Raw genomic sequence first — 288,358 nt, 5'->3', positions numbered from 1 at the left:
TCGAAGTACTTCTTCGGACAGGTTACAAAGATTTACACAAACACATGGACGCACAAACCAGTTTTATATGGTTTTACAGTTGTAGTTCAACTGTTAATAAGCCAGCAGCAATTTTACAGTAGTAAGAAGCCACAAACTTGGCGACGCTGCAGTTAGAGTGAAAGAGTAAAGGAAGCTCGCAGCGTCTCCTTCGTGTGTTGCACGTAAGATATGCTTGGATGAAACTTAGGCCGTCAAATTGTGCTAAGAATGTGAGCTGAAACCGAACTCCTTTGATTGGGAAATGATTTAAACTCCAACAAAAAGTTTTGAAGAAACTCGACGTTTCGGAACCAACTTGGTTCCTTCCTCAGAGGACTGCGTTCCACGGCAAAACGAGAGAGAGAGAGGTCATTAACCGACCCACGAGTGCTTTGAAGACGCTGCTGCTACATAGTCCCAGTTTCCCTTGAGGAAGGAACCAAGTCGGTTCCGAAACGTCGGGTTTCTTCAAAACTTTTGGTTGGAATGTAAATCATTTCCCAGTTTTTATATTCAACCAGACAGACATCTGTCGAATGTTTACATTCAAATTATTTTTATGTGTGGACCACATCGAGGTGCTGACAGCTCTCTTAAAATATGCCCTTCAGAAACACATAATGTAGTGAAACCAAACTGCGACTACCATTAAGGAGTAAATGAACACGTTCCGTTTCTGCTTTTGCTTGTCTTCAGAGTTAATAAACGATGAGAGGTGAAGCTGACTACATAAAGATACGCCTGCCGCACTTACTACTCCAGATGACAAGGCGGTGAATAGATGACTTACTTATGCATGATACACGACATAACAAGTAAAGGTGAAGCTGGTAAGTGGCATCTAGAAAATTTTATGCTGGACAGTGCCTAAAAAAACAAGCAAATTACTCTAGATATATGCAGGTTAGCAGTATAGCCGAGTGATGTTTATAATAATGCAGCACATACCATGGGCTTCATATGATAGTTAAAGCAGGATTAATAAAAAAAATACTAGCAATAACGGCAAGAAAAGTACTCGCAATTTTCTGGAATCACTCACACTTATGAATTTTAAAGTGTAAGATCTATTTGCAAATCTCACGCACTTTATACAGCCTAGAATGTACATCTAACATGGGCAACTTCAAGCTGCTTTTTTTTTCATTGGCTACACTTTAGCGCACGTTTCGAGAATGTTATGACAAATTCACGTTTAGGGAAGTCAAAATGAGAGCTTTTTGGTTATAGCTTTCATGTGGGGACTGTTCCTCTTTCGTTTCTCGATTAGAGATCGGGCGCCAAGAATGCAGACACACAGAAAAGGGAATGAAGCCATAAGGAGTGTCTTTCATGTGCGGATCCTTAACGAATACATGCGCAAATGCCCATTAGATAGAAAAGTATGAAGCTGGTATGGCCTAGAAAAGAAATGGCTAACTTGACAATATGGTCATAGGAGTGCTCAGTCTGCGACCTGCTAATGATTTGCCGTGATTCTTAGCATATGAAATAATGATTCAATCCCAAAAGGGAACTATATTTAGTAGCATGGTAGTGTGGAAATCAAAGCAGGCATATAGCTACGCATATCACAGATCTGCAGTTGAACTTATCAGGGAGAGCGATAAACTTTAAGTCAGTAGAATGTGTAACAGTGATTTTATACGGGGATGGAAATTTATTTGTGATGAGACTGCAAAGCTTGATTTTATCTGAGTTTGTGCTATGACATTCTTATATTTAAGAAAGAAAAGAGTTCAAAAAATGAAAACTGGACAAATAGTACCAACCCGAATGGATATGACGAAGAGTTATATACATACTCCACAAATGTAGGCACATAATTAAAGGCCATCGAGAAACTATCACTTTGATTGCCGCAAGCCCTATACGAGGCTTATGCATTTTTAGAGCAGATGACACTATTACCGAATGTTGATCAACCACCACCTCCACAGCTGACTCAATTAATATTGCGTGAGCCGGAAATAAATCTCGGGGCAACGACACGTACATGTGAGCGGAAGGAGGGTAATTATTTCGTACGTATCGAGCCACCCCATACATCTAGTGCTGCAAAGAGACAGCAACTGTAGTAACGCCGACTTTCTAACGAAGAATCAGCACTCCAGTGAAGACGCTGCCTTGCGCAGGAAGACAATGGAATCTACACGAAAGGAGTACTTTTCATTGTGTTACTGTTATATTCATTTCGTATCGGAATATGGGAAAGACTTCCACTCCATTCATTTTCATTTCGAAGAATTGTAGAACGCGTGAACGCATTGGTTCATTGGTCCAGTGTTCTTTGCATTGTGGAAATAAAGTATTAGGACACTTGCGTACACACGCGTACATTTCTTTTGAGGATATAAAAGTGCCTTACTCAGTAAACGCCCACTGATACAGCAACGAAAATGTATCCCACAAACGTTGCGACAGTTGTCGCTCCTCGACTGAGATGTGCCAAAATGGAGTTTAGACTCGGCGCCCGGCCTGAGCGCTGAATCACAGTCGAATGACTATATTATTACGATGTGAAGATGACACAATGTTGCAGAATAATATTCGCTCCAGCGTCATGTGTGACTTCGCGTGAAGAGTCCTTGTGTCTAGATGTGCGATGTCACATGACTAGTTGATAATTAATGCTAACGATGACCCACTAGTTTGTTATAAGCAAGGTGACTCCAGGAAACAGAATCACTGAAACGACCCCGCCAAATGGCACATGAGGAAATTACTTTTGGAGATTGTCGTGCCATTTCAACTTCATTCTTAATGAGACAGGATCTGTGAAGAAGCTGCAAATTATTTTTGACACCCTTTCTAGATGAGTATATATATTTAGCTAGTCTGGGAACTTGTCACGTCATCGTATGGGTCAGACAGCGTAAGTGAGCCAGAAAGGTATATCTCACGAATAGATATAGAACGTACTGGTTCATAAGCAGCCAGCTGCGATTTCATTACCTTTTTTTTTTTGCTGTCCGGTGCAGGTGAGTCAAATGGGACTGCAGTCCTGATTAAACAAAATTCTTTCCTTTTTCGTCCCTTACATCATCTCACTGCGCCAACTGCTTCAGTTCTGTTCACCTCGATGGTACAATGTGTACGATGGCTTGGCTGCTGACCCAAAAATCGTGGGTTCGGTATCGGTGAAACATTCGATGGAAGCAAAATGACAGAGACCGTTGTGCAATGCGGTGTCAGTGGGCGACAAAATAAAAAAAACACAAGATGGGCGAAATTTTAGGAGCCTTTCACTACGGCGCCTCGTATCGTCGTTTTGGCTCGCTGAACCAGGAATATTAATTACCTTAGCAATAGCAACGACGGCAACCTTTCAATGTTTTGTATACTATTGCATCATAACATTTTTGAAAATGACAATCATGTTCATATGAACCTGAGTGCACAGTTGCTAATAATACTAACGATTGTTAAGGTATCACGTCCCAAAATCTTCACATAGTTATGAATGACGCTGCAGTGGAGACTTCCGGAAAATTTTGGGATTCTTTAATGTGCACCCAAATCAAAGTACACGGGCCAATGGACTTTTGTTTTGACGCTGCTGACGTCATTGACTGGTCTTCTAATAGCTTTTTTTTTCTGTATGGGGATTTTATTCAATATCTAGCATTTCGCCAAGACCGAAAAGTGGGCCAGCACGGCCGGAGATAAATTCCACAACATTCGCGTCAGCAAGCGAGCACCTTAAAACTACCAGACCATGACGGCAAGTACGCTAGAACTGCGATCCCGCCAAGCTATGGAGTAGTACGCCAAGAGAGAGAGAGAGAGAGAAAGAGAGAGAGAGAGATAAAGATGCAAGGAAAGGCAGGGAGGTTAACCAGACGCACATCCGGTTTGCTATTCTGCACTGGGGAAGGGATGAAGGGGAGAAAGAAGTTGCAAAGAGATGAGAAGGTACACACAATCACGAGCACAATTGGGGAGCCCACACAGTTGGTCGCTCCGGTTTGTTGACTTTAAGTAAAGTAGCAGTGCTTGTACGCCAAGATCCAAAGTGAAGTGCAGAGACGGAGGCATACCATGACAGGTGGCTGCTCGCATTTCTACATGCGTTAAAGAAAAAAAAGAAAGCAAAGAAGAGGGGTTTCGTCTGGGGATGTCCCACGCAGCCAGACGAGGCATCCCGTGGAGTGGGGCGGTGGCCACTGTTTTTCGATCGATGGCGTCGCCGGGGGCAACCGCCGGCCGCCGCCGCTCTGTCGGCCGCTGTCGGCGACGGCCCGCGCTCGTCCACCCTCCCACGCGCTCGTCTCGCGTTTGGCAGGAGCCGGCTTTGGAATCTCGTTCCGCTCTTCTGCATGCGCCCGCGTTGACACTCGGAGGATCCCGATATTGAGGGGGGCCCGGGACCCATATGAGCTCCCGTGACGCTTCGAGCAGAAGCGAACGTTTGGAGGCTCTCTCTTCGAATGGCTGTGATTTTCGCTGTTGTCGTTGGTTGCTCTGTCCAAGAATAATTATTCTTTGGGCCAGATGTCGCTCTCTCTGTCGCTATATTTTGTGACGGATATTAGTACTTGGTAAACAAAGTATTTTTAAAAAGGTGGATCAGCATGGGGGAGATTTTCGACTACATAGTGTGCCTCCGTTAGCCTGCTCCGCATTAATAATTATGGGAAGAAAATCTAGCTCGGCTCATCGGTATGCAACCAACACCTCTCGCATACGTAAATAAACATGTATTGCACATCATTTCCGGGGAAAATAACATGCCATCAAGTCAACGTCGTTAGTCCTGCGAAGCTGCCTATCACAACTAACGCCCTTTTCACGCACAATTTCCACGAACGAGCTTGTTTCTGAAAGCAGCCATGTAGCCCGATGCTACAAAGATATTTAAATGCACTTCATATGTAAATAAATAACTGGGCTAGTCATTCAAGGCGCCGTATTTGTGTCGGGAAAGCTGCGTCATTAAGGCCTCATCAAACGCGAAAGCTGTCCGTTGGCATCGGCGACATGGGGTCAACACTATACGAATGAGAAAAAAAATACTCGCTTGATGACGTCACCGTGTGACCTCATCGATATTCACGAATCATCAGCATTTGCAACGTCATCCTTATTCCCGTAAAGTTGTCGGTGACTAGATCACTTGTCTACGTCGCTGCATCAGAGGCAGGCCCGATCGCGTAAGCAGTTCAAAGTGAACGACTGGGTCATATGGTATACTTCCAACAGTTCAAAAGCACTTGAGGTGCAGAAAAGCTTGCCTTGCAATGTCTACGCAAGCGGGTTAAAGGGGGAAGGGGAAAGCTGTGTACAAGGAATCAATACAATCAACTGAGAAGAAAAAAAGAGTCGGTTTTCGCTGTAAAGTCGTCTTCGGCGAATGCATAGAGGCTTTTTTGTTGTTTCAATCTGAACGTGCATTTTATGTGCGGCTGAATTCGTCTATGGCATCCTTCGTTGTTGTGCGACCAGATTTGCCAACTTCTGCGACTACAAATGCTAATCGGCAGATAATGAATTAACTGTAGCGTCCATGAATGACAGCTGCTAGCCGGGCCACCTATGCAGGGTGGGAAGACCCTCTAGAGAGAACATTTGGCTCATGGTACTTGCCTACCTGCTCCACGTTGTGCGTTAAATCTTCTTTTCTCTATTACGCTGCTTGTGTGTTGCATTGTAACAACCGACGTATTACGCTTCTTTTGAAGACGAATGCGCAATGGGAAGCTCCCATCTCATTATGAGATAACTTAGTTTGCAGCACAAAATACACGCGACACTCCAACTGTGTGTACGCTCAGGCACACGCACGTACACATACCCGCACCAGCGCACGTACGCTCATAAGCACACAAGCGTACGTACAAACACACTTGTATAATAGATACACGAGACGAATGTATACAAAATACTTAAGCAGAAACACATGTACCCACTCTTAACTCTAGCTTCACTACCATGTTGTTGCAACTAAACTAGTAAGTAAAGAGAAATGTAGTAGGAATCGCCAGCTTAACTATAACTGTCAGCGAAAAAGTAACGCGCTCATGGCTTACACTTTCAAGAATCTAGACTACGGGCCTTGATAAGGAGCTGCGAAATTCGCGAGTATGGGCTCAGTAATCGGTAGACTTACAATGGCAGCGAGGTTTGATGGGAAGCTATGACGCCCTTTTCAGAAAACGAATGAGCGAAAACGTGAGGCTCCATGCACGTGCGGGCGGCACTCCTTTGATCTGCACCAGACTCGACGGTGCGCCGTTTCCCGGTGAGGTAAAACCGCGCCGCTTTTAAGGGTAAGCGGCCGGGAACAATGTCTTACTTCGCATTGCTCGAGCCATTGCCTTCCACCCGAAGCAACTGAGCTACATGATCGCAGCCTGTAGGGTACAGTGTGGAAACTTGAGTCTGCAGCTTCTGTGTACGGCACGACTAAATGCGGAAAATCGAAGTTTTGTAGAAGACGGGCTTATTGCTGTTGATTTCCCCTCGAGCTTTTCTTGCTAAATTGGGACGTACCTTTGGAACTGTCTGGCCCTGTTTCAACCTTTCGGCGCTCCGTCAAAGTTAACGCCAGACACTGTGATTGCACAATCTTTCATATGGTCGTCCGCGACTTTTCTTGGCGGCGATTGATTCTCGTTAGGGACTAAAATTGGCGCGTTGCGATGGGCTGACCACTCCGTTCCACTTGTCGCCATCTCGACAACGCTTGCCTCGGTTCGATCAAAAAAAGAAGGCAGTGGGGGTACGTTTTTTTTTTCTTTTACTGTTTCACTGCATTATAGAAATCGGCGCTGCGGTGACAGAGGCCTTCAGTCAAAAAGCGGACGGATCAACTCATTTAAGATGCTGTTCGCCATCGCACAAGTGCAGCGAGGGACGAAGTGATTGGTTTGGTCGATATGTGCAGTTTAACGTCCCAAAACCACCATATGATTATGAGAGACGCCGTAGTGGAGGGCTCCTAAAATTTCGACCACCTGGGGTTTTTTAACGTGCACCCAAATCTGAGCACACGGGCCTACAGCAATTTCGCTTCCATAGGGACGCAGTGACATAGGACAAAGTTAAAGATGAGAAGCGAGCGCACACAAACGCACAACACAATCACACATGCTTGCGCCCATACTCGTGCACACAAATATCATAGAAATATTAAAAATGTTAGCATTTAATGTATATCAGTTACTATTAGCCAGGCCCGTAGCCGGACAGAATTACCTATAGTCCCCCTACCCCTCCCATCCTTTTTCGCAATACAGATGGCGATGTCGTTTCACCGGGAATGAATAATTAAAATTGGTGTTTTTCATTAAAGGCCTTCGGCAAGGGGATTTTACCCACCCGCAAAAAAACCTTTAGCTGCGGGCCTGCTATTTGCAGATAGGGATTTTAAAAAATCAATACGATCTTTTGTAAACTGCGTAGCAGGATGGCATTTAAACGATGACAATTTCGTATAAACAAATAGTGACGCATTTATCAACAAACAACTTGCTGGCGTGTCCACTACATGAGTTTCATAAGGGATTATCTTGTACAACAAAAGTAGTTGAATTTTATCATGACTTAGTATCTGCAATAGACAATGGCAGACAAATTTATTGCCTTTTCCTGGACTTCCAAAAAACTTTTGACACTGTATGGCAATCTTTTCTCGTAATCTTGCAGCGTTGAACTTTGACCGCGAAGTTCTTGTGTGGATAAAAAAATTACATCTCATGCCACCTATATTGTGTAGTATTAAATGGCAGAAAATCAAGTTTTCTAAACACCACTTCAGGGGTGCAAAGGGCCCAGCTTAAGGACCACTTTTGCTTTTAACATATCTAAATAACATTTTTTCAGGAATGGTTTCTAATGTAAGGTTGTTTGTTGATGACGGTGTTTTGTACAAAAAAATTAGAAGTGAAAGTGACGTATCGCTCGTTCAAGAATTGTTTTCATGGTTGGAAATGACATTAAATGCCAATGGATGTGTGCATGATACTTTCACACGCAAGAAAACTAAGTTACCTTTAGGGTGTGTAATATAGCACAGTAACACAAAAACGGCATTATAGGTACTTAGGTGTAACTTTTCAGCCAACGTTTCATGGAATGCGCGCGTTTATTCAGTTGTTGAGAAGGCTTCAAGTCACTAAATTTTACACAGCGAAGCCTGAGACGCGTGCCGGCATGCTTAGAATGAACGGCGTGTTCAACGCACATTTGCCCTATGCTTAAATGCGCTTGAGCCGTGTGCGACTCCTAGCAAAGTTCTTTCAGTTGACAAACTCGAAAAAAATAAAAAAAACTGCAAAGTTTGTCCCAAGTCGGTATTCATGAAATGACAATAGAACCAATTCGAAAAAGTAATTAGGATGTAAATTACCCTCATCGTGTCGAAAGAAACTGCTTTTAAAGCTTCTGTACCAAATATTTCATAATAAAACCGACATTTGAAAAGAAAACTACGTTCACAATTCTTATGTTGTCTCTTGGCAAAATGATCATTGTTTCAAGATTTTAGAGTATCGTACCAGATGTAATTTGTATGCTAATCTGTTTGGTTCGTTCAATCAGTGAATGAAATGGCCTAATAAATGAACAAGTGTGCAGTAATAACGATGTATTTTTCTCGACATTGCAACCTCCCCCCCCCCCCCCCATTCCGCAGCGCCTTTGGGCTAAGCAGGGTAATCAGTGAATAAAGAAATAAATAATAAACAAAGAAATAAATTACTAAAGTTTTTTGACTACTTCAGGACGCTAAATGAACATATCAAGGCATGTGCTTATTTTTTCAAAACATCTTTAAAAAGTTTTCGACAGTTGAAAAGATTTGTCAAATATTCATCAATTAATTACGATTTGGCATTTTATTTAAACAAGCTTACTGCGAGAACCACCAGTACTTTCTTCGTGAAGGACCAGAGGCACTGAAGTCGCTATGTTAAAGCAATGAAGCAAAATTACATTCCCAGTGCAGATCATTGCTCGGGAGTTAGTTTCAGAATTATCTACCTCTGATAAGGCGTGAATCGTTTATTTCAAGGGTTAGGGAGGAGGGGTGCTTTGTCAATATATTTTCTATGTCGGCAATCTGCTCGTCAACGTCTTTTTGGCATGGTATGTCACTTTTGCTTGTTCGCGCGAGTATTTCGCGGCAGACGTGTATTTATTCGAAGCTTCGCACTGTCTGATGCAATATAGTTGCTTAGTAGCGGGCACGAGGTAGTCTATTATTTTTGAAAAACAGTCACTCGCTTTCGTCAACGTGCATCAGAAACGTGATATACGACCACATCTATAAACAAAACTTGAGCTCTCTGATGGCGTCTATAGCTTGAAGTGGCGCAGTGCCACTTGATTCATCAGTGATCTATCAGTTTTCACGAACACGTGAAAATATTAGTGCTGGTACTAAACAAAGCCATATCTCTAAGCATAACTTAAAAGATGTAACACTAACGCCTGAGAATCACTCCTTAAGATAAGAGCAGCTATGCCAAGTGCCTGATTAATTACTTAAAACAACTGTTTGAATGATTGGTTGATGCTCCCCTGAATCTAGGCAAACTACAGTGACAGATACATTTATAGGGAAAAAGATTACACCCATATTTTTTTTACGGCCTGCAATCAACTCTGGACTCTTGGCTTCACAATCCCAATCAGCAAGCTTTAATCTACTGCTTAGCAATTAAACATTAAAAACACTGAGAATCAGCAGCAGACTCCGCAGGTTCACAAAAGGTTCTACGTAGTTTTGTAGTAAAGCTTTCTATAGAAAATGTCTGCATAGGAGGCATTGCACGCCAAAAAACCTAGTTTGAGTGCAGAACCCTTACTGCTGAAGAAAGTGGTATTATTTCTCTTCAATAAAATTATTTCTGTTCATAAAATAAATACAAGCAAAACAATAACCAGGATGCATTTTAACTAGATTTGTACTTACACATGCCTGCGCAAGCGCGCACACACACACGCACACACGCACGCGCACACACACACACACACACACACACACACACACACACACACACACACACACACACACACACACACACACACGCACGCATGCACGCACGCGCGGATTTACCATTGGTTTTCACACAGACGTTTATAGCTTCGCACAAAATATCACTAGAAGCTTTGAGATTGAACATTATTGTAAACTGTCCAGACAGTTGTGTTTTCTATGCGAGAATCGAGTGATGAAGGGCAGTTATCATCTGAATTTTTCCTTCGCGAGCTTGTTTCATGTAATTTCTAGAATTTATAGTCCAAATTAACCATTGAAAATGAACTCCAGTAGAATGGTTCCCCCGAAAAATGAAAAAAAAAACATTTACTCTTTTTTGCTTCTTTTTTTTAAATTTCGAACCTTTTTCTTCGAACTCACTCTTCGATGTTTGCACTGGGTGCGCCAAGTGTCTGAAGAAATATTTGAATACAATCACCGCCAATATTTGTTTTCACATACTGCTATGGTACGGCAGGAGATGGAATAAATGACAGTTTTCTTGCAGCAGGGTCAAGTCATCAGACTCATCACTGTCGAACCCACATCGTCATGTTAGGAGAAAAATAAGGTGAAAGAAGGCACGGAGGCTAACCAGAGATAGTTTAAGTTAAGGTTAATGTAGCAGAATACGTAAACAAAGTAATGTCAGATCCCATTATTCAAAAACGTTTGGTCACAACGAAGAGTGATGCACAGCATCGAAGTTCAAAACTTCGTCCTAAATTCCCTATAATTGTTATAGTCGATTATCCAGAAGAGTGGAAATCATTTCCTGAGAAAACTAAAGTAAAAAATAATAAACAAAAGCCTTGCCAAACTACTGGCTCCCAAACAATGTTGACTCGCATAGTGGTTGCTCGCTTTGTTCAGGACGGACGTGATCCTCTTAAGAGATAGAACCGAAATCCAAAGGTTCAATACACCGATTTAAGAAATACCAAATGGGCCCCCTGAACAAAATCCGGCAAAGCTGATAGCCGAGCGTCGCCGCCATGGCTCATTCGCTTCGCTCTCGCCTAATTTATCGGATTAGGAAAGGGCTGATGTCGGTGGCACCTTCGATGAGACGCGTGACCAGTCGCAGCAGCACATTTGTACTTTTCGGCGCGGGAACTAGAACAGTCTTCGTTAGGCCTAGCAGAAACCGTCGACTTGTTTTTACCGTCTCAGTACCGTGACTCTTGTATGAAATGAAGCGCTTGTCTGTGTCCTCTCTGAGTGTGTGTATTTTTAGCGCTTATTTCATCATGAAGTCCTGATGCTTACACTGCTATCCAAGCGTAAAAGCGTTGATATTGTTAAGATCGACGACCCACACTAAACGCTCCGTGAAAAATGAAAGTGACGGAGAAAAGGCAGATGTTTACGCTGAAGCCAAGCACGTTTCGCTGTAAGCTGGTGAAAGAGCTACAGCGAGAGTGAGTGTGTGTAGAAAAAAAAAATTGGCAGCATATCCACAGAGTGAATGATGGAGAGTGGGGCGAAGCATTCGTCCATCCATTCGTTCTTGCTTCCGTCCTTCCACGCGTCCGTCTGTGTGACCGTTCATGCGTCTATCCACCCGTCCGTGCGTGCGTCTGTTTGTGCGTCCGTCCCTGCGTTCGTCCATGCATCCGCCCCTGCGTCCGTTCATGCGTCCATCCATGCATCTGTCTGTGTGTTCGTTCGTCCATCTATTCAACACTCCAAGTACCACCATCTCGCATCTTTTCATCATATATTCCTCATATAGAAGCACCGCCATTTAGCGGACATTCCAAAGACTAAACGAGAGGTGGCACACGCATACTTTCTTACAGCTTGCGCTTTGTGTCTACTTCCCACCTTTAACCACCTCGAGTTCATTCATGGTATATACTAGTTCATTGTATTCATGGCATTGCGGCTTAACGCTCGGTAAACTTTTCTAAAGCAAAGTAGGTTACACCCAGCGAGTATAACGTAGCAACCCTTTCTTGTCAGATAGTGCTCAATATACATGCCAATGGCTGCTAATGGGGATAGCAGCGTGCGCGTTAACTAGAAGCCGAATGCTCCTGTCTCTTATTCCCCATTAGCAGCCATTGGCATGCACATTGAGCACTATTTTTTACTGTTCAACAACGCACAGAAGAAATATCTCACCGGGGCAACCTTGGAGGTCAAGATGTTATATTTGTTACATTCTACAATGGCTACGAGGGACGAACGGGTGCCGCTATAACGAGCTTCGCCCCTAAAAGTTGTTAACGATTTAGAGTACTTGGTACTCGACTACGGGAGAGCATAAAGCCGTCTCATTGCGCGTACAGTACTGCGCGTGTGTTTGGAAAAATGTTTAACGATTTCGAGTTCTTCGTACACAACTATGGGAGAGCACTGCGCCGTCCCGCTAATCTCATACACAAAACCTCAATTTTGAAGTGTGGCAAGTAGTACAGCACACATAATAACAAAAGTCAATGTTGACAACGAGCGGAGCAGTGTACATATGATCACCAATAGTGGCCCTATGATTTGTTCTGGTTAACAACCTTTCATTTCGTTCTTGATAACTTTTTGTTTTGTCAAATGCCTTGAATAATGGATGGTTGGATGTCAGCATTCTTACGGTGTTGGGGCCTTTTATTTTGTTCTGATTAACGGTCTTTTGATAACGTTGTTTTTCGCAGATGTTTCAGTTTCGTCACATGCACTTGTGTGACATCTGCTGTAGACGCCCAATGGTTGATTGATTGATGATATGTGGGGTTTCACGTCATGAAATCACGATATGATTATGAGTGACGCCGTAGGGGAGGGCTCCGGAAATTTTTAACACCTGGCGTTCTCTAACGTGCACTCAAATCTGAACACACGGGCCTACAACATTTTCACCTTTATCGTAAATGCAGGCGCCGCAGCTGCGATTTGATCCCGCGACTTGCGGGTCAGAAGTCAAGTACCTAAGCCACTAGACCACCGCAGCGGGGCAGACGCCCGATAATGGTTTGCGGACTTTTTTTTTTTTTTTTTGAGGGGCGAAGTTTTTTAAGGCCGTCTCTAAGGGGCGTCTCTCATATTTAAATGGTGGTTTTGGGACGTTAAAACTCTAATATCAATCATCTAAGGTGCTTCGCCCCTGAACAGCTGAAAACAAGAACATTAGAATGAAGTGGTCAACTACTGCGATTGCATTTCATTGTCTATGCAGCGTTCTTGTTGGCTGCACTCTGGTCTGTGAGATGACTGCTACAATTTCTTCATTAACCAAAAGAACTGCGACGCGATGCAGAGCGACGTTTCATGCACTCTGTACGCATTATTCCATTGCGGCAAAAAGACTGATTGCTGTAGAGGTGTATTCTTACTATGTATAACAAAGGTTTGAGGCACTTAAGATGTGTAAGAGCTAATCGGTTATGGTCTCTCTGCTGGTTTCCAGAAAAAGGTGGTGAGTACATATTGCTTTGCCAAAAATCAGCAGGGTTACGAAGCTAATCAGATTTCAAAGTTGCCATCAAGTCTGTTGGGCGACCTGCGAGAAACATGCAGGAAACCCGTATGATTGGGAAGAGTCGCGAGCTATGTGCCCCCCTGATTAAAATCACCAGTGCTATGGTGTTTCTTTCTTTTCTTTCTTTCTTTCTTTCTTTCTTTCTTTCTTTCTTTCTTTCTTCCTTTCTCTCTTTCTTTGTCTCTTTCTTTCTCTCTCTCTTTCTTTCTTCCTTCCTTCCTTTCTTCCTTCTTCCTTTCTTTCTTTTTTTGAATTCATCGCTTGGTGCGTACTTCTGTTTCCAAAGCCGGGCCCCACAGAACCTCATTCCAGCAGTGTTTTTCCGACGGCTGGAAGCAGCGCAGAGTGGGAAAACACACGAGACCCCCGAGGATTTCCAGTCACTGGTGGCACTGTTCGCAAGCGCCAGGCCGGAACAAGAACTTCGGAAATAACGCAAGGAAACACGCGAACGCTGGTTTCTTGCGCCCCCGCCCCCTTCCCCTTTCACACACACAAACACAGAAAATACTTCGTTGCCGCTGTTAGAAAACGGAACGATGGAGAAAGCCTTGCGAGCTCCAACGTTTTCATCCTTTCCATTTTATTTATTTGTACATTCACTTTTAATCTGTCATCTCTGCTGTGTTTCTTTGTTCAGGTCTCCGCCTTAGCAGGAAAAAGTTAAGCAATTTAAGCAAGAAAAAAGGAACAATGTTTTGCTTGCTTAACTCGGTTCAAGATATACTCTGTGTGAAGTGCAATTCCAGAATTTGCCTTTCTGGCAGTGGCTGTCAGGCTAGGCTGGGCGGGTGAATGATTGTGTGTGTGAGAGAGAGACAGAGAATCTGCAAGCGTTATCCTTGATTCCCTTTAGAGCCTCTGAAGTGCAGGTCCTGGCAGGGTCGACGAGTGCAAGTCAAGAGGCTTAAAGGCGAGGCAGCCAAGCGAGAACGGCGGAGCTTCGCGAGCCTGTCTGGCGCCTCGCGTGTCGAACGAGCGTCCACGGCGCACACTCACGCTCGCACTGCTGTGGTGTGCTAAATTCATTGCAAGTAACTCGAAAAGACTGCGCAAAATATACTGCTGTACTGACACACATTATGTACAGGGGGGGGGGGTGGAGCCATATAAACAAATTTCTTGCATTAAAATATTGTTCGCCATAAGGTACTTGTATTACCACCAAAAATGTGCCGTCGTGTCATCTATTCGAACCTTAAGTCGACGTCACAGATCAAATCTCATGGCTATATAAAATTGTGCATTATGCGATCTTGAATCCCTAGAAAGCTCAGCTACTACTCTAAAATGTTCTATTAATAAAAGAGAGTACTGACACCTTTTCATCAAATTACTGGAGATGTTAGCCTGGTCCATCGCCTTCATTGTCGTAAAGGCAAGCCAGGGTGTTTGCTGGGATATATGGCTCAAGAGAACTCGAGTGAACGACCGCATTGTACCTAACGGCTTTCGAGAGAGGGAATATCGCACTGTTTAATATTGCAGTGTTTCGTTTTAATGGTGGATCTGTTAAGGCTCAACCTTACAATAGACGAGCGTCCGCATCGCATGTCACGCTAAGGTTCGCAGATACACCCACAGATGACGTAACTGCCTCGGTCACTGACGAAGCGGTAGCCGATGAACAGCGAAATGAGTAAGCGTCGCTGAAGTCACTGTAGCAGGGACAGATTTGCCAAGGACTGGGTCAAGTACTTTCTCATGCATTTCTACTCTACAAATAACGCAATCACAAAGCACTACAAAAATCACAGAAAATCACAAGGTAAATGTGTGAGAACCGCTTATCAGCTGTTTCTGTAAATTTCCGGTTGGCTGGAATTCGGGTAATTATTTTTCGTTTGTTTATACCCCCCAATTGCATGTGATATATTTTGCAATAGGAAGTAATCAATAGCCCATATTTTTCTGTTTGTTGGCACAGGATGCAAATCGTTAAAAGAAATGAAGAACTACTACCACTTAGAAGCTTGCTCCTACTTTTAGACCAATTATTCAGCATGAACGAACCATATTTGATACGTGCGATGGTATTTCCTATACTGCTGGCGTTATTTATGAAGACAGAATGACACATAGTTTGTATACAACCCGAGAGAACTATCTTCAGTCAGCTTTCACAGATATATAAAAATGAAGAGGGCTAGCCAGTGGCGCTTATGAACGCTATGATCTTATAAACGCTCGTACTACTACAGAAAAACAAACGCAAGTGCCCCGCAAAGCTTTGATATAAATACAAAACTTCTCTGCATTTTACGTTGTCTATACCAATGAATGTCACAACAAAAGTTTGTTGCTTTTTCCAACCGTTTATTCAGGAAGTTAGCATCAATCATGACGAGTTTCGTAAGCTGACGATCAGGCAAACATAATTGTTTGAACGTGTAAAACGCAATGATGATCGCAAATTTATTGAGCATGTAGGCCCCTGCCCCTTTTGTGCAAATAACTGCCCCACCTTAAAAATATTCAGCTGACAAGAACGTCAGTAATCGTTTAAGGGGCCCCTGAACAACCTATATAGTTCAAAGACGAGACAGTAACTTTTTCTTGTCTTTACTAGCCTTCCTACGAGCGCTGTCTTCTCCTCTCCACTTATTTGTTCATATATAGGACAAGTGTAATATCACCACTAAGCGGTGAACCAGTTAATAAATATTACGTGCTTTACGACTACACGCTGGTATCTCCGCTTCCGCAGTCACAAACGCAGAAAGCGAAGTGAAATGTCTGTATCGTGCTTGATAGCCATGCAATATAAGGCAGAACGTGCATACAACTGTATGACTAAGCAGAGCACGAAAATAAAATGCGCTACTGATCTCTCTCGGGTATTGGTAAGTCTTGAGCTTGGCAAGTTCCGTAGACTGTCATGCCGCTCCGCGGCTGCCAGCGTAATTTTTTCAAAGAGTACTGGAGCAGCGGTGGGGAAGCGGAATTCATAGCATGTGCATGTACGTCTTGGCTGGCGTTGGGCTTTTACTAGAGCGTTTCTGTCGTGGTTACTGGACGCACGAGGATCCCTGCAGTTGTTGCACAGTCTCCGTTTGCGAAAAGGGCGCGTTTTCAGGCACAGCGAAGTAACAACTGAGACGCTTATTTGCGCTCATCTGTACCTGCAAGTTCGTTTCGTGCCTCATTTTGCGTGAGAAACGCGGGGCACGTTTTGATCTGCTGGCCATTGGGCACTGACCTTCCGATTTGTTGCTATCGCGTTCATTGCTTCGCCTTTCAGCAAAGCTGCGCCTTTCAGGGGCGAAGCTCCTTATAGCGACACCCGTTCGTCCCCCGTAGTATGTAACAAGTATAACATTTTGACCTCCAAGGTGGTGCTGGTAAGAGATTTTTTCTGTGCGTTGTTGAAAAATAAAAAAAAAGAGTGCTCAATTTACACTCCAACGGCTGTTAGTGGGGAATGAGAGACAGGAGCATTCGGCTTTTAGTTAACGCGCACGCTGCGATCCCCATTAGCAGCCATTGGCATGTACATTAAGCACTATCTTACAAGAAAGGGTTGCTACGTTATACTCGCTGGGTGTAACCTCCTTAACTTTAAAAAGGTTTAGCGAGCGTTGAGCCGCAGTGCCATGAATACAATGAACTTGTATATACCATGAATGAACTCGAGGCGGTTAAAAATGGGAAGTAGATACGAAGCGCAAGCCGTAAGAAAGTAAAAGCCGAATTCTCCGCCTCTTATTTCCTATTAGCAGCCATTGGCATGTACATTGAGCACTATCTGACTGAAAAAGTTTGCTACGTCATACTCGCTGGGCGTAACCTCCTTGGTTTTCGAAAGGTTTAGCGAGCGTTCGGCCGCAGTGCCATGAATACAGTGAACTAGTATATACCATGAGCTCGAGGTGGTTAAAGGTGGGAAACGGACCCGAAGCGCAAGCCGTAAGAAAGTGTGCGTTTGCCACCTCTCGTTTAGCCCTTGGAATGTCCACTGGAGGGCGGTGCTTCTATATGGGGAATATATGATGAAAAGATGCGAGATGGTGGTACTTGGAGTGTTGAATAGATGGACGAACGGACACATAGACAGATGCATGGATGGACGCATGAACGGACGCAGGGGCGGCTGCATGGACGAACGCAGGGACGGACGCATGAACAGACGCACGCACGGACGGGCTGATGGACCCATGGACGGTCACACTGACGGACGCATGGACGGACGGAAGCAAGAACGAATGGACGGACGAATTCTTCGCCCCACTCTCCATCGTTCACTCCGTGGATATGCTGCCATTTTTTTTTCAAAAATGCGTCAAAATATCGGCTACAACGCCGATATTTTTGACGCATTTTTGACGATACAAAATATCGGCTTCACGCCACAAGAAGGGATGTGTTAGGAATTCAGGACCTCTTCGAGGCATCGTATCTGAGTTTTTGGAACGTCCAAGTTGCGCATAATATGCGACTGCAAAAAAAGTAAAATCATCGCAGAGCAAAAAAAAAAAAAAAACGCGCAGGCTTCATATGTGCTCATCGACTCTGATTTTAGTCGATACTCTCTGTGGGCGCCATATTGAACCGCCCTATGATATTGAACCACCCTATAGGCGATGAAACTTGCGAATTCCATCCCGACGTCCCGTCAAAAACTGCTGACGTCACGAATCATGCTGCAAGAACAAACAACGGCGGGAGAGAAATAAACACTCGTTTTTCATATAAATTTTAGAGGCTCTTGAGTGGCCCTTGAAGAGCTCAAACGAGCACCAACTTTGCGTACACTTAGTAATCATATATTTATGTACCGGCAAAAGAAATAAAGGAAGAAAGAAATGAAGAAAGGGAGAAACAGAGAATAATAGAAACAGAGAAAAGAAAATTTTGGAAGGAGTCGTGCTGTGAGGATTCAGGAAACTATACGCGTTACACGAATGTTGCACTGAAGACCCTTCAGTTTCGAATTCACGGGTCAGTAGCTATGCGTGCAGAACCATTATTTCTGTGTTTTCTTTCTTAGACATCCGTTTTTTGGGCAATCATAGCTATCCGTCTCCTATAGTTGAGTAGACTTTTAGCAGGACGGCGCAGTGCTCTCCCATAGTTGAGTACGAAGTATTCGAAATCGTTGGGCATTTTTTCTAAACAGACACCATTTAATTTTTGAAGAGGGAAGGACGTGTATCATTAGGTGGTCACTGACCGAAGGATTGTTTGTACTCTTTCCGGACGGCACAATGAATGGGGCCTCTTTCGCAAGTTCCGGAACTTCAGGCCACCCATACAAGGTACTAATTGGGATCGTTTATTGGCCCCCTTTGCGCGAAAAACTGCGTTGGTTAATACTACGAAAGAAAAAGAAGAAACAAAGCGGCTATTAATTAATTTCGGCAAGAAGAAGAGAAACACTAGCAAACTGTCACAAAAGTGAAACCAACGCCCCCCTTTCCCCCCCAAAAAAGAGACAAACAATTTTTTTTATTTTGAACGGAGACAGCACTTTCACTCTAAGCGCAGAAACAGCGCCCTATACGCCTTACGAGAGCGAAATTTATTACGGGATGATTGGATGTGAAGCGTGGTGTATCGTGTGTTGAAAAATTCATGCGCATCTGCGACAGGTCCTGCTCCTTTTGAAAAGTTCGTTACAGTATCGAACAAAACTAAAACAAAGTTCAATTGGTTTCGTTGTTTAGCATTTCTTCATGATCTATCAGATTGCATGGTTTATATAGTGCAAGTGGTTCTGTAAGCTCTATTACCTGTCTGGCACGTGATTTGGTGGTAAGGTTTTAAAAAGAAGGCTTTATTACACAGAGGTAGTGGGAGCACAGATGTCACTAGAAGCCTTTCCCGAGTAGCGTGTCTCAAGACAGTCATGACGCCGTCCAAATGGGAGGGTGCTATTGCAAGCTTCAGACTCGAGCAACAGTCCACCGGGCCCACGACGCAGCAAAGAGACTTGTTTTTTTCGGTTTCGACGTGGGAGCGGGCCGCAACTTGTAAAGCACGTTCCGAAGGACCAAATTAAGTTCATCCATTCATACATCCTCCAGAGTCTATAATGATGACGAGCGAGTCCTGGTCTGCGGCAGCTATAGCTCGATGGTGACCTCTACCGCATGTGTTATATCCTGTGCTCTGAATGTGAAGCCATTCACCACAATGTTTTGCAGCCGCTGCCGCCGGGATTCGATCTCTTGACCTTCGTATCAGCGATCGCGAAAGGGGGGGGGGGGGAGAGAAAACATTTGTTGAAAGAAGCTTGTGAGTGAAGGTGGGAGGGTCCCTTATTCCAGGAACCCTCTGGCTTGGACAGCCCGCCGAGCTCGAGCGACGAGTTGACGCTGCTCGACAAGGGTATTTTTTTTAATAGGAAATAGAGTTACTCATACGTTGCAGTGTTTATTGTCTCCTCCGAGATAAGTTAGTTGCCACAAGTGATTTAACAAGCATAGTCCTTATGTTGTGGGCACTGCCGTCAAGTCACTGCCAAAGTAAGTTTTTGTTTTTTCAGCTCACTGACACGAATGAAACGGCGAGGTCAGAAGACGATTACCTTCATGAAGGTAATTGCATTCACCAACGTCACCGACGAAGAGCTTTTTCAGGGACGAAGAAGCGAGAAATTGTTTCGTACTTTGAGGCTAAGATAGGCAGCGGGCAATTTAGCGGAATATATCGGTATCTTGCACTTGTGTCTTGGGTTGCTTCTCATTTCATTCCAAACGCAGAGCTTTCAGCACGCGCACTTCCCGAGTGGAAAAAAATCCGGAAATTAGGTTTCCTTGGCAACGATCCACCGTCGGGAGACTGAAGATGAAAGGCCTTGAAACACGGACATTGCATGTTTGAGAAATTCGCTGATCATATCGTTACAGAACGAGACTTTGAAAGCCAGATCAGCTTTCAGCGTCATTTCAGTCTCCGGGTATAGTTTTTGAAGCGTCCCGTATTTTAAGTGTTTGTAGTTTTTCCATGATCAGTGGCCTGTTTGATGGGTAAAAAGATACGTCTAGGCGGCTTGCGTGATTCGGCATATGGGGCTGAGAATAGATTACATTTTTTTTCTTTACATCGAAGAGAACGTGTCCATCTATTATTTTAAGGACCCACAGTCGCGATTTTTGGCGCGTGTGGCCCTGGTCGCTCAAAATCGGACACATTCTGCCCAACTGACCTTGTTTGCGCGCGAAAAAAGTGCCTTTCTTCTATTTACGAAATAGCTAAGCTCTGAAAAAATATCTTAGTTGAATAGTTTGTTGTAACTTTCCTTAAAGCCAATAGATCGTGGATGCAGTGTCAAAGTATTACAGTTAAAAAATGCAATAACACATTAAATCACTTCACACAATTTCAAAAGGTTCTTTTTGCCATTGTGTTTGGTTTCTCTAATCCAGAATTCTCCTTTTACATATCCCTGGGCTACTTCCTACAACTGGAGGGTTTGGGGGGGGGGGGGGGCGGGGGTGTTGTAGGGGCCGGACTGCGGGCATGGCCAGAACGAAAGCCTTGTGGTGGGGCTTTAAATGTGCTTTCCGCTAGGAGAGGCGCGCATGCGCAGTGGAATTGTGGAAAATGCAGATTGCTGCTATCGGATCTAAAGCGAGAGCATGAGCCAGGAATATATATGAATTGATCGCGAAAGAAATCATACATGGTGGTAAGTGAACGCAACAGTATTTGGAAGGGTGGAATGATCGGAACTTGGCTCATAGTGTTAACGACCGTCTTAAGATGCCACAGCACTGAGCCACAACGCGTCAAAAATATAAAAGAATGTAATGACGATGCGTGCGTGAAAGATTGCCAGCAGGGTACTATGCATATAATTTTGACTGTAGACAAATCGCTTTCAAACAGCAGTTTACAAGAGAATAGACATAGAAAATGTTTTCCTAAAACACGATTCAAGTGCACCACTCTCTGAGCTCAGAGTGCAGAAACAGCATGTCTGATATTGTGCAAACAAGTGAGAACGAGAATAAATATATTTTTTTTCGCGTGGTGTTGTCGCGTTCGTAAACAACACTCACTTTAACCAGTTCGTGTTACCTTTATTGCTGATTTTTTTAGGGGCGAAGGTCCTTACGCCGCTGATCATTTGTCCCGTGTCGGCGTAGTCGTCGTAGTTGCATCGCAGTGCATATCAATAAAAACGGTGTCACAGCATGTCCACAGAGTGAATAATAATGAGTGGGACGAAGCGTCTATCCGTGCGTGCGTTCATGCGTCCATCCTTCCGTCCATTCGTGCGTCCATGCGTTCATTTTGGGTGGCCTGGCCTCACACTTCCGAACGATGTTGAGCTTCCAGGCGTTGGTGGACGAGGCACTTACGTTTGCCAATTTCTCGTTGCTCTTGCGCACACGCACTCGTATTGCCACGAGGACGGGCTGCGGAGAGCTTCACCCCACTTGTCATCATCCACCTCCTGGATTCGCTGTGATATTTTCTTTTATTTTGCGAGCACCTCGAGCGAAAGCAACTCGATGCTTGTTCGTGAAAGTACGTGTTTACGCAAAACGCTAACGTTCCTCCTTTTTTTCTTTTTCTTGCGTATATAAAAGTTCCGAATAATTTAGTATAGGCATGAGGAGTTTGCGCATAGCAACCGACTTTGTAAAAGAATGGCTGCAGAGTTCTCTCTCGCTAATCTTTTTAATCACTTCAGTTTTTTGTTTCCATATTTTTTGTTTCTTTTGTCTCCATGAGATTTGTGGGTGAAGTGGGATTGGAAGCGGGGCAACTGCCTTGAATGCAGCACAATAAATACCTGCCGGCAACGTAGATAACATAGGATAATCTAATATGATCTACCTCTTTGAGCAGCGCGCGCCACGTCCAGTTAATCTGAGCGTTCATTACTCTATGCGCTGTGTACGTTGTGTACCAGCGGGAAAAAAATGAGACGCTATGTGAAAGATTTACTGAAATAACAAAAAAAAAGAGTAAGAGAAAAAATTAGGTGATCTTCCAAGCTTCCTGCATCGCGAGCAGAACACTAATTAGGCTAATTACGAAATTAACTGAGAGTATACCCAACCTTTCCTAATCTTGGCTATGAAAGAAACACGCAATCGTATTTGTACCAGCAAAAGTTATTCCGCGTTATTTGGCGGCTCGTGTGATGGCATAGACTAGCAAGCTTCTAAGCAGCGCATTTACTGCATTGCGTTGTCTGCGAAAATAAGCTGCGCATCAGTTCAGTAACCTCCGGCATTGTAATTTTTGTTTATTGGTTTTGCCTCAGGAATACCGCAACGTCTACCTTTCTATACATCTTTGATTTTCTCATTTATGCTCCAAATCAACTGACGCGTGCTACCTAATGTGCTACCACACACACACACACACACACACACACACACACACACACACACACACACACACACACACACACACACACACACACACACACACACACACACACACACACACACACACATACACACACACACACACGCACACGCACACGCACACGCACACACACACACACACACACACACACACACAAAGGGTGTCTTAGATTCATTTTTATCTTTCTTTTTTCTCGTTATACATTGTGTGCGAACCAGGCTCATAGCCAGAAGTATTGAAACCTTGATGGATGGGGTTGTTTTTCCGGGCGCAAACAATGAAAACTGTAGTCTTTCTCGAATAGTGAAGGCCTTGAATAGGCGCACGCCCCCCCCCCCCCCCTTTTCCGAGAAAATTCCCATACTACACGTTCAGTCAATAAATGTACAGTTTTTTTTTAGTATTCGGTGCTAAATAATGAGCACCAAAATACGGTTAGGTTATTTACAGATTAGGAGAGAAAGTTTGCTTACAACATAAACCTGCCAACATTTAAGCCTTTAAACTTGATAACGATTCAACACTTAAAGCTGCTCGCCATTTAAGGTTTGTGGGTTTCGTGCCTGCAGTTTACCATGCACGATACAGCTCTAGCACACTTATATTTGTGTTTGAGCGCGTACAAGGACTTCGCGAAATTCTCCGCGATGAAATGAATTTTATAACAACATGAATTGAAGCGGGCTTACCGGTGGCCGCAAAACTAAGCCACCCTAAACTTTGCGTGACAATATGGTTTCTTCTAGAAATTTTCATCCGCACCAATCGAACGAGCCTCTATAACCAACTTCTTTAACAGCACTAAACACACCCATAAGCATCGCAGTTTCCATAAGTGGACTGGGAGGTCTGTGCCGCTAACGAAGTCGCCTGTATGATTATGGAAGCAGCGACCTAAGTAAAGTGAGTGCGGAAAAGAAAGAGAAAAAATGAATCAGTGCCCAAGCGAAAGCGTGGTGCGGTTTTTATCACCCGTTTAGCCTGAATGGTTCATTCATGTCTTTTTGCAATCATTGCTAACGTTTGTCCACAAAAAAAAACATTCTGTATTTGGCACCTTCGTCTTCCCTTGTTTATTCTGGAGTGTATGTGTTGAGCAGTGGGAATTGTCAAACTTTTGTGGCGCATACGCGCCACGAATTTTTCTTTTTTTTTCGCGCATATTATGATCGTAGTTTGGTTGCGGCAAACGTTTGTGTTTCGTGCATTGGTTGCGAGTTAAGGAACTTCATAATCGGTCTAGACTAGTCCAGTGTGCGCCCTATTGAGATACCGGTCTTCTATCCTACAGCGTCCAAAGTTAGTTGAAGTCATACTCATCCTTCGTCTTAAAGAGCCATTTATTTACACACAAATGCAAGGAGCAGGCTCTCTGTCTCAACCCTAATTGCAAATGTAATTACTACTACTGTTGAAAGTTGGCCACGCACCTCAAAAAGTCAGCAACTCCCTCACTGATATGAAAGCTACAAAATCTCTGCTTTACGCGTCTTATAGCACTCGTACGTTATCGTTGTTGCCGAGAAAATTGTTACTACTACTACTACTACTACTACTACTACTACTACTACTACTACTACTAATAATAATAATAATAATAATAATAATAATAATAATACGGGAGTACAGAGAGTAGTAGTAGTCGTAGAGGTAGTAGTAGTAGTAGTAGTAGTAGTAGTAGTAGTAGTAGTAGTAGTAGTAGTAGTAGTAGTAGTAGTAGTGGCAGTCACCGCTATTGCCATTGTTGTTATTTTTTATAGTTTCTATTAGATTTTTTCTCTATGTGTACCTGTATATTGCACACTGGCTACTCCAAGACCAAGGAACTTGATTGATTGATAAGTTAATTTAATAGATTCATTTTTAATGGTACGTGAGACGGTGACAGTCACGATACTAACAATAGCAACGGTACTCTCGGAAAAGGTCACGCCCAGCTGTTAATTGCGAATCCTTTTTTTTTAATTTATGAATGAAAAAAACATGTCACCTAAAATACTACTCACTGTAGTGGGCAGCACGATAAGCAAGCGATGCGAACGTGACTTGTCACTACCAGGGTTTAGCGTAAAAATTGATGTTATACCGTCTGTCGTAGGAAAGAACAATTTCTTTCTTTCTGTAGGGCGTCACCGAGGGCTAAACACCCACTGTCGCGCACCGAAAAGAGATAAGCCTACTCATCCATCGAAACATAAAGGGCCAAGCGCTTGTTTTAAGTTTTAGCTCAGTTTCAGAAAAAAAGATTTAAAAAAAAGTGGGCAAAAGTTGAGAGTGAGGCGGAGCTGATCGAATGGAAACCTTAAAAGTTTTTGAGCCTGAGATAGACGGCCAAGTTTAGAACTAAACATGTATTTAGAAAAAAGGTCTGAGTTATCGTTTCGCGAAGGGAAGTGTCGCAGAAAGTAAAAATAATGTAAGCGACAATATCCCTGAAGAAAGAACAAACGAAGCTCTGAAGAACGGGAAAGCTGAAAACTGTTTTGGGATTCTTCGGAAAAAATGACATGGGGTAAGCCGAAAAGCGATGGAGGGGACGATAAATTGAATGCAAGAAACACGGCATAACGTGGATCGGGGAAAAAAAGTCTTCTAACCTTAACGACTTTTGCACCGTCACTATAAAACATATAGTAGACGAGACAGCCGGTCGTATCGCGACTTAGGGAGACGTTGGTGCACGGCAGCCGCAGAATGCTCCCTAACCGTCATGGGAGTGGGAAACTGCAACTGCAAATGTAAGGCGGGTTCTAAGAACCCATAAAGCTCTCAAAGAGTGAGGCATAACGTCTCCTGAAAGTAGATTCAGCATAAAGAAATGTCAATGGGACAGGCAAAAACGAGAAAATTCGGGAGGTCTCGCCTTATCTGGAAAATAGGGGTGCGTGAAGTCAGGCGCATGCGTGGCGTCCTACGTTTCTTCTAATCTATCTATCTATCTATCTATCTATCTATCTATCTATCTATCTATCTATCTATCTATCTATCTATCTATCTATCTATCTATCTATCTATCTATCTATCTATCTATCTATCTATCTATCTATCTATCTATCTATCTATCTATCTATCTATCTATCTATCTATCTATCTATCTATCTATCTATCTATCTATCTATCTATCTATCTATCTATCTATTTATCTATCTATCTATCTATCTATTTATCTATCTATCTATCTATCTATCTATCTATCTATCTTACTTTCTCTCTTTCTTTCTTTCTTTCCCTCCTTCTTTCTTTTTTCTTCTTTCCTTCTTTCTTTCTGTTTTTTCTTTTTCCCTTTTTTCTTTTTTCTTCTTTCCTTCTTTCTTTCTGTTTTTTTTCTTTTTCCCTTCTTTCTTTTTTCTTTCTTTCTTCCTAATTTCGCAATGCTATACCACCAATTTTTTTTTCCTCCACGCTGCAGTAAATTAGACCTTCAGCCACGTGCTTAGCAGCGCAACACTTCTACTGTTACTGGCAACAACGACGATTATGTTTCATAACGAGGCAGCAATGAAATGTGGCAACGTGATATGAAAATTGGCGTCGATTAAAGATCACATTACCGCATCAGATAGGAATGATCACCGAGGAGCCCACGATGAAGTGCAGCCGAGCGGCAGAAGACCCCGCATATAAAGCAAGGCCAATGTCAAGATATAGAAAACTTACGCTTGCTGGTATATTTGAAAAACAAAAAGCGCACCCGTAATGCAACTGAAAATGTAAGCATAATTGTCGTCAGGCTAGGACCGATTCCTCGCTAAACAATTATGGCGGGTCTCATTTAAGACAATATGTGTACGCTAATAAAGATAACACACAAGTCATGGTATCTTTTGGAAAATATTGCAAGAATGGAAATAATAAGTCGTCGATTCTTTAGATAACACATGACATTCGTGAACATCACCACTGATTGCCCCGCCGCGGTGGTCTAGTAGCTAAGGTACTCGGCTACTGACCCGCAGGTCGCGGGATCGAATCCCGGCTGCGGCGGCTGCATTTCCGATGGAGGCGGAAACGTTGTAGGCCCGTGTGCTCAGATTTGGGTGCACGTTAAATAACCCCAGGTGGTCTAAATTTCCGGAGCCCTCCACTACGGCGTCTTTCGTAATCATATGGTGGTTTTGGGACGTTAAACCCCAGATATCTATCAAACACCACCACTGATTATCTTCCTCAGTTTGGGTGTTTTAAATTTTGCTATAAAAGTTTAAACTTCATGCGGGTATTTCTTTCGTTCATGGGCATATAGTTTCTACCTCGGACACTGTTAGGCTTCGGTTTTATTACTGTGTACTGACAATTTACAATCCGCAGTCGAACCACGGTGCTCGCACGCAATATTCGCGTAGCGATGAAACTATTGCACTCTTGAAAGAGCGCCTATTTTGCGAAAACACGAATTTTTGTTTTCTTTCTTAGTTTTACCGACGTTTCTTAACGACCTAGATAATCGATCTTCTCCCTCTTCCGCTAATCAACACTGAACATATAATTGCCGGGACAGCGCTTTGCTTCTATTTCTAGTCTTGACGGTGAATTCAGCGGAAAGAACCGCCCGATTTCGGTTTACGATTCAAGCATGCAGTGAAGAAGGCTTCAGGGCCTTTAGAGCGGTTTCAGGCAGAAGCGTTAACTAGGAAATCGTTTCTTTCTTTGGTAATCCATGTAAACTTTTTGCTTTCTTTTTTGTTTTTTCTACATTTTAGAAGTATAGCTACTAGCAGACTTTTGGATTTCGTGCATGATAAGTGCATGATATAGCAGGTTATATTCTCGACCGCCACAGATAATACTGCTGCAAAAACTGAAATAAAGTCTTGCGCACATGAGACATGTCAGGAAACTGTCTAAGGCTTCACTCGATCAACACCTACTGTTTATCTTCGTCCATTAAAACGTCACCATTTAACGCAAAGTCCTGCGCCATGAGTGCACACGAGCCGTTTCAAGAAGCAACAATGCCAGCGAATGAAGTCACTTTAACAGCTGCGTAAAATTTAAATTTGCAGTGCCTATACTCACGAAGAGCAGCCAGGCTAGAGTTGTTCGCGGCAGAACACTGAAGCTCGTGCTTATGCGGAGCATATCGTTACCGAAGCTGTTTTACCCATGAGAATAGCAGTTATGAAAGAAAACCTTCAGAATCTCTACTTCATAAACGTTTTTTTTCCAGATAGAGTATCGCATGGATTGTACTTATCGAAGCACTAGAAATAAAGAATCATGACACCATTTTCAATAACGCATCAGGGTCGCTGCTGCCGAAATCCCACGGGTGTTACTGGAGATGCGCTATGCGTGAATAGCCTAAATGAAAGACACCGCACTGTTTTCTGTAGGCCACAAGAAACGACAACGCAAACACTACATATAATCGTAGGAATAAAGATAACGACGGAAACGTCGGCATTGCTTCGGTTTGGTACTTTCTGTAGGGCATATCGACATGTAAATGTTGATTACAGAGACGAAGGAAAACATCAAGAATTAGTTACCTTTTCAGACTGTTTTATGCTGCCAGTTTGTCTTTTTATATGGATGCTAGCTACAGTTTTGATGTTCAGATTAGTTTAAAAAGAATGATCTATTCAATATAACATCAGTCTAAAGGAAATAAAGTGGACGTGTCGTAAATGCCCCTTTGACTTCCTTGAGATAAGGGTTCGAATACTTGGGCGGCTACTCATTTACGTGCCTGAAAACATTTTTAAACATGCATGGTAAAGGACCACTGAAGATGCTATTAAAAAAAGAATGCAGTATACACAAACGCACTGAAGATCTCAAGTAAGACAGGAGGACATTATTTGTTTCTTCGGAAGCATACTTCAAGTTCGTTAAATATGATACGCCACAACGATGTCTCTCTCGTGGACCTTGAAGTAGATAACATTTGAAAAATGTAAAAATTAGGCGTGAATAAAGTGCAGACCACCCGCAAATGGCCCGCGAACAATGCATCCGCCTTCGTTGCGGCAAATACGGACGCTCGACAAATCGATGCATGCGACCACAAACAGGATAGACCCAGTTCGGCCCTAAATGTAAGGCGTTCATGCGACATATCAGCGTTGAAGGTCGGTTGGAACTTTACAAATTGATTACAAGGCACTCGATCAGTGACAACGTTCAGAGCCCGCATTCTAACACGAGATAATGGAAAGCCATTACGACGCTTTAGTGATATATGTTATTGTTTACTGAAAATAATGCACGAAAACTGTTATGATACCGTCGTTTATCACAAATAAAAAAATTTAAAAAATCATGGCGTCAAGGATGCATTCAAGCAAGTAGATATGTTTGACACGCACTTCAGTGCTTTGCTAGCATTTTTATTGATCGAGGACGCTGAAAAAAAGTGGTGGATGAAAATGCAATTACACCTAAATGGTAGCAAGAACGCAAAGGGTCGTGATGTTAGTCCAAGAATATGTGGAAATGTACGAATGATGAAAATCCATCAAAATATTTGAAACCTAAAAAAAGGCGTAATCTACAGAAAATTTGGATTAAATCTGCTAATGTACACACTTGATAGCGCAGGTTCAGTGCATAACTTGTGAGCAAGAATCAATAGTTTCAAAAAATGGCAGAAGATGAAAATTTAAAATATGGCGAGACAAAAGAAGAGATGCTTACGAAGAAAAGACAGTGTGGCCACACATTGAGAGGAACACAAGAATCAATTTACAAGGTACTGCATGAAACCTTTTCGAACTTGCCATGCACCCACTATGTGGCCTTAAATAATAGGCGCAGTAGCGTGTGTGTCTTTTTTGTTGTGGGGGTGCCGGGCTTTACACCACAAAGCTGAATGTAATAGTACAGTATACCCAGTACTCTAAAGCATTAACCACTTTTTCTAAGCACAAGAACAGCGCAACCTAGAAGTAGTTCTTTCGCAACTACGGAAGCGAAAAAACAAAGACAAAAAAGAACGCGGACTTACAAGAAAAAAAAACATACATTCAGCTGTGTCCTACCAACTTGCCCAAGTTTCCACGCTTCATAACCACAAAGCTATTATGCAAATGTTCTGACGCCTGATGGCAATGGGCGCTTGTACCACGCGATATTACTGAAATAAAAGATGTTTCATTGTGAAGGTTGTATATAGAACGCGCGTGTTTGTAAAGCATGAAAGCTACTTTCACTGCGTTTTTAAGCAGAGCGCGTTTTTTTTTTCGCTGTATTCACATGCAGACACGTGGAGTGGCATGCTTGACAGACATGTTGAGCCAGTTCGCTCGACAAGATCTGTTTTCCGAGAAGAAGCAGCCAATGTGGGTAGTGTTGTACAGACTTTCAACCCTATCTCGGAGTGGCTTGGACTTCTGGACATGTGTGTTTGTTTACCGGACTTTTGAAGGTTCGTTGGCCTATGTGAAACATTGTCTTTCGCATGTGCGCAAGCTAGCATAATTTTAAAACCATCAATTGTATACATATAAGAGACAACGTTTCATTGCATTTTGACATGTTATTAAGAAGAAAAAAAGCAGACGTGTGGCCATATGATAGAACATACGCTTGACACGCAAAGGACCCGGGTTCGAACCCCACACGGACCCCAACTACCCGGGTTCTCTACCCACTCTGACACAGGATATCTTATATTTATTTAATTTCTATCGCTTTCAATTTTTCCGTCAAGCATAGGATGATGATTTTTTGCTCACGACCGCCGACGCCCAGGCCAACATTTCTGCGAAACTAGGTCTTTAACGCTGTCGCGTTGAACAAGAAGGTACAACAATAAGAATTGAGTACCAGACGATCTGTTTCTACTTTTGGCGGTTAATCCTAATGCGAGCAGTTGTGTCGACGCACGAAAATGGTTTCTGATGTATTCAAATGGCCGATATAAATTACCTGCCTTCGGTGCGGACGCTGCTTCACCGCAAGCTAACGCGTGCCGCAAGGCATTACGGGTAAGCACTCCGTGCGGACTCGGCGACAGGGAGGAACAATTCCTTTCGCTCTACTCTGCGATCACTTTTATTTTTCGTTTTCCAGAACCTTGTCAGTGCAGCACGCAACCGCAGCTGCGCCACACAATAACAATAGCCTGTCATTGTATAGTGAAGAAAGTGCGTTCAATGGGAACCGATTTTACGAGCTTGTGCGGCAACACGGGCCTCCTATTCCCTAGCAGCAAGCAGTGCGCCGTTGGGTAGGAGCGAGCCGGGACCGTGAAAAGCGCAAGAAAGAAGTGAGAAAGATAAAGATAGTGTCAAAGGGAACCGCGATAATCCAAACGTTATGGGCCTCTGTTCCCGAGACTAGATGCGAAGAGGGAAGAAGGTTGTAAGAGGAAAAGAGCAACATGGTTGCCTTCGCGCTCTTAGTCGAAGAGGTGACGACAAATAAGAAAAAAAGAGCGAAAGAAAGAAAGAAAGAAAGAAGAAAAAAGGAAGGAACGAAGAAATGAATGAAAGGAAGAAGGAAATAAATAAGGAAAGAAGGAAGGAACAAAGGAAAGAAATAAGGAAAGAAGGGAGAAACGAAAGAATGACAGAAATAATGAAAGGAATATGGAAAGAAAGAAAGCAAGCAAGCAAGCAAGCAAGCAAGCAAGCAAGCAAGCAAGCAAGCAAGAAAGAAAGAAAGAAAGAAAGAAAGAAAGAAAGAAAGAAAGAAAGAAAGAAAGAAAGAAAGAAAGAAAGAAAGAAAGAAAGAAAGAAAGAAAGAAAGGCGGCGTCGCGCTTGCTTCCTTCGCAAAGTGTGGGGCGGAGTGTTGTTGAAAGAGGGGATCGAAAAGTACGCCACCGATCGACGTACAGCAGCAGAGCTAGAAAGCAAACTCTGGAGAGAGTCATTCGAGTGATGGAGATGTGGAGTGAGCGTGTGTGGACAAAAACCACGTCAGAAGGCAATCGTATCTGTAGGATTGAAAGATCAAAAATTCTTAACATGATATTGGATATTCACTGCACTGTTCGATATCCTGTCTTTTTTTTTTTTCGTCTGTGGTTCGCGGAAGTGCACTTGTCGTTTCAGCAGTGTTGTTTCTGACACGTCAGTGCACGTGTTCGCTTAGTGCGGAGCGCACGTACGCTCAAGTGGCCGGTGTGCGTGTGTGTACTACGCGGTTTGTACTCGCGCCAAAGGTTGCCACAGAGAGAGGACGCGCGTTTGACGATGAATGGCGTTAGTGTCGCGTTACACGCGATTCTTGTTTCCCACCCCGTTTCTCTACGCTCGTAGGACAGGCAAGAATCGTCTTATCAACTTTCAAACTTTTTCATGTATAGCGTTTTTCTTTTCTTCGCCCACCACGATGGTTCAGTGACTGTGGCGTTTCCATGCTAAGCTGGAGGGCGTGGGTTCAAGTTCCCGGCATCGTGGCCGTATTACAATAATCTAGAAACACAGGAACACCTCTGTACATACATTTAGTTGCCCTGCACACAAGCTCAGGCATTCTGAATTAAACTGGTGTCTAGACCAACAAGCGCCTCATAAATGTATCGCTGTTTCTGGCATGTGTAACCTCCAAACTCTATAAAAAATTTTCCTTTACACGGATGTGGCGGTTGCATATGACAACTAAAGTAAATTGACGTTAAAAACAGTCCTGGCCTTTAGTCGAACTGGCTGAATTTTAATGGGCTTTCTGAAAAGCGTTCTTACAAAGAAAAATGGAATTGACAAGATTTTCTATAACGCATGTCACATTTCCCCAAATGTTTTACTAAGTCGATTATGTGACCGACGCAGCGACAATAAAGCAGCTTTCTTTCCTTGCGAATAGAAATGCGTTTCCGTTATCTCTTGCAACGCTACAGGATTGAAAATCTCCATTGGCGAAGCATCAACGAAGTTCATTAAAGTACCCACGATGTAACAAGCGGCTTATGTTAGTATTTGATTGAGCGGTATGCGTGGCACGTATAGCTCATAAAATAAAAATAACTAATAGCGCCAAAATCAACCATAATAACTTGACAGCCGAAATCAAAGGCGCCATCAAACGTGCAGCTATGCCAAAAAATAGGATTATCACATTTTAAATCTGCCAACAGTTTAAAATACATCGCCTTTCTTCTCACTGCCTGGGCGGGTTGTTCGTAATATTCGAAAACTCCAACTGCGCAAATATCTACTCCTGCTGTTCTTGAAATGAAGCCCAGCGACATGATCCACATGGGACAAATTGAAATCCTAATTTAAACAGAAGGCCATTGGCGGCCTATTCAGTGAGTGCTCTTCTGACTACTAGATAATAGAGATTTTGCATTATAGAGGTTTAGATTATTTTAAACGACGTGTTGAGAGCTGCGTGCATATTCGAAATTGAAAACTGCTTTTGTACAATGTGGGTGAGGAAGATGAAGACGACTCTATTAGAGCTGGTCTGGCTCCTTCCCCTCTCTGCTGATTCTATAACAAGGATTAAAAAAAATTCTCCAATATTTTTTATCGTGTAATCGCTTCAAGTCACCCAAGAAGAACATTCCTAAAGTGGGTTTTAATCGAATTAAATCGAATTTCATTATTTCTAATATTTTTTCCTTGGGAGCCTCCACATTAGGTCATTTTCACCGGGATATCTGTTCTGCTGTACAAAGACTCCTAATCGAATCAAGGCGGTTTTGACTGCAAGTCTCTCAATAAGTAAAATTTGATTTCTTCTAACCATTTTAAAATACATTAGATTTAAAAGTAATATGTGATCCACTTTCTAAATAAGTGTTTCTAGACCTATCCCCTAGAGTGGGTGTGAGCCATTTGTTTCAGTCATCATCATCATCATCGTCATAGAGGTTTCGGCCAAAGAGGTTTTCAGTGCTATTCTGTCAGCGCTACATAATTTCATTCAGGCTACCGGAAGGATATGCTGCTAGTGGTACTGCCAGATATATCCAATTCTTTGTCCTCCTTCCTCATTCTTGTTAATTTGTTTTATGTATTCTGGTTAATCGCATTCTTCTGCACTTTTTCACGTTTTTTTTCAAAGGAACATTATTATTGTTCTTATTTAATTTCTCTTTATTTTTTTAGCAAGCGTTGTAAAAAATTATCTATTATGAGGTACAGTGTGGCCAATCCCCCATGTGGGTATGAGCCAAGATGTCCTAGGCGACAAGACAAGACAAGGTTTTCAGCTTTAAATGCACTAAATGATTACCTGCGTTGCAGTTTAGACTATCTCGGTTTTTTAGGGACGAAGCTCCTTAAGGCGTGCGTCTGTCCGTCGTTGTCGTACGTAACCACCGGGAGGCGAGATGGGAGATGGCGGTTCTCAGAGTGTTCATTATATGGATGGACGGACGGACGGACGCGCAGACGTATGGACGGATGTACACACGGACAGACGGACGGACGCATGAATGGTCGCTCGGACGGACGGAAGCAAGAACGAACGAACGGAAGCATGGACGGGCTAACGGACGCTTCGCCTCACTCATCATTCACTCCGTGGAGTTTTTATTTTTTTTCTGCGCTACGAACGTAAGTAATTAGGTTTTCAAGGAGAAGGTCAATAAAGAACTCTTTCTTAAAGCTCTTCTTATTTACTTTTCTTCGAAGCCTACACATAAGAACACTGGGTAATGGTAGAGCACTGCATGGGCCCGGGCCGGCACGAAAGCCCGGACCGGTCTGGGTAAGAAGTTGATAGATCGGGCCCGGGCCGGGCTCGGGCACCTGAGCTTCGGGATCGGGCTCTATTAGGCCCGGGTATCATACATATTGGTAAATGGCGTGTGTACCCTGCTTGGCTTTGTTACTTGAACATACTATTTAACTTATTTTGTCGTTTTAAAAGCTGAAACCTTCTAAAATGAAGCCTACTGAAGCAATAGAATATGCCTAATTCACGTGAAGTTACCTTCCTCACGCGCGATAGTCCAATTGAAGGTTGGCCTTTTCTTAATCTTCTACCTTTTCTTTCCTGCGATAGTCCCAATTTTTTCCTTGTGCCAGAGATCTCATTCTCCTCCATTTTCGCTGCCGTGAGCTGGCCTGCAACCACAACCGCGAGCCGCAGACAGCCAGACTTCCTTGTTTGCACCAAGGCTTTCGGTCATCGGCAAACCCACTCTCGGATTTTCGCACTCCGCACATCCGACATGCCCCGTTCGATGGAGAGCACTAAAGAAGCCGCCGGCTGGTTCACCTTCTAACATAGAGTTGTTTTCGAAGCCCTTAGTCCACTCTTGCTTCAAGACATAACACTTTCAATGATCGAAGGCTGTTGCACGAAGACGACGAGATAAGCATCTTCAGAGAACAGCGAGAATGGTGGCTCGCTTTTACTGATCAATGGCACTATGGTAGCAGCGACTCGGGAAAAAGGGTGGGTCAGAGAACGTTCTTCTTTTGAGCGTTAAAGCGTAGTGTACGTTGGTTACAGTTGCCTGCCGCTGAAGAGTCGACACGGCAGCGTTAATTTGTGTAGCGGTACCCAGCCTGGTTCCTCGCAGACACAATTAGAGTGCGTTTTTTTGTTGTCGTTGCACTGTGCAATGGATCAAGTTTGCAAAAGACTTGATACTTTTACTCAACTGCTCCAGCTCGCATACAAATTATGAAGACTGAAACTATATTTTATGGCATTACTTTCCAGTTTAAGTGTGTAATATATTGCGTAGTCATTCTTTCAAATGCAATAATAAGACTGCATGTTTAGCAGTGAGCACTTGAGACAGCCAGCTGTAACTCAGGTTACAGTTTATATTGTTCTGCAAATATCGTGCAAAGATGTTACGGGCGTAATTAATCGAAATTATACAAAGTATTAGTGAAATCCGGGACACTAAAAGAAGTTCTCAAAGCACTCTAATAAATATTCAGTTTGCGGCAGGACAATGCCTCGCTTATGCTTAAGGCATAATTGGCTGAAACGGACCGGCCATATAAACAACACTAGGCCGAAGCACGGAGTTTTTGGGTCGGAAACATGGGCCCTCGCAGTGGCCCTATGCATCTCATGCATTTTTGCTCATTTTGAGGTACCGTTTCTTTAGTGACTAAACAAGATATATACATACTTCATACATCGTTTTTTTATTTTTCTGCTTTTTTAACCGAAGCGCAGTTTTTATGTTGACTGTCGTTATAGCTTTGGTGATTTTTTTACTACTAGGACGTAACTTTCGAGTTATTTGGCATCTATGTAGATTTGTAACGCAAGAAACTGTAAAGTGCATTACTTCATTTCTGCTTCAGTAGCTGTATGTATTATGCGCAATAGAAAAAAAATAATCAATTTTCTATCCTTAAATAAGTAGAAAATGATGGTACATAAGTAATAAGAAACATAATTTTTATATACATGATTTTATTGTTTGAAAACGGCTGAAAAGCAATCAAACTTTGTCTCATACACCATTCAAATATTTCTGTTAGTAGCTACAAGCTTGGTAATCAATGCCCAAATAAATTTCTTGGATTATAGTCTCAAGTAATGTTTGCCTTGCTTCTTTTGTGAAATGTCAGGCAGCTCAATCCACAATATATCGTTGAGTGTGTTCAACGTTTTCCAGCATATCTACTGCAGTTTGGCCAGGATTCAATCACATTTGAAAATTTTGGCTCGTGTGATACCACCACAAATAAATGCAAGAACATATTCATTGTCACAATTCTTAAAACCCTGAACTAAAACAAAGAAGTCATAGACTTTGCGACTCGATTCTCATTAGCTCAACACTTACATCGGGCTCTTCTCACACGCCATTGGGTCTTATTGGATCACGAATAATAGTCATGCTCATTACAGACTATACTCGTCGTCGCTATACACATGATTCACCTCTAAAAACGCTGCAAAGGTTAAGAGGTTCGTAAATAAAAAAGCTTGCCAATTCAGCACTAAGTGTTGAAGGGAGCCGCTGAGTGCGTAACTGGCATTCATTTGAATTTACAAGAAAACTGTACGTGTTGTCGTAAAATATACATTTGGCGAAGACCTTCTTTACCCCGACTATTTAAACTTACCGACAAGAACGACAAACACAAGGTGTAATGAAGCTAGAAGCTGAAAGTGTTTAAACAGATGCCCACCAAAAATAAAGTGTGGATATAAATGTGAACACTGTCTTTGGACTGCCTTAGAAGTTAGATGACGATTTTCTATACACAGCTTACTGTACAATCATTTGGTTTTTGTACTTAACGTTTTTTTTTTAAGAAAGAGACCCTGAACACTGATCGCGCACGAGGGGCTTGAGCTAGTGTTCGCTCTTACTAAATATTTGCTTTCTTAAAAAATGGTTTTGAGCCACAAAATAAAGGCTGTTTAAAAGCAAGAATGTGGAAAATACACCCGAAGGAACAACCTTTTCAAGTTGCAAAGAAAACCAAAAAAAGATATTTTTATTCAAACTTTGTTCTAACCTTAGCTCTTAAATAGTTATCGTTAATAGACGTTATGTTTCTATGGAACTATTCTGACATGGGAAAGTGCTTTCGAAGACTACTACATTTATTCGCTTTTTTCAGTGAAAGTGAAGATCTTTTTGTTAGAAGATCGCAGAGGAGCAGAGCAGTGTAGTTCTGTAATACACCTCAGCAATTCCAACGCACATGCATAATAAACTAAATGTATTGCTGCTAAGGTGGTATTTTCAGGCAAGTTGGTTGTTCATATTTTTGAAAACAGCACAGCTATACGAAAAAAAAAAGACATGACCGGACAAAGATATGGACAACAGCTGTGTTTTGTATATCCCTGTTTCACTGTGAATGTTTTCTAAAAAATCACTGCTGTCGCCACTATCACGTGCATGTGAGTGAGTGAATGAACTTTATTTGGTCCGGCAAAACGCTAGAAAACGCGCACCTGGCTAATCCCACAATGGAACTGACAGGTCTAGCATACCGGCTCGATCACGGGCACGCAGGGCGGCCAGGATTTGATCTTAGAAGACGGGACTTCGCAGGAGAGTGTCCCACTTTTCCTTGTTGAATGTCGGACCCAGCGACCCGCACTCCCAGAGCACGTGCGGCAAGGTAGCAACCTCGCCACATGCCGCACAAGAACTGTTTGTGTAAATTTCCGGATAGAGACTATTGAGGAACGCAGGATTAGGGTAAGAGTTGGTTTGCAGGAGTCTAAGCGTGACCGCCTGCGCTCTGTTTAGCTTGGTATGAGGTGGCGGAAAGAGCCTTCTATCTAAATAAAAGAACTTTGTTATCTCATTGTGCGTGCTAGGAGCGTCCCTGTGTTCAGGAGGAAAGTCGCCCGATCCGAGGGCAGCGCGGTGGGTAAAGGCACGCGCAGCCTTACGGGCAGACTCGTTCATTGTGCGCTGCTGTTCTAAAAAAAAAGAAGGCTGATTGTTTGGCAGGCGTGAACGCAAGATATCAGTACCTTAATACGCGTTTGCATCACTCAGAACATCAGGTACGTTATAGATCGTTCTTCTTGAGCTCAGCCAAAAAAGAGCGACACATGAGAAAAATGAGACACGCGCAATTTGGTATTGTTGCCCTGTCTTCGAGTACTGGCAATGTATTTAGGCTGACGACACCGTAGTTTGAGTGTTCGTTTGGGTCGGTGTTTCAGTAGTCTAACAGGCAGCCATATTTTTTTTTTCGTATGCCGAGCTACAGTTGCAAGGCTCAGAATATGTGCATAGAATGGTGTCATAAGACACGGTATCGTTTTCTCGTGCTGTTTGCCGATGATTAGTAACCTTACGCAAACGATCTGGTTGCCGTATGAGGAAACTCTGTCTTCGAAGAAAAACGAGCACGTTCCTCCGTCTGACATAGGAGGACCGAGAGTGTGAAGCAGTAGCACATAAAAATGGGATTGTGTGTCCTTTGGTTATTTACGTGCACTGCAAAAACAAGTAACCAAGCTACGAAGGCACATATTGTTCTTCCTGCGGAAATCTTCCGGTGGAAGAACAAAAACAATACCTGATTCAAATAAAAAAAATACGCCATCTCCCACTGTAAGGATTCATGTGTGGATTGAAGCAGCGGAAAGATGGCGAATGGCACCCACCAAAGCTATTTTGGACCTCTACCAGACTAACGCTGCCGGCCACCATCGCTTGATGCCGGTGACCGCTGCCGGTGACCAACGCTCTCGTTCACCACGACTATAGCACTACTCAACAGCCGGTCCCTCAACGCACAAGTAAGAGACATCGAACATGATTTCGTGATAACCAAAGCAGACGTGCTCTGTCTCGCGGAAATGTGGAAAGCCGCGACACCGACGATCAACGGCTACGAAGGGATCGTGTGTACTGAGAAAACGTCTCGTTGCCTTCGCCGCCGACTCGGGAGAGAGAAAGGAGGAGGGGGATGCGCAGTGGGAGAGCGGATGCGTGAGGGAAGGCTGGACACAGCCTGGAACAAAAGCTGCTTCGCATCTAAATGCCATTGACCCAAATGAGATTTATGCTCAAATCCTGCCACGGCTTTGGTGAAAGAAAAATGACATTGCACGACCTGCATTTTCTTCAATTACCACTTCTGAATACAGCCTAGCAAGTAATGAAATTTCAAAGATATACGAATTGTTAAAAGAAATATATTTGAATAAACAGATATAGTTTTTAAAAATATGGGGAGGAGTGGAGGATGTAGGGAAGGGTGTTCTAGCTCCACTAACGTAAAACATAGGGTGAGGCGAATCATGTAGGGCGTTGAGAGAGACTTCTTTGATGAGGCACGAGTGGTACCAAGCTTGAAACCGGTCTTGCAGATAAAACTGGTCGAGCCGGTCATGCTCCACTAACGTCGTCGAAAAAATGCGTTGGAATGCAGCTTATAGCTTATTATTCTTCTCTACAAGCCCGCTTTAGGTTTACTACTGCATGTATGGAGGGGGGGGGGGGGGGTGATTGTTTCTGTTTCAGTAACGTCGTCGGCTATTTTTTGGGCTAACTGTGGGCTCTATCATTTTTGATAGACCGGCAGCAGGTAGTATTAGGGTTTGCGCAATCTGGTGGCACATCACCATCGTTATGATGGACCGTGGCTACACACCCTGAACATTACTCATTTTTATTTATTTATTTGAAATACCCTCAAGGTACATACAGTACATTATAGAGGGGAGGGACCAATACGAAGAGGTAAAAAAAAAAACACAAGATGCCAACAAGCCGAGACCTAAGGTGCGTCGCACCTAACCTACTTACAGAGTTATAGTCTGTGTCAGAGATCTTCATCTGCGATGAAGGCCAGCTGTGCCACTCCAGAACCCGCCAAAGAAGCTTAGCGACGGAAATTTCCCACTGCTAAACTCGAGCGCACGAGCTTAAGCCAAGGCTGTTTGCCCTTACGTATTTCTGAAATGCCGATGTGTCGGTTACTTTTATTTTCAGTCAACACTGTGTTAAGGTGATATGAAGGTGCTAAGTATTGAAGGAGTGGGAACAGCATACGAGAAAGCATACAACAATATTAGAAGAGCGTAGGGTTCAGTGGACGTTAGAAATCGAACGGATTACGTGACCGCTTCTAAGCATGCAATAGACAGGCGAAATCATACCCTGACAATGCTGTCTTACCTCTCCTTTTTTTTCTCTATTCGCCTCACCCCCTCCCCAGCGCAGGGTAACAAACATATACATTTGTACATTCTAGCTAAAGCAGAAATGCAGGGAACATTAAGACATACGTTGTTTTATTTAGAATGGAAAACTAAAGTGAACAAACCTTAGTTTTGGTCTTACACCCATTGTAACTTTTGCTTTGAAGGGAACCAGAGATTGAAATTAGAATTTTTAGTTTCTTCATTCGTTAACAACCTCCTGTAACAAGCCTACAAGTTGACTAAATGTGTGCCACTACACTTCTTCATTTTCTCCTCTGTAACATATCTTCAATTTCTAAAGTCGATGTTTCAGCCCGACTGTCCATCTCACGGAGCTTTATCACTGAACGCGTCTTACAATCAGCTGAAAAGCAAAATTACGTAGCGTGAGGGCTGCACTTTAGATATAGCTGTTCCCTTAACCAATAAGAGAAATGGGAAAGTGGTACTTGAGAAGATAGCAAGAAGACGAAGGCGAACTGGGGGCGCCGTCGACGAGTTCTCCGCTCCAGTTGTAACGCGAGTCGTTACCGAAAACGTGGATGGGTGGGACGGACGAGGCCTGGGTAGACGTGAAACGACCTTCTCTGGTTCTTCTTTTTCCTGCGCGATCAACACTGTAAAAAAGATATTAAGACAGAGCGACGAAGAGGATTCGAATCCGTAACGACAGCCATTTCGATAAAGCGTTCATAGCGATTTTATGGCAAACCTTTCGTCTGGCACCAGGGACCAATCGATAGAGTCATCGAAATAAAAATTGCGCTGGAAAATACTGAGACGTAAGAGAACAGTTAACGAAGATAATTGCGCTCAACGAATTGCAGTTTGAGTCTCATAGTGACCTCTGCCCCCTTTCTGGCAGAAGGCTGTAGTGAACCGGTCTTTTACCGGCAACAACAATTTCTATTTTATAATTATTGTGAATACCGTGCCATGCTTTTTAAGGGTGGAGTATGACAAGTGGTATAAATGCATCCAGCGTCGTTGTTTTGCAGCGTGCCTACTAAACTGCCAGCGTATTGGAGAAATTTACTAGAAATTTTAGCTAATGTTCTATACTTGCAAGTTATGTAGCGACGACGCGGTGAATAAGTGAATGGTTTTTTGAAAAAAAAAGTACAAAGAAAAAAGAAGCCTTTAATTTTCTAGCCTTTACTCTGTATTTGTAAATCTCCACATTTTTTCAATATTTATTCACTAGCGATAACGAGAGTGGAAAATGACCACTGTGAGACGCTTTCTTTCCTAGCTGATCGCTTTTTAATTTTTTCTCTGATTAGGTGATTAATTTTGACCGTTTCGGACCATAAGGGCGCGGTCATTTCGGCCATTCTCTAGTGGCGCTGATATAGTAGTACAGTCAGCCCTATTACATTGCCGGCTGGGTCGATGAGTCGTCTCGTGACGTTCTGGCGAGTGCTTGGTGTTGCTTGGCAAGGGCGAGTGGTCGTGCGTGACTGAGTCCTCCTGGGAAGGCATAACAGCGCTGACCATGCGAGAGACAGGCCTGCTATCTCTCTTTATGCTATTCCACTTGGGCGCAGCGCGCATCGGAGCGTACAGCGGAAGACGTCGAAGCATTCCCGTGCAGTTTGCGATGACCACACGAGAAGCATATGCTAAGCTGTATACCGGCACTTAGGTTATGTTCTTGGCATAATTTTTATATGCCGTCTTGATAATCTCCGTAGGTGGCTACGGAGGCAGCAAAACAGACTGCAGTTATACCCAATTATTTTACCAATGACGACGAAGCACGTGCAAGAAAAGTTGCAACGCAGCCGCACGGAAAGAGCATCAAATGAAAAAAAAAACTACATCGGTTGCTCTGGCTATCCGAACAAAATAGCGGCTTCTGTCCGTTTTTTTTTTTTCATTGTCCACTATTTCGCGATGTATAGTGTTCTGGGAAAGAATAAGAGTAGCCAGGACCACGTATTAGCACAAGCCTCTTATGCAGATTGAACTTGAAAAATTAAGATGGCACCTGCGCAAGAGGCTTTGCTGTCCATCGAAACAAGTAACCTATGTATATAATAATGATGATATCTCAAGTATTAAGTGCCAAAACCAGGACATGATTATGAGAGGCACCGTAGTGGTCTCTCACTTAGTCCACCTTCCACCTGCGGTTTTTAACGTGCGATGACATCACTCAGAACGCGTGTCTCTACCATATCACCTCCACCTAAATGCGACCACTGTGACTGGGACTTAACTCGCGAACTCTGCAGGTGATCAACCGAGCACCATAGCTGCTGTACCAACGAGGCGGACTAACCACTCTCTTTTGTTTTGCACCTAGCGCTACGTGCACGTTTCCCACAGGCTCGCACGGTGCAATTTTCCAGCGTAGCGTTGAAATTTGTTCTTACCAGCTTGTTTCTGTAATGCGAAATGGTGGTCGCTCGCATGGTTGCTTCTCGGTTGTGTTTTGTGAACGGTGACGGAATACCCTTCATATAAATATTGTAACGATATTGAAGGACTCGGGGGCTGTAATAAAACGGCTGATGTCCGTCTTTTTCTTCCTTTTCAAGAGAAGTGCCGAGTGCATGGCGCACATCAGCCGGGTCCAGCTGGGTGCCCGTGCCATGATCGTCGTCTCTGCGCAACACTATACGGCGCGCATGTATGACCCTGTGCGCGCGGTGATGGGCGCGTTGTTTGAAGGCTGGCAAGATGTCGTGGCTATATGCACATAAAAATTATACTCGAAGGACCACTTCATAAGCGCCAGTCTTACGACTGTTGGCACATTGCTAGTGCCTGCACGAGATGCACGTGTTCTGTTGTGGGTTGAAAGAAAAAGACGACGAGGTGAAAGGAAAACTCGCGTGATTCCTTCTCTCCCGTTCTCAGACAGCTTTCATCAAATCTCTAGATTTTTTCTGTAAGCCCCCGCGGTGTCATTATCAAAGGCCCCCGTCGAGTCTATGTTAGCGAACTTTCACGTTGCTCTGCGGAACTGAGCTCCCCAAACCCTGTGTTCGTTGCAACTTGACTAAGTTTTTGATGGAATTTTTCAAAAAAATCCAAAGTTACTTCCATAGCATGTTCAAGAGGGCCTTCTTCAAAACCATCTCAGTCGTTTTCCTTCTCACGTGGTTATTTCTTCGAATGCATTGCAAAATCTTCTGACAGCCAGAGAAGGCATTTTTTTCTCATCAACCTAATTAGTCTTTTGCGCTGTGACTGTCTGATTTCACGCCAAGTTTTCTCGCAGAATTTCTGGCAATTACATTGGCTCTTAACAAAATAAGTTCTCAGCAATAAAAAGCTGTCCTTATTTCAGATGCCTTGTCTGTTTGTACGCATTTGCAGCTGTGATCATGATAAGGGTGGGAATGGTAATGCGTACATATTATGCAACAACCGAATATTGAGAACAAAGTCGAGCTACACTACTGCAGTGAATTGTCCACGATCACTCGGGGCGCCACTCATAAATACTGAGAGACCCCGGAAATATAGGAAAAGTGATGTGGTTGAAGATACAATAAAACTTCCTGCATCACACTTAACTGGTCGTTTAAAAAAATGCATGTATTATGATTTCAGGATGTGCTTTCGACAACGAACGTGAATCGCTTAAGTATACAATAAAACCAACAATTGAATAAAATAACTTTCTAGATTTAGCACGACTGAATTCGAAATTTTTTTGATAAGTGTAGACCAGCATTATTCAAGGCCGTTGCGAAACTTTTGAATAAAATGTTCCTTTTATTGGCCATGTGAGAATAGGGGAAGATTAGTTCCTTTTCATTTAAAAAAAGTTTGTGCAAGGGGCATGTCCACGTGTGCCAAATTCATAATAACATCGACACTCGTGAAGTGGGAATTTTGATGCCACGAAGCAAGTGCATTAAAACAAATCACCTGAACACGTGCTTACCTAAATTGCTGCCCCGACGTTTCCTATTCAAATAGAAAGCTTTTAAAAAAAGAAGACTACAAAAAAAAAGGATAACAGAGAGAAACGCAAAATAGAAAAGTTGATGGTGTCGGATAGTTCTTCAGATAGTGCCCGCGTTAACAGAAAAGACAGAAGAATTTGAAGTGACTTCAACAAAAAGGACCGAGTGAATGCAGAAACGATCTGTATTAAGTGTTCTTTAATGTCAATAAACAGGTGATTAAGTAATAATTTCAGCCATAATTCATGATTGGGATGCATACGTCGCGGAAAGTACGAGGGAATATTGCCGAAGGCGTCACCGAGAGGCTGTGTGTAAAGTTCCGATGGTATAGGACTCTCCGTCACACGCCGTAAGAAGCATGCGCAAGGGGAAATTTCGCGAACATACGCCGTTGAAGGCCCTGGCTCGGGCTTATTGTGTGCCACCTTTTGCGCGCTTTTATTTGTGCGGGACGTGAAGAGAGACAAGCAGCGATATGTAAATGAGTGGGCATGCATGCTGTGGGCAGAGGGTGGCAGGGAAGTGCGCATTTTTCACCAAACAGCGTCTGAGCGTAGGGCCTTTATGTCCGTGTGTTTTCACTTTGGATTGCAGCTTTCCTTTAGGTGAGCTTTACAAACATTGGTTTCGCTTATAACAACTATCCCCGCCATAGAAGCTTCGTTAGCTCGGCTAGACACTGACCGAATAGGAGTACCACGTACTTTTACGTTTCAGATAACATGCGGTGGATGCAACTTACCTAGACGCCAGTGTCCCTTTTCTGGTCCGTATAATATCTCTTTCATTTAGTGACTGTGGATTTAACAACCGCAGGCTGAAATAGAAAAAATGCGGAAGAAGAGTTAAATGGAAAGTCTCTCAGTCCCCTAGAGTTGGTATGTGTCAGTGTTCACAGGCAACAAACAAACGAAAAGTATCCCGTTCTTTGTGTTTTTCTTCTGATTCTCAACCTGAACGGTGCTGAGTTTACATTACAAGAAACTAATGTTTGATTTTATTTGTCTTTGTGATGCTGAAATTTTCTTTCTTTGGCACTTTGATGAACTGATTGACCTTAAATTCACAATAAGTGCTGCTCACATTTAATAACACGCCTGTTTTTTTTTTTCATAGATCTTTACATGAAATAAATGTAAGGCCTGTGAAGGCTTTGCCCGATTGACTCAGATTGATTTTGACTATACACCGTGAAACGAACTCTTTGGACTATATTCTCTACAAAAATACAGCTCAGATTGGAACCAATGACACCATAACTCATTCTCACATTTCCATCACCATGGAACCATCGGGGTGCGTAATAAACATGCTTGACAATTTACTGTTTCCTTCTAGTATACTTGGACGAGTCGGCACAAACGCAAATCAAACGTTGTAAAGTCCTTACTCTGCATTAGGATTTATTCGCGGGACAACTTTTATTTATTTATGCCTTATTTGTTTATTTATTGAAAACTCACTTACATGTCGAAAGCATTATAAAGGAAGTGTTGCAATGAAGTCGAAAGTAAACTTGTGACACGTTTATGGGTAAAATTTATAGTAACAGAAAAATCCAGAGCGACAAAGTTAATAGTCCAGTTTGTCAGCTTAATTTAACAATACATACAACAGCAGATTACAACACATTAATGAAAAGACTGCACTTCAGAATAATTGAAGGTTTAAAGGTTTATAGACTTCTGTTAACCCAGTGGCGTTTTAGATATAGAACTTCACAATTTGGAGTTATCGCATTATTACAGTCATTTTCGAAGTAGAACGCTTAGTACTAAGAATAATCATACATTGCGTCAATCGTGCTTGCTCTACGTACTCTCATTGGTGTAAATGCAATGCCTAGTAGAGGTAGCTCGAACCTCTATGAATGCGCTGGCGTAATCCCGAGTCACCACTCATTACTATATGTCCAGTTGCTTTACTAAACAAGCTAAGAGAAGAAAGAAAGATATCTTGAAAACAAGGCCACGACTTCTTAATTGAGTTCCTATCGGTGCGCCGCAAGGTATAAGCGTCTCGTGCTCGCGCGACAAGTGGCAGAAACGAAAAGCGTGCAGGAAGCGCGTGATCAGCCCCATCCTCCTGCCTTGCGCAGGGTAGCAAACCAGCTGCCTATAGGCTGGTTAACTTCCCGGCCGTTCATTTCCTCTTATTTTCCTCTCTCTCTCTTATCTGAGCCTGAATTCGATTTAAGCTCCGGAGAACAGCGTCCCGTATGGCGAAGCTGCGATGAGTGCTCCTTCCGGAACCTCTTCTTGGGCTGGCACTGAAGGCATCAAAGCTCGTGAACTGTACGGTCACTATTCCGGGTGTGCGTGTCTACGAGCTTGTTTTTGTTTTCCCCACACCAGTTTCGAATCACCGCGTGAAAATTGAAAACGCGCATTTCCTCCCGGAAACACGAAAACGAGGTGGAGAGGAACGTACATCAGTTGCCTTGGCAGTGCTTGCCGTTTTTAAACAAGTTCTTTTCGCAGTCTTCGCGTGGCGTATCTGCTGGGAGAAGCAAAGTAAATATTAAAGAAAAAGTAAAACGCTGGAAAAGAAAAGAGATGTTCATCTCAAACGTATGTACTGATGGAGGAACCGTCGAGCACATTCCATCAGCTACACGCCCTTTTTTAGTGATTCTCAGTGACTACAGAGCTGGACTTATGTTACTATGTACTGAGGATAAAGCCAACACTAAACAGTCCGGCAATGTATTAGAGGAAAAAAAACGACTATTCTATCCTAAGTGGGCACCATATGTCCGTATAGTTTTATTCTAATCGCTGATGCAGATACTTACTGCTAATCATAAATTCGTGGAATTCGTAAACCCGATATTTATTGTGTACGTCATGAAGTCGGCCTTGGCTATATACGGCGCCACACTAGGCTATTGAAACGCTATATTGAGTGTGACGAAGTATCTATATAAATCCTCACTAGACTTATGTTACGAGTACAAATATGAAACATTTGCCAGAGGGAAAGAAGTCGCAAGAAAATATCTGACTTCTTTCACAAACACAAACACAAGATACGCTCCCCGTGAACGAATGCGTGACCGCCTCTCTGCTTTGTGCGCTGCTGCAAAGATTCCGCTAAGATCTCGGAGAAGTTCGTCGAATTTGTAAAACGAACTTCGCAATCCATGCCCGAGGTCCGCAAAAAGCAGAAGCGCTTCAAGGTACAAAACGAGCGCTGAGCCGGAAGAACACACTCATGTATTGTAAAGGAGGAAGCGAGTACAGAAAGATTATCAAAAAGCAAAAAGAAAAAGGGAATCAGAGTTCGCTGAAATTCGGCATATTCATAGCCGCTTCAACGCAGAGGCCGTCGTCGTTGCCTTCGTGCCGGCTGCGGTGCCGTGATACTAATTGCAGGCGACGCGGAACGGACACTCATTAGGGCGAGGGGCAGTACACAGTGATGACGAGGGTGCATGAGAGGGTGTCTGATAATGACGCGCGTTGAGAATTCTTTGATCGATGAAAGGGCGGTTCAAATGCCTTCCGAGTGTGGTGCAAAACTTAAGCACTGGAAAGTTCTGCAGCTGTCACGTCTCCTGTTCCACCCATTGTTTTCTTTCCGAGCTCTGCAATACCTCTCTCCTTTTTTTCACTCACAATCACTGTGCACTCGGCGATACATTTAACTGAATCTTGCATCCCTGTCCCCCAGGAGGAAAGTGTGCGTATATTGGGGTAAAAGGAAATAGAATGAACGTAGAGAGAAGACAAAAGAAGGGAGACACAACTAAATAGCCCTAGTCCACCAAATATAGCCTTTATGGGTTAGTACACGCTCCTCGTTGCTCTTTTGGAGAACCCACTGAAGAAAGAGAACAGCGTGTTCAGCGATTTTACGAACAAGTCGGTAGTGTCTCCACCATGTTTCGACTCCTAAACACATTTCTTTCAACTCCTACGCCGGCTGAGTGCCACTTAGTACACAACGCGTTTCCTGCCCTAACGAAAATGTCCCGTGTAACCTTCCACCCGTGAACCATAACCGTATTTTTCTACACCTGCCCACGGTAGTGAGCGTTAACATTTACTGCTGACTTTAAAGGAAGAAAAACCACGGTAAAACACGTAAGAACAGTTCGTATTTTTAAGCACTGCGAGAGGATTTTTAACGACATAAGATACACGATATGCGTTCTGCTATGTTGCTTTATACTTTGCCCAAAAGCGGGAAAGACACAGACAGAAAACGCGGCTGATTCCTCCGTCGTAGGAATCAGCATAGCACGAAAGTAAAACGGGTCTTCATCAAAGTAGTTGTCTTGGTGTTTGACAACTATAACGTCATTTGGCGTAGATTCACCCAGGTTCACGTCAAGCTTTATAACTGAGATTCGATTCCCATCGACAAAGCTTTGTTCTTCTATCTGTTTTTTGTCATCAATTGGTGTCATTTGACTAACGTCATATCTGTGACGGAAATACATGAGTGAAGTCGTGGTGGACACAGGCGTAAAACACTGTCGTGTTAAAAAAAACGGAAAGGAGGCACGTTAACCAACATTTGTCTTGTTCGGCTACCCTTGACGTGGGTAGCGTAAATAATCGATAGGATAGTTACGAAACAACAAGAGTAAGTAAAATAAGAATTAAGAACTGGTTTGAGCCCACTCAAAACAAGCTCGAGCTGGTGAAGTCGGTCGTCTTCAAGTGGCCTAATAGCGCTTTCGTGGTCTTGCGCAAGTGAGTTGTTATATAGCCTATGAAGCTTGGTGCAAGAAAACAGCTGGAGGATGGCGCTCACCTTGCTAACTCCTCCACTTGTTTTCATTGTTTTCGGTTACATGACTGTCGGCTCGTTGTCAGTCCATAATAGTCAGCTACATACTGTCCTTGGCGATGCAGATGAAACATGAGAACATTGAGTTAGACAAAAAGAAAACCCAAATCAACGGAAGCGTCAACGCTGCATAACACACGGGTAGTCGCCGTAGCTCAGTGAATTTTAGAATTTTGTAACCTTGGATACGCGTAGCGTTGTGCTTTTGCAAGAAGTACTTTTACATGTTCCTCTGTAAAGTTACGCTTTGTCTCACTTTGTGTAATCAAAATCACATGTTTTCGAAGTAGGTGAAGTGAAAGAATGCATATACACGTAAGGTCGGCGAAGAGAGACTTCTGGCCTATATATCAAAAGATTGCTTCACCAACGCAGACCTCTCGAGGCATCAAATATCGAAGTCAAGATGACTGGCTTGCAACGTAGAAATATGGACGTCGTGAAGGCAGCTGTGCTCTCTGGTGTTTTTTTTGTTTTGTTTCTATTTTAATGGTGCTTGCTGCTGCGACAAAAATCTCGCATAATGATGTACAAAAGTATTTGACTGTTTGCTTGCAGAGAAGCGCAGGAAAAAAAACCTAAGTTTTAGGGAAGACAATCAGACATTCTTAAATTATGTGCAGACGTCATACGTAAAATTTAGTGGTGGTTTGATGGCCATTTATTAATGCCACAGTGTTTTGAATTTAGCCAATTTTCTCGCAATGCTCGTGGGCAGCATTTTATATGTGCAAGAAAAATCAAACTTCATGTCGGAACAAAATGTGTAACCACTTTCTGGATCCATTATAGTTCACACTTTGGCACACATATCAAACAATCTCTACCTAAGATTGTTTTGTAACCTTAGTAAATTTTCTAAACTTAGTTTCGGCAAAATACTTCCATTCTTTCCTGTATATATCAAAGTTCAGAAGCCATGCAAGACTTAATTTTATAACCGTGCTATTTGTGGGGATAATACACACTATTTTCAGTAAGAAGGAGAAAAAAGAATGGCCGGGATGTTAGCAACTTGCGATTATTTGGTTTGCCACTCTGCACTTGGAAGGTGAAATAGGTTTTTGAAAAAAAAAAAATGAAGATGAAAAAAAAGCAAGCACATACAAACCTTTATTTTATTGGCGTTTCGATTATAAAGAATGACTAGGGCGACTGTTTTTGTAGTTAGTTCAACTGAGGTAAAAACATTCAAACGAAAATTGTTTTAACAAATATTCACAGGAGCTTCCTTTTTAGTATAAATACGAAAAGCTGAGGGCGCACGAAACATTTCATAACAGCTTTCATAGGTTACTGGCTCCACGCACTGCAAAGGTTTTGAGCTTCTCCCGATAAGAGATTAGACGGCTGGGTACCAAATAAAGTAGCGTTTGTGTCCATTCACTACATCTCTGACGCCTTTCTCGTCATCGAATGAGCCACGCAACCGGCTCGTAATACCACCGATCGTAACGACCTCGTGATGTAGACCCTGTTTAATGCAGCCCTATGGTTAACGTCAGATTTATATAAGTATGGTAGCTTAGTCTAGCCGGTAATTCATTACACATGTCAATCACTAGCGCTTGTTTGTATGCTATCACTGCTATGACCATTTCACGTGCGATGGGACGTCAACCTATATACATAAACATGTCTCATGTCTTCTTCACATATTAGGTATACACTCCTTCTCATACATACATACATACATACATACATACATACATACATACATACATACATACATACATACATACATACATACATACATACATACATACATACATACATACATACATACATACATACATACATACATACATACATACATACATACATACATACATACATACATACACGTTTCATGTCCTTTACAAGACGAAGCTCTGCGGTTTTAATTTTGTCGAGATTTTGCGTCAACCAAGTTTAATTGATACTTGAAAGTTGCTCTGTCTTATTCAACTTCCTAATTATTTCGTTTCCTGATTGACTTGTTTCTATTTGGCATTCATTACTTTTTAGGGGGCGAGCTTCTTGGTCTGTGGGTCGTTCCCTCCTCCGTATGTAGTATGTAGCCACCTCCATATTATGACTTGCTCAATAGATGGCGTTGTGTGTATACGTCCTTGGGAATAATACAAAAAAGATGGCGCTAGTGGTTTTCACAGCATATACACGGAGTGAATGATGATGAGTAGACCGAAGCGTCCGTTCGTCCATTCGTGTGTTCAACCGTCCGGGCGTATGGACAGACGCAAGCACGGACGAACTGACGGACGCATGGACGGAAACATGGACGGAAAGATGAACGGAAGCACGAATGGATGGAAACACTGATGTATGGAAACACTGATGGATAGATGTATGGACACACGGACGGACGAACGGATGGAGTAAAGAATGGAAAGAACGCAAGCATGGACGGACAGAAGAACGGATGGACGCACAGATGGACCGACAGACAGATGGATGAAAGCATGCATGGAAATACAGACGGACGAACGCAAGCACGGATGGACCGATGGATGGGCAAACACATGGTCGCACGGATGGTTAGACACACGGATGGATGAATGGACACTTCGCCCCACTCATCACAATTCACTCCGCCAATATGTTGTGCTTTTTATGAAACACCGTAGGTTTTAAAATAAATTACTTGTCCCATTCAGCCTTGCCCACTGATGAAAAACTTCCATAATTAGACACATAGTTCTTCTCCGAGTTGCGCACTAAGTTCTTGTCATGTCTCCACATTAAAATAATCGGGTAAATCTTCCAGTTTAGTAAATCATTCCAGACTACCCTCGAAAACAGTTTCTAAAATATATGTCATATTACGGATCTATTTTATAGCGCTGTTACAGCACACCGGGTGCTATTTTTTTTCAATGAAGTTACAAGGACGCGATGCTATTTATCAGCCTGCGATGTATGTTGTGAGACCTTTAGATAAATTTTATACTCCAGGAGGCATTGCTCTTACGATCAGTACCATCTGGAATTTAGGGGTCGAAACTTTGAGGCAGGTTCCACTGCCTGATAACTAATCACAAACACTTGATTTTCTAACACACTACATTACATTTGTGTAGACGTCTGGTATTTTAAAATAAATACTAGCCTGAAGTTCTGATTAATTGTTCCACTAATTAATATCTCATGGCAAGTCGTGGGCCATGTTTCCAACACGACATCTGCAGATTAGAGGTGGCTGAGGTACGTTTATCGATCGTTACTTGGAGAAAAAATTCTATATTTGAAACTCATTACGTCCTCATCTAATTAGCACTGTAGTCTGACAATACTTAATAACTCACCGAATTTTTTACTGTATTGTAATTCATCACTTGTGAAAAAAGAGGGGTGGGGGTGGGATCATGTGTTCTTTATTACCGGAGGAATTCTTCACGTTTTGTAGTAATGTGGTTTCTTTGCTCATTTATGTGCATGATTCCGGTTTTAAAACTAACTGACAATACGTTGAACTTGGCTACTATTGTACATCCTTTTTTTAGATAAATAATACGTATTTCACGGCTATAGCACGTTAAAAAACAAGTGACGAAATATTGGAGAATGCGCAAGGCTGCACTGGAATCGTTAGACCCCTTATATATTGGTTTCAAGGAGGAGAGGGTACGATGATCATTTGAAAATCTTGAGTTTCAGCGTTGTCTCGCGTGTTGTGCAACTTTTTTGCTCAAATTTCTTTCACCGATAATATCAAAGCAGATTTGCCTATGTTTGTCAACCAATGCGTAACATGCGTTTTGCTTGTGCCTGTAGAGCGTGCTTTGCCGTAAGATGACTAGGCATGCGGCAGAGCAACTTACGCACGCTAGCAATTTTAGCATCGGAGCAGCTAACATCACAATTGCTCGATTTTCTGTCTGGTATCTGTCCGCATCCGTCTACGAGAATAGAAAGGTCACGTGACTTCTGAATGAGCGACGACGTCATTTGGTGATCTCACTATACGGCGTTATCTTGTAGTCACATATTTCTACAATTTGTGGCGCCATCATGATGGAGCCTTCAATTGACCTGGTGGCTCGGTCAGTCTGGACCGATCCGACGGGCAGTACAAGACCGAATGAGGTGCACATATTTTCACGGAATGCTGGCCTCTTCAAGAATGTGTTTCAACATGGTCACCCTATGTAAAAAAGGAATAGAAGGCGACTCCCGGAATGACAATTATTTGCCGTTTATTAGCATTGTTATGCTTGATATTTTTAGTGTGTCATGGCGAGAGTATGAAGCTGTATGCACCAAAGTTATATTTTTAATGAGCGTATTGATCAGTCATTTTCTCTAGAAACCATGTTTTGGAATATTTATTTAGGTTTTCCATTGCGTTCTTTTCCTATAACGTTATCATTATTTATTGCCCACATTTTCTCACATGTCGTCTCATCACAACTCCTTTATTGACGGACATCTTATCCACCATAAGTGGACAAAAGAAGCGGAAAATAATACTTACATGTCCGTAAACAGGGTGCTTTTTGGAACTGTTCATCAGTAATAGCTTTCTTTAGATTTGTACGCAATACCTAAATGTACCCTATCTGGTAAATTTAGTGCAGATCTTGAAGTAGAACCCAAAGAACTTGTCAAACATTAAATTTTGAATGGTCATTCCTGTTTCTTATATAACGTTCCTGCTTTTTTTCACCCTGCCCTTGTGTTGCTTTGTTTCAGAATCTCCTCTTTATGTTGTAAAACATTATTGTCAGTGTCATCGACATAAAAGCATTAAAGCTCGAAAATACACTGTCAAATGTAGGTACGAAGGCTCTGATTTCAATTGTAAGACAAAGTGTCTGGACCGTAGTAATTCTGCTGTTTAAATATTTTACAAAAGTGCAGTGTATTTTCAATAATTTTGGAGGTTCCACGTGCCAAAACTCCGATATATAGCAATGCAGGCCACACTAGAGGGCTCCGAAAATTTCTGCTACCTCGGGTTCTCTAACGGGTATTCACATCAAAGAGTACAAGGTACCCAAGCGCGATGAATTCTCGGGAAACGTAGTGTGAAATGTGAGTAGGCGATATGTCTTGGTAGCTACTTTTATGTTGGAGGATACTGTGATATTTAGGTTTTCGTCACTAAAACACAAACAAAACTCTCTTCTCGTGTGTGAAAAAATTAACACGGCCTGTGAGGCCTGGAGGCCTGACTGCTCAAGAAATATCGTGCAAACGAGGTACAGCCGCAGCCATGTCTGTGTAGAGCACGCGAGCAGCCGTTTTTCACCAGGCGGCGCGAAAGCTTGAGCCACTTGCGGGCTCTGAAGTGGTGTATCAGGAGCATGCGTGGTATAGTTGTCAGGCTGACTTCGTCAAAGCCTGATACTCCCTCAAGGTTTTGTGCTGCAGAGCAAGAACTGACAGCTCGCGTTTTCTACACTGACGCGGCCGCGGCTGTACATGCCCTGCCCCGTAGGCGGGAATGAATTATGAAAAATAATGAGTCATCACAAACATGAACATCATGATGGACTGACATTTAATTGAAGGGGCCTAATGATTCCAAAAGAATGTGGTGAACTTAGTGTCAGTCGGTACGAGTGGGTTTAACAAACCCAAACGTTTCGCTTCGGGTGCACTCAGCACGATTTCCTGGGACACCTGGCTTCAGAGTGCAAAAAAAAAATGGCGGTAAGTTCGACTCAACCTCGCATGAATTATACAGAGCGCGCGCGCAGGAGTCTATGCTGCGTATTTCCTTGGGCTTGCATTAACAAGGCGCACGTTACGCTATTTTCTCAAGCCTGAGCGCGTCAAAAAATTTTTCAGGAAAGTACCACATCTGTGAGAAAACTATCTTTTAAAGCGAACGGCAGTGACACTGCTTTTGTGCGCTTTGAGTCGTCACCATGGTGCTGCTTTCGGAACCTTTCGTCTGAAAATTAATATCGCATATCAAGTCAAGCCGACACATGGAAGGACGTGCGCAGAAGAAAGTACGCTTGCGCGTCCATAATATATAGCTGAAGGAACAAGAGCAGCGGCAGCTTTGACACGTGCCATTTTTATGTGTCATCAAATCTGTGGCACTGTCACTGCGGCTCCTATACCGGTGATGGAACCAATTTTTCCCGTTGCAAACGACTGCGGGATTTCGTACTTTATCACCGAAATCGGCACTCTCAACTAACATATATTCAGTAGCTTTAACTCTCCAAGCTATTATAAAATTTTAAGCAACACCGTAATAGGGTGTTGAGAAATAGTTTTGCCTACCTGTAACCCAAGATTCCCTAAAATTAAGCTTCCGGATGCCCTTTCATTTCACTTCCATCTCACTTCCACCATGAGCGGCAATCAAGCCCGTGTCTTCGAGATTCATAGCACAATACCTTAGCCGTTAAACTTGCATGGCTGGTCGCGCTGGGTGAAAGTTTATCGGCTAATGGTATTGCAGGTAAAAGAGAATCGACGTGAGGAAATGATCGGGAACATTGACACATCTTACTATTTTGGGAGTGTGTGAGCGTGTACAGAACCCAGCAAGCTCACTATAGCCAGTTATTTCTGGCCAATTCGTGCATAAAAAATTAAGCAAGGCCCGTCAAGCTGCTGCCGCACGAGACATGTATACCGTCAACAATGTATAAGACCTACTGTCAATTCGTATAAGTCTGTTGTTGCCAATCAGTTGTACTGGTTACAGAATATTATCAGCACTGCGTTGACCCCGCTGCCAGTTAACTAATTAACTTAAGACGCATGAAAGCACTCGATGAAGCTGGCAGTTTTTTTGCGTATTTAACTTTGGGAACTATGGGTGCAGAAATAGCGTTTTTAGTCTTCTCTACCTCACCTCCCTCTAACTTCTCAAACATTACCCCAAGTTTATCCCACTAAAACCGCTGGCGCTCGCACTCCATCAATCTCGCCACATTGTTATGCGAATCTTTCCGAGCTGTACTCGAGGAAGCACTTCTGAAAGTCTGCAGTCACCACGCACATGTGACACGTGAAGTACGCTCGAGCGCGTCGCGTGGCAAGAGGCGTCCCATCAGTCGAAACCACGGAGAAGTGGCCGGAGCCCGAGCCCCGGCCGGTGGCACGGGGTGGCACCGCTAGCTCGATTAGTTCTGCCGGTTCCCACGCTCGCGAAAGGGGCGCCCGCGGCGCCCTCGTGATTGGCCGCCAACGGCAAAGGGCCACTGCGGCATTCCAAAGCAGCACTGCAAGAGGGGTTAGGCCACGCCGCGCTGCTTGCCGTGCTTTATTTTTTTCGTTTTTTGGTTGTCGCGCGAAAGCAAGAGGACGAAGTGCAAGACGCCACCGGCCGCCCCCTCCTGAAAAAAAGCCGGCAGCGTCAAAACTGCGCTCAGGACACCGGCGAGAACACCGGCGAACTCCCAGCACGATCTCGGCGGTCGGTGAGTCGGAGAACCCCCCCACCGGCGCCGACAACGCCCGGCTTGCTTGGAGCGAGGGTCCACCGGCTTGCCAACTCTCCCCTCCCCGACTCAACTCGCTTTTTTCTCGTTTCCCCCGCCCTCTTCGCACGCCGGCCGATACCGGGCGCGGCTGACAGCGAAGACGCACACTGACCACCGCTTGGGCATAGACGCTCGATTTCATTCACTTTAGAGAAGTGCGTTGTGTTGATAGCGGCTTCTGTAGATGCCACGCTGCGTTGCCACACCGGTACTCGTGTGGCAGTGTTCGGCGAGCAGCTGTCACGGTGTTTTGGCGCTCACCCAAGCGCCTTTCCGGAATTTCGGGTCGCCGATCAGTGAGGGCTAATTGGGCGGCTCGAAGCAGTGCCCGAATTTGTGGTCTTCCCTAGTGATCGCAGTGTGAGGCTTTTGTAAGCCGTCGAACGGCTGTGTTGGTGTTTTTGTCACTATTGTTGCTGGTCATGGCAACAGAGAGGTAAGATAACCGATTACCGTTATCCGATCGCCTTCGCTCGTCCTTATTATCAGGTTGTTCATTTCTACCGGTCTTTTTTAGGGGACAGACAGGCTTGAATGACGACTTGAATGAATTTTTTTGCTCGTCAGCAACATCTCTTCAGCGCAGTACAAGTTTTAGGCACTGACTTCTTTTCGTTTCCTTCTATTTTCATGGATATGGCACGTCTTCAAATTTATGTAGGTATTCTTGGTTGTTCAAATTACAATGATGTTTAAGGACCTATTGCCATAGCGTAGAGTTTCAAATCAAGTAAATAAATTAGTGCTTCCTCCGGCGACAAAACTCATGTTAGCTCTGCAGCGTACCGCACCTTTCTTAAAATGTTTGTATTCTTAAATGTTGAATTTGATGAGCCGACATTGTCATCAATAGCATTGTTTCTTTTTATGAAGTAAATCAGAAAAGCGGCTTTTTATACAAGACATGAAAGTGGATTCTTAAAATAGCAATAGAAACCTGATGGCGATAATTCGTGGCGTGGAGTGTCTACAATGCTCAAAGCACAAAAATTATTTCCTAGTAAGTGTGTATGTGAGACACATTTTGAGTGAGTATACTTCTATTAACAGTTCCATGATTAATTGTAAAATGGACAAAGTGCGCTCACTCAGACCAGGCATCGGTGATTTTGTCAACAGCAAAGCAATATCGAGTAGCATCGTGCTATTTACAAAGACTGCGGCTGAGTGCAACATTTCATCTTTAGGTTCTTTATTTGCAACGTATTTCACTGAAGGTGCATGCAACTTCAACTTTACCCAGTGGTATCTTAACAGGGTTTTCAAACAACATAGCTCTAAATTTGTGTCTGCTTGTCCCCAATTCCAAGGGAGTCAAGATGTCCTGGATAAACTGCTGAAATAAACATTGATAAAAGTCTTCTAGAACGTTATTAATCTTGCTTAGCTCACATTTCTGCGTGATTAGCCCACAAACCTTTCATTCTCACTACTTCTTTAGTACTGATTTTTTTGTTAATTGCAAAACGTTTACAGGAGAGCGCAGCGGGGGCCATAAAAATGGCCAAATTGTTGTTATCAGGTTATTAAAACCCACCAGCATGCAGAGTGTCAAGGTGTGAGGGGAATTTCATCAATAGCTCTTTCAATCAATCACAAGTGGTTCCAACATTGTAGGTTGTGTGTTTCTCTCTGAATAATGAAAGATAAAGTGTCATTAGGAAAGCGCCATGTACGTCAGCTACAATAAAAGTGCTGACCAGCGAAGCACTGCTCGATAGACAATGCGGTCTCATACCCCTATTGTAACTTGTTTTATGTAGACGGATTCACTGTTATTTTCCGGTGCTCCTCAAACCGTGACCCTGTGACAGCATGAAGGCCGCTCTCAAGCAGCGCTGCCAAGCGGCGGTCGGTGAAGCGCGTCGCTTTGCTTTTGTTCTTCAATCTTCATCCCGCGCATTACGCTAATTGGTAGCCTGGTATGACTTATTTCCTCGACTCCGTGCTTTTGCGCATTAACAAAGAACCCGTTTAACATGTCTGCTATTTTATGTCATCATACTAGCCTTGTTCGCCAAAAGCGATACCTGCATGGTTTTCGTTGTGAATCCAAAGTGTGCCTGCGTGTACGTGATGTGAACGTATATGAACAATGTTTCATGGAAACGGAAGAAAGTGGCACAGACTTCTGCTATTGCTAATAATGTTATGAAAAATAATGCTGTATCGGTGTGATTAATTGATGTTCACGAACGAACGGAGTATGTTGATCACAAAAGACACTTTTTTTCTTGCTATAGTGTTCCTATATATCAATCTGGTAGCAATTACTCACAATATTTAATAACTCTACCACATGCTGTAGAAGCTTGGTCGAGACTTTAGAATCTGAGACGTGTCGTACCTAATTTTTAGCAAAAGTTTTATACTGCCACGAAGAAAAAAAAAAGTTTACAGTAGAAATGCACTTCTCTACAACATAAACAGAACTTTTTTTTTGCGACAAAGCAATAGCACCGTCTTTATTCGGATATTTCAGTTGTATTTTCTCCCTATTTCTTCAAATTCCGGAGCTTGTTTTTTTTTTTTCACTAACGTATTGTTAGCTGCAGAAAACAACGTGTATTTCACATTCCTCTGAATTATTTTTGAAAACGTGAGTGGTGCAGCAGGGTTCCTGCATATAAAATCAACTAACAAAATCGAGTGGGCTTCCTACTTGTACATCGAATGTCCCTGGTCTGGCACCTTATCTCAATGCTCAATATTGAAGTAATAACGAACATGTGTATATCTTGTGTACGTGTCTTACAATATGATGTATTTTTGCTTCAGTTTTAAACATCACTAATTCACTGCGCGTGCACAACGCACAAGCTCGTTCTGTTTGAAGTAACATTTTCGTAGCAATACGTGCTTCTGAAGGTCACGTTCATGCATTCAAGACTCAAACAATATGAGAAAGCAATGTTCACACTAATTTCTAATTTATGGGACTTCTAATTTTTATCGGAGATATTAAACTGAATCACGGCCAACCATAGATTACTATGCGACCGGCGTTTCAAGAAAAAAAAAGCGGGACCTTCACCAATATAATCACACCCATCATTGCACAATGCCGTACCGGCATTTATACGTGCGACAATTTTTCGTTTGGTCAGCCAAGCAGATTTTTAAATTCTGCCGTTGTGGAACAGTGAATGCGCTGCTCTATTTCTGACTCAAAGGTGACGGGCTCGGTCTCAGCTGTGGTGGTCGAATTTTGATGGGAATGAAGTGATCGAGGCCCGCGTACTAGGCGAATTCAGTGCGTGTTAAATGACACCAGATGGTCGAAATTTCCACAGTCATTCTGCTACGGCGTGACTCGTCATCGTATCCCGGTTCTGGCATGCCAAATCTCTGACATTATTATCAGCAGCTTTTTGAAGTACGTACATTTCTCTTTCGCTTAGCGAATACTTGAAATGCTAGTGCTTGGGTGGCTTGTTTCGCATCGGCACCATGCAGGCAAATGTATTTGTGCATGGACGGAATTAGGCGTGACCAGCGCATATCGATCGCCCCTTCGTTCGTGTAGCGGGCAGCACTTTGGCGCGGCCCGTTTCGAGCGGCCGCTCAGTGTTTCCGGCGCCAACTCGGGAGTCACGGCGATGACATATAAAAGTCACTTCGTCTGCGACCGAGCATTTGTGTAGGACGACGGCGACAGTGCACATTGCTTCGACCACCGCGCTCTCTGAAGCGGAGCTAAATTGGGGTCGGGTCGATCGCATGACGTCGCCGTTGAAGTAACGACAGCCACTTCACCCGCTTTTCCCCTTCCATCACGCACGTAATATTGTGAAGCACGAGCGACGCGAAAGGGCAAGGACCTATTTAAAACTTGAAGGTCGAGCCTTCTTTAGATACGTGGGCAGACATAATGCGCACTTCAATGTAGCATAACATTTTGTTCTTGCCAACCTTCATAATTCTCGTTTTAGAAGCGTTAAGCTTCTAAAGTTTCCATTATTCACTCATATGCGTCGTTGGCTGGATTTAGTTTTGGTGGGTGCTAACCTATGTAGCGTGGTGGTCAGTGAGAATGGGAGGGGGACGCTAGTGTGGCATTGTGTGAAAGAAAATTGTTGGTTTGTTTTGTGAGGAGTGGAAACGCAAGGGCCTTTTTTTGGACCCCCCTACCGATGCCCGAGTAATCAGCAGTCATCCTTACCAAGTAGCATAAATTCTATATACTGTCATGTGCTACTGTACGATGTAAGTGCACGTCAAAGAACACCGCATCATCAAAAATTGCGGAGCCTTCTACTAAGGCATCTCGCATAGCTATATAGTGGTTTGGGAAGGTAAAACTTCATGTATTATATTACTCTCATCTATCGTGGTGGCTTAGGAGCTGAGGTCTCGTGATGCTAAGCTCGGTTCACTTGTTCGAACCTTGACCACGACGACGACACTTCGATGTGAAGAAATGCAAGAACACCGCGCTCATAGATTTCAGAGCGCGATAAGAAATTCCGGGTAGTCAGAAATAATACGGAGCGCCTCATTGCGGCGTGCTTCCTATTCATTCCCTGTTTTTTTTTTTTTTTGAGTGCGATACTCCAAAATGGTTATTATTTCGATAGTTGCCCATGACTGCATTGAACAACGGTTGCACTACTTGATGAAATGTTCGACGTACGGCAACCACATCGAAGTGCTCACCACGTTCTCGTTGGTATTGCATACGGCCTTGCGTACTTCAATGACAAACTGCGTGCTCAAAACCATACTCTCGGATAAAGCGTTACTCTTTCGTCTGTCTGTTCTCTTTCATTTCATCCTTCATACATTTCTCACAGTGCAGGGAAGCAAACCAGGCGCACCTCCTGTTGATCCTCCTGCCTTGTTTTATCCTAGTTCTCAAGGCGAGTGCGAGCGCTTTTGATGCGCTTCCTCTGTCATCGCCGGAACCACTCAAGAGAGTTCCCGTTGGCCCTGATCCTCGTTCGCTCCCTCAGAGCCCATGCTAAAGACGTCGAACACGATCCCGCACTGACCGCAGCGGACGTGCTATGTTTCACAAAGATATAGAACACTTGAAACATGCACATCAAGGACTACGACTCAGTCGTGTGCACCGATGGTGCACACCGTCCTGCGGGAGGTGTCGGAATCTACGTAAAGCTACCTGTAATGACCGAATACCACTAACTTTACCCCTGATCAACCAGAGCCACAGCGGGGAGCATGCCGCCGTGGAGCGCTCCAATGGGATTGTCATTACTACCATTTACCTTGCACCGGATCTGTATTCAAGGCACACGCCATAACTTACATCGAGAAAGCAAAGCATCGGTACGATAACGATTTCAAACACGGTCCAATCGTACTGGTCACAGACTTCAGTGTGGACATCATGGCGGTTAACAACTGCTGCCTAGCCTAGTTACGCTGCCTAGTCCCGTTACGGTCTCTGGTGCAGCTCCTACGACCACAATAAGCATCCCATCATCATCAGATGGACATGTACCGACATTTTCTCCACTATTTTTCAACTACAACCTCTTGGCCAAGATCCTCTCACCACCTACTTCACCGACCACAAAATTGTAGTCTTGAAAGCAATACGCGTCCGAAAACTTTTTTTCCGATCAGTAATATAATCCTTGTATAAAGTTTTACCTATATGTAAATTATTACATCTTGTGTGTATATAGGTATATAATACATCGATAAGTAAATAGTAAACATCATGTTTATAAATTTATATACGATCACACCTATAACAATGAGTGGAGTCTTTATATGATGTGTGCGGATTTTTCACGGTCTCACCGATCAGCATTGCAGGTTCACCTCCCTCATCATCATTTTCTTCATGAAAACGGCGGAATTTCAGGGGCGAAACGCCTTACGCCATGGGTCGTACGTCCCGTGTCGTCCATGTCGTCGTAGTAGGCAGCTGCATTGCATTGCATGTCAATAAAAACGGTGTCACAACATATCCCCAGAGTGATTGATGATGAGTGGGGCGAAGCATCCGTCAGTTCGTCCGTCCACGCGTGCGTCCATCCGTCCGTTCGTGAGTCCGTTCGTGCATTCGTCCGTGCATCTGTCTGTCTGTCTGTCTGTCTGTCTGTCTGTCTGTCTGTCTGTCTGTCTGTCTGTCCATCCGTCCGTCCGTCCCTTCGTCCGTCGACTAGGGCGATTTCTTCCATGCAGAAAGCTTCGCCCCACTCGTCATCACTCACCTCGCGGATATGCTGTGATTTTTTTTTGTTCTATCACTCGTTTTGATTGATGGGTGGTGAAATCCGGCTTTTTTGTGGTGTTCAGGCCATTTATTTTGTTTGTTCTTGTTACCCGCCTTTTGATCACATCAGTTACAACGGCGGAACACGAGAAAGTATGCCCGACTGGTTTCCTCGAAAACCGGAAAATCGACAGTTCTTTTTGCTACCGCAAGACGCCACATGCATTATTAGGCCCTCCGGCAATGTGACGTTATTTGATCCCCTCCAGGAGCGAAGTTGTGTTATAAAAAGTGTTTAAATATTATGAGTACTCAGTAGTTTGTTCAGAAAAAAATTGGCCCGAATCTACATGTTACACATCGAAAGACGACAGTCTTGCGTCTGGAGAGAGTGAACAAAACGTTTATTTGATGTTCTGCGCAAGAAAAACGGTGAACGGTATTCTGAAGGCGCTGCGTTAGAGTGCCTCGAGCGGAGGCGAACAAGCGCATCTAGGCACGTTAGACACGAGCACCATCTGGCGGTTATGTTCGAAAACGAAGGCATGCGCGACCTCGTAGAAGGATGCGCGGCAGTCTCCGGCGCGCATCAGTTTCTCCGGCGCGCATGAAAACTCCGGCGTGACCGGAGTTTTGATCTCATAACAGCGTTCGCTGTGAAAGTAGTAAGTGATTTAGAGTACTTGGTGCTCAACTATAGGAGAGCGGAAAGCTGTTCCTTGGACCTCACGCTTTATGAGGCCGCATAGACGAATATTACGCGTGGCCAGGACGTCTGACTGCCAGCTAAGAGAGCGACAAGCCGAGCTTCACCTTGCAAACGTTCTTTTCTCCGTGGTGCCGACTCAATAGAGGTATTGCTACAAAGGATATGTTGCGAAACCTACATGTTTTCTCTGATTGATCTACAGGTTTGATGAATATATGTGCTGAAACATGTGGGAAAATATGGCGAAATCACTCCAACACTACTTCTAATCAAGCAATTAATGTATTCTTTAAGCTAGCATCTTTGTTGATAAGGTTCTGAATTTGTAAAACACAAAGATTTTGCTTGAAGAAGGTCTGGGATTGCAAGATGTTATGTCTCTATGTATAAACAGCCTAATGCAGCGAGAGAGAGGGGATGAGGAAAGAAAAAAAATGGCCCCGTATCTGCATGTTTTACTGCAAATGTCATCGAAAGACGATTGTCTTGCGTCTAGAGAGAGCGAACGAAACGTTTATTTGATGTTCTGCACGAGAAAATCGGTGAATTGTATTCTGTAGGCGCTGCGTGAGACAGTCTCGATCCGTGCAGTGAAGGTAAAAGAGCACATCGAGGCACGTTTGACACGAGCGCTATCTGGTACTTATATTGGAAAACGAAGGAAGGCGTGCAGTCACCTTTCTTGGAGACGATAATGTCTAGAATGCATAGCGACGGGCAGTGCCACCTCAGTGTCGTCTTAGCCGATTGTTGGAAACAGTCGCTTTTTTGAGCATCGCGTTGCATTGTCAGCGCAGCGTGGTAAACGCTACGGTCCCTAGAGTTACTTATGCATGCCTTCTCTAGTGTAAAGCCACTGATAGAAAATATTGACTTGTTGTTTTGGTGGTTCAGATATGCGCAATAATTGTTTTTTTTAATTGACATTCACACAAATATGAACGCTGAAACTTGAGCAATATTGGTGGGCGCTGCGGATGGGGTTTGTCGATTGGGATATCGTCTGGTGCCGTTTGGGGTATTGTTATGGCGGGCAAACAGACAGACCAACATTTTTGCGTCGAAGGTGCCCAAGAAAGACTATCGTCTTTAAAAAAACTCAATTTCAGCAGACCTAGTTGGGAGCATGGCTCAGTGTCTGTAAGGATCTGGGGTGAGGGTGTTGAAGAAGAGAGAAGAACAGAAACGGTGTCCGTGACCGTGGACTTGGCGGGCGGCTTCCAAGTTCTGTAGCCGGTTGTGCAGTCTCGTGTCCCCAAAGAAGCGAAGAACCGTCTTGAAGACATGGGTGTAGTGTTATGCTGGGAAAGAGGAGGTCCCTTTGTGTAACCGCAGGCAGACACTGGTGACGGAGTGCGGCGAGCGAGACGGCTCGTTGTGCGCGAAGCGCCTGGCAAACAAGCAACAGGTGGTCGATGATTTCGTCTGCCCCGCAGGCAGTGCAGGCAGGGGACGAGGCCCCGCTAAGGTGATAACTCCGGGCCGCATAACAGGAGCAGCCGATGCGTAAACGCAGTAGAAGGGACCTGCCCCTTCTGGTGGAACCCCGGTCAGGCAGCCGGGTTGTTGGTTACATCCTGGCTACACGGTCGTTACATCCTGACTACACAGATACGTTGGATTTATGCGCTTCTTTCTCCAGGGCGTCTGCCAGCTCGTTGCCCTAGATTCTCACATGAGATATTAGACCCAGTGCAGAGAGACATCGACGTCACTGGCAAGAAGAGTATGCAGCTTCGTAACGAGCAGCTGTGTTCCGATGCCTGCCCGGCACAGTTTCGCCGTGACCAACAACGTAGCTCTTAATTGAGTTGCACGCGACAGCTACGGGGATCATTGGGGAGGCTGCTGCCATGAGGTCAACTGCCAGGTGGAGACCAGCCGTCTCGGCAGTGGTAGAGCAGGTCGCAAACGGAAGATGACAGGAGGATGTCCAATCGAGCACTGGCATTACACAAGATGCTGTGGCTGAGCATGTGTCTCGGAGGACGGAGCCGTCCGTGTACGCACTAAGACTTTAACGCTGCCGTTGGCTACACTGACGTCTACTCTCTTAACCAGCGCACTTTAATATAATCGTTTCAAGAATAATAAAACTCTGGGTATGATATGGTATGGAAATAATTCATATAGGTCCATCGGACTGTTACTAGCAATTAAAAACACTGTCAGTGTGTTTGTGATCATATGTGAAGGTTGAAGTCACATTAAACAGTAGTTTAATAACCTTAAAAATACAGTACAATAGTGTTCAGCATGTGACTGAAGCAAAAATAGCCCAAGTTTGCCTGTTACACTGCAAATGTCGTCGAAAGACGATAGTCTTGGGTCTGCAGAGAGTGAACAAAACGTTTGTTTGATGTTGTGCGCAAAAAACAAAAATGGTGAATGGTATTCTGGAGGCACTGCGTTAGAGTGCCTCGAGCGTGTAATGGAGGCGAACGAGCGGATCGAGGCATGTTAGACACTAGCGCCATCTGGCAGTTATCTTCGAAAACGAAGGCGTGCGCGTCCGTGGATAAAGATACGCGCCAGTCTCGAAGGTGATTAGGGTGTAGAACAGAAAGTGATGGGCAGGTGCCACCACCGTGTCGTCGTAGCAAAGCGTTGGAAACGCTTACGTTTTTGAGCATCGCGTTGCACTCACTGTCAGCGCAGCGCGATAAACGCTACACTCCTTAGAGTCACTAGTGTGTGCCTCTTCTAGTGTAATGGTACACATTCAAAACATAGACGTGTGATTATGTCGCCTCAGATATGCGCATTATTTGTTCTTAATTGACAATCGCACATCTACTAACGCTAAATTTTGAGCAATATTGGTGGGCGCTGCGGATGGGGTTGGCTGTTAGTTGCCGCTTGAGGTATCGTTAAGTGCGGACAAACAAACAAGTGGTGTGCAGACAGACAGACAGACAGACAGACAAACAGACAGACAGACAAAAATTTTTCCGTCGAAGGACCCCAAGAAAGACTATCGTCTTTAAAACAAAAGAAAATAATGTACAACAGTGAATTTCTCTTTTTTATTTTGTGAGGGGGGGGGGGGGGGGCTTCACCCCATCTCCCGCTCTCTCTAAACTTATAGAATAACTTCTTTGCTAGCATGTTTGGTCCGAACGTTAAAACATTTTTTATTCTCTCGCGCAGTATATAAATTAACGCAGTTCTCATTCACAAGTTTTCGAATCTTGCATTTGCAAGACCAAAATAAAAATAAAAAAATCAAGCACACTATCGCATGTGAGTCACCAATCATTTGAATCGACAGGAGAAACATGAACAGTGTATGTCTGTTCCGTCACATGGATAACAAAACTCTTCAGCCGAGTGAGCCTGAAATAATTGCGAGAAAGGCAGGAAGGTCCACCACGTTTGCAGCATCCGCTTTGCTACCCTGCACTTAGGGAAGGGCGAATAAAGAGAAGTAAAGTGAAGGAAATGTAAACGCGCGAAAATAAAGATTAAAAATGGCCCCGTATCTGCGTGCAATCTGCCAATGTCGTCGAAAGACGATAGTCTTGCGTGTGGAGAGAGTGAACAAAACATTTATTTAATGTTCTGCGCAAGAAAATCGGTGAATGGTATTCTGGCGGCACTGCGTTAGAGTGGACCGAGCGTGCAGCAGAGACGAACGAACGCATCAAGTCACGTCACACCTGAGACATGAGCGCCATTAGGCAGTTTTTTTGAAAAACGAAGCGCGTGGCTCCGAGACGGGTGTGCGCGCCCACCTAAGAGGTGCTAAGGTGTAGAACGCAAGGCGACGGGTAGGGGCCACCACCGTCTCGTTTTAGCAGAGCGTTGGAAACACTCGCCTTTTCGTGCAAGCGTTGCATCGTCAGCGCAGTGTGATAAGCGCTAAGGTCTTTAAAATTACCTATGTATGCCTTTTCTAGTAAAAGATGCACATGCAGAATATGTACGTGTTGTTATGGTGCTCCAGACACGCGCAATAATTGCTTTTAGATTGAAAATTGCACAAGTATGAACGCTGAATCTTGAGCAACATTGGTGTGTGCTGTGGATGGGGTGAGCCGTTTCAAGTACCCAATGCCGTTAGGAGTCGACAAGCAGACAAATATACAGACAGACAGACAGACAGACCAAAATTTTTGCGTCGAAGGTCCCCAAAAAAGACTATCGTCTTTAATAACAAGAGTGGGGATGCTATTGCCTATCTAACAAGCTACTGCCTCACAAGATGTTCAATGAGACGTTGAGTCGTTTCCTGTGCGAAGACAGATCCTGTCGGCATTCCAGCACCAACTATTTTGACAAGGGTCTGTCATCAAGTCGGATAAACGCAGCAGCTAGTGGCCCTGTGTCATACCATGAAAACATTGCCTAAGCAATATAGCATAACATTTATTAGCACTGCTCAGGCAACATGCAGCTTTGTCACACGCTATAAGAATCATTAAACAACTTTACGAGCTCTCAACCTTACTGAACATTGTTTAGCAAGGGTAAAGATGGCTGTGCTATACGCAGTCTTCATTACTATACGGATCGTAGGGTTGTGCCGCATGTGCTGTGAGGAACTCCTACTAAAGGACGAAGTAAATTTTATTGATGTTTATTATCTCATGGCTTGCTCTCCCAATATGGTATATAAAGAAGTTGGCGCGCTATATGAAAGAGCTATCTTCGGCCTGAGTTCCCGCTTCACTCGTCCATCGGTCGTCCATCGAAGCACGTTGCTCTGGCGCTACTTGATAGGGTCCAGAAATTCATTCGCGCACGCACGCGAGCCAAAATTCGTTCTTTCAACCCCCTCAAGTTGTCAATCGATGACATATCGAAGTCGTCCATTTACGGCCGCACGTAAACTACTATGCGTAAATAGTCGATCACTTGTAAACGCGTCGTTTTGTTTTCGAAGACTTGACTTAGCTCGGCTTGGCTCAAGTAAAAAAAAACAACCAGTGTATGGCCAAAGGTACTTGCCTAAGAAGCCTCAGAAAAGTTCTGTAACTCCTGTAAAATAATTAAGCACGCTGGGGAGCAGTGGTCGCGGAACTGCAGGCTTGACAAACACAACATTACGTGTCTGCTCAGGGTTTCATTTTTGATGACTGCTGTCGTTACACTGGAGTATAACGGCTATCGCAATCATCCACTGTTTGCAGCATGTCTTCTTAAGACTGCATAATCGCTGCAATTCAAAACATTCTGATTATGAATGTTCTATCGCGTTTCCCGCGTTACCATTCCGTGATTACAAGCGCAGACCGGTAAGCTTTCCGTTGCACTCAAGAAAACAAGTATCATAAATATTGGTTGCAGGTCCCTTGAAGATTTTCGCAAGCCCTCTCTTGTGCGTACCGCTCGCGAATGGTATGGCTTTGCAAGCCGCATCTCGTGAACCACAATCAGTGACGGCTTAAAGCCTTCCTTGTTATAGTTATTCCCCCTCTCTCAATACTCTCTTCATTATATTATTCAATCTCCATTTAGTCCTTTCCCAGAGCAGGGTAGCATACCGAATATTTATTTTCCGGTTACCCTTACTGCTTTTCCGCATTACATTTCTCTCTCTCTCTGTTTATGCTTTTTACATGTTCTAAATAAATAGAAAACAAACAGTAAATAAATTGGAAATGTTTCTGTGACTCAGTTTAATTCTTTGTTTACTTCAGCATAGTGCTCCTGCGTTACAAAGCAAACGCACACAGTCTGTCTATAAAATTTAAACATTTAATTGAGTCTAAGAGAATTTACGTCATTCTCCAAGCAAAATATTCGTGTTTTACAAATCCAGCACCTTATCAACGAACATACTAGCTTAAAGAATACATTAGTTGCTTGAATAGAAGTAGCGTTGGAGAGATTTCACCATATTTTTTTTTCCAATATCTTAGTACAGATCATCATTAACCCTGCAGATCAATCAGAGAACACATGTAGGTGTCGCAACGTATTTCTTGTAGCGATGCATTCGTTTATTCGCCTCAACGGAGAAAGAAGTCTGCTCATGGTGATACTGTGAACTTTTGGAATCGGCTTTAAGCTCTCCCAAACTAGAGCACTTGGTACTCTAAAGCGTTACACCCACTATTTCTAAACACAGGTCGACTTTGATGCCACAAGGCAGGTATAGCCCCACGGGACGGCTTTATGCTCTCCCATAGTTGTTCTAAACACAGCTCATGTGGAACAGCTTATTGCTCCCATAGCTGGCATTGAGAACCTTCAGTGACGAACGCCATGGTAAACATGGTCTTCTCTGTGTCACTAAAATGTTTGTTCTGCATGTTGGCTCATATTGTGTTCATTCATAAATTATATATATATATATATATATATATATATATATATATATATATATATATATATATATATATATATATATATATATATATATATATATATATATATTATTCGTTATGTGTATTCTATTTCCGCGCGCGACATATATTTTGGACCACTGTATTCCGATCTCAAAGCTCTGAAGAGAGGCGGGCGTTCGCATTCCATCTTTGCTCGTTGTATAGTTAGCTCCTCGCCAGAACCCACCCCAACGCGGCCATAAAACCCTCGTGTTTCCTGCTACAGTTTTTTGCGAGTTCGAGTTGGTGACGTCACCTCGCTACGTCGACAGGCGTGCGAGACGCGAAACGTGAGCACAACTTGGCAATTCGCCTACTTCCCACGTGCGGGACGAAAACGGAGTTCTGGAATTCGTCGTCTCCCACTCCAGTGTGCGTTCTCTCTTCCCAGAGCATGCATCTGTCTTTAACACGTCGGATCGAAGGCGTTACTTTTGAAAAAGTATACGTCAACATAAGGACTCTCATATATATATAAAAACAGCCAGGTCTGAGTGAAGTACGCGGTACAGTCACAACGGAAGCTAAAGAAGTGGCTTTTCTAGTGGCTTTTTCAATTACTCTTAGAGCAGCTACTACAAACACACTTGCATGGTACCCGCTACGCTATAAATGATAATTTTTGTGTAGTGGGGAAGCATCCACTGTATTCATCATTCTTCGGAAAAGCGTGGTATCAACCAAATACTTGTAAGGCCTTATGTGCCCTTTGTTGACGCTGTGGCTGACGAAGATGAAAAACTAAGCTTCAGGCTTTTGGCTTGGGTTGGAGCATCCGACGACCCCCTCCTTGCGTAACTCGCATTGTGTGGCATTTGTGTGGTGCTTTTACAATTCTAAAATGCTTTAATACACATGCTAACGCGATTCTCCAACAGTAAGCCTGCATACAATCAGTTCGAAACGAAGTTCCAAGTACAGTCGTAGCACAGCGGTAGAGTATTGACCAGTCACACAGAGGATCCTGGTTTGGTTTTCGTTCTGTCTACGGTAGTTTGCAGTTATTTAGTTTTTTTACTTCGCGTGATAATGGTTATAGGCACAGGTGGTGGCGGTGGACAAGTACGGCCCAGAGTGGACCCTTGTTGGGATCTCGGTACACATTTCGCAGTAAATGCTCCTGGGGCTCTTTGTGCATTCACATAAGGTGAGCTGGAGGTGAAATAACCTTTTTTTTTTCTCTCTTGAGATCACGCGCCTTTCACTTTTGTTCGCCGCCCAAAGGAGGGTGCTACAACGTCTGGCGTCACATCACATGATGCCACTTCAATATTTGTAACACCCTAACAATGTCATAGGGGGACCTGATCACACGATGATTTCTTGCATCACTCATTCCTGAACCCACGTGACGGTCGCCGCCGATGGCCAAATTTTCTTTGATAACCTTAGTAACAAGAGATGATTTATGACCGCGGTAAGTGCATCGTTACTATACGTTTAGAGCTGCCTAGCCCCATAAACCACTTTGCTGTAGCACGGCAAACGACACGGACTCCACAAAAAAAAAAAACGTTCAACGGCGCACTATAGAAATGATTGATTGATACGTGGGGTTTATCGTGCCAAAACTACCACATGATTATGAGAGATTCCGTAGTGGGTAACTCCAGTAATGTCAACCACCTGGGGTTCTTCAACGTGCACCCAAATCTGAGCTCACAAGCCTACAACATACTAGCCTCCATCGAAACTGCAGCAGTCGCAGCCTGGATTCGATCCCGCGACCAGCGCACCAGCAGCCGAGTACCTTAAATTTATTTTTAGTATCTATGTCCTTATCTGTGCTACTAAGAAGCTTAAGAAATGACCTTCTACCAACAAGCCATGACCACCCCTGTTAATATATAAAAGGCGTAACTAATGGTTTCTAATTGGTTGATTTTTTGGCATTGAGAGTATCAGGACATTTTGTGACTGCAGTGTTTCGAAAACACTTAGCCGTCTATTAAATGGATAGGACCATACAAATTTGCAACCAATGCCAAGTGCTTTCAGTCAAGGTGCTTTAATATATTGTCATGCAGCGGCCAGGTCGATACGCTTAATGCAATGTGCACAGAAATGTTCAAGTTCAGTAAACAAGACACTGAAAGGGCGTTATAATATGAAAAATTGTCAACAATATTGCAGAAAAGTGTTGAAATACTGACACTCTAAATACGTATATGATAAACTTGCATAAGTTCGTGCATGCTGGCTGCAAAATACGCGCAAATGAATAAACGATTAATTAACTGAATAGCCTAACATTACCATAAAATTAAGAAGTAAGAAAATTAAACACGGGGCAGTAGGCCAACCCTCACAACATGTTTACTTAGCAGACATCTTTAGAAATCCAGAGTAAAACAGTTACCGCCAGCAGTAATTGAGAATGTGTGTGATCCGCAGCTCCAGTCATTGATCGATTAAGTGGTGTTAATCTGCACAGCATGGTGCTGGCATTTTCATACTTCCTATGAAAAAAAAAACTGCGTTATAAAATTATGTGCGAATACTAGCAAATAGCAAGAAAGCCTATAGCATAATACTTTTATAAGATATTTCCTTGGTGACGATATATCTGATCATTCGAATACATGAGAAATAGAAAAAAAAACAAGAATTAAAGCTTCCTGATTTTGTTCTTTCATCAATTGGGTGGTGCAACGTTTTTTTTTCTGAAAGGTTCGCCTGTTCTAAAATATACATCAATAAAAACACAGAGGTAAAAATAAAAACACTAATTTAGAATAATACCCCTCCCCCTTTTCGGACAAAGAAATTGTGCACCATCAAGAAAACCAATTTAAGGGGACATGAAGAGCACGAGAAAACACGTTAGCACAGTGGTAAAACAAGAACATTTAATGGAACATCTAGCCCTTGGGTGCGCGCTCATTTCATGCAACGTGTTTTATTACACACCGCCGCAAGCGTTCCATCTTCTGAGAAATCATATTACAATACTAGGCTAGAAAAAAAAAAACATACGGCAATGAACGAAAAGAAAAATGGAAAAAATATCTACGCACGCTTGATGTTTAGTCAAGCATTATTGCACTTTTTGTAGAAGCGTAGCACAAACGAGATACCTCTCAGCGGCGACTTGGAAAAACGTAATATTCCTGCATCGCGTTCCCTCGGTTTGAGAAATATTATATTACGTGGTGCGTTCAAGACAAAGGTACAGAGCGAATAGCTACGCAAACTAAGCGGGCGCAATATGAACGGTACAGATTGCTGTGTAAGTGCGTCGGAAAAAGCGTTGTAGCCTTTCTCTCGGTGCAAATTACATCCTTCGTCGTTCTTTTCTAACTCTCAACTAAAACGCATTAAAATGAAGGCGCGCGGTGCACTCCTCACCCAATTTTGTGCGTGCGAAAAGAAAACAGCGTTAGACAATGCTGCAGAGACTTTCTATTGGTTGCGTTATAACGTCCAGCTTGAATAAGCAGGAACACCAAAAAGCGGTAGTAGCCTAGGTAGCGAAATTTCTAGAGCGCTTTCGGGACAAGCTTGCTGCTTAGGAAGGTAATTATGTAAGGCCGTAGGATGTTCAATTAACCCCACAAAATGCTACCGTATCCTATATTGCAACATGAAGGTTTGTAAGGGGTGTTATCATGCTTTTTTTGTTTAGGTATTCCTCATTGAGCATATTTTTAGAGTAAACTCCTATGCCAGGTTTGTTTTACGGGGGAAGCACCTTAAAATCTCGGCTTGTCGGCGTGCCATGTTACTGTCATGGTCCATCATAAATGGACAGGGTCACAAAAATTGTGCAAGTCCCATTACTAACCACCGGTCTATACAAAGCTAATCATGAGTTAATGGTTTGTCGTTACTGCCTGAAACACCATGTTCGGCTTATCAGTAGATGTCAGAAACCGCGATGACATTTACCAAGGCACACAAGTTCATCTAAAACCAGAGACACACACGTGCGTATCTAAGGCAAAGTGATCCATTTCAAACACCACTTCTTGAAACGTATTTGCAAGGTGAGGGTGCTTTGGTGCATCGGGGATGAATAAAGCAATGAAAAGAAAAGGTTTTGCAGTGGGAAACACCATCGCACACTGCATCCTTGTCCCCAGCTCAGTTGTCACATTAGTGAGGCTGTAACCCTATGTCTTTTTTATTCGACACAGCTTCCTCTTATCCCCCCCCCCCCTTTTTTTTTGTATCTTACTTCGTCGTTGTAGGCTTACGCGATTGATTCATGGGCTGATGATGTATCGTTTCCCTGTTCGTCAGTGGTCGGGAAATACACATCGAAATAGGAATTCTTGGAGAGTTTTCTTATTGGCCTGGTTAAGAGCTTTGGTCACTAATGTTGAATGCTGGACCAGCTGGATCAGCTCGCACAGGACTGAAATCGTATGTACAGCGAAAAAAAAAAAAGATGGGACGAAGCTCATTCTATGAGTCCTGAACGCATTAAGATATACTGCTTACTATACATCGCATTTGACTGAGAGCATGTAAATATTCTGTAGCACTGTTGCAAAATCCGCGGTTAAGGAAGACGCATGCACGGCACTTTTCCGATATATTGTATGCCACGATTGATTGATTGATATGTGGGGTTTAACGTCCCAAAACCACCATATGATTATGAGAGATGCCGTAGTGGAGGGCTACGAAAATTTCAACCACCTGGCGTTCTTTAACGTGCACCCAAATCTGAGCACACGGGCCTACAACATTTCCGCCTCCATCGGAAATGCAGCCGCCGCAGCCGGGATTCGAACCCGCGACCTGCGGGTCAGTAGCCGAGTACCTTAGCCACTAGACAACCACGGTGGGGCATAATGTATGCCACGGATTCCTTACAACCGCGCAGTTAAGATATGTACCGCTCTCTGGTCGGATTCTCGGGATGACCATTCACGTGGAGTAAAGCAAATAAAAGTAATGCTGCCACCAGCAGGGTTGCCTGATGAAGTGCTTATTCACTTACGCACTTTTTCTAACAAGATTTCAGGTTTCCTCGTCAACCAAACCTTCGCAACCTCAGTGTTTTGAATAACCCTGCACAAAGGATGAATGTATCGCGCAAGTGAGTTCCATATGTGCAGTTGTGCGTTACGTTACGAAGTTGTGCAGTTACGAGCAGCCTTGCATCCCCTTTCACCTCAAAAAATATTAACTCTGCAATCTCCACGAGTCCACCTGTTCCAAGTATGCTAGGATTGCAGTTCATCAACCGTCATTAATTTCAAACTACGCTTGCCCCGCGGGCTTTCAAATAGGCAGGTGTGTCGGACAGTCTTTAGCGGACAAACGGTGCCTGATCATGGGCTGTCGGATAGTTCCTGTCGTTTCTTTCTTTTTTCTTCGATTCTGGTTAACCCCGTGCTTTTCCATCACGTGCACTATTCTTTCTCACTCACTGTCTCCTTTCGCTGTCTAGAGAGAGAATAACCAGAAAGGCGGGGAGGTTAAGCAGGGCTGAGCCCCGGTAAGGTACCCTGCACTAAGAAAAAAGTCAGTGACTGGGCAGACGCGTAACAGTTTCGCTTCACAAACGATGAAACAGGCCGGTGTCTTTGAGAAACCGTAACGGCGCTTTTGTTGCCTCTCGGAATTGGGAAGGGCAGTGCCATGGTCAAACCACAAGAAAGGCATGTCGTCTGCACGTTCACCCGTCGCCATAGCAACCACTCGCGTCATTGCTTCTCGTGGGTGTCATCAGTCGAAAACGACTGCGCTGACTCAGGGGTCATGTTCTTTTTTTTTTTTCTGCAGAAGGGCTCCACCTTCACTAATATTTACTTGGTCTGCCCAAGCCAGACGTCGCCTCTTTTATCTCATGCAGACACGCAAGCGTGACGAGGCATTATTTATTTATTTATTTATTTATTTATTTATTTATTTATTTATTTATTTATTTATTTATTTATTTAGTGCAGACCGTTGTTTGTAACGTCAAAACCTGGCTCCATAGCCAGTGGGGGTTACTTGTTAGCCACCTTCGAGTAAACAGTCTTTGTTAGCATGAACACAATTCGATGCGATTTTCAGTATTCTACATCGCGTGACGCACGAAATGTAATCTTTGATCCCGTGAACGAATTGGCAATGAAAACAAGCAAACGATTCGCTTCATGAGATTCAGACTACACTTCCTTAAGATTGATTAGGCTAATCTTATGCAGGCATAGAGAAGCTTCACCTTCTTTTCCCGACGTGGGAAAACAGATTGCCACGGTACGGGTCGAACCTACAACCTACGGATAACGCGTCCAATGTTCTCGTACTACAGGAGCTACTGCAGCAGTAATTGTCTCATCTACTTTATTCGGTATTTCAGTATGCGTAATTCCGAGAGCGTAGGCCATCACCGTTTTTCATAAAAATGTAATCATTCAAACAAGATTGTGCCTGCGGCAGTTACCACGTGTTTGTGTGTAGTCTCTCCTTACTACTATTTTCAGGATCATTTTACCCAAGTTTGAGTAGACAGCAAACAAGTTGAGGTTTTCTCAAGGATACTTCTTTCTCTCTTCTTCACCTACCTCTCTGGACCAAGTCTCACTTAAAGTGCTAGATATAGCCAGAAAACAGGACATTTTTCGGCTGGTTTCCTGGATATAGCCAGCGTTTAATCCGGACTTGAATAGAAGTGCATACCTGCCCCCTGGCGCCTCAGCCTGTATATTTCTCAGATGTGCAGGACCACAAACGCTCGGCTTTTCAAGCTTTTCAAGAGATCCTTTCAATTATGTTCACATACCAGTCAACTACAAACAGAAACGGAGTTCCCATTATTTGTCTAGCGAAGCAACCGGTTACCTTACTGTATGTGTGTGCGGATCTCTCCAGATATCCGGCTTATTCTTCCGGCACCTGCCTTCATTTGCTTCCGCCATTGTGCCAGCTCAAAGAACCTCGCTACGTCTACGATGCGTCACAATCGATTGGTATGCACACCACCGGAAACGTAGGACAAGAACCAATAGAAAGAAAGGCACCTATTCGGTTACGGGCTATTCACGTTCTCTGTTAGTGTCGTGTTTCCTTCCATGTATGCACATCGATCATTTCATGCCAACAAAGCTCCGGCGCAATATGCTTGCCTGTCACGCTCAGGGCGTGCCGTGTTATTTTCCGCCAATCATTGATATTTAATACCGCCTCTGCCTTTACGGTCTTCTTGTAAGATGCTGTTGCGGCAGCATCTTCCTTTTGGTTCAGTACGCATGGATCATGCTCTGAAGCTACGCCACGCGTGTTCGAGTCTACAAGGGACATGTCGTCTTGCACGAGTGAATGATGCGTTCCTTACACACGTAGTCTTCGTGCAATGCAGTCTGACCAATCCATTGCAAGTAGCCACTTAGCCTAAATCTTGTCCGACACAACGAATACATTTTGCGACTGCTAGACACGTGTCTCATAGTCACGACCCCATGTATGCTGACGTCAAACTAGTCAACACTTACTTTTAGCACATTTCTTTTTCCGGCTCCGTCTAACATTCAGACGTTGAGTATTCTTTTTAAGTGCGGTATTCCGTGGTGATAGCCGAGTTTGTCTCAACCAGGAAGTGTGCACCACCGAACGCGGCGAGCAAGTGAAGTGATTTGATAATGAGAATACTTCAGAGCAAGAAAGTGCATAATGATAATTTCTAATGTGGAGCAATGTAATACCAGGGTAAGGCGTGGTGCAGCCGAAAAGCAGAACTTTTCGCAAAATGGTAGTTTGTTTGGCAGATCATCACAAACATTCTCAAAAAAGAGTGCAAAACTTTATTCTCTAAGATCTAAGCGCAAGACCAACATTATAAACTTCCCTAATTTTACGCCGACTCTGGTTCGTTTCCCGCCTGCTGTATAATTCCTAAATTTTTGTGAATTATGGGCCCTATATTTTCTCGACTTCGCCTCGTTTATATGCGGCTGCTGTCGTATTCGCATTGCCTTCCTACGCATTTCAAGTGATTCAGAACAGCTTTGTGGGGACGGCTCACTTGTTTGCTTTGCGCAGGGTCGTTTGCCGATGTCTGAAAACGTATAGTGTTGTTACAGCCCTATATGTGTGCACTCTCTCTCTTTCTCACTCTAACTCTCCCTATCTCCTGTACATCGGTTTCCACTTTAGAGACACCGTGTTATATGTGACATCCGCTGCCCCTCGGAATTTAGTCCGAGGGTCAGCGCTCTGACAAAAGTCAAGCATGGGCCGCGTATATGTAGTTTGCCTAGACATGCAGGCTTAAGCGATGGGGAAATAGCGTGTGCTTCGCTTTTTCTATGAATGCATGGACTCCAGAGAGTGCCTCACAGTCCTGTACTGCAGTAGATGTATCTTGCAGGAGGGAGCACACAGACATCCTATATCTGTACGTAATAATGTTCTCATTTGAGTCCCTAATAAATTGAATGATGTCTCTGTGTCGTATGTGTGTAAAGCTGCGGAAGAAAACTCATTTTTTAAGGAAAGGAAAAGGAAACGAACGAAAAAAAATCACAGCATATCCACGGAGTGAATGATGATGAGTGGGGCGAAGCATCCATCAGGCCGTCCATGCTTCCGTCCGTCCGTTCGTTCTTGCTTCCGTTTGTCCGCGCGACGATCCATGCGTCCATCCGTCTGTCCATGCGACCGTCCATGAGTCCGTCCGTCCATCCATCTGTCTGTCTGTCTGTCTGTCTGTCTGTCTGTCTGTCTGTCTGTCTGTCTGTCTGTCTGTCTGTCTGTCTGTTTGTGCGTCCATCCTTCCGTACGTCCGCACGTCTATCCATCCGTTCGTCCGTCTGCTAGTCTCACTGTCCATCCGTCCGCGCGTCCGTCTACTGAACACTCCAAGTACAGACATCTTCCATCTCGCATACCCTGTGGCACATACCCGCTCTCGGCGTGAATATGTCCATCCCTTGTATGTATGTAGTAGTGCGTTGCCACCGGAGGCATATACTCGCTCTGGAGCGGTTATGTGCCACCGGTGGCTACGTACTACTACATACATACAAGGGATGGACAGACCCACGCCTTAAGAAGCTTCGCCCCTAAAAGTATAACTTCTAATGCATCTGACAGTGTTCATTGTAGACAGCCGCTTTATAATAATAAAATATCAGCGGTAAAATGTACGAGGGGATGTCTCAAGAAAGGACTGCACTATGCAATGTTACTTCTAATAGAATGTAACACTGTATAAACCGCAGGACCTAAGGCAGAGAGAAAGAGTATAAGAGGAGGTTAACCAGACTACGTCCAGTTTGCTACCCCACACGTAGGGAGAGGGGAATAAGGGAGTAAAATAGAGAAAGAGAGTTAAGGCAAAAAAGTACACTGCGTTAGGAGGTGCGAGTGAGTTCTGATGTTTGACCGCAGCTATTGTGAAATGGTGGGGCATGTGGCTTTAATGTGGGATGTAGAGTTTTGCATTCCATGTGTCGCCGAGTATTCCATTTTTTAAAGACCATAGTCGTTCTTTGGGACCTTCGACGGAAAAATTTTGGCCTGTCTGTCTGTACCTTTGTCTGTTTGTCTCCCTAACGATACCTCAAACGGCATTAAACGGTCAACCCCATCCGCAGCGCTCATCAATATTGCTCCAGGTTTAGCGTTCATAGTTGTGCGATTGTCAATTAAAAAAGCAAATATTGCACATATCTGAGACGCCATAAAAACACGTCTACGTTCTGTATGTCTGCCTTTATACTATTAGAAAAGGCACATACAAGTAATTTTAAAGACTGTAGCGTTTATCGCGCTGCGCTGACAGTGCAACGCGATGCCCTAGAAGGTGTTTCCAACGCTTTGCTACGACGACACGGTGATGGCACCTGCCCGTCGCTTTACATTCTACACCTTATCACCTCCGAGACTGGCGCTCATCTTTCTCCGCGGTCGCGCACGCCTTCGTTTTCGAAGATAACTGCCAGATGGCGCTCGTGTCTAACGTGCCTAGAAACGCTTGTTTGCCTCCGCTACACGCTCGAGGCACTCTAACGCAGCGGCTTCAGAATACCATTCAGCAATTTTCTTGCGCAGAACATCAAATAAACGTTTTGTTCACTCTCTCCAGACGCAAGACTATCGTCTTTCGACGACATTTGCTGTGTAACGTGTAGATTCGGGCCAATTTTTTTTCCTGTATTTCTTTATGTTTAGCACGACCTCCAAACCCTTATTACAGTAGTGTACTTGAATTCATCTAAACAAGGCGTCCCCTCCTCTCCGTTCTTCTCCACAATTCACTATATAGTGTAATTATATTCTGTCGTACATTTTCTTCAGTTAAGCGCATCCACTCTTTTCAATTCTGTACCCCGTTGACGAAATAAAGATGGTTTAAAATTAGTGACCGCCTAATGAAAGATGTTTTCTACTTTGCAAGGCGTCAGCAATAATCTTTGCTAGGTGCTAGAAAATCTTATACTGCCTGAAATAAACACTGTGACAGAGGAAATGACACGGTGCGTTAGAATCTCTACACATCAGCCCTCTTCCTATTTTATGCACAATGTCTTGAGTAGCACAAGTGATTATCCGGGCACATACGTGGAAGTATATGCCGCTAAGTATATAAGCACAGTGTACAAGCTGCGGAGACGATGCTAGCTCCTTTTTGCTAACGATAGCTTCAGCTTATGCCGCCAAGTGTAGCTTACAGCTGACAAAGCTAGCTGAGTAGCCACAGAAAATTATATCAGCTAGACATATTCACAAACAAAAGCCTTCATTTTTCGCGCAAGACCCAAAGGTGCTAAAACAAAGGACTACATATTTTGCTCTAATCTAGCTATACTGAAATTTTCTTGACATGAAAAATACCCCTATTGCTTGAAAATATAAATTTTCTTTTGTTCGGAAACAACACAATAATCGGAACTGTAAGACGTTAACACATCACTGTTGTTATCGTAAGAACTCATTCAATATTCGGCTTGAATACCATCGTCAGATGTGGGGCTTCCCCGGGTGAAGAGAACACGAAAAAAAACACACAAATAATAATTGATTGATATGTGAGGTTTAACGTCGCAAAACCACCATATGGTTAGGAGAGATGCTGCAGTGGAGAGCTCCGGAAATTTCGCCCACCTGGGGTTCTTTAACGTGCACCCAAATCTGAACAAACGGGCCTACAGCACTTTGGCCTCCATCGAAAATGCAGCCGCCGCTGCCGGGATGCAATCCCGCGAATTGAGGGACAGCAGCCGAGCACCTTAGCCACTAAAGCACCGTGGCGATGCACACAAATATTAACGCAGAATTATTGCGCGCTCTGGAAAATGAACCACGAAGTAAATAAAGGCGCCGTAATCGCAGGCTTCCAAAGGATATTAAGAAGTGCTGATTGTATATCACATTTACAAGGCTCTCACTAGGAACAAAAACAAAACAATGTTATAAGACTGCATAATTGTGAACGTACAAAAAATATCGTAATGCAATATAGGCACATCGCAATAGAGTGAACATTTGCAGCTGGTAAAACAATGCTCCAAGTTCAAACGATAAAAAACAGGTTTTTTCGACAGCTTAGTATTTTAATGAAAATAACGACGAAGGTTGATACCGGTGGATCTGAAGAGACGCGTTCAATTTTTTAAATACGATAATTATTTGTTCTTTTTGAGATGCCGAAAGGTTGCTCCTTTTGTCGTTTTGTCAGATTGATGTTATAACAGCATCTTTCGCTACTTATTCGCGTTTATGGTGTTTCCTGCATGGTACATTGTTTTTGGTTACTTGGTTTCTTTAGATTTTTTCCTGCGTTGTATTGATCTGCTTCTTGGTGTGGTACTGATGCCTCTTACCTGCATTTCTTTAGCAGTTATCGGTGCTATTGTATTTTGATGAGTAAACTGTTCTCTCACTTTCCAACGATACTGGTTGTTTAAAATGTACACTTAATCACTCTTGAATTACGTAAAGTTAATCGGAGCTTTTTTCTCGCGTATACCTCCTGCGTTATCTAAAGTATTGCATGAAGCAAACAAAAGTTTAAAGGATAAAGCCTAAAACAAGCACTACCGTAGAGCTATCGATTGTGCTTCAAAACTTTTGTTGCGTACTCGTCCTATCCACGCATCTCAACGTATTTAGCACCAAAAAAAAAAAAGGAGACAAAGGCCATCAATGATAATGTAGGCTAAGCCACATTCACAACATATCAGCATGGTGCTGATTTTTGTAGCTTGCACAACGACTTATGAGGAACTTTTCGAATAAAGGCACCAAAGTAATAGCATCGAGGCTACCGCAACGGGCGAAAGCCAAACAGCGTTTGGGGTTGGTTTGGGCGCGCTATTTCTCGAAATTTGCGGGAGCCCCAAAGCTTGCCCTAAAAGATTTGCGTCAAGCGAACATAACGACACCCACTGAAGCGGCGGCCCTCGGTAGAGATTACAGTGTCCTATACAAAAGGGGGATCGTCCAAAGTGCCGCAAGCACTTTTCGAAAACTCCCATTTTTTGCTTGACCCAATGCTAGCGTACGCAAAGGGTTTTGTGGCCCCAAAAGCTTGGGACCCGTACTCGGATATTCCTTATTGAAGAAACGCTAACGGCAGACTTCGCCGCTCTAGATTCGAAAGTATGCATTTGAGAAGCTGCGTTGAACGGCACCTAGTAATATAGCTTTCTTGTACGAAAAGTCTCTGTGTGTTGAAACGTGCCATACCACGGCGCCCTCAAGTTGCATCTAACACCACTAGACACCAGATATCATCTGCTTTGTTTTTGTCCTCCATATTACGACTTTTATCCCAAATAAGCTTCTTAGGCGATTGAATGAGTGCAAGTGACACTCTCGATGAATTATTTCCTAGTTGGAATGCGATGCTATTTAAACTCACAACCATCTCTAATAAATGTGCTCTCAGTTTTCGGGGTCTCGCATGCACCATTAACACGAAGAACTAGGTAAAAAAAAACACCTAAGTTAAAGCCATGAAAAGAGGAGGAAGAGTGGTTTCCGAGATGGCACCGGGGCGGGTAAAATATTGAACGCCGCGTGAAAATAGGCAGCCGTTCATTTTAGATGGCCGCAATCGAGACGCGGACGACACACCGTGCTCATGACAGGAAACACAACAAAAAAAGCCTGCAAGGCGCACGCATCGTGTGTCCCCCTTGGAGGCAATCCGCCTGCGGTGTCGCCGAGAAGCCAACTGGCGCGGTGCTCAGCTGCAGCCAGCAAGGCGCGACGCCACTTTTCCATTATTTATGTTCGCGAAAAACAGGTTAAAAGAAATGTGCGGCAAGCGACAGAGAGAGCTGCCGGATCAATACGGCTGGCGGGGTTGGTGGTCGGCACGCGTTGCTGAGACTGTAGGCCGCGTCCTCCGACGCCCCAGACTGGAGTTAGTGGCGCAGGAGATGAAGATGACAGTCTGACGTAGCTGATGCACCGTACTAGAGCCGCGTTATATGTAGACATTGTCGAATTTTAATTCCCATTACATTCAAGCATTCCATGCAAAAATATAAATGTAGGGGGCGCGGACAACAACCTCGTCTTAAGGAAGATTCAAGAAGTTCATGCACCGATTGGCATAAAGCTCTGAATGAGTGTACACTGAAGACATGAATAACAAGTATATCATTTGCATGAGCCAAATTAAGTGCGCAACTAGCATTACAATTGACAAAAAACATGCCTGTGTTACAGTACTGGCAGGAAGTTATAGGTCTTCTGGGTCTTCAGTAGTCTTCTAGTTGTATACTTAGCGGAACCTCAGTGTGGCTGTGCGCTCGCGTGGCTTTATAATGGATGATAAGCATCTTTTCATCCTAGATAAGGAGACTAAAAAGCAAGAGCAAACAGCGAATGGTATGGACTTATGCCTCCAGAGGTACCGCTTTTTTCACATTGTCTTTGCTAATCTTGTGGAGAGATGCAAAAGCGAGTACCTGCTGCATTGGGGTTGCCATCCTTGCAAGCATGGAGTGACTGCACTTCCAGGATGCGTACCTCGAGGCCAGGTTACATGTTCACCAAGCAGACGGTGTTAGCCTTGGTCATTTTGGGCGGTTAATAGCTCGATCTCTGCGTCTTTCTTTCAGTGTTCGAAAGCATCTTGACGCAAGCATGTTCACTGTCTGATACCTGCGCGAATAGAAGGCTTGAGGGCTCCCCGCAAGCCATTCTTGGCCCTTGGTGCAGGATTATCTATTCTAAACACGCGTAGTTAAGGCCTTTTGTTTGCAGCTTGTCATGCAGTGTTCTTTGTAATGTATAAGATACTGGCGTCAGGTAACGTGGTACTTCAGAAACGAATAGGAGGGTATACAAAAGTATCGGCCGCAGCGTACGTGAAGAGGCGCTGAAGTTGACGGGAAAGTACACTGTTTAGAAACAAAAAAAAAAATGTCAACACGTGGAAACACGGATGTACAAACGCTTACACAATGAAAAGCACCAGTGTACGTGAAAGTAACTAAAAAAAAAGAAGATGCTTCTGACAGGTTCTCGAGCGAATGAAAGTTCAAGCATGTTCCCCATCGTCACCCTTTTTCACTCGTTCTTTTTACCTGTTATTCTTTTTCTGTGTAGAGTATAGCAGGCTAAAGGGAACTAGCTTATGACGACTTCTCTGTCTTGTGATAAATCATCTCTCTCTGTCTCAGGCTCAGGCGTGTTGTTAAATACAGCCACCATAATACTTACAAGCACGCATGTCAAAGTTGTGTCTGATTTCCTCTAATGAAGGACCGTGAGAAAACTTTGCTAGAATCTTAAGATTACATGAAATACATTAGAAGCACATCTAACACACAGTATGCGAGAAATGAAGCGGAATTATGCATCAATGCTGGTGTTCATATTTGGTCAGGGCAGAGACACTGACCACATATCATTTATCGTTGTCGTCACGTGGAGATACGACAACACACGCCTGAAAGAGCTCGCCATGAAAAGTGACGTCATAGGGTTTACTACCTACATATATGCTTACTTTGGGTCTCAGGAACAAGTGTTGCACTAAGAACCACGACGTGGAAGTTTTTCACCGCACAACAATGCTCGGATGATCTGGAAGGAAAATTTACAATTCATTATTAAATACGGGCAGAATGAATAATTGGTGTAAGCAGCAAAAGATCCCCCCCCCCCCTTCTTCTATTTTTACCAAACGCGTTATGTACGTTCTTTGAGCTCTTGTAAATATTTGTTGAAACTCTATCGTTTAGTAGGCTGATGATGTGAGCAGGCATCGCTTACAGCTTTTTTCTGCTTTTCTCCAGTGATATGAGAGCGACCTGAATTACACCCTCGGGACTACAGACTTCTGTGGGCGTAAAACAGACAAACTCCCGAAATAATACACGCATGTTAATAAGGTCTGCCACGTGGCACCCCTTTGAAACGGTGTTGTTCAACTGGTCGTTATCCTAGCGTGCGAACAATGACAGCATTAGCGACGCTTTGAAAGTAATCTCGAAATCAGGGCTTCCTCATCTGCTTGGTTTCACAGAGTAGGATTATGTACGCGCAGTTTCTTTTCTTGTTTTGCTTTCTGCACTGAACAGAATTATTGCTGTGCCGAAAGATAATAAAAATAAAAAAATAAATTTAAAAGCACATCTATTTAATAATAAAAATAAATACATAAACAGCACAGCTTGTATCCAGTTTGGAACTTGTGTTCCGCCACACTGGCTTCCTCGGGAAAACATCCTTTCTGGTCTGCCTGCTTTGTGCATTTTTTATTTACTGACTTTCTGGAAAAGAAGAGAAATAAAAAAAGACTACTCTTGCTTTGCGCAAGTGTGCTGGAGTTTGCTCCGGGCTGAAACTGAATGAGTTTAGTTACAAAAATAAACTTTTTTTCAAAGAAACAAATGTCTTCTATTCAGTTCATTTGTTTGTGGAAAAAATGAATCAATAAAACAATATATATAATATATATATATATATATATATAAATATATATATATATATATATATTATTTTTCCTATTTTTTTATTCCGCAACACAAAGGCTCAAATTCATTATTGTGTGCAGCAGCGTTCGAAGTATACTCGTACTTAGTGATTATGGAAGTACAGCCCCCGTTGAAGAGGCATTCACATCTGTCAATGAACCGTTGCCATTCAATGTTTCTTTTTTTTTTTACTGTACATACGCTTCGCCACTCTTACTTCCACTGAAGATTTCTTATGACGTACGACATCTAGGGTCAGAAGGTTCCACCACCCTCTATGCATGATCGGGCGCGTGTTTGTACTTGTGCGTATACATGTATACATACACGCAAGTAGAAAATGAAAAACTTTTTGAGGCTTACCCCCCCCCCCCCTCCCCAGCCTTTTCTCTGCTTATTAAATGCCAGTGAACTATGCCAGCGTTTCAGTGCTCCAGTACACACAGCAGGTAGGCGCTCATTCTAGAACGCTCTGGGAACTGCCGAACGAGCGAGGACTTTGACTATCGACCCCTGCGGGCCAATTGCGGCCCGATTCAGGGGTCGCAGCCCTCGCTGTCTCCGGCGTGACCGAGCTGTGTCCCGCCCGAGGTCGAGCGAGGTCGACAACCTGCGCAGCCTCCGACACTACAGCTAATTTTCGGTTATTTGAGTGGCGCGGTAGTGGGATAGCGATGCAAAGAACTTGCAACGACAGCAAATGTAAAAGCTGTAAGGGTCACTGTAGGCTAACAGCATTAGTTCTGTGGGCAATGTTGCGAAGCTTTTTTGTGAACACATTGAAAAAACAAGAATGGTTCAGCTCCTAAGCAATGGCACTGTACAGCACCGGCTAATAGTACTCATCCCATTTTCATTATCCATCAACATTCACCATCTTTATTTTCTCTCTTTGCCACCCTCTCTCTATCTCACTTTCTCACCCCCGCCTGCTCCTCTCTCATTATTTCTAAGTGTCACTGACAAGTAATTTTGAACTAAATGTCACCTAATGTTACCATTCGAATGTATGCCCTTCCTATATTCATTATAAGAGTCATATATGAGAATATTCGGCGATAGTGTTTGAAATACAAATGAATAAGGATTTATTCATACAATGTCTGTTTTGATTCTGGGTTTCTGTTCTAGGGTACTGTTAAAAATTATAGTGAGCACACGAAGCACCTCAAGAGAAAAACATGCTGCAAACCAGTCCTGTCTCTATAGCTTACACACAAAAAAAAACGTTGTTAATTGCAATAGGCGAGAAACAAAATACGAGAACTCCTTATAGCTAAGTTCGAAAACATTCCGTTTGAAGGTGCAGCTCTCTAGCGAATCATCCGCTGGCCGTCCGCCACTGTAATGTAATGATTACGGTACTCGGCTGGTCGCGGGTTCGAGCACGGCCGTGGTGGTCTCATTTCAATTGACTCGAAATTGTAGAGGCCCTCGTATACTGTGATCGCCGATGCGAGTGCACGTTAAAGAACACCAAGTGGTCTAATCTTCGGCAGCCCTTCACTACGGCTTCTTTCATTACAAATATCCTGGTTTTAGGCTTCAAAACGCCAAATATTACTATTAAATGTGAGCGGGATGAACGGTTCAAACTCTAATGTATAGCATGAGTGTGCGGCTCTGCAGCGCTCTAAAAGACCGAAATTGGCGCACGCGTCAAACTGGCGGCGGCAAGCTCTCCCGCAAGTAGGGAACACCAGCAAAGAGATTAGCACGAGCCTTACTCATTGTCAAGTCTAGAGAACATGATGGAGGCACTAATCACAAAAGCATGTTGTGGATAAATGTAGATGCCTGAGTGGTTCGGCAACGACGGGCCCATTTCGGCCACTGAGTGTACGTATATGCTTGACGAAGATCGCATAACGAAAGCAGTTACCACCACTAATATAATAATTGTTGGAGGGTTAACTTTTCAAAACCAAGATATGATTATGAGAGACACCGTAGCCGAAGGCTTCGGAGATTTCGACCACCTGGGTTTCTTTAACGTGCACGTAAACCTGTAAGTACGCAAGCCACAACCATTTTCGCCGCCATCGGATATGCACCTGCCATGACCGGGAATCGATCACGTGACCTTAAGGTCAGCCGCCGTCGAGAAACATAACTAGAACACCGTGGCTGGTAAAAAAAAACGAACAGAAATACCTCGCATTGTTTTGTGAGGAACTATCTTGCCAGTCTTTTTTTTTTTCCTATTTTGAAATCTAGAGATAAAAAAAAACGTAGGGCAGAGTTAACAGCTTGTCATATGTAGAGGCTCTCCGACATTTATCGGATGCCACTGCGGATATGTTCAGTAAGCACATACGTCGAACGTGCATACGACGAATAAAATAAAATACGCACGAAAGGACTTGCGCTTTATTTCCCAATTCAAATAACTTCAAAGAACCATTATTTATGCCCTGCACATCAGACAGATGCCAACGCATCATCATACAAAAGATCGCATAGGTGATCTGTTAAAACATTACATCATGAAATGGATCCATTTGTGTTTGACTATGACTTGAACGGAATGCTATTTCTTCATCTTGGGACGCCAGAGATGGACAGCACACACGCTTATCACCTGCTTGGCTTATGAAAATTCCGTGTTCTTGTTTTGTTTTTGGTTTCGCGTGGCTTACGGTAAGCGGTTCTGCGCAAACGCGAGGAGATGTGACGTCACGCGGTGCGAAGATGGCGCGCCGGAGAAGGCCTGGAAGCTCCTAGAGTTAGGTGTCCCTAGTGGGCTGGCACTTGACTACCGTGAGCTCGCTTGCTCGTTCGTCCATCCATCCGTCTGTCTGTTCGTAATTCACGCTACGTATATACTGGCATTGCGGAGCTAAGTCACTGATGCTTTGAACTGTTCGTCTTTCGAAAATTGCTTAGTTAAATAAAAGGGAGCGTGGGCACTCAAACATAACGACCGGCTGAACGGTGCTTACACGAGGCAACTCCACTGTAAGAACGTTTGATGGATACTTGCCCTGGTTCTGTAGCAATAACGCCCCACTGATCACTACCTCCCCTCTAGAGAAGCTTTCGGCGAATAACGCTCTCATAATAATAATAATAATAATAATAATAATAATAATAATAATAATAATAATAATAATAATAATAATAATAATAATAATAATAATAATAACGTTCTCAGAACACGTACATGGACCATGGTACATGTATTATACGTGTCCAGTTAGATGAGTCAAAGCTTTACCGATGATTCCTGGTGATGGTCGCCGATAAGTAGGCGCCAACTGTGCTATGTGGAGGCACGCCAGAAGCATTTTTATTGCTTTTAAGAATGTGCGAACTAAGCCTTCAATAAACCTGACTGAAACCAAAGAATACAAAGAAGCAAAAGATTGTTACAGAGCGAGCACACAATCAAGCTGCGATGCAGATAGGCAGAAACGTTTTCGGCGGGAAGGGGGGGGGGGGGAAGCGGGATCTTTTTTGACAGCGGGAGAGGGCCCATCCTTTAAATTATCTTTTTTCGCTCTGCATGCCTTGGAAAGAAATGTGGGAGAGGGGGACAAGGGCCCGGTGTTCCTTCCCCTGGCTACAGCAGAACTGCAATGTACCGAATGAAAGAAGTGCTAACCAAGGATTGCCTGAGTATTTCGTTCAAAGGGCACTGCCGAGGCATAAATTGCAGAATTGCGCTGCGCTGGCCCATAATTGAAGAAAAACGATCGCTTAGATTGGTTACGACGAGCACAGCATAGGGAAAAAAACAGCCCACAGAACTGAGCACAATGCAGTGACTACCATAGGCACTGCACTATATAGACGCAAAGTGAAAGGAACTTTGTGACCATTTGCGCAATGAAAATGGACGCCATTTTCTTGCACGCAAGAAAATGAAGGATTTCGTCAATCAACGATTCCTCTCGTCTCTGAATGATACTTACGTTATATCCCTCTTTACTTTGTTGTTCTGAAAAGAAACAAATATACGCGGCCAACTGACACACTCCTTTCGATGCCCCGTTTCTCTGCTAATCACTTCTTAAGCAATTTGCCCCTTTCGCAATAAACAAAAGTGCTCTTTCAAGTTCGAAGAGTCAATGCATCCTGAGTTCTTTAACAAAAATTGAGACGACAAATACCTCGTTAGACGAAGGCAAGGAAGTCACCCTGCTCATTATGAACGATCTTCAGAATCATTAATAATGGAAAAAATGTCTCGACAAGGAGTCTTACATAAGCACTTCGAAATCGCAGCATTCAGACTAGCGGCAAAGTGAGTGCCGTTTTCAAATTGCCGCCGGCCCGTCTCGAGACGATGTGGCGCATGCCGCACGTCGTACATTCAGCGGACGTGGGATATCTCCCGAAAGGAGCACCGCTCATATCGAGGGAGAGGTCCGGTTTTACGGTTATCGAGTCACCCGAGGCGGGCGCGCAGTCGGGTGGGGGTGGTATGGGCGGAGCGCGCGAGGTTCGGTTCATCGATGACGTAACCGAGAAGCTCGGACACGTACGCACACCTGACCCGTTTACGGCACCTTATTCCGGAACGAGCGGGACTCCGTTCGCGGCGGCGGCACCGCGCCTGAGAAGAAATGGCTGCCTTCACGCGCGGAGCACTCATAAAACCGGGCGCCACGTCAGATTCTTTTACGAGGTGTTCCGAGCCGTGCGCACCACTGAGCAGCTCATTAAGCGAATTCCAGCACCTCAGCGCCGGCGCCGCCCAACACTGCAACGCGGTTGCGTGGTGTGAACTTGAGCTGGGCCATTTCTTTGCCATCTCTGCCTTCTTTGCACGCGGCGTGCTCCTCCTGGCTAGCACTTTTAGACGCCTTCTCTAAATGATGAAGTACGGTGGTTCATATGCATAGGTGGAATGGCAGCACATGAGTGTGCCTTGGCGTCATAGTGACACTCGTAATTATGAGCCAGTGACGGTGGCAGGAGATGGCCCTTCGCAATAAAGGCGGCCTTCTAAAGCGTCACGCACGCATTTTTGAGTGACGGGAGATCCACACAGGTGAATCCTTCTTTGTTCAGTGCATGTGTATTTTTGTATGTACGTGCGAGAAGAGCGGGAGAGAGAGAGGGATGAAAGACACTTTAATGCCAAATTCTCCCCTTCTCAGTATAGCCGCTTTCGTCAATCTTAGGCTACCGAGAGCTCTCCTCTTCTGTACATTCTCTTTGAATGCACTTCCCTTCTCTCCCCACGCTCGGCTCATTTCACTGCCGATAGTCTTGCATGTCATCATTTCACTTAAAAGGCTGTGCCTTCATATCCATAATTTTTAACTGTAGTAATTCTGTAATAGTAAAGAAACAATAAAATTTCAAGGCAAGCACTTGTATGTTCACAATTACAATTATTCTTAATCATCATGTGAAGTATGGCGTTCCTTGACCGCAATAATGATGTAGTCATTTTGATGAGGGACTCCGAATTTATGCTAACCTGAAGTTGTGCTGAGATATACGTACGGATGAGGATGAATTGATTAGCATCACAAACCTATGAGACAAAGTGCTTCCGGGCGCCGCATCTCCTCCCATCTTAAGGGCCCCCCAAATGCGGTAATCACGTTTTTGTGCTTCTCGGTAAAGACTGGTTAACGCCATTAATTAGTGAGACCATCCGCGCGCATGCATCCACTCATCGCATCTCACTCTCTCCTCCTCAGTTCTGTTTCCATTTCTGCCCATTCTGGCATCGGGTATGTCAACAGTATACGTTCAAGCTTCCAACTATTAGTCTTTGTTTGCTTTCTCACCCCATCCAGAGCACACTGTTTCTCACCCCATCCACAGCACAACTATCACCTCGTTAAGTCGTTTAAAGTGTTTCCTCCTTCTGTAGTGGAACCTTCTGCATCGTTTAAAGTAGTACACAAGCGCAGTTTTATGTTGGGCCATTTACAAAGGCACGCTTTTCGTTAACGCGCCTCGACTCGGTTCTGAGACCATGGATGGATGCGTCAACAAACGGGGCCGAATAACTAAGCCTGCCAGGTCGCGCGTATCGTGCATTCAGCCATTAACGCTATACTGACACCTGCTAATGGCTTTGCCATGGCTTTAACCTAGGCATGTTTATGCACTGTCGCTGAACTGACGCGGTATACGCGAGTTCCATGGATTCCTGAGCGTTTACTACATCAAGCGCCGGGTCTCAGTTTAGTCAACGTCGCGTTATCGCTTTTTCGTGCACCAATGAGCGCTTTGACGAGGAACGTGAAGTAGGCGCTGAACTTTTCTAACATTCAGAACATTGGCGCATCCGAGAAGAAGGGGGTGCTTCAATATTTGATGAGTATATACGGACGCAGACATAAAAAGCCGCAAACACGCGAACATATATATATATATATATATATATATATATATATATATATATATATATATATATATATATATATATATATATATACAGCGTGGTTTACAATAAGGTTGGACTTGCTGCCACCCCCACGCCCTTCATGCTTCATTGCGAAAAAATTCCGGCAAGGGCCCTTACTCAGAGCATTTTATGTCACAGAACATACCCCCCAAAAAACAATGAAGTTTTAACATCTGCCTATGCGTTCAAGGTGTCGGAGATGGCGGATATGGGGAGTACCGACGCTTCCACTGACGCGCAAGAAAATAGAAGGAGATAATTATTCGCGGAGTTAGATTTCAATATATCAACAATCCTTCATATAGTCAAGTGGTGGGATAAATATCGGCTTCCGGCACGGTTGTCTCTAACGTAGACTTTATTCTGCGTGTTTCACGTCATCAAAATAGGCCACGGTGAAGGCAGGATATAAACTGGTAAGCAGTATGCTGTCCTTTTAGAATCGCCGTTTGCATTCGAAAGTGCAGCGAGGTCACTGCGCAGTGCTCTGCCTTGCCATGATTGCAGCATTCAACTGATATGGTAAAAACATCATGAACGATTCAATTTAGTGAAATCTGATGAATTCTAGAGAAGATGTGTAACTTACAGATTAATTGATTTCAGTTATTCATAGATACATTTTGTTTATTAACTTGTGTATTTACTTGTGTTCGACTCAGTTCGTCTGCACTTTTTTATATTCAGCGAACCAGAGGTGATAATGGGGTTTGCTCAATTCCTGCTACAATTACTCGTTGTCGAAGGTCAGAACTGTTTGCGTACGTAGGGCCACGGGATTTAATTTAACCTACCTATAGAAAGTTCCGTTTGAAAAAAAAAGACATGTCGCTGCTGACAAGAACTCAGACTACTCTTCTTGAAACAGGAGGAGTTTTCTGCCACGTGAATTCTTCAAAAACCATCGAACGCTGAATGTTCCTGGAGCCAAAAGTTCGAACAATAAAATTTGTCTTCATCGCAAGCAGTGAAACATTGACCACTACAATATTTCTTGCTGGAAAATTTCTGCTAACTTCACAAGCCTCCCGTTTCTGTGGGTCCAAAGACGTGATTTGAATACACGCTGATACGCTAACGTTGGTCTCAACGCGCGTATTGACAGAACGTTTATACAGTCAAGCTGTTGTAGTCTAGCCAGTGCTGTAACAGTAGCAGTAGTTGGTGTCTGCATAATTCTCCTAGAGAATTTATTGACTGAGACGGCAGGTCATGTGATGTGGCCTTGGCCAATCAGCTGTAAGCGAGTGCAATTGAATTCCATCGGTGGATTCAGATCACGTGATTTCGCTGGCCAATCATACAGACTAGCTCGCTTTACATACGAAACACTGCCAAAGATAAGCGTAAAGCTCTTCTATAGTAGTCATAGTACTCCGATTTTTCCCTTTTCAAAGCGGAAACCTCAGGAGCCTCATCAAACACAAAAAGTTTACCACCGTCATTGATACGAGTTGCAAAAAATTCATCACCTGATGACTTCACCAAGACACCACACATCACGAAAAATTGTGATATTCTCATGACGTAATGATAACGCCACAAACGTGACGTCACACGATGGCGTCACCGCATGACATCACCGCTTGGTCAGACGCGGGACCCGTCACTGAGGCAGGGCGAAAACCGGCCGAGCTGCAGAAAGCTTGAGATGACCCCGATCCGGAAGGCCGTGCAAAATCAAGACAGGTACGGAAGCGGATAAGTACATCGACGGGGACGAAAGTGAAAACGGCTTGCAGCTGTCCAGTCACCCCAGGTGGATGTGTAAGGGCCTTTACACGCGCTATCCGCACAGACACACCTCACGTACCGGCTGTACACGTGCAGCTTGCGTGTGGCAGGTGTCTCGGCACGTGCAGTGCGGCTGTGCGAATAGCGTGTGTACAAGCCTGAAGGTGTTCTGTGAGTTTTAATTGGATCGGGTTAGCGTAAAGTAACAAAAAATTCGTTGATTCATTTCATAAAGGAATAGCAATCACAAACGGAAGTGAAACGCGTCTTTCCAGAAACAGTTTAATGTTTAATGATTGATATTTGGGATTTAACGTCACAAAACAGCCATATGATTACGAGAGACACCCTAGTGGAGGGCTCCGGAAATTTCGACCACCTGGGGTTCTTTAACGTGAACCCAAATCTGAGCACAAGCAGTTCAATGTTTATTACACAATGATATACAATGTTTATTGCTGTTTAGTGGCAACATCACCCTTGAATATTGATGCACCCATGCTGACAGATGGTGACGCATCTTCTACACCACGACAACCAACGACTTGTGACCGGTACACACTTTCCGGAGACACTGCACGCACCGGAGCATTGCGCAAGTCACACTTGAACCATAGCAGTTCGCAAACCATGCAAGCAAAAGCAAACAGGTTTTCACTCAACAGTTTTTGAAATCACGGGGCTGCTGCAGCGAAGAATTATGGTTTGCGGGTTGGTGACTGTCAAGTGGATAGGCATGCAGCGTCTTGTTTGCGAGCAGCATTCTCCTGATAGGTGAAGATATAATAATTTCAGTCTTGCATCGCTTTCTATGTTGTAGCCAGTCGGGTCGCCATGCTCACTTCGCCAACACGAGAGACAGTGCTTGTGCCGTGAATGCCCAAAGGCCTCCCGCTCCCCCCTGGCATGTCTATCGCTGCACCGATCTCACGTGCGCTACATTCACCCTTCGACACCGTTGTACATACGATACGCTTAACGCAACAGTCCTTGTAATTTGTACAATCACCTTCAGCAGATGGCAGAGATACACCATTGCTGCATATCGAAGCTGCACTATATACCGCACACGCTTGCACAACGCGTGAGATGAAGCACGTGACTGCGTCGTCATCACCGAGTCAAATTAGTGCGTAGAGAGCGTCGCAACCATTGACTGCGTTAGTGGCCTGCGAAATCAGCCCCTGAAAACTTTGTCGGAGCTGATTGCGGAGGCAATGCTACAGTTTGCTTCAGGTAGGGACAATGCCACTTTGGCGGCATTGGTAGGCCGCTATGATGCCGACATCCGTTCGAATGTTGGCATCGAGGCAACAAAGGGCTCGGACTACCGCTGCCTTGTGTCTCTGTGTCATAATGCAGCATTTCTACACTCTTAGGCGGCGCCAACACACCAGCAAATGGAGAGCGCGAGTACACAGTGAAGGAGTACGAGATATATAAGGCGCGTCCGTACAGTGCTCACGAAATGTGCCGACTAAGCGCTCGCTTCCTATTGTGACAGCTCGGGAGCTCGTGGGTTTGATTATTAAGTCTCATAACTATTTTAGGAATGAAGCTCCTCTCAGTATAACCTTGTCCTACGTCAGGCGTAAGCATCAGTATCAGACTGACAGACGGACGGATGTACGGACGAATGAACCGGCAGACGATTGGGCGGACTCATGCACGAACGGGTGGACGGACACATAGATGGATGGACAGACAGACAGACAAACGGACGGACGGTTGGCCCACTTATCAAATTTCATTCCGTGGATATGCTGTGATTTTTTTCTTGCGGTTTGTTCCTTCGCATGCTCTTCATGTAAATTTTAACTACGTCATGCTTATGACAAAAATACGTGAGTGAGGTCTTAGTGGACCCCGAAAGAAACACTTGCGTGTTGAAAAAGAGGTATTTTTGCTCATTTTGTATACATGGATTTAGATTGTTTTCCTCATCTTCCTTTTTTATATAACACCTCGTACCATGGTACTTTTCTAAAACCAGAAAAGCGACGTAAACACCATGGGACTAGCGATATGACCCCTTCCCCAAATGCTGCTTTCATAGCTTTCATTCATCCCTGGTGAATTGACAAAAAAGGCATCAAGGTTGTATCCGCTTGAGTCAAAGAAAAAGCCACCGCGCAAGGATCTTTCAGTTGTTAAGTCGTTATGGTGACGTTCTGAAAGCTGCGGTGAAAAACGCAATATATATATATATATAAATATATATATATATATATATATATATATATATATATATATATATATATATATATATATATATATATATATATATATATATATATATATATATATAATGACAGTAACACGGTAACCACGGTCTACTAGAAGAGAAGCTGCAGGCAAATCCAACTACACAAATACACAAGCCCGTAGGGGGCACTATTATGTCTCCTTAGTATTAGTTTCTTTAAAAAAAGTATGCATACAAACGCATACACGCATTCGCCATTCCTTTTCATTATTTAAAAGTATTCTCAGGTATAGAGTTGAATGGCGATGATGCGTAACTCAACGTGAAATCGCAGATTCGATGTATCACCGATGGACTACATAATCATGGGTACACGACTCATCGGCTAGCCTTCGTCGCTTTTTTCAAGTTTTTCAACAAAGCAGTTTGTCCAGACCGCATGGCTACGCCTTCTGATGGTGAAAGCATATCCTGCTAGAAGGATAAAACGTTCTCGTATGTACCGCTGTCTGTTTTCATATGATCATGTAACTATGAGTGAGTTGACCTGTTCATTCTCCCTTCCATTCCTATTCGCAGTAATTGCCACTCTCGCGAGCAAGACACCATCAGCCACTCTCATTCTCAAACCACCCTTACCTTCAAAAAGTTTAATAATAATAACAATAATAATAATAATAGTAATAATAATAATAATAATAATAAGAAGAAGAAGAAGAAGAAGGAGAAGGAGGAGGAGGAGGAGAAGAAGAAGAAGAAGAAGAAGAAGAAGAAGGAGGAGGAGGAGGAGGAGGAGGAGGAGGAGGAGGAGGAGGAGGAGGAGGAGGAGAAGAAGAAGAAGAAGAAGAAGAAGAAGAAGAAGAAGAAGAAGAAGAAGAAGAAGAAGAAGAAGAAGAAGAAGAAGAAGAAGAAGAAGAAGAAGAAGAACAAGAAGGAGGAGGAGGACGAGGAGGAGGAGGAGGAAGAGGAGGAGGCCACGATGCAGGGTTTCAGAAATTTCGACCATCTGGTGTTCATACGCGCGCATTGACATCGCACAGTTCCGGGTCTCTAGCGTTCCGCCTCCGCTTGAATGTGATCACCCAGTATCGAAGCCGAGACCTTCAGGTTGCCACCGCGGTGGATTTGGTGGATGGCAGTAAACAGTAATAGTTTGCTGCGAAACGTGGTGAGAGTTGTCTACAAGGGTATGAAACATCTAATCGAGAAGTCTATAATGACATCATTTTATAGCCAGTTGTTTTATACTTCTTCATTGAAGTTGATACACCAGCGTTTTCCGAAGAGCGTTCAACTAGACCCGAGTTTCGCCAGCGTGAGACGCAGTTTCGAATAAGCTCATCTCCTTTTTGCCTTCCGCTTCTTGATCTGTTGCAGGCTTCAAGCACTTTACGTACATTCCATATATACGATGAGAGTTAGATACGATGACCAAACGTGCGTTTCATAAAGTCACCAATGTTGTAAATTATTTACTTCAGCTCTTCGAAGCTATCTGTGATCTATAGGCCTAACGAAAACGAGCAACAGCGTACTAAAACAAGAAACTTTTAATTGTTAGCGTTATGGAAAAGCGTGCCATGCAGCCAAAAAGGTGCCATTAGCAGACATACATTAGGGAAACAACAAAGGAAAAGTGTCGAATCGATTACTTCCTTCTTTGTTTTCGTAATATATTAACAAAGCCTGTGCCACTTTCTTCTATTTCCACCAAGTGTGTTGCACTACAAACTTAAAGGTGACGCGCAAAGAAAATAACGATGATAAAGGGGGTCGACAAATACTTAAGTTTTTGCCTTCCCCCATCTTCGTGGTTTTTCTTGGTGCCTAATGCGTGCGCTTCATGTAGTAACTAGCCCAAATCACCACCCTTCTGTGAGACACCATTGTCGTTTCCAGCTTTGGCCTCTGAAAGATGTCCGTGTCCTCATTGCGCGCAGACACCACTGCCGCATGGACAAGGCTAGCGCCACGGAAGTGTACCAGCCGAGTGCCGCCCAGACAGCAGCGAGAAGCGACGACACAGCCTCAGCCGCAGCTAGCGCCAAGCCTCCCACGACAGCGGCCGACCAAGCACAAGGTCATCATGACGTCCTCCAGAAGACAGCGGACGTCGCCACCGCCCAAGACGCCACTCCTGGAGCAAATCAGGAACCAGCGAAGCCTTCATCACCACAGGAGGTGGTTGGTGATTCCGCAAGGACTGCACCGGAACCATCAGTGATTGCCGACGGAGGGGGCGAGAAGCCAGTGTCTCCGGCGAAGAGCCCTTCGTCTGACGAGAAGAAATCATCCGGTGACGTCCCCAGTACATATCTTGAGCGAGAAAGAGTCTCTACCAAAGTGCCAGTAAAGACGCCTGTGATGGAGGACAAAGCAGAACGAGTGGGACCAGAAAAAGAATCGCATGATGTGTCTCAGCTGGCCCCAGTGGCCGATCGAGACGGTGCAGTGCCTTCGCAAGAGAAGCAGCAAAAGCATCCCGAAAGTGATAGTAGCGTATCTAAGGAACCTGACCAGGACGTAGAAGCAGTGAAAGACAGTGGTGCGAAAGCTAAAGCGGCAGAAGCCGACCAAAAATCTCACGAAACATTCGAAGAGAAGACCGGTGCCAAAAGTGCAGATGTCACCGTGGCGGCAGGTGCGGCTCACGAAGAAACCCCAACGGCGCAAGCCAGTAGCGCAGCTCCGGATGCAGCCCCAAGCGAACAGGCAAAAGCCACCTTGAGCGCTGCAGAGGTGGCCGAAGGCAAGACGGAGTACGCAAAGCCATTTCTTACGGCGGCCGGGTTGTCCCCCGAGACGTGTAAATCTGTCGCGGACGCCGGCACTAAGCCTCCGCAGGAACATGTGAGTCCCAGTGGAGACGGTGGGAGTTTACAACCCGCTGAAGATGCTAAACAGCCCGTTCCGGACGACACGAGGCCCAAATCTTCCATTCCGCCACCACCAGTATACGAGGCGCCACCAAGGACTAGCTCGGGAAAGGATGATGCAAAACAGCGACAGGAAACTGAGGAGGTCAAACTGCAAAAGGCCCAAACACCGGAATCCCCGGTGGAGAGACTAAAAGAAAATAGTCCTCTAGTGGCAACGGGGCTGCAAGAAGTGGACGAATCAATTATGCCAATGACGGCGTGCCATACTGGCATGGTGGAGATGACGTACCCGGACGCGATACGGAAAGAATCGGCGCCTAGAGAAGCATACTCCAGCGGCGCCAGTGCATTAAACGATCTATTAGACGAGGAAGCAATCAGAGCGCAGTTATACCCTTCCGATGTAAATGAAACGAAAGCAGAGGAAGCCAGCAAACCGCAGTCCACAGCAAATAAGGCCGAGAAGAGTATGGGCGACAGTCATCCGAGTTCCACCGTTGCAAATACAGAGCCAGACGCCAAAACAGACGCAAAGCCCCAAAAAGAGCATGATGAATCTGGAGTTGCTGGTGGTACTGATGAGAAAGTAGGTGAGCAGCGAAAATCATCAGTGGTCGAAGCTTCCCGGGAAGAAACAGTTATAGCTAGAAAAGAGGTCACTAAAGAAGATAAGCCTGAGAAAATAGAGGCAGAAGTGTTTTCCTCACCTCCTACTACGCAACAAACGGAAGCACCTCAAAAAGAAGATAAAGCAGCCGGCAAAGTCGAAAACGTCGATGACGCGACGTCAGGTAAAAAGCCTGAAGCTGCTATTCAGGAAAGCAAGGTCACCGAAACGGCTCCGCCAAAGGATAGTGTCGAACGAAAGGAGGAGAAGGCGATAGATGCCGACATTGAAGAAAAGCAGAAGGAAAAAAATGCAGAAAAAGTCGAGAACGTTGCCATGGACGATGACTCTAAAGAGGTAGGTGCCTCAGACGCTGCAGAGAAGTCCAGCGAGCCTGGTTCGGCGAAGGAAGAAACCACGCAAGTTCATGATGTCGCCGCAGAGAGTGACAAGCCGTTGAAGGAAGCCGAACGTGCTAACGAAGATGATGCAGAAAAAGACACGTCCAAATCTGCGGATTCTCTTGAACCGGGCGTCAGTGAGCAGGTACAAGCACAGGAAACCGGAGACACCTTGTCGAAAGAAAAAGTAGTGGCTGAAAACGTGCCAAAGGAGGTAGCGAGGGAGCCAGATGAGCTCGAAGTTCAAGAGCTCCCTCCAGAAGAAATAGAAAAGAAAGACGAAGGTACTGCAAAAGAACAAGCTGCAGAGCCAAAAGTTGCAGAAGCTGTGTCAGAGCCAGAGGACAAAGGAAAAGAAACTAAGTTGGTGGAAGAAACAGTAGAGGGGCAAGTAGAAAAGGCAGGGTCAGATTCTCCAGAAGATGCTACTCCGGAAGAAGCTCCTGTCACTACTCAATCCGAAGAAGGCGTTCCAGAAGTGGCCAAAGACAAAGCGGAAGTTTCTGAGGAAGCAGTAGTGAAGACAGACAATGTTTCCTATACTACAGCAGTCAAGGAAGAAGCAGCCCAACCCGAGTCTACAGATGAGAGCGAAAAAGAAAAGACAGAAAAGGAAGCACCTGAATCTGGTGACAAGGAGGCAGAGGAAGCAACAACAAAGAGGGAAGTTGATGAAAAAGAAGGTGAGGTGCCAAGCAGTGTCATGCCAGAGGATATTGAGGAAGTGACGGAACAGCAACCAAAGAGTGAAGGTGGTGAAGAAGCAGTCACTGCCACCGAAGCTGCACCCGAAGCTACCAACGAAGAGAAGAAAGATTCTGAACCTGCCGAAGAAAGTGAAAAGCCAGCGGTAGAAGCAGCGTCCGAGGCAAAGAGTGAAAAAACCAATGACGGGGCAGCTCCTTCCGAACTCGAGTCAGCGCCGCCTGCAGAAGCAGTGAAAAAGAAGACCGGCTTGCCGAAATCCCCGTCCAAGCGTGCGACGGGCAAAGGTCCACCCAAGACTCTCGACAAAAAAGGTGGGCCCAAGCCATAGCCCATTCACCAATCTCGGTTATATTTAGTGCTTAAAAGTAGTACTGTTCAGGCTGCAAATGACGAGAAAGCGTGGTGCCAGGCTCACGATAAGTTTAGAGCAGTTTTCTGGATAGACTGCCAGTTTTAGAGCACATCGTATATTTCACATGACCAAGTACGCCCTGTCTGAATGCACATGTCCTTAGCGGTCACTAAAGTGCCTATGTGCGCTAGCATTATTCGCAGCTGCTACCTTGCGTTAGTTACAAACTTCTATTCATGGTTTAAATACAGCAGAAGACCTAGCATGCAGTATCACTCTGCGTAGCATCATCATAGCTTTGGTCTGAGCGTATTTTGCAAAAATCAGCCCCTGAAGCAGCCAATTAGTCGCTCTAGACAATTGTCATTTAGACTGCATACAAGCACTAGAGTGCTATACAGTGTGGGCTCATTGTGCTTCTTTATACAACAAAACAAATGTGTCGTGGTCTTAGTGATAGCCAATTGCGCTTTATTGTTGCTGGTCTTTGAAGGGGCTTTCTGCGTGCGACAAAACATATGCCGTGTACTTCTCACGTACAACTCGGTAAATTAAAAGTCGTATGAAAGGCACGAGAAAATTGAGTAAGCATTGGCCGTCTGTAGTGCTTCCGCACAGAATTCGAATCACTACTTTTGCACAATATAGAGTGCGAATTTAGGCTTATATGGCGCTGTTAAAAACGATATGAAACTAAGAAAGAATGAAAACAACGTGTAAAAATGATAAGGACACCCTTTATACCTTCTCGTAAACTCCGCGACTGGGCGTAGCCTGCCAGAAAACTCCAACGCCGTGGCCTTGCCTCTGTTAGCGGCGAGGGTCGCACGGCCGGTGGCAGACGCGTGGCCAATGAGGTACGCTCACGACTCTGCCCTTGGTCGTTTAGGATCTCCGCTCGTGCCGGACGCGTCCGAGTTCTAGCTTCCAAACACAAAGCGCGCTCGTGGGTGGAGAATGACACGGCACGTGTGTTCCGGCAGCAGTATACCGCGCGGCGTGGTACACCTAAGCACGACGGTGAGCGTCGCACGGCCTTCTCGTCTCCCGAAAGACGCGGTGAGAGTTCTTGCGCCACGATCCTTACCGACGAGTGGTACAGCGCCAGAGGAAAATGCAGGACACCGCGGCACGTGGCTTGCCCTACTTGCTGGCGTATCCCTTTCAAAGATGGCTGACAAAAGGTCAGTGATTGCCTTAGCGTCGTAAAGAAGGTCGGTAACAATTTCCCGTGACGCTTGTTTCTGAAGGTGCACTAACCAGAAGATGTGTCAATATTGTTCCAGGAGCCTCAGGTTTATCACATTTGCCATCTGCCGCACGCGTTTAGTTCCCGAAATTCGAACACTCTCCTCCAAAGAACTAATATTGTACTTATCCTTTGAAGAAACAGTTTGAAAGGTTGGCCAATTTTATCCTTGGCTTATTTGTTGCGTCAAGTGTATCGCCGAAAACAGGTGCTGCCGTAGCTAAAGCTTAGAGCTGATGAACAATAGAAAGCGTCCTAATTTGGAGACTGCCATACTAAAGAAAGACCGCGATAATTGCTAACTTCTCGCAAAGCAAGCTCGTGCATCGAGAATTCTGAATGATTGCTTCTCATCCACAAGTTCAACGCAGTGGTCTTTCAGTGAATGCCTGGAAATTTTCGGATCGAGTTTGACAAATTACAAATGGAGTTATATTTACCATACGCTTTATGTTCTTTTGTGGCAACATGGCTAGCCCCATTAGTCTAGACATATCAGCATTTTCTTGGAAGCTTTGTTTCAGTTTGAGTGAAGCACTTACATATTGCAATAGCGAAGAATGTTCTTACAACAAAGCTCACGTAGGTAATGTCGTGAACAAACTAAGCTGCACTAGCACTAAAAGAAAGTTTTTGCCAAACGCGACGCTAGGTAAATAAATGTCTTTGGCGACTACCTGTCACACTTCGCCAATAATAAAACCTACATCGGGCTAAACAATTCCTGTTGAAGACAGCATCATCTCAGCTTGTCTAAAGTGCGTGCTCTAACCACTTTATACATTGCCTTAAAAACGCACCTATGGGTTATAAGAATGCAAACTATTTATTGTATTGTTCCCTTTGATTTTTTAAATTTAATGCGAGTATCTTTACGGCGAAGTTTTATCACTTTTAAACAATAAAGATTGAACCAAGCCCCGAATTATTCTTTAAAACTAAACATTTTCTACGAGAATATTATATCTTATAATAGGTGATATCCAAATAAAGATTTCTATGAAAGTAGTTGCTATGGTTTGAACTAGTCTGTACTGCAATAAAAAAAGCATGCCAAATTTAAGAAGAAAAAAAGAACATTGATAGGCCGCTTGCGCACAGCGACTTATGAACCATCGAAAACACAACCATAACAATGATCATTGCTGTATGCTCACTGAACATATCAACGCGGGAAGGAACAGGAGATACGGGTTGGCTGTACGCACAACTATGTGGTCAAACCATATGTCTCAGATGCATCGCCATCTACTACCTGAACCACGCATTTTCACGTTATTTAGGCATGGTGTGAGAGGCAAAGCACTTAAGGAGCTGCAAGAATCATCATGCGGTCTTTGTCGTCTATGACACGCCTCCATTTAGGTTAATACTCCAACCAGCGTATCTTAATGGTAATAGACGTTGAAATCGTCATCCTCAACCCGCTTTCTTTGCGTAAAGCCTATTGCAAAGTTTCACTCGCGTGCCACATCAAACAAACGTTGGTAACTTGTCTGAAGTGTGTGTCGCAGTACCCGAGCGCAGCTCAGTCCAGTTAGGTATTTTTTGAAACCTCGCAACCTATCTTGCTAACTCGTAAATACTAAAACCATAGCAGCTGTTTTCACAATGGTAAGCAATGCTGATATGTCGTAAGGGACTGTACAGTTACAGAATATCTAACGTTTACGGAGTTCCTTCTCAAGTGTTTCATTTTTTCATAGGCAATAGCTTTTTATTTCCTTATATGGCACTGAGGAATACTAGCGCGGTTCCACTCTAGTAACGTACATATTCATATTTTACTGGTTGCGACATTTAGTAGAAACACTAAAAAATCGTAGCTTTAAAAAGCATGACAGGCTAGGAAATTGTGCGGGATATGCCAAGCAAAAATAAATGTCATAGCTGGAAGGGGATTTCAACGCTCCCCATCCGTCTTGGGGCTATGTTACGAGGACAAAGAAAGGGGCCAATCTAGTTGCAGCCAGTATAGACTTAAACCTAACGCTTATCTCCGACCCGCGTTTTCCCACGAGGCTGGGAAACTCGGTCGCCAGAGACACGATGCCTGATCTCAGCTTCACTAGAAATGCGGTGGTCGAGTGGTCCAACTTACAGGAGAACTTGGGAAGCGACCACAGCATCATAGAACTTCGGATGGAAATAAGAGCACCACCCCCAAGAACCTATAAATATACAGACTGGGACCTTTTTAGGCAAATCAGAGGTGAAGATGAGTCAGTACATGACACCTTCAGTGAACTTCTTGTACAAATCCAGAAGGATGTCGAGAAGGCCACCAAAGAAATAGTAACAGAATTTGATGCTCCGGGGATTGATGCAAGGTTAGCGCACCTCCTGGATGCCAAACGCTCTCTCATCGCGAGATGGAAAAAACAAAGGCTAAATCGCAGGCTACGGAAAAAGATTGCGGAGCTCAATCGGTATATTGAGGAGCACTGCTCCGAACTCCATAAACAACAATGGAGGGACGCCTGCTCGGCTGCGGACGGGAAAATGCGCAAAGGAGGCAAATGGACCCTCTTCAAACACCTCCTAGATGATGGACAATCCAAAGGCAATCAGAAACTAGCCATAGACCGACTTATTAATAAGGAGAAAATGGCAGGCATCTCAGAAGCTTCCCAATTTCAGATACTTGCCAACAAGTACCTCCCGCTTAGCCAGAGCTCAACTTCTGTCCCCCACCGGTATGAGGGTGTGCCTTCCCCAGAGTTGGACGCTCCCTTCTCGGAAGCTGAGATCAGGGAAGTGCTCCATAGCCAAAACGGAAGGTCTGCCCCAGGTCCCGATGGAGTTACGAATCGGCTCTTAAGAAATTTGGATGATAAAGCCATTCAGGCCTTAGTGAAGGAGATAAACAGGGTATGGGAGGAGGGCGTCGTACCAGAAACTTGGAAGAGGGCCACAGTGGTCTTAATCCCCAAGCCAGGTAAATCACCCAGCTTAGATCACCTCCGCCCGATCTCCCTTACTTCCTGCCTTAGCAAAGTAGCAGAACATGCAGTACACAACAGGATATCGCGCTACATCGAGAGGAATGACCTATTTCCATATAATATGGTAGGTTTCAGGCCCTCACTTTCCACGCAAGATGTCATGCTCCTCCTCAAAACACAAATAATTGACTTTCCAAGCAAAGATGTAAAAGGGGTCCTCGCACTGGACCTCACTAAAGCATTCGATACTGTCAAACACGACTATATTCTTAAGGAGATATCGGCTTTGAACCTGGGAGTTAAATTCTTCTCCTTCGTTGAATCTTTCCTCGAGAGTCGGACGGCGGCAATAAAACTGGGACAATCAGTCTCGGAGCCTTTCAAACTCGGACGAAGGGGTACTCCCCAAGGGGCAGTTATCTCCCCCCTTCTATTCAACATAGCCATGCGCAAGCTGTCGGCAAGCCTTTCTAAAGTTCCTAATGTCGGACACGCTTTATATGCTGACGACATTACAATCTGGTGTCCCGGAGGATCGGAGGCGGCGGTTGAACAAGCTCTACAGGAGGCTCTGGACGTTACAGAGTCTTTCCTGGAAGGTACGGGACTGGTGCTTTCGCCGGAAAAGTCGGAACTCCTGCTGTACAGACAGGCTAGACGAGGTGTTAGGGGACTCACCCCTCTCGATCAGGTGCCCATTAGCGTTTGCACCAAGGATGGTCGCACAATTCCTAGAGTCAATTCTATGAAAATTCTGGGGCTTTTATTAGACTCTAAGGGATGCAACGCAAAGACTATAGCCCATCTCACCACAAAAACAGAGAACATTCTGAGATTAATTATGCGGGTGTCCAACAAGAAGGGAGGCATAGGCGAGGATATCCTCCTTAGGGCCCACCACGCTTTCCTCATGAGCCATATCATATACATAGTGGCGGCTCTCAATAAGACCAAAACGGAAAGGGATAAATTGGACACGCTCATGCGCAAAAGTGTCAAAAAGGTGCTCGGCGTCCCAATCACGACTAGCACAGAAAAACTCATGAAGTTGGGAGTGCACAACACCACTTCGGAATTAATTGAAGCGCAAAGGTCAGCACAAATAATTCGGTTATCGAGTTTCAAAACAGGAAGAAAACTGCTCGATGCGGCAGGCCTCCGTCCTATCTTCAATCAGGGAGAAACTACGTAGCTTGATTATCAAACAAGGAACTCCTTTATTGTTGACCCTCTTCCACGAAACATCCATCCCCAACACAATAAAGGTCGTAGGTTGGCGAGGGCTAGGGCTTTCATAAAGAACCTCTCCGGAACAGAGACATTTGTGGACGCGGCGCGCCACGCCGGCGGCAGCGGGTTTTCCGTGGCAGTAGTCAATGACAGGGGAGAACTTGTCTCGGCAGCTTCAGTGAAGACCTCCTTGGTCGATGTAGCAGAACAGGCTGCTGTAGCGCTGGCATTACTGGACACGAAACGCACCACGGTGTACACCGATTCCCGAGCGGCCGTTAGGGCGTTCGCATCGGGATTGATAGCCACAGAGGCAGCCAGAATTCTCCACAGCAAACCCCCCTCAGACGTTATTCATCACATAGTCTGGTTTCCCGCTCACATGGGACCAGACGTACTGCCGGGTCACCTGAACCCAAACGAGATAGCCCACGACTGTGCGCGAGGTTTCACAAGCCGCGATGGGGTGGTCTCTCGGGTGGGTTCGGGAGAGCTCGTCCACAGTGATCCTCTCGTTAGTTTTCACGAGATAACATCTCATTACAGAGGAGAGCGACAGACTTTTCCCTTTCCCCATCATAAGCTCCACAGATCACAAGCAAGCACGCTCCGCATGCTCCAGACGGGGTCTTACCCCTCTAGGGGCTTTCTGAGCATGCTTCATCCGGATATTGATCCACTTTGCCCAGATTGTGGTGAATTTTGCTCTTTGAGTCACATGCTCTGGCAGTGCCCTGCGTTACAGGATTTTAAAACAGAAGAAGACTGGACGACGGCAATCACAGACCCCAGACAAGACGTCCAGCTTCAGGCTGTCCAGAGGGCCCGTGAACGAGCGGAGAGGCATGGCCTCTCTGTTCCGACATGGGACTAGCCAACGGCTGGGTGGGGACCTACATAGTTGGCCCGCTGCCTTGCCTCTCAGGACCAAATAAAGTTGTTTGTCCTGTCCTGTCATAGCTGGAAGAAGTATTAGATGTTTTCATGCCAGCATTGTAATATTTGATAGCAGTAATGAGTTTCGTGGCATATGCTTTCAATGCGAACCTCCGTTACTGTTATCTGTTCTGCTTCTGTAGCACAGTTCCAAAGTCCGCTTCAGTTTGACTTCTTAGTTACTGCATGTCAAATTTTTTTAGATTTTATATGAATATACCTTCGAGGCAATCAGCTTCCAGTGAGAGTATGACAATATTTCTGCTCTGTTACCGAATTTCGCTTACTTCAATCATCACATTTCTACATAGCACACAAATCTTCTACTTCAACGTTCCATTCCACACGACATTGATAAAATTCTTACGTATCACATATCTATGATTAGAAAACTAATTCACCCGCAACCAGAAAGCTTTCTTTCAGTGTGATATTTATTTCACGTTCGTTCACTTGAAATGCTTACGCCAGCAAAAAGCAGGCACCTCAACAATAACGGTCATTTAATCCACATTAGCCGGTTCTTATGGTGTCACGTTCATACCTTTTCTTAACTGACTGAATCTAAGGTTAATCATCGTAGTAATAATGGCAAGTCTCAAGCTATTAGGCCTAGAGCTTTCTTTCATCCTCAGAGGCAACACTAATTCATTTTGGCATCACTATATAAAAGTATAAACTACCACTTTTTCTAAGATCCTAACGTCATCTCCATAAAGGCAACATTTCGTTCAAAAAACGCAGCTCAAGTTTCATATTCTCTCGGACACCTTAAGTGCCTCCATATTTTTTTCTCTTCTTTTTGTCGCGTTTGAGAGGCATTCACTGGAAGCACTGCTTCAGATCGTTTTCGCACAACTGTAGTTAGGGTCATTAAAGCAATCTTCGCTCGCTATAGCCTTCCAAATTTTAATCACGCTTCGCATTCCAGCAAAACTTAATCTCACCGAGGTTAAGCGTTTCTCGGTAATCAAAAGTCTCAAAACACGGTCAGCAATTATGCCCCAAGAAAGATCACTCCCAAACGAACCTTGAATGCCGCGCTCTTCACTTTTAGCAGCTGGAAAGAAATTAACGTTTTATTTTGCGTTTACTTTTGCAGAGACTTCAGCAGCTGCGGATGCAAAGGCCAAGGTGGGTATTGCTTGTTTGATATTCCTGCGTGCCTTGCCTGCGAACCAAACTAGAATGCTGCGTGCTACACAGAAATCAAGCTTGTTGTCTCTGAAACGAAGGCGATTATTTGTTTGCCTTTACAAACCGCATAAATGTGGATGGGTGTAAGCGATGGTAATTAAATTTGGTAAAATGCCAGTTCTGTGGAGGTAATAAGTTTGCAACTTAGGTTTCACTTTAAAGTCCAAACTTTATTCATGGATTTTCACGCTCTATCCTGCCTGTATGTTTTTTTGCTTATATACGCACGTGAATATTCGCACAAAAGCTTAAATTTAGGAGAACTGCCCTTGCTTCAATTGGTGCCAAACTTTCTGTATCGCGTATACTGAGCGACTCTCGTACTTGAATTTAGACGTCTGGGGGACCCCCTCAAAGAAAAGGTGAAATACTAAAACACTTGAATTCTGCACGTACGAAAACAAAATTTTGAATTACCAACGTGCCCATCCCTCGCTCTACTAAAGAACAAAGGAGTATTAGAAGGGATTTCAATTGGACATGCAATAAATTCGTTGTTAACAGTAATTAGGAAACTTAAGTGGATTAGCTTGCTATTTACTATACGAAGTGGTTTTATCGCCACAGATTGGGACGGTATAAATCACTCAACAAAGTGAACAAACCTCCCAATAGGTGGGAGTTTAAGTTTATTGTTCTAACAAAGCTTCAACTGACCATTGATTTTGAAATGCTACTATGACAAGTACGGCACATCTCTGATAGCAGATGCCAGCGTCAGAGTTTTTTTTTTTTTTTGAAGGCTGGTGACATGGGTCAGTTGGCGTATTGCAATTATTGTTGTAAAGTGAACTTAGGGCAGGAATAAGAATACAAACTAAGACGAGTGCTCATCTCGTATGTCACGTGTGTAGTACTCAGAGGCGTAGCCAAGGGAGGGGAGGGGTGCCCCTTAGAAAGTTTTTCAATTTTCCTTGCGCATATATACACGCACCATAACACTGCCAACACATATTCATAGAGTACGGTTCACCCTCCCCCTCCCCTTGACGAAAATTCTGGCCATGCCTCTAATAGTGCTCGCCCTCGTGCATCACTGTCCCAATTGAGCAAGACAAAATTGTTCGTGGCTAAGTCCCTGTATTTCTTCTGATAGTAAATCCGACTTACAATCCACTATGAAGAGAGCAGCCAGCTAATTGCGGCCATCAGAGACGGTCGTAAGCAAGTTCGTAGGCTGAAGGCCTTCCTTGCCCCGACCTCCAAATTTGTATGAAGAGAGTGTTGAACCGAGGAAAATTGATAGAAATAGATGTTTTTCAAGATTTTCAACGAGCCGCTCACCCCTCCTCCCGAAAATTATTCCTTTCTTTGGGCCTGGCTGTAAGTACTATACATAAACGCGCGTGCGTATTCTTTGCACTGTGATTGTCGAACCTGGGAACCGAAGTCAGGAATCAAACCTTGTGTAATCAAACCCTCTAACAAGTTTTCAGTACACCAGTAGGGAATATTATGATTCTCAGAATGTTGCGTGCCAAAACTACAGCAGTATGAGGAGGCTGTATTGGCGATATATCAGTTTTAACTACAGGAACTTTGTTAAGGTGTTTTTTTTTAATCTCAGCACACTGGTATAATTACAGTTTGCGCAATGTGATAAGCTGACAAACACCCTGGTAGGCTATTCAAATTTCCTTCCTATTTTGGTATGCTTGCTGCAGTGTAGATATTTTAATATTACACATGAACTCTTTCTCGCACCTTTCTTTAACCTACATTAAGAAGGCGCTTCAGAGATCCAAGCAGTGACTCTGTAAAAAAAAGGTGCAAAGGCCAGCACCAAGAGTGAAAAAATCGTTACAGCTATGTGTTCAAAAATACCGTCCATGATTTTTTTTATATGCCAGTTGCTCTGGGACGCACAACTGTTCTCCACAGTTTTATAGAAGCGTATTTATTTGCACGAACTTATTCGTAAATAATCGTAGCTCAGGATGACCCAGGGTCGAAATTAGTGACGAAATCAATAAGTTTGCACGTTTAAATGTCATCAATTCACAGAAGACAGGGCCAATTGGACGCATTTGAAGAAGCCTTCGTCACAATGTGGACTAAAATAGACTGAAAGCGGCGGTAGTGGTGATACGTAAATACAGAAAGAGAGATTATGTGCCGGTGAGTCCATAATACCATATAGAACACACACTATAGACCACCCATACTCGTGACAGAGTGCCAGCTGGTAAATGCAGCTTGATCATTAAAAAAATGTTGCCTACAATTTAAGAAGTGTGTTTTAGGGCTACCACCTTAAGTTTAGATACGCTCTGCGAGCGTGTATATTCAAACATTTTATTAATATATTTCTCCAACTGACACTACATGGCAGTTCAAGGTTCCACGGCTACATTCAACGGCTACATTCAAGGTGGCCGGTGTGACGGTGTGCACCGCGAGTGGTCTGTGGATGTGAAATTTACTGTGCTGTATGGTTGGACATATGTCACTGGGCGGATGTTGGTGGGTGTATGTGTGGCTGGCATTGTTCCATTCACTGCTGATGTAATTAGATGCTCACTGACTTGTGGTGCCAACGTGAAGGGTAACCTTTATTTTTTCCACCGGAAAAAAGGTCTGGACAAACGCTTCAGAAAGTCTTCGAAATTCCACGGACGTTCTGCAAACATGCATGCGTGCTGCGTCCTATAGTTACACATGATGTGCATATTTTCTGCAGCAAGTGTGTACCGATTGTCTATTAGGGGACGGAACAAAGTTTGTCTCATGTCTTGATGTATTCTACATCCCGCACGCCTGTAGCATTTCTTAAGATAGAAAGGTTGTGTTGCAATTTTTTTCTTTATTTATTTCTTTTTTGTGGGGGTACACAGAACGACACAGAATAGCCCCTGGCGTCGTTCTGTGGAGTCTGCATCCAATGATCGCTAGTGCCATGGATTGATCAAATCGGTACCAACTAGGCAAGTTGGTACCGTCAGTGTACCAGCCAGGCCAGTTCATACACTGACGAGACTTTGCGTCTCTCATACCCGGCCCCAAAGCTGTACAAATCTTCAAAGGCTTGCGCGTCTCACGCAGCGTTTATTAATAGCCAAACCAGTGGTGGCTCATATTGACGCATTCCATCAGATCATGCACTCGGGTACGTCAATCAAATCGAACGCTCGCGTGAATGCTGGGGCGGAGTACTTTTGAAAAATGGGTGAAACATTCACTGAGTCGCCATAGAAACGGCTGTTTCTTTAGAGTAGCCCATCGACCTTCTATTGCAGACGCCCAGCTCTCCCAAGAAGCCCAGCAGCATTCAGGAAAAGGGCGGGCCATCGCCCAAGAAGACTGCGCCGACCAAAAATGGTGTCACCTCGCCATCCAAGACGGCAAGGACACCTGGCTCCGAGCAGAAAAGTGAGCGATAGTTCCGTGCAGTTTTCATAGCGATGCTTCGTCCGACTTATGAAAAACTTGACAATGAGCTTGTTGGTTAGACTAGATCAACGTTTCTTTCGCGAAATAAAAAAAAGAACTGAAGACATCGATGAAGGGGTGTATACTCTTGGTACCTCCCATCCTGGTGAACCACCGAAATATCTAAGACGCAAGTTTGGCAGCATAGATACTCCGCTCACGGGTTTTGTACGTCCTTCATTGCTGTCTTCAGCTCTCTCTCTCTCTCTTTTGCAAAATTTACGCGAGAAGCATTTATCTTCGTTTTACAACCTCTAGAATTTTTGTGACCATGGATATTGTTGCTACGAATAGGTCACGGTTAATAATAAGGTATCACTCGTAAGCCCAATGAAGGAATTCATACTGAGTCCTCCGACGCAACATCTTCCAACGCAGTATAGGCACTTTCGATTAGGACACTACATCTCCATCGAATGCGTGTTTTCGGGAAACGTCCATCCCCTATATTTCCTTTATGCGTAATCATTAAATGATTGGTGAAGCTACCTCCGAGCTGTGCACCGAAGTAGTTCATTACGAACGCTAACACGCGCCAACACGAAGCGCTGCTCCGGTCAAGGTGAGTGTGTGGTACATTCCCAGTGCAGGTAGATGGCGGAGCTGAAAGACATCGTAATGACAAGCAGACGTCGCGTCTTGACTCTATGACGTCATCACATCGGCGAATATCAACAAATTAGTGATGTTACTACAACGCCGTCACGACGTCGCAATGGCGTGACTTGACGACGTCATCGAATAAAATCGTTGGTTAGTCAAACGTGCGCCGGAGGCAGTGCGAAACCAAGTTAAGTGCAGCAACCTTGAAATGCCTCCGATTCTAGAAGTGTACTGCGGAAAACCACGTTATACGCCGAAATATCGCAGGTATGTGGTAAGATATTCATCTTACCACATACCACATCTTACACACCAAATAATAAAACAAAAAAAGAGTATGGCCTTCGCCTTGAAGTCATCTTAGATGAAAGCAGGAGGGGCCTTGTGAGCTGTTTATTTATTTATTTATTTATTTATTTATTTATTTATTTATTTATTTATTATTTTTATTTATTTATTTAGATCATAAGGCACATGGAGACACTTGCTAGTGCATTATACATAATTTTCTAGCCTTATAATGCTAGCTATTGTTTCTAATGTGATTTGCGGCGGTGACAAGTACTGTCGGACCACTACTTACACCCTTTGTAAGCTTGTAGAAGGTTCCATCTTTCAAATGAAATCACCCAATTGAAACGACAACTTTACGTGTGGGATCAAGCTTTTGATGTAAGTTATACAACCAACAAAAAAATCCTAAGCGAGATATTTTACGTAGCGTTCTAAGTCAAGGTTTAAACTTGAGGTCATTTGTGCGACACTGGCCGTGCGTTAGCAAGTGTGGAAGATGAAACGAACGATAATACGTACTGCCCTATTTCCAGTGCAGGCGCCATTTTTTATGTCATGCGGACCATACCGATGCGGTGATACTCAAGATTGCTTAATATTAACTGTGAGAGTTTTATGTCCTGAAACGAAGACATGATTTTGAGGGACACCGTTGTGGAGGACAGCGAAAAATTTGAGCAACCAGGCTAATTGTAACGTGCAGTTAATACGTACGAGCCAATGCCATTTCGCCTTCCTTGAAATGTGGCCGCCATGACCGGAATCGAACCCGCGACCTTCGTGACAGCAGTTGAGCACTGCAACCACTAGGCTACCGTGGCGAGTATACTCAAGCATATACCTTACCACAGTTTCTTATGAGGTAAACGTCTCATCTTTCTAGAGCATCTGTAAAAGATTACGACGAATATATTCCAGCATGCGGCTAGCCTTGCGAATCACCGTTAATTGTGAATATTTCATATGAGAAACGTATGCAATAGAGACACCCGTACATAGTTATATAAGAATATACTTTTTGGTGAGATGAATATCTAATAGAAGGTATGGTAGCAACCCCCTTACGCGAATCTCCTCACATATGCCCCAGTGCTGGACATACTTACGGTGCCTGCAAAATTTCCAATCTGTTTAGAGCAGTGCACCATGCATACATGCCGTAGTTAAATAGAAAGGCAAGTATTGTTGCAGCCTTATACAACGGTATTATCGTTAACATTTACATTCGCACTGTTGTCGAGACGCTCGTCGTTGCACTACTGCTTATACTGCATTTTATATTCACACAGGAAAATATAACACACACAACCTTTTCAACAACAGCGCGACTATTGAAGTGGATGTTCGTTCACCTTACACGCCCAATTCGCTTAGTCCATCAGTAGCCAAATCGACTACGTCCTGCTGCTCTGCGCGCATGCGCTGTCGAGTGCCATAGAACATAGTTAGGCACAGCCCCTCGATGACATCCGCTTTCGCCCACCGATGTGCCCTAATAGCATTGGTGGGCAAGAAGAGGTTTGGAAAACAGCCCACTGAGTTTTTTACACTTTCTTTTCTATACTTGGCAAAATATATTCAAATAAATGTTCTTTTGAGCTACATAAAAATCATAAGAGATTACCTTGAACTTTACGCACATTTCTTTTATCTAAAAACTAAAGAGAAACATTTCTTCCATTTAAAAGGAACTTGAAAACGTGCTTTCTGTTTCGACGTTAGGAACCAGTAAGTGAGGTAACCGGATGTTTCTGGGGGACAACGCTTGTGACCTTGTGAAACCGTCTATATATTTGCTCATCGCAAAAAAAAAACGACATCGACTGGCTTCACTTCTTTCTGTACAATCTTAAGTTATTAATAAAAGCACTGCGGCTGTGCACTTACTTAACAGTTTACAACGTCTGTAGGCAAGCATAACATTTCCTTAACTTGACTGTCGTGAAGCTTCTTTAACGTTTCTTGAGGTGTCGCTTTTCAGCAGTGCCACTGTGGAGTATCTATAGGCTATGGTTTCACGAGGCACGAGGCAGTGAAGTTGCGTTTAGTAACATATTGCATCCGTTTGTCGGGGATTTAGGAGGAATCCTGCACGTTATGGGTGGGGTTTACGGGACGGCTTTTTGCTCTCCCATAGTAGAGTACCAGGTTTTATAAATCATTAAAAACTTTTTTCAAACACAGTTCATGATTAATAACTGACTGAGTGTAACGTCCCAAAACCACCATAACCTAATCAGAGACGCTGCACAGGAGAGCCCTGGAAACTTCGTCCACCTGAGGTTCTTTTAACGTGCACCGCCATATACGATCCCACGACCAGTGAGCCCCATAACCGCTAGACCATCATGGTGGTTGGGATGGCATACTTCACTTCTATAATAGAGTCACGGCTGCTACAAAAAAAAAAAAAGGTTCGGCCAGTAGTATCTCGCTATAGAACACACGAGTGTGAACGCTGTGTTCACAGTTCTGACAGCGTCGGCGCTAGTAGACGTACAGCCCCGTACATTGCGGACAAACAAATATGTGCATCCTTAAGCTTCGCATTTAAAGACTGAACACACTAGCGATATCCTTTCTCTATAATACATTCTGTGCAATGGGTAGCATGCTTTAAACCACGAGCAGTTATTCGCGGGAAATGTTTTCGAACTTCCTGTGCACCCACTACGCCCTCTTTGGGTAATGCGTGCCAAAACTTGTGTACATCTTGTGTATAGGCGGCTGGCTTTAAAACATGAAGTCATTATGATAATCACATGATCACACGCCCGATAACAACGTACGCATGTACCACCCGTTATTACTGCCTTATTACATGTTGTATTTTGAACTATTCATGCAGCAAGCGTGTGTTTTTAAAGCACGAAAGTTACTTTCACTGCATTTCAAACACAGGAAATTATTTTCACTGTATTCCGAAGCAGACGTGTGACTGTGTAATAGAACAGCTGTTTGTCACGCAAACTACCCGGGCTCGAATCTCGCTCAGACCCAAAAGGTTGAAAAATTATATATTTTATTTGCATCTTTCTCGATTTTTCGGCTATGCACAAGATCATGATTTTTCGCTCACAACCAACAATGCCAACTCCAAATGGTCGTTTCCCAGAATTTCTGGAAAACGACCTTATTGAAGGCCTAATAAGCTCAATCGCTTATAGTATATGCATAGAATAGAAAACTCTTTGGAGAAGTGGGAAGCACTCCTAGCTGGCTCGTACCTTGAGGTACAACTAGTGCATCTAAACCACTTTCGGCTGGCGGTACAAGTGGAGCCTTGGACATGGGGCCCCGCGCACCTGGTTCTTCAACCCATTCGCTTTCACCTCATTAAAGTAATTCAACGTCAACGCTATTACGCTACAGAGACACTAAAGAAAAAAAATGGCAGCTCCCACTTACAGTAGGAATCGATTATATTCGAAGCACGAATGAGAAATGTTGACATGTCACTTTAAAATAAGTACTACATTACGAGGTGGAGAAAAATGATGCCGTAAATGACTTCCGTATGATTATCATGTTTGGATGTGTAGTTTACCTTCGTCATCTCTACACGTCACGTGATGCCAAATTTAGTATATGTTAAACTAGCGAAACGGCCGCGAGCTCGCTATGAGCATAGTATGTTGTCATGCCCTTACATGTCACCAGTGTAAAGATTATAATGTTTGCGCCACTCATATATTCCGTCATCTATTCACGTCACGTAACACAAAATTTGGTATATGTGGAGCTAGCAAAACGGCCGCGAGCACATCATGAAGGGCCCAATATACTCCAATGTAGCGTTGATGAATGCGCATGCTGGGCACAGCGACAATATACGTTAGCAAAACGCGAGCACTCTATAGTCTGACGCCGAGCGCTACCAGCGTCCGTCGGCGCGGCCCGACGGCAACCGGTGCGAAATGCAGCATGTCGCATTTCGCGCCGTTGCGTTACCCAGGCAACGCTGCGTCTCACTCTTTTTGTGACGGAGGGACGCCGAATGCGCTGAAACGCACATGCGTCAAAGAAACGCAGTGCTGCGCGCACCTGCCAGTAATGGCAGGACCGGCGCCTGGTGTGGCAACGCTGGCGTGACGCGGCGAAACGAACGCCGGCGAGCATTCGCACCGCGTCACGTTTAAAACTATTGGCGCCTTGACTGTGGCATGTAGTCATGTTCTCACGTGACTCGCATCTCATGATTATCATGTTTGCACCAGTCACATACCTTCGTCATTCATCGACGTCACGTAATGCCAAATTTGCATATGTGAAGCTAGTGAAACGGCCGCGAGCTCATCATCAGTGTGCATGTAGTCATGTTGTTACATGACACGCATGTCGTGATTATCATATTTGGATGTGTTATTTACCTATGTCGTCTGTCCGCGTCGCGTAATATCAAGTTTGGTACATGTGAAGCTAGTGAAACGGCCGCCAGCGCATCATGAGCATAGCACGTAGTCATGTTGTTACATGACACGCATCTCATGTTTATCATGTTTGCGCCAGTACCATACCTTCGTCATCCATTCACGTATTGTAATACTAAATTTGGTATATGTGACGCCAGCGAAACGGCCGCGAGCGCATCATGAGCGTGGCATGTAGCCATGTTGTTACATGACAGGCATGTCATGATTTACATGTTAGGGTCTGTGTTTGTGTTCGCCATGCAATCATGACATACCATACCAGTTTTGCAACATACTGTGGGAACGAAACCACCGGAAGAGCTTCAGGAACATGAAATGTAAATCATGACGTTCATGACATGAATATTACGATTTCCTCGTTATGACTATACAAATATGTTCTTCATACAGTCATGTTATGCCATACAGAGTTTGGCAGCTATACCATTATCTAAACAGCCAGGAGAGCTAAAAGTCGTAGGCGAGTAGATAGATAGATAGATAGATAGATAGATAGATAGATAGATAGATAGATAGATAGATAGATAGATAGATAGATAGATAGATAGATAGATAGATAGATAGATAGATAGATAGATAGATAGATAGATAGATAGATAGATAGATAGATTCAATGTCGCCAAAGTTCGCTAAGAAATGCTTCGCATTTAAAAAAAATTGGCAGCATATCCACGGAGTGAATGGAGAGTGGGGCGAAGCATTCATCCGTCCATTCGTTCTTGCTTCCGTCCGTCCATGCGTCCGTCTGTGTGACCGTCCATGCGCCCATCCGCCCGTCCTTGCGTGCGTCTGTTCGTGCGTCCATCCCTGGGTTCGTCCATGCATCCGCCCCTGCGTCCGTTCTTGCGTCCATCCATGCATCTGTTTGTGTGTCCGTTCGTCCATCCATTCAACACTCCAAATACCACCATCTCGCATCTTTTCATCATATATTGCCCATATAGAAGCACCGCCATCCAGCGGACATTCCAAGGACTAAACGAGAGGGGGCACACGAACACTTTTTTTCGGCTTGCGCTTCGGGTCTACTTCCCACCTTCAACCACCTCGAGTTCATGGTATATACTAGTTCACTGTATTCATGGCACGGCGGACCAATGCTCGCTAAACTTTTCTAAAACCAAGGAGGTTATGCCCAGTGAGTACAACGTAGCAACCTTTTCCTGTCAGATAGTGCGCAATGTACATGCCAAAGGCTGCTAATGGAAAATGAGAGACAGGAGAATTTGGCTTTTACTTTCTTATGGCTTGCGCTTCGTATCTACTTTCCACCTTTAACCACCTCGTGTTCATGGTATATACTAGTTAATTGTATTCATGGCACTGCGGCTCAACGCTCACTAAACCTTTCTAAAACTAAGGAGGTTACATCCAGCGGGTATAGCGAAGCAACCCTTTCTTGTCAGATAGTGCTCAATGTACATGCCAATGGCTGCTAATGGGGATCGATCGCAGCGTGCGCGATAACTAAAACCCGAATGCTCCTGTCTCTCATTCCCCATCAGCAGCCATTATTGGCATGTACATTGAGCACTATTTTAAGTGTGAATACACTTTATAAGCGACCCCAAACCATCCACCGCCGTCGGCGGCGTCCGCAGTCTTCTCTCTATCTTTAAAAGAAAGAGGACTTGGCGGGCCGCAGCGCGACGCTCTACCGAATAAGCCACGGACGCGACGCTGATATCGGTGTCAGTAACGCGCCTTATAGCCCCTCCCCCTTTTCTCGCTCCTCCGCTCTCCTCGCTCGCTGCAGCTGTGCGCGCACCCCTCTCTCTCGCGCGCCCGCCTTCTCTCTCAGCCTCCCGTCGAAAGCGGGTCGTGAGGGGGAGTAAAGTTAAAATCCGTTGGCATTCGCCAGTGAGTTAACGTAAACTCCCCCGTGTGATCAAATTGCGATTCCCAGGAACCATTACACCATAAAGGCACCATTGTGTGATTAATAATTATAATAGTGCGAATTAATAAATACCCCTCATAGCATCACCCCGTGTATTCGCACTTAACCATGTTCACCCTCGGGGAAAAGCTTGGGAGTTTTTATTGTTCAACAACGCACAGAAGAAATCTCTCACCGGCACCATCTTGGAGGTCAAAATGTTACACTTGTTACATACTACAACGGCTACGAGGGACGAATCGGTAATGCTATAAGGAGCTTCGCCTCTAAGAAGAAGGAGGGGGGGGGGGTTGTGGCGTTCGTGAGACTTTGTATCTTTCTACATATGGGCATGCTGAGGGGTCGCTGCGTTTCACGGTATCCGTAAACTATGGTAAAGGATTTCAACATCGCTACGCCACGGTGGTCTAGTGGCTAAGGTACTCGGCTGCTGACCCGCAGGTCGCGGGATCCAATTCCGGCTGCGGCGGCTCCATTTCCGATCGAGGCGGAAATGTTGTAGGCCCGTGTGCTCAGATTTGCGTGCACGTTAAAGAACCCCAGGTGGTCGAAATTTCCGGAGCCCTCCACTATGGCGTCTCTTGGTTTTGAGACGTTAAACCCCACATATCAATCAATCAGGATTTCAACATCGGCTGCGCCGAATTTCCTTAAGTGTCTAAAGGGGTTAAAAGTCCTTATAATAAAATAAGACATCCTCGTCTCCAAAGAAGAAAACAGTGAATCCAGGGAGCGTTGATGACATGATTCAAAAATATATGCGTTAAGAGTAGGAGACTACCCGAGAAAACCCGCAACAGTAAGACATTCAAACCACCTTGGTGCGTCTCGTCGTCTGGTGTAACAGCTGCAATAAGTTTAAGTGTACATGTCTCACTGCTTTTCTCAGGGCTGAGTGTGCTTCCTATTTTGGACCTCCTCGAAAGCTGGAGAATGGTCCATTCAGTAACATGCCTCAACTGATCCCTACCGGAAACAATTCAGCATGTTGTGAAGCAATGCGTTATCGCTCGTGTTTTGTGGAGGGCCATACGAGCTAGATTTCGCTGTCTCTGCGGAAACCGCTTCATTTCGTGTGGGCGTTGTTCTCGAGGCCGCTTGGCCTGCCTTCCCATTGTTGCTGGTGCTTACTGTCTTTGGCACAATCGCTGCGAGGCGGTTGCAGCAGGCCGCCACTGTCACACTCTCTTCCCGATCTTGGAGCGACACTACACAGAGCTGCTATCTGTCCTGTCGGAGGAACTTTGCTTTCTCACTGAGGAGGAATTCCTTCGACACTGGTCCTGCTCTTCTGTGTTCGTCTGTGAGCGACGCGTAAAACTTGTCTTTCAGCATGCCTGCTGGTTTCGATAGGCTGATGTCTGTTCAGTACCGGCAGAACTGCAATCTAAATGTGTGAAGTGTACATATTTACGTTTTATTTTTGCCTTTTGTTTATCATAAAACTTACATATGTACAGTTTTTTTCGTCGCCGTTTTGTATGTGTGTGCATATTCTGATCTGTTGAAATGCCCTGTACAAAAGTAATCGATGTCCGCTCTGTGTGTATTGATTTTCTAAACATGCAATGAGTCGTACCTTTATTTATTAAATGCGAAGCATTTCTTGGCGAACTTCGGCGACATTGAGCGTATCTATCTATCTATCTATCTATCTATCTATCTATCTATCTATCTATCTATCTATCTATCTATCCAGCCGCTAACGACCTTTAGCTCTCCTGGCCGTTTACATAATGGTATCAATACCAAATTTTGTATGACATAACATAACTGTATGACGAACATAACTGACTAGTCATAACATGAAAATCATGATATGTGTCATGAATTGCATGATTTACATTTCATAATCCTGCTGCACTTGCGGTGGTTTCTTTCACATGACATGTTGCGAAACTGGTATGGTATGACATGACTGCATGGCGAACACAAGTGACAGACCCTAACATGGAAATCATGACATGGATGTCATTTAACAGCATGACTACATGCCACACTCATTATGTGCTCTCGGCCGTTTCGCAAGCTTTGCATAGACCTAATTTGGTACAACGGGACGTGAATGGATGACGAAGGTGTCTGAGTGGTGCAAACATGATAATCACGAGATGCGTGTCATGTAAAATTAGGACTGCATGCTACGCTCATGATGCGCTCGCGGCCATTTCGCTAGCTTCACATGTACCAAATTTGGTATTACGTTACGCGAACGAATGACATAGGTAAATGACACGTCCAAAAATGATGGGCATAGCATGCGTGTCATGTAACAACATGACCAAGTCCCACACTCATGATGCACTCGCGGCCGTTTTGCTACCTTCACCTATGTCAAAATTTGGTATTACGTCACGTGAATGGATTACGAAGGTATTTGACTGGTGCAAAGTTGATAATAATAAGAAGCATGTCATGTAAGAACATTAATACACGCCACACTCAAGGCGCCAATACACTTCGACGTATCCCTTAATATATCCCCCTAGTGGAGATCAGTGGATGTGCCCACTGACCTCCATTGTGGATCTGCCTGCCATGTACTCGCAGGCCCGCGCTGCATTGCTTCGACGCATGCGCGTTTGAGCGCACAGAGTGTCCCTCCGTCACAAAGAAAGGCAGACGCTGTGCTGTCTAAATAACGTCGTCGGCGCGAAACGCAGCATGTAGCATTTCGCGTCGGTTGCCCGCGGGTCGCACCGACGGACGCTGGTCGCGTCTTGCGTCAGACTAATGAGTGCTCGCGTTTCGCTAGGGGTGCGTCGCTGTGCCCAGCCTGCGCGTTCGACAACGTTGTGTCGGATTATATTGGGCCTTTCATGACACGCTCGCCGCCGTTTGGATAGCTTCACATGTACCAAATTTGGCATTACCGGATGTGAATAGACTACGAATATGAATGAGACGTCCAAACTTGATAATCATATGCGCTTCTTGTGAAATATGACTACATGCTACACTAATGGCGTTCTTGCAGCTGTTTCACTAGTTCCATATATATATATATATATATATATATATTGCCGCATTCAACCTGCAGAGGAGAGCTCGCACAGCCAGAGAAGAAGACGAAGCTCTTGCCCGGTCCTCTTTACGAGCGCCTTTCATTTTTAATTAAAGTGAGCTCTTCTATATCGAACTCCTGCTGTGTCTGCGTCGTGACACTGGTGGAGATGCTGGGTACATGTCCAGGACGCCTTCCAACAGCCCGGGATCTAGTCCACAAAGACTTCCGCTCGTCGAAACACCCGTTCACCGCGCCAGCCGCCGCCTGTTAGTCCTGAGCCCAGAGTTCGGTCCTTGGACGGAAAACATGACTGCCCCGGGAAGCAGTTGCCCCACCATGACGAGCCCAAGCACGACACAGGTGACTGTTTTCACCCCTAAAACTCCTGTGGACTTCCATGGCAACTCATATGAGGACGCAGATGACTGGCTTGAGGAGTTCGAGCGCACAGCCAACGTTAACGGGTGGAACGCCGCACAGAAGTTGGGGTACGTGTATTTCCCTCTTCAAGACGGGGCTCGCACGTGGTTCACGAATCGCGTGTGGTCAACGTGGGACGAGTTCCGGCGGAAGTTCCTGGACACCTTCGCAAACACCGAAAGGCGGGAGCATGCACAACGACTCCTTGAATCACGGATTCAAAAGCCCAACGAGTCTGTTGCTATGTTTGTTGAGGACATGGCTCGTCTCTTTCATCGAGCCGATCCCGACATGTCCGAGAACAGAAAGATCAGCCACCTCATGCGTGGTGTTAAAGAGCAGCTGTTTGCTGGTCTCGTACGGAACCCACCTTCAAACGTCGACGAATTTTCGAAGGAGGCGACCGCCATAGAACGCGCACTACAGCTACGGTACCGCCAGTACGACCGTCAAAACAACAGCGGACAAATCAGCGCAACCGCCGTGACCACGGTGACTCCTGACGAGCGTTCTTTGCGTGACCTGATACGCGAAATTGTGCAAGAAGAGGTGAAGAAGCTCGCCGCCACACCGAATGACTGCGCGATTGCGTCGGTCACAGAAGTTGTTCGCCAAGAAATAAGGCAAGCGCTTTCACTTCCCGAGCCGAACACTGAAATAGTTAGGCCAACATATGCAGATATTCTCCGTCGACAGCCTAGATCTAACGTGCCGCCACCTCAACAGTACCACCAGCAACAGCCGCCGACAGTGCCTTGGTACTACAGGGAAACGTCGACGCCGATGCGACCCCCACTCCGCAAAACCGACATATGGCGTACCCCTGACTACAGGCCCCTGTGCTTCCATTGTGGGGAAGCAGGCCACATCGTGCGGTATTGTCCTCATCGCGTTGCCGGGTATCAAGGATTTCCGTCCACTACCCCTCGGCGCTATTTCGACGGAAGACGCAACGTTGAAACGAGCGCGACGATCCCGCGAGACGTTTCTCCTGGGTTCCGGTCACGCTCGCCCTCCCCAGGTCATTTTCCCCGATCTAATAGAGGTAGCACCACGGACATGGCGAGAGGAAGGTCTCCCAGTCCACGCCGGGGAAACTAAAAGCAGCGACCTCAGGGGGGAAGGTTGCGAATTGCCGAAGATTTGAAAATCCCCCATTGCAGCCGCATGAAGTGCCACACATTTCGAATGAACCGACGAAAGACGAGATTGTCACCGCCGACATTACACTTTCAATTGACGGTCACGACGTGACCGCACTGGTCGACACTGGTGCGGACTTTTCAATAATGAGTGCGAATCTGGCCGACCAACTCAAGAAGGTAAAAATGGAATGGACGGGGCCGCAAATTCGAGGAGCCGGAGGCCAGCTGCTGACACCTACCGGAAAGTGCACCGCACGAATCAAGATCGGGGATTCATCATTCGTGGCAACCTTCATTATTCTTTCTGAGTGTTGTAAACAGGTCATCTTGGGTATGGATTTCCTGCGGGAGTACGGTGCCATTATAAATATACCGGACGGTGTACTGACCTTCTCAGCGGACCATAGCGCAGCGCTGCAGCGCAAGCCCATGCGCGTGATTGACGACGTGACCATGCCACCGTTGTCATGCCGCCTCGTCTCTGTCACGTGTAACACGCAGCATAGTGGAGAAGGTGTCGCGGAACAAATATCGACGCTTTTACTCTCTCGAGGAATCGCTATTGCCAGAAGTCTCGTCAGTGTAGTGTCTGGGCAAGCAGAGGTCCTGTTGACAAGCTTCAGCAACGAGCGTCGACACATTGCAGAGGGTACCACAGTTGCATACTTTGAAGAAATTGTAGAATTCCGCGAGTGCTTCGCAGTACAACAGGCAGAGACGCCGGCCGCTTCAACACCACTGCCTGTCGACGTGAGCACAGATTTATCGCCAGCGCAGAGGCAGAGTCTTCTAGATATTCTCGGCCAGTTTGAAGATTGTTTTTCGTCGACCTCGAGAGTAAATCAAACGCCACTGACAAAGCACCGAATTATAACGGAAGAGACGGCAAGACCAATTCGACAAAACCCATACCGCGTGGCACCGAAAGAACGCGAAGCAATCCAAGAACAAGTCCAGAAAATGCTCAATGATGACATCATTCAGCCGTCAAAAAGCCCTTGGGCATCACCGGTAGTGCTAGTTAAGAAGAAAGACGGCAGCTTACGCTTCTGTGTGGACTACCGAAAGCTGAACCGCGTGACCAAGAAAGACGTATACCCACTACCGCGTATTGACGATTCACTTGACAGGCTGAGGCATGCACGCTTCTTCTCGTCGATGGACCTGAAAAGCGGTTATTGGCAAATCGAGGTCGATGAGCGGGACAGAGAAAAGACTGCTTTTGTTACGCCTGACGGGCTTTACGAGTTTAAAGTCTTGCCCTTCGGATTGTGCTCAGCCCCAGCAACATTTCAGAGATTGATGGATACCGTCCTATCAGGCCTTAAGTGGCAGACGTGTCTGGTATACCTCGACGACGTCATTGTTTTCTCACCAACATTCGAGGAACATCTAAGACGGCTGCTATTAGTATTTCGAGCAATACGGTCCGCTGGCTTATCGCTGAAACCTGAGAAATGTCATTTCGGTTTCAAGGAACTCCGATTCTTAGGACATGTGGTGAGCCATGAAGGTGTTCGTCCGGACCCCGACAAGATCGACGCCGTCCGAAAATTTCCGGTGCCAACAGAAAAGAAGGCCGTAAGACGTTTTTTTGGCCTTTGCGCCTACTACCGCAGATTTATCGCCAATTTCTCGCACATAGCGTCGCCCTTAACACGCATAACGAGAGACGATGTTCCATTTTTATGGGGCGAAGAGGAACAAGCAGCATTTGACGGTCTACGACAGCGCCTGCAGACACCCCCTGTGCTTGCTCACTTTGACGAGGACGCTCCAACCATGATCCACACTGATGCCAGCAACGTAGGTTTAGGCGCTGTACTCGTCCAGTGGCAAGACTCAGCCGAGAGAGTGATTGCATATGCAAGTAGGACGCTCTCCCGTGCCGAGTCCCATTATTCCACAACGGAAAAGGAATGTCTTGCTGTAGTATGGGCAGTTCTGAAGTTTCGCCCATACCTCTACGGCCGTCCCTTCCACGTAGTCAGCGACCACCACTCTCTTTGCTGGCTGACCAACTTGAAGGACCCATCCGGTCGGCTAGCGCGCTGGAGCTTACGCCTACAAGGATTCGATATGACGGTCGTCTATAAGTCGGGACGACAGCACTCTGATGCTGATTGCTTATCTAGGTCGCCTATAAAGCAAGATGATGTCTCAGAAGATGATGACATGGCATTTTTAGGAGTGGTCGACACGGTCACCATTTCGTCTAAGCAGAAAGAAGACAGTGAGTTGCTCCCTCTTATTAATTTTATTAACGGCCAGTCTACAAGCGTTCCCAAGATATTTGCAAGGAGCCTGCCATCATTCTGCTTGCGCAGTGGTGTCCTATACAAGAAGAACTTTGCCCCCAGCGGAAACGCCCACTTACTTGTCGTCCCGACATCCATTCGCGATGAGATCCTGAGCGCTTGCCACGATGAGCCACCCTCCGGCCACCTCGGATACACGCGCACATTGGCCAGAATCCAACAAAAGTACTACTGGCCGAAGCTTCCAGGCACTGTAAAGCATTACGTCCGCACGTGTCTCGATTGTCAACGACGAAAATCGCCACCTTTAAAACCAGCCGGATTGTTGCAACCAGTTCAAGTGCCCACCATGCCTTTTGCACAAATCGGAATGGATCTCCTTGGACCATTTCCGACTTCGCATACTGGAAATAAGTGGGTAATTGTCGCTACGGACTATCTTACTCGCTACGCAGAAACAAAGGCTTTATCAAGTGGAACCGCAGTAGAAGCGGCACGATTTTTCATTGAAAATATCGTTCTGAGGCATGGTGCTCCTAGAATTATAATAACAGACAGAGGTACCGCTTTCACGGCCATGCTCCTCAAGTCAGTGCTTGAGTTGAGTGGAACAGCGCATCGAAAAACTACCTCCTACCACCCACAAACCAACGGCTTAACAGAACGCCTCAACAAGACAATTGCTGATATGCTTAGTATGTACATCGACGTGGATCACAAAAATTGGGACGACGTTCTACCATACGTGACGTTTGCTTATAATACGGCGCAGCAGGAAACTACGCGGAGCACGCCATTTAGTCTTCTTTATGGCCGTGAAGTGACGACAATGCTTGATGCCATGCTGCTGCACGACTGCGAGGATACAGACACGGATGTTCAAGCCTTTACCCAACGAGCTGAAGAGGCACGGCAGCTAGCACGCGTGCGAATCGCCCGACAGCAGAGTTATGACGCACAACGTTATAACCTGCGACACCGATACGTCACTTATCAACCAGGCGAGAAAGTGTGGGTCTGGAGCCCTATTCGCCGACGCGGCCTTTGTGAAAAGTTATTGAAGAAGTACTTTGGTCCCTACAATGTTATACGGCGCCTAAGTGACGTGAATTATGAGGTCATCCCTGACAGTTCCTCGCGAGCTCAAAAATCTGAAATCGTACACGTTGTGCGGATGAAGCCATATTTCAGTGAGCCAGTTGCGTAATACGCCAACTACATACACCGCGTATTCTGTAGCCGAGCATCGGGTCGATGCTCTTCCTGGAGGGAGGCAAATGCCGCATTCAACCTGCAGAGGAGAGCTCGCACAGCCAGAGAAGAAGACGAAGCTCTTGCCCGGTCCTCTTTACGAGCGCCTTTCATTTTTAATTAAAGTGAGCTCTTCTATATCGAACTCCTGCTGTGTCTGCGTCGTGACAATATATATATATATTGTTGAGATGTTTATTGGCGGACACTTGTCGACGATGCTTGACAGCGACAGTCAATGCGGGTACCGACTCTCTGCACGAGCTGCTCTTCTTCTTGCTAAAAAAGGCAACCCACTAGAAGGCGCTGGAGAGGACGATCCACTGTTCGAAGGCTTCACCACAACTACCCCGGGTACGAAGAGGGAGCCGCCTGGCGACCTAGCAGCTGGTTACTATGAGCGGGTCGTGGTAGGCTTTGAGGCGCTCCACGCTGACAATGTCGCGCCCTCGACGGCGCATGTCCGAAGATGGTTCGATGGGTTCGATCAAGTAATTTACAGGGGAAGTGCGTTCGACGACACGGTAGGGGCCTTCGTATTTGGGCAATAGTTTTGAAGATAGGCCAGTTGAAGTGGTAGGGATCGAGAGCCAGACGAGCGCTCCAGGGAGGAACATGGGCGCAGTAGTGCTGGTGTCAGCGCGAATGCCTTTTTGCCGCTCTTGATCATGCGCTGTAAAGGTCCTTGCAAGCTCTCGACACTCTTCAGCAAGCTTGGCTGTAACAGAAATAGGCGCCCACTCTGACGGATCTGGCTTGTACGGAAGTATAGTGTCGATGGTGTGCGACGGGTGCCTTCCATATAATAAAAAGAAAGGTTAAAAGCCAGTAGTGCTCTGAGGGGCGGTGTTATATGCGTAGGTGACGAAGGGTAGAATGGAATCCCAATTTGTGTGATCGGCGGCGACGTACTTGGAGAGCATGTCGCCGAGCGCACGGTTGAAGCGTTCAGTGAGGTCATTCGTCTGCGGGTGGTAAGCGGCAGTTTTGCGGTGAACAACGTTGCACTCTTTGAGAATGGCTTCGACGACTTCAGACAGGAAGACGCGGCCTCGATCACTGAGCAGTTCCTGAGGTGGACCGTGTCGCAGCATGAATCGTTGGAGCAGGAAGGAGGCCACATCGCTCGCTGTAGCCGCGGGGAGAGCGGCAGTTTCGGCGTATCGCGTGAGGTGGTCCACAGCAACAATGGCCCAGCGGTTACCGGCGAACGTTAGTGGAAGTGGCCCATACAAATCGATGCCAACGCGCCCAAACGGCCTCGCAGGGCAAGGTAGAGGTTGCAGACCTACCGGCGACAGGTGCGTTGAAGTTTTGCGGCGCTGACATTCTATGCAGGAGCGAACGAATTTCTGCACATAGCGGTACATGCCGCGCCAAAAGTACCGTTGGCGAATGCGCTGGTAAGTCTTCGATACGCCGGAGTGCGCACATTGCGGATCAGTATGAAAGAATTCGCATATGTCAGAGCGCAGACTGCGTGGTATGACTAGTAGCCACTGGCGGCCGTCACCGCTGTAATTGCGTCGGTGGAGAAGGTCGTCGCGAACGGCGAAATGGTGGGCTTGACGACGCAACGCGCGAGTGGATGTAGTGGATGGATCAGTCAGCAAGTCTATCAGTGAGGCAATCCATTGATCCTTGCGCTGTTCAGTAGCAACGGCACGAATGCTAATGGAAGAAACGGCAAGGTGAGACGCTGAGTCGTGGGCATTGTCGTCAGGCAAGGGAGAGCGCGACAGGGCGTCGACGTCAGCATGTTGCCTTCCGTTGCGGTACAGCACGCGGATGTCGTAGTCTTGCAGGCGAAGTGCCCACCGGGCGAGACGGCCTGAGGGATCTTTCAATGATGACAACCAGCATAGTGCGTGATGGTCGGTGACTACATCAAATGGGCGACCATATAAATAAGGTCGGAACTTGGTAAGGGCCCAGACGATTTCCAGACATTCTTTCTCAGTGACGGTGTAATTAGTCTCGGCTTTTGTAAGCGTACGGCTTGCATACGCCACGACATATTCCAGGAACCCTGGTTTGCGCTGCGCAAGGACAGCGCCGAGACCGACACCACTGGCGTCCGTGTGTACCTCTGTAGGGGCAGTAGGGTCGTAGTGGCGGAGTATGGGAGGCGACGTCAGTAAACGACGGAGCGTTGTGAATGCGTCGTCACACTGAGATGACCACGAATGGAGAGGCCCGTTACTACCGAGGAGCTTTGTCAGCGGCGATACGATAGACGCGAAGTTTCGGATGAAGCGCCGAAAGTAGGAACACAGTCCTATGAAACTGCGCAGTTCCTTGACGGATGTCGGCTTGGGGAACTCGGTCACGGCCCGAAGCTTGGCTGGATCGGGGAGAATTCCGTCCTTGGACACGACGTAGCCGAGTATTGTCAACTGCCGAGCTGCAAATCGGCACTTCTTTAGGTTTAGTTGTAGACGGGCGTCACTCAGACGCGTTAAAACATGCCGCAGGCGTTGAAGGTGCGTGGAGAAGTCCGGAGCGAAAACGACGACGTCATCGACGTAGCACAGGCACGTGTGCCATTTCAGGTCACGTAAAACGGTATCCATCATGCGCTCAAAGGTGGCAGGCGCATTGCACAGCCCAAACGGCATGACGGTGAATTCGTACAAGCCGTCGGGAGTGACGAAAGCGGTCTTCGGTCGAGCGTCCTCAGCCATAGGTACTTGCCAGTACCCTGAGCGCAAATCTAGAGATGAAAAGAATTCGGCTCCTTGCAGGCTGTCAATCGCGTCATCCACACGCGGTAGTGGGTACACGTCCTTACGAGTGATCTTGTTGAGACGTCGGTAGTCCACACAGAACCGCACAGAACCGTCCTTCTTCGCGACGAGAACGACAGGAGACGCCCAGGGGCTGTTAGAGGGTCGAATAACATCGCGGCGTAGCATGTCGTCCACTTGCTTGTTGATTACACGGCGTTCTGTGGAAGATACGCGATATGGACGTTGCCGTAGTGGTGGTTGTGCGCCTGTGTCAATGCGATGCGTAACAGTGGATGTGCGGCCGAGAGAAGGTTGAGATACATCGAAAGAAGAGCGGAATTCTTCCAACAGGGCCAGAAGCTGGGAGCGCTGTACCGGCGTAAGGTTGTCGGCAATGGAAGGACCAAATACATCAGCGGATGATGAAACAGATGTAGCAACAGCACTAAGCGTATTGGAACTTCGGCAGTGCGTGTCATCAGGTTGATCCATGACTTGTGCGTCTTCGATGGGTTCCACGCTGCCGAGACATTCCCCTCGCACCAACGTAACACTGTACGGGGATGAGTTCAGAACAAAAATAGTGGTGCTGCCGCGAGTTACTTGCACGGTCGCGAAAGGAACCAGCAAACCTTTTCTGGTGAAAACACGTTGAGATGGTGAGAGGAGTGCAGCGGTGTCTGAAAGACTTGCACAGTAGACCGACACCGCCGCGGACGAGTTTGCAGGCACTTGCGTGTCGTCCCTGACGAGTAACTTGCTTGCAGTAGATGGACTGTCGGCCGGCGTCAAAGAAGAGAATGGTGTCAGCTCTATTTCTGCTGGTGCGCAATGAATGACGGCGTCGTGGCGGGAGAGAAAATCCCATCCTAGGATGACGTCGTGAGAGCATGAAGGAATTATGATGAATTCGACGGCATACATCACGTCCTGAATCATGAGGCGGGCTGTACACATCGCTGTAGGGTGAATGCTTTGAGCGCTGGCTGTACGGAGGGAGAGCCCGGAAAGTGGCGTGGTCACTATGCGCAGTAATCGGCTAAGCTTTGCGTCCATCACGGATACGGCGGCTCCAGTATCTACAAGGGCAGATGCACGAACACCATCCACAAGCACGTCTATCACGTTCGATGGTCTTTCCTGAGGGCTTCCGCAGTTCGACAGCGTCGCAGCCCTTGCCTCGTGGACTGCGACGACTAGTTTTCCTGGTCACCCTCTAGTGGACGTGGCCGCATCGGCGACAGTGAGCCACGTCGCGGAGAATGTGAGCGGCGGGTAGATAGAGCCGGGCGGGACGACGGTGACGTAGGTGGCGGTAGGTCATAAAAGCGGCTCGATTGGCTGGGAAAACTGGAAGCGACCTGCGGTCGCTGCACACGATTGCAGTAGCGTGCTACGTGACCGACGCAACCACAAGCAAAGCAGATGGGGCGATTGTCCGCAGTGCGCCATCGGTTCGCGGGTCCCATCCATGTCGAAGAACGCGATGGGCGAGCCGGCTGCTGATATAACTGCATAGTGGGCGGCACACGGGGCACGTGGATGACGTCGGTATATGTAGGCGGCACAATTTCTCCGAAGGCCTGGGGTCTGGCGATGGTATCGGTGTAACCAAGAGGGCCAGTCACAGGAATCGGTGGGGGTGGCCTGGCGACAACTTGGGCGTAACTGAGTGGTGTAGATACTGGAGGCGGCTGGTGATATTCTGGAACGACCTCCGCGATTTCCTGCTGAATGACTCGGCGGAGGGGAGGCAGAAGTGTGCTTGACGACTGTTCAGCACGTTGCGGGGAAGCAAAGGCCAGTAAAGAGACCTGGCGGGCCACTTCCTCACGCACGAATGACTTGATTTCAGCAAGCAAGGCGGTGTGGTCCGGAAGTGTTGACAAGGCCGAGAGATCAGCGTCACGTGAGGGTGGTCGACGGGTCATCGAGCGCTGCCGTCGCAGCTCCTCGTAACTTTGGCAAAGTGTAATGATCTCTGCCACAGTGCGAGGGTTCTTGGCCAGGAGCATGGTGAAGGCATCGTCGGCGATGCCTTTTAGAACATGAGTAATTCTGTCGGCCTCTGACATGCTCGCGTCCACTTTCTTGCACAAGTCAAGGATGTCCTCTATGTAGCTTGTGAAGGACTCACCGGTCTGCTGCGCTCGTTCACGTAACCGCTGTTCGGCTTGAAGCTTACGAACGGCAGGACGGCCGAACACGTCGACGACGGCGGTTTTAAAAGCGGACCAAGTGGGGAAATCGGATGCGTGGTTGTTGTACCACATGCCGGCCACACCCGCGAGGTAGAAAACCAAGTTGCCGAGTTTACCTGCCTCGTGCCAATGATTGGGGACGCTGACGCGTTCGTACATAGCAAGCCAGTCCTCGACGTCGGTGCCATCCGCGCCGGTGAAGACAGGAGGGTCGCGGATGCGGGGAACACCGGAACATGGCGTCGGCACAGGAGGAAGCGTTTGCTATGCGGCGTCTTGGTGCATGGTAGAAGGCACGGTGCGGGATCGAAGCTCCAGGGGCATCAAATGCTAACCGAAGGTGTTAGAAGGGCACAGCACTCTCCACCAAATTGTTGAGATGTTTATTGGCGGACACTTGTCGACGATGCTTGACAGCGACAGTCAATGCGGGTACCGACTCTCTGCACGAGCTGCTCTTCTTCTTGCTAAAAAAGGCAACCCACTAGAAGGCGCTGGAGAGGACGATCCACTGTTCGAAGGCTTCACCACAATATATATATATATATATATATATATATATATATATATATATATATATATATATATATATATATATATATATATATATATATATATATATATATATTTGTATTACGTCTCCCGAATGGACGACGAATCTAAATGACATAGATGTCATGTAAACATGATTACATGCTTCGCTTATAGCACGCTCGCGGCCGTTTTGCTAGCTTCATATATACCAAATTTGGTATCAAGGGACGGTAATAGATGACGAAGGTAAATAAAACGTCCAAACATGATGAGTCATGACATGGAAGTCATGTACGGCATAACTTACATCCTTATCGTAACGTTGTGCTGCTTTTGAAGTTACCTATTAACCTTCCGCATTCGTGCTTCGCATATGCTCGATTCCCACTGTACGTGACATTTGCCAATTTTTTTTATTTATTTATTTATTTTATTTATTTATTTATTCACCTTTATTTTATGGATATACCCATTGGTTAGGCCGTGGTGGACAAATGGTCGCTGAAATCGTTCACCTTTTGTTGTTCGGAACTCGTCGTAAGCAAACCAACAAGGATTGTGTTATCAAAGACTGCTGCTTGGGGCTCTCTCATACTGTTCTTTGCAAAGGTAGTATGCATAAGTACTGACGTATGATACAAGATACTCAGAAACGTTTTCGACACAATGAGTTCCTCCTCTGGAGCTCTTCTATAGTTAACAGTTTGCCTGGAAACTGCACAATATTCCTAGTTTCCTATTGCGCTAAAGATTAGCAAGCAGACAGATAGACGATAGAAACAAGTTTAATCCGTTATGTTTGGCTCTTTGTGTGGTTCTTGTTTCTAGCGGTAGGAGTAAGTACCAAGTGGATACCATTTAGCCTTATTTAACGCTCATTTGAACTGCTGCCCTACAGAAAGGCTTCCTTAATTTCGATGCTCCTCTTCGAACATGTGTGAATTATTAACGGGATAAGTTATATATGCCTCATAAAACGCGAAATTAGACCATCGGCATCCCGCGTCAATGGCGTTTTGCGTCCCATGGCGTCGGTGACGAGTGGTGAAAGAAATCATCACGAATTGACGTCACGATGACGTCACAAATCACTGTTGCCGCGTGGTCGTGACGTTGACGAAAGCAGCAGTGTGTATGTCCAAGATGAAGCTGTTTATTTAGTCGAACTTGTGGCTGGTAAATAGAAATTCACACTAGAGCAAGCAACGCACGCAGCGCTATGATTTTAGCGAATAGAGCATCAGCCGTCGATGAAACTCGTCCGTGGGAAGGCGCCTCGGCCTTCCTACATGTGGCAGCTAAGAAATCTAGCATTATTGCTGGTGGCCGCGTTTGTTCGAAAATAAACTCTGCTTTTCATGACTGAAGCCTAAGAGATTATCCTAAATGAATAAGTAATGCTCTGAGACACTCTGGCTGCGCAGTCTTCGTAAAGCATTATCTACACGTGCAGTAGGTTGATGACATAAAGCATAGAAAAAAAAGGGCGGGTGATGCGATATATTGTGGCATCACATGACGTAACTTCTCGTGATGACGTCATCACTTAGCTTTCGTAGCTTGGTCGAAGCGCGTCCGATGACGGAGGCGATGCCGAATCTTCGGGTGTTTCCGATCTTCGAAGCAGTGCAAAACCACTTTGGGTGCAAGAATCTTTCGATGGGTGGCAGAGCAGCTTCAGCACATCGGCTGAGAGAAAACGATGGCTTTCGCTTTAGAATCATCTAAGCGAATTCATAAGAAACCCTGTGAGTTTGATTTTTCTTCTACGTGTAGTTAGGTAAAAATTCAGTAAGAATGGTTTCCTCCATTAACACGTGAGACAATAGGTGTGCGCAGAGCTCTCCATAAAGGGGGGGGGGGGTGATAGGAGAAGTTTCATAGTCGCCCATCTCTCCTCCCCCGTTCACCAATTGAGCTAGCCCTAGAAAAACAATTAGGCTGCGCAATTCATTTAAAAGCTCAAATGAAGCAATGTGTCCTTTATTCAAAGCTGCCTGTCTTTGGTCCCCTACTTGAAGGCTTGCAGGTGCGCGTAAATAGTTCTTAAAAGGGAACGTCACAGATACTCGACCACCATTATCTTTGGACACCAGCCTGGTCGTAACACTACACTTCAAACAATGACGGGGCAGGTCAGACTGATTTAAAGTGTGAGATAACTGTCGTTCCCCACCCCTTTCTCAACTAAGTGACACTTCTGAGTTGCTGCTTTATGTGTTAAATATATCCAGGAAACCGAGACATTTTACGTATGGTTTTCGGATATAACTAACATTAACTAGGGTATGATTAAGCATGTAGCTAAATGGGGGGGGGCGGGGGGGTCTTTTTTTTTCCTCATTGTGCGCAGTCCTATGATGTTTTGCAGGAGACTGTGCATGTCGTTATTCTAGAATATCATGCTGTTTCTTCTTGTCTAATTTGAGCAGCACATCTGCTATGTTTTTCTAGCCTGCATTTGTGCCCGTGTTTCCAAAAAACGAGTCATCGTCTCAAGACATTGATATTTGGCTGCAGAACTGCCTCCGATCAAGGCTCCTGTGGGACAGGCACCCAAGCCCGACCTGAAGAACGTGCGCTCCAAGATCGGCTCGCTGGAAAACATCAAGCACAAGCCTAAAGGCGGGGAAGTCAGGGTGAGGAGACGCATTAATCTCTCCAAACTACACAGCGAGAATAGTCAAATCATGTGCATAAAGGAGCGATCTGCCCTCGAGAAAAGCCCTTATTTTTTTTTCAGACCACATGCAGCTGAAGTTTTTATCATTTATGCATACTTAAAACCGTGTTTCGTCCTTCAAAGATGCTGTTCACTTTGTCAAAATACTTATCCGCTAACTCTGTGCAGCTACCACGCGGTACTATTTATTGAACCATTAGGTCTGCGAACTTTCGTGATTAAGTCTTTATTTACTACATGTCCTGGATAACCTATACAATTCGTAGCTCAATATACCTGTTTTCATGAAAAAAGTTTCATGCATCATTAAACAAGGAAAGGCTTTCCTTTTAAATTTATTACTAGGACTATTGCAAGTAGCCTGGCCTGGAGCAGCGGATCTCTCTTTATTAAAGCATATTTTTTACATTTTTTTTCAGTTGAATATATATACATGTTAATAGGTTATTACAGCAATTTTTTCATCCATATTCATGAATTTTTATTGGGTATTGTTAATGACATTTTTCTTAGTACGCTAGACAAGATATGTTGGTGCCTATCATGTCAATGTTGGCAATAGCTACTCATTTTGTTAGCACAACATTAAAACAGAAAAAAAGAAAGACGGAACAGATGAGTGAACAGGAAGCAGAGCATGGTGAAATGTCCCAAAGCCTTCCCGAACATTCCTGCATTAATGAAGAAAACATTGAATTGCATAAACAAATTTATTTTGGCTCCCACAGTACTGGGTGTAACGGTAAATAAAGGTAAATATAAGAAAGTGTGTGAGAAAAATGCAGCTAATTCAGCTGACGCACCCACACGTACACAATATGATGCAAGAGCGACTCAAAAAAGAGACGTCATCTTCATAAACATATTATGAGTCGTATATAATCAACGTGAAGACCAAAAAGCCATACAATACCAAGGAGTATATAGCACAGACTGTTAATAATGACGTTCTGCGTCCCCCGAGTCTCTTGGTCTCATCCAGTTTATTTTCTGACCATACAGTTATAGGTATGCCTCACTTCTGCAATGCGCTCCAACTTTAGCCTAACTTGCCTGTTCAACACAGTAATTATAAAGATCTTTTGCAAAAACGCACCTTTAAAACAAACCGTGAGTTGCAGGTCAGGGTTCCCTTCCGTGCGTGTCTCGTTTTGTATTTCTTCACCTATCGGGTTTTTTTTGTTTTGTTTTTTCAATGTTCAAAAGAACATGAATCATCACACCGTGCCCTGGTGGGTGTCTTCGCACTATCTCACTCTGCGTCTTTCTTTGCAATCACAGGTGACGACGCAGAAGCTGGAATGGCGAGCCGCGTCCAAAGTGGGCTCTCTGGACAACGCGGCTCACAAGCCGGGAGGCGGAGACAAGAAGATCCTCTCGCAAAAGCTCGAGTTCAAGGCGCAGTCGAAGGTCGGGTCGCTGGACAACGTCGACCACAAGCCGGCCGGTGGCCAAGTGAAGGCGAGTGCGCGAATGAGTAAAAATTAACCAAAAGAGAACAGGAAGCTGAGGAAAGATAACGGGTTGATCTTATTCTAAATGAAACCAAATAGATCTATCAACTGAAATCTTCCTTTTTTTTAATACTGAAAGGTGCTTCCACTTACCTGACAATATGTTAAAGCCACCTGCCAAGATAACCTAATGATTATGGTGGTCCGAAGGAAGGTCAGTGGATCGACTCCCTGTAGTGTGCCAAATTTCGTACGAGACGAAAGGATTGAGGCTCGTGTACATAGTATTAGTTGCACGTTAAAAGAGCCCAGCTGGTCCATATTTCTGTAACCTTCCACTGTATGACATCTCCCAGAATCATAACGCAGTCCTGGAACTTAAAATACCAACAATTATTAATATTTATCTCAAAACAGTTACCTCCTTCAATTGTGCTGGCACACTGTGTATTCACGTTTCTGTGCTTCATCACTTCACGGCAGTATACAGAATTCGAGATGGCAGACAGAATAGAACTGACGTGAGAGCGAGAACCTTGTAACATATTTAATGGCAATAGGTGTTGCTGTTGAACAAAATTGCGTATCGTTAGGTAGGTACCCTTCATTTATTTTGGCGTTATAGCTCGAGAAATGACGCATGCAGGCGATATGCGACTTTGGCACCTGTCTTCGTTGCATTGTTGTGTTGTCCTCTTCACAGCGTAGTGTTGTCCATTAAAAAACAAAAATTAAATACCAACATGCAAAAAACGCCGTTTTAAGTAAATTCCTTCATTGTCTAAATGAGTAGTTTTATGAAACACACAAAGGAGTAGGTATACGTAATACAGGACATGAAAAAGCGGTGTCTCATTGGTTAGTTGTTATAGAAGTTTTACTCTCGAAACTATTGAAGTAACAATTATGGAAATATGAAATTGGTTGCTCAGTGTAAGTGCGCAAGGCCACTCGGAGAAGCTGAGCCATCTAACGTTAAGTATGTAGCCTGAAATTATGGCTTTTTCATTATAAATTCAATTCAATCATGCGCAGCATCATGTACGCGCTATTTATGGTCAGTTGACAGATATTTAACAGACTATGGCACGGTCATTTATAGGAACACAAAATAAGTAGCAAAGCCAGTCACTAATTTATTTGTTGGGAAATATTGTCGAGGTTGTGCATTTGCCCAACTGCTCCCCCATACAATCTCATGTCCCATGACTTAGACCTAAATATTTTTCTCTTCCCAGCATACTTTTTGTTCTGTATATTGTTCAATATATAATCTCAAGTATTTGTTTTCTAGTTAACTAGAATACCAACCAAGTTTCACAAATAAGGATGCACAGAGTATTCTAATAACAGTTCTTGCATTTTATTGAGGTGTAAACATTTTTATTTCCCTGTAGTGATGCTCACAAAAAAAGCAAGCCTCCTATTTTGACGTAGATGTGGCATTGGTCTTCGGGCAAACAGAATCTACATGTGTGCGCGCGTTACCGGGTTAAGTCAGTGAGCACCTATTATAATCTTCAGTTCCTTGCCATGTGTAATAGATTGATCACTCAACCAGAGCTTCGAGAGTGCTTGTTAGTAAAATTCAAACTGCCTCACCATTCAGGATTGAAAAAAGAGAAAAAGAAAACGTCAGATTTGGGGGCATCTTGTTTACTTCCTAAAAAGCAAACTAAGGGAATTCGTAATGCCGATGCGTCATATGTATGGCGACGTGGTCGGCATTGCGAAGTAAAAGTAGCATATTTAAAAATAGCAAGGAAATGCTGCGACAAACTTCTTACCTAGTTTTTTTTTTATTTTAGAGTAGGCTGCAAGCTCCCTGTCTATCTTATGTTACAGACGCCACCTTACGAATGACAAAAGTTATTACCAACAATTTGTCGTCAATTGATGGTGCGCATTGTATATAAGGTGGTCTACTTTGTTGATGTGAACACGTGCTACACATTTCAAACGGGACATGATTTAAATGTGAATGCCTCTCACGTCTACATTGAAATGCCTTGTTATAATGGTAAATATCTGCGACCAACAATAGGCATCGTTGCCTTTGGCAGTGATACCTTCAACATTGTATCGTACAGTTATGACCTTTTCTTGTCGGTAGAGTTTGTACTGACCTTTTGCGTAGGTGTAGCATAAAGCATTACTGCAGTGACAGTATACCCTATCGTCTGCTGCATGTAAAGCATGTTCTCTCAAGCAGCAAATAATCAAGTTTATCCTTGATAGCACATCTTTTCATGCACAAGTGCATTTCATCACGTACGCTTGGACATGTTTCACCTATCTGCAAGCAGTGAAACCTGCTTCTACAAAACTGTGATGAGTAGTCATTCAATAGGCGATTTCCCTTTAACCGAATTTTACAAAAGCACCTGTATTGGTGAGGGCATGATTTCCTTGGTGAATACACGTCCTCTTGTAGAAATAGTGCTCCAGCGATATTTCTTATTTAGCTAGGGCTTATCATTTCAAGCCTCTATCGTCCCCTGAAATTCTGTCGCTGGATTGTTACAAAGCTGGTTTGATGATTGCAAAACACTCTGGGGCATAGATTTACCTTCACTTGTAAGATAACCGCAGATATTGCACGCAGGTGGAGACTCAGAAACTGGACTTCAAGGACAAGGCGTCGTCCAAGGTTGGCTCCTTGGACAACGTCAAGCACAAAGCGGGCGGCGGCAATGTAAAGATCTTGTCGGAGAAGCTCGAGTTTAAGGAAAGGGCAGCTTCGAAGATTGGCTCCTTACCAGCCTCGGATGCGGGAAGCACAAGAGGCTCGGAATCGCTAGTGCGTATTTTGCCTCACTAAGAACACATTGCACCTAAAACACGTGGCAAGTTTTATTAAACCTTTTGTACAGCAGTCATAGACTATACATAGCCTTCATTAATTTCGAGAAGGCATTTTATTCAGACGAAATATCAGCTGTCATGCAGACACTGAAGAATCAGGGCGTTGATGAAGCATATATAAACATCCTAGAAGAAATATATAGGGGGTCAACTGCTACCATAGTGCTTCAGAAACAAAGCAACAGAATACCAATCAAGAAGGGTGTAAGGCAGGGGGACGCAATCTCCCCAATGCTATTTACCGCGTGCTTACAGAAGGTTTTCATAGGCCTATAATGGGAACCGTTAGGGGTAAGAGTTAATGAAGAGTAGCTTAGTACCTTGCACTTCGCCGATGAAATTGCATTGCTGAGTAACTTAAGGAACGAATCGCAACTCATGATTACGGAGTTAGACAAGGAGAGCAGAAAGGTGGGTCTTAATATTAATGTACAGAAAACGAAAGTAATGTTCAACAATCTCAGAAGAGAGCAGCACTGCGAGATAGATAATACTACACATCAAGCTGTAAAAGACTATGTCTACTTAGGGCCGGTGATAACCATGGAGCCGAACCATGAGATTTTGGGTAACTAGAAGATTGAGACTGAGATGGAGCACATTTGGCAAGCACTCTCAAATTATGACAGGTAGATTGCCACTATCGCTCGAGAGGAAGGTATATAACAGCTGTATATTGTCGGTACTTAGCTACGGAGCAGAAACCTGGAGACTTACAAAGAGGGTTCAGCTTATATTGAGGACGACGCAGCTAGCAATAGAAAGAAAAATGGTAGGTGTAACCTTAAGAGACAACAAGAGAGCAGAGTGGATTAGGTAACAAATTGGGGTTAAGGATATTATAGTTGAAATCAAGAAGAAGAAATGGACTTATGCCGGGCATGTAGCGCATAGATAGGATAACCACCGGTCATTAAAGGTAACTAACTGGTTTCACAGAGAAGGCAAGCGGGTTTCGGGGAGACAGAAGGTTAGATGGGCAGGTGGGATTAAGAAGTTTGCGGGTATAAAGTAGCAGCAGAAAAAGCACAAGACCGAGTTAACTGATGGAACATGGGAGAGGCCTTTGTCCTGCAGTGGATGTAGTCAGGCTGATGATGGTTATGACGACAGTAGTCCTCCTTGTGTAACGAACAGGAACGCAATATCCCAGCTGAGTAGATGGCTCACTAAGTATTGCGTTTTGCTTGTCCGTACATAAAAGAATAGGCTTTAGTGTTAATCATTCACCTGCATAGACGCGGAGGTCTTATAGATACAAGCAATACCATGATCAAAAGTGACAGTTACTCATTTTCATTCTTCGATAGGGTAGTAGAAATTTTATGGCTCTTGATGCAAAGCCACGCAACCCGTAATGACGTTTTCTCAATTTTTCATTTGCCTTTGTGGGTTATAAACGACACCAAGCTCACATTTTGCTCGCATATGCTATTTTTCTACACCTGGATTTCGTCTTTTTCAACATAGAAATAAATTATCAATTCATAGCTGAAAATCTTAGATACAACACAGATACTTCGCACCGTCACCATGGTAAACAGTATCCTAAAAAATCATCACCGCCACCGTCGCGGCCCACTGGCTCAGTGAAAACTAATGGTGACATGAGAATAATTTTTTTTTCTTCACATTTTCAGATCCTTTGACGTTATGTTGTTCTGATATGGTCTGTGTATATGTAGATCAGAAAATATTGCGCAAAATGGCCCCAGTCGCATTAGTCACGTGGCATACTCCTCCGGCTACATTTGATATATCTTTTTAGTACTTTCTCTGCTCGCAATTCAGGCATTTCGCCTTGACATTGTCATCGTAGTGGCAGAAGAACAGTCATAGTTATTGATAATATACCTTGACATATATGGCTATATCATGAACATAACATATATTCATCACTTACCTAACCAGTAGTTATACAAGGCTTTACCTTTGTATTTATTTGTATTTGTATTTAAAGCAGCCTAAGACTTAATGTCAAATACTCGATTTAAAGGGGGCAAAATTAAGGGTGTGCAAGTTACTTGCTGTGCATACCATAGAAGCGACCCCCTACGTCAATATATGAGAGTTAGTTGAGTGTGAGTATTAGTGACCCCTGCAATAACATTGTTCACTGCGACGCTTTGCATGCACTAAAATAGAGAGATCTCTCGTTAAGTCCTAGATAAAGTGTGCCCAATATTCATGAAGATTGGATACTGCTGCATGATATGACTTTGTTGACGGCTTCTTACGTGATATAGCGTTATTTTTACAGCTTAATTAGGCCACAGGACTTCAGCAATAGCCACATGTGCGTTAGGTTTCTTCTTCTGCTACAGCAGTACCATTATACTTGAAATCACAAAAAATGTTGAGCTAATTAAAGAAGCTTTAAAGAAGAAAAATTGCACGAATTTCAGCTGCACTTGTAACCAGTGAATATATATATATATATATATATAAATATATATAATTGGTTCACTCATCAAGTTAACCATATTATGCTTGTTATATGGAGTCACAGTGATTCTTTTTGAGGATGTTGTTTTATGAAAGCTGGTAGATCAGATGTTTGCTTACAATAGGAAGAAATTAAAATATTTGGTACATATTTGCGGGGTAAAGCGCTTGCCATAAAATATATGAACATAAAAAAGAAGTCAAGATATTTAGTATCGCTTATGATAATCATTTTCTTATTCGGGAAGACGAGAAAAAGTAAATCATTGCCTCAAGCGTTGCATAGTATTTATTTCCTAATATATATACTGCTACAACACAGTGAATTTCTCTCGTGTTAAATGTAAAAATGTAAGGCACTGCCAGCCCTTTTGTATCTGATGCACCTAACGCTGTCACAGCCGACCATGTTATGCTTGTTGAATGATGCATGCTGTCCGCAAAAAGACTATATAACAAGAATATCAACGAGATCGAATGCAAAGCTACTTGTGCGATTTTGGGCTACTTGAGTGACTTGTTTGTTTTTCTGGGATAGTGAGAATGGCCAAAGCTTCGAAGTGCACCACTTAGCCTATGAAAGAAACTGTAAATATGGGTTTACAAATGCTCTTTGAGAATAGCAGCAAGTGCATGTATGCAAAATATCAAAGCACTAAAAGCATCTACATTCTATTTGCCCTAGCAATTCATGCCAGGACGTAGACAGAATTTCCCGCGTCTCCAACAATTCATGTGCAAAATTATTTTCTCTCACTCACTTGCAGAGTCCCACAAACCTGACCAGTCCTCACCCGGCGCAGTCGCAGCAAAGCCAGGAGGACGACGTTGCTGCCAATGGCCACGAGTCGGACATCTCTCCCACAAAGGAGGAAGTGGCAGCGCCATCCAGCGGCGTCCCTGCGTCAGCGCCGCCACCTGAAGTGGCCCAGTGTTGATCCGCCATCGAGGGGCCGCAAGAGGAGAAGACAATTGTAGAGAGCGCGCGGAAATTGCTCGTGGCCCACGCGAACTAGCAGAGTCGCTCACCTACACCTCTGTTCGCCGAGCAGGCGTGCCATCGTTTGCCAAATCCTTTCGCCAGGAGATCTTGCATATTTTAGACTGCACAAGTAGCAGCTACTCGCAAACGGTTGACATACCTAGCAGTGGGTTGCACATTTTTGAGCGCAAGTCGTAAATGCGGCTGTTAATGATTTACTGGAACTAAGCGAACGGCCCGTAAAAATTATCGTGGCTGGGCTTTACGAATGAGAAATAGTAGAGTTGCCAGAGTTGTTCCTTTACAGGCACAGTTGAAGGTCATTTCCACAGACGGCTATTGTAGGAAACGTGCAATATAATAGAAAAAGAAATATACTTTGACTGAGTATTTTACTCGTTTCACTGCGTGAGAAACGATGTATTGAAAACCGGCCACTACTGATGGCATACGATAGAGGGCTGCTGAAGCCACATCGCAAGAACTGTGCCACTTTAGGCTTGTCCAGTGAGTGCAGTTGGGAACGTGATGAACGGCAACGGTGAAGCAAGGTGCGGTGGGCCCTTAAGGCATTTTTCTCAATTAAAAATAAGTACATACGTACAGACTACCCCTGTATGGTCACTTTACTCAACAATAACAGGAAAGCTGCATGTGAAGCCTACAGGAGAGAAACGTCACGCTAATGTTGTGACGATCGTAATTTCATACTCTAAGCCCACTATTTTATAACAGATAAGCGAAGACTTCCGTGAAAAAGGTATAAAGCAGATGCAGCGTATTCAAATGAAAAGCCCTGATGATAACAGTCGAAGTAACGCGAACGGCCTCATCCTTGTACGATATGATCTGGTATCGCGCAAAAAGAAAGAAATGTTTTCAAGATGGACGATGGTACAAACAAGTTTGTGTCACAAAAGTATGGGTAGACAATAACTAATGAACTTAATTGAAATGCAAATTTTTCGTCCTCCCGAAGGTCGGGACAGCTTTTAGTAGTTTCATAAGCGCACATAGCTTCTTACGAATTCTTATAGACCAGAAATTCAAAAGAGAACAAAATATATAGGGAAGAAATGGCCACTCGACCACTTGTGAGAAGGCAGTGAAATATTTGCGAATCTGCCAGAAAGCGTGGCCACGAGCATTTCTGGAAAAGCAACTGGACGATTGACATAGCCGAACAGACAAGCGCCATTCTATATAACAAAGTATACCCGTTATTTTACCTCGTATTCGCGAGACAGACAAGCAGTAATGATTTTTTCGCCTTTCTATAGAAAAACAACGCATAACGTCGTGGTCCGTGCATGTAAAGGACTTGAACATCCTTGTTCCATTATGTTCCCACATAATTTACTCCTCTTTATTTCGTGAAAAATTCTTCCGTGTTTGCTCTGATTTCAAGGTGCACAACCTTTTTTCATGTGCCGTGAGATTCAGAGTGACTTGTAAGACTGCCGAAATGAAAAAGGAGCGTCAGTCTGTTTTATCTTCTCCCGATAACTCCACTTTACACTTATAGATATTCGTAAACAGCCGCACTGAAGGAGATGGTGTGCCATTACCAAGAAATTGGGTCGGAACTCCTCTATATATACTGTGGTGGGCCAGGTAGCGTTTCAAACGAAACGTTGCGGTTTCGTGCTAGAGCATCAAATATTCAGTCATTTTCAAGAGCCTGAAATCCCCACATGGTTCCTCGTATTTCCTAAAGAATATAAATGTAGTCACTGGAAAACCTCTTATTTTAACGGTTACTTGTTTTCGTGGTGCATACTGTAACGTGTTGTACTTTGTCCACTACCCTATTTGTTCCCCTGGCCTTACGACTCTTATTACCCAACAAAATCTGTGTAACTGTGACGTAGGTATAGTCGTTAACCGAAGTACCGTAGTCACAGAAACTTGCCTAGTGCAGTTTAAAACCACTTGGTGGGGCACACTGGAGACTGAGAAAGGCGCTATTGCTACGGCTACAATGTCAAGACAGGTATGTTCGTTCGTAATAACGACAGATAATCGTCTCGTACAACAGCAGGAGTTTTCGTGTCCTTATAGCGTCATCGCTCATAGGAATACTACGATCGTAAAAAAGATGCAGCACAAGTTCTCCTGATTATTTTTCCTGTCTTGTCTAGTCTTTCTTCTGAGAGCACAATAATATACCGTAACAGTTGTTGTACTGTGACTGCCTTTCTAATACAGCTTATATCGGTACTCGCTTATGTGCCCTGTTGGTTATCTAGGGTTCATGACCACCCGGAAGCCTGTTCGTTTTTTTCTAGTAATCAGCCAAGCAGCTACCCCGATCCTGTAGTCTTTAGTCCTCGCGTTTATACATACAGACGTATCGAAATGCAGGACGCGCGCTGCTTCAAACTTATCAGAACACAGCGGAAGGGTGCGTGCTCGTTTCTTTGCAGCAGTAAGAGAGACATTTCACAAGATCAGCGGCTGCAAATGTAATCGGTTGCTTGGCTGATAACACGTATGCGATAAAGAGTGCCTGTGTAAGTCTAGCTGAACGCTGTGGCTTGCTCTGTAAAGGACGTGCTAAATGATTTTTCGAGGCTTAGAAGAAGACTTCGTCGCTAGGAAATAAATATTGTATGTGTGTACGTGGTCTTTAAGTATAACGTAGTACTGAGCATACTATTCACTCTGTTTATTTTCGTAACGTGTACTTATTGCCTAGTTAATAAACCAACATTATTTGAGAGGCTACGCTGCTATCTATAATACACGTGCACATTCGTGCTTTTAAGGGGATTGTGTATTTGTTAAAGAGCTTTATCGCAATGCCCGTTCCTTCTGAACATGGCGACATTAGCCAAACGTTACGAGATTAGTATTCCAGATGTCCTGGCTTCATAGAAGACGTTCCAGGGCGCGTCATTCCGAGTGAATACAATGTGAGAGCCTCGTCGACCCCAGAATCTACAAAAAAATTTCTATCACAAAATATCATCTCGTTACGCCATGACGTCATAGCCACGCTCACGCCTCTAACCTCTCCAACGCGTACGCGACAAACGCGCTGAATTATCGCGGCTCTAAGCAAACGGCAGAGGTCCCATACTCCTGGTGTAACGCCCACTTTTGACGTCACAGCGTGGTCTTCGACCCCCGCCATACCTTGCCTATCCCTTCAGCTTAAGCGGGCCTGCTCCACGCAGCTCCGACTTGATTACTGCTCCCCCAAACGTTTAGACGGTGCACTACTCGGCGTCAGGTGTAAACGAACAGATCTGCTAGACTTTGCTTGTATATACAAAAATCTCTGGCAATCTTTAAGGCGTTCAATTTCGAAGAATATACCCGAACTATCTTGCAGAATAAAACTCCTAGTTCTTGTAAGAAATAAACTAATCGTCATGTTCCACCTTATCCGGGTCACAGTCTTAAGTATACCTGGATGCTTCGAAGTTGCTTAAATTGTATGTCACTATCCCGATGTTGTCAATGTAACCAGCGTGAGCTTTTATTGTTGAAAAGCGTGATGAAGCACTGTGTTAATGCGCGAGCCATGCTCTTCTCTTTGTGCGTTGTCTCTTGTGGAAAAAAAAAGAGCGAAGGCTGAATTGCTGTTGACCTATTTACAGCACAACTTGTGGCTTTGCTGTGGAAACAGTCATGGCTGTTTTAAAAAAAAGTGAGCTACATTCCTTTGGCCATTTCGTAAAGCACGTTGATTTTTTGGGGAGCCATGCACACATTTTGCTATACTTGTAAACTGTTACGTGACAGTGTCAACGTGAAATAAATAGGAATTGTAATAATCATGGGTCAATGGATTCCATTAAGCAAGATGTACACCATTTTGAATATTGCCTGCCATGCTTAGTCGTGAGATCAAGGTTATCTGCTTAAAGAGTGCCGACTGTCATAAAAGATGTAGCGGTGTGAATATGTTAGAATAAAACGAAAATGTCATTATACCTTTCTTCTAGTTCAAGCCGACGCTTCAAGTAAGGTTGAGTGAAAGGCGGCTCCCTGTGTGACAAAACACTTATTGAAGTCGGGAAGTTTAGAATTAAGGCTGTGTGGTTACACTACGAAGTTCGGTTGCACAGGGCAATATTCACGGTGGAATGTCTCTTGCATGATGGACTTCCACGCTCTGTGTAAGAAGTCTATGCTGCTTTGGTGTGATGCGCTTTGTGTCGTGTAGAACTGCAAAGATAATGTATGAAAATAAGAGCGCACTCGTACTATACATATACACGTAGAACCTGCCCTCAGCAGAGTTCATGTGCCATTTTGTATCAAGTATTTTATAAGAATTGTGCACAGTGCACCATAGCAAGCTTCTCCTGTGTTCGCTTGGGCACGGCATTACTGTTGTCGATAAGTTTACATTTTTTTATTGATGTATAGCTTAATTTATTTAAAAAGAAAGGCGTTTGAGGGCAATACGTAGTGTACACATGCTGTCGACGATCTCTATAGAGTGACATCAAAGCACTAGCTAAATTTCAATTATGAAAAATCTTACCTTATATACATTTTTAAATATACAAATGTAGCATGAACTTCACTGTGCCTAACTGTCGACCAACTTTAGTTAGAGCTTTATTTTGTTGAATAACTACAGAGAGCCTGTAGAGGAGCTGACTGAAAACGATTGTTGCAACATGCAGTATTGCTGTCGCAAGTTTGCTTGCTTTTAGGGTTCGACGAAAGCAACGTGACTATGTGACGGTTGCGTTTGATCATTTATGTTTCAAGGTATGAAGTGTTACTGCGAGATTTTTTTGTGCTGTTCACTGTCTCCAAGATTTGCCGCGCTTCGAAAGTGATAAGCCTGAATGAATGATACCTACCAAGAAACAGTATAGCACGTAATGAAAACATGACGACAATGATTATCAGGTTGAAGCTACTACCACTTCCTTACAACCACATATGATGGGTATTCACCCAGCTCTGGAACTTAAGATCCCAATGGCGTGGTCTAGTCTGAACATAAATAAACGTGGTGAAGTTACTTCTCGGTTATGCCGTTTTGCGTTCTGCAACCAGCAATTTTTTTCTTTGGTTAATCACTCCAGCTCTGCTGTGATGATCGGGTCGTTGTTGAATTTGAAGGCGTGCTATGCATTGTTTGCCAAATTTCATGTGTTGATACACCACCAATATACCTGTATCTACACAGGAAACTGTATTTTGTAGACCCAATAAATCATAGAAATTAACCGATCACTGTGAATCTGTTGTATCTGTTTTACTATAGACGCATCACCGGCACGGCTAAGCTCTTATTCGATCAGCAGTGAACTCGAACTATATTGTTACGGGGAAGATTTATTCACCGAGAGCTGGTCTTGCTAACGCCTTAAAGAGCGCACAGTCATGCAGGCCAACAGGAGAAACTCGAGAGTCCAACCCACAACAACCACGTTGTCGTCTTCTTCATTTGGGTGCCAACTCAGCTGTGTCGGGGCGACAGTTCCATACACGTATCATCACCCCGGCCCGTAAGGCACCGTCTCGGTGCCTGTTAAATGAGCGAGTCGGCGTTGTAGAGCTTGAGCCGAGAAACGTGGACTACTTCCGTTCAGGGTGCAGCAGCTGATGAGTTTGGGGTAGCGGCAATCTCGTAGGTCACAGGTGTGACCTGACGAATGACTCGGTAGGACCCAGTGTATCGCAATAGTAGTTTCTCGCAGAGGCCAACACGTCGACATGGGAGCCACAGAAGAACAAGAGATCCCACAGAAAAAACGGCATCTCTATGTCAATGGTCATAAAGGGACTCCTGCGCTGTCTGCGACGACCATAACCAAGCGCGGGCTACTGCGCGTGCCGTGAGGGCACGGGTGATCACATCCTGAGCGTAAGAAATGGGGGATGAGTGGTCTGGTGAAAGCAGTGTGTCGGAGGGCAGTAAGGGATGACGTCCAAAGAGTAGATAAAAAGGGAGGGGGGGGGGTAGCCCGCTGTTTCATGACACGACGAGTTATAGGAGAAGGTGACGAATGGCAGAGCTATGTCCCAATCAGTGTGGTTGGCAGATACGTAGGTGGAAAGCATGTCTGTCAATGTGTAGTTTAGGCGCTCCGTAAGGCCATTAGTATGAGGGTGGTAACATGTGGTGAAGTTGTGACGGGTAGCACAAGATCGGAGTAGATGATCAACCACATGAGATAGAAAGTAGCGACCATGGTCTGTGAGCAGGTGAGACGGAGCGCCATGCTGGAGAATAATGTCGTACAGCAGGAAGTCGACAACGTCGGTTGCACAGCTGGTTGCTAGCGCTCGAGTGATTGCATACTGGGTGGCATAGTCTGTGGCCACTGCAATTCATTTATTTCCAGTTGTAGAAGTAGGAAAGGGACCTAGCAAGTCCAACCCCACTCGATATAACGGCTCGGCTGGAACTTCAATAGGTCGAAGAAGACCGGCAGGGCGAGTCGTAGGCTTCTTTCGGCGATGGCAGAGGTCGCGACATGCGACTTAACGGCGAACAGAGTGGTAGAGACCCTTCCAGAATACTCGTCGTCGAATGCGGTCGTAAGTTCTGGAGAATCCTAGATGTCCAGAAGTTGGAGCGTCGTGGAATTGTTGCAGAACATCCTTTCGCAGGTGATGCGGTACGACGAGCACCTCCACCTCCACTAAAAAGCACCTCCACCGAAAGATGTTACGGGGAAGATTTATTCACCGAGAGCTGGTCTTGCTAACGGCTTAAAGAGCGCACAGTCATGCAGGCCGACGGGAGAAGCTCGAGAGTCCAACCCACAACAACCATGTTGTCGTCTTCTTCATTTGGGTGCCTCCGGTACATACACGTATCAATATTAATCAGTCTTGTTGCGTTTGTAGCTGTCACCGTTATCACGCTTATCACCATGGTGTTAGGAACTTGGAAGAATAATTCGCCAGAAAACGATGCTGCTGCAGCCAAAACAATCCCGGGCGAATAGCCAGGTTTATAATCAGCAATCGTTGCGCTGCAGTCTTCAGGCTGCTGTCATTAATGATGTCGCGAATGTCAGGACCTCTCCATCTTCAACGTGCCATATTGCGAACTGCACTTAAGGAGCCCGGCTCTGTAGTATGCTGTCATCTCACATCCCTTCTGAGTCACGTAGGCAAAATCTAGTATAACATGGTCATGTATAGTGTGGTATAGTAGAAGTGCGGGAAATATACGCGAAGCTGAGGAGTGATGTGAATTTGAAAAGAAGGGAGAGGGGTAAATCAGAGGGTACACCATACCAGAACTGTGAATAGTATATCATACACTTGTCGATTGCAGTATAACAAGGCGTTGGAAAGGGAAAGGAAAGGTAAGCACGAAGAAAATGTGCGTGGAGAAAGGGGGGGGGGGGTAAAGCGTAGCATAGTCAATACAGTTTAGCAAAGTCATGCATAGTCATCATCGTCAGCATGCCAACGCAAACTCCCCGGTAAAAGTCTTTCCCGTATTACGCCGATCAGGCTGGTGCTGTGCTTGCTGCTGCTGCCACGTTGGTAGTTGTCACGTTTAGTGTAGCATAGCAAAGAGCGAGAATGAGACGTGAGGGCGAGGAGGAAGAAATTAAGGCGGAGGTTAAAGCGCAGCTTAGCTTCACATAGCCCCTTATGAAAATGACTATTGATTTTTCATTGTCGGACTGTGATCGAATAATTGACTTTATTGATCACCAATGGTTCCGCAATACTCATTGACTAGCTTCAATACTTTGTCGACAATATTTCTGTTGAGCATTTTGCAATAGGAATATAATTCACTCATTTTTATTGAAATGTACCATTGAGGTAGTATTTCGTAAACAACATTTCTGTTGAGCACTTTGCAATCAAACTTTTATTGGCTCATTTCTATCAAAAAACCATGAATGAAATAATTTGTAAACAATATTTCTGTTGATCACATTGCAATAAAAGTTGTATTGTCTCATTTTTATCAAGAAACCATGAACAAATTATTTCGTAAGCAATAGTTCATAAGAAAAATTGAGACGCACGCCCGTTGATTTTCTCCTGCACGTGCGCGTGAAGAAGGGTGAAAAAAATTGGCCCCGTATCTGCATGTAATCTGCAAATGTCATCGAAAGACGATAGTCTTGCGTGTGTAGAGTGTGAACAAAACATATTATTTGATGTTATGCACAAGAAAATTGGTGAATGGTATTATGGAGGCGCTGCGTTAGAGTGCCTCAAGCGTGCAGCGGAGGCTAACGAGCGCATCAAGTCACACATGAGACATGAGCACCACCTGGCAGTTTTTTTTTTTTTGAAAATGAAGCGTGCGCGCCCGCCTTATCACCTCTGAGAAAGGCGTGCGCGCCCGCCTCAGAGCTGATAAGGTGTAGAACGCAAGGCGACGGGTAGGTGCCACCACCGTGTCGTCTTAGCAAAGCGTTGGAAACACCACTCGCTTCCTCTTGCAAGCATTGCATGGTCAGTTCATCATGATAAACGCTACGGTCCGTAGAATTACTTATGTATGCCTTTTCTAGTAAAAGACGCACATGCAGAATATATACGTGTTGTTTTGGTGCCTTAGATATGCGCAATAATTGTTTTTAAAGACGATAGTCTTTGTTGGGGACCTTCAACGCAAAAATATTGGTCTGTCTATCTGTCTGTACATTTCTCTGTTTGTCCACTCTCAACGGCACCGGGTACTTCAAACGGCCGACCTCACTCGCAGCGCCCACCAGTGTTGCTCAAGATCTAGCGTTCATACTTTTGCAATTGTCAATTGAAAACAATTATTGCGCATGTCTGGGACTCTATAACAACACGTATATATTCTGCATGTGCGCGTTTTACTAGAAAAGGCATACATAAGTAATTTTAAGGACCGTAGCGCTTATCACGCTACGTTGACCACGCGACGCTTGCACGAAAAGGCGGGTGTTTCCAACGCTTTGCTAAGGTGGTGGCACCTACCCGTGGTCTTGCGTTCTACACCTTATAACCTCTGAGACGGACACGCACACCCGTATCAGAGCCACGTGCTTCGTTTTCCAAGAAAACTGAGAGATAGATAGATAGATAGATAGATAGATAGATAGATAGATAGATAGATAGATAGAAGATAGATAGATAGATAGATAGATAGATAGATAGATAGATAGATAGATAGATAGATAGATAGATAGATAGATAGATAGATAGATAGATAGATAGATAGATAGATAGATAGATAGATAGATAGATAGATAGATAGATAGATAGATAGATAGATAGATAGATAGATACGCTCTAAGTCGCCGAAGTTCGCTAAGAAATGCTTCGCATTTAAAAGACGCTGCTGCCCCAGCCCGCAGCTCGTGGCAGTTTGGGCGTACGAAATGCAAATGTCAGAGTAGGTACGCTAAAATACCCGCGCAACGTTTACGTGAGAAAGTGCATTGTCTTCAAACAGCTGAGAACAGCCTGCTGTCACTGAAATGAGTGTAGCTCGCGACACAATTAAGCGAAATCGCTTACAGCACATGCACGTGCGAGAAACATACGTAGGTTTCGACAACCGAACACAGCCTCGTCGCGCTGGTATCCGTGAATTTCGGTGAGAAAAACACCCGCGGTTTGCGGGGAAGCACAAAAAAATGGCAGCATATCCACGGAGTGAATGATGGAGAGTGGGGCGAAGCATTCGTCCGTCCATGCGTCCGTCTGTGTGACCGTCCATGCGTCTGTTCGTGCGCCCGTCCCTGTGTTCGTTCATGCATCCGCCCCTGCGTCCGTTCATGCGTCCATCCATATACTGTCTGTGTGTCCGTTCGTCCATATATTCAACACTCCAAGTCCCACCATCTCGCATCTTTTTATCATATATTCCCCATATAGAAGCACCGCCATTCAGTGGACATTCCAAGCACTAAACGAGACGTGGCACACGCACACTTTCTTACGGCTTGCGCTTCGGGTCTACTTCCCACCTTTAACCACCTCGAGTTCATGGTATATACTAGTTCACTGTATTCATGGCACTGCGGCCCAACGCTCGCTAAACCTTTCTAAAACCAAGGAGGTTACGCCCAGCGAGTATAACGTAGCAACCTTTTCCTGTCAGATAGTGCTCAATGTACATGCCAGTGGCTGCTAATGTGAAATGAGAGACAGGAGGATTCAGCTTTTAATTTCTTACGGCTTGCGCTTCGTATCTGCTTCCCCCCTTTAACCACCTCGAATTCATTCATGGTATATACTAGTTCATTGTATTCATGGCCCTGCGGCTCAACGCTCACTAAACCTTTCTAAAACTAAGGAGGTTACACCCAGCGAGTATAATGTAGCAACCCTTTCTTGTCCGATAGTACTCAATGTACATGCCAATGGCTGCTAATGGGGATCGCAGCGTGCGCGTTGACTAAAAGTTGAATACTCCTGTTTCTCATTCCCCATTAGCAGCCATTGGCATGTACATTGAGCACTATTTTATATTGTTAAACAACGCACAGAAGAAATCTCTCACCAGCACCACCTTGGAGGTCAAATGTTATACCTGTTTCGGGTATGTGCCACTGGTGGTTACGCACTACGAGGGTATAACGTGGATCAGCCTATAGTCTTCGTACTTTACATTCGTTCTGGCTTCGCGTGGCTTGAAGCTGCTTTGTCACGAAACAGCAGTCGGCAAATGTTCGGCAGTTACGCTTCACCACCTTGATCTTTTTGGTTTACCACTTCAAACCGGGTCATGAAGTGAAAAAAGGTTTGTATTCTGATTTAAAAACAAAACAAAAACACAGCAATAAACGAAGCGACAAGTGCGTTCGCCACCCTCAAGCGCGAACAGTAGGCAAATCCATGTCATACCCATATTACCATGGTCACTGAACGATCACAGCACCAGTGTCCCCTCTAGCTAATCTTAGGAAACTCTATGACCATTCCTACAGCTTACCCCTTGAGCGTAGCTGCCTGCATACACATTTAACGGCGAAGTTGTTAAAAGTGCATGCTTTATTTAAAAAAAAACTATCACCATAACGAACCGGCGGGCGCTTCCTTGGAGTGAATTGCGGCTGTGTTCCCATTCTTAGACAGCACGTAGAGTCAACGCAGACTGCTTAGGAGACAGCACCGAGCCCATGCTGTCCCAGAATCAGAACACGTCTGGACGGCTTTTGCGCAACGATGCGCCACCTCGCGCCACGAAGAGAAAGCCAAAATAAACAAACGTAACATATGTATTTTCTTTCTTATTTAGTGCTGAATTCTAAAAAAAAGAATAAACGTTACTTACAGTGATTGTCCGGAGAAGCGTCTGCTTGTGTGCAGACGACCATTCCGGCGAGATCCGATTTATCTGAGTGATTCGCTGTGCTGCCATCTTGTTTAGACAGCAAAGTAGCCTGCATCATATTTGTCTACAATGTGGTCTTCTCAGAGCTGTCTATTTTGCCAGCTACGTGAAAATTGGAATGGACTTAAGATGGCCGCCGTTCATTTATTTGTCTATTTAGCCGTCTACGGTGAGTAATGGAACACACCCTGTGAATCGTCGCAGGTGGTTATGCGCCACAGGAATTGGGCAGACCCCACTATTCTGTACAACTGGCGTAGTTGTCAAACGAAGACTAAGACGTGGAGAGGGTAGAGCGAGGAAAAAAGGCAATAAAAAGAGATAAATAAAAATAATGAACAGGAAAATAAAATAGAGAACTAAAGGGAGTAAAGCCATAACAAGATGGAAGGACTAAGGAACACATAGAAACGAGAGAAAGTTATACAAAGAAACATACGCTGAAACTAAACAATATACAGAGAGCAACATAGAGCAAGAAAGAAGAGGAGAGATAAAACGTAACAATGAAAGTAAGAAACAGAAGCAATGAAAATAGAAGAAAGGGAAGAACGAGAAATGAAGATACGAAAAGCCAGCGAGTAAATAAATAGTTGCCCGCCGCGGTGGTCTTGTGGCTAAGGTACCACTCGGCTGCTGACCCGCAGTTCGTGGGATTGGATTCATGCTGCGGCGGCTGCATCACCGATGGAGACGGAAATGGTGTATGCCCGTGTGCTCAGATTTGGGTGCACGTTAAAGAACTCCCGGTGGTCAAAATTTCCAGAGCCCTTCACTACGGTGTCTCTCATATTCATATGGTGGTTTTGGGACGTTAAACCCCACAAATCAATCAATCAAGAAATAGTTAAGTTTAAAACGAAAGAACTAGAACAAGACAAAAATAGAAGTAGAAGAAACAAAGTGAAAGGGACGGAAGACAGAAAAAATTACAGCATATGCACGGAGTGCATGATGATGAGTGAAGTGAAGCATCCGTCAATCCGTCTGCGCTGCATGCCGTCCATCCGTTCGTTCTTGCTTCCATCCATCCACGCGTCGATCTGTGCGGCTATCCATCCGTCCGTTCAAGCGTCTGTCCATGCGTCCGTCCATCCACGCGTTCGTCCATCCGTTCGTGCGTCCTTCCGTGCATCTGTCTGCCTCTCCGTTCGTGCGTCTGTCCATCCATCCGTCCAACTAGTGAACACTTCGTGTACCATCATCTCGCATCTTTTCATTATATATTCCTCATATAGAAGTTCCACCATCCAGCAGACATTCCAAGGACTAAACGAGAGGTGGCACGGCTGGACTAGCGGCACGTACGCACTTTCTTACGGCCTGCGCTACATGTCTGGTTCCAACCTTTCGCTGCCTCTATTTCATGGAACAGTGGCCCAACACTCAATAAACTTTGCTAAAACCAAGGACATTACGCCCAGCGAGTTCAATGTGGCAACCAGATAGGGCTCAAAGTGCGTTCTTCTGGTACTAGTTTTTTTTTTAAATAAGCATCAAATTCAGGGCAAGTTTTTTTTTCTGCAGATTAAGTCACCGATACTTGTACCTGTAGGTTATTTAACCAGAAACAACTATCTTTTTATTTATAATAAATATATGTGGGTTTCGTTCTCAATTCATATGAGTGCTCTCGCCGCTCCTCTAGTCCGGCTGTGGAGGTGGCTACGTACTACTACTACGCACTACTACTACTACTACTACTACTACTACTACTACTACTACTACCACTACTACTACTACTACCACTACTACTACTACTACTACTACTACTACTACTACTACTACTACTACTACTACTACTACTACTACACACATCGCGGACGCATGATCCACGGCTTAAAGAGCTTCACCCCTGAAAAATAAAACAAGCAAAGCCTCCCAGCTGCGCTCTTTCATCAGGCTAGGTGTGAGTTAGTGACACCTAGCCTAATGAAAAAAGCGGTGATGAAGAAACTTCTTAGATATATCCAAGAGGTTTCTTTCAACGCCGTTTCATGACCTCTTAGACAATAGGAACGGTGATTAGCTAACCCCTTCACATGTATTCATTCACGTCACGTCGTTTTCTCGGCGTCTTCATAGCCTCTGCCCACGTGCGCAGGGTGAATGAAGCCATTGCCTCCTTCCTAAAGCGAACAGATGGCATCTTTGAATGGCTGAACCCATCACAGCTGGTGCCCTCCGCTTTAAATCTATCAGGTCATCACCGGGCTCTGTGTCACTCGTTAGTTACAAACTGGCGCTAGTATGTATCCTGCTCATGCTTCTACATCAATGTATTCGTGCCTATATCAAGCTCCTTCCAAGAATCGTCATCAAATTCTCGGCGTGTTAGGCTTAGTACGCGTGCGTAAACAGAGAGCTATCCCGCGAATAACGGCAAAATGTATTTGACGCTTTGACCTTAGCGTGCCAGGACACAAAGCCATCTCAATGCACAATTTATTTGTGACTGCCAGCTCAGTGCGACCGTAGCATGCGCAAGTTCGGATCGAAGAGGGTGGTTCCGTCTGCATGCTCGCTGTCATGTTGACATGTAACCTCAGTTAGCGGTGGTTACTGATGCAGAATATCAAGGCACATGGCATCAGTGCGAAGAATAATTAACATGTCTCGCATCGATGTGACTTCAGACATGCCAAACAAGCGTAGATGCCTCAACCCTGCCTATTTGAAGGTAACTATATCTGGAACAAAGTTTTACTGCGCAAACGTGTGCCTTGCTTTCACCCCTAGCCTTGGAAGTATAAGTATTGAACGATGGTTGTGAAAGAAAGTATATTGCGAAGCTGGCATGATTTTTTTTTGTTAGAAACTGGTTACATTATGCTTGTGATTGGTCATGTTTGTACTCAGAGATGTAATTCGTAGCACCGTCTGTCCTTCTGCCCGTGATTTCGGTGGAATTTCACTCTTTTCCTTAACGTAGCTCTCACCCTTACTTTAAGGAAATCTTTCTTTACCTCAGTTCTATTTCTCTTCACTAAACCGGGGCCACATTTGTCGATGTAGGCACCCGCATACGTTTGCTTGCTGAATTTTTGACCACTGTATCAATAATTTTTCTAAATAGTTTTCGTGCGTGGATATCTGCGCCATGGGATTATTGGATGCCCTCTCGCACAATTACGTTTGTTTAATCCCTCACAATGTCACTTCATTTCTTGCTTTCGCTTATTTTCTTTCTTCCTGTGTACCTAGTATGCTTCAAAAACTTCATTATAGGTATATTACAGGAGGAAGTTTCTACCCACATAAATTGGCATGCACCACTGTGAATCAATCTGCGTGAAATCTCCGAATATGTGTGAATATTTGTAGCACTTCTGTGTAAACACATCTCTTGTATGTATTCGCCCTATGCAACATATATCTTGAATATGAACTAACACGAACATCTCTTGAATATGAACGAACACGAAAGCAGAGGAAATGCAGCAAACATAGTGAAGTTGAGCACCAGCAGTGCCCACACCCCCGTAAATTTCATGGCATCAATTTGCGGTTTTCTAGATACCTTGGTTCGCTATGGGGAAGGGAAGGTTGCTGTGGCCATTATGTTGTGAACAGCAGTTGGCAGGGGCGGATTTCTGGAGCTCTTTTTATACGTTATTGATGCATAAATAAAATTCATGGTCTTTTTAAGGTGCTCTTTTCTGCATGGTTTTTTTTTCTGCATTGTCATAGCGCATGCGGTTTGTCTGACCATGCACTGTTGTAACTGAATAATCTGAAACAAAACTAATTTCTTTAGACGTATGATGCCACCTTTATATTAGACATCTCTTGATTTTAGTTTTGTCCATTACATATAACAACTTTTTAACCAAGCTCATGCGAGATGTGCTAACCCCTGCACCTAAACTGAGACTCTCTCCGATCTGAGCCCTAAATTTCACGCTCCATTTCGCACTTATTAAACGCGCTCCTTGTTAACCTAGTTCCATCGTAGCTTTGACAGGCTACACAATCAAAGGATGCACGTGTCGTCGTTAAAGAGATAAGTGACGCGTGAGAATGATGTGGCGTGTAGGTCTCCTCATCGTGTCTTTACATATGATGAATTGTCCGCAGTGCAGGCCACCTAATGGTTCTGAGATTTTCAAGCGCCTTTAGGATGGCGCAACTGGATGAGTGGTCAAACATTTGCACCCTTGTGTTTATGACAGTTTTCGGAGTAGCACAAGGAGAGAGCAACAATTAGTGAGTTCTCTGATGTTCAATCATTTCCTCTTTTTCACACGTGTACTTCAATACGTGTCTAACTCCCGCCAAGGTTGCATCTTGTGATATGATTCGTTTGCGTACATCATGTAAGCAGTGATGGTTAGAATTAAGATGCTACTTGGGAGAACTGACGTAAGTAGAAAAATGTCCTCTCGCAATCAAGCACGGAGTATTAGCTCTTTAGAAAGATTTCACGTACTCTGCAACGAACGGAAATCATAATCGATGGCAAACATTGGACAACAAAAGGTGGCATCAGAAGCAGAGTCCCATGACACCTATATTGCGTCCACGAAGGTTTCCACCAGATTGTCATAAACAACAACATCGTAGATCACGATCAGTCGTTGAAGTATCGCTGTGGAATTTATATATGGTGAAATTTATGTTTGCTAATTTGCGCATCGGTACTGTAGAATCCCACGAAGTGGCGGAAGGGTTTAGAAAGATAAACTAACAACCACCCGTTCGGAGCAAAAACCCACAATTATGAATATAGAGAGGATAAGTTGAGAAAAAATATGGATAGATTTCCTCAAGGACTTGTGAATTTTCTTGTGGTTTTGTACCAGAGTGGCCGGTTCTGCTTTATAATAGGCGGATTTGAGCTTCCTTTTTCCCCGAGTCGCTTGCTGAATTTCCAGTCTTTTGTAGCAATTCTTGGCATTAGCTGCATTTTTAAGCCAATATTGTTATTTCAGATTCATTATTACTATCGCCAGTGCATCGTTTCTCGGTGACCTTGAGTAGTTGAGTGCTGAAGTCAAAAGTAATACGGTCGCTCAAAGATCGAGCAGCCGTGAACATACATTAGGGGAATCGACAAGTAACGTTAATCATGCACTGCCAAGCATGCATTAAACCGATTGCAGCACACTACTCTATAATAAATGTTATACATGGCAAATGGCTGGTTTGATTTATAGCTGCGCATATTTTTGTTGTGAAAATAATTAATATGGTACTATGAACTCACATTCCTAAATGAGTGACATTTTTTTAATTTTTTAACGAACTATTCTATTGATGAACAAATTAGTAAAATGTCTGGTAATTTGGTCTTTTTCGCGAAAGTTTCACCGCTTTTTGGGGGGAGGGAAATGGGGGGGGGGGCTCTTTTGAAATACTTATTTGCTTGTGAGCTTGGTAGCATCGGGAAACATTACTTCACATTACACGAACGAATGGTCGTCAATATTCATTTCATGTTTGCTAAATTTGTTCAAGATTTCGCACACGCGGATTAATTCGCCACGTTAGCAATGTTGCATTACACCACATTACTTTTTTCCTTGGCTAAGCATACTAGGATTTTTAATATTTGACCAACGTAAGCGCGCTCATTTGTGCTCGGTGATACTTAAATAACTGCAATTTCAGCCAGTCGGTTAAGGGCAAACACTTGAAAGCTAAGTATATGAATTAATGAAGCAACGAAGTGTAGCCGGAGAATGTTCCATACCGGTTCTTATATTTTCTTCAAGCAGAGGGCGCTGTAAATATTAATAAATAGTTGCATACTGCCCTTCTCTTAATTAAGCCACTTCAGCCGGAATACCTGAAGAACGGGATGGATTGCGACAACGTGGCACCAACTGTCATGGCTAGAGTACAGAGTCACCGGCGAATAGTATTAAATAGGCCTCTCTGTTGAACGGGAAGGCTCAATGCATATCTCGAATTTGCGAGATTGGATTAAGCTTGTAACGAATGGCCATTAGCAGCACGTGCTTACGCTGTAGAACTGAGGCCACTCGATGCCCAAGAAACGTTCTTGAAAACCTAAATTATCACTTTAGTGTCAAGTACGAGTAGTGAGACTGCATCAAGAGCCATAGGCATGTCAGGGTCCTTCATTAGCGGGGAAGTGAGAAGTCAGTGCCGCACCTCTACTACCCCCATCGGTCGTTCAAAAGAAATTCGCAGTGGATAAAGATAAAGATGAATCGATGACGTAATTCCCACTACGTCCTGCTATGGTTACCTAACTTTTAAGCGGTAAAAAGGCCTTATAAACACTTATCGGCTGTTATTGTTGTAAAACACTACGGTGTCATATCCCTTCACATTAAATAACTATGGGAAGATACGACTCAGTAAAGGCATAAAGCAGACTTCGGGCGCCCCCTTCAGTTGATTAGGAGGCGAGGGGACGAGGAGGGTGGCTACAGTCCCTTCTGCCCTCTTCATGCTCACGCTTATGTCTAGAGCCATACCAATAATTCATTTCGGGATAATATTATTTATTGCTCATCTGAAAAGGCCGTCTACAGAAGTGCTGATACAACGAATAGTTGCAATCAATACACCAAACAGCACGCGAAACATTAAAAACAATGAAACTATGGATGCACCGTTTCTTTCACATATGTTCTCAGAAGTAATGAAATAGAAGCAATTTATAAATTATATGTGGGTTTTAACATCCCAAAACCACGATATGGATATGAGAGACGCCGTAGTGGAGGACTCCGGAAATTTTGACCACCTGGGGTTCTTTAATGTGCACCCAAATCTGAGCACACGGGCCTATAGCATTTCCGACTTTATAGGAAATGTAGCCGCCGCAGCCGGGATTCGATCCAGTGACCTGCGGGTCAGCAGACGAGTACCTTAACCGAAACGGAAGCAAGACTCTAGTCGTCATCGCTACATGGCGTTGTACAGCGATGAAACACTGCCAGAAGAGCTTATACTATCAGCCCTTTCAGTTGTTTTACTGCTGACAGTGTCGCGCCTGTTTGTTTTTTATTCATCTAATATCTCGATTTCTTCCTCGTTTTCAAATTCTAAATGTAGGTACAAAACTTCGAAGCGGCGCAGTTCGAGAACCTTTACGTTGAATATGTGCTCGGACAATCTGACTCAGTATTGCTGCTCGGGCAATCTGACCCGCAGACCGCCAGCATTATCGGAAACTTCCCAGCAATTGAGATACAGTAAATACTGTCATATATCGTGCAGCGTTTCGAATCTTGAAAGAACACGAAAGTTGGCCGCTGTTATGACAGGTAAACATCAATATCTAGAAATTCGGTACGTTTGAATCAAACGAGATTCCTAAGTTCATTTGCTTTCTAACAACGTGTATAGCCATAGCCTGAGGTCCATGTCATTCCTCACCTAGAAATAAGTAATACAGAGTTCCCTACGATGACTAGCGGTAAAATCCCGAATATAGGCGTGTTACTTGGCTGTCGGTACACAATTTTGCATCGCGCCAATATAATGAGGCCTTGAACGCATAATCAAACGCGAAAGTTGGCGGTTGGCAGCGCCAGCGCGGGTTATGCGAAAAAAACAAACAAAAACACCATCACGCGATAACGTTACCTTGGGATGTCATTATGACGTCCCATACACCCAAATTTGGGACGACGTGAAATGACAGAGTTCCGTGTACGGTGCCTTGTCGTGGAACGTTAACAAATACTAGATCTTTGAAATTTCCGCAGCCATACACTTCAGCGTTCCTCATGACCAAATTGTGGTTTTGCCATGTGAAAACCTTGTAGTGGAGCCACTACACCCCGTATATTATTAAACTTTGTGGCGTCGTCATGACGACACATGATGACGTCTTCTCGTGACGTCATCGCTTGGTCAGAAGGGACCGATCACAGAGTCAATGCAAAATTAACCACGCGAGCAGCGGAAAGCCTTCGAAAAATTACATTGACAGGGAAGAAACAAAAGATGGATTTCGTCTTCTAGTCATCGTATGCGAACTCATGAAACAACGTAGGATCCTTTGTTCTCACAAAAAGCTCCTTACATCGACCACTACATGACAGTTGTAGACAATCAGGATGTACTTTCACGCACATCTATTGCTGCCACGCCGCTATCTGGCACAAGCACTTCGTCATTTGATTACGGCATGCATACCTGCCTTTTGTTCCTAAATACTTGTCTCACTCAAGCAACGCTATGCGTATTAACGTGACGGTGAAGGCTTAAAGAGACACTAAGGCAACTATTAAGTCGACGGTAATTGTTGAAATAGCGGTCCAGAAACCTTGTAGTGTTACTTGTATGCGAAGAAAGGATTTATTTTGAAATAAAATCACGTTTTAGTGGCCAGCCTCAAATTAGCGCACTTAAAATTACCCGCCTCGAGAAGCGGACCGACTCACGTCCTTCTTGCTGTGCACAACGCTGCCCGGCTTTACTGCACGGTCACCCACACTAGTAGATAGAACAAAAGCAGCGAGAGCCGCAGCAGCAACAACTGCCATTGATCAATTTCCTGCCATTGGCTCCGAGATTGCAGACGTGTTTTGGTTCAACTGTGCCCCGCTAGATGGCACGAGCGGTTCAGTTTAACCACGCGAAAACGGAATTTTCGAACCCTTTGCGCCATTCACCATAATAACGTCCGGCGTTTTTTTTTCTCAAATCAAGCATGAGCGAACAGGCAGCATTTTATTGCGTCTCTTTATTCACGGAAGGTTCTTTATTTAGTGCAGCTAGATTCATTACTAGTTATTACTTCTGGGCGGTTCGTATGATGTCATCGGCATCATTTTGAAAATTTTCACCGCGGTACACGTATTTTTGGGCATTGACCTCAATTTCTCGGTAAATTGGGCACTACTGTTGATAATAGTGTCGTTTTATATGTTGTCATAGATTGAGCTTTAACTCTGAAGTTAATTGTTATTTGACTTTAGTGTCCCTTTAATTGCGTTAAAACATTCCCTAACGTATCTTTCTCCTTCTCCCTGATTTTCAGCAATGCGCTGGTCTCAAAAAACTTCTGGACCAGTGAAAGGGGAAACACAAAACAGGCCAATCCGCCTGGTGACAAGTTGTACAGGCTTCCTTATCTGGACAAAATCTTTGGAGATTACGACTCGACTGCCTGGCCGATGAACAACAAAGGCACGTGACTATAAAATACCGTAAGGATAATTTAGGCTGCACAGAAATTACGCACCGAGAAAAAAAATACCCTAGCTTGTGGCGAAGCATACTCAGTGCAGTAGCAGTAAAATTTTTGTGCCATCGTTATCGATTCCTACACTTCGCACTCAGCATAATATTTATTAAAATAAAGACCACCTTTTCTCTATCACGAAATGTAGACGCACGCTTGCAAAGTGTAAGTGCCAGAAAACACTTCTCCATAAACTTTAATCACGGACAATGACTTATTCGTATATGTCACGTGAACTTAGCGATAACATTATGAAACATTTGGCATTCTCCGCAGATACGTCAAATATTGTCTGCCTCATAAGACTGAGATCAATTACTGCTGTGGTTGAAGTCCTACGGGGAAGTTAAATTTCTGGGAATTTGAAGCAGGAAAATATTTCGTGTGGGGTATGCCGCTTCGACAAGTGCATTTCAACAAATGAGCTATATGCTCTTTCGTGTTCGAATATTCCCAAACAAACTAAACCTTTATCATAAAGGCGTCTCAAGCACAATAAAGATGAAAAATAGAGAAAAAAATTAACACTGGTGATATGGCGTAACTCTAGAATGGCTGCTTTTTTGTTTTCGTTTTCTTTAGTTGGACCGTACAAACACCAAATATATTGGTAGCCACAAACGTCTATTGACCCTTGACACCCACAATGGTGTAAAATGTGGTATCGAGCTGCTTAAGACATTTTTTGAGTCAGGCAAGCTCGATGGCATGATTTAGAAAGTAGAGTCTGAAGATACAGCACCGATGCCTAATCTCAGTATTGCGCGACAACACAAAGAGTTCGAATGTGAGGCGATTCTACCCATGTACAAAACATGCGCATCCGTCATTTTCGCCCTCATTTAATAGCTATATTTTAAAGGAGGAACAAACACTTGTTAAATATCGTGGATGGTCATAAGTGCGGCATGATTACGACAAATTATATACGGGGCACCCCATGCTAACATTAGTAAGAGTTTAAAAATATGCCGAAGCACTATATTATGATGTGGCCAAATGTATAGGTTGCTTGCTATTACAAGGAGTAGGTTATAGTAATTTTTGTGTTTTTCTTATATGATTAATTGACAAGCTTCTGAAGTAATATTGCCGCAATGATTCTGGGCAAAATGTTCCAATGACAAAGTTGTCGACCAGTTTATAAAACATCTGCTCAAACAGTCTTTAACTTAGTATCTGTTGAGAATTAGTGTTTCTCTGCTTACTACACATGCCCGCAGAATACAGAAGAATACCGTGTGACATGCCCACTTTTGCACATGCTACCACTCGCAAAACGTGCATCACGGGCCGGTCGGCTCTTACAAAGTGTTTACGTTCGCCTACCACTTGATGGCCATTGAAGGAAAACAGACGAAGATTAAAGGTAAAAAGAGCCGACCAACCCATTAACGGGAAACCCTTCCTTTACGCACGCCACATGCCGACAGACCCATTACGGGGAAACCCTTTCTTTACGCACGCCGTCACGGACCCTCCCGGCACAGCGGCGACAATCTTGGGTGGCCCGACACACGTTGAGAACTGAACAGCACGTGATAAGAACCGTATGTGGACGTACACGGACAGTTCTTTTCGTTCTCAGTGTTGACAGTGGTTCTCCTCTTTTTTACTTTCTTTCTTTTCTTTCTTTTTCTTTTTCGTCTTTTTTCTCCCCCCTTTTTGTTTTTTGTTTCGAAAGACGAAAAAGAAAAAGAAAGAAAAGAAACAAAGTAAAAAAGAGGAAGAACCACTGTCAACACTGAGAACGAAACCAACTGTCCGTGTACGTCCACATACGGTTCTTATCACGTGCTGTTCACTTCTCGACGTGTGTCGAGCCACCCAAGATTGTCGCCACGGTGCCGGGATGGTCCGTGACAGCGTGCGTAAAGAAAGGGTTTCTCCGTAATGGGTCGGTCGGCATGCGGCGTGCGTAAAGGAAGGGTTTCCCGTTAATGGGTCAGTCGGCTCTTTTTACCCTTAATCTTCGTCCGTTTCCCTTCAATGGTCATCAAGTGGTAGGTGAACGTACACACTTTGTATGTGCATGTGGAAAAAAGAAAAAAAGGAAGAAAAGAAAAAAGGAAGAAAGAAAACGAAAAAAAAACAAGAAAGAACAGTGTACACGTACGAGTCAGTCAGAAAAAAGCATGGTCTCCAGCTATCAATCTTTGTCACCAATTTCCTCCTGGCTTACTTCTCGGAGGCAGTTGAGTTTTCCGGGGTCCTCGTTGATGCCGGCTACTAATGTTCGAAATTTAAAAATAAAATATGCCTCACGCTGTTCACGCTCGCGTCTGTTTGAGAAACCAGACTGCAAAAGAGTTACGCTGATATTTTCAAAACTGTGGTTTGGCAGGCGCAGACTTCTAGATAAAGGTAGCTTCGGCAGTGAAGTGGCCTGGTACCGGTGATTATTGAACAGCAGCCGAAATGGCGTGTTTGATTGGCCGATATATTCTTGTCCGCAGATGTTGCAATGTAGCTTGTATATAACGTTACTGGAGTCACAATTAAGGCTTTCAGTTATGCAGAATTTGAAATCCGAAAAGTTCGGTTTGGATTCACGTGTTGTGACCATCTGTGGGCATACCTTGCATCGAGCTTTTCCGCAGGGATGGCACCCTGATTGAAATTTGGGGGTGGTTGTTTTTTGCTCTGACAAGAATGTCCTTTAGATTTTTATCCCGGCGGTACACCACGTGAGGTGGCTTCGCGAAGATAGAAGTTAGTCGTTTGCTTTGCCTGATTATGTGTAAATGGCAGGAAGTATTTTGTTGATTCGTGGCGCTGATGAGGAGTAAGTTAGTACAAGGTTTGTTTGGGAAGTCGTTTTAGATACTCTGTTTGGTTCGTTAATTATATCATTCCTGTTCACGTTGTGAGCACGTAGTATGGCATCGTCAATAATGTCTTCCGGATAATTTTGTTTCACTAAGGAATGCTTTAGGTGTTCCGCGTGTCTGTCATATTCCCGCATATCGGTGCATATTCTTCGGTACCGGTAGGCCTGAGAATATGGAATACCCGTTTTGCAATGCTTTGGGTGGCTGCTGTTGAAATGTAGGTACATTTGACGGTCTGTAGGCTTTTTGTAAAAGATTGTTGACAAGCGGTCATTTTAGATCGTGACAGTGACGTCCAAAAAGTTAATGCTAGTTTTGGAAATTTTGTGCGTGAACTTTATTGACGGGTGGCACTTGTTAAAATCCTCTATGAAGCGGAAAAGACTTCCCTCATCATGGTTCCATATCATAAAAATATCGTCTAAATATCTTCTGTAGTAGAAAGATTTCAAGGTGCGTCCCTCAATGAATGGGATTTCAAGTGAAGCCATAAAGGTGCTCGCGAAGTTTGGGGCCATTTTCGTGCCCATTGCAGTGCCACTGACCTGAAGGAAACGCTTGCCATTGAACTCAAAATGGTTATAATTTAGTAAAGTTCAAGAATTGTAAACAGTACCCCGCCACTCACACTAGTTGATGAGTCAGATTTTACATATTCAGAAACCATAACCGCTATTCCGTCATGGTGGGGTATCTTGGTGTACAGTGAGCAGACGTCCATGGTCACCAGAAAACTGCCGCCTGGGATGTCGAGACTTGAAGTTTCGCAGATGAAGTGGTTTGTGTCCATTAGGTAATAGGGAAAATTTGGGGGATGTTTTTTATTAATGAATTTATGAATTCTGATATATTTTCTGTTGATGTGCTGTTACTGGATACTATCGGACGTCCCGGATTACCTGCCTTGTTTATTTTGGGGAGCAAATAGAATCTACAGGGAACAGAATGGGCCGGTAACATTGCTTTTAACATTTTGCCGGTAATTTTCTCGTCCCAGCGGAGATTGTTTAGGGTTACTTCTATCTCCCTTTCACAATTCGGGAGTCGGGTCAGTTGGAAGTTCTTTGTAGAATTTTGTGTCTGATAGCTGTCGTTCCGACAGCTATCACTAAAGCTATCAGACCAGCGTCCCCTGTATGTAGCCACCTCTCGTTTAGTTCTTGCTGTGTTCGCTAGATGGCAGTACCATCCCCTGCATGATAGAGTTACTGTATATGTTACTTAAAGGTAGCATATACAATAACTCTACTGTATATAGCTACCTCTCGTTTAGCTCTTGCAGTGTTCACTAGATGGCGTTACTTGTAGCTGATGATGAAAAAATGCAAGGTGTTATAAACCAGACGGTGGTACTTGAAGTTGACGATGAAAGATGTGAGATGTTATAAAATAGGAATGATGTCACATATGGCACGTGTCATTGTTGAAATGAAGGCAACCGTTCAATTTAGTGCAGCGGCGTACGCTAGGGGGAGCGTTGTAATAAAATCGAGTGGGCAAAATGTACGGAGGATTCTGGGTTTACCAGGTTTACCTTCGGAGCTTCGCCCACTCATCATCATTCACTTCGTGGATATGGCGGCACTTTTTTTCTACCCCCCCCCCTTGAAGACGATTCAATCAGAACACAAAAGTTACATCACTATATAAAATAGTAAACAACGTACATTCGGCCGAGTCGTCGTAGATTACATCGCCGTAATTTTTCACTCGCAATAGTTAGCGAGGGCACCCTATATTGTCGAGTACTACCAGTCCCACAACCAAAAATAGTTTCGTAATCAGTTTTCCTTTATACGGTCTTTGTGTCATTTATTTCTTGTAAATTATCGCGACGCCATCTCACAAGTTTGAAAAGTAAAGAGTTCGATAAGCACCTTTTCGGGCTAAACAATGCAACAGCCGCCGCTGCTGTTACAACCACATGTTTTTTGCACGCGGAAAACTTATATTTCTTTTAACTCAACAGGTACTCCGACGTCAGTGCGAGTAAGTGTGTACATCATGACGTTGGGCCCAATAAACACGAACAAACTGGTGAGTTTCTGTTACCTGTTTACATTTCTACTCTGTAAATCTAGCCAGATTGTTACCTTAGCTAAATGCTGCACGCCTCGGTGGATCAGTGCTAAGGTGCTCTGCTGGTGAACCTCAGGTCGCGAGTTCGATCCCGGCACGTCAGTCACACTTCAATGGAGGCGAAGTGGTAGAGACCTGTGCACTGCGTGGTGTCAGTTGACGTCAAAGGAATCCAGATGGCGAAATTTTCCGAGCCCTCCACTACAGCGTCTCTCATAATCATGTCCCAGTTTCGGGACGTAAAGACCAACATAATATCATTATTACTTAAGGTATACAGCTGATGGCTGATCGTCTCTTGCCTTTCGTGTGTTTTCTGCACTGTTGCCAACTTTTAACACGACTCATAGTTGAGGAACGCTACTACTGTGCCTCACTGGTTATGGTGCCGGGCTCTTGAACCCAATAACATGAGTTCTGTCACGGCCGCGGTGGTTGCATTTTGATGGAGGCGAAAGGATACAAGGGTCTTCAGAGAGGTTGTACTACAGTTCGAATTACTATAGCGTTTTGCTAGTCTTGTAGAAGTAGCATAGTTCTTCGTAACGAAAGTTTGTTTGGTAATTGTGCTTCGTCTAAAAAACCTGATCAACAGGTACGTGCGATGAAGGGTCTCGGTGCACGTTAAAGCCTTACACTGTAAGGCATGCCTCAAAACCTGAATCCCTGTGGGACGTTACGCCCCATAAACTAACCAACTGACCACAGTTAAGGGCATCTTTCAATTACATTATACTACGCAAAGCCACGGGATCCACGTGGGTTACCGAACACTTGTTTACTGGACAGAAAGATGAGGACGGCCTGTCTCTCCTTCCTGGAGGCATGTTGATACACCAGCAAACTTGGAGAATAGGGGGGTTCTTCAGGTTACGCGTTTCGCCGAATGGCGTTTTATAATGACACATTTTTACTTGAGGATCACACTTTGAGTTCGGTAGAGAAACCGTAGAAACAGTAGTAGAAAAAGTAACCGTTAATCGATAGTGAACAGAAACATAGTTGATATCTCTCTGTCCAGAAGCTTTTTTTTTAACTACAAATATAGTGAAAGTGTTTGCGCTTTAACAAAATAGAGAAGAAATTATACTCGCTGGCGAAGCTTGAACACTTTTATTACCCAGCTGGATGCTTTTTTGAGATCAGGCACAGATGCATAAGAAGTTAGCGTTGAGGCCGCCTGAAAATATACAACCAGCATCATATCTTCCCAGTAAAGTTAAACTGTTTCAATGTAGCAAATGATTGCGCATATAAAATTTTTCTCTTGGTCTTATTTATGATAGATAATACCTCTCAATGAAAACAACTAGCCTATTTTACAAACATTCGTTAGAAGTATCTTCTTTCCTTTCTCCTTTTTGACTAGCGATTAAGGTCACTTTATGTTGTTTCATTTCTTACCAGTGACGAACAAAGCTAATTTGTGATAACTGCCCTGTTAGCGTATTAAGTACTAGCATTCCTATACTGAAATATATGCAGAGTTCTCTAGTATTTTTTACGCTTGCTATGTATGAAATTGCATGATTACTTTTGCGTAGTATTGGTTATCTTGCCAGCTTTTAAAATTATTTCACCACATTTTGCTGTGTTGTTCTTTCATCGCTTTACTACAACTTGTTTTAGTGCGCGGCTTGAAACTTTATTTAGCTGTTATGAACACACTTCAGCGCACTGAGTAGTTGGAGCACAAAAAAAGTCGACCGCATCTTTCCACTGGGGGAACTAGAGCGTTGTAGAGTGGTGGCCCGTATGAATGTTCTATAATTTGGTGTGGTTTAAAATGCTTATTTGCTATTTCGTCCTTATTATTTCTATTTAGTAGATGAAGGGGAAGCGTTGCCTTCAAATAGTGGTGGAACTCTGATGTTGCGTTGTGCCCCACTGCTATATGAAGGTAATGTTGCTTCTATCGCATCTAACGAGTCAAGAAATGTGTCAAGTCAAGCGAAAGCCAAGAAAAGCCACCCTTGCCTTAATTCTCAACGCATGCTCCAGCGTTCGAGGGAGAGGAGTACGGGGGAGTGGTCTGCATCCTCACTGCGCATGCTCAGCTTGCTGAACACCAGGTGATGTTTTGTCCTTTGATGGCTCCTGGAGCAACAGTTTTGCGGGTGTCTTCCTGGGCCGGCACGAGACGTAAGCATGTGCGTCTCAGCACGAGAAGCAAGCATGCGTAGTGTAGGTGTGGACAGCGCCACCGACGCTGAAGCCTGACATCGTGTGACTAAAGGCCTGACCACATGCACTTGTTGGAGCGCGTCAGCGCGGGGCTTCTTGAGGCGGCGTCGTGACCACTCCATATGAAGAGAGGGAGCACGCAACTTCGCCTGGCCACGCGTCCTTTCTCTATGTATAGAGTGTGCACAGCGCAACGTCGAAAAGCCCCGCGTGACGCACTGCAACGAAATTGTGTGGTCAGACCTTACGAAATGCACCGCATTTAAAAAAAAACGAAGATTGGAGTCAAAGTTGAGCAAGTGTAGGAGTGTCTAACAGTGAAACCTAGGCCAACGAATCGAATGGCGTGGTTAAGCGCTTGACAAGGACGCAAAATATGTCCTGTGGATTAATAACGCGCGTCAAATCTAACTGCCACAACAATATCGCTTCAGACCTACGACCTGGACATTCACCTGCAACAGTCATGGCACGACCCGAGGCTCAACCTGCGGCGCTTTGGAGTAAACCGGACGGTGGGGCTGAACGGTGCAGAGATTGCGGACAAGATCTGGAAGCCCGACCTGTACTTCATGAACGCCAAGCGTGCACGCAAGCACGCCGTCACCATGCCGAATGAACTGGTGGACATCACACCAGATGGCGACGTCTACTACACAATGAGGTGAACGCGAGGACATATCGAATTGCAAAAAAAAAACTCACAGCATATCCGCAGAGTGAATGATGATGAGTGGAGCAAAGCATACGTCAGCCCGCCCATCCGTGCGTTTGTTCATTCTTGCTTCCGTCCATCCGTCCATCCATCCGATCGTCTGTCTGTATGTCCTTCTGTCCACATGTTCGTCTGTCTGTCCATCCATCTGCCCATCTAGTCAACACTCCAAATACCACCATCTCGCAACTTTTCATCCTATATTCATCTTATACAGGTACCACCATCCAACGGACATTCGAAGGACTAAAACGAGAAGTGGCTACTACATACCGGAGTTGCACAACCAACGCGTTCAGGAGCTTCGCCCCTAAAAGACTGTGAAATTTGTAATTTCACAGTCTGGCGCTTCTCGTAACTTTCATTTTGCCCCGACTCTGGCATACTCATCTGAGGACGTCACACCCGATCGAAAATGCACTAATTCTATATGTTTTGCTGGCATCATTAAAATTTCTAAAAAAAGGGTACTTCGTATGCACCATCATAAAATAAAGGGTGTCTGCGAGTGACTGTCAAAGTGACTGTACAGACAATGAAAGTGTCGCTGAAACGATAGGAAAGTAAATAAAGCATCTAAACAATTTATAAAGCTTGGAAATGATAATAAGCTAAACTAAGCTAAATGAGGTGCTCCAGTGGTAGTTCAATTCGCGAAATCAAAGACACAATTTTGCAATGCCTTGGCTCAAGGGGTCTTCCTGCCCGAGCAAAACATTTTTCGATGCGGCCTCATCAAGTGTTAGGCCCTAAGGACGGCTTGCAGCTCTCCCGTAGTGGAGTACCATGTACTCTAAATAGTTCACTACTTTTTCTAAACAGAATTTGTCTTCTAGAACATCAGTCTCTCACCACATGAGACAGCTTACTGCTGTCGCAGAGTAGAGTACAGTGTTCTAAATCATAAAACATTTGCTCTAAAAACAAAATCATTCCGTTTCCCTAGGATGGCGTTCTGTTCTCCTATAGTAGGGTATCAGGGGCTTTAATTCATTTAACACTTCTTCTAAACACACATTTCGAACACCTAGCCACATTGATGCCATCGATAACCTCGGACGGCTTTTGCCCTGCCATAGCACCAAGTGCTCTAAATCATTATACACTTTTTTAGAAATCCACACTCCGATACACAAAGATAAATTGGTGTTTTAGTGCACATTTGTAAGGTCTCTACACTGTTCTTACTTTTTTCTTGTTCCGTTCCGGTAGGTTCAAGTTACATGTACACTAATACTGCGCTTATTTGATTTCTATACCATCAGCACGTGTTGCTCCCCGCGAAACGCCCGGTCACTACAGCGAAGCCAAACTATTGCTTTTTTTTTAGTTGAGCTTTTGCGCTAAAGTAAGAAAAACTACACTATCTCCCGCTAAAGGAAACCATGAGCCGATGAGAAGCAGCACGGGAGGAGCACAGCCGTTTATGCAAGGAAAAACGCGCTAGCACGTGCGAGCGCGTTCTGGCTAAAATACAACGCGTTGTTTTATCGCGCGTCTGTAGAATCTCGTTCCCCGACGTCATCAAATAATTGTTGAGAGAGTTTAATGGGGAGTAACCACAGAGTCTCATCCAGCCTCACAGGTCACACAGGTCGAAACGCGCTACCGCGTTCTGACAGTGGTTTCACCAGCTGTTGCGCGTGCGCAGTTAAAAAAAAATTGTCCCCGTATCTGTATGTTACACCGCAAATGTCGTCGAAAGACGATAGTTTTGCGTCTGGAGAGAGCGAAAAAAACGTTTATTTGATGTTCTGCAAGAAAATATGTGAATGGTGTTCTGGAGGTGCTGCTTTAGATTTCCACGAGTATGCAGCGTATACGAACGAGCGCATCAAGTCACGTCACATGCGAGACATGAGCGCTATCTGGCAATTATCCTGGAAAACGGGGCGCGCGCCGCACGCGCCCTTCTCTGAGGTGATAAGGTGTGAAACTCAAGGTGACGGGTACATGCCAACACCATGTCGCCTTGGCAAAGCGTTGGAAACTCTTGCCGTTTCGTGAAAGTGTTGCATGGCCAGCGCAGCGTTATAAAGGCTATTGGATTGGATTGGATAAACTTTTATTTGGTCCTCCAAAACACAGATCACTGTGTTGCGGGCAGCTCCCACGTGGGGACTGAGATGCCAAGCTCCTCAGCCGCCTCGCGGGCTTGGTGGACAGCCCAGAGCTGATCTGCCAAGGACGAGCTGCGGATTGCCGCCTCCCATCTGGCAGAGGTGACGTGCGATAAATGAGCGAATTTGGTGCACTGCCAGAGCATGTGTTCTAATGAAGCTATTTCCCCACAATGTGGACAAAGATTACTTGGGTATAGGTCAGGGTACATGATGTGTAACATTTTCAAAGTAGGGTACATCCGCGTTTGCAAAAACCTTAATCTAAGTGCTTGGGGCTGGGTTAGATTTTTGTGAGGTGGAGGGAAAATCCTTCTAGACAGGTAGAAATGTTTAGTGAGCTCGTTATATGTTGTAAGAATTTCCCGGTTATCCCCTTCACCGGTAGAACGCATCCCCGGGGAGGCGCGGTTGGAGAGTTCTCACGCCGCCTCGTGTGCTGCTTCGTTGAGATTGGGAGGGGAATCGTTGATTTGTCCAAGGTGAGCTGGGAACCAACTCAGAAGTTGATGTGTTATGTTCTTGCCTTGCAGTATTCTCAGCGTTTGTTCAGAGACCGTCCCCTTGGCGAACGCCCGTAGTGCTGCCATGGAATCACTGTAGACGACTTCAATGTTATCCATCTTGAGTGCTAAGGCGATGGCCACTTGTTCCGCAATGATTGGGTCTTTCGTCTTGACCGTCGCTAAGTTGATGACATGGCCAGCCACATCGACTACCACTGCCACAAACGCTTTCCCATTGGCGTAGGAATCCACGTCAACAAATACGACCTCTCGTTCCTCGTTTGAGACTTGACGAAGTATAGTCCTGGCCCTCGCTACTCTTCTTCCAACGTTGTGTTCTGGATGCATGTTTCTCGGTATAGGAGATACCGTGATAGTCTCCCTGATGTTGTCAGGGATATCATTGTAATTGCGTCTGATTGCTGTTGGGTGTTGGCCCCGCTCCTGCAGGATCATTCTCCCCGACCTTGTAGTAGATAACCTTGCAAACTGTGCTCTCTCTTGGGCTTCTGCTATTTCTTCGAGCGTGTTGTGTATGCCAAGCTCAAGCAGACGCTCGGTGCTGGTATGTATGGGTAGGCCCAGGACCTTCTTGATAACTTTCCTGAGGAGCACATTCAGTGTCTCAGACTCTGCTCTTGACCAGTTGTGCATTGCTGCCTCGTATGTGAAGTGACTTAGAACAAACGCATGCATCAACCTGATGAGGTTGTCTTCCTTGATCCAATTTCTTTTGTTGGCCACTCTGCCTATGAGGTGCACCGCACTGTCTGTTTTCCGAGTTACCTTGGCTATAGATTTGCTGTTGGCGCCGGTAGACTCCATCAGCATTCCCAAGACTTTGATGGAGTTGACCCTCTGGATGGCATCCCCTTGATTTGTACGGAGGTACAAATCAAGGGGATGCCATCCAGAGGGTCAGCAATTTCCAAAGGCAGCAATTTCCAAAGCTTCATTTGGAAATTGCTTCGAGTATGAATGAGTGGTGGATGTTGTCAAACGCTTTTTCTAGATCTAGGCACAGAATGGCTCTCACGTCTCTGGTTTCATTGTCAATGACCTGGTGTTTGATAAGCTTCAATGTATCTTGTGTGGATAGCCCTGCCCTGATTCCAACCATATTGTGTGTATATATGTCGTTATCTTCCAAGTACTTGTTTATCCTGCGCAGTATGGCATGTTCTGCGACCTTGCCGATGCATGATGTCACGGATATTGGCCTCATGTTGTCCAAGTTAGGGGGCTTTCCTGGCTTAGGAATAAGGATCTTGCTAGCCAGCTTCCACTGCTCTGGCACCCTGCCTTCTTTCCATGCTGAATTGATCATATCCCTCAGGGTTTCAATTGAATCGTCATCAAGGATACGCAGGGCCTTGTTTGATATACCGTCCAGGCCAGGGGCCGACCTGCCGTTGAGATCATGCAAGGCTCTTCTGATCTCCTCGATGTTAAAGTCGCCCTCAAGACCTGGATTTGGCGTTCCCTGGTACTGTCTACTTGGTGGTGCCAATCCTCTTTTGATTGGGAGGTACTTATGCACGAGCTGCTGGACAACTTGCTGTTCTGTAGTGCGCCCTATCTCTTTATGCAAAATTCGAGCGATAACATGCTTTTGATTTGTTTTGGTGGTGTTTTCGTTGAGGAGATGCTTTAACATATTCCATGTCTTGCCATTGCGCATCTGAGCATCGACGGAGTTGCAGATTTCATCCCATTGCTGCCTCGATAGTGCGCGACAAGGTTCCTCGACTGATCTGTTTACCTCAGCTATCTTCTTCCTCAGTCTTCGGTTCAGGCGCTGACCTTTCCAACGGTTCAGTAGTGCTTGCTTTGCCTCAAGAAGATGAGCGAGCCGGCTATCCATTCTTTCAACCGGAAAATCTGTGGTAATGGTGGAGGAGACGGATTTGATGTCATCTTTAATCTGTTGACCCACTGCTCCAAGCCTTGTCTGTGGCCATCATGTTCCCTTTCCATCCTTATCTTCCTGAACTTATCCCAGTCTGTGAAGTGGAATTCTCTCTGCTTTTTACGCTCCACGGAAAAGGTAGCGGCAAGAATGCAGTGGTCACTCCCTAGGTCTACAGCAAGGTTCATCCACTGGGCCTTCTTGATGTTTCTTACAAATGTAAGGTCCGGGGTGGAATCCCTGCAGCAACATGTACCAAGCCTTGTTGGTAGGCTGGGTCTGTGATTAGGGTGAGATCAAGTTCACTGGCACTTTGCCAAAGTCGATTTCCTTTCCAAGCGTTGTACTTGTAACCCCATGTATGATGAGGGGCGTTGAAATCACCTGCTATGACGAGTGGACATTCCGCGGCGATATTAACAGCTTTTTTAGAACCGTCTTGAACCCTTGCTTTTGTTCCTTTGGACTGCTGTATATATTAAGAATGAAAATGCTCTGACGGTTGCTGGTACCCGGCACGATCTCTACCAAGACGTGTTCCAACCAGCCTGCTTCTATCTTGAGGTCGTGGGTTACGTGCGTTAGTTTGTTGCATACGAAGGTGCAGACTTCCCTCCCTTCAGTATCCCCTATTACAGGCCGGAATCCAGGCAACGTTGCTTGCGGTGAAAGGGTCTCTTGTAATAATATAATATGAGGCTTTTCTTGGCTGCTCCGGATATACCGCGGCAGGGTTGCCTTCTTTTTAAGGTAACCTCTACAGTTCCATTGCCAGATATGAAATCATGGTTATTACACGGACGGCCAGAGCCTGATGCTGCACCTGTCGACAGGTTTGGAACCACTAGTATTGGTGGCCGAAGGGGCGAGCTTGGTGCATGAGGAGGCCTTGCTGTGTTGTGAATATGCTTCGACCTTTGTAATGCGCAAAGTCATATGCTCTTCCAGTGCCGCCACGCTTGATCGTAGCCTACCAATCTGCTCGCTAAAATTGGCTACTACTTTGCTGAGCGTGTCAAACACCTCTTTCATATCTGACATGGTCGTTTGGTTGGCTTCCACGTGTTCTGCCATGACTGTCCTCTTTTTCGTGGTTCTCGAGTCCCCCACGTTTTCAGCCACAGGGACATCAACTGGCTGAGGCATTGGCTGTGAAGATTGCGCGCTGGTTAGCTTAGTGAGAAGAATTTTTATTTCCTTTAACTCAGCTGACAGCCTCTCATTCGAGTTTGTTAGTCTCGCGTTTTTTTGCTCTAGCTGTGCAATTCTATCATGCTCTGGCAGCTTACCTGTCATCACCTCTGCCCCGCCGTTGCGCACTCGCTCAGCCCAGCTGCCTTTCGAAGTAACTGCAGGTGTCCTCCCCGGGTGTGAAGCCGTGATCTCGAACTGAACGCCAGGCAGCTGGCCATTCGGGTGCCGCCCAGGCTGATCCCGACCCTGATGGTGACCTTGAGAACTCGAGCGCCCCCGTGATTGGGAGCGGGCCTTGGGTCTAGAACCTCTTCTTGAACGCGACCTCCCCCTGGAGTGGGGCGCTTTTCCTGTTCTTGTGTAGTCTGGATGCTCTGGGTCCCGTAGGCTGGAATAAGCTGCTTGTCGTTGATGTCTGGACTCGATGTGATCGATGCGTCCCGGGCTTCTGCGGCTGCTCGCGATCTTTCCCAGCGTCTGCGTCTGACGACGTATGGCACCAAGAACCTGTTCTTGCACTCCTTCTCTGCCGTGGGATGGTGACCGTCACACAGCCTACATCTTGGATTGCACTGGTGCAGGCTATCTGGGTTCTTGATCTCACAGCCTCTGCAGATTGTTTCAGCTGGGTTCGGACAGACGTCAGACTGATGTCCCAGCTTTCCACAGACGTAAAAAATTTCGATGTTCTTGCGGTAAAGGGAGCACTGCAAAAGTGAAGGTCAATATCTCACGAATCTGGGCACCTTGTGTCCTTCGAATGCTATGATGATTGTCCCGGTGTCCTTGATTCTCTTGGCCTGCAGCGCGAACGGGTTGTTCGCGTTCACAATCTTTCGGGTCAAAATGTCCTGAGTATCGCTTACGGGGATCCCGCGAATCACTCCTTTACAAGTATCGTGGGGTGCCGCGGCGTACGCGCTAACCTCGAAAACTTTGCCTCATATATCAATTTGCTTGACCTTGAGGTATCTTGAAGCTCTGTCTTGGTCCGGAGTGCTTGCCACCATAATGTCCTGCTGCAAGTTGGAACAGATGATGTCCTGCATGGCCTCTTCCTTTTTGACGCCGGCCGCCAGTACTATCGCGTCTGCCACGGCTCCAGTGCCAATTCTCAAGATATTTAATCCTCCACGTGGTCGTAGCACAATTTTGCTGAAGTCCTTAGGTAGTGGCAGCATGCGTCCAGCTCGCACGATTGTATGCTTGGTGTCATACCTACTACGACTGGCTCGAGCGTCTCCTGCAACGCCAGCCTTGGTCGAACCCTTGGCAGCAGGAACGCTAACCACGGCTCGCTTATTCCTTGAGCGTCTCGTTTCGGCTTCCTTCCAACCCATGTCTTCCGTGCAATCCTCTGCAGAGATGTCCTCTCCATCTACTTGGTATTCCATTCTCAGTTGCAGATCCTGGAACGCGCAGAGCGTTGAGTCGCGTTGGCGCCGGGCCGGCGCATCGGCGACAATCGCCTCCTTGGTTAGGCTTAAATCCTCCGGTGGCGTTGCCGTGTAAAAATGTCCCAAAAACGGTTTAAAAGTCCACTCACCAGCACAAAGGTGGTATCTGCTGATTTCTTGAGAACTTAGGCACACGATGGGACTAAAAACTCGGCGACAAATTCTTGAATGCCACAGGAAAGCATTCTTGAAAGCAGGAGCCGATCTTCGCGCCTTATAAAGGCTATGATCCCTAAGATTACTTATGTATGCATCTTCTAGTAAAAATTACACAGACATGATATTGACGTGTTATAGTGCCTCAGATGTGCGCAATAATTGATTTTTAATTGACAATCGAACAAAAATGAAAGCTGAACCTTGAGCAATATTGGTGGGCGCTGCGGATGGGGTCACTTAGGTGCCATTTAGGGTACCCTTAAGGGTGGACAAACAGACAAATGCACAGACAAACAGAGCGACAGACAGACAGACAGGCAGACAGACAGACACATATTTTTGCTTCGAAGGTCCCCAAGAAAGCCCATTGTCTTTAAAAAATTATGCCTGAAACGTAAGGCACGAACACGCTGCACTGCTTTCTTATTTTACTCTTCCCCTCCGGTACGAAGGCGAATGCCTCTAGCGGCCGCCCCCTGCGAACACAGCGATGCTCTCACAGTCGCCTCAGAGCAGCTGGGATGTCACATGACAGAGATACGGTAATATCCCGTGACTGAGCGGTGCGGAGGCGAGCGTTCGCACGCGGTGGCCGGTCGCAACATGCAGCAGGTGGCATGGCCTCCGAGATTGGGTGTTGGCAGGAAGCTACCAATTGAAAAGAGAGCAACTTTCCAAGCATATTTTTTTCTAGGAGGCGTTGGGTGGTCATACACACCAGATTGAACTCTGCCATAAGCTGCTTTGCAACCAATAGCTTTTTCCACTTTCAGATACAAAGCAAGCGCTTGAAGTTAACGACTAACTCCTATAATGTTGTGTGTAGCATGGAAGAAGGTATATTTGGAATTTTTGGTCCTCGAGAATGAGGGGGCTTTTGTTCCCCGCCAGTGCTACTAGGCTGCGCCGGCGCACAAAACCAGAAGCCACCCAATAGCTGTGTTACCTATTCATCAAGTTAGTGTAAGTTGGAAATCTGGATGGCTATACTCTTCCTTAATGTAGTACGCACTACTATAAATTGTTAATATATGTTCGAACCACTATCATCGTGATATTTTACGAGCGAAATACAAACATGCTACCAGTGGAACAATAACAGTGTCATGTCTTAGTGCTTACAGAATGCTCAGATTGTGCATCTGTCGATGTTGCTTATACAGATTAGTTAAGTCCGTCTTTCTATGTGCAAATATAACAACTGTTTACGTTCAACGAGTTGGTTTTTGGGACGTAAAAACTCACGCTTTATTAAGTTCAACAAGCAGCTCACGATGATACTATAGCACTGAAAGAGCGACTATCATACCGGAAAAAGAAATTAAGGCAGCTTCCCCTTGGTGGTGCCAAGACAGATGGATGCGTGGAGCTAGACGACCTTCTTTTTCTTAACTTTCTTTCTTTTTCTTTCATCTCTGTTGTTTCATGTCCTTTTGTCTTTTGTGTTTCACGTTTTTTATGCATTTTTCTTTCTCCCTTTTCTACCTTCCTTGCCTTTTTTCTCTCTTCCTTTGTATTTCTGGGTTTCTCTTTTCAATCCTTTGTTTTTTTTCGTTTTCTTAGCCATGCTTCATGCTATCTCTCCCCCTTTCCATCCTCATCACTCTCAATTACACTTCCGTCCCACTTCCTATGTTATACTCTGCAAGTCTATGTTACGCTCTTCTGTTTGGAAAAAAAAATATTCTCACTATGTACAGTGCATAAGTTATGCGTGACAAATTAGTATTCAGGAATACATTCAGACTTTCATAATTGTACATCACATCACAATCACACAAAAACTAACATTTCCACACAGAGCAAATGGCATAATCAAATCAACAGAACAACAAACGCATATAACTCACTCACAAATGACACTATAGGAAAAGGATCAAATGGATAAATGAGTAGGTACAAACACTGTTTTATAGTATACATAAACATGGTGGTAGAATCACCAGGGCATGAGATACCAAGGTGACAAAATAGTTAAAATTGACAAGGCGACAAACACATCAACTCTCACCTGAAGATAATGCTTAGCACCATGTCGTTCTTAAAATAAGTCGTGCCTGTTCACGTCCAACGTTGGAAAAAGGGCCAGACAAATAGCCCAGAAACTTGCGCTCTCCCAAGAAGAAGAGCCTCTAATAGAGGAACGCGAGCATCTCTCGCCTCATGCGCCTTAATGTTTACCTTAAGGCACGTCATCGGCCATTCCCAGCGACGACTTTGCAGCGGTTGTCGCGATAGCAAGCGCGCCTGTTTACTTCCTCAGTCAACTAAATAGTTCTTTATTTTCAGCATTTCGTCTTCAAATCTGATGTAAGGCGGCTTCTTGCGTCTGATGTCGCCCTGTTGTTTAATGTAAGCTTTCCAGGCAAACAATATTATTTGAAATGTTGATGACTAATTCATGCTAGAAGTTAAGTAGTGCGAAGTGCTGATAGAACCATGCTGTACAGCATGAAAGCGCTTGAACCTAGACCTATTAACTTATTGCTCCATTGAAAAATCTACAATGAAAATTATATGAAAAATAAAATTACTGCAAGATAGATAGATAGATAGATAGATAGATAGATAGATAGATAGATAGATAGATAGATAGATAGATAGATAGATAGATAGATAGATAGATAGATAGATAGATAGATAGATAGATAGATAGATAGATAGATAGATAGATAGATAGATAGATAAAAAGATAGATAGATAGATAGATAGATAGATAGATAGATAGATAGATAGATAGATAGATAGATAGATAGATAGATAGATAGATAGATAGATAGATAGATAGATAGATAGATAGATAGATAGATAGATAGATAGATAGATAGATAGATAGATACGCTCAAAGTCAGCGAAGTTCGCCAAGAAATGCTTCGCATTAAAAAAAAGGCATGGATATAAAGGACATGTACAACTTCAGCATTCATCTTCGTGCACATATTCAGAATCAGCAATTCCACGAATTCACTATTTATTTCCCGTTAATTGTTCCAGGCTACATAACATTACGTATCGTCTGTTTTCAGGCTCACGCTAGAGTTGGCCTGTCCAATGAGATTCAGGCGTTATCCACTTGACATCCAGAGATGCCCCCTGACCATAAGCACTTGTGAGTATACGACTGTCTGAAAAGCCTCTCTTGCATGCATTGTGTAGCAGCAAGCGCATTTTTCAAGCCTTCACACCCTTACTAGATGGAAGACAGTACCAAAAAGTGAAGCTTAGTCTATGTGCATATTCAGGAATATTTATACTGGCGAAAACTGATACTCATGAATATGTAGTATGTCTATCAATGAAACTTCTGTGAATATTCGAATGATGACAGACGTCTATTTGTCAGGAGTCTGTCTATGACTTCTTCATTTTTTATCTTTTTATTTTCAATATCCTATGTGTGCACTCTCATATTGCCGCGTGCGTAGCTGCATTAAGCGGCGAGATAGCGACGACAACGAAGAACGCGAATTTGCTCGAGAGGCGCAGTGCAGGCGAGTGAAGAAGACGACAATCATAACGGCCTCCTCTGAGAGCGTCTCTACAAGTCCCACAGTTCATGTTTTTAAATAAACCTCCTGTAATTTATAACCCGCGACACTGGTGGAGGTGCTGGGTACTACCACCTCATGGTCAGCACCCCTGTGAGAAGCCCCGAGTCCAGCCTTACGAGACAGCCACGCGTGGAGACGCCTGTGCACCGCTCAAGCCGTCGCCTTCAAGGTCTTAAACCAGAATTCGGCCTTTTAAAGGGAGCAACAATTCCGAAAGCCACCCCTACTCAAGAAATAACAAGGAGTCCTGCACAGGTGACGGTCCAGAATATGCGCATTCCTGGACCATTTCATGGCCGGCTGTACGAAGAAGCACAAGACTGGCTTGAGCAGTTTGAACGGGTAGCTAAATTGAACTACTGGAGTCTCGATGGAAAGCTCTTCCACGTATACTTCGCCCTTGAAGACGGCGCGAAGACGTGGTTTATAAACCGGGAGGCAACATTGACGACATGGGAGGAGTTTTGTCGTCGGTTTCTTGACACCTTTGGTAACGCGGACCGACGCGAAAACGCGCAACGCCATCTTGAAGGACGCACCCAACAGCTGCATGAAAGCGTCGCCATGTTTGCTGAGGATATGGTGCGTCTGTGCCACCGCGCGGACCCCAACATGCCCGAGGCTCGAAAGCTAAGCCATCTCATGAGGGGCGTCAAAGAGCAGCTATTTGTTGGTCTTGTGCGCAATCTGCCGACAACAGTGGACGAGTTCACCAGGGAGGCCACCGCAATAGAGCGTGCGCTGCAGCAACGGTGCCGACAGACTGATCGCCCGGCCACCAGCGCAGCTGCAGGCGCCGCCGCACTTACCGCAAACGACGACTTTTCTCTACGCCCCCTGATTAGACAGATCGTGCGTGAGGAGATCGCGAAGGAGAACGCAAAATACACATTGCAGTCACAGGCGCCCCCGCAGCAGGAGTCCACGGTAGCCTCCGTCGCTGAAGTCATTCGCCATGAACTTCGACAAGCGTTTGCCTCGCCTCAGCAATATTCCGCTCCACCGCACCGTCCAAACTCGTGTACCTTTGCAGACGTTGTGCGTCGTCCATTGGCTCCAGAAGTATTCTACCAGCCGAACAGATACAGCTATGCGGACGTTGTTCGTCGACCCACGCCCATGCCAGTACCGCAGTACCTCGAACCGTATCCTGTGGCAGCCTGGCCTCAGCAGGATTCTGTCAGGTGACCCTATATGCGGAAGACCGACATATGGCGCACTGCTGATCGCCGACCACTCTCCTACAACTGTGGAGAGCCAGGACACATTTACCGTTTTTGCCCACGTCGCCGAACTGAATACTGCGGTAGTGCACCTACAGCTACGCGCCGACAGTTCAACGAAAGCCGTGCCCCCATCGACGACGACCAGGCGGGAAGGCTCTTCTACCTTCCTGACGCACTCACCATCCCTGGCTCGCTTTGGTTCACCAAGCCGCCGTAGTTTTGCTGACGCCGTTAGAGGTCGGTCTCCCAGCCCACGGCGGGGAAACTGAAAGCAGTGACCTCTGGGGGGAAGGTTGCAAGCCGTCGAATTGCCGAAAATACCCCACTGCTGCCGAAACACGTGAGAGGCGACGATGAAGACTCCGCCAAAAAAACTGTGACTGCCGACCTCGCTGTGACGATTGATGGCGTTGAAGTGACGGCCTTAGTCGATACGGGTGCAGACTTCTCCATAATGAGTGAACGATTGGCAGACGAACTCAAGAAAGTCAGGATGGAATGGACGGGCCCTTATATCCGAAATGCTGGAGGCCAGATAATGACTCCCACGGGAAAATGTACAGCAAGACTCACTATTGAGAATGTGGCTTTTGTAGCCACATTTCTGATCCTACCGGAGTGCTGCAAACCTATGATACTGGGAATGGACTCCTTAAGAGAGTACGGTGCTGTGGTCAACATACGCGATGGTGTGATCACATTGGCCGCTGACAAGTCTGTGACCCATAATCCAGACCAAGAACCGAGGGTGTTACGTGAGGTCGACGACGACGTCTGCATGCCACCACTGTCATGTATTCTTGTTTCCGTGTGTTGTGCCGTGCACTGTAATGAAGACGCCATAGCCGAACCCATCACTGCCCTTTTTTTTCACCAAGGCATCGCCATCGCTCGCGGCGTCGTCAGCTTAGTGGATGGGCGCGCAGAGGTGCTTCTGACCAACTTCACGAATGAGCGCCGGCACATCGGTAAAGGCACGGCTGTGGCGTTCCTCGATGAGCTCGACTACTCTCACGACTGTTTTTTAATGCAAAGGGAAGTCACAACTCAATCACCTCCACATACACCACCAGTTGATATCGGTCCGAGTCTAACACCGACTGAAAGATGCCGTCTTATGGAGCTGCTCGACCAGTTCAAGGACTGCTTCTCATCGTCATCACGAGTGGGTCGAACGCCTCTGACTAAGCATCGCATCATTACAGAAGACACAGCAAGACCGATCCGACAGAACCCATATCGCATCGCTCAGAAAGAACGTGAGATAATCCAGCAGCAAGTTAAGAAGATGCTAGAGAATGATGTAATCCAACCATAAGAGAGTCCTTCGGCATCGCCAGTGGTACTCGTGAAAAAGAAAGATGGCAGCTTGCGTTTCTGCATCGATTATCTTAAGCTGAACCATGTTACAAAAAAGACGTTTATCCATTACCACGGATCGATGACTCTTTGGACAGGCTACGGCATGCGCGCTACTTCTCGTCAATGGACCTTAAAGGTGGATACTGGCAAATAGAAGTAGATGAGCGCGACCGAGAAAAGACCGCCTTCGTGACGCCAGACGGGCTTTATGAATTGAAAGTCCTCCCTTTCGGTCTATGCTCAGCCCCAGCCACGTTTCAGAGACTAATGGATACCATTCTGTCCGGCCTGAAATGGAAAACATGCCTTGTGTACCTCGACGACGTGATCATTTTTTCGGCCACGTTTGAAGAGCATCTAAAGCGGCTACTGTCAGTCCTTCAAGCCATACGGTCCACTGGACTCACACTCAAACCGGAAAAATGCCACTTCGGCTTCGAAGAACTCCAGTTCCTGGGACACGTGATCAGTCCCGAAGGTGTGAAGCCTGACCCAGATAAAACGGCAGCCGTCGCAAAGTTCGCAAGGTCTGTTGATAAGAAAGCGGTCAGGCGTTTTCTGGGTCTCTGCGCCTACTACCGGCGATTTATAGCAGGCTTTTCACACATCGCCTCTCCACTCACCTGCCTTACAAGGGAAGACATTGCATTTGTATGGGGTGAAGAGCAAGAAGCTTCGTTCAACGAGCTGCGACAGCGTCTACAAACTCCACCTGTCCTCGCTCACTGCGACGAGAATGCACCAACAGCCATCCATACAGACGCCAGCAATGTGGGCCTAGGTGCTGTTCTCGTCCAATGCCAAGATGGTGTGGAGAGAGTGGTTGCCTAGTAAGACGGTAAGTTGGGCCAGTTGGTTAGGATCCATCGTGAATTTACTGACAGCGCAACACCAGAAAAAATACAGGACAGGGAAAGAGTAAAAGAGAAATAAAAGACGGCACTGACTCAAAACTGTTGTTTATTGAAAAAAAAAACGGGTTGAAAAGTATACATATAGGTACTGGCAGCCTACATCACAACATGCGCAGAACACGAGGTGCACCGAGGTAGCGTTATCACACTCATGGCAATAAACAAGATTGACCTAAATAACTTAATTCTTTTTTATGCAGTGTGGCGGATGGTTCACTAACGTACTTGCTACCCCTAATCTTTATATGATATGCCTCATTGATGGATATGTGGGGTTTAACGTCCCAAAACCACTATATGGTTATGAGAGACGCCGTAGTGGAGGGTTCCGGAAATATGACATGCCTCAGCGATTTCTCTTGTTAGCTGGTTAGGATGCTTGAAGATGATGGTGGTTCTCTCAAAAATGGGACGACAACCACATGACCTGCAATGTTCCGGCAGATGAAGTCACGCGATCCCTTGAAGAGATAACTCAAGCTCTCTTAAACAAACATTCACACATCGTTTCGTTTGTCCCACGTACTCCCTACCACACGATAACGGAGATAAATACACAGCTTTTTTACGCATGTGATGTACTTGTTCTTATGATTGACAGCGAATCTCCCTTTGGCCTGTTTGTTCCTCAGCGCATTATCAACCATCTGGCAAATGCGACCTACCTTATGTCTGGCGGAAAAAAGAACCTCGACACCATACCTTGAACCTACGTTTTTCAGCCCATGCGCCAGTTTGTGTACATAAGGAAAACCTGCTCTTTTTCTTTTTCCATCAGAATTTTTTTGTGCTCCTCTGTGTTTCACGAGCTTAACGCTCTGAACCATTGACTCACACACAGACGAAATCACCTTGTCAGGATACCCAGCATCTACTAAGCGTTTCACCTGGTTATGAAGTTGAAGTTTGAAGTTTGAAGTTTATTCATCATCATAGTTTTAAACATACATCACTTATCCAGTGGTTGAATGGAAAGGGGTGGTGAAAAGGCAACTGAATGCCTGACGATGCACCGATCGCCGCCCAGATGAAAAGCAGTATTCGACACGTGCACACAGGATTTCCTGAGCGACGCATTTAAGATTGTCTTTGCAATCGCTCTCTTCACAATCTTAGAATGGCCAGACTTGTTGTTTAAGATAGGCCTAACTGATCTTGGTTCATATTTCCAACACAAATGATCTTTACCAAAAGTTAGCTTTAGGTCAAGAAACTGTAGCTCGCAATCCTTACAGACTTCGTGAGTTGCCTACGCTAGAAGAACGTTGACACGTGCCGAGTCCCACTACTCAACAACGGAGAAGGAGTGTCTGGCCGTCGTTTAGGCAGTTGCGAAGTTCCGCCCGTACTTATATGGCCGCGCTTTCCAAGTTGTAAGTTACCATCACTCTCTTTCTTGGTTGACCAACATGAAAGACCGATCTGGACGTTTAGCACGATGGAGCTTATGGCTCCAAGAGTACGACATGGCCGTAGTTTACAAGTCCGGAAGGCAAAACTTAGACGCCGACTGTTTGTCAAGGTCACCGATTGAATCACCGGCTATGGAGGATGATGATTTCCCAGGTTTTTTAGGAATTTTTAGAAACTCGCTTATAGAATTTTTGAACGGACGAGCCGCGAATGCACCAAGAGTGTTTTCGAAGAACCTATCGTCATTCTGTTTATGGGACGGAATTCTGTACAAAAAGAACTTTTCATCAACAGGTAGAAGCTATCTGCTGGTAGTTCCTGGAGCTCTCCGCAGCGAAATTTTACAAGCCTGCCATGACAAAGCCACTTCGGGCCACCTCGGTTTCACAGGAACACTGACACGCATCAAAGAAAAATATTACTGGCCAAGAATCGCAGCAGAGGTTAAACATTACGTCCGAACATGCATTGACTGTCAGCGGCGCAAGGTACCACCTGTCAAACCCGCTGGGCTATTACATCCTCTGCCCGTGCCAGAAACTCCGTTTTCTCAAATCGGAATGGATCTGCTGGGCCCATTCCCAACATCGGACAGCGGCAACAAATGGGCTATAGTGGCGATGGACTACCTCACCCGATACGTGGAGACCAAGGCAATCGCGAGTGGCACTGCAGCTGAAGCGGCCCAGTTCTTCATTGAAAACATTGTCCTGAGACATGGTGCTCCAGCTGTCGTCATAACAGACAAATGTACCACGTTTATAGCCGAGCTATTGCGCACTGTGCTTACGCTCAGTGGCACAGCGCATAGTAAGACGACAGCTTACCACCCACAAAGGAATGGGCTTACAGAACCACTTAACAAGACAATCGCTGACATGCTTTGCTTGTACGTCGACGTAGAACACGAGAAATGGGACCGAATATTGCCATTGCCATACATCACATTCGCGTATAATACGACGCGCCAGGAAACAACAAAAATGACGCCGTTCGCACTAATTCATGGCAGAGAAGTTACGACAATGCTTGACGCCATGCTGTCTTACGATTGCAATGATTCAGAGACAGACGCCGCAGACTTCACCGAGCGCGCCGAGGAAGCAAGGCAGCTTGCCCGCGTCAGAATAATGAACCAGCAGCAACTTGACGCCCAACGGTACAACCTTCGCCATCGGCTCGTCATTTATCAAACAGGAGATAGAGTCTGGGTTTGGTTTTCTGTACGACGACGAGGCCTCTCAGAGAAACTCCTACGCCGATACTTCGGATCCTACAAGGTTTTGCGCCGTCTTAGCGACGTGACGTACAAAGTCGTGCCCGACACCTCCTCCTGTTCGAAACGTCGCCATCATCTGCCTGAGACAGTGCACGTGGTCCACATGAAACTTTACCACTCTAAGTGATGCAAAAACCCGCTGGCCGCATCTCTACCTGTTGAGCATCGGGACGACGCTCACTCTGGCGGGAAGGTAATGCCGCGTGCATAGCTGCATTTAGTGGCGAGATAGCGACGACAACGAAGAACGCGGATTTGCTCGAGAGGCGCAGCGCAGGCGAGTGAAGAAGACGACAATCTTAGCGGCCTTCTCTGAGAGCGTCTCTACAAGTTCCACTGTCCGTGTTTTTAAATAAACCCCCTGTAATTTATAACCCGCGACAATATTTTGTCCCATATTTTAATTGCCTTACTGATTGAAAAAGGAAAGCGCAAGGTTAGAAGAAAAGCTGTTGTCTGCGGCATAACTGTTTAAAGGGCCGCTAAACAGCTTCTCTAAATGCAAAGAATGACCGCGTCATTCTCTCTTGGTGGTTGCCTTCTTTTCGACGCCATCCGTGACGCCAACCGTCTGTTCACAAGACGTCAAGAGAAAGTAAGCTCTCGATTGATGCATGTACCAGAGATGTCAGATGTTAATTGTTTTATACCTGCATGCTTTGCCATGCAGTCGCACGCCCGTTCTACCTTGTCTTGCGTGACCATCACGTATAATCAACTGACGTTGCTTCTTTTAAGGCTAAAGCTGTGATGAGATCACAACACGGGCCACGCGCAGCGCCGTACTTGTCCACCACGGCCACCGCCAGTAACACCACTATTGCACTAAATAAGAAAAATTTATAAATACAAAAACATTAAGGACATACTGGGAATCAAACCCAGGTCCACTGTCTGCCAGCATAGTATTCTACCAGAGCCAGGCCGGCAATTGGGATTTGTTTGCGAACTTGCCTCAGGCAGGCTTATTATCGGGAAAGGAATCGTGTCAATAGGAGTAAGACGCGTTTTCGAACGGCAAAGGAACAACAAGGCGACACACAATGCCAATTGCGTAACGAGTGGGCTGTCCAATACTCCAACTAATTGCAAAAGCTTGTTCTTTATCACCTATTAACTGTGGCACATACCCACTTCAAGCCTAATTCTTCATCGTCGTCAGATACTGCATCGAAAATTGGCACGAAATTCCTTGCAAGTGTGTAGCGGGTACCACACTTCTCCGAAGCATGACGAAGGATTGCACAGATTTGAATCCGGTATTTAAAATTTTCGCCATTTCAATAGGGTAAAACTTCACAAGGTTTTTCAAATTGTTCCCATTACGTTAATACGGTAGTCTAAAATACAAGCTCAAAAGCATGTAAATTGTAATTTAAATTGACTATATTACGTATTGTTGCCATTTAATTTCATTATTTTGGGGTTTTAGTCTCACACATTACCTGAAATAACATTCAACAGTCTCAACGTCGCATTCTTGGCCAATCCCCCTAAGTGGGTACGTGCCATTTATAAAAGGACACAAAACAAACTAATGAATGTGCAAGCGGGGATAAGACCGTGTAGCCAAAAATTGCGAAATTTTGATTGCCTAAACGTTTAGGGCTGATTATGTCCTCATGCTTCGTGACGAAGTAAGTGGCAAAGTAGGAATGGCGCCTGTAAGGAGGCTATTGAAGGCGAGACAGAACCCACTAATTCTTCTTTGAAATCAGAATGGTTTAGGGGGCCTTGAAAAGTTGCGACACTTTTTAAACTGGTCAGGGTGGTTTCCCTGAAACATGGCGTTAAGCAAATTTTCCAAGCTTCACACAACGACGATGCCCCATACAACTTGCGTGAATTCATTTTCCTGATACCGCATAGAAAGCACCACCACAAACTTCTAAGTTGCACTTTAAGATATAAAAATGGCCGGTTTTTATTTTTCTGTCTTTTTTTTCTGCCATTCAAGCTTCCACGATTCACACTGCCACAACGTGCTCATTTTCGCAGATTCAGAGACAACTAAAAGAGCCATTCTGGTATGGGAAGACGTCGATCCAGTGTTCTTCGAGGATGAAGTGCAAATTCCTCAGTTCGACCTGGTGGACATGGTCTACGAGAACTTTACTATGTCCTTTGATACAGGTAGGGGGCTTGATGTTTGAGATACGCAAAACTATGGAGCAGTAGATCATTGGTAGGAAGAGTGCTAAACAAAGAGAGAAAATACTGCTATGCCCATCTGAAAAGCACGTCACCGGGTACATTTCTGCACAGACAAGAAAAACGTGAGAACGTGATTACGATAAAATGATCAAAAAAAGAAGCGGGAAAGGAATGTGATAGTGAGCGCATGCTACCGCACGCAGCTCAAGCCAGTGATTATCAATGAGCACACCTAGGTGTTTTCGCTGCAGATCATATTGATCCATAACAGCCGCCACAACGCGCCTGCATGAAAGTAGAAGTCTAAACTGGCGCTATCTCGCTCGACGAGTTCTGTGCATTGTGAATAGAATATACAAGAAGTTCCTCATAACAATATTGATTGTACTTATTTTCAACATACCGTCAACCTTTTAAAGGGTTTTTACATGAGTGGGAGCAAAAAGAAAAGCACAAGAATAAAACGGCCACATCAGAAGTAGCAACAAAATTTGGTCGGAACAGCGTTGCTGAAAAAGTGCCAAGTGAGAAGTAGTACACTACATGCATGAATAAACTGGTAGTGCACGCATTAATAACATTATACAATCGTAAACAAAAGGTAACGAAAAAGTTAACATATTTGAAACAGTTGATGTAAATACAAATATTGGTAAACAACCCTACACAAAGGGTGAAGATGCGGGGTAGTCTCACAAACATAGGCACACATGCACTTCTTTGTACACACAGCGGTAGCGGTCGGTGATAAACTTGCTTGTACTCGAAACGTTCCATGAACTCTTCCATCGTTGGTTCATCCTGAGATGGAGCCTCTGAAGAAAGTTTCTGTCGACCAGCAGAGGATTGGTCAGTCAGTGCCCTTCGCCATTAAGACTTTGTAGTTTTGGCACTTTCCCGCCGTGGTCTCTGTCATCGCTCTCTGAATCGGTGTTGATCGCTTGCTCTCTAGTGCGGCGCGTGTGTGAGGGGCGGTACTGCTGGTGTGGCCAGATGGTCTGCATGTGACCTACCGGTGGTCAAAGACCACCATTCCAGGAGATCTTGGGTTGATGTGGCGTTTGGGATAGTCCCATCCTCGTATAGGTGAGCGGTCTTGGTTAGTTTCGTGCACCGCAAAAGTTTGGGAACCAGCATTCGGGCTTGAAGGGTGCTGAGAATGCGAAACTCGGCGGTTGTTTGTTTCGCACACCATGTTGTCTCGCTCTTCATCCGTATTCGATTGCTCGACAGCATTTTCCTGTTCAGTGTTACGCCCCTCCGCCTATTCGAAGTCAACCTGGTTCTTAAGCGGAAAATACTTTTCTTTTTCTGAGCTGCAAGAACGTTGTGCTCCATTGCTCGTCTGGTTGTCATTGGTGAGTGCATCTCCATGATGCATTGGCTGCGGTCGGTGGCTCGCGCTGCTGTGCCAACTGTTTTCAGCGGTATTTTTTTAGTCTTTTTGTCCGTGTTCTGTTTTACGCGCTCATCAAAGACACAACCACACGAGACGCTAGCTAGCAAGGGACTGTTTATTGATGGCTGCGCGCCGCGCGCGCGCCCTCTCTCAAGGTGGCCAGGTGAGGTGGGATCATCCCGATTTATTAAGCGGTGGCCCGCCTGGTACATCCTCCTTTTTCTTTAGGTGATGTAGTCGGCAAAGCGCGTCGGTGCTCTACGTGGCCTAGTTGATCTTCTGAGACTCGAGTCGGCTGCTTCTTGTGCCTGGCAAGTGACCTTATGCTGGGACGGGACCACGTCGGGGTCCCTTGATGGTTGACTTGCAATGGGTGGTGCACGTGCAGCTGACTGGTTCAGTAGAGCATCCGATGCAGGCGCCTGTTGTGACGGATGTCGTTCCTTTCGTGATGCGGATGCTGTTGTCAAATCGGGCGCTGTATCTGATGTTGAATGTTGTCTATGCTGTATAGGCGACGGGATTGTCGGTGCGACATCCTTGTCATCCAGTGGGTCTAAGTGTTCGGGCGTCCTTTTTAGATGCTGACGATTCCTTCGATAACGCCGGCCTTCATCTGTACAGACTATGTAAGATCTAGGGCCAGCAAGTTTCTCTACTCGGGCTTTCGGAAACCACCCCTTGTCGTTTCTTATTCTGACGACGTCCCCTTCGGAGAGAGGTGTGAGAGGTATGCCTTTGCAGTGATCCTGTGGATGTTTCCGCACTGACGATGTCGAAGCCGATGAGAAGTCTGGAAGTCGTCCCCGAAGCATCCGTCCCATAAGGAGCTGACTTGGTGTGCGTCCGTCTATCAGGGGCGAGATTCGATAATTGAGCAGTGCAACCCAAAACTCCTCGCCAGCGTACTCACTTTTCTTCAAGAGGCGCTTTACGACCTGTACCCCTTTCTCAGCTAGACCATTGGCCCTGGGGAAGTGTGGACTGGATATGGTATGAGTAAAATCGTATTTTACTGCAAACTGTCTAAACTCTCGCGATGTGAACTGTGGTCCTCCATCGGTACAGACTTCAATGGGTATACCGTGGCGAGCAAACATGGTCCCTAGTGTGTCCACTACGACCTGACTTGTTGACTGAGGCAACTGTTCCACTTCTGGGTAGTTGGAGTAGGCACAGTACGCAACCAGGTAACGCTTGCCCCCATGGTCAAATAGGTCGACACCAATTCGCTGCCACGGCCGCGTTGGGATTTCCCTCGATAACAGTGGCTCTGAAGGTTGCCGGTAGGCAAAGTGCTGACATGTGGCACACTTGCTAATGAGTGACTTGATGTCAGCATTCATCCCAGGCCAGTACATCAGAAGGCGTGCTCTGGCTTTGCACTTGCTCATTCCCAAATGGCCTTCATGAAGACGTTGCAGCATGGATCGCCTCAGACTCTTTGGGATTACCACCCTGCTGCCCCGCAAAAGCACTCCATCAACAAATGACAGTTCTGACAGACATGGAGCTAGTTCGCCTGAGACTGGTCGTCCTTCCTGGAGTGCCTCCACCACTTGCTTGAGGTATGGGTCCGCCAGGATTGCAGAGGTCAGTTCAGTCTTCGTGTTCTCACTTACGATGCTGGCTAGCACGCGAGTCGCATGGATGCATACGTCTTGTTCGCTTTCTCCGTCACTCGGTTGGGTTCCTGGAATTCGGGACAGCGTGTCCGCCACTAGCAGATGCTTCCCAGGAACATACTGCAATTTGATATCAAAAGGCATTAGCCTCAAGAAATAGCGCTGCAATCGTGGCGGCATTTCACTCAGGTTCTTTTGTGAAATAGCAAGCAAAGGTCGGTGGTCTGTTTCGACTGTCACTGATAACCCCAGTACGAACTCCCGGAAACGCTCACAAGCAAACGTCACGGCCAGCGCTTCCTTTTCAATTTGGGCATATTTTGTTTCAGCCTTTGAGAGCACCCTTGAAGCATAACCCACTGGGCGCCAATCTTGGTCATGGAGTTGAAGAAGAGCAGCACCTACTGCAAAGCTTGATGCATCAGCTGAGAGTTTCGTTTGCTTCAATGGGTCAAAAACTGCGATCACTGGAGCCGATGTCAAAGCCTTAATAAGATCTTTCCATTCTTTGTCATGGTGAACTTCCCATATGAATTCAACATCATTCTTTATCAATGACCTAAGGGCGTCAGTTCTTTTTGAGAGATTAGGTATGAATTTGCCAAAGTAATTCATAATACCTAAAAACCTTTGAACCTCCTGTTTACTCGACGGCTTTTGCATGTTGGCAACGCATTCAATGAGACTAGCATCGGGTTTTATTCCTTCTTTGCTGATACAATCTCCCAGGAATTTAACTTCGGCCTTCGCGAACAGACACTTTTCTTTGTTCAGTGTCAGGCCAGCCTTTCTCGCTGCCATCAGTGCTGCACGCAGGCGTTGATCATGCTGCTCTTTTGATGCACCCCAAATTAAAATATCATCGACATATACGCGTGTGCCCGGCAGGTTTTCAAACACTTCCGTCATTGCCTTTTGAAATACTTCGGGGGCGGACGCGATACCAAATGGCAGGCGCAAAAATCGGTATCTTCCGAACGGCGTGCTAAAGGTGCAGATCTTTGAAGTGTCTTCGTCTAAGGGGATCTGGTGAAACCCGCTATTGGCATCAAGCTTGGTGAACATCACCGCTCCTGCCAGCTCTGCTTCTATTTCTTCACGTGAGGGTAGCTGATAATGCTCGCGTTTAAGGCTTCGATTAATGTACCGCGGGTCTAGGCATATTCGCATGCGGCCATTCTTCTTCATAATAAGAACAAGTGGACTCACCCAGTCTGACGGCTCTTCCATTTTGCATATGATGCCCTGCGAGACCATCCGGGCCAACTCCTGCTTAAGTGGCGCTCGCAGTGCGTGTGGCACTTTCCTCGGCGGCATGATCGTGGGGCGCGCATCATCCTTCATTGCCAGCGAATATGGTCTACGGATGCAGCCCAGACCGTGGAATAACTCCGGGAACTCGGTGACCCAGTCGGTGCTAACGTCACTTCTTGAAGATACATCGTGAACGCGGGAAATCAGCCCGAAACGTTCTGCTGCATTCAATCCGAGTAGGACTTGCTTGCCTCTCTTGACCACAAAAAAACTGATATTCTCTTGCTGCTCTCCTAGACGTAGTGGCAGACTGATAACGCCCAAATGATGTATTTTGCTTCCTTCGTAGTTAGTAAGTACTGTGGTCGATGGCCGCACCATGGTCGGCAAACGCATCCTGCGAAAGTACGAGTACGGCAATATGTTCGCTTGCGCTCCTGTATCCACTTTCAGTTCTGTCGGGTGCCCGGCAAGGTCCCCTGCCACCGTCCAATCCTGATTTTTGGACACGTTTCTGATTTGTACCGTGAGAACTTGAATGTCTTCATCGGTAGCGTCCGAGGACTCCTCCAGTGCATCTTCTGTTGCAGCGACGCCTAACTCATGAACGCCGCGTCTACTCCTGCAGCAAGCTGCAAAATGGTTTCTTTTGTTGCACAGCGTGCACGTTTTTCCAAACGCTGGGCAGCGTCTTGGTCCGTGAATCTTGCCACAGTAGCCACAGCGTCGACGTTGTCCGCTCGTACGAGACTGTCCGGCAGCGTTTGCAATTTTTTCGACTCTCTGCACTTTCGCTTCGCTTTCAAGAGCCCGGTTCTGCGTTGCTGCCAGTTCCGCGGCTTTGCAGATTTCTACAGCTGATTCTAGGGTTAAGTCCTTCTCCTGAAGCAGGCGTGCACGTAGCTTCTTGTCGACGATACCGCACACTATCTGGTCCCTCACCATCGAGTCCCTAAGTTCGCCAAAATTACAAGTCTGTGCTTTCAACTGAATATCGCGCAAAAACTGTTCGAAAGGTTCACCATCCTGTTGTTGCCGACTGCGCAGAACGTACCTCTCGAATGTCTCGTTGCACCGAGGCGTGCAGTAGTCTTCGAAGGCTTTGACGATCGAGTCATAGTCCTCTCGTTGTTCTGCTGATAGAGGTAGGGTGTTAAACACTTCAATTGCCTCTGGGCCCGCGACGTGTAGAAAGATGGCAGCCTTCTGTGCTGGCGTCCGTTTCTTGTTGGACTCAGTAGCTTTGAAGTAGAGTTCGATTCGTTGGCGGAACTTTTTCCAGTTGTCGGCCGGAGTATTTGTCAGTACAAGTGGCTCGGGTGGTGGTAGGCAGTCCATCTTCAGCGCAGGGTTCGACTGTTACACTTCTGACACCATGTTCTGTTTTACGCGCTCATCAAAGACACAACCACACGAGACGCTAGCTAGCAAGGGACTGTTTATTGATGGCTGCGCGCCGCGCGCGCGCCCTCTCTCAAGGTGGCCAGGTGAGGTGGGATCATCCCGATTTATTAAGCGGTGGCCCGCCTGGTACAGTCCGCGCTTGTTTCATGAGCAGTTGCACACGCTGCGGCCTCACCCCACTTGCTTTGTCCTTCCGCAATGATGCTGCATGTGTGTTCTACGTCGATGGCGACTGCAGTTTTTAATTCACGTAGTTGTGGTTCCTCAGAGTCATTGATGCGTTTACCGGAGCTAGGCTGTGTGTGGCGATCGTCTTTTAATTTACGCCGTGACAGATCCAGACGATGTGGTCTCATGATATTCAGCTTGTCTCGGAGGTCTTGCCACTCGCGAAAATCACCTCCACCCCAACTCATTGCGTGATCCAACTCGGGCTGTATGGCAGAGTCGAAGTCCTCAAATCGCAGCCCGCAAAGTGGCCTGCGCTGTCGGGAAGCCATTAAACACGCCGACTCACCGAGTCTCCATTGATTCACATATTCCGAGATCGATGTATTCGAGGTGACCGGTCGAGCGTTGAGGGTCGCCCGCTCACTAGGCCTCGACTGGAATAGGAGAGCTTACCGTTCGAATCACCAATTCACGTGAGCTCGGCTCGCTCAGTGCGTGCTCGCGGGAACACGTGATGGCTCACGCACGAGATTGCGGCCGCCGCTGCTGCTACTGATGGTGATGATCCGCATTTTTGTGGGGTTGTGCTCCTACTTCAGACGCTTTGTTAACCCTTTGATGGCCAAAATTTTGTTTCAGGTAAAAACACTAAGAAAACTTTGGTGTGCATAAGGAAAGGATTATTATGCCAATAACGTTTTCAGGATGAAATTATGCATATTGATAGGCGTGGAATGAGTTTTTGCTCCTGAGCAACATTGGGAACCTATGGCACGAATTTGACTGGAATGTCTTCCAGTGGTAGCGGCCTGAATTAAGGTGTAGAGACACGTTGAAGATTAAAATTTAAATGTATACATCATGAAATTTTGGTTTACGCCTGCCCTGCGGGACCTGGATTGAGTTGGGAAGCCTCGGGTAGCCTAGAAAAAAATTTGAAGCTAGAAAAAAGAAAATGTGCTGACGTTTTATGTAATGATTTAGATTCATTATTCATTTCCATCAATGATTTAGATTCATTAATCATTAATCAGTAATGTGATTATTTTAGATTCATTATAGTTTAAATGAAAATGGCACCGAACCACGCAGACACTTTTATAAAAATAAAGTTCATTTTTTCATGCTGAACTAATCGGCGCGCTTATTCTGGGAATGACGCAGGCGAGGAAGAACACAATAAAAGGAGTGCTAACTGACAATCAGAAGTGACGATCGCCAAAGTTCGATGTAGTGTCCCACCATTAAATTTTTACTGGACACGCCTGATCTGACGATATCACCCCTCTGTCAATTCTGTGGAGAACTCGAAAAAATTGGCAGATACCACGTACAGTGGGAATCGATGATATGCGAAGCGAATGAGAAATGTTGATATGTCACTTTAAAATCAGCACAACATTACGATGTGGTGATAAATGATGCCGTACATGTCTTCCTTGTCATGAATATTGTCATTGGATGTGTCGTTTACCTTTGTCAACTATTCACGTCACGTGATATCAAATTTAAGATATACGGAGCTAGCGAAACGGCCGCGAGCAGGCTATGAGCGTGGTATGTTGTTGCTTTTACATAACGCGCGTGTCAGGATTATCATGTTTGTACAAGTCATAAATTTTGTCTTCCATTGAAGTCACGTAACACCAGATTTGTTATATGTGAAGCTAGTGAAACGGCCGCGAGCGCATCATCAGTGTGGCATGTAGTCATGTGCTTACATGACACGCATGCCATGATTATCACGTTTAGATGAGTCATTTACCTATGTCGTCCGTTCGCGTCGCGTAATACCGAGTTTGGTACATGTGAAGCTAGCGAAATGGTCGTGAGCGAATCATGAGCATAGCAGGTAGTGTTACATGTTCTTGTTACATGAGACGCATGTCATGTTCATCATGGTTGCACCAGTATCATAGCTGCGTCTTCCCTTCACATCCCGTAATACCAAATTTGGTAAATGTGAAGCTAGCCCAACGGCCGCCAGCGCATCATGAGCGTGGCATGTAGTCATGTTTTTCATTACGCGCACCTCATATTTATCATGTTTGCACCAGTATCATACCTTTGTCAACCATTCACGTCCCGTTACACCAAATTTGGTAAAAGTGAAGCTAGCGAAACGGCCGCGAGCGCATCATGAGCGTGGCATGTAATCATGTTGTTACATAGCACACATGTCATGATTTTCATGTTAAGGTCTGTCGCTTGTGTTCGCCATGCAACCATGCCATACCATACTGGTTTTCAAGATGTCATGTGAACAAAACCACCTGAAGAGCTGCAGGACTTTGAAATGTAAATCATGACATTCATGACATAGGTTTCGTGATTTTGATGTTATGACTAGTCAAATATGTTCTTCATGCAGTCATGTTATGCCATACTAAGTTGGGTATTGATATCATTATCGAAACGGCTAGGAGAGCTAAAATTCGTAGGCGGCAAGATAGATAGATAGATAGATAGATAGATAGATAGATAGATAGATAGATAGATAGATAGATAGATAGATAGATAGATAGATAGATAGATAGATAGATAGATAGATAGATAGATAGATAGATAGATAGATAGATAGATAGATAGATAGATAGATAGATAGATAGATAGATAGATAGATAGATAGATAGATAGATAGATAGACAGATAGACAGACAGACAGACAGACAGACAGACAGATAGATAGATAGATAGATAGATAGATAGATAGATAGATAGATAGATAGATAGATAGATAGATAGATAGATAGATAGATAGATAGATAGATAGATAGATAGATAGATAGATAGATAGATAGATAGATAGATAGATAGATAGATAGATAGATAGATAGATAGATAGATAGATAGATAGATAGATAGATAGATAGATAGATAGATAGATAGATAGATAGATAGATAGATAGATAGATAGATAGATAGATAGATACGTTCAAAGTCGCCGAAGTATGCTAAGAACTGCTTCGCTTTTAAAACACTGCACATTACTTTTTGTCATGTTCAAGATACTTTCACGTTAGAACTAGACTTCTAATTATTATTCTAGAAAATCAGGCTTGACGTTATCACACCAAAAAATTTTTCAGCTTTGGTGCCTCATGCTTGCGATATTGCCACAGGGATACCTTTGATGCCGTGTTTAATTTCATTAAAACTACTCAACGAGTACCATTTTAATCTTGTATGTCAAATTATTCGTCTTTTCATTGGGGTAACAAAGTTTTCAAAATTGTTCACATCAGGTTATTACGACAGTCTGGTATACAAGCTCAAAAGTATAATTCTTGTAGTTAAATTGAATATTTTACGCGTTATTGCCATTTATTTCTTTATTTTTGGTTTTCCATTTCACAGCTTACCTAAAACAGCATTCGACAACATTCTTAGCCAATCACCCAATGTGGGTGCGTGCCATTTAGATCGGGAAACAGACAAACCAACTTCAATAGATTTCTTTTTCTCCCACACTAAAAGCATCTAATTTAACAGCTGTGCCCACTGTAAATTATAACAATCGCGTCTTCTCATATCTCCTTGTACTCCCATATATGCCCACCGTTGCTCATGATCAATAACCCATTTGGTATGAAGACTTCTGAGAATTAACTTGTGACCACACTGATCAGCATGTTCATTATTGTCCTACAACACCTTTTGAGTCACTTTAGGTGTTATGATATCGCAGTAGCATCCTGTCCCACAGTAGATTTTTTTTTATTCGAAAGAATGCCCTTTGGTATAATCTTCCGCCGTAGTAGAATAAGCCTCCCTCCGTACGTAGAGATTTTTTTTTACTACATGTCAGACGCTAGAACAAAACACTAGAAAAACGCGATGCAGTTAGATTTACGCATTTTTTTAAAGCTCAAGGAGCTTTGTAGTGTTTGTCCCTTGCCATATATGGCACCAGAAGGGTAACGCAGCTGAGTATATATGTATAAAAAATATTTTGAGGGTTTTTGCCCCACAGCAACAGTGGGCATCACAGGGTTAAGGACATTGCGATCATTGCACGGCCCCTCACAGACCTCTTAAAGAAAGACGCCTCGTTTTACCGAGGCCATGACCAAGCGTCATCGTTTATCAAACTTACGACGCTGCATGCTTACAACGCCACCAATCTTGGGCCACTTTGATCCATCAGTTACAATCGAGGTTCGCATGGACGCCAGCGCATACGGCACGGGAGCTGTGCTATTGCAGCTCCAACGGGGGCACGAGCATGTTATAGCCTACGGAAGCTGACTGCTATCTACAGCCGAGCGCTACTATTCCAGCACAGAGTGAGAGTGGCTCACTCTTATGTGGGAAGTCACCAAATTTCGCCCATACCATTACGGGCACTCATTCCGTGTCGTCACTGATCACCACGCGCTCTCCTGACTAGCCTCCCTCAAGGACCCCACAGGACGTCTCACTCATTGGGCCATACGCCTTCAAGAATACACGTTCTCTGAAGTTTATAAAACAGGGCAATTACATCAGTATGTGGATTGTATAGACTGTTACCCTGTGCACGCATGTAATCGATACTGACACTATCGCGGACGTTTTTTGTCATGTCGCTGCTACTGAACTTTAGCGAATAGCAACGTCGGAATGCTTCTTTACGAACCATCGTGGACAAACTAAAGTCAACGCCTCGCGACCCGTTCTTACGAATGTTTTGGGCCAAACAACGGGATCATATAACGCCGTAACCTTGATTGTTTCAGATCTAGCTTACTTCCTGTCATTCCAGCGCACCTGCGTTCTACTGTCCTCCACCACCTTCATGGCGCTCCCATGGCCGGCCATTTGGGCGTTTCTCGCACATACTAAGATGTACGACGTCGTTTTTTTTTTTACTTGAACAAGCCAGTGCAATACGACGTTATGTCACCACTTCTGAGCACTGCCAGGGTCTCAAAGCGCCATGTTCCCTTTCAGCTGGCTACCTTCATTCGATCGACGTTCTCGCTGAACATTTTTTTTCGAGTTGGTTTGGACCTGCTCATCTCTTGTGCACTCTCCATAGCCGGAAATAAATGAATTGCTAATCCCACAGACTACGCAACACGGTACGCAATCAATCGAGTACTTCCCCTCAGTTACGCTACCGATGTTGCGGACTTTGTGTTGTACAACACAATATTAGTGCACGGAGCTCCCCGCCAACTCCTCACCGACCGTGGCAGCAACTTCCTCTTAGCTGTCGTTAATGAAATCCTGAGGTCCTGCCATACGAAGCACAGATTGACTACTTCGTACCACACCCAGTCGAATGGCACCAACTGAGTGCCTCAACAGGACCAAATGCGTTGCAGTTGACCACCGCGATTGAGACATTCATTTGCCGTATGTGACGTTCGGCTACAATTCCTTCCGTCACTGCACTGCCGGATATTCGCCCTTCTATATCTTATACGGCCATTACCCAACGCTACCCTTGGACACTTCGCTGCCTGCGGCCACTGTTGGTTAAGCCATCCCCGTGCCGACCACGCGTGCTAAGTCAACCGTAACAGTCAACAGGCCTCACTGGAGCACCAACGGCACCTCTACGATTGTCACCATAGGGCTGTTCATTCTACCCCGGGTTCATTCGTGCTCCTCTTGTCACCTACTCGGCGTGTGACTTTCTAAGAAACAGTTGTCGCTCTACACGGGGCCTATCGTTCGCGAAGTGACTGACGTCACGTACGAGATCATCCCAACGGATCCAACAAAGTCATCGTCAGCTCCGAGCGACACCGTTCATGTGGCTCGGCTAAAGCTCTATTACCCCCCCCCCCCCCCTTGACATCATCTGCGTAGCTTAAGCACCAGGACGGTGCTTCTGCCATCGGAGGTTATGATACATAACAGCCACCACAACGCGGCTGTATGAAAAAAAAAACGACGAAAACAGTTTTGGTTGAAGCTCGACTTGCGCTATCTTGTTCGACGAGTTCTGTGCATTGTGAATAGATTATTTAGGAAGTCACTCTTATCATTATATGTAATATATTTTTTGCAACTTACTGTGAAGCCTTCACAGGGTTGTTGAAAGTGTGGGAGCAAAAAGAAAGGCACAGCAAAAAATAACAGCATATAAGTAACCATAAATTTGGCCAGAGCAGCGTTGCTGAATAAGTACGAACAAAGAAGTAAATACATTCATGAATAAAGTTGTAGTAGACGCATTATTATTTTATACAATCGTAAAAAAGGTAGAAAAATGTTGACGTATTTGTAACAGTTGATGTAAATACAAACATTAGCAAACAACTTAATACAAGGGGTATAGTTGCAGGGTAGTTTCACAAGCATACGTGCACACGAACTTGATTGCACAGAGAGCGGTAGCGGTCGGTGTTAAGATTGCTTGTATAACTCCTCGAAACGTTCCATCAAGACTTCCATTGATTCATCCTCAGATGGAGCCTCCGAAGGGAGTTCCTGTCGGCCAGCAGAGGACTGGTGCGGTCGGTGCCCTTCGCCTTCGGGACTCGCAGTTTTGGCACTTTCCTGCAGTGCTCGCTGTCGTCGCTTTCTGAATCGGTGTTGATCGCCTTCCAGTATCTTTCAAGTCTACTTTGTCCGCGCTTGTTTGATGAGCAGTTGCACACGCTGCGGCCTCATCCCAGTTGCTTTCTCCTTCCGCATTGATGCTGCATGCGTGTTCTACTTCGATGGCGACTGCAGTTTCTAATTCACGTGATTGTGGTTCGTCAGAGTCATGGGTGCGTTTACCGGAGCTAAGCTGTGTGTGGCGAGTGTCTGTTAGTTTACGCCGTGACAGATCAAGACGGCGTGGTCTCATGAAAGTCAGCTTGTCTCGGAGGTCCCGCCACTCGCGAAAATCACCTCCGCCCCCACTCATTGCATCACCAAACTCGGGCTGTATGGCAGAGTCGAAGTCCTCAAATCGCGAACACAACCCGCGATGTAGCCCGCGCTTTCGGGAAGCCATCAAACACGCCGACTCACCACGTTTACGTTGAAACACACATTCCGAGGTCGATGTCTTCGAGGTGACCGGTGGAGCGTTGAGGGTTGCCCGCTCACTAGGCCTCGGCTCGAACAGGGGCAGCCTACCGTTCGAGTCGCCTGCTCAGGTGGGCTTGGCTCGCTTAGTGCGTGCTCGCGGGAACACGTGGTTGGCTTGCGCACGAGATCGCGGCCGCCGCTGCTGCTACTGATGATGATGATCCACAGTTTTGTGGGGTTGTGTTCCTACTTCAGACGCTTTAATAACCCTTTGATGTCCAAAAGCTTGTTCCAGTTAAAGACACTAAGAAAACGTTCGTATGCATAAGGAAATGATAAATTATGCCAAAGACGTTTTTAGGATAAAATTATGCATATTCATAGGCGTATAATGAGTTTTTTCTCCTGAGCAACATTGGGAACCTATGGTACTACTTCGGCTGGAATGCCTTCCTGCAGTAGCGGCCTGAAATAAGATGTAGAGGCACGTTGCAATATTGAAGATTGAAATTTAATTGTACACATCCTAACATTTTGGTTCACGCCTGCCCTGCGGGACCTGGATTGAGTTGGGAAACCTTGGGAAGCCTAGAAAGAAATTCGAAGGTAGAAAAGAGAAAATGTGCTGTCGTTTTATAAAATAACAATCATTTTAAATTTATTATTGTTTAAATTAAAAGGGCACCGAACCACGCTGACATTCTTGTAAAAATAAAGGTTCTTCCTTCCCTATGCTGAAATAAACGGCGCAATTATTTTGGGAATGACGCAGGCGAGTAAGAAGATGAAAGTAGTGCTAAACGGTTTTTCAATTTGACAGATTTTTTTTTATCTCATACTAGAAACATCGAAATTTAACAGCTCCGCGCAGAGTAAATATTACAATCACGTCTTCTCGTATTTACTTATACTCCCGTGTATGTCAAATGTTGCTCGTGAGCAACAACCCTTTTGGTATCAAAATTTCATTGATGTAACTTGTGAACACTAAACAGCGTGTTCATAAATATTCTACAGCGCCTTTTCCAATCATTTTTGGTGTTAGAAATATCACAGTAGCATCCTGTTTTGCTGTAGATTTTTTGTCGTTGTTGTTCGCAACACTGCCCTTTGACATATTTCCCGCTGTAGTCGAATAAGTCTCCCTCTGTGTGTGGAGCTTTTTTTTTTACTTCGTGTCAGACACTGCAGCAAAACACTGAACAAAATGAACGCTATAGCTTGAAACGAAACCGAAAGAATTGTTTATGCTTGTCCTAAGCATGGCAGCTGCACAATCTTAGTGATATTTTTACTGTTAAATCACTATTACCACTAAAGACAATCTGAATCTTTCCTTCGTTTAAGGCCTAAAGTAAAGTACATTTGTTTCAAGGTTAAAGTCTTGACAGCTTACACTGTGTCAATAGTATGTATATATATATATATATATATATATATATATATATATATATATATATATATATATATATATATATATATATATATATATATATATATATATATATATATATATATATATATATATATATATATATATATATATATATTGTGGTGTAAGCTACCCTAAACTAGGTTGAGCCATTTCGCGTGGTTTACGGTGAGCAGTTCTGAGCAAGCGCGAGGAGCGTGTCACGTAACATGGCCACAGGTGGCACCACGGAGAAGGCCTGGACGCCGTGGGCTCCAGGAGTGACGTGTCACTAGTGGCCTGGCGCTTGACTCGTGTGAGATCGCTCACCCTCTAGTTCACACGTTCGTCTACACATCTATGCTTCGTCCGCCCAAAGGAGGTAAGAGAAATTAGGGGCAATACCCCCCCCCCCCTTCAAAAAAAGAAAACCTCTGTCAGGACCCCCCTTCAAGGCTTCTTTTCCACCTTACAGCAGTAGGAAGAAACGAGTGAGATCATTATGGGCACAAATATATTTATGCTGGGATGGGGTTCTTGCGATGACCGTAACCACTAAAACAGAAGTCGGGACTCTCTCTATAGTTTTACCTAAACGACCGACCACCAATCCCCCAAAAATGAGTGGTTGGATCCACCCATGGTCCATCCGTCTATCCGTGGTCCGTTCATCCATGGTTGTTCGGTCCATACATTCATCCATCCATGGTTCTTTCGTTCGTTCCTCCATAAAATTGTGGTTCGTCTGTAATTCATCAATTCGTCCGTTAATCTGTGGTTCGTCCGTCCGTCCTTAGTTCACGCTACGTAAATCCTGGCATAGCCGAGCTAAGCCACTGCTACTTTTAATCTTTCTTAAAAGTGATCAGTTTACGTCTCTCTCTAAAACACACAACCTTCCGATAGCTGTTAGTTTCGCAAGAGTTCTCGCTGTATTTATTACCTCCGTCATTGAATTACAGATCGCTGCTTCCCCCCGATGGTACCTGTTCATGCAAGCCATTATGGAATAGAAAATGAATCTAGAGTAAATAAAACATTACCTAAGGCTAGTGAGGTAATTTTCGTTTTATGGTAAATGTTTAATTATTACACTATATGCACTTGGAAGTTGAAGGTTCATTCATCAACTTCAAGAAAAAATTTATTCTGATTCGTTTTTTTTTTTTTTGGGGGGGGGGGGTCGCTTGCCACGTGCACGACTCTCTTTGAAGCGGCCCGTCAACTTTCTCTGGAGGTAATTATACTTCTTTCTAAGAGTAGTGTGACCCACAAGAGAGTTGACATGCATCTTTAAACAAAGTCATACGTGGCCAGTAAACACTACCAAAAAGGAGTCACACACACTTTTTAGGGGTGAAGCTTCATAAGGCGAGGGCAAGTCCGGCGTTCTCGTAGCGACCTCTGTTTTTCAGAATGTTCACTAGACAGTGCTGTGGCACCATGCATAGGAGCGCATATTGTGATGAGTGATCATTAGAGGGCTCCGAAGCTTCGTCCACTCATCACCATTCACGCCGTGTATATGCTGTATTTTGTTTCTCACACGCACATGTTTAGAGTGTATAAGGAGTTATGAAAACATACAGACTGTTTATTTTGAGCCAAATTTTCGTAGTGGTGCGTAATGCTTATTCTATGCTATAAGCCTTTCATACGCCGCTCTATGTCGGCAGAACTTTTTGATAACGTCATTCTTAAATTTGGTCATGAGGGGAAAAAGCTTGTAAATGCGTTGACATCAGAAAAGTAGTCGTAGCATGCTCAATTCCCTTTCGTCTCAATGAAAACCATTGCCATGTCGCTAATGAAAATCAAACCTGGAACGTTCTGCCTCCTAAATTAGGCGAGGGGGAAGCCCCATTCAAGTCATCCGCTCTGAATGCATTGCGTTTTTATTTAACTCTGTACCCTTCCTAACACCCCTTCGTATGGACTCCTACGAACAGTGTACCCCTCCACGTGACCTGGGATTGCCCAAACCCACTTGCTGTTACTCCCATCCCCAAACCCATCCTCTCCTCTTGGGAGTCTGCACTGCTTAGCTTATGCCAGCAGAAATAGCAGCAGCTGATCTAGTGATCTCACAGGGTCGCCCAAGGCAATGCAGCCCTGGACTGAGGGCTCCACCCAACAAATATTTTTTCCAGGGCATTCGCTGAAAAAAAAAGGGGGTTTATTCTCTCTCTCTCTGCAGGCACATACAACGTACTGCGAGCCAACTTCACCGTATCGCGTGAGCGTGGCTTCTACCTGATAAACATGTATTTTCCTACGCTACTGAGCGTTGTCATTTCCTGGTTCGCCTTCTACCTTCCCCGGACCAACGCCCCCGGAAGACTCTTCCTAGATCTCGGCATGCTGCTAAACCTGCTCTCAGGTAAAGAGCCAGGAAAACTCTTTTCTGCAACATAGTGCGTCAAGTAGCAACAAATAAAAACAAGCCTGATCCCTCCCACGGATGATAATATTATCTTTATTTTAAGTGCACGGAACACTTTTGGTACTTTGTCCTCCATCCATCTCATGTGGCACGACCACGCTCTCAGTAGATCACTCAGTGTGAGCTATAGCAAAACTGGCGATGCTTAAGCCTGGTCTGAAATGAAGTAACATAATCTCTAACTATATGCGAAACAGAAATGACCAAAACGTAATAAAATTAACTAAAAATTGTCCTTGTGTCTGCATGTTACACTGCAAAAGTCGTCGAAAAACGAGAGTCTTGCATCTGGAGAGAGTGAACAAAACGTTTATTTGATGTTCTGCGCAAGAAAATCGGTGAATGGTATTCTGGAGGTGCTTCATCAGAGTGTCTCGAGCGTAGAGCGGAGGTGAACGAGCGCATCGAGTCACGTCACACGTGAGACACGAGCACTATCTGGCAGTTATCCTGGAAAACGAAGCGCGCGGCGTGTGCACCCGTCCAGGAGGCGATAAGGTGTAGAACGCAAGGTGACGGGTAGGTGCCACCACCGTGTCGTCTCAGCTAGTCTTAGTGAATCGTTGGAAACACTTACCTTTCATGTAAGTGTTGCATGGTCAGCGCCGCGTGATAAACGCTACGGTCCTAAATGTTACTTATGTATGCCTTTTCCAGTGAAAGACACACATACAGAATATTGACGTGTTGTTATGGTGCCTCAGGTATGCGCAATAATTACCTTTTAATTGGCGATTGCACAAGCATGAACGCTAAATCTTGAGCAATATTGGTGGGCGCTGCAGATGGGGTCGGCCGTTTAAAGTATCGTTTGGCGCCGTTTAGAGTATCGTTAATAGCGGACAAACAGACAAATGGACAGGCAGGCAGACAGACAGACAGACAGACAGACAGACAGACAGACAGACAGACAGACAGACAGACAGACAGACAGACAGACAGACAGACAGACATGGTGCTGACTCCGGCGGGTGCGCCACCACCTCGCCGAGCGATCGAATTCCCCTCTCTCTGTGCTACTGCCTCTGCGTGGCGCTATAGGTCACCATGCCTGATCGGGGAAGCAACCTGACAGAAGTCGCTGCAGACAACGCATATCTCAACTTCGGTAACGGGCAACAAGTGGATAACGAGCCGCAAAAAGTAGCGCACGTTTCGCACACCAAGTACATTGAGCACTATTTTTTATTGTTCAACTACGCACAGAAGAAGTCTCTCAACGGCACCACTTCGGAGGTCAAAATGTTATACTTGTTACATACTACGGGGGATGAACGGGTGCCGCTATAAGGAGCTTCGCCCCTAAAAAAAAACCTGTGTTCGAGAAATCCATGACCATACGACAGAAAACAATCGAAGTAGTGAGTAGACGCTTTCACGAACGCTGTGCCAATTACCAGTAGCGACTTAGGCTGCCTTGAAATAACGACTCTGGATCCACCTGCATGATAGTTCATTTAAGCTTGAGCAGAATCACTCGTCGGAGGTGTAGGCCTCCGACGAGTGATTCTACGCCGTCTCTCAATGCGCGTGGTTGTAGGACGACTTACTATTACTGAAGCGGACAGGCGGATGGCATGCAAGTAACTCAGAAAAAGTTAGCACAGCTCGCACTAAGTCACGCAAGGACGAGACACAGAAGAGCTTTTGGCCAGCCTAGCTGGTACTACCTTCTTGCCCTCTTACCTCTATCTTATTTCCACCTCTTGCTATACTACCCATAGATATATCATTTTCCTCTTTAGTCTACGTCTATCTCTTTCTATCCATGTCTGTTTGTTTCTCCACCTCGCTATCTTTCTTTCCGTCCCTCTTCCTTTTTTTTAATCTCTCTCTTTTAACAGCGAAACTGTTCAAACTGGCTGTAAAAACTTTGGTGTGGACCAATAACTATCACCATGATGGACAGGGATGTGCCCGACACATTAGCATAATCCCCCTTATTCACCACTCAATCATTAAGGAGGATAGAGGCAGAAGATGGTCGGAAAACACCAAGATTTCTAGACGTAGCCAGCAATTGATAAAATAAACCGTGGGAGTTGACCCAGTAGCCAACACTGTGGGAATTCTTGTTTTCAGCGCGAGTTTCAGTCCCTGTAGTTCGGGCATCCCTGTTTTATCTCTGACTGCCTTTAACTCGAACCTCTCTGCGCTAAGAAGCGGCCTTAGAACCACCTACCAGCACCTATAGGTAAAGCCTAGCAACAACCTATAGGCTAGAAGCAGTCATGACTACATATCAGAGTAGTCCAGCAGCGCTGTTTGAAGCCTTGCGGGACGTTGTGCAAGCTCTACCATATTTTTGCTCTTTCTATTTTTTTCTCTCCTTCTCTCTCTCTCTCTCTCTCTCTCTCTCTATTTGTCACGTTTTATGCTTATCCCTTCTGTACTTTAGGGCCCATGGTACCTCCTTTCACGATTAAAATTTGTGTTATGTGGGTAAATAAACTGGCGATAATTTAGGACATGTGATCGACCATGCAATTCGTCTCTGTATAATTCTGTAAACACACTAGTGGTCTGTGAATCGATGACGTACTTTTTGCTGAAAACCTTCTGACGTTCAGCGTATTTCCGTGCGACGTCATTCATTTATGCGCAGTGAACAGAGGAGTGCGCTCGGAGCTACCCCCGGTTTCGTACATGAAGGCACTGGACGTGTGGATGGGAGGCTGCATTTGTGCCGTGTTCGCCTCCCTGCTCGTCTTCTCCTTGGTGAACTACTTGGGACGCATCAAGCTGCGGCCGAAGCTGTACCGAAAGGTCGACGATGCCGCATTCGTAGTAAGGCTCCCTTCACTGTCCTCACGCCTTACATGCAGTCTGTTCGTCAGCTAATTGCACATATATGCATGGCTCCACCAGTGTAAAAGTAGCGGACGTTTTACGCCCTAAAAATCAGGTCAAGAAGACGTAGTCATTCGCTAGTCTCGACGCGGTGCTCTCTTTACCGTGCCTCCTTATGGTCTTCTTTCTTCACGATTAAAAATAACGGAAAAAAATTGCCAAACCTTTAATTAATCTCTCTCCTCCTTCCTCTATGCAGTGCCTATAGTGACCGCCACCATCAATATATATATATATATATATATATATATATATATATATATATATATATATATATATATATATATATATATATATATATATATATATATATATATATATATATATATATAAACATAAAGAGAGAGAGAGAGAGAGAGTCAGCACTACATTACTTCTGCTACCCCTGCAAGTTCTAATAAATTTTTACCGCAACTCCACGTAAGCTCTTTAAGCCGTTGTTCTTCCACTGTGTTCATTGCCATGGCTGCTACTCTAAGCCTGGCACTATACCTAGTGTAGTGCCACTACTAAACAGCAACATTGTTCCCATGCTGCTTAATAGAGGTGTTTCGATTTTCGCGGTATTATCCTAATACGCACGTTTGTGATTGTCATGAAGTCATTCCCACATGCTTCTACATTAGTAGTAGTAGTAGTTAGTAGTAGTAGTAGTAGTAGTAGTAGTAGTAGTAGTAGTAGTAGTAGTAGTAGTAGTAGTAGTAGTAGTAGTATCAGCCAGGATATTACGTCCCAAAACAACGATGTCATTATGAAACACGCCGTCGTGAAGTCCTCTGGTGATTTTCACCCCGTGCTGTTCTCAAACGCGCACTTACATCGCCAAAACACGGGCCTTAAGAATTTCACATCCATTGAAATGCGACGGCTGCGGCTGGGATATAACTTGAACCAGACATCGTAACCTATGCACTAGTGTGGCGGCCTCTATAATACAAATAACTGTTATTAAACTCTCATGCGTATCACTTCGTTCTTTCATATTTAAACGCACTCAAACTGCGAACACTTGTTACACCACAAAGAAAGATTTTCTAACTGGTCCTGGCTGTTTTTCGAACCAGTATGACAATTCGAAGTGTGGCTAACCACTGTCTAAAATTACCTCAGTAATATATTGTAGCCGATGTTATACGCCATGGCCTCACTGACATAATTTTACCCCCTCACCTATTTCTTTTCTGAACATTCCTTCTTGTGTTACGAAAATAACCATCCGAAGACGTAGACAAAGTATATTATTATTTTTTTGCTAATTTTCTAACCACCACTCTTACACACATCGGTTTAACTGCTTCTACTTTCCCAAAGAAAAAAACTCTTTGATGCTAACATTGTCAACTGACTATGCAAAGTAGCTGTGTGATCACAATATGCACTGCTTTATTGGCATGATTGAACGACTAAAGGCTTATAACGATGTCTCTTTTGCCAGCTTGTGACGCGAAAGAAGGAGCTGGCTGAAGATCCAGAGAACTACGACAGCAAAGAGTACGAGGAGCTGTACAGGAACGCCAAGCGGGCGGACAGCATCGACCGCTTCGCTCGTGTCGCCTTCCCGTTTGTCTTCCTCGTATTCAACACCGCCTACTGGTCCCTGTACTCCAGCCAGGCGTACATCAGTGTCCAGGGTGAACTGGAGCTCGCCTAGGTTGGGTCGTCCCCCTTGCAAGGCTTTGGTGATGCTCGAGTAAATAAAAACTCAAACAGGGTGGAATGCTTCACGACCTGAACAAAGTTTTTCATTTCTTCATTCATCAATGGGGTCCCTTGCGCAATCGCCAAAGATGAATCGAAGGCGAAAGCCAACTTCTCTTTTTTCTGAGTTCAGCGTATTGTTTATTTTCCACCCTCCTTCGAAAGCTTTTTCAATATAACGCGGTTTTACAAGGCCTCAAGGATAGGTGGCCTGGAAAGCTTTCTGCCTTTCACCTGGCTTTGCACTGCCTCTATTATCGACCCATGTTTGACCTAGCGACGATGTCGTGTGAAGACGACATCACGTTGAGGTCATAGCCACAATATACTGAAGTCACATAAGCGATTTGGAAAAATATGATGACGTTCATATGGTGATTTCATCAAGTGTGATTTTTTTTCTCTTATTATTTTTGTCTCACTATTATTGAGCCCACCGGCGGTCAATTTTCGTGTTTTAATAATTAGAAGCTAAAAAATGAAACTACAGGCTATTCATTTGGGGAGGCGGTGGAGAAGGTTTGAAAATACTATATTAAAAAACATCAAGTGCGCCGAAGATTTCCTAAATGTCGACAATTACAGCAGAACGTTGAGAAAAATACCATGCATTGTTTGCTAGAAAGGAAGAACTTCATTGAAAAACTTTGGCGTCGAAGGTCCCCAGAGTATCGTCTTTATTAAAGTGTTTTGGTTACTATGGGTGAAGTCCTTCGTGCAGGTACGCATGGATGTTCCAGCTCGCTGGTTTTGGTCACAGGTCACCATCTGTCTTCCTAAGTCCATTTGGAGAGCCACGCATCCCTCGACTATTTCATGGTCGTGGGAGGTACGACTCTGTTATTACTTAGGGGTGAGACAGTGTACGTCAGACGCTTCTTGTATTGCTGTGCGTGTGATGCAAGATCCGGTGTCAAGAGAGAAATCTTGAAAATAGGTTCTGGTCTTTGCGCATGAATATGCATTAGTGAATATAGTACACAAGAAGGGGAATGGCAAGGACTTGAAGAATTACAGGCCTATCAGCTTGCTCTCCGTAGTATACAAGCCATTTACAAAGGTAATTGCTAACAGAATTAAGACAACATCGGAATTCAATCAACCGAAGGAACAAACAGGATTTCAAACAGGCTACTCAACAATCAACCACATTCATACTATCAATCAGGTAATAAAAAATGCTGAGAATATAACCAACCACTATACATAGCCTTCATAGATTACGAGAAGGCGTTTAATTCAGTAGAAATATCAACAGTCATGCAGACACTGTAGAATCAGGGTATCGACAAAACGTATATAAACATCCTGGAAGAAACCTACAGGGGATCAACTGCTACCATAGTGCTTCATAAAGAAGGTAACAGAATACCAATCAAAAAGGGTGTAATGCAGGGGGTTACAATCTCATCAATGCTATTCCCCACGTGCTTACGGAAGTTTTCAGAGGCCTTGATTGGGAACAGTTAGGGATAAGAGTTAATGGATAGTACCTTAGTAACCTGCACTTCACCGATGACAATGTATTGCTGAGTAACTCAGGGGACGAATCGCAACTCATGATTACCGAGCTAGACAAAGAGAGCAGAAAGGTAGCTCTTATAGGTAATCTGTAGAAAAAGAAAGTGATGTACAACAATCTCAGAAGAGAGCAGCGTTTCGAGATAGGTAATAATGCACTTGGAGTTTTAAAAGACTATGTCTACTTAGGACAGATAATAACCGCGGAGCCGAACCACGAGTATAAGGTAATTAGAAAAAAATGACCCCGTATCTGCATTTATACTGCAAATGTCGTCGAAAGACGGTAGTCTTGCGTGTGGAGCGAGTGAACAAAACATTTATTTGACGTTTTGCTCAAGAAAATCGGTGAATGGTATTCTGGAGGCGCTGCGTCCTCGAGCGTGCAGAGGAGGCGAACGAGCGCATCAAGTCACGTCGCACGTGAGACATGAGCGCCATCTGGCAGTTCTTTTTTTTTTCAAAAACGAAGCGCGTGCCTCTGAGACGGGTGTGCTCGCCCGCCTCAGAGGTGATAAGCTGTAGAACGCAAGGCGACGGATAGGTGCCACCACCGTCTCGTTTTAGCAAAGCGTTGGAACAGGACAGGACAAACAACTTTATTTGGTCCTGAGAGGCAAGGCAGCGGGCCAACTATGTAGGTCCCCACCCAGCCGTTGGCTAGTCCCATGTCGGAACAGAGAGGCCATGCCTCTCCGCTCGTTCACGGGCCCTCTGGACAGCCTGAAGCTGGACGTCTTGTCTGGGGTCTGTGATTGCCGTCGTCCAGTCTTCTTCTGTTTTAAAATCCTGTAACGCAGGGCACTGCCAGAGCATGTGACTCAAAGAGCAAAATTCACCACAATCTGGGCAAAGTGGATCAATATCCGGATGAAGCATGCTCAGAAAGCCCCTAGAGGGGTAAGACCCCGTCTGGAGCATGCGGAGCGTGCTTGCTTGTGATCTGTGGAGCTTATGATGGGGAAAAGGAAAAGTCTGTCGCTCTCCTCTGTAATGAGATGTTATCTCGTGAAAAGTAACGAGAGGATCACTGTGGACGAGCTCTCCCGAACCCACCCGAGAGACCACCCCATCGCGGCTTGTGAAACCTCGCGCACAGTCGTGGGCTATCTCGTTTGGGTTCAGGTGACCCGGCAGTACGTCTGGTCCCATGTGAGCGGGAAACCAGACTATGTGATGAATAACGTCTGAGGGGGGTTTGCTGTGGAGAATTCTGGCTGCCTCTGTGGCTATCAATCCCGATGCGAACGCCCTAACGGCCGCTCGGGAATCGGTGTACACCGTGGTGCGTTTCGTGTCCAGTAATGCCAGCGCTACAGCAGCCTGTTCTGCTACATCGACCAAGGAGGTCTTCACTGAAGCTGCCGAGACAAGTTCTCCCCTGTCATTGACTACTGCCACAGAAAACCCGCTGCCGCCGGCGTGGCGCGCCGCGTCCACAAATGTCTCTGTTCCGGAGAGGTTCTTTATGAAAGCCCTAGCCCTCGCCAACCTACGACCTTTATTGTGTTGGGGATGGATGTTTCGTGTAAGAGGGTCAACAATAAAGGAATTCCTTGTTTGATAATCAAGCTGCGTAGTTTCTCCCTGATTGAAGATAGGACGGAGGCCTGCCGCATCGAGCAGTTTTCTTCCTGTTTTGAAACTCGATAACCGAATTATTTGTGCTGACCTTTGCGCTTCAATTAATTCCGAAGTGGTGTTGTGCACTCCCAACTTCATGAGTTTTTCTGTGCTAGTCGTGATTGGGACGCCGAGCACCTTTTTGACACTTTTGCGCATGAGCGTGCCCAATTTATCTATTTCCGTTTGGTCCAATTGAGAGCCGCCACTATGTATATGATATGGCTCATGAGGAAAGCGTGGTGGGCCCTAAGGAGGATATCCTCGCCTATGCCGCCCTTCTTGTTGGACACCCGCATAATTAATCTCAGAATGTTCTCTGTTTTTGTGGTGAGATGGGCTATAGTCTTTGCGTTGCATCCCTTAGAGTCTAATAAAAGCCCCAGAATTTTCATAGAATTGACTCTAGGAATTGTGCGACCATCCTTGGTGCAAACGCTAATGGGCACCTGATTGAGAGGGGTGAGTCCCCTAACACCTCGTCTAGCCTGTCTGTACAGCAGGAGTTCCAACTTTTCCGGCGAAAGCGCCAGTCCCGTACCTTCCAGGAAAGACTCTAACGTCCAGAGCCTCCTGTAGAGCTTGTTCAACCGCCGCCTCCGATCCTCCAGGACACCAGATTGTAATGTCGTCAGCATATAAAGCGTGTCCGACATTAGGAACTTTAGAAAGGCTTGCCGACAGCTTGCGCATGGCTATCTATGTTGAATAGAAGGGGGGAGATAACTGCCCCTTGGGGAGTACCCCTTCGTCCGAGTTTGAAAGGCTCCGAGACTGATTGTCCCAGTTTTATTGCCGCCGTCCGACTCTCAAGGAAAGATTCAATGAAGGAGAAGAATTTAACTCCCAGGTTCAAAGCCGATATCTCCTTAAGAATATAGTCGTGTTTGACAGTATCGAATGCTTTAGTGAGGTCCAGTGCGAGGACCCCTTTTACATCTTTGCTTGGAAAGTCAATTATTTGTGTTTTGAGGAGGAGCATGACATCTTGCGTGGAAAGTGAGGGCCTGAAACCTACCATATTATATGGAAATAGGTCATTCCTCTCGATGTAGCGCGATATCCTGTTGTGTACTGCATGTTCTGCCACTTTGCTAAGGCAAGAAGTAAGGGAGATCGGGCGGAGGTGATCTAAGCTGGGTGATTTACCTGGCTTGGGGATTAAGACCACTGTGGCCCTCTTCCAAGTTTCTGGTACGACGCCCTCCTCCCATACCCTGTTTATCTCCTTCACTAAGGCCTGAATGGCTTTATCATCCAAATTTTTTAAGAGCCGATTCGTAACTCCATCGGGACCTGGGGCAGACCTTCCGTTTAGGCTATGGAGCACTTCCCTGATCTCAGCTTCCGAGAAGGGAGCGTCCAACTCTGGGGAAGGCACACCCTCATACCGGTGGGGGACAGAAGTTGAGCTCTGGCTAAGCGGGAGGTACTTGTTGGCAAGTATCTGAAATTGGGAAGCTTCTGAGATGCCTGCCATTTTCTCCTTATTAATAAGTCGGTCTATGGCTAGTTTCTGATTGCCTTTGGATTGTCCATCATCTAGGAGGTGTTTGAAGAGGGTCCATTTGCCTCCTTTGCGCATTTTCCCGTCCGCAGCCGAGCACGCGTCCCTCAATTGTTGTTTATGGAGTTCGGAGCAGTGCTCTTCAATATGCCGATTGAGCTCCGCAATCTTTTTTCGTAGCCTGCGATTGAGCCTTTGTTTTTTCCATCTCGCGATGAGAGAGCGTTTGGCGTCCAGGAGGTGCGCTAACCTTGCATCCATCCCCGGAGCATCAAATTCTGTTACTATTTCTTTGGTGGCCTTCTCGACATCCTTCTGGATTTGTACAAGAAGTTCACTGAAGGTGTCATGTACTGACTCATCTTCACCTCTGATTTGCCTAAAAAGGTCCCAGTCTGTATATTTATAGGTTCTTGGGGGTGGTGCTCTTATTTCCATCTGGAGTTCTATGATGCTGTGGTCGCTTCCTAAGTTCTCCTGTAAGTTGGACCACTCGACCACCGCATTTCTAGTGAAGCTGAGATCAGGCATCGTGTCACTGGCGACCGAGTTTCCCAGCCTCGTGGGAAAACGCGGGTCGGAGATAAGCGTTAGGTTTAAGTCTATACTGGCTGCAACTAGATTGGCCCCTTTCTTTGTCCTCGTAACATAGCCCCAAGACGGATGGGGAGCGTTGAAATCCCCAGCTACTATTAAAGGGTGCGATCTGGCGGCAGTTGCGACCATATGAAGGAGTGAGCGGATATTATGTTTATAAGCCGAAGGAGGGCTATACAGGTTAAAAACGAATATGTTGCTTCGGATTTTGCCGTTGGGGATGATTTCAATTAATTGTGCCTCGAGACCGGATCTCTTATCCGAGTCGCAAATTTTGACTTCGTGCTGCTCAAAGGAGGTATCTTTCCTGACCAACGTGGCGATACCTCTGCCATTTGCGCCTTTTTGACTAATCGAACGGTAGCCCGAGAGAACTACCTTCTCGCTAAGTGTTTCCTGCAAGAGCAGGACGTGCGGCATTGACGCCTGTGCTTTGATGAGCTGCAGTAGAGCAGCTTTACGCCTTAAGAAACTTGCGCAATTCCACTGCCAGATAGTTATGTTTCCGGTTTGGCCCGCCATTTTGAATATTATTGAAGGAACATAGCCTGCGGCGAACTCGTAGCGCCCGAATCCTGCTGCACTATCTTGGCTTTTGCAATCGTACCAGTGTTGGTCGTCTTGAGTTTGCTAGAGTCAATCATTTTCATTTTAGATTCGAGAGGAATAAATGAGGAAGGACAGGGAGGTTAGCCAGTTCTCAGACCGGCTGGCTACCCTGTACTGGGGAAGGGGGTAAGGGGGATAAAAGATGAGAGAAAAGAGACGTTGTAAAAAAAAGGGAGAGAAGGTCATCAGACGATCCACGACGCTGTTTACAGTCTGTCTCTAAGACCACTTGCCCGCAGAAAGCGCAACAACGCTCTCAATGCCTTGCGTGCAGAGGACGGTCTCGGCCAGTATCCTAATACCCTTTCTTCCGACAATTGGCGATTGTCTATTCTATCTAAAGCTTTTGACAGTTCTTTTCTTGGCACGCTGAAGCGGGGACACTCGCAGAGAAGATGGGAGAAAGTCTCTGCGCAGCCACAGTTGTCACATGTCGGGCTTCTGGCCATTCCGATTCGAAACGAATAAGCATTCGTAAAGGCCACCCCAATCCACAGACGGCACAAAAGTGTCTCCTCTGCTCTGGTTATTCCTGATGGAAGACGGAGCTGTAGGTGTGGGTCCAAATTATGAAGGCGGGCGTTGGTGAATGCCGGTGAATTCCACTGAGCGAGTGTCAGTTCTCGTGGAAGTGATCGAAGCCTTGCAGCGGCGTCCGTTCTTGATAATGGTATAGCTACACAAGGGGCATCGTCATGAGCAGTTCGGGCTGCTTCATCTGCACGGTCGTTTCCATCAATGCTGCAGTGGCCTGGTATCCATTGATATGCTATGTCATGTTGTTTCTCTATAGCCCGGTGATGGAGCAGTCGTATTTCAGCAATTAGCTGTTCGTTTGGTCCATGGCGATATGGCGAGGCAATTCCCTGGAGAGCTGCTTTGGAGTCGGAGAATATTGACCATGTCTGTTGCGGTTCTTCAACTAGGAACTCCAGAGCGGCACGAATGGCGGCGAGTTCTGCCGCCGTGGATGATGTCAGATGCGAGGTCCTGAACTTTATCGTGATGGATTTCTCCGGAATTACCACTGCGCCTGTTGAACTTGTTGAAGTGACCGACCCATCTGTGTAAATGTGAATCCGTCCACTGTGTTTCTCATGCAGAAACAGTAATGTTGTTTGTTTTAGGGTCAAATTTGACAAATTTTTCTTCTTTTGCATTCCGGGGATGGTTATCAGGGCTTCCAGTGGATGTAGACACCACAATGGTAACGACGGTCTTGCTGCGTGCGTGAAGTTCGTGGGAATCACCGTGCGATGTGGGGCAATAATAGAGCAGAACGCAGAGCATGGCCTGGAAAGTGGAAGGGAGGCAAGGTGATGCGATTGAATCCGGGTGGCATGTCTTATGTGCGTTCTTAAAGCATCGACACGAATGTAGGTTGTGATAGGGTGTTCATGTGCGATTGCGACAGTCGCTGCTGAGGATGCGCATCTCGGTAGCCCGAGGCATATTCTCAGTGCTTGAGCTTGTAATGACTGGAGAACGTGAACGTTTGTTATGCGGGCCTTGCCAAGCACAGGTAGGCTGTAGCGCATGAAGCCAAGAAAAAGTGCAGCATACAGTTGAAGCATGGCTCGTACCGATGCACCCCATGATTTTCCCGCAAGAAACCTTAGGACGTGGGTGATCATGGTGAGTTTCTTCTTCATGTAAGCGATATGAGGGCTCCAAGACAAATCACGATCTATTATTACACCCAGGAAACGGTGAGTCTTTTGATAGCTAATTGTGTGTCCATTAATTCTGATGTGGTATGGCGTCATTGTCTTGCGCGTAAACGCAACTAGTGAGCATTTCTCACATGACAGCTCCAGTCCTCGTCCTTGAAGGTAGTTTGACGTCAGTGTAGCCGCTGTCTGAAGCCTGGCTCGTACGTGTAGACGCGTGACCCCTGATGCCCAGATGCAGATGTCGTCCGCGTATATCGACAGATGTACGGAGTGTGGCAGGACGTCAATGAGGCCGATGAGCGCAAGGTTGAAAAGTATGGGGCTTAGGACCCCACCTTGAGGTACGCCGCGATAAGTATGATGTTGCCTTGTTGCGCCATCTTCTGTCTGAACGAAGAAGGTTCTGTCTTTCAAATAGCTGTAGACCCATTGGTAAACGCGGCCTCCCAATCCAATGCTTCCCAAGGCGTCCAGGATGGTTTCATGTAATACATTGTCGTATGCAGCCTTAATATCCAAGAAAAGTGCCGCTGATAATCTCTTTAGGCTCTTCTGTTGTTGTACAGACGTGACAAGATCAACAACATTGTCTATGGAAGATCGTCCACGTCGAAAGCCGGTCAAAGCCTCGGGGTATATATTGTTATGTTCCAAGTACCACTCCAGGCGAGTCAGCACCATTCTCTCCATCACCTTTCCAAAACAGCTGGCAAGCGCGATGGGGCGATAGGAGGCCATGTCCAGAGGCGATTTGCCTGGTTTGAGCAGGGGAACAAGACGGCTGCACTTCCACGAAGGAGGAACCGAACCGTTGCTCCACGAGTCATTGTATACAGCTAGAAGGGCACGCCGAGCTGTTCGTCCTAGGTTAGCAAGGGCCATGTAAGTGACTCCATCGGGTCCAGGCGATGACGAGCGCTTGCATGCTGCCAATTCTGCCTGAAGCTCCTCTAGAGAAAACATATTATCCATCCGAGTGTCTCTGGACACCGGCGCGTTTCGTAGGTTACTCATCTTGATCCCGGACCCCTTTTTTGCAACCCTGGCGCAGAAGTCTTCCGCTACATCGATTTCACGCCGGCCTTGGTGGAGAGCAAGGCTTTTGAACGGACAATTCTGTTGTGGCAATGCTCGTAGGCCGCGGATTATTCTCCATATTTGCGAAAGAGGTTTGTGGGGATCGAGCGACTCGCATAGTGACTTCCATCGTTGCGACTGTAGTGCATTGATTCGACGTTGAATCTTCTTTTGTAGACGTCTCGCTTCCCTCAAGTCGTAGATGAATTTCGTGCGCCTATAACGTCGTTCGGCGTGACGACGGATTGCACGAAGTCGCTCCAACTCCACCTCATATTTGCGAAAATCTGGCAAAGGTCCACAATTAAACGTTGCCTCTTGAATAGCGGCCTTCATTATACCTTCTAGGCTTTCAAGAGAGCCTTCTTGGTTTCTCTCGCATTGCTTCTCTGTGGATGATCTGTACTTTGACCAGTCTATCCGGGAAGTGGGCGCGATTTGCGACTTGCTTAGCCCCTTGATTTTTATATAGGTGGGGATGTGATCACTGCCATGCGTTTCATTGTCCGCAAACCACTGCACCTTGGTGTTCAGGCTACTCGACACAAAAGTTAGGTCGAGACAGCTACTATATGTCAGACCCCGTAAAAACGTGGGAGCGCCGTCATTTAAACAATGTAGTTGGTGGTCAGATACAAAGGAGGACACATCTCTTCCCCGACGGTCCATCTTCTGGCTTCCCCACAGAGGGTGATGAGCGTTAAAATCACCGGTAATAATCCATGGCCCAGGTGTCGCTGATATAATGGCGCTTAATCTTGCTGGGTCGAAGCGGCCTGAAGGCGAAATATATACTGCCACTAGCGTGAAGTTCACGTTCTTACGCTTAACTGTCAGGCACACGTATTGGTTGCTGTCGTCCGGTGTTACTGGATGCTCAATATATGTGAGGTCGCACCTCATGTAAACAATGACCTTACTGGTTTCGTTACGGGTTGTAGATCTGAAAGCCTCGTATTTAGAAAGTCTTATAGCATTGTGAAGACGTGGTTCACAAATTACGATAATTGGAAACTGATTCTTGAAAACATATGGTCGAAAATCCGAAATGCGGGGTTTAAGACCTCGGGCATTCCATTGGAAAATTGATGCTTCTTTCACTTGTTTACGAAAGGGCTGCAGGGAAAGAGCCATGGTGCTTCTGTAGATTTGATAGCACCGGATTCAAAGCGTGCAGTATTTGAAGAGCGCTATGGGCAGCCGGAGTCTGAATATTATTCAGGAGTACTCGAATTGTCTTCATGAGGGTCTTAATCACGTCTATTATTTCGTTATCTTGACTGTCATGACTTACTCGCTCTGAAGTAGCTTTCAGTGGGTGATGCTGCCGTTCTACTGGCGGTGTCACTGGCGGCAGCGCTGGCCACGCGTCAGGGTCAATGTTTCTTGCGTCTTTCTGAGGATGCTTGCTGTTGGCACTTGTTGATGCTTGTGGTGGTGAGTGCGTGATATGGGGTAGCGGTGTATCCCTGGCCTTTGCAGAGGATGTCCTAGGAGTTTTCCTATGGCGCGATCGTCGACGTCGCACTTTGGCAGCAGCCTCCCTGTGGGTAGAACCGTCTCTGGCCATCTGCCTCAGCACTTGCATTTCCTTCTTCACATTTGGGCACTGCTTTGATGACGCCTCGTGAGGACCTTGGCAATTGCCGCATTTGCGATGTTCTGCCTGGCAGGCTTCCGTGTTGTGCGACTCCGAACATCGGGAGCACACAGCAGAACTTGTGCAAACAGCACTCACATGTCCTATTTTACAGCACTTCCGACACTGAAGAGGTTTCGGCACGAACGGCCGTACTGTGTGTCGAAAATGACCAACTCTTACTTGAGTTGGGAGGCTGTCACCCTTAAAAACTAGTTTCACGCATCGTGAGTTCCCGAGACGGCGGGCTTGCAAGATTGTAGTAGCTTCCGTCACTGGTTTGATTAGAGTTGGAAAATCAATATCGCTAATAGAAGTGTCGACGTCGTAGATAACGCCTGCCCTAGAGTCCTTGCCATCTGGTATGAAAGAACGAACGTTGATGTTCCCGAGCACATTCACCTTGGTCAATACGTCGAGAGCAGTACGTTGCGTAACGTCTATCGCCAGAACGTTCTTGCGGCCATTGATTCTCACGTCTGTTATTTGTCCCGGAACGAGCGCCTCAAGTGACATAGACGTGACCTGGCGATTAAGTCGGTTCATGCTGTCAGCGGCATTCAGCGGGACAAACAAAATAGTGTGAACCGGTGGCTCTTGAATATTCGTGGTGGCCTTACTTTGGGAAGGGGATGTCGTAAGCAACCTCCTCTTCGCCTTGTGTCTTGCCACGGGCACAAAGTCACTTTCATCGGAGCTCTCATCACTGGCCGTAGAGTACATGAGCGTGTCCTCACTGTCGACGTCACTTGGGTGGCCGGAGCGCTTTCTTAGAGTGGCCACCGACGACGCGGGACGTATGGGTGGAGGCCCTGGTGATTCTACGTCCATTTCCGCAGGCAGAAGAGCGGCGTCTTCCACTAGCACCAAACAAAACGAGAAAAAATAACAGAGACTGAAACCAGCCTTAGATTCCAGGATTCCTACTCGACGTGTCAGGTGGGAGACGCTCCCGTCCATACGTTCGATTGTGCTAGATTGAATGGCTAAGGCCTCTCTCACCTGCTTGAGCGATTCCTCAATCGCCGTTAAAGACGCGAGTACATTTTTCTCAGGGACCTGAGCGGGGGACTCGTCACTTTGCATTGCCACGCTTTCCGCGATCGCGGGGGGCGAAACGGCCTTGCGCTTATTCGACCCTCCTGCTTGAACCGGTATGGGTGTGGCTACTTCACAGGGTTCACGCGAGTTGCGGAAGAGCTCGAACTCGGTCCTCAGCGTTCGTAGTGCTTCTTTAAGTTCTGCATTTTCTTTTTTAAGCATTAAAATCTCTGATTGTTCTCTTTTTTGCTCTGGTAAAATGCCCTGCGTTACCTTTTGGCCGCTTGGGATGTTCATCCTGGCCTTGTCCGCCCAAGACATTTGCTTCTGAACGCGGCCCTTGGAACCCGATCGTCCTCTCGAACGGGAGCGACTGCTGCCCTTGTCACGCCCTCTGGAGCGAGAGCGCGATTTGATGCCGGAGCGTCCTCTGGAGCGGGAGCGTCCTCTAGATGCCGATCTGCTGCGATGAGCGCTGGAGAATGATTCTTCTTCCGCCAGTCCTTCTTCGCCTCCAGCTGTGTCGGAGCCACGCCGCGCGCGCCTACGGCGGCGCCGCCGTCTTTGGCGCACGATGTAGGGCATCTGGAAGCGCTTTCTGCACTTGCGGTCCGCCGTTGGGTGCGCTCCGCCACAGATGGCACACGTGGGATCACACTGATGATCCGGTGATGGTGACTACATGCCGCATCCGCGGCATTTCTTCTGTTCATCGCCCTTGGGGCAAACATCGGACCTGTGGCCCAAATCCCCACATGCATAGCACACGTCCACTTGCCTGCGATACAAGGAACAAGGGTATCGAACACCATCACACACGACGTGCTGGGGGACCTTTTGTCCGTCAAACAACACGATCACTGTTGGTGTCTTCTTGATTCTTCGAACCCCCAGAGCGTCAGGGTTCCTCTGGTTGACGATAATCTCTGTCAGTTCTGCGTCACTGAGATCCACATTGATTCCACGGATCACTCCTTTACATGTGTTGTCAGACGCAGCCACGTAAGTTGCCAAGCCTATGACAGTCGAGCCCATACTTATCTCTTGGACCCTGGCGTAGGCGCGCGCATTCGCCTCGAACGGCGTGGCAACGACGAAAATGTTCTGGAAGGGGTTCGTGCACAGCGTGTCGTCGAACACCTGCTCTGCTGTTAGGGAAGCCGCCTTTGCGAGCGAGCGCTTGAAGATAAGGTCTGTCTTCTTGACATCCATCCCTCCACGTGGCCGTATAATGGTCTTAAAGTGATCCCTGGGAAGGTTTGGGATCCTGGAAGCTTTCACAACACGCCTCAACACGTTCTGTGAGGCGGCAGTGCGGGAGCCACCTTTACCGCTTCCTGTCGCTGACGTGGGCGCATTACCAGCGTTACAATCCGCCCGCTCGGCAAGTTTCTTCTTCTTGCTGGCTACTTCAATCCATCCCGCGCACTCCGCTTCTTCCGGATTGATGTCCATGCCTTCTACAACCGACACATTGGGGTTGGAGGCCATTCTTCAGCTCGACGACGCGTTAGGCGTCGTCGCGACGCTGTTGCAGCGCCCGAGAAACGCGTCGACGCGCGAGGCGTCTGCGTGGCGTGGGTAAAAGTCCTGGGGATGTCCAAAAATTTCACCCACCGGTAAGATGTTGGTATCTGCTGGTTCACTACAACAAACGGCGTCGAATGATGCACAGTTCTTGCTAGTTGAGGCAAAAAATCCGTGCCAGAACACTTGAACAATCGGGAGCCGACGTGTTCGCACATCCGCACTGGACGAGCGCCCCCTGGCGAGTCCCCAAAGCGTTGGAAACACTCGCCTTTCTGTGGAAGCGTTGGGTGGTCAGCGCAGCGTGATAAGCGCTACGGTCCCTAAAATTACCTATGTATGCCTTTTCTAGTAAAATGCGCACATGCAGAATATGTACCTGTTGTTATGGTGCACCAGACACGCGCAACAATTGTTTTTTAGTCGACAAATGCTCATGTATGAACGCTGAACCTTGAGCAACATAGGTGGGCGCTGCGGATGGGGTCGGCCGTTTCAAATACCCAATGCTGTTGAGAGTGGAGAAACAGACCAATGTACAGACAGACAGACAGACCAAAATTTTTGCGTCAAAGGTCCCCAAGAGAGACTATGGTCTTTAATAAGAATAGGTTGCAGCACATTAGGCAAGCACTCTCAAATCATGACAGGTAGATTGCCACTATCCCTCAAGAAGAAGGTATATAACAGCTGCATCTAGCCGGTATTTAGCTACGGAGCAGAAACCAGGAGACTTACAAACAGGGTTCAACTTAAATTGAGGACGACGCAGTGAACAATAAAAAGGAAAATGATAGGTGTAGCCTTAAATGACAAGAAGAGAGCAGAGTTGATAAGGGAACAAACCGGGGTTAAGGATATCATAGTTGAAATCAAGAAGAGGAAATGTACATGGGCCGGGCATGTAGCCCGTAGAAAGGATAACTGCTGGTCATTAAGGGTAACTAACTGGATTTCTAAAGAAGGCAAACGGGTTAGGGGGAGACAGAAGGTTAGGTGGGTATATCAGTATAGGAAGTTTGCCGGTACAAATTGGCAGCAGCAGCACGGGACAGAGTTGACTGCCGGAACATGGGAGAGGCCTTTGTCCTGCAGTGGACGTAGTCAGGCTGATGATGATGATGATGTATTGGTGGGTGCAAACCACTAAGCGAATCCTCACCTTTCATACCACATTATCGAACAAGAAGTAGCTCTCGTTATCGCATAAGGAGTCACAAGACAGAGCACTCCAGGTGTCAATATTTATGCGTATTCCTCCATAAGTGGATTCTCAGTGCCATCCTGGCATCCTTCTGTGACGGAGAGGACAGGCCTCCTGTCAGCATTTTAGATGCGAAGCCCATTAAGGTCGAGCTCTATCCGGTGTGTGGCGTGACCACCATTTTGGCGCATTACGCGTCCCCTCCACCATCTCTCTTCTCCCAGCTCGCTTCCGCTCTCTCTTCCTAGGCGTCCCTCCGGGCGGCGTGTACACCCCTATTGCGCATGCGTGCCACTGCTCTCTCCTCCTAAACGTCGCCTCCCCCCTATCTAGCATCGCAACGTCGACGCAGGCATCGCCTGCTAAACTACGCTCGCTCCCCCACTTTTTAAATGCCAAGCATTCCTTAGCGAACTTCAGCGAATTTAAAATATCTATCTATCTATCTATCTATCTATCTATCTATCTATCTATCTATCTATCTATCTATCTATCTATCTAGCCACCTACGACTTTTAGCTCTCCTGGGCGTTTCAAGAATGGTATGGATTCCAAACTTAGTATGACATAACATGACTGTATCAAAAACGTATTTGACTGGTCATAACATAAAAATCATGAAATGTTTGTCATGAATGTCATGATTTACATTCGATGGACCTGCAGCTCTTGCGGTGGTTTCGTCCACGTGGCATGTTGCAAAACTGGTGTGGTATGACAAGATTCCATGGCAAACACAAGCGGCAGACCCTAACATGAAAATCATGACATGCGTGTCATGTAACAACTTGACTACGTTGCACGCTCATGATGCGCTCACGACCTCACATATGTGATGCGCTAGCATCACATATACCAAATTTGGTATTACGGTACATGATGTGGATGACGAAGGTGTGACTGGTGCAAACATGATAATTATGAGATGCGTGTCATGTAACAACACGACAGCATGCTACGCTCATGATGCACTCACGGCCGTTTCGCTAGCTTCGCATGTACCAAACTCGGTATTACAAGACGCCAATGGATGATGAAGATATGTGGCTGGTGCAAACATGATAATCATGAGATGCGTGTCGCGTGAGAACATGACTACATGCCACAGTCCAGACACCAATACATTTCGACGTGACGCGGTGCGCATGTTCGCCGGCGTTGCCACGCCAGGCGCCGGTCCGGTCCTGCCATATTTTCACAGGCACGCGCCGTGCTGTGTTGCTTTGACGCCTGCGCGCTTCAGCACGTCCGGCGTCCCTCCGTCACGAAAAGAGGGAGACGCAGTGTTGTCTGCGTAACACATCGGCCAGAAATGCAGCATGTCGCATTTCGCACCAGTTGCCGTCGGGTCGCGCCGACGGACGCTGCTCGCACCTGGCGTCATACTATCGAGTGCTCACGTTTCGCTAACGTAGCGTCGCTGTGCCCAGGGTGAGCGTGGGTAAGCGCTACATTGGAGTATATTGGGCCCTTCTTAATGCGGTCGCGGCAGTTTTGCTAGCTCTTCACATACCAAATTTGGTGTTACGTGACGTCAATAACTGACTAAATGCATGACTGGTGCAAACATGATAATCCTGACACACGCGTCATGTAAGAACTTGACAACATACCACGCTCATAGCGTGCTGGCGGCCGTTTTGCTAGCTCCACATATACTAAATTTGGTATCGATCCCGGCTGCGGCGGCTGCATTTCCGATGGAGGCGGAAATGTTGTAGGCCCGTGTGCTCACATTTGGGTGCACGTTAAAGAACCCCAGGTGGTCGAAAATTTCGGAGCCCTCCACTACGGCGTCTCTCATGATCATATGGTGGCTTTGGGACGTTAAACCGCACATATCAATCATTAAACTTGGTATCACGTGACGTGAATGGATGACGAAGCTAAACGACACATCCAAACATGATAATCATGATACGTAAGTTATGTACGGCATCATTTACCTCGACCTCGTATTGTTGTTCTGATTTTAAAGTGACATATCAACATTTCTTTGATTGATATGTGGGGCTTAACGTCCCAAAACCACCACTTGATTATGAGAGACGCCGTAGTGGAGGGCTCCGAAAATTTTGACCACCTGGGGTTCTTTAACGTGCACCCAAATCTGAGCACACGGTCCTACAACATTTCCGCCTCCATCGAAAATGCAGCCGCCACAGCCGGGATTCGAACCCGCAACCTCCAGGTCAGCAGCCGAGTACCTTAGCCACTAAACCAACGCGGCAGGGCATATCAACATTTTTCATTCGTGCTTCGCATATCATCGATTCCCACGGTACGTGGGATCTGCCAATTTTTCTTTTCCTCTTGGCATCTCTCTCCGCGACTTGTACACTGCCATCGTACAAATGCGCCCCTTCCCCTTCCCTCGCCTGATTGATTTGTGGGGTTTAACCTCCCGAAACCACCATATGATCATGAGAGACATCGTAGTGGACAGCTCCGCAAATTTCGACCACCTGGGGTTCTTAACGTGCACCAAATCTGAGCACACGGGCCTACACCATTTCCGCCTCCATCGAAAAAGCAGCCGCCGCAGCCGAAATTCATTCACGCGACCCGCGCGTCAGCAGCCGAGTACCTCAGCCAATAGACCACCGTGACGGGGCCTTTCCTCTCGCCTCGCTACGCCGATGCAGGCATCGTCTGCTACGCTCACTCCCCCCTCTCTTTCTTCTAGGCATCTCTCCACACGGAATTTACAGCGAGAGCGCATGCGCGCCATAGAGTTTCATAAAATTAACTAGAGGGGACGCTGGCACTGCGATCGTTCAGCGGCCATGGGAATGATGGGTAATACACGGATTTTCCTAGTCTTCGCACTTATGGGCGGCGAATCGTACTTGTGGCTTCATTCATTGCAGTGTTCTGGTTTTGTTTCGAAGGAAAGAACGAACCCTTTAGAACTTTGTGACCCAATTTCAAGTGGTAAGCCCAAGTAATTAAATGATGAAGCGCAACCGCTGTACATTAGCTGATTTTTGTTTTCGTGAGAAAATACCTCCAAGCCACACGAACGCACACGAAGCCAGAAGTGCGAACATAGGCAAATCCATGTACTATCCATCATTCCCATGCTCGCTGAAGCACCGTGCGTTGCAGCTCAAACAGACAATAGCGCCAGAGTTCCCCTTAGTGTAATATTTAGGAAACTCTATGATGCGCTCCCCTTCTGTCGTGCCCTGCGCCCAGCCCCTCCCTCGCCTCGCATCACAGGCGCAGGCAGCGTCTGCTAGCTAGTTTATTGATTGAAACAACCAACTAACTGCTCGACTTGCACAACTGTTCACTGGGCGCCTCGAATCTATAAGCACTGTATCTTAACGTACAATGTAGTGCCAGTGGGAGATATCTCCTGTGCATTGTTGAACAAAAAAATTCACTGCGGGCGCGTTAACAATAGAAGTGGACAGCAGGTCCCTTTATTTCCTCGAGATATTCTCTCTCTCAATGCTCATTAGCAGCAATTGACACGTTCCAGTAGAAAACAGTGGTCCATCACTGCGTGTTTTGGTCCTCTCAGGCTTCTCTCCTGCGCACCGCCGCGACGAGTGCCACGGTCAACGCCGGCGCTTCGCATCTACACATGGTTCCATTTAGCAGAAAAAGGTGTAATTTTTTTTCCTAACATTGACTACTTGGCACTTTCGCTACCACGTCTATTCAAATTGATCACCGGTGATCGATGCTCTCGATCATCGATTTTAGCATTTTGAATTTGTTTCTCGTGGAACCAGTACTTCCTCGTAGGTAGTACAGGCACTCAACTTTCAGAATCAATTTGAATTTGCTCGTTTTGGCAACATATTGATATTCACAGACCTTTGGGCGAACCACGGTGCACGTGTTGTTGGGAAACTGCACTTGGCTGGCAAACTTCACAGAAACATGTGCCCCTCGTGGTTATGCTACAGTAATGTCAAAGTTTTGTAGTCAAAACAACATTTGCTATTCCAATATCGAATAAAGCGTAAGCTTTGCAGTCTGACCATGTTGAGCAGTAATAATTGCCAGACATTTATGCCAGCTAATCTATAGAGAGTTGTTGCTAGGAGTCAGAGAAAATTTATTTTACAAAAGAAAAGTATTCGCGAACATCCGCCGCATGTATAAGGTGTGGAGGTGTGGAAGGTCAGCACAGTAAATCTTGGCCCTGACTATGGAGCAGCGTGAAACGTTTTAGAACATCGTTACGGATTTTTTTTATATGTAGGAATAGAAATATTTTGTACAACATTTATTAATTTTATACTGTTTCTGCGTCATTATTTTCAAAATGCTTATTCTTCAATTTCTTTGATTAGAATATTTTTGCTCCTATAGTGTTTTTATTGCGCTGTTTACCAGCTTGCAACATAAAATTACACACTTCTCACATTTTCATTCATTCGAAAGTTCTTTTGTTGCTCCACAACGTATATTTTTGGAAAGAGCGTTTCCATGTCCAACGGTTAGTTTGCTGCAATCCGTGATGGAGTACTTTTCAAACCGGCCGAGATTATTTTCCCGAGACATATGAATAATAACCGTTCTCGCGTTGTAAATAACGAGCCGGTAATGCGATTGTTTTGTCTCTTTTGCTCAAAGTTGCACCAGTACAATGCTTCAAATACTTTTGCTGAGCCTTTCGGCAAGCACGCGTGCCAAGTAGACAGGGTTTCACCATCAAGTGCTTTCGTGTCCAGTTCGTTCAGATAAACATGGAAAGGTTCAGTTGTGTGCGTGAACATTTACGAATAACGTTGGAAGCCAAAAAGTGTTAATCGGGCAAATATAATAAGTCGATATGCTCTGGATTCACCGATGTAATGTGATTGCCATTGTTGTGTCTCTGACACGCAGTTCTTCCGGAACGCAACAAGGTAAACCAAAGGCGTTATTCAGAGTTATTAAATCATATGATTGAATAACTCTGGGCTATATTCACGTCTACTAACAAACAGCTAAGTGGCCCTTATTTAAGGCAGCAGTTAGTGCCATCCTGAAGACTGCCTTTTTCTCGTGCGTTTTTTCGCTCCCTCCTCAACAACATAGACCCGTAATCGAGCATAGTAAGGACCCGATAGTGCGTCTGTGCTGAAAAGAGAAACTGAGTGAAGTGCTCAGGGAAAAATCGCACATAGTGCACAGGGAAACGCGGTGTATCTCATCCTCATTTCTGCAATAGACTGCATACATACGATAGAATATTTTACGAAAAATAATATACGCAGGTAAAGAATTTTGTGACCAAGCCTACCGAGTTAGCTCCAACTGAACTAAAAGCATCATGAACAACAATGCTACGACCACCACCAAATCATAATGACATAGGACATTTAAAACCGCATATACGGCATAAACTCGCAACTGCGGACACATTTCACACATTTCATTTGTCCGTCCGTCCGTCCGTCCGTCCGTCTGTCTGTCTGTCTGTCTGTCCGTCTGTCCGTCTGTCTGTCTGTCTGTCTGTCTGTCCGTCCGTCCGTCTGTCTGTCTGTCTGTCTGTCTGTCTGTCTGTGGATATGCTATGCTGGGTACGCCGGAGGGACGAACTGCCCTACACCATAGGGAGCTCCACCACTTAAAATTATTGCCGAAAAATTATTGTTTTGTGCCGCTCACCTGGAGGACGAAAAGTGAAGGACTGGATGTGCCTGCTTTCACCATCTTCGTTGTTTCTTGCCGTACTACTGTCAACTGTAAATATCGTAGATAATACACCCATTTTCTGTCATTCCCCCACACAACAATATTCTTCACGAGATAGAATATGAAGTCGAGCATGTGTGCCAACGATGTGAAGGTGAGCGTCCCAGCCACTCGGCTAACACGTGGATGCGAGAAGTAAGTGTGTATGTGCAGGAGAAACGTGAATATTGAGGAAGAGGGAAAGGAGCACGACAGAGAGTGAAGCGTAGCACAGAATAAATTAGCAAAATAAAGACAGAGAAATGCACGAAGAAAAACAAACAGAGGCAGATCACAATCAAAGAGAGAAAAAAATAGAATTAGGAAGCATGCATCGCGTCATCTATCAATCAAAGAAGGCCCCGTGCACCTGGGCCATCTACCAATGTGCAGTATCAAAGCCTCGCCCACCAACGAAGTCATTACACACAAATTCCGCTCTACAGTGGATAGCCTGCCTGCGTCCTATTGTGTCAAGACGTTCATGGGACATCCTAATAAAGTGCGTACTCCCGAGTATGAAGCTGGGCATCTGGAAGCTAGATGTGTCGGTGGACTGGGGGTGCGAGTGGCGACGGACTCGTGCTTTACTGTGCGCGAGTTAAGGCGAACTGCCTGCATTTCCTTCTTCTCTTTGTTTATCTCTCTCTTTCTAGTCGTGTTGTACAAAATGTCGACTTAAGGTCCTGTCCCGGAGAGAGCCATGTAACTCAAGCGTATAAGCTTATCTCCTGAGCAGTTTCAGCACCGGCACCTGCATAATAACTTTTCGACTGAAGTGACTTGAACGATTCGACTACCATGAGTTTTAGATAACCGTGGAGGAACTGGTCTCAATCACTTGCCGGTTGTAACTGGCTGAGTTCGTGCGGAGAACTAAAGGCACCTTGTGTACGTTGCGAAAACTATGAAGTCCATGGGACGGCTATATGCTCTCCCATAGTGGAGTATGAAGTACTCTACTATGAAAGAGTACTTTTTTAAACACATGTTGATATGCGGTTCCGCGTGCCATTTGTTCTCTCTTTACTACTTTATTCTCTATTTTTTATTTAAATCCCTTCTCGCCCATGAAGGGTAGCCCACCGGTGACAACATAGTTAACCTTCCAGCCTTTCCTTTTCTCTCTCTCACACACATAGTTGTTGTCTAATAAGTAATGATCAAAACTTTATATCAACAAACTGTCAGTGTGGCAACTGTAAGTCTTTATACATGCTGTGAAGGAGGACAGGATTTATGTCTGAGTTGTTTCCCAAGTTTTTGCGGCAATCACGCTCTACAGTATCCCTAAATCTGGTAGCAGGACAGGAATTGCGAATTTTATCAAGTTTTATAAACGCAATGGCACAATCAAATTTTGCATTTCTGTAATGAAACCACGGTTATTCTGGAAATCACTGATTCGAAACATACCTTCACCTCCTTCTGTATATACCCCGATGTAAAGTGTCCGAAATTCGACACTCACAAGCGGGAACAGCTCACGAATCGAATGACAATGCCAAAGCGAGCATTGCATTATTGAGAATAAAAGTTTTCAATTGCAGCATCACAAACATAAGTATGTAGATTATTTTGCAGTTGAAAGTAGAGGTGCGCAGGTGTGGACCTCGACATATAAGCATCGACGGTGGTTCCGCGTATTGTTTTGCTCCATTGGTACAAGCATCGCGAGCACTGACACAAATTATTACCACGCCGTGCTACGCTGCTGCCAGCAAGCACAGTTTATTTATTTCACTAGGTGGCCTGCAGCGGGCGTCCAAGGGCACAATCACAAAGGCCGGAGGCCTCCATCAATGCCTTTTTTTTTTGTCAGTCACTCTCACGTTGAGGCAATTGACGCCAGCAGTATTCTAAAGGACTCGGCGAACAATACAGATGCCCTTCTACCGATGCTGGCTTGGAGTACCATTGCTCTACTTTGCAAGCTTCTTTTACTACAATGCGTGTACCAGGCTTGGGCGATATCACCAAAAAAGTGAGTTACTACCTTAATGCCTTATCTTAAGAAGAAGCTGAACGTAAAAATATTTCTGCTACAGTCACGTAAATAAGTTGAAATTACACTTATGCGACTTGTAGTAGGTAGCGATGATGGAGGCAATAATGGAATCGAGAAAACAAGTTTACAGAAGAGAGACGCCTTAAGAGTTTATCAATGCGTAACTTCTTTATACGTGTGCTTTGTAGGCAAAGTTTTGAAGGTGGTTTATGGAACGTGAGGCTGCGCTTCGCGTACGCTCAGCTGCATGTGCCGTGATTAGGAAAACCACGAGGTCTCCATATGAAAGAACTCTTCAATTTTCAGGCAGAACCATGGCCTCAAAAATGAATAAGCATGTGTCAAATATTATTGTCTTTGTAACGTAAAAGAGTCCTAGTCATCTTTGATTTCTTTTCGTTTCGCCCCCAGTCTTTTTAGGGGGGCTAGCTTTGCTAGTATGCCCAAGTCTAGAATCAAATAAAATTTGTGCTCGTAGTAAGAGACCTCAATGGAAACCAGAACTGAAAGTGCGAATCCTAAGTGGTGGCACAAACGAAGACGACGAAATATGCGCGCGAAAGGTGAACTTCAGGCGCGTGAGCCTTGGAACATCTACTGGAAGAGCGTGCACTGCCACGTTTGGGCCATTGGACCAGCCGGGATGAGCCTGGCGTTTTCTGTGGTGAACGGATGGTTTCCAGATCGAGCCTTGCGGTCGTCCTGGCCCTATCGCACGTTGAACGTGCGATAGGGCCAGGACGGGCTGCTGATCGTGGGTCAGATGGTATCCGAGACCGACCATCTACAGAGTCTGTCCACGGTGCTGAGTCTGCTGCGGTCCGGTACAACCACATGCTCAGGGCGTGGTCTTGGCGCCACGTGTAGGTTCGCGATCCGGCCCAACCGACTGTGGCGTGGCCTCGACTCTACGCGGAGTCATCGTGTTTCGAGGCGTTCCTGAGCCGGACGAGTCAACGCACCTCTCTCTCTCTCTTGCTTCAAGCGTGCGTCGACTACGCGGTCATCGGCGCCGTGAGTGTCGTCTACGGACGATAGTCCCTGAATAAGTCAGGGCATGTATAGATACGTGTATGCTACGCGACTGTAAGGACTGAGGATCAGAGGGAACGTAACCATGTCGTACAGTTCGGCCACGTATTGAAACTTAGTGTATTTGTGCTCGATTCATGTTTTGCATAAACTTTTTTCTTTTCCTTGAACTTGCCTGTGTCTGAGAGCCCACTAACCACCACATACCTAACAGGAAACACGAGACTCTTGTCTGCTATGCAGGCGGATGACCGGCTGAGCTGACGGCGGCACTGCCGCGTCTGCTATCGCGTACTGCTCCTCGAACACTCTTTCGGAGCGCGGGCTTTCCACACTTGCTACCGACGAGCACGTCAACGCTGGGACCCAGATCTAATTACATGTATAAGCACATTCATCTCCGATTTCCAAGAAAGAACTCGAACAGTAGCGTAGTCGGGCACGTGCCCAGACCCCGAAAACAATTTCTGCCTACGCCCCTGAGCCAGATGTCTTGTCAAGTTATTGCTTCAAGTGTGGTTTTCTAGCAAAAAGACTGTCCAAATACACTGATGTTCTCCAGGCTGCGGTAGAAGAACTGATGCATGAAAGCTAATGCACTGCTCCTTTGACGGCACTAGTGGTATATGTATACCAACAGCGACGTGTTATAGGCAAAGAGGTCAGCCATATGCAGCTTCACTGTAAAGTTCTATTGAAATATTTCATATGAATACGGGTTCCGATGTTTTGTTTCAGCAGCAATTTTCTAGTAGAATTTGTACAATTCACGTGATCAAGCTGACAAAGTGTGATCAAGATCACTTGCTGAAGCATACAAAAATGCGTTGATGGTATTCGCAAAAACAAAATCACCGCTTTCTTGTGGTTGCATGACACTTCCACATTTTGGCAGGTTTCCACAAGATCACGTACACTGGCTGGAACCGCAGAAAGACCACGAAAGGCCGCACGAAAGTCGCATGGTGACGGGAGACTTTCCAGAGCTTCCGTTTCTGGACGAAATACTCCAGCACTACGATCGCCGCGCGTGGCCCACTTTTGGAACGCGTGAGTACATGGAGAAGGCGAAGAATACATCGTATATAAACTGGCGAAACGCTAATCTGTGACGCAAATAGACACAAGGGAACTTTTAAATATAAAATCTTTTGGTCTAATCACATTTTCTTTCTCTCTAGTTGCGTGTCGTGAGTTTCTTTAAATGCGAAGCATTTCTTAGCGAACCGGCTATTTTGATCGTACCTATCTAGCCGCCTAGGTCTTTTAGCTCTCCTCGCCATTTCAATAATAGTATCGATACCAAACGTGGTATGGCATAACATGGCTGTATGACGAGCATAATTGACTAGGCAGAATATGAAAATTATGACATGTATGTCATGAATGTCGTGATTTAAATTTCATGGTCTTGCTGCTTTCGCGGTTGTTTAGTTCACATGACATGTTGCTAAACTGGTATGTTATAACATGACCGCATGGCGAACATAAGTGACAGACCCCAACGTGGAAATAATGACATGCATATCATGATTTTTAAGTTATGACTAGTGATGACTACACACCACGCTCACGGTGCGCTCGTGGTAGTTTTGATAGCTTCATATATGCGAACTTTAGTATTATGTGACATGAATGGACGACGCAGGTAAATGACACGTCCAGACATGATAACCATGACATGCGTGTCATGTAAAACATGACAACATGCTTTGCTCGTACACTCGCAGCCTTTTCCCAGTTCCACATAAACCAAATTTGGTATCACGTGACGTGAATAGACGACGAAAATAAATGACACGACTGAGCATGATAATCATGATATGCGTGACATGTCAAACATGACTAAATGCAACGCTGATGGCGTGCTTATGACTGTTTCGCTAGGTCTACATATTACGTCACGTGATACTAAACTTGCTATCCCGTGACCTGAACAAACAACGAAAGTAAATAACACCTCAAAATATCATAATCATTAAATGGAAGTCATGTAAGGCATAAATTATGTCCGCCTAGTAACGTTGTGCTCCCTTTAAAGTGACATATCAACCTTCCTCAATCGTGCTTTGCCTATCGTCGATACCAACAGTACGTGGGATCAGCCTTTTTTTTTATGTAGGCATTCTGTGCTCTAGCGCTTCCGATATTTAAGCATACTTTTTAAATTGTTTTTCCTAGCTCTGCCAACGGAAGTGACAGTGTTCCTGGATGTATATGACATGGGCCCTCTCAATTCAGCGAGTATGGTAAGCTTCATCTCCTTAAAGAGGCTATTTTAATCTTTTCCCTCTTTTCACTCCTCCTCCATGCGTTCCCTTAAAAAAAAACTAGATATAACGCACAACAACAAATAAACGCTTATATTAGGCCATGATCTCTAAGATTGCACATCTGTTTATATATTAGTGGCTAAAAAAATCATTTTCCGTTATCCACAACGTCACTGCACTAATTCCTAATGCGGCATCTTCCTCACTGACTGCATTGCTTCCCCGGCAGCAACCATCGTGCATGGTTCACACACTAAAGTCAGCAACGTCAAATAAAACATTTTCCAGCGCGTACATCTTTTACGTCAGTGCTCAGATATGGATGCCCATTAAGGAACCCCACGTAGTCGCGATTTCCGGAGCGCTCCACTACTGCATCTCTCGTAATCATGTGGTGGTTTCGGGGCGTCAAACCCTACTTATCAATCAATCAATCAATCAGTCAATCAACCTCATTTTACGTCACTCTCATCCTGTACGAAAAATTGCTCCAAACATGAATTTTAACTGCCATAATAGGGTGACAAAAGTATCTTCTCGCAATAACTCATTTCGCTACTAAGGCTTGTCTTTGCCTGTTTAAAGGTGGGCTCATATCATCTAAACTTACTGTTTGAGAATCGAATGACTCACATCAGAAAGCTCCGTGAACTCGGACAAAAGACGCTAGTTGAAAGACAAGTTTATGAAAGCCTTTTAAGCTATAAGCGCTGTCATGTAGCACGTTTAACTATGACACCTGGCAATGGCTTAAATACTTTATAGTACCGATGACAAGCAATTCATTTCCTTTAGCAGGTGTACATGTATAACGTCTTGTCAAGGGTACGTGAGATATAGTTTACCAGCTTTATGAATTCACCATGCGTAAATAATTATTTTGTAAAAAAATGAATATTTTATTTATTTAATAGTTAATTTATTTATTTATTCAATTTTGCACATGGAATAGAATGCCCTGAGAGATGGACATACTTCTACTTCCCTTCTTCTTTATATAGGTGGTTGTTCAGAAAGAGTGGTTGAAGATTTAGAGCACTATGGGCACTACTTGGTTCCCCCAGAAGTCACCCGCGCGAACGGGAGACAGAAAGTTAGGTGGGCCGATGAGATAAAAAAGTCCGCAGTTATAACGTGGCAGTAGACGCACAAGACCGGGTCGATTGGAGGATCATGGGAGAGACCTTTTTCCTCTGATGATGTACTCTACTTTCGGCCTTACACAGTGTTAGAGAGAGAGATTAGCGCTCTCCATAACACTGTATAAGGCCGAAAGTTTCTTTAGAAAAAGTGCTTAATTACTTCAAGTACTTCTGACTCAACTATGGGAGCGTCCCCACGGATGCGCGTCCAGATGTGTTCAAAAAAGGGGATTCACGATTTTGAGTACTTGGTACTCTACTATGGGAGAGCATAAAGCCGTCCTGTGACAGAATTCAGGAAAGCGAAAAAACCTTGGATGCCCTTTGGTAATCACATGGCTGTAGTTAGCAGGAGTATTCCGTAATAATTTTGACACTTCTAGCAGGAACATTCCGTAACTATTTCGACACTTCTAGCAGGAGTATTCCGTAATAATTTCGACACTTCCAGAATCCGCACTTTTATGTTAGTCGACAAGCCTTTCGTAAACTATTTGAAATTAAAACGCCGAGTTCTTCGTCGAGAAATATGTATGCTCTTCGCTATTTACCAGTGTTCTTTAATGAGTATATGTGCAACAAGACCAATTTATACGCGCATTATGCATATTCTAACGACGAAATGACCCGAGGTCAAAACAAAACGTAAAAACATGGCACTATCGCCTGAGCTTCGTTCAACCTTCTTTGTCTTTCCGTCTGCTTACACATATCGTGTGGCTTATTCCTCTTCACTGAGCTTGTTCCAACAACATTATATATATATATATATATATATATATATATATATATATATATATATATATATATATATATATATATATATATATATATATGTATATATATATATATGTGTGTGTGTGTGTGAGAGAGAGAGAGAGAGAGAGAGAAAAAGAGAAAGAGAGAGAGAGATGATGTTATCTGGCACGTCCACGTGCTTTCTACACAAATCAAATCTTCACTGCTCGTAAACTAATTTGTGCATTGAAAAACACTCCTCACTCAGGACTACGACCTGGACGCGTACCTACAACAGTCGTGGTACGACCCTCGGCTAAGCTTGCTCCGATTCGGCATCAACGAAACGGTCATGCTGAGTGGCGAGGCCATCACGGCGCTCATCTGGAAGCCCGACCTGTACTTCGTCAACGCCAAGCGCGCCACCGTCCACGGCGTCACGGCGCCGAACGAGTTAGTCCAGATAACTCCTGACGGCTACGTTCTCTACGGGGTGAGGTGAGTGTGTGGCAACTGGAGTCTCCCAACTCGCCGAGACCGAGAGACGCGCACGTCTAACACTTGTGGTTTTTATTTGAAGGCTGTAGACATGAGGGAGTTGTTGGGCGGTGATTACTGGCCACTCTGGGGTGTAAAAAAGTGGTTTCGTATCCGCCTCGGTGGAACAGTGGCTGTGGTGCTCGGCTGCTCAACCGAAGGTCGCGAGTTGGATCGTGGCTGTGGCGGTCGCATTTCGATGGAGACAAAATGGTAGAGCCTCGTGCGCTGTGCGAATGTCAGTGCACGTTAAAAAACTCCAGATGGTCGAAATTTTCAGAGCCCTCCAATACGGGGTCTTTTCTACTCAGATCGTAGTTTTAGGGCGTAAAACTGGAGATATCAATATTACCTTTAAGGTGGTCATAGATCAACGGACATGTTTAGATACTTTTTGCGGCACTTGTGGTGCCCTTTATCACTTCCCTAGTTAATGTTTCTCTGTCTAGATTGTGCGTGAAGGGCACAATAATGTAAAGAAAGGTTTTGGTTGTAATGGTGTCTCTTTTATGTCACTACGAAAACGTATGAGAACATGGCACTTTTGTTCTAACATAGTGATCTTGTGACTGGTACACCTAAACGTAATGGTAGGACTGAAAATTATTAGGCTGAAAAATGACGCGATGCTCAACAATCTTGGAAGAGAACAACATTTTGCGTTAGATAGCGAGGCACTGGAAGTGGTAAAGGAATGAGTCTACTCAAGGCAGATAGTGAAGTAGGATTCAAACCACGTGATAAAAGTGACCAGGATACGTATAATGGGGTGGAGTGCGTCCCTTTTCTAGATGCGACTTTTTCGGAGGACTTTACGTAGTCATTTCGTTTCATATCACTGAGTGTTTCAGAAGTTTACCCCATATTTCGGAAACACATTTTTTAGAGCATTTTGTAGATCCATTCTTTTAAAGACGTACCTTCTATAAAAAATTTGCGTCACGCTTGTGGACAACAATATCTTTTATATTTTTGTCTACTTACCTACTTCAAGACTACAGCCTTTTTTTTCAGTAGCGAAACAATCACCTCAACCTATCAATAAAAGCGTAGCAATAGCGCTTACCATGTTTCTCGTTAAAGGATAGCATTAGGGGTAGACTTGTATCCGTATTAGATAAACTATTCACGGCGCAGGTGCCACTTGTTTATGTCATGCGTTAATCAATCACCATTTGCTGCATGTATTGTAAATACAGTTTTCCCAACTATTTCATTTCACGAAATGCATTTTAACCTAATCGAAATAATAGCACGTAATGCCAAGCTTCCGCAAGCATAAGTACATGCTTTCGCTGATTTGGGTATTAATCTTGAAAATCATTATAACGCAGCTTCCTTACTTTTTTTTTCTTTTTGTAATACCAGGGTGCGCCTCAAGCTCTCCTGCCATATGTATTTTCATCTATTTCCGCTGGACAGACAAAAGTGCTTCGTCGTCATTAGACCTTGTGAGTACAGATCTAAATAGAACAGAATCTGAGAGACGCAAACATTTTCACACATAAACGAGGCTGTGCCAAATTCTTAGTAGCCTGATGGAGCTGAGATGTTATACATGTCGCACTGTGTAATACAGTGTGATCTCAGAGCACGTTAAGTAACAGAATATGGTCACCAGATGTCCACAGTGGCCGACTGGGATAATGCGCAAAACAATAAAAGTGCTGCAGCGAGTTTTTTTTGTTTTTTTAACAGCAACATTTGTGATAAATATTCAACGAACAATATTGAAAGTGTGCACCACGCCTCTATGTGAGCTCTGTTTTAATGGTTGTCTGAACTTTATAAATTTAGAAATATATGCGTATCTGCATTATTTTTGTTCTTTAACTTTTTTGCTATCAAACAAGCGGAAAAGCTCGAGTATCCGTCACCAAGCAACAGTGACAACTACTTCATAAATTTTTTTATTTAAGTAGAAAAACAGATGGTTGAAGTTTCCAAAGCTCCTACACTGCGACGCAAATCATAGTCATATGGTAAACCCCAAATGTTAATAAACGTTTACTAGCCGACCATAACAATATAACACGCTAATTCGTTCATTCACAGATGCACAAAGGAATGATCAAACAAGAATTTCTTGGGCACGTGACAAACCCGTTTCAATGGAGTTTGACATACAAATGGAGGAATTCGACCTGGTTGGCTTCTACACAGGACAGTTTGTTGAGCGGCGACAAATAGGTAAGTACGTATTTACTCGATGATAACGCGACCACGTTTGGAACGCGAGGGTCGACATTCCATAGTGTCCAGGAAGTAAAGTTTATCTCGGTATTCAATTCTAACGCGAGAGTTGAATATGGGTAGCAGTAATCTTGAAAAGAAAACGCGTTTCATTCGAGTAAATACGGCATGCTAGATAGGGGCGAAGCAGCGCATTCACTACAACCATTCCGTTCTGAATAAAACACATTGAAACACGATGAAGAAACCCAGGTAAGGAAAGTGCATTCATTTCGCTATTCGTTCAATATTTCAAGACGCATTTGAAAGTAAGACCACAGAGTAGACTGCAAAAAGATATAAGAACAAATTTACCGTAGCTTTAACGAAGTCCCACAAGACCGAGTCGCAGCAGAGCTAGTGGGTACCTATCAGTTGCCGGGTAGGCAATTCGTTTGCCCTCTCATCAGTATTTTCCCCACAACGTCCTGTAATATGTTATACTATACCATACCATACATGAATACGATTGCTCTATTTCTTTATCTTTTTTATCTGTGTCCTCATTATCTCTTTGTGTCAAACATAGATTAGATGTCACACGTAGCAGCTTCTTTTTTCAGTCATCTGTACAAGGTGTTTTCGTGGTATTTGATTGCGTGACAGTACATAAGGATGATAGTTTTATATCTATGGCACTAAGCAGACCTCCGTCATAACACATCCACTGTGAAACTGTGGCGCCTGATGATGCCAAAGAACACCTAGCGTGCATAAGCGTGTTTACATAAGCAAAATATAGGTGTTGGTGACATACCATAGAAGTTACGACACTGAGGTGCCATGCTTCAAAGTCAAGTACTGGGATTTAATTTTTGGTCGGGGTGGCAGTACTTCTATCAGGATGAAATATGAGAGATATCTCCATACTTGATTTCATGGACGCCTTACGTAGCCCTGGGAGGCTAAAATTGATGTGAAGTCAGCTGATTCACAGTAAAATTGTCGTTCTGGCAGCTAATACACTAAAATTTGCCATTTTTAAAGGCTCTGGTGAATATTTGTATTTAGTGTCCACAGAGTCATTCTCACAACAAGGTCTCTTATTTGTGTCAGACTCCTCTCTTATGCATTACGTAAGCCTCCTTTTTTTCTTCTCGATCGATATGTTATCTCCCCTAACTCCCATTTGAAAACTTTAAGCAACTAGCTCAATTGGTTTCGAATTGTCTCCATGATGGCCGGCACTGCAAACTTCCTGCACCTCACATAGTTGTGCGTTGCCTCCGGCATCAGTCCACCTGTGACTACGTGACGATGTCATGTGAAAATATCATCAAGCAACGTTACAGCGACGTCCAGATGGCGTCGCTAATTTAACAATCTGTGACGCCATGATGATGTCATGCGGAGACGACAACACGTGATGATTATTTTTTTTTCAATCCCTGTGCCAACGTTGACGTCACCGACGATGAAGTTTCGCGTTTTACGCGACATCCATGGCTATTCGCTTCAATAAAGAAACTCTCCGTGGCGCAGGTACATTCAGCACTTTGAACGTGACGTTCCTGCTGCACCGCCGAATTGAGTTCCACTTGATACAGAGCTACTTCACCACCTGCCTGGCCGTGTTCATCTCGTGGGTGCCCTTCTACATCACCATGGTGCTGCCGCAAATTCGCGTGGCCATCGGCTGCACGACACTGCTGACCGTGCTGTCAATCATGTCATCGGTTCGCACGGTCGCACCTCGTGTCTCGTACGTGAAGGCCATCGACGTCTGGGCGACCCTGTGCATCATATTCATCTTTGCTGAGCTCGCAGAGACCACTCTCGTACACTACATGATACGCATGAAGCTCAGGCCTCGCATCATGCGAAGGGTGGACTTCGGTATCGCCAATCTTCTGCACGTGAGTACACCATGCGGAGCCGTACGCGTTCATCGTGTTGAGTGCATTGCTCGGGGTTTTGTGCTTCCCAGTGGAGGTCGGCGAGTAAAGGCAGCGTAGCAGTTGAGGTAGCGAACAAAAACTGAGCGGTTTATTAAAGACAGCACAGACTTCACGCTACTGAAGTCCCAGGCTAAGCGGCGCGTAGTGGGCGCTTATATACCATTTTAGAGGTGGCCTAATGAGCAGCCATTGTTGTTAGATGACGGCCTCTGACTTCTCCCAGTGCGACCAAGCAGGCATGACTTTACTCTGTTGTGGGCCTTGTAAGAAAGTAAGTTCATGGATACCTTGAAATAGATAAAATTTCGCTAATGGACACATCCTTCATCGATGCGTTCGAACAACTTGACCGATATCTGAATTTCTGACAATGGTTTTATCGCCAACGAAGACGCAATGAGCATCTTGGACATTCATTTAAGCTTTTCTCATCTCAGCGGAAAACAGTGTTTCCTATATACAGAGAAAAAAGAGTTGTGGAGCCAGCTACACGTATATTTGTCAGAATATGCACATGTCACTATACCAGACACCTATCTACGAGACGTATTAACGTCAGGACGTATTGAGGAGCTAGTTGGTTCATTTTATACAGGAAAAAAATTGCGCTAAAAAGAAAAGACACCACAAAGAAGGAACACCTAAACAGGTCGAGCGCACTTAGCGCTCAATCTGTATAAGTGTTTCTTTTCTGTTGTGTCCTTACTTTTATAGCGCAATTTTTTTCCTGAATTGTATTAGGGTCACATAATATTAGTGTCTCTCTCTCAATCATTTTGCATGTTATGCGATATGTGTGTCAGGCCAGAATCGCGACTGTACTTCAAGCTGTTACCTTGGTGAGAGCTAGCAAAGGCTTTCATTCTGGTCCTTGCCCGACACCGACAGAAAAATGTCTCTGAGAATTCGGCAAACCACCATTGCTCTTTATTGGGCTAGTACCTGTGCTTTATAACTATCTTCGCTAAACTTTAGGCGTCCGATTGTCAAACGATAACGCGGGTGTCGGCACGAATAAAATTCGCAGATGATACCTCTATCTGTCTGATCTCCTTATTTCCAAACACGCAGTACGTCCGCCACGGCTACCCGACGGACGACTTCCTGCTCAAACTGGACTCCCAGAGCAAGCTCGAACTCCATCGAAACCAGAAGAGAGCCGAGGCCATCGACAGAGCCAGTCGTTACATGTTTCCCCTGTGTTTCGCGTTCTTGAACCTGGTCTACTGGCTGTATTACACAGACCAACGCTACGAGAATTACTACATCAGCTCCATGTAGTGGCACTATAACGACGTCATTTCGTCAAGCGCTCCGGGTGGCTAACTTAGTAGCATTCTTAATGATTAGATCCAAATATCTGAAGTGAGTGATTGAAAAACATGCTTCCGATTGTGAGAATACTGATCATATTTACTTGCGCTTCACGATACTGTTGCATTCCATAGAACGATACCAAATTTGATATCTACACGTAGCTTTCAAAATGTACTGAGACAAACTGTTTTTTATATTAACAGCAAACAGTATGAACGAAGAGTTTGACCAACATCGTCAATAGGCGGCGTCTGCAGTCGCAGGCATACTTACTAAGGTTTTGAATATGAAATAAACTTTTTGGATGCACCCATCTGATGCTTCTTTTTTATGCATGGTCATTTGTTATTTATTTAAAATAAACGTTGTAAAACATGTATATTTTTTCCAAATTTGCGACACACGATCTGCACGAGAAGTCAGCAACGCTATACTTTAGCCTATATTAGTCGGATATTGGAAAAACATGATAGTACACAGAACTCTACAAACACTGAAACGTCGACACAATACAAATTCATTATGCATTATCACCTGCACTGAACTTTTACGTAAAGCTATCTCAAATCATGCTCTTATTGTAACAAAGTGTACTCAGAATATAGGCTTACGTGCTCCGATAACCGGTATAGGAAAGCACATCGTCAAAATTGCATTAGCACCTTGCCGTGCCGCTGGAGAATGCACCAGCCAGTGGGTTCAAGCAACGCCACCTAAGAAAATATATTTTCAGGGCTGCTGACTGCCTCCGTGACATCACTCCTTTTTACCGAGTGATCGCGCATACGGGAGGCTGTGTGAATCCAGTGCCACCATCGTCTCTCGTTAAAGGATAAAGCATTCGCAGCAAGTTTTACATGCGTTACAACTTTATTCTGCCTTTTGCATTGATTGATATGGGGGACTTAGCGTCCCGATACCACCATATGATTATGAGAGACTCCGTAGTGGAGTGTTCCGAAAATTTCGACCACCTAGGGTTCTTTAACGTTCACCCAAATCTGAGCATACGGGCCAACAACATTTCCGCCTCCATCGCTGCCTTTTGAATTTGGAAACGTGCTGCTTGAAGAAATGTATCACGATTTGAAGTGTTTAGCGATTTATTTGTGAGCCATATATTATAGCACGAAAGAGTGGCAACAGCCGGAGCCCTCCACTACGGCGTCTCTCATAATCATATGGTCGTTTTGGGACGTTAAACCCCACATATCAATCGAGTCGCAACAGATCGTAAGCTGGGAACGCGTGGTGAAAGCTTTATCAGCCACCAAAGGGTCAAAATGAATGGGTTAAACTTTATTCGTTCTTTATTCTTTATTTAAACGCCACACAAACACGCATGCATGCACGCACCCAGACATACACACACTATCTAGAACCTGCGCATAAACAGTTCTTACTCGCTTGAAAAGATTCTGCAGTTTTCTTTGCTGAATTAGCGATATACCACACTCTTCTAAACATCGTTCTTCATAAAGACGTAGTTACTGGGGAGAGGGCTCGCTGCTGCCGCAAGCATGTTATTCAGCACAATGTTGGGGAATTAACATCGCAACAGGCATCCAAATCTCCCGTTTCACAAAATTGTCTTGTCTTGTCACCTAGAAGATCTTGGCTCATACCCACAAAAGGGATTGGCCACACTGTACCTTATAATAGATATTTTTTTTGTACAACGCTTGCTAAAAAAAGAGAGAGAAATTAGATAAGAACAATAATAATGTTCCTTTGAAAAAACGTGAAAAAAGTGCAGAAGAATTCGATAAACCAGAATATATAAAACAAATTAACAAGAATGAGGAAGGGAGACAATGAATTGGATATATCTGACAGTACCACAAGAAGTGTATCTTTCCGGTTGCGTGAATGAATTTATGTAGTGCTGACAGAATAGCACTGCGGCCCACACCAAACTGACTGGCTCCAAACGATAATAGGGTGGATGTATTGACTGGCAATCCGAGCATACCAATCGGTCTTTCAAGAATTGTTCGGCGCAGTGAGACGAAGCGGCACCATGTGAGAAGAAAGTGATCTATTGTTTCCGGTTCATTGCAAACTGCACATAGGTTAGTTAATGAAAATCTTGATTTGTGGAGATAAAAATTTAACCGAGGAACTCTACAGCGAAAGCTTGTGAGGGTCACCTCACATTGACGGGAAAGGCATTTTGCGGTGTTTCATGTGAATTGCAAGTGCCGAAATTCTTCAGATTGTAGGAGCGATGTTTCGTTGATTTTTAAGATTAACAGGCGTTTGAATAGTTCGGTAGTAATAAAAGTAAACTGTGGAGCTACTAGCACAACCGGGAAATTTAAAGATGCCGAAGCGAGCGAATCAGCACTTTCATTTAGTACAATTTCAGCATGTCCAGGGACCCAAATAAACCGAACTTCTGATAGACTATGCGGTACGAGAGACCAAAATATCCTGAGAAGAGGAGACTGCTTTGCGGACGTTAGGTGTGTACATACAGACAAAGCATCCGAAATAATAATAGCCTTTGATTGCTGATAATTTAGTTTTCGAAGAGCCAATGTAATAGCCAGGAATTCTGCGAGATAAATTGGCGTCAATTCAGGCAATCAGAGCGCAAAAGACCAATTAAGCTAACGAGAAAATATAGCTACTCCAGCCTTCTGAATATTTTGCGTTGCATCCGTCGAAATTACTACGTAATTGGGAAAATGACTGAGATGGTCTTGAAGGAGGCCCTCCAGAACATGCTTTGGAAGTAACTTGGCATTTTTCGAAAAAATATCATCCAAAATTAAGTCAAATAGCACCGAGAATTGTTCCTGTGAGACACACATGAAGAGGCATTTCCTCTAGCAGCGGGTGCGTAGTCACTCATATAACATGGGGCATCGGGAAAAATTGTCGGCACTGCGTGAGCCATGTAGCCACCCTAGGAGCTTTTACTGATTTCCCGGTTCTTGCATTGGTATATTTGGTTGTTGTTTTCAAATATTATGGCTTCGAGTGGAGCTCCCACACTTGAAAACCATTTAAGAAAGCACCTACTGTAGTTTTATACACGCACCTCAATTAGGCTGACGTTACATCAGTGTATATTTCAAGAAACATATTATAGGTGAGACTAGCGCGAAATTAGAATACCACAATTCAGTGGTTGGAACACCGGCAAGAAACTACTCTGCACAAAACCGATGAGCAGAGCATCAAACCAGCACTTCTTCTTTTTACAGCGAAAGCTGTTATGATATCAAAACTTGGGCCATATGCAGTTGTCCAGTGCCGCCGCCGCCGCCGCTGCCGGTGTCCGTAACCACATCGCGCGAAATTAGAAAAGAAACCTAGCACCAATGACACAGTGGGGCTCGTACCCAGGTTCGCTAGGTGCCAAGCCAGTATTCTACCACTGAGTAACACCGATACTTGAGACTGGTTGGCAAACGTGCCTTAGGCAGGCTTTATTTCGGGAAATAAATTGTATTATTACGGCTTATAAAGCGTTTTGAAACAGGGAAAAGAACAACCAGTCATCGCACAATGCGAATAGCGTAACAAGTGGGTCGTCGAATGCTCCAACCAAGTACAAAAGTTTGTTTTCGTTCAGCTATAAACTGTGGCGCATACCCACTTCAGGCATAATTCCTCATCGTCGCCCGCTACTGCATGAACAATTCGCACAAAGTTCCTTGCAAGTGTTTAGCGGATACCACGTTTCTCAGAAGGATGACGAAAAAAAAAACATAGCGAATGCAAACCTACTTTTGAAATGGCGAATGCCAGCCGACTACCCAGAATTTTTTAATATTAATGCCATAGTGGGTATCAAGCAAGTGTGCCTGCAGCAATTAACCAATTAGTGTTGACAAAAGGCTTTGAAAGGCCGCTCTTCTAGCTTTCGCTGTGACTGTGCTGCGCCTTTCGCGCAGGCCTGGCGTTTTTTCTCAAGCAAGAAATGAAGGTGCCCGTGGTACTATACGAAAATTCTCTATTCGCTATTTTTTGGTCACCGTTAAGAAACGAGAACACTCACGCCTTCGGCCCATAATCGTAATTGTCGCTAAAATTCGACACACAGTATCACCCCCTCTTGCAGGTTTGTATCAGTACGCAATGCGAATATCCAGTATACACAACACAATGCGCATCACATATCCGCGACGCAGTTCAGACACGTGAAAACACGGTCTTTTCCACTCGCCAACAAGCACACTAGCACGCCACAAAAGCGTTCGTCAGGATCTGTAATCCATCGCTGTCGAGCGGCGTGAGCAAACGTAAGCGCGTCTGTGAAGCGAATTACGATGGTCAAATGGAGTTATGTCAGAGTACGCGGAAGGAACAGTGATCAGGCCTGAAAATGTCCAGGTGGCATTGGTTAAGGACAAAACGTTTTATTTGAGTGGACCTAAGCCCTGTAAAAGGAAAGTCCCACTACAAGTGACACACACTGAGCACTATATAACGGCGGACAGAGCATCTGCCGTCGATAATCTATAGTCATGGATAAGGCGCGTCGTCTTTTATAAAGCATTCATCCAACCTTCCAGCGTTATTGCTGGTGCTCGCAAAAGTTCTCGAATATACGCGCATGACGATTCGCTTACGGCGCTCAACCTTAACAGAATGATCTCGAACAATCCGAAAGTGTCGCAAGCATGTTGGCGTGGCATGCACTGAGATTTGTTAATTCGTTCTGTGGCTGAAATACCGAACATAACAGAGTAAAGTTTACAAACGCGCTGGGCAATATGCAGAATGTTTACGATGTTCTCTGTGAAGAGATAGAGAAAAAAATAACGCGAAGAATATCTGAAAAGGTGAAATACGGTATAGTTCGCACCGCAGTTATTTCATTGAAGCTGACACTAACAAGGTTGAGGTAGGGCCTCCTATACTTCACAGGGAATAATGTGAATTATACTCCTTCAGTGTTCTTTTAAATGCGAAGCATCTCTAACCAAACTTCGGCGACTTTGAGCGTATCTATCTATCTATCTATCTATCTATCTATCTATCTATCTATCTATCTATCTATCTATCTATCTATCCGCCTACAACTTTTAGCTCTCCAGGCCGTTTCGCTAATGGTATCAATACCAAACTTGGTATAGCATAAGATGAGTGTATGAAGAACATATTAGACTAGTTGTCACATGAAAATCGTGACATGTATGTTATGAATGTCATGATTTACATTTCATGGTACTGCAGCTCTTGCGGTGGTTTCGTTCACATGGCATGTTACAAAACTGGTATGGTATGGTATGATTGCCTGGCGAACACAGGCGAAAGGCCATAACGTGAAAATGATGACATGCGTGTCATGTAACAACATGACTACATGCCACGCTCATGATGCACTTGCGGCCGTTTCGCTAGCTTCACATGTACCAAACTCGGTATTACGCTACGCCAATGGATGACGAACGTTCGTGACTGGTGCAAATATGATAATCATCAGATACGTCTCATGCGAAAACGTGACTACATGCCACAATCAACACGCCAATAAATTTAGATGTGACGTGGTGCGCGTGCTCACCGGCATTCATTTTGTCACGTCACGCCGGCGTTGCCACGCCAGGCGCCGGTCCTGCCATATATTCACAGGCGCGCGCCGCGCTGCGTTTCTTTGATGTAGGCGCGTTTCAGCGCATCCGGCAAGCCTCCGTCACGAAAATAGGGAGACGCAGTTTTATCGGCGCGAAAAGCAGCATGTCGCATTTTGCGCCACTTGCCGTCGGGCTGCGCCTACGGACGCTGGTGGCACCTGGCGTCACACTGAAGAGTGCTCGCGTATTGCTACGTTGCGTCACTTTGCCCAGCGTGCGCGCGCGTCAACCCTGTATACATTAAAGTAGTATATTGGGCCCTTTATGATGCACTCGTGCAGTTTTGCTAGCTCCGCATATACCAAATTCGGTTTTACGTGACGTCAATGAATGACAAAATATATGATCAGCGCAAACTTGATAATCGAGACACACGTGTCATGTAAGAACATGACAAAATACCACGCTCATAGCATGCTCGTGCCCGTTTCGCTAGCTCCACATTTACTAAATTTGGCATCACGTGACGTGAATAGATGACGAAGGTAAACAATACATCCAAACATGATACTTATGACAAGGGAAGTCATGTACGGCATCATTTACCTCCACCTCGTAACGTTGTGCTGATTTCAAAGTGTCATATCAACCTTTCTCCTTCGTGCTTCGCATATCATCGATTCCCACAGTACGTGGGGTCTGCCAATTTTCTTTTTTACAGCGAAATCGGTATAAGGTGAGGAGAAATGAAAATCCACTGCGATAAGGTATCATGAGCGTTCTTCATTGGCTATGTTATCATCTACCCCGTTCCCGAGGACGCACTCCTTTGGCTGCGTCGTGAGTGACGTCCTTGCAGCCATGGCAACGATCCCTCGCGCCGCAGTTTCTCCCGAGATCTCGCCGCCGAGTTGGCTTATCATGTCGAACGCTTGAAACAAGTTGCGGCGTCAATGTGATAACTGCGGGAGCATGTTCGCAGGGACGAAAGCCGCTTCCGGCGGGAGTTTATGATTGATATGTGGGGTTTAACGTCCCAAAACCACCATATGATTGTGTGAGACACCGTAGTGGAGAGCTCCGGACGTTTCGACCACCTGGGGTTCTTTAACGTGCACCTAAATTTGAGTACACGGGCCTACAACATTTGCACCTCTATCGGAAACGCAGCCGCCACAGAACCTCTATCGGAAATGCAGCCGCCGCAGCCGGCATTCGATCCCGCGACCTGCAAGTCAACAGCCGTACAGCCATCTCGCATCTTTTCGTTATAAAGAAGTACCACCATCCAGCAGACATTCCGAGGACTAAACGAGAGGTGGCTACCTACTACTACTATGCCTACTACTACTACTACTGAATACATCGCAGACGCATGACCCAAAACATAAGTAGCTTCGCACCTAAAAGAAAATCACCGACCAAGCACTCAGTACAAATGGTAAACTAGCGAAAGTTTAAACGTGTACATGTAGCTCTGGTGTTTAGGGTTAAATCCCGCGACTCCGTGGACCGAATAGTCACGTGATTAATTTTATCCTAGATGGTTCACTAGATGAACGGACACACGGATGGACGTATGGATCGGTGAACGCACGAACGGGCGAATGGACGGACGGAAGCAAGAACGAACGGACGAGCAGAAACTTGGACGGACTGACGGACGCTTTGCCTCACTCATCACTATTCAGTCCGTGAATATGCTGTGATTTTTTAAATTTTTGTTTTGTACAAAATAACTGTCGCCGGCACGGTTAATCGTATTCTTTTGTTGATGTTTTTCTAGCTTACGCCGTAGCAATTAATAGCCTGCACTTTGTTTTTTCTGGCTAATCAGGGGCAGGCAGCGCTTCAGCACTACTTTTCTAAATGCTTATATTCAACACTAATATTACCTGCCGTGGGTGCTAAGCACGTATAGGGTGTCGCACTGTCTAAGCTAGAGGGCAGAGGTTCAAACCCAGCTACGGCGGCCACATTTCGATGGGGTGAAATATTTGTGTGCCTACAAATTTAGGTGCACGGTAATGAATCCCAGGTGGTCAGGATTGATGTGGCTTCCTCAACCACACTACGCGTCATAATCATATCGTGTGTTTGGCACGTAAAAAACAGCAGCAATTATTATTAACGCTGCTGTACTACAAAACAATGTCTTCTGAAGAAGTGCATGCACTTCGTTAACAATTAGTAATACGTCCTAATCTTCATAATCTCTATAGTAAAGCATACACGCTAAACTTTGCGTTAGCCACGGTCACCCGCAATTGCCGTTGCTATAGTGGGAATCGGCAAAATGATAGCGTACAAGGCATGTGCAGAGGTCATAAGCGCTTGTACAAAGTTTTGCATTCGCAATTCTAAATTATACTTCACAATTCATTAAGATAATTCCTAAATTAAAGCAGTGGAGCCCTTTTTTGTATACGCTCAGTGGAACTTCCGATTGTCATCACATGCGGGAGATTCACATCTTGTCAGCATAACGTCACAAGTGTGACGCTACAGCTGACGTATAATGCCACACTCGTGCCCTTCTAATAACGTCACACTCCTGATGTTACTATAAGAATACGCCAATGTCGAACTCTGGTTTTGGCAGTAGTGAGAACCACGACAAAACGATGGCAAAATAGTGAAAACCCCGGAGCAGAAATGCGTAGGTTATTGGCGCCACCAGGCCTGTAAAATGGTTCAACGTGGCGGACTGCCGAATGTTGCCACGAGCACACTTGATGGCGATCTGACACAGTACCGTGCCATAATCTTGCTCCCCGACCACGAGGGTATTTCGGGTAGTAAGCTGGCGCGCAGTTTCGCCCATCATTTGAGCAACCGAGAGCAGAACGACGGCGAAAACTAATACGAGCCTCACACTCCACGCAATATCATCAACGTAAGGCAAGACAGCGGTATGGCCCACCACACAAATTACTCGAAGTCGATGAATCTCACCGCCTCAGACAAATTCATGCGAACACCTGTCCAGATTTGGAAAGGTGGCATCACGTAAACGCCAATGCATATGTAAACCAAAGTCCGTGGTGCGAGTCGAGTCTGACGTGGCAGCATATCCCATGGGAACGTCTAAGCAAATGAATGGAGGCACAGTTGCCTATGATACTTACGGTGCAAGATAGGCCCTGGGAGGCAGTCCTTTTCAAAACTTAACCGGGTGAGCAGCGGTGGCCTCTGAAGCCCTGAAATGGGGAAACCACCGCTGAAATCTGCCCCTCCTACTTTTTAATTTCATTTTTGTAGATTTGTTTTTATTAATAAATGTTTCTAATTATCATAATCAGTGGTACGGACACCACCGACGCTGTCATTACAACTATACTTGTGTAACGCCAATCAGAGTATCTTCCTTTCGTTCAAGTTTTGGCCGGAGTGTGAAATCACACGTGATGTGTACATTCCGGTCACGTGACCCTTCGGGTATTTGACTGCAACCACTCTTTGTTAATGCAATTTTTATGGTATGGAAAGACGCACCAGCGCAAATGCAACGCTGTCTTGTAGTTATTAGTCTAATGACACAGTTGTCTACGAAATTACGCGAGTCATATTCACCCATAGGCAGATCAATGCACATTAAAATGAATCAAGAGCCATCAAACGTACACTGAAGTAAGTCAAACATAACGCGCATCAATGTGAACTTGAATCAATTTGTATCAGCCCACTCTGTATCTTCATATGTATTGTGATTGTTATTCATCAGATTTTTTGCCCTTGTTTGTTGCCTAATATGTCCCACTCACCCCAATAAAGCTTTCTTTATTGGGGGTTGAATAAATAAAATTAAACTAATTTCATTCCATCTAGTGTCATTCAAGCGAATTATTAGTGCTTCGCAGAGGATAGTTTTTTTTTACTGTGATCTCTGTAACGTTACCGAAAGATGCCCGACAGCTTTGCCTATTGTTAGAATAGCGCTGCTTTCTTTACCTCAACTCCGCTATGAGCGAATGAGCAGGATGTGATGCTCCGGTCCTTGACACCATATAAAACAATCGAATCGGGCCAATGTTAGACGCTGAAGGTAGCCAGACGTTAGATCGCGCGTAGTCTGTGTTTTGTTAGACAACTAGACGATCATGTCCATCTGCACGCGTCCGCAAGTTAGGACTCTATTTCTAATATGTGTCATGGCCTTCACCAGTTTTTCTGGATGTCATAGTCACAGGTAACTCATGCTTTTCTATTATATTAGACTAATCATATAGGGCGTTATATTCGCCAGTTTCTGGTCGTGTGCTTAGTTATTATATCTCGTGAAAATATGCTACGCAGTGTATGTAGGAAACACTGCTGCTGTATTTTAACGTGCAAGCTTTGTGAGAAAGGTATTTACCCCTTACATCGTTCTTCCATAAACTCATTGATAGGTTAGTTGTGAATTTTTTACATCAAGTGTAAATGTCACCTTCTCATAGACTGTCCACATCATGACACGCCGAGACGCCGTCTCAAATCGGAACTGTTGGCATTAAACCGCAGACCATTTAGCATGAAGAAAATTCTGGGCCCGTGGCCAACAGGAGTTTTACAGTCACACGTTTCAAAAGCATTAACATGTTTTTTACAAGACAGCGGAATTGTTGACAAGTACTAAGAAATAACGAGCTTTCATTTGTATAACACAAGAACTTATTATGTGCGCTGTTATGTGACACCCATCATGTGTGCGTAGTGAAGTGAATGACATGTCGACTATTATGTAAACACGAGCGAATACATCTCCATAAGAACCAACGTGTGCTCTGCTGTTTTGTGCTGGTTGGACCGAGTATTAACGAGGGACATTATCAGAGACTTCATTCGTTTACTTTCGAACATTTCCTTATCAATATGTTGTGATATGTGCGTATGTGTCTTTGCATACCTGTGCCCGAGTGTTCTATTTTCCATGCACTGCTTTGTATGTTTTACTTCAAGATACGTGTTCAAGTTTCACTCAAGAGCTAAGAAGTAGACGTCGCCATAATTGTGGGCCAACATCTCCTTTTATATCATATCAATAAAAAATCATAACTAGCTATACGTTCATAAGAACCACTGAAAGATAAGTGTTTTTTTTGCGTGTATAATGAGGCGTTTTAGAGTTGCACTCTTTTATAAAACAGGAGAGCGGTCACGACACGTCAAGTGGTAATGGCGGAACCAGCCTGAGTCCCCAGCCAACCAAACGTCGTCTTCTTCACCGACTGAGTCATACCCCCTGCCCTTCTGAGTAGCATTCATCTTCTTCACTACATTTTCCTCCCCTCCGGAAAAGAGCCATCCTGGCGACTCATGGGCAGGAGACAATAGAGGGATCGTAATACGGTTTTAGGCGGTCTATGTGGACGGTCTCACGTCCACGGCGTCGTTGATCATGGGGCTGTTCAAGCGGCTCAACGATGTAATTGACGGGTGATGTTTGTCTAACCACACGGTAAGGTCCGTCATACTTGTACATCAGTTTCGTTGAGAGACCAGGGCTTGTTGAAGGGATGCGAAGCCAGACAAGTTCATCCGATGCATAAGAAGCCGGAGGCGTCGGGCTATCGCGGTGGTGTTTCTGGCGTTGCTGTTCAGCACTTGTGAAGGAGCGGGCAAGCTGACGACACTCTTCCGCGTATTTAGCAGCTTGTGACATCGTCGTCGAGTCAGCAACATCCGGGTGGTAAGGAAGGATGGTGTCTAGCGTGCAAGAGGGCTCGCGACCATAAAGGAGGAAATATGGCGAGAAACCAGTGATTGTCTGGACAGCAGTATTATGCGCATAGGTTACAAAAGGGAGAATACTGTCCCAATTGGTGTGATCGGTTGCGACGTACATCGACAACATATCTCCTAATGTACGGTTGAATCTTTCTGTAATGCCATTTGTTTGAGGATGATACGCGGTGGTGGTGCGATGAATGACTTGGCATTCCTTGAGAAGCGATTCCACAGCGTCCGACAAAAACACACGCCCTCGGTCACTCAGGAGTTCACGTGGTGCACCGTGACGTAAAATGATCTGATGCAGTATGAAACGACCGACGTCGCTGGCTGACGCAGAAGAGAGTGGTGAAGTTTCTGCGTAGCGCGTAAGGTGATCGATAGCGACGATTACCCAGCGATTTCCAGCCGGTGTAATCGGAAGAGGTCCATGCAGATCAATACCAACACGGTCAAACGGTCGGGCAGGACAAGGTAAGGGTTGTAGTGGAGCTGGAGAAGTTGGAGTGGGATTCTTCCGGCGTTGACAAGCGAGACAGGAACGTACGTAGCGACGGACGAAGCGATACATTCCACGCCAGTAGTAGCGGTGGGACAGGCGGGTGTAGGTTTTTAACACTCCAGCATGGGCGCATTGTGGGTCGGCGTGAAAGGAGGCGCATATGTCTGAGCGGAGACTTCTGGGAATGACTAGAAGCCATTGGCGTCCTTCGGAGAGATAATTACGTCTGTATAGCAAACCATCTCTGATAAGGAAGTGCTGTATTTGACGGCGCATACCTCTAGGGATATTTTGCGAGGGAGTTCGATTCAACAAGTTGATAAGTGAAGCGATCCAAGGATCTTTTCGTTGCTCCTGTCGCATGTCACTGACACTAAGTGCAGATACGTCGGGGGCAGGCGAAGACGGCGGCTTGTCACTACATCGTAGAGGTGATCGGGACAACGCGTCTGCGTCGGAATGTTTTCGGCCAGATCGGTAAACGACGTGGATGTCGTACTCTTGTAGCCGAAGCGCCCAACGGGCAAGCCGGCTGGTGGGATCTTTTAACGAGGAGAGCCAACATAATGCATGATGATCTGTAACCACGCTGAATGGGCACCCGTAAAGATATGGTCGAAACTTGCCTATGGCCTATATGATGGCTAGACACTCTTTTTCGGTGACTGAATAGTTGGCTTCTGCTTTTGTGAGTGCATGGCTGGCGTAAGAGACGACGTACTCATCAAATCCAGGTTTACGCTGGGTGAGCACAGCACCGAGGCCAACTCCGCTAGCATCCGTGTGTATTTCCGTCGGGGCAAGAGGATCAAAATGTCGCAGTATAGGAGGTGACGTAAAAAGGTGGCGGAGTGTGGCAAATGCATCGTCACAAGCTGACGACCAACTAGAAAGGTCTTTGTTGCCGGCAAGAAGGTCAGTCAAGGGCGATATGATGGAGGCGAAGTTGCGAATAAAACGACGAAAATATGAACATAAACCGAGGAAGCTGCGAAGTTCTTTTAAGGTCTTCGGCTTGGGAAATTCGGCGACGGCACGGAGTTTCGTCGGATCCGGAAGAATGCCATCTCTAGATACAACATGGCCCAAAACTAGGAGTTGTCGAGCGCCGAAGCAGCACTTCTTCAAGTTGAGCTGTAGACCGGCGGCGGTGAGGCAAGTAAGCACTGTCTGGAGCCGTTGAAGATGCGTTGAAAAGTCGCTTGAAAATATTACAACATCGTCTAAATAGCACAGACATGTCTGCCATTTCAGGCCACGGAGGATGTTGTCGATCATGCGCTCAAAAGTGGCAGGCGCATTGCAGAGCCCAAATGGCATGACGTTAAATTCATATAAGCCATCAGGGGTAACAAAAGCCGTCTTGGGGCGATCAGCCTCAGCCATGGGAACCTGCCAATAACCTGAACGCAGATCTAGTGACGAGAAGAACTCCGCGCCTTGTAAGCAGTCAAGGGCATCGTCTATGCGAGGTAGCGGGTAAACATCTTTGCGCGTGATCTTATTCAACCGGCGGTAGTCGACGCAGAATCTTATTGAGCCATCCTTTTTCTTGACTAGAACAACTGGGGAGGCCCACGGGCTGTTAGAGGGCTCAATAACACCTCGCTTCAACATGTCGTCAACTTGTTCCGCGATTATGCGACGCTCAGATGCCGATACCCGATACGGACGCTGACGTAAAGGAGCGTGAAGGCCAGTGTCGATTTCGTGAGATACAGTGGAAGCACGGCCCAAAGTCAGTTGCTGGTGGTCGAAGCTGGCACGGAAGCGCTCGAGGAGGGCGATGATGTCGGTGCGCTGCTGGGCCGTAAGGTTGGGGTCGATGCAGCGCGAAATTGCGTCGGTGAATGATGGGGAAGAGGATGACGCGCAGCAATCAACAGCATCAATAGGTAGCGTAGTCGAGTGGTCAGGAACTACACGTGCACTCGAGGGATCAATGTCATCGGCAAAGCCCAGGCACTCTCCGCACAGTAACTTGGAAGGCGAGGGAAACGGATTTGATACATAAATTGCACTTGATCCATCGTGAATATTCAGAACGGCGAAAGGAATCAGGAAGCACTTGCGGCGAACAGCGGTTACAGAAGGCGTAAAAAGAACAGTTGAGCCACTAGAGACGTCACAGGAAAGCGGAACTAGGGCGGACGAGAACGGGGGTATCGAAGTGTCGGCGGCAACGAAAACTTTTGCAGGTGAAAGGGACGAGTCGAGTGAAGCAGCGTCGCATAACGGCGCGAACTCCACTTCCGCGCGAGCACAGTCGATGACGGCATGATGAGTGCAGAGAAAGTCCCAGCCTAATATAATGTCATGGGAACACTGCGGGAGCACTACGAACTCGACGACATATATATTGTCAGCAATAACGACACGTGCTGTGCATGCAGCAAAAGGGCGAATTTGTTGCTCGCTCGCAGTGCTTAAAACGAAGTCGTGTAGAGGCATTGTGACTTTTTTTAGTCGACGGCAAAGTTTTTCAGTCATTACAGACACTGCGGCGCCAGTATCGACCAATGCAAAAACAGGTATACCTTCAACGGAGACAGCAACGACGTTGGACGGCGAAAAACAAGGTCTTGTGGAGTTCGAAAGATCCGCAGTTCTTGCCCCCGGAACCGCGGCTCCTAGTTTTCCTCAGGGACAGGGCGAGGTCGACGGAGCATAGGGGAAAGAGAACGGCGTTGAGGTGAAGGCGACCGGTGTCTGTTGAAGTTCCGGCGAGGTGAAAATGTGTCCATGGTGGTAGTCTCGCCATATACAGCCGGCTCCGGTCGTGGGGGTAAATCATAATTGTTGGGCCTGACGTCGTCACGCAGGAAAAACTCACGCCGTCGACAAAATCGTGCCACGTGACCCGCAATTCCACAGGCGAAGCATATGGGGCGGTTGTCTTGAGTGCGCCAAGGGTTCTGAAAGCGTCGAGGTGGTGGTCGGGAGATAGGACGGGCAGCCTGGTACATAGGCTCAGTCGGTACGACAAAGGGACGCGTGGACGTAGGCGTTCGCGACAAAGAAACGTGGCCGTTCGCGACAGGTGGACGTCGGGTTCCGTTCAGTGCTTCGGCATAGGTCAATGGAGCTGCCACAGGTGGTGCGTGAGCTGTTGGTAGCGCCTCGGACACTTGCTCCTGGACTACTCGCTGTATTGATGGCGCTAAAGTAGATGGGGCACTTTCGGAGGTATAAGGCACGAGGGACAACTGGCGTGCGACCTCCTCTCGTACAAATTGCTTGATCTCGAGAAGCAAAGTGATCTATAGAGCTAGCCGACGTTAAAGCGGAGATGGTTGCACATGGCGCGGTAGCACGACGAGTGGTGTCACGCTGTTTCCAGAGCTCATCATAGCTCTGACACAGTTGGATCACTTCCGCTACCGTTTGCGGGCTTTTGGCGACAAGCATCTGAAATGCGTCGTCAGTCACGCCTTTCAAGATGTGTTTGATCTTCTCGGCTTCTGTCATGGCCGAGTTGACACGCCGGCAAAGGTCGACCACATCTTCAATATAACTGGTGTAATGCTCACCATTCTGCTGAGCCCTGGTTCGCAAGCGCTGTTCGGCCCGTAGTTTGCGAAGTGCTGGACGGCCAAACAAGTCCGCAAACGCCGTTCGGAAGGCCGACCAGGTGGGGAGGTCTCTCTCGTGATTGCGGTACCACAGACTGGCGACGTCGGTCAAATAAAATTGGACGACAGTGAGCTTGTGTGCATCGTCCCACTTGTTGTGCTTGCTCACCCGGTCGTATTCGTCGAGCCAGTCTTCCGCGTCTTTGTCATCGGTTCCACTGAAGGTAGGTGGATCGCGTTGCCGAAAGGAGCCAAGACAGACAGGAGCTGCAGTAGTTGGAGCCGAGGCGGCCGCCTGCTGATCTTCGTCCGTGGACATCGTAGCAACTGGAGGCAACGTACGGTTTCGCAGTTCCAGGATTAGGCGTTACCCAGCACTCTCCACCAATTATAATGAGGCGTTTTAGAGTTGCACTCTTTTATAAAACAGGAGAGCGGTCACGACACGTCAAGTGGTAATGGCGGAACCAACCTGAGTCCCCAGCCAACCAAACGTCGTCTTCTTCACCGACTGAGTCATACCCCCTGCCCTTCTGAGTAGCATTCATCTTCTTCACTACACGTGAATCAAATGCACTCCGAGTGTCTTTGTAATAGGATATGTGGCAAAAAATATCTAGCGACTAATCAGTAGTGCTTTATAAAATACTTTCATTACTATAGTTGATGACTACTAAAAGAAGGTCATTCCAAAAAGATTTCGGAGGAATAAGATGAAAGTCTACACACCCGTATCTTTGAACAATTTCAGGGAAGCCGTTGGCCCAGTAGTGTACTTAAACGTAGCGACAGGTTACAATTAATAAATTAATTTAAGAAGATCCTCGTCTTTTTTACAGTGACATGTTTGGGCTAGGCGTGCGCAATGCAAGCCTAGAATTATCTCGGAAGATTGACGTTCTCGACGATGTCTTGGAACGGTACGACAAAAGGGCGTGGCCAACGTACGGAACAGGTATATTTTTGCGGTACTGTGAGTGCGTGGCAATAAGTATACCTGTTTGATCATAGAAGAATGCGACTTCATGATGCCTTCTAATTCACTCGCAGGGCAACCAACGAACGTGTCCGTCAACCTCGTCATTTACGAGTTGGGTCCCCTGAATGAGAAAGACATGGTTTGTCGTAGTCATAGTAGGGTGAAAACATGGCGTCTGTGACGTATTTCCTGTTTATAAAAAGCTTATTTACACTATTTACAGAAAACAAAAGTTTTATACCATTCCAGTAATAAGGGCACATACACTTCGGCACTGCTGCCTTATTTAACATGCGAGAATTGTGAGGAAGGGCTTTACCACCTATATCGTCCTTCAATCAACTGATGGGTAGGTTAGTTTGGAGTACTTTATTCTCAGGAACAGTGAATATCAATTACAATCCAACGGAACGTCGCGACGGAACTCAAGATGCACAGAGACACCAACGATTATTACAAAAAAATAAACCCCAGCGCGTGCCTCCAGAACATGCAGGACCTTCGAGACTGGTTCTCGCTAACTGGAAGCAAGCAGTGCTGTGGCACAGCTTTGTACAACGCCTCTTTCTCCAGCAAGCTACTACCCAGGAATTAGGATTATTATTGCCGTACTGGTTACCAAGCAAGTGTGCTTGCAGCACTTACCCAATGAATGTTTAGAGAAGACTCTGAAATGTCACTCCTTTTGCTTTCGCTGTGTCTGTGCCTCGCTTTAAGTGCACACCTGGTGTCTTTTTATGCAAACTAATACCAATATACAGTATGGAATTTGTAAATGGTATAGAGAAATGAAATGATACACCCTGGCAAGACACGCAATGTTTTGATATGCCTAACATTGCAGACTTGTAATGAAGAAAAATTACACAACTATTTATCATTAAAGGTGCGCAGACTAAACGCAGACACTGCACAGTAAAAAAAGAAAAAATCGGGACACACAACGTTGGGCGCCCAATTCCCTAGTATTTTTTTCGTACTTTCTACTGTGTACGTTCATTTAGCGCACTCTTCCAAATGTATCAACACCGAATACCCACACTGTAGCCCTGCTCAACATTCATTTCATGACATTACCTTACTGTGCAGCGAAACTTAATTACCTCCCTGAGAGAAACTGGCTTCTTTACCAAGCGATAACAGAACTTTTTAAGGAGATGCTCGGGTGAAAATATTGCCAACTATTTAGGCCAAGCTAACCCCGCCTGCACAGAAGGTTAGACAGAAGGTTAGGTGGGCAGATGAGATTAAGAAGTTTGCGGGTATAAATTGGCAGCAGCAAGCACAGGACCGGGTTAACTGGCGGAACATGGGAGAGGCCTTTGTCCCGCATTGGACGTAGTCAGGCTGCTGATGATGATGATGATGATGAACCCCGCCTGCAGCAAAATCATCACCACTCCTACTGACGCCATCGGTGAACGGCAGCCATATTTTCTTGAAAATGTCTTTGAAGTTGGATTGTAGGGACGCAAGAAGAAAATATTCAGAAATATTCAGCTAGCGCGTCCTTCCCAAATTTCCTTGTAGAATAGACGTCGGTTATGGTGAATATTTAGGTTCGACATAACCCCTTCAGGCGCAGCGTCCACATTTGTGGACGCCAACTTCACAGCTCAATATCTCGAAATTTACTTTGAATCTCGCGCGCAACCAGTGCTCTCTCTATCACTACATGTTGCTGCAGCGACCCGTGGCGCCATCTGCCGCAGCTGACACAAAATAACTACAAAAACAACTCTCAAAGATGGACGCCTCCACGTTTTACGGCGGCGCACGTAAGTGGCTCTCACTTTTCAAGCCCTTGCTATGTTTCATTCGAGGTGGCATGAAATTATGCACTTGTCAGTAAGAGCTAAGAGATACCTCATGCCAATAAACAAGACTTTTGCAACTAGAAACTATTTATAACGTCAAAAAGGGTGCGTAAAATACCGCGTCCACGATCGTGGACATTGCGCCTTAGTGCTGCCTTTGTTGCAGGGCAGCCATTTCGCACCGTGTGCGCAGATATGATGGTTATGTGTGATTTTTTGTCTCCAGGACTTGAAGATCATGCTTCAAAACGTCAGAAAGTTGATGATGCGACAGCAGAAGAAATCCTCATGAGAATATCAAATGGAGATATCTCAGATGGCGACTTTTCAGATGACGAATTGGAAGCAGAAAATGAAGAAAACATAGTAAGTTTGCTCGAGATTGTGAGACATTATTTTGTGTTCTCGGGAAACATATGGCACCAAACTGTCTAAAGGTACTTTGACCCTAATTTACGCTGTTTGTTTCAGCCTGCCAATGGTCAGGTGACCGCATCCACGACCACAGCTGCACTGCCTGCACGACCAGACGCCACGGTCAGCTCGAACGCACCTGCGGCATCTACGAAGGCTGAGTTCAAATGGGTGAAGAAAGATTTTGCTCCAAGTGATGTTGACTGCCACTACAATCCTGAAGTAGCCTCGACATGCCAGCAGCCACTTGTGTATTTTAGCAAGTATTTCACCGAACAGATATTTGAAGACCTTGCTGAATTCACAAACAGGTATGTCCTGCAAAGAGACGGTGCCGTATTAGCCACTACAAAAGAAGAGATCAAAATATTTTTTGGAATGCTCATGCTGATGGGTGTTCTGAAATACCCACGCGTCAGAATGTATTGGCAAACTGCAACGAGGATTCCCGCAATAGCCGATTCGATGGGCGTGAAGCGATTCTTCAAAATCAGAGGCGCTCTCCACATAAGCGACGCTAATGAAGAACGGGACCCGAACAGCCAAGACAAATTTTGGAAAGTTAGGCCGTTGCTAGAAGCTGTCAGAAGCCGCTGCTTACAGCTTGTTCCCTTGGAACAGAATAGCATCGATGAACAGATGGTGCCGTTCACAGGACGCATTGCTGCAAAGCAATTTGTGAAAGGAAAACCGAACCCAGAAGGCGTGAAGGTTTTTGTACGCTGCAGTTTTGACGGTCTTGCACATGACTTTGAGTTTTACCAAGGGAAGGGAACGGGAGTGAGCAAAGAACATGCACATCTTGGCCTTGGTGGCTCCGTCGTAATGCGCCTTGTTGAAAGCCTCCCGAAGGCACAGAACATCAAGTGCTACATGGACAATTATTTTACGTCCGTGAAGCTCTTTCTTGAGTTAAAAAAGATCGGCATTTTGGCTAGTGGCACAATTAGGGGAAACCGCTTGGCAGGATGCGTCATGAAAACAGACAAGGAAATGAAGAAAGAAGGACGGGGAAGCTATGATGAGCGGGTTTCCCAGAACGACGAAGTTGTCCTTGTTCGTTGGCAAGACAACGGGACCGTCAACATGGCTTCTACCCACCTTGGAGTTGGAAATATTGGCACCGTGAGAAGATGGAGCGAATCCCAAAAGGTCCACGTTGACATTGACTGTCCAGAGGTAGTCCTGGACTACAACAAATACATGGGTGGAGTAGACAAACTAGACTTCATCATGTCCCTCTACCCAATGCGGACGCGAACGAAAAAGTGGCCTGTGAGAGTGATTTCCCATTTTGCATCTTTTGCGCTCTCCAACAGTTGGCTTGAATACTTAAGGGATGCCAATAAAGCAGGGCTACTAATAAAAGAGACACTGGACATGATGGCGTTCCAAACAGACGTCGCGAATTGCCTGCTGAACAGCAATAAGCCACAAAAGAAGCGTGGACGTCCGAGCAATGACAACTCCCGAACAGTGAAAAAGAAGGTACCCAATGCTTCACCACTACCAGTCAGCACTGTTCGCTATGATGGGATTAATCATTGGCCGCAGCAAGTAAACATGGCTAACGCACAACGCTGCCGGAGAGAGGAATGCACATCCAAAAGCCGTGTCCGCTGCAGGAAATGCAACATTTTCCTTTGTCTGACATCTCAGAACGACTGTTTTTATTTGTTTCATACCAAATAGACTCTTTCTGATTATTTTTGCGGAAAAGACTTCCTAAGCAGTGTTCCTGCAATGATTATTTGCGAGCCTCCGAAATAAAAGCGTTTGTTTTCTTCTTCTCCACCGTTCATGGGTATTGCAACAAGGAAAGCGAGATGTAAAATATGTATTTACTAGAGCCTATACAACAGGCAGTATGGCGAAAAACCCACGCACAAGCCATGGCGCACCTTCGTCGTCTTCCTTTCCCTGCGTCTTCGTGCGCGCGCTTGGGTAACGGTCACGTGACAATATGACTGCTTTGAGGCGCAATGTCCACATATGTGGACGCCATTGAAAAATTGAACCAATGAATTTTTTTCTGAATTTCTTGTGGATTCCTTCTTTAATAGCGTTATGTATTCATAATCTGAACAAAATTTTTTTTTCGCTACGTCAGATTTAATTCGCGCCTGAAGGGGATATCCTTCATGAAGTGAACACGTCCTTACTTGCACCTTCTTGACAATAGGACTTCAGCGTAGACTTGGATCTGCAAGAGTCTTGGACTGACGAGCGTATGTCACTCTATGAACATGGTGTCAATTATTCCTTCATCACGAACGAGGGCAGCCTCATCGGGAGCATATGGAAGCCGGACATATTTTTCGTGAACGCCAAAGACGCCACAACCCACGACATCACCGTTCCGAACCAGCTGCTGCAGATCTTACCAGATGGCGTCATCCTGTTCAGCATAAGGTATGCACTTGCTTTAATCAGTGTCACGTGCCAGGAAAACATGAAGTCATATTTTGTACCTGTCCAGTAAACACACGCAAACGGCAACAAAAGGAAAGGATTTTGTCTATTAAATTACCGTACAATAGGTAGTTAACTAATGAAGTTAGTAATAATTTTGGTGTTTCAACGTCCCATAACCACCATATCATTATGAAAGAGGTCGTAGTTGAGAGCTCCGAAAATTTCGACCCGTTGTAGTACCTTAATATGCACCTAAATCGAAGTACACGGCCCTCAAGCTTGTTTTGCTTTCATTGAAATAACTAATGAAGTTGTCTTGACTCTTGGCTTGACGTCAAACTGAGGCCGCACTCCCTCATGGATTCCAGGAACCACATCACGTGATTGAACGTAGGAAGGAAGGAGACTGACTGATGTGCCAGCAAGAACATCTAGCTTTTAGCCTAATTCGAAACTGTCAACTGAACAATGAAACAAAAATTGTTTTGCACTAGGAGGCGGCAGCATAAAGCATATGAAAAAAAGTTAGGCAACTGCATCCAAATTATCCTGTCTTAAGTTCGCTTCTAACCTCGAAAGGATATGATTATTTGCTGTTTAATCTGACCTGAGTCACCACGGAGGCTTTTGAGCTTAACTTATGCTAATAATGCCCAACTACTCGGCTACATTGGATAGGAAGTCCGTGATGCGAATTCTCCATTGCACGGACACAGTCGGTATTCGAAGCTTCCGGTGTTATGCTGGGACGGCCTTGAACTCTCCCGTAGTAGAGTACCTGATACTCTAAATCGTTACCTACTCTTTCTAAACACAAAAGCTTTACTAAAAACTTCTTTGTGTTCTTATCCATGAGGCTGTTTTATGCTCTCACATAGTAGAGTACCAAGCGCTCTAAATCGTTAACCGCTTTTTCTACACACACTTGCACAGCGCCCTGCTCTTCTCAGCGTAGCTTTATCATTGGGCCCACGGGACGGCTTCTGCTCTCCCATAGTAGAGTAACTAGAACTCTAAATTGTTACCCACTTTTCCTACACCCACACACACTCACCGAATGCCAACAGCTCATGCCCTTAGTAAGATGGCTGCCACAGCCACCATCTTACGGTAGGCACGGCTTCACTCGTGGGCGAGAATTTCCACTCCTACTATTTCTTTTTTAAAATCTCCTTGGTGGGGACAAACGGAACTATTGCACCTACTGCAGCACTGATGCCCTCGTGCTTCACGGAAAATGTGGGATCAGTTTTTCTCTTCGCAGAGAAACATTCATTCGCAGAAACAATTTTTTTTTTTTCGTTGCGACATGGCAGGCTAAGTTGGCATGCTTTGCAACAATTTCGCACCTGAACGCACGACACGCTGCCCTCATGCAATCGAACCTGAGCTCAGCCATCCATTTTCTGAATAAGCCATCCCTAAACCTATCCCATCTGAACTTTTGAGTGGAGCTTTGTTTAATTCGTCCTGTTTTTCCCATGATTTTTGTCCCCGTTCCTCATTACCAATGCAAAACAACAGCCACATGCAGCGATTCAGTGGTCTGCAGAACTGTTTAGCCAAAAAAAAATTTAAGAACATGCAACAGAAACAGCAAAAGGCGCCCAAACACAACCCGTATTGAATTTTCAAATAATCGAGCTAGAAATTTCCATTAGCAGGTAGGCCACAATTTTGCAGTTAAACTACCTAATACAAAAAGCTGAATCTAACAAAGAAAAAGCTAAGTTGGCCACACTGATCCAAAGAAAGACTATCGTATTTAAAAAGAAAACTTACGTAGGCCGTCTATTTGCTCTGCAGAATTACCCTTCGGCTGTCGTGCCTAATGGACTTCCAGCTATTCCCGCTGGACAGGCAAATCTGCGATATCGTCTTCCGTCCATGTAAGTTCCTTTATAATACTAAAATACCAACAGAAAATATTTTACATACATTTTGAAACTTTCTACTTGTAGAGAGCACATTTTGACAACACTGTTTATCATACTTACGAAGAATGCATTGCTCATGTCACTCTATCTTGAGACTCTTCTTGCAGATTCTTTTCACCTGGGAATTTTTCACTATTTGTTCCGATGGAATCAACTACGCAGCTATTTATAATTACTCCCAAGGCATTCAGTTATGTTTGACAATTTGAAGACGATGTCAATATCCTTGCCGCGTGAAGGTGACCTTTTAGTTAATCGGGCTGTCTTATCTTATTTTCATTCACGGCTAACTATATCAAATTGCATGCTAATACTCTCATGTGATGATCAGCTGTCATCTAACATTTATTTTTCCCGATCAATCGTTATTATCATTATTGTCTTCAAAGTAGCCATCTTGTGTTTCTTTTTCATTTGTATAAATATAATTTCGTAATCACAGAAATGACGGTAAGAAATCAACTGAATAGGTCAATAGTGCCCCCGAACCGTTGATCTTAGCTTCATTACGCTTAAAACTAGCAGCACCTTCTAATAATATAAGTAACAGTTGTTGGGGTTTGATGTCCCAAAACAGCCATACGATTACGAGAGACGCCACTGTGAAGGGCTTCGGAAATTTTGACCACCTTGGGTTCTTTAACGTGCACTCAAGTCTGAGCAGAAGTGGCCTCAAACTTCTATGAGCCACACTTTGAGCACTATGTGTGAATATAAACATCATGGAAATAAAATATCCAACACGAACCCTGCTGCAAGAGCTCCACGGTAGGCATCATAGGATTAGAGTAGAATATGTGGTACAGTTGCATATATAAGTACTAAGAGCTTGTGATGTTACAATTTCTGAGTAGTATATTCTGCTTCGCAACACCTCACATGTCGCCAAATGACTAATGGCATGACTAAAGCCTTGCACAGTGCTTCCTCATTTCCTCTTTATTTTCTTCTGTGCCTACGCAGATTCTCACACGGACGAAAAGGTGGCAATTTCTTGGCGCAAGACAAACCCAGTCGTGCTGGAGTTCTCCAACGACGCTCCAGAATTTGACGTCATCAATTTCCAGATTCATAACTTCACAAGGTTCCATAGAACGGGTGAGTGACATGTAGCGAGTTTCCTCAAGCAAAGAGGAGAACAAAGAAGAAGAGAATGAAAGAACAGTAAGATCAGCCCCTTCCATTCCTTATGGGTACAACCAACCAACCAATCTCAGACCGGCTGGCTACCCTGTGACGGAAAAGAGGCTGAGGGGAGGAGCAAAATGCGAGAAAAGAACTGTTACACAAAAAAGAACAAGAACAAGGAAAAAATTTCACGCATCTGCACATACATGGTTAGTATCCTATCTAACGAAGTTTATTTATTATATTACCATATAAACAGCATGGCTTTCAGCCTGGTTATACCACTGAGCTTGCGCTTCTAACGATCGCTGATAAAATAAAGAAGGCCATTGACGAAGGCTTCATGGGTGCTGGCGCATTTATAGATTTAACAAAAGCGTTTGACATTGTTATTCACAACATTATTACACATAAACGTGAATTGCATGGTGCAACTAGTCCACCAATTCAATTTATTTCGAGCTATTTATCTATTCGTACTCAAGTTGTTCATAGTTACGGTAAAGTTTCAGCTGCTAAGAAAGTAAATCAGTGCTTTCCTCAGAGATCGATCCTTGGTCCCCTGCTTTTCTAGCTATTTAATTATCGTTTACCAATACATTGGGGTAGTCCTCGACTCGCATATGAAGATCAATTTTCATGCGCAATCACTCATTCACAAGATGACCTTCGAAATACGCGCCATAATCAAAACACGAATATATATTCTGCCACATATTATCCAGTTCCTTTAAAACGCACGTATTCACAGCCATATATCTTATTGCATATCATCCAGGGACCAACATATTTCACCTATCTCAACGCATGCAAAATCAAGCGCTTCGTCTCATGACATACAGCCATTTCTTAACCAATGCTACGCCACTTTACCTAAATATCTATCATCTTCATCAACTCTTTCAGCTGAAGTTACCCATTGTGATGTATAGGCTTTTCAGTGGTATTGCACATATTGATAGCATTATCATGGATAACATTGTAAATAATAACGTTACTAGGTTTTCTGAGCTGGGTAATCATCTTCTGCCTAATATTCACACGAACTACGTCAAGTTCAACACCACGTTTGTGGGAATCAAGCTGTATCACTCATTTTCTTATATCATTAAATCATAAACCACGAAAAACGCATTCAGAAACCAGGTAATGGAATACCTTTTGCAAGAACTGTCTTCATCCCAGCAAATTCATTTTGCTTTGTACATGTTGTATTGCTGTTTTTTTTTTGTATTGTAATTTCTGATTATTTTTTTAGTGTTGCCTTTACCTTTTTTGTCTGTTAAAAATATGCGTATTTTGCTCTTGTATTAATTGGCGCACTGTTTATTTTCTTTTCACCAAAGATGCATACAGTAACCACCTAATTACGTATATTCTTTCCCGTTCTCATTTTGTATGGCACCCCCCCCCCCCCCGACCGTTTATAACTTTGAGGCTCCTTGAGTACTACCAATCTAGGTCTTTCCTCAGCTAATCGCACCAATCTTTTTGTACACACTTTTTTGAAAACAAATATTGTCGATGTGGAATAAACTTGTTCAATAAACTTGTTGAAGTGAATCATGATTAGTGGGCGAAGCTATTTGTATCGAATGGGGGTTGTGGCGGCAAACATTTATTGAAATAGAGAGGTTGCAAGGAAAACCAGCACCTATAGCTTCCTTCCAATAAAAGCTGGAGTCCTTGTACAGGGACCCCATTGGTCGTGGCCTGTGTCCTGGCAAGTCGGAGCATGGCTTGTTGGGCCGAAAGGTACTGGTAGCCGAGCAGGGCCGGTTACCAGCCCTCTCTGGTTGAATTGGGGTTCGGCGATAAAGGTGAATTGCGCGGGCATGCCAATACCTATGCGGTAGGCGTCAGCCATTTCCACCCAGTACTGGCAGATGCCGTAAAAGGAAGAGTCAGGATGCTTAAGCACTGCCGGGCACAGTAGCATATTCGTGACAGGCGGAAAAGAATAATCTCGTCCGCTTTCGTGAGTCCTTTGCAGGGTGCAGGAAGGCAGCGGTGAGAGTCCCGATAATTGGTAATTATCTCTTTAAATGTAAGGACAGGAACATTCTTTTTTGGGTCACGGGCAGATGCTCGGGAAATGAGAGCACGGGCAGCACCGTGCGCCGCCTCATTCCTTGCCGAGCCCTGATGGCCATATGTCCAGATTAGTAAGCGGGAAGAGGGGAACCTAACTGCAGACAAAATGTAATAATTTCGGCAGCTAGAGGTGAGATCCATCCCGGTTGAAAATTTCGGCAGGCGCCTTTGTAGTCCAATATTATATTCCTAGAACTGTCATTTGATATAGCTGGAGATATAACCACCTCTTCAGAATGGGTAGCACTGGGTGCGTGGAAGCATATACCATCAACCTGCCGGACTACGACGGCCAAATACAAATCCTCGTGGTAAGGGCTGACGATGTCTATGCAAAATATATTTCTTTAAAGCCGTATTGGCGCCGGGAAGCAAGAGTCCGCGCCTCCCGACGGCCAGCATGGGCCCGGCCTCCCGTGATATATTGTTTGGGAGAGGGCGAACATGGATCGCAAATTTCCAATGTTCAGGCACTCGTACCCGCTCCTCTGTGAGAAACTCATGCCCAATATGTAGGTGATATAGGAATCGTGGTCTACACCATGCGTGTGCATTGATTTTAGCCTCCCAGAGCTCCCGGTACCTAATAAGGCAAGACGTTTCGCATTGAAAGTAGTGATCAGGAGATCTAGGGCTCGCTTGACGATTTTGTGGACAGTGACCTCCAAAGGATACTTGTCGTGCTTCTGTAAGATCAGGAATGGAGTCACATACGAGATGCGACTAGTGACAAAAGAATGTGCGAGACAAAGCGCATTAAGTTGACAAATAAGAGGCATACTGCTGCCTCCAATGTTTTCCACAGAAGTCTGAATTCGTGCACCTTCGGTCTATGCGTAAATGCACTCAGTTCATCAACCTTTCCTTGCGCACTGTACCTTTCAACGACGCACAGGAGAGCTGTGTCCTTCCTTGGACTTCACATTCACAAACACTGCAGGGTTGAGACAGCACTTCACAAGCTCCGTAAGAATGGAGAACAGGTGGGTCGCGTGGTCTGCTGAGCGAGGGGGGGGGGGGGCTCTTAAAAGCAAGGATGCACTCCGTCTCGTATGATGGAGTAGCCGTGAGTGACCCGAACGTTGTCTCATATAATCTAAACTGACAGACAAAGTGACATATAGTGTCGATGGCAAAACTTAGTACTGAGGTCAATAATCCCTACGTTCAAGTATAAACAGAGTTCAGTTACACGGGATCAAAACATGAATTGATGCGCAGGCAAAATGTACGTGCGTATATTGTGGGCATTTAGTATACGCAGGACCCGACGTACCGAGCTACACTAGTGGTAATGCCTGGCCAATAAAACCGACTTCGAAGGCGATCGTAGGTTTTATGGTAACCAAGGTGACCAGCAGTCGGATGGTCATGAAGTGCCCTGAGGACTTCGGACCGAAGTGATCGGGGTAGAACGGGAACCCAGCGCTGACCGTCAGGATGGTAAATTTTGCGGTACAGCACCGAGTTGTCCAGCTTAAATTGCGAGAGTTGGCGATGGAGCCTTGCATTAGGTGGACGGGAACTGCCAGTGAGGTAGTCTATAATACGTCGACAGTATGGGTCAGCCAACTGTCGAGAAGGAAAATCGTGCGGGTCGTCCGAAGGCAGCTGGTTCATAGAGGCGAGAGAGGAAACCACCGTAGACGTGGACTCCGAGGGCATGTTGTGCAAATCGATGGCGGAAACCCCGAGTGCAGTCGCTGGTAGTGGGCAGCGAGAAAGAGCATCGGCGTCACTATGCTTCCCGCCACACTTGTACACGATCTAAAAATCATATTCTTGAAGGCGTAGAATCCAGCGTCCGAGGCGTCCCGACAAGTTCTTGAGTGTCGAAAGCCAACATTATGCATGGTGGTCAGTCACAATGGTGAAATGGCGGCCATGCAGATATGGACGAAATTTCTGTACTGACCAAACGATGGCGAGGCACTCCTGCTCGGTGATCGTGTAGTTCCTCTCGGCTGCGGAGAGGACGCGGCTGGCGTATGCACCGACTCGTTCTCGCGAAGAGTTGTCCCGTTGCAGGAGCACGGCTCCTAAACCACGGCCGCTAGCGTCTGTGTGCAGGAAGGTCGGTGCATCATCGTGAAAATGAGCAAGTACAGCGTCGGTCGTGAGGGCACTCTTCAACCTGTTGAAAGCCGACTCACATTCCTGAGACCACTGAAAGGGCATACCGGAAGCAAGTAGCTTATGAAGTGGTGCGGCTATGGAGGCAAAGTTTTGTATGAATCGCCGAAAGTAAGAGGCGAGACCAAGGAAACTTCGCAAATCTTTTGGTTTGTCAGGGCGAGGGAAGCGAAGCACTGCAGCAGTTTTATCAGGGTCTGGGCGAATTCCGTCCTTGCTCACAATATGACCGAGTACCTTGATAGATCTGCTGGCGAAATGGCACTTTTTGGTGTTAATTTGAAGACCAGCGCCCGCAAGACAAGTCAGGACCTCGTCCAAGCGTTGCAGATGTTGAGGAAACGTCGATGAAAAGACAACAATGTCATCGAGGTAACATAGGCAAGTCTTTCATTTCAGGCCACGCAGCACGGTGTCAATCATGCGCTCAAAAGTTGCGGGCGCTTTGCGTAGACCGAACGGCATAACATTGAATTCGTATAGGCCGTTCGGGGTTGCAAACGCAGTTTTTTCTTTATCATCTTCGTGCATGGGGATTTGCCAATAGCCGGAACGCAAGTCGAGGCTCGAAAAGTATTCAGCACCCTGTAAGTAATCTAGGGCGTCGTCGATGCGTGGCATGGGGTATACGTCCTTTCTAGTGATCTTATTGAGTGCTCGGTAATCCACACAAAATCGTACGAAACCGTCTTTTTTACGTACCAGAACGATGGGCGACGACCAAGGACTGGTTGAGGGTCGGATTATCTCCCGTTGGAGCATATGGGAACACGGGGTACCCCACAGGGAGCAGTGTTATCACCGCTCCTTTTCAACATTGCTATGATGCGCCTTCCAAGCGAATTGGCCAGGGTGGAAGGCACACAACACGCAGTATATGCCGACGATATTACAATCTGGACCGCTGAAGGGAGCCTTGGTGAAATGCAGGAACGCCTTCAGCAGGCCGCATCCATAGTCGAGGCGTATGCCAACGATTGTGGACTCCAATGTGCTTCAAACAAATCAGAGCTTCTGCACATTAGAGCGAAGCCAAGAGATAGTCAGCCATACACATCTCCCTGTCTGGGGTTCCCATCAGAGAGGTGGAGGAGCTCCGGATTCTGGGCCTGTTCATTCACCACAGACTCAGACCGGACTCCACTATAGCGAAACTCAAGAGAATAGGCGAACAGGTAGGGCGCATGATCCACCGCGTTTCCAACAAGCGGGGTGGTCTGCGGGGCAGGGACGCGCTTCGGCTCGCGCATGCCTTCGTGACTAGCCGGATCCTCTACGCCGTCTCATACCTTCGCACTAACAAGCAAGAAGACGAAAGAATAGATGCCATCATTCGTAGGGCTACTAAACGAGCTCTGGATCTCCCGGTGGCCACTTCCAACGCCAAACTGAGGGCGTTAGGTGTGCTCAACTCCTACCAGGAGTTCCGGGAGGCCCACCTTATGAATCAATATACGCGGCTCGAGCAGACGGCTCCCGGGCGCCACCTGCTAAACCGCTTACATATACAGCACACTTGCACTGCAGAGGAGGCGGAGCGTATTCCGGAACTGTGGCGGCATATGCTCTCGGTCGCTCCACTCCCCAGTAACATGAATAAGCACACGCACGAAAGCAGAAGACAGGCGCGGGCTCGGACGCTTGAGAGGCAACACGGCTCCCGACCTGGTGTATTCTACGTAGATATAGCAGGGCCCTCGCCCACAGGATTTTACACGGCCTCTGTAGTTCACCGGGAAAAGCATGTCAATGGGCTCTCGTTCCGAGCACAAAGTCCAGAGCGCGCTGAGGAAGTCGCGATAGCGCTTGCTGCTGCGGACCCCAACTCGAAAGTTATCATCACGGACTCCCGGAAAGCATGTGCTCATTACTTGGTAGGAAAGATATCCCCCCTAGCCAGCCAAATTCTAAAACGGGCTCTCGCTGATCCAGCCCCGAAACGCATCGTATGGGCTCCTGGCCATCAGGGCTTACGTGGTAATGAGGCTGCTGACGCGGCCGCCCGAGCGCTTACCCACCGGGCTCCTCACCTTGGCTCTTATGACTCGGAGGCCAATACACCGCTGCTGCGGTTCAAAGAAATTCTAACCTATTATCGCGACACTCACCGCCTTTACCCGGCTCCTGCAAAGGGGCTGAGTAAGGCGGAAGAGCGAACTCTAAGGCGCCTGCAGACAGGTACTCTACTCTGTCCTGCAATCCTAAAACATTTCGATGCGAACACAGATGGGCGATGCCCACACTGTGGGGAGACGTGTCATATCTTCCACATGGTATGGGCATGTCCGAAAAATCCCCACCTACCCCCTTCCCCTACCCCTTCCCGAGGGGCATGGGAGACTGCCCTCCTCAACTGCTCATCACTAGAGTCTCAACGGGCTCTGGTGAGACGGGCGCGAGTAGGGGCCTCGTCATGCGGTGTCCCGGACTAAGGACGCCGACCATGTAGCGGGGTCATGCTTTGGCCCCGTACCTCTCTCTTTTATAATAAATGTTTTTCATCATCATCATTGAAGCATATCGTCTACGTTTTCTTCAATGATTTTTCGTTCAGCTAGAGAGACGCGGTACGGACGGCGGTGCACAATGGATGTTCCGTCGGTCTGAATACGATGTGCTGTAGCAGTTGTCTGGCCCAGGGTGGATGAATGAACGTCAAAGGAGTTTGCATGCTTTTCCAACAAATCAAGCAGCTGCTGCTTCTGTGAGTCATTCAAGTCTTTGTTGATGGCTGTTGTAAAGGCTGAGGGAGCAGCATGATCTGCAGGATGGCCTTTAGAGGAGACAGGGGTAAGAGGCACAACGCACACAGGCTGCAGATCGGCAACGCAGGCGATAGTAGTGCCCCGTGGTAGTAAACTTTTATCTTGTGTGGTGTTGGTAGCAGCGAGGACAGTTGATCCATTGTTGAAGCGAGCCACACCTGATGCCAGAGCTATGCCTTTATTAAGGCAACACGGTGACGGAGTGACCAAAATGTCACCAGAGTCGACGTCGTTGGACGAAACTGTCACTAATTGATGTTCGTTTGGTGGTAACTCGATGTCTACTGCAGCGATGAGTCGAAGTGGCCTGTAGGTTTTGTCGTTGAGCAAGTGGTCCGTGTCAGTAAGATGGACGACACGTTGTGCACAGCAAATAGCCGCAGAAGCAGAGGAAAGAAAGTCCCAGCCTAAAATGAGTTCATGGGAGCACGGGGATAGCACAGCAAATTCTATATGATGAAGAATTTCGTCGATTAGTACACGAGCAGTACAGAGAGCGGAAGGGCGAATCATTGTTCCCTGGGCTGTAACCAGTGTCGGTCGATCATAAGGCGTCGTGACTTTTCGAAGACGGGCACACAAATCAGCACGAATAACAGAAAACGCAGCCCCAGTGTCCACCAAAGCATCAACGTCCACTCCCTCAACTGTGACCGCAATCATATTGTAGGGGCGCGCTGGAGGAATTGGAGTCCTGTGTTGGAATGCAGTTTGTCCTCCAAAAACTGCATCGCTTAGTTTTCCGGACGCCGATCAGAAGTAAGGGAAGCAGGCTGAAGAGGAGAAGAAGAGCGCCGGTAAGGCGACGGTGAACGGCGCCGGGTTGATCGGTGACTACTGCGCAATTCACCCGATGCTGGCGGAGATGGAGACCGACGCGGCGGTGACGAATAACGGCGACCCTGGTACAAGGCTCCTGCGGTATAGTCCCGTTCGCGTATGTCATACCCTCGGCGCTCGTCTCACTGGCGCTTGCGGCAAAAGCGTGCAATGTGACCACGATAGCCGCAATAATAGCACGTAGGCCGAGTCGATCGATCAGGAGGGTAGTAGCTTGCGCTAACTGCACCAGGAGAGAGAGAAGTCAGAGGGACAGGTGACGGCTCACGCGGTGGTGATGAAAAGCTCGTGAGAAAGCTTGTGGGAGGTGCGGCAGCAACCGACGCGTACGTTCGTGGCGGGGACGTCGAGCTGATGGTGCCTGGTGGTGCGGCGGCGGTGTGCGGGAACGATGGTAGAGTAGAGACAATGGGCTGCAGGTTGGCCATGTGGGTCATGAACGTGAGCTCTTCCCTGATGACATCCCGCAATGACGTTGAAGAGGACTGAACGGGACACACTGAAGGTAGTGTGAATCCCATTGATTCTAATTCTTCACGTATAATCGCCCTTATCGTGTCTCGCAGGTTTGGATCAGTCGTAATACGGGCCGCGTCACTGTCTGATTATAGGCGCATAGACTCGAGTTCTTCGAGGCGCTGACAGGTTGTCGCAACGTCAGCAACGGTAGCCGGATTTTGGATCGCTAGGGCGTTGAATGCGACGGGTTCTATCCCCTTAAGAAGCTGGCGCACCTTGTCTGATTCTGTCATTGGTGTGTCAACCCGGCGGCAAAGTGAAAGAACATCCTCGATGTAGGATGTGTACGACTCCCCGACGTGCTGTTTTCGAGCCGCGAGAGCTTTCTTTGCGAGAGCCGAACGAACAGCCGGTGTGCCAAAGACATAGCGAAGCTGATCTTTGAGGGCTGACCAGTCGGGGATGTCGATGAAGTGGTTGAGGAACCACGTCTTCGCGACACCCGTGAGGTAGAATGACACGTGAGCGGGTTTGTAGGCGTTATCCCACCGGTTAGCAGCGCCGACACGTTCGAAATCATCCAGCCATTCTTCCACAATATACACGCTCGCGCACACCAACCTAAATGCGTTTAGAAAATTTGTTTAACGATTTAGAGTGCATAGTGCTCTACTACGGGGACCGCATAAAGCCGTCCCAATATTGAGTCGTCAGACTGGCACATGACGACGATCATCTGAGTTGTGTCTTTAGAAAAAGGGGTTAACGATTCAGAGTATTTGGTACTCTACCATGGGAGAGCTGAAAGCCGTCCCTGGGGCCTCACACTCATACTATGCACAATGTGGGTCACGTCATTAAAACAGCGAAGTTTATTGCAAACTGGTAACAACATTTCAGGTGAGTACAATTGTCTGGTGTAACAAAATCACTTCGGTGGCGTGTTCAAACAAGAGAACATAGACAGAATGTAACACACAGCGCTTCAAAACTCACAAGAGAACATAGACAGGATGTAACACACGGCACTTCGAAATTCTCACAGATCACGAATCACTCAAGAAAAAGGGGGAAAAATGAAAAAAAGAAACGCAAAAAGCACAAAGTTGGTACAGATCTATCTATCTATCTATCTATCTATATCTATCTGGCCGCCTACGACTTTTAGCTATCCTGGCCGTTTCGATAATGATATCAATACCCCACTTGGTATGGCATAACATGACTGTATGAAAAACATATTTGACTAGTCATAACATCAAAATCATGAAATCTATGTCATGAATGTGATGATTTACATTTCATGGTCCTGGAGCTCTTGCGACGGTTTCGTTTACATGGCATTTTGCAAAACTGGTATGGTATGGCATGGTTGCATTGCGAACTCAAGCGACAGACCCTAACACGAAAATCATGATATGTGCGTAATGTTACAACATGACTACATGCCACGCTCATAATGCGCTAGTGGCCGTGTCGCTAGCTTCAATTATACCAAATTTGGCATTACGGGACGTGAATGGATGACGAAGGCATGATATTGGTGCAAACATGATAAACATGAGATGCGTGTCATGTAACAACATGACTACATGCTACGCTCATGATGCGCTCGCGGCCGTTTCGGTAGCTTCACATGTACCAAACTCGATATTACGCGATGCGAATGAATGACATAGGTAAATGACACATCCAAACATGATAATCACGACATGCGTGTCATGTAACATTATGACTACATGCCCCACTGATGATGCGCCCGCGGCGGTTTCGCTAGCTTTACATAGGCCAAATATGGTATTACGTGACGTCAATGAATGACGAAGATATGTGACTGTTGTAAACATGATAATCATGAGATGCGTGACATGTGAGAACATGACTACATACCACAGTCAAGGCGCCAATACATTTCGACGTGACCCGGTGCGCGTGCTCGCCGGCGTTCATTTCGTCGCTTCACGCCGGCGTTGCCACGCCAGGTGCCGGTCCTACCATATGCTAGCAGACGCGCGCAGCGCTGCGTTGCAGTGACGCATGCGCGTTTAAGGGTGTCCGGCGTCCCTCAGTCACGAAAAGAGGGAGACGCAGTGTTGTCTGGGTAACGCATCGGCGCTAAATGCAGCATGTCGCCTTTCGCGCCGGTTGCCGTCGAGTTGTGCCGGCTGACGCTGGTCGCGCCTGGCGTCAGACTATAGAGTGCTGGCCTTTTTCTAACGTAGCGTCGCTGTGCCCAGCGTGCGCGTGCGTCAACGCTTCATTGGAGTATATTGGGCCTTTCATGATGCGCTCACGGCCGTTTCGCTAGCTCCACATACACCAAATTTGGTGTTACGTGACGTCAATGAATGACGAAATGTACGGCTGGTGCAAACATGATAATCCTTAGACGCGTTTCATGTAAGAACATGACAACATACTACGCTGATAGCGTGCTCACGGCCGTTTCGCTAGCTCCACATATACTAAATTTTATATCACGTGACGTGAATAGATGACGAAGGTAAACGACACCTCCAAACATGATAATCATGTCACGGAAGTCATGTAAGGCATCATTCACCTCCACCTCATAACGTTGTTGCGATTTGAAAGTGACATATCAATATTTCTCATTGCTGCTTCGCATATCATCGATTCGCACTGTACGTGGGATCTGCCATTTTTTTTGTGCATATCGAAGAAATGTCATGTTCAGCCACGCGGACAAACTTTAATATAATACTGCCTATGCTTAGAGGTTCGCTTCGAATTCCTCAACAAGCTGCTGATTCTCTGCACGTGCCTTCATTACCCGGAGAGCTAAAGACAGCACTACCATCTATGAAATGGGGGATGGCCCCTGGGCCAGATGGTTTTCCAGGACTCGCTCTCTCTCTAGATCTCGTGCCGACTGGTTGTTCCCCCGCGTTTTCCTACGAAAGCGCATCTCTGACTGACTGGCTCGCCCTACGCCATCTCCTGCCGCCGACAAGAGCTTTCGCTGAGTCGTGCCCCGTCCTCGATTTCCTGCGACAGTGTCCATCTTTCATATCTTCTCCTTGCTTTTGGGTGTTGCTGTCCCTGCGCCACGCTCTCTCCTTCCCCCTCTCTATCTCTATACCTTTAATCCTACCCTTTTATTCCCACCTTAACCCCATCCTTTTTGAACTACTGTTGAGGTGTCGCACTCTGATGCAGACAGTTACGGGGCTCACTTTTATCTTCTTATTTCTTTTAAGAATCATGTAAGACGGTTTTCCAGTTGAGTTTTACTTGTCATTTTGGAATGAGCTTGGTACTGCCTTAACCGCAGTTATCCGGTGATGTTTCGAGGACGGTGTCTTTCCATCAAGTTTTCGAGATGGCCGAATTGTACTAATCCCAAAAGCTGACGCTTCCTGTGTTAGTCATGAAGATTGGAGACCTATCACGCTTCTTAACGTTGACTATAAGGTATTAGCGACGGTGATCATTCAACGTTTGAGGGTTCTGTTGAACACCCTGGTGGGTCATCACCAGGCTTCATTAATGCCTGGACGAGAAATACGCAGCTTGTCTTTTACCACCCAGGATAGCTTCGCCTATACCCTGTCGTGATCTGCGCGTGGTCTTCTTGCGCGTGGTGTCTTTGGACAAAGAGAAAGCATTTGACCGACTAGAGCACACGTATATGTTTAAAGTGCTCACAGTCATTGGTTTTGCTGGTTCTTTTGTGGAAATAATTAGAAATACCTACTCTGGTATAGGAAGCTCACTAGTTCGAGATTGTTGGGGATAGCACCCTTTTCTATTACATGCGGGTTCCGTAAGGGATGTCCATTGTCTCCTGTTCTATTTCTCCTCAGCCTTGAGCTATTTTTTATGCTCTAGATGTGGATTCACGTGTGCGGGGTCTTGCGCTTCCGGGCAGCAGTGCCATAGAAGTCAAAACTTTTGCTGACGACATAACCCTGTACCTTTCAGATGAAGATAATCTTTCAGATAGCCTGCGTTTATTCTTTCAGTATGGCTACATTCCAGGTGCCGCGCTAAAGTGTTCTAAATCTCAGTATTTAATTATCGGCTGTCCAAACTCCAGACTTAGCTCTGCATCTCTTCTTCAGCCGTCTGCGTCTCTTCAAATTTTAGGAATTTTATACAACCACTACGGCGTTTGTACGTCCGTTGGGTCAAACGCCCTCGACGAAGTAAAACAAAAAATTGAGAACGCACGATATTTCGACTTCCCGCTTCTTGAGCGGAAAACCTTGCGCAGATTGTGCTCTGCGGTCGCATTTGGTACATTTCTCACGTGCAGCAGCCGCCTTTACGTATCGTGAGGTCATTGCATTCTGCCTTGTGTTCCGTCTTTTGGTCCGGTGGCACTGAGTTGGTTTTTCGTATGGCGTTGGGACATCAGCGTTTCCAGGAAGGCTTTGCTTTTCCTTCGGTATCAATTCGCCGCCAGCTACTGGCCCTGCGCTTCCTGTTGCACCTCGTACAAGGAGAGTAATCTCCCGTGCAAATTCTGGCATATTATTTTATAGGCACTCATTTTCGGTATATAATGCCATATGTGTAGCTTAATCGGACCCCACAATCAACAACACTTCCTTCATTTTATGCAACAGCTGTCCCACTTTTTCGTCATATCCAGTCGACTTGTCCTGGGACAAATGTGTTGGACAATACTATTGTCGACACAACAGCCACTTTGTTGCTCCCGTTAGTTCTTCCGGAACGCCGCACCCGCTCTAGTCGTGTGTCTTGGAGCACGTTGATGGTATCATTTTTGCCTGGCCACCTCCGAAACCTCATGTGGCGGCTGGGGGGGGGGGGGTGTTTTTCCCACCCTTAAATCACCTCGAAAGGTGGAGAATGGTCCAGTCAGCATCATGCCCGGACTGCTATCTACGGGAAACAAATAAGCATGTTTTGAGACAATGTGTCGTTGCTCATATTTTCGCGGCATCGGAGTAAATCACTTTGTTTCTTCTTGGCGTTGTTATCGAGGCCACATCATCTGCATTCTCATTGTTGCTGGTGCCTACTGTCTTTGAAGCAATCGCTGTCAGGTGGTTGCTTCAGATCGTCGCCATTGCGCTATTTTTCCGATTTTGGAGCGACTGTACAAAGAACTACTACCTGTTTTGTCAGACAAACTTTTTCTTCTCGATGAGGAGGAATTCCTTCGGTGCTATTTCTGCCCTTTTGTGTTCATCTGCGAGAGACGTGTAAAGCTTGTTTTCAGGCCTGCTTGGTTTCGGTAAGTTAATTTTTGTTTAGTACTCGCACAAATACCTTGTAAATACCACGTAAATACTTAACATATAGATCTTTACGTTTCATTTGTGTGTTCTTTGTTTACCATGAAATGTGCATAATTAAACATAACTTTTTGTAACAATTTTTGGTGTGTCTGTGTATGTTATATTCAGTGTACATATGTAAACATATTTTTTTCTAAAAATTTTTGATGTCTCTGTGAATGTTGTGCTCTGTCGCTATGTTCTGTTGAATTGTAATTGATGTTCACTGTTCGTGAGAATAAATTTCTTTTAACTACAAGGCTTTGTTCACAGTGTGAGGCCTACGGGACGGCTTTATGGCATCCCATAGTAGAGTACAGAGTACTTTAAAACGTTCACCTCTTATTCTAACTACTATGAGAGCTTGCAACTCTCCGGTTCTAGAGTACATTGTGGTCTAAATGGTCGAACATTTGTTCAAATTCCACCAAAAATAATTTAAAATTTAGTGTGAACAGCAAAAAAAAAAGCACTGAATAGATGGTCGGATGAGAAAGGACATGAATGTATGTACGTCGTCCATAACTTCTGCTGTTACCCCAGTCTTGCATCCCTAGCGCAAGACGCCCACGTTTTTTTTACTGAAATCGAACACGCGCAGGAAATTTTAGCAGCCTCAAGATGGAGTTCCTGTTGGAGCGGGACCCGGGATTCTACCTCGTCCACCTGTACCTGCCCCTCACGTTGACCGTGCTCATGTCATGGCACGCGCTTTGGCTGAAGGTAGAGATTCCGCAAGCCCGTATGGTGCTCACAATCCAGTGTCTGCTCACTATCGTGACCGTGTCCAACGGTGCACGCGCTCTGGTACCACGTGTGTCGTACCTGAAAGCCGCTGACGTCTGGATCACCGCGTGCATACTGTTCGTGTACGGCACCATCTTAATCTCAACCATGGTCAACTACATGGCCAGACTCAAGCTGCGGTCGCTATGGCTCAGAAAGGTGGACCAAGCTTTTGCCGACGTTTGTCACGTAAGCTCAATTCGGCTGCGTTAGTCCGTCACGCTTGTAGCGATGCCGAAGACACATTTCTTTTGTACCATTTCGCAGTGACGCGTATAGACATTTCTGTGATGACAATATGTTGTTCGCCTGTAGCTTATGAATATGCATAACGTCAGATTGAAACGTCTTTATAGGTATAAATAATCCCACAGGGTTCAATGTCGCACGACTAGGTAAGCGTCACCAACGTATAACGGAGACTGCAGCACATAACGCGGACATATGGACAAACAAATAGAACAGTGAGTGAGTGAGTGAGTGAGTGAGTGAGTGAGTGAGTGAGTGAGTGAGTGAGTGAGTGAGTGAGTGAGTGAGTGAGTTCTGCTTCCTCTGATCACTGTAGTGTGGACCGTAACAGGCCATACTAAAGTTTTTTTTTATCTCTCGAATTCAATTGAGAGGTTCAGGTAGTCGAACTTTCCTGAGCGCTTTATTACGGCGTGCCTCGTCATATTCATATGAAGTCACATGACGTGAGGTCACGGGATAACGTCATGACATAGCATTTTCACGTGGTTAAAGGTGGGCCTATTACGAAGGCAATGCAAAACCAGGTTAGGCACAGAATTCCTTCGGAAAGGGGCGGGGCCTAAGCATTACACCGACTCAAAGGAAAAAAAAAAGCTGGTGGCCTTCATTTTGCAAGTCGTCTTTGGCAATTATATAAGCAATCCTAAGAATCGATTTTTCTTCTGCTGCACAAGTGAAAAAAAATCAATTTGTGTCATAACTGCGTAGTGCTCTTCCATCGCAAACACGTCATTGCACGCACATTTCCGTTAATCACTCGTCATCTGCGACTTCGCAGGTGATCAAGCACGGAACGCCTTCGGACGACTTCTTGCTGAAGATGAATCACGCCAACAAGCAGGAGCACCACAGGAACGTCAAAAGGTCCGAGTCGGTCGAAAGGCACGCTCGCTACCTCTTTCCCGCCTGCTTCCTCTTCTTCAACATCGTCTACTGGCCTTTCTACATGCTACGGGCCTACGCATACTTCTGAGGGCGAAAGACTTTCCTTTGAACATATTTCAAAGAAATGCTCGTCTCAATAAAATGTGTTTCTCCTACCGCAATTCTCGCTCTATATTTCGCCTGCATCAGCTCGCTTTGTCACGAGAAACCAGCACGAGTCATAGGAACAGGCATCTGATGAAACGCAATATGACAATCACCGTAACGGTGTCAGAAACGTAAGTGCAATGCGATTTAAACTTTAGGCATGGCGGCTGGCACTGTTCTCTACGCGCTGGAGTCCGTGAGTTCACTGATTTTTGTATATAATGAACTTAAAAGCAAATAGAGAAAAAAAAGCAAACCATATAGCACACTGAAACAAGTTAAGGTAACAATGTAATGTACAGTTTTCTCGCAGAAGTTCACATTGCAATAAACGTCTACATTCACACATTTCTAGTATTTAGACTATATGGGCTATATATTCCTAGCTCTGCCCACAGTATTACATATATAGCAGTACCTGACCCAGCACTACCATCCAAATGTTAGTATTGTATCTAAGATATCTACACAGGAAAATTGCCCGACAGTCTATTATGGTTAGTTGGATGGACTCAAAAGGAGTGGCTAAACCCACCACGGGGGATCGGCCATGAACCGTGCGGCAGAGGAAATTGGGATAAAAAAGAAAGGGGGAGGGGAGGCTGAAGAAGCCTTTTTTTTGGTAAACAAAAAGATTAGTTGTGCTAACAGGCCATTATAAACTGTTATAAACGAAAAAAATTAAAATATTGAATAAATTTAGAAAACTTAAAAAGGTAATCAGTAATAAGTATGTACTTGTGATATTAGCATGATAGCAGCTTTGATTTATATATATATATATATATATATATATATATATATATATATGCAACGCTACGGCCACTCAACCACCATGCCTGCCTATATATATATATATATATATATATATATATATATATATATATATATATATATATATATATATATATATATATATATATATATATATATATATATATATATTCACACGTACAATAAATTTCAAAAATAACATAAAGGTTGAGCAAGATGTCACAGCAGATCATACATACGGTGACAGCTCTGTTTGTGTGTGTGTGTGTGTGTGTGTGTGTGTGTGTGTGTGTGTGTGTGTGTGTGTGTGTGTGTGTGTGTGTGTGTGTGTGTGTGTGTGTGTGTGTGTGTGTGTGTGTGTGTGTGTGTGTGTGTGTGTGTGTGTGTGAGTGTGTGTGTGTGTGAGTGTGTGTGCGTGCGTGTGTGTGCGTGCGTGCGTGTGTGCGTGTGAGAATCAATGCGGTTATTTTCATATTTCACAGGCTTTGTCTTAAATGCAATGCAATCATTACATTGTTGGATGTTGGAAGTAGCGCAGGCAGATGTTATTTCAAGTTATTTCAATATGTTCACATCTCCCTCATTGACATTTTGATGATTAGGCAAGTGCTTTTAGTTACAAATATAATTAAACTTTCTCATATGCATTAACAAAAAAATTGTTAATTTGTAGTGCCTACTTCCGTGTACTGCTAACGACATGCACTAGGTTTGCTTCGCGTAACGCTGTTCCTTCTTTCTTTAATCGTGTTGTTTGATAATTGGGACGCCATGTATAGCTGTTCATCACAAGACAATATATTGTCAGGATAATTTTTCCCTTTTCTTCACCTTTCGCTCTAGAACTTCTAAAGATGGACTAGCCGAGGTAATAGTATAATTTAACCTCTCCACAGCAAGCCAATCAAAACATGGCAGCACCTGACAGCCTTTGCGATGCCTTGACACCGAAATCGGTCTCCCAGCACTCCTGGTTGACACAAACGGCTCCGGTTGGTAGTCTGTCCAGTGTGCTTCCTCTAATGGGAACTGTATAGGAGCATTTAAATAATTTCCCACATTTTCTAATAAAGCTTTGTCATAAATCACTGCCATCAACCTTCACTAAAGTGCAATCCTAGGCTCGAAGGTGACTAACGGTGCGTGCGCAGAGGGCGTGTTGTTTAAATGCCCCTGGAGGTCAGCACAGCGCATGAGCCAGCAAAAAAAAAATCTAAAATGCCTTCTCGCTACAAACAAGCGCTGGTACAGCATCTGTGCCACAACTATGCAAACTCAAAGCCTTCGAAGTATTCGCACTGGCCTTGAAGCCCGACGCTAATGCTTGAAATTCATTTCTTCGCTTCTTCGCAGCTTGTACCAATAACATCTCTGGTGGTCTTGGCCGATTAGCACCGGGTAATTCTTACTACTTAAAATATGATCTGGAAACATTTTTATAATCGTACCACAGTGGCGTAGTAAGCTGCCGGCCTACTGCGTCCGTGCCCCACCCGAAATCGGCCAAATATAAGCATTTTGGAAGGTGCCCCTCCCTGAAATCAAAAAAGTGTCCCCCCCCCCCCAAAAAAAAACAAATTCTGGCTACGCTCCTGCCCTGCCCTAGTAGAGGGCTCTGAAAATTCTTTGCAGCTGCAGTTTTTTAACACGCACCTAAAATAAAGAACATGGGCCTTAGCATTTTTGCCTTCATCGAAAATGAGGCCGCCGCGGCCGGTATTCATACCCATTACCTTCTGATCGGCATTCACACCATACACAGGTAAATGTCAAAAACCTGAGGTGGTAAACAATAGCCAGTACTCACTTCATTATTGTTTCCCTCATAATCATATAGTGAATCTTTGATTATGATTATTAGTTGATTTGACTTGATATGATAATGGTGAATGGTCACCACTTACCATGTGGTGACAATACCATGAGAAGTTTTGTATAAGGCACAGCTGCAGCAGTATTCCCTTACTTCTCCAGACATGCATCAACTTATCGTTAAAGGTAGAACATTATCGAATAACATCACTGGCGTATGATATCAGTTGTTTGTGCGGGTGAAATCACGAACTGGACCTTTTTGAAGACCACTGCTATAGCTAAAGAACGTCATTGAAAGTTAAAATATTAGCAGCCTTCTACTTTGCATCAAGATGAGTACAATTGCAGGTAAGCGACTTCTCCCACTTTTCATTAACAAGGTCCCGTGCTTGCTGCAGCGACTCTATTCATGCGAAGCTCTTGAGTTCATCTGTCCACCCATCTTTCTGCCTTCTATAGGTACAGAAACAAACAAAACATAGACACTCACCCGAGTCGCCTCTCTGACATCCTTGAAATACTTATAACGACGGATGTCGATGCCTTCTTCCGTCGTTTGTCCGAGCGCATTGACTGACAACCTTGCCACAGCGACGCAGCTCTGGTTTGCGGTTGTTGTTTTTATTGATAGCATTCTAGAACCCCGTACGCATAAAGAGACAAGGAAAGAGCTGCCGCAGTGCATTAGAGAATGAAGTAGTGGTGAAATGCGACTTTAAGCCGCGGGCCGAAGTCTACCTATAGAAGTCATGGAACGCCGAAGCAGAGTTGCAAGCAATATACTGGCAACACTGCTTGCATTAGCAGCCCCAAGACCATCAAACGCAGGCCTTGAAGGGTAAGCGAATCATCGTCCTTTTTTTTCCATGATGAAAGACTGTAACATGTGCGTGTTATTAACGTCACCAAGCTAAACAGGACTGTTAATACGCAGAGCGACAGCGTGACATTGTGTGTAAAGATTCGTAACTTATTTTTCAAACACTGGATGCCTCCAGTAATGAAACGCAATGAAGTTACTGGCAGAAAGTCACGTTGTTAAATAACTACGAAGCAAGCATAGAAAGAACGCGATGGTTAGCCTTTACTGCACCAGCAGTGCGCACGCAAAACGCAAGAAATTCGGGTCGTTTCACTCACGATTTCCTTTTCAGCAATGTTATTGCAGATATTTTATTGATACCAGAGCAAGTTCCAAGCAAGAACATGAGCTTTATTGACGACATGCTGGCCGACTACGATAAACGACTGTGGCCGACGTACGGAACAGGTAAGTGTGCTTTGACCAGGGGAATCTTTCTGCTTTCTGAAGTGTTTGGAGTTTTCTTTATAGGCAGATCTTATTGGACTGTTTAAACAATGATTGATATATGGGGTTTAACGTCCCAAAATCACCATATCATTATAAGAGACCCGTAGTGGAGGGTTCCAGAAATTTCGACCACCTGGGCTTCTTTAACGAGCACCCAAATCTGATCACACAAGCCTACAGCATTTTCACCCCCATCGAAAA

At 45.2% G+C, this 288,358-nt stretch overlaps 5 protein-coding genes across 5 annotated transcripts; all 5 read left to right on the top strand.

Annotated features, from left to right (window-relative positions):
* The first annotated feature begins 93,537 nt into the window (after positions 1-93,537).
* On the top strand, positions 93,538-148,253 carry LOC142786782 (uncharacterized). Its single transcript, XM_075884425.1, has 9 exons — positions 93,538-93,653; positions 96,484-96,913; positions 97,804-100,810; positions 108,314-108,345; positions 111,645-111,777; positions 135,133-135,251; positions 136,577-136,756; positions 139,355-139,549; positions 142,827-148,253. The coding sequence occupies exons 1-9, from the start codon at positions 93,538-93,540 to the stop codon at positions 142,995-142,997; spliced, it is 4,383 nt and encodes a 1,460-aa protein (XP_075740540.1). The 3' UTR covers positions 142,998-148,253.
* LOC119172832 (glycine receptor subunit alpha-2) lies at positions 143,570-211,697 on the top strand. The gene is made up of 9 exons (XM_075884424.1): positions 143,570-143,592; positions 163,279-163,427; positions 168,283-168,350; positions 171,011-171,240; positions 181,663-181,745; positions 190,380-190,514; positions 206,951-207,133; positions 209,802-209,983; positions 211,482-211,697. Exons 1-9 carry the CDS (start codon positions 143,570-143,572, stop codon positions 211,695-211,697), a joined length of 1,269 nt encoding a protein of 422 aa, XP_075740539.1.
* A 22,386-nt stretch (positions 211,698-234,083) lies between these two features.
* LOC142786792 (glycine receptor subunit beta-type 4-like) lies at positions 234,084-244,859 on the top strand. The gene is made up of 8 exons (XM_075884442.1): positions 234,084-234,463; positions 235,377-235,531; positions 236,663-236,730; positions 238,903-239,132; positions 240,540-240,622; positions 241,227-241,361; positions 242,886-243,259; positions 244,373-244,859. The coding sequence occupies exons 2-8, from the start codon at positions 235,444-235,446 to the stop codon at positions 244,580-244,582; spliced, it is 1,188 nt and encodes a 395-aa protein (XP_075740557.1). The 5' UTR covers positions 234,084-234,463; positions 235,377-235,443; the 3' UTR covers positions 244,583-244,859.
* A 20,184-nt stretch (positions 244,860-265,043) lies between these two features.
* Positions 265,044-268,752, top strand: LOC142786795 (gamma-aminobutyric acid receptor subunit rho-2-like). The gene is made up of 3 exons (XM_075884443.1): positions 265,044-265,557; positions 267,367-267,449; positions 268,461-268,752. Exons 1-3 carry the CDS (start codon positions 265,376-265,378, stop codon positions 268,601-268,603), a joined length of 408 nt encoding a protein of 135 aa, XP_075740558.1. The 5' UTR covers positions 265,044-265,375; the 3' UTR covers positions 268,604-268,752.
* Positions 268,753-282,793: 14,041 nt separating this feature from the next.
* LOC142786781 (glycine receptor subunit alpha-2-like) lies at positions 282,794-284,197 on the top strand. Its single transcript, XM_075884423.1, has 2 exons — positions 282,794-283,161; positions 284,003-284,197. The coding sequence occupies exons 1-2, from the start codon at positions 282,808-282,810 to the stop codon at positions 284,195-284,197; spliced, it is 549 nt and encodes a 182-aa protein (XP_075740538.1). The 5' UTR covers positions 282,794-282,807.
* Positions 284,198-288,358: the final 4,161 nt, after the last annotated feature.

The sequence above is a fragment of the Rhipicephalus microplus genome, unplaced genomic scaffold, assembly GCF_043290135.1.
Source record: "Rhipicephalus microplus isolate Deutch F79 unplaced genomic scaffold, USDA_Rmic scaffold_32, whole genome shotgun sequence".
In the NCBI taxonomy this organism is placed as follows: Eukaryota; Metazoa; Arthropoda; class Arachnida; order Ixodida; family Ixodidae; genus Rhipicephalus; species Rhipicephalus microplus.
This window is presented reverse-complemented; position numbering and strand designations above follow the sequence as displayed.

What these genes read in the sequence shown, in the direction of transcription:
- LOC142786782 (XM_075884425.1), top strand. Translation starts at nt 93,538, where the DNA reads ATGACATCACCGCTTGGTCAGACGCGGGACCCGTCACTGAGGCAGGGC. An exon ending in CTGCGGATGCAAAGGCCAAG is followed by an intron (nt 108,346 to 111,644) that starts GTGGGTATTGCT and finishes CTTCTATTGCAG; the next exon opens with ACGCCCAGCTCTCCCAAGAA. An exon ending in CTAAAGGCGGGGAAGTCAGG is followed by an intron (nt 135,252 to 136,576) that starts GTGAGGAGACGC and finishes TTGCAATCACAG; the next exon opens with GTGACGACGCAGAAGCTGGA.
- LOC119172832 (XM_075884424.1), top strand. Translation starts at nt 143,570, where the DNA reads ATGAACGGCAACGGTGAAGCAAG. An exon ending in CAATAAACACGAACAAACTG is followed by an intron (nt 168,351 to 171,010) that starts GTGAGTTTCTGT and finishes ATATCGCTTCAG; the next exon opens with ACCTACGACCTGGACATTCA. An exon ending in CCCCCTGACCATAAGCACTT is followed by an intron (nt 181,746 to 190,379) that starts GTGAGTATACGA and finishes TCATTTTCGCAG; the next exon opens with ATTCAGAGACAACTAAAAGA.
- LOC142786792 (XM_075884442.1), top strand. Translation starts at nt 235,444, where the DNA reads ATGGTGACGGGAGACTTTCCAGAGCTTCCGTTTCTGGACGAAATACTC. An exon ending in TACGTTCTCTACGGGGTGAG is followed by an intron (nt 239,133 to 240,539) that starts GTGAGTGTGTGG and finishes TTGTAATACCAG; the next exon opens with GGTGCGCCTCAAGCTCTCCT. An exon ending in GTATCGCCAATCTTCTGCAC is followed by an intron (nt 243,260 to 244,372) that starts GTGAGTACACCA and finishes CCAAACACGCAG; the next exon opens with TACGTCCGCCACGGCTACCC.
- LOC142786795 (XM_075884443.1), top strand. Translation starts at nt 265,376, where the DNA reads ATGTCACTCTATGAACATGGTGTCAATTATTCCTTCATCACGAACGAG. An exon ending in GTCATCCTGTTCAGCATAAG is followed by an intron (nt 265,558 to 267,366) that starts GTATGCACTTGC and finishes TTTGCTCTGCAG; the next exon opens with AATTACCCTTCGGCTGTCGT. An exon ending in CGATATCGTCTTCCGTCCAT is followed by an intron (nt 267,450 to 268,460) that starts GTAAGTTCCTTT and finishes GTGCCTACGCAG; the next exon opens with ATTCTCACACGGACGAAAAG.
- LOC142786781 (XM_075884423.1), top strand. Translation starts at nt 282,808, where the DNA reads ATGGAGTTCCTGTTGGAGCGGGACCCGGGATTCTACCTCGTCCACCTG. An exon ending in CTTTTGCCGACGTTTGTCAC is followed by an intron (nt 283,162 to 284,002) that starts GTAAGCTCAATT and finishes GCGACTTCGCAG; the next exon opens with GTGATCAAGCACGGAACGCC.